The sequence below is a fragment of the Vipera ursinii genome, assembly GCF_947247035.1.
Source record: "Vipera ursinii genome assembly, chromosome: 1".
Lineage (NCBI taxonomy): Eukaryota > Metazoa > Chordata > Lepidosauria > Squamata > Viperidae > Vipera > Vipera ursinii.
The window spans coordinates 43462738-43751095 of NC_139512.1; the positions used below are offsets into that span (position 1 = coordinate 43462738).

General features: G+C 39.4%; 4 protein-coding genes across 9 annotated transcripts; 2 read left to right on the forward strand and 2 right to left on the reverse strand.

Moving 5' to 3' along the window:
* Positions 1-474: 474 nt before the first annotated feature.
* PTPN21 (protein tyrosine phosphatase non-receptor type 21) lies at positions 475-71846 on the forward strand. 4 transcript variants are annotated; one of them, XM_083377992.1, is made up of 20 exons: positions 475-697; positions 13122-13463; positions 28106-28275; positions 30646-30743; positions 32414-32481; positions 32908-32978; positions 34102-34189; positions 37893-37981; positions 39999-40086; positions 41360-41439; positions 45424-45525; positions 47946-48006; positions 49168-49255; positions 51967-53432; positions 59743-59883; positions 61686-61907; positions 62919-63047; positions 63568-63802; positions 65182-65342; positions 65810-71846. In XM_083377992.1, the coding sequence occupies exons 2-20, from the start codon at positions 13284-13286 to the stop codon at positions 65936-65938; spliced, it is 3666 nt and encodes a 1221-aa protein (XP_083234118.1). In that variant the 5' UTR covers positions 475-697; positions 13122-13283; the 3' UTR covers positions 65939-71846. The 4 variants fall into 4 exon arrangements, with proteins under 4 accessions (XP_083234118.1, XP_083234119.1, XP_083234120.1 ...); XM_083377993.1 differs by lacking the exon at positions 45424-45525; XM_083377994.1 differs by lacking the exon at positions 45424-45525 and having other exon boundaries at positions 49171-49255.
* Positions 71847-73664: 1818 nt separating this feature from the next.
* SPATA7 (spermatogenesis associated 7) lies at positions 73665-112592 on the reverse strand. The gene is made up of 12 exons (XM_083350201.1): positions 112355-112592; positions 108726-108800; positions 106641-106736; positions 102020-102067; positions 99557-99690; positions 87212-87696; positions 84755-84821; positions 83896-83969; positions 81291-81344; positions 78028-78105; positions 77269-77326; positions 73665-75932 (listed from the first exon to the last, which is right to left on the reverse strand). Exons 1-12 carry the CDS (start codon positions 112407-112409, stop codon positions 75474-75476), a joined length of 1683 nt encoding a protein of 560 aa, XP_083206327.1. The 5' UTR covers positions 112410-112592; the 3' UTR covers positions 73665-75473.
* A 13403-nt stretch (positions 112593-125995) lies between these two features.
* Positions 125996-198022, forward strand: KCNK10 (potassium two pore domain channel subfamily K member 10; the record flags this gene model as incomplete). 3 transcript variants are annotated; one of them, XM_083350364.1, is made up of 7 exons in its annotated part: positions 125996-126047; positions 155245-155603; positions 174222-174339; positions 179416-179576; positions 182913-183099; positions 193314-193456; positions 197311-198022. In XM_083350364.1, the coding sequence occupies 7 exons, from the start codon at positions 125996-125998 to the stop codon at positions 197944-197946; spliced, it is 1656 nt and encodes a 551-aa protein (XP_083206490.1). In that variant the 3' UTR covers positions 197947-198022. The 3 variants fall into 3 exon arrangements, with proteins under 3 accessions (XP_083206490.1, XP_083206491.1, XP_083206492.1); XM_083350365.1 differs by having other exon boundaries at positions 155266-155603; XM_083350366.1 differs by having other exon boundaries at positions 155278-155603.
* Positions 198023-262060: 64038 nt separating this feature from the next.
* GPR65 (G protein-coupled receptor 65) lies at positions 262061-274262 on the reverse strand. Its single transcript, XM_083375606.1, has 2 exons — positions 274070-274262; positions 262061-263492 (listed from the first exon to the last, which is right to left on the reverse strand). Exon 2 carries the CDS (start codon positions 263353-263355, stop codon positions 262366-262368), a length of 990 nt encoding a protein of 329 aa, XP_083231732.1. The 5' UTR covers positions 263356-263492; positions 274070-274262; the 3' UTR covers positions 262061-262365.
* Positions 274263-288358: the final 14096 nt, after the last annotated feature.

The window sequence follows — 288358 nt, forward strand, 5'->3', positions numbered from 1 at the left end:
GCTCCGAGAAAGGAAAAAAAAAAAAGCTCGTCTTGTGCTCCGGCAGCCTTCCTCTGTCAAGACAAGCTGGCTGGCGAAGAGGGCAACCCGCGCCGGTTCTCCTCCTTTCTCCTTTCCCTTTCCCTAACTTTTCGCCGAGTGAAAGGTTACCCAGACTCAATTTTTGATGTTGTTGTTGTTGCTGTTGTTGTCGAGAGGCAGGAAGTGAGGCGCGTTCGCACTCTGAGCGCCCGAGAGAAGACCCGAAGGCGACTCTCTTAAGACAGGACCGACCTCCCTCCCACCCCACTTCCAGAAGGAATAACCAGTGCAATGGCTTTCTCTGAAGCGCTCTCGGGGCTGCTCCCGGGATTTTGCAGCTAAAGGAGACCCTTTTTTTTATTATTATTTTGCCTTGGGTTTTCGCAACAGGTAAAGTGAGCCAGCCGGTGGCGACGGTGGTGCTGGGCAAAGGCTACCGGGGGGGGGGGGAATTTGCCTCGGGATGTTTTATTTTAAGATGGTAACGTTTCCAAAGTAGGATTCGTAGTTTCTTCACTCACTTTGGAAAAGTCCCCATTCAGACTCCGGAAAGGTTGCAGTAAAGAATAAGCGGCAAGTGGATTCTCTTCTTGACATAATTAGGAGAGGGCAGGGAAGGAAGTTACTCCGCAGTAAAAATCAGTCTTGGATGGCAAAGTGCTTTGCGACCTGCTCTGTAAGTAAATGAAATATGGTTCACTTTTTTTTCCCCTTACCTTTTCCTTTCTCACTGCCTTTTTAAACCCTTTTGATCTCTTATCTGGTTGATTCTGACTAAACGGCGGGAATCTTTTCCCAAATAAGTTTGTCTCCTCATCTGCGTAGTAAATCTCACAAACGACAGCAAAGAAATGAAGCATCTTTGTATAGAAAACTATTCTTAGTTATGTACGCAGAGATTTGCCAGGCAGTTAGAGTGCTTTGCATTTCCAGTAGTCTCTCTCATTGTTGATTCTAATGCTAAGCACCAGTGAAAGGAAAAAAAAACCAAACTAATCTTCAGTGTTTTATAGAGTGCATTTGATTTGTGGATTAAGATAAAAATGGTTTGAGACCATATTCTATATTGGCACCTCCCATTCTTAACAAAATAACACTAACATGTTCTCTAGTTCTCTTGCTTTTGTAGTAGAATGAATATTTATATATTTCCACCACATTTTATTTTTTGAAAGAAAAATAAGCTGAAGAAGGGGGATTTATCATTTTCCTCTTCATATGTGAAACTTCCCACTTGTTTTATTAGTGTATGGAATCCTTATTCAATTCAATCTGAAGATAAATAAGTTAGATTGGAAACATTGCTGGTTATACTTTGCGTATTAAAACAAATAGGATAAAATAAATAGATCCATGTAAACAGTTTTAGGACTGCTATGATTTCAACATACGTTTTATTGGATTTACCAGTATGTCTGTTTTAACAAACATTGGATTTACTAATATGTCTATTTTATGCAGAATGGAGAATATTTGAAATAGGCGAATATGGCAAGGTCTAACATGACAGCAGCTGGTAGCAGAAAATAACAGCTGCTAAACAAAACTGGTTGTGCTGTGTTAGCAAGAATTGTGCTTGGCTAGCGTGGAAACTTGTTGAATAGGATTGAAGCATGATACCTTCTCCACCCATCCGCTGGCATTTTCTAATTGACCTGCTGTAATATGACTGCATTCTCTGTGGCTCATTTTTGGAAAGTTACAATGATTAGGAAGATATATTCTAAAATGTTCTACCCCCTGATTTTTCTGAAGTGTAAAAATAGGATTCATTGTCAGGAATATTTCTAAGTCAAATGTTGGCATGTTTATACAAAAACAGTTTAATAAAGAATGAATCTGATATAATATGAAACATAGTGCACAATCCAGCCAAAAGTAAGTGTTGTATACTAATACATTGAATTCAGTGAAAGAGAGGTGAAGACAGATCTTGTCCATACTCATTCAAAAGTGAGGCCCAGTAACTGAAAGTAGATCTTAATATCACATTAAATGTGGATACAACTATAGCCTTAAGCATGTGCTTAATGTTTCTAAAAAAAATATTAGAGCTAAAAGTATTTGTTGGAATATGTAGTATGGTATAAGGAAAAATGGAAGCCTTAGAATTTCATGCATTAATATTTGTATATGTGGTTAGAGAAGTATGGTGAAATGTCAAACTTCAAGGGTATTTATGAGATAGCTTATTCAATATATAATTAAGAAAGTCTTGTAGAATGTTGCAATATGGTACTTGCATCTGGGCAGAATATATAGCTTTGTGCTGCAATGAAGTTGAAAAGAAATAGGATTGGGAATGACAGAAGTTTAAAAGATGAACATGGTGAGTTTTTTAACATAGTATTAGGAACAGAGCTGGAGGACTATAGTTTCTATGTCCAACTATAATACTTCTAAGGTTAGTATTGGAGCGTCTGATAGTTGGCATGGATATGAATATGGATCATCTTGAATTGAGCTTTGCTCATCTTGAATAAGAAGTAAACAGAGGACAACACTCTAAAAATCATTAATGTTTCCTTTAATGAGATAAAAAATGTAACTTTCCCTAGTAATAGCATTAGTAGTGTTCACAAAGGATTGAGATTCAGCAGTGGAGTAACAAACTGTCTTCTCAGACTATAGACAACAAACAAGTTGGACTGCTCATATGTACTCCAGTGAAATCAAGATGAATCTCACACCTGATTAACAGGTCAGGATGAAATTTTTTTCAGTTGCATTCATGGAATTACCTAGATAATTCCATGAATGCAACTGAAAAATGTTCATCATGACCTGTTAATCAGGTGTGAGATTCATTCTGATGATGTCCTTGAAATACTTATGAGCAGTCCAGCTTGTTTGTTGTCTGTTGAAGACATTTGAACTTCAAGTATATTTTCTACTTGCAAGCTGTCATATGTTTTTATTGCTTCTTCTCTTTGGAAATTTAAAAAAACTTTCATGAATACTGTAAGGAAAGCTGTGATAGTTGCAAATATGTCCCATGATTGAAAGCACTAAATTTCACTTCCTTAAAATAATTTGCTTTATAATGGTCATAAATGTAGTTGCCCTGGATTGAATGAGTTGTGAATTACAGAAGTAACGTAGTAGCACATGTTACTACTTCATGAATAAAATGCAATTTCTAGCTTATGTTTTCAGGTTTAGTATAACATTAATAGTTAAAATGAGCCAGCAGTGTGCTGCAGCTGCCAAAAAAGCCAACACAGTGCTAGGCTGCATTAACAGAGGGATAGAATCAAGATCAAGTGAAGTACTAATACTTTACAATGTTTTGGTAAGGCCACGCCTGGAATACTCCATCCAGTTTTGGTCACCACGATGTAAAAAAGATGTCGAGACTCTAAAAAGGGTACAGAGAAGAGATTTAATTTACTTGGATTTCAGTAAGGCATTTGATAAAGTAGATCACAACCTAATACTTGATAAGATAGAAAAATGTGGGTTAGATAGCATCACCACCAGATGGATTCGTAGCTGGCTGACAGGCCGTACTCAGCATGTGGTCCTCAATGGAACTGCATCTACATGGAAGGAAGTGTATAGTGGGGTGCCCCAGGGCTCTGTTCTGGGCCCAGTGCTCTTCAACATCTTCATCAACAATTTGGATGAGGGGATAGATGGGGAACTCATCAAATTTGCAGATGACACCAAGCTGGCAGGAATAGCCAATACTCCAGAAGATAGACTTAAGATACAGGAGGATCTGGACAGACTCGAACACTGGGCACTATCTAATAAAATGAAATTCAATTGTGAAAAAAGTTAGGTTCTGCATTTATGCAGGAAAAATCAAATGCACAGGTATAGTATAGGTGGTACCTTGCTGGATAGTAGTAACTGTGAGAGGGATCTCGGAGTCCTAGTGGACAATCACTTAAATATGAGGCAGCAGTGTGCTGCAGCTGCCAAAAAAGCCAACACAGTGCTAGGCTGCATTAACAGAGGAATAGAATCAAGATCACGTGAAGTACTAATACCACTTTACAATGCCTTGGTAAGGCCACACCTGGAATACTGCATCCAGTTTTCGTCACCACGATGTAAAAAAGATGTCGAGACTCTAGAGAGAGTACAGAGAAGAGCAACAAAGATGATTGGGGGACTGGAGGCTAAAACATACAGGGAATGGTTGCTGGAATAGGGTATGTGTAGTTTAACGAAGAGAAGGGTGAGGGGTGACATGATAGCAGTGTTCCAATATCTCAGGGGTCGCCACAAAGAAGAGGGAGTCAAGCTATTCTCCAAAGCACCTGAAGGCAGGACAAGAAGCAATGGATGGAAACTAGTCAAGGAGAGAAGCAACCTAGAACTAAGGAGAAACTTCCTGACAGTTAGAACAATTAACCAGTGGAACAACCTGCCTCCAGAAGTGGTGAATGCTCCAACACTGGAAGTTTTTAAGAAGAGACTGGACAGCCATTTGCCTGAAATGGTATAGGGTTTCCTGCCTGAGCAGGGGGTTGGACTAGATGACCTCCAAGTTCCCTTCCAACTTCTTCTTCTTCTTCTTCTTCTTCTTCTTCTTCTTCTTCTTCTTCTTCTTCTTCTTCTTCTTCTTCTTCTTCTTCTTCTTCTTCTTCTTATTATTATTATTATTATTATTATTATTATTATTATTATTATTATTATTATTATATCACACTAGGTATAATGTACGTTATTTACATTACCAGAACAGTAATATAATAGTAATTATATTACATTAACCTGAACAGTTTAGTATAGAGGTGCACAGTTGGAGGCCCCCCCCAAAGACTTGGATATGGCACATAGGGACCTCCAGAAGTTCTTATGTTAGGAATAAAAATGAACAAATACATGGGATAATAACATTTACTTATTTTAACAAAGGTTCAATTATAATCAATATTAATGAATACATAACTATTATTTAGTGCAATTAAATATACGTTTAATTTAATTTTGTCCATCAGTACTTTTGGGAGTATGGCCTCTGATATAGCATCAAAGATCAAGTGAGATCTCTGGCCTGCAAATGGTTGGATCTTTGTGTACACACACATTATATAAATATAAACTTGTTGCATCCAATGGGACCTAGGTAAGATGCCTTCTCACTAGTAGTCCCTGACCTTTGGAACACCCTTTTTTCTCAGAATCAGCAAGCCCCAACTCCTAGCCTTCCAATAAGCCTTGAAGACCTGGCTTGTCCTATAAGTACTAGATAATATGTGGTTGAAGCTCGCAAAAATTGTTTGATGGATATGAGTGATGTGTTGCTTTATGGAGTACTGGGAATATTTTTGTTGGTTTTTATGTGCTATGTTGTTTCAGTATGTGTGTGTATGTATAGTCTTATAGTTTATAATAAACATGTTATGGCTTAGTGATTCTTGTGAAGGCAGTCAACTCCTTATTGAAGACATTATATTTTGACATAGGATTATCTGTGAACCACATTGAACAATATCCTAGTGTGAATATTCTTTAAGTTGTAGTGTCTAGGGTCATAGAGAATTAATGGTGTATTTTTCTGTGTAGTTTATTTATTGAAATATGTGCAGCCTGTTCAACATCTATTGCTGAATTGCTATGATTTTATGTATTATAGATTGGTGCTAGTAAATATTTATAATAAATCTTTCTAATACAAGATTTTCCTGGTGTTTATTTATTACTGAAGCTCTCTCTTTTGTAGAAGCACATCTCACTTCCCTTGGGTGGTATCTAAAAAAAGACCTCAATAGAAAATCTTAAGGTTCAGGTATCTACTTATAGGAGAAAGTGCTCCTTCAGACAATCTGGTCTCAAGACTTTTATGGTTTTAAAGATGAACAATAGCACTTTGAATTGGGCCCAGAACAAACTGGCAAGCAGTGTAGATGGCGAAGTACTGGCATAATAGGTGCATATCAGCCAATTTCAATGAGCATGTAAGCTACTTTACTTTGAACCAACTGAAGTTTCTGGAGAATATTCAGAAACAGCCTCTTTTAATGCATTGTAATAATCCACTTGAGAAATTGAACATGAACAACTATTGCAAGACTATCTTTTTCCAAGTAAGAGAAGAGCAAAAAGATGATTAATGGCCTGGAGAATAAAACATATGTAGAACGGTTGCAGGAATTGGTTATGTTTGTTTAATGAAAAGAAGGGGCTAGGGGTGACATGATAGCAGTTTTCCAATATCTAAGGGGCTACCACAAAGAAGAGAGAGTCAGCCTATTCTCCAAAGGAGAGAAGCAACCTAGAACTAAGGAGAAACTTCCTGACAGTTAGAACAATTAACCAGTGGAACAACCTGCCTCCAGAAGTGGTGAATGCCACAAACCTGGAAGTTTTTAAGAAGAGACTGGACAGCCATTTGTCTGAAGTGGTATAGGGTTTCCTGCCTGAGCAGGGGGTTGGACTAGATGACCTCCAAGGTACCTTCCAACTTACTATTATTATTATTATTATTATTATTATTATTATTATTATTATTATTATTTATTTATTTATTTATTTATTTATTTATTTATTATTTGGATTTATATACCGCCCTTTCCCGAAGGACTCAGGGCGGTTTACAGGATATTTAAAAGAAAAATCAATACAAAAGTTAAAAACAAATTAAAAAAGATTAAATCAATCCCTGAAAGAAAAATAAAAACCCCAGTTAAAGTTAAAATTCTCAGCCTGGGCCAGAGAGCTCAAAGAGCCAGGTCTTCAGGTCCCGGCGGAATGAACGGAGGTCGGGGGCAGTCCTAAGCTCCGCAGGCAGCTGGTTCCAGAGGGCAGGCGCGCCCATTGAGAAGGCCCTACCCCTGGGTGTTACCCGGCGGCAATCTTTAACCGGCGGCACCCTGAGAAGACCCTCCCTGTGGTAGCGCACTGGACGAAGGGAGCCTGATGCTGGCAGCAGGTGTTCCCTCAGATATCCCGCACCCTCGCCATTTAGGGCTTTATAGGTCATCACCAGCACCTTGAATCTCACCCGAAGGGCAACCAGAAGCCAATGCAGCTCATGGAGTAGAGGTGTTACATGGGAGTATCGGGAAACCCCCATCACAACTTGCGTGGCCACATTCTGCATGATGATGATGATGTACTGAATATTACAACATCTCAGCTCACATCTCCGGATAACCATTTCCAGCAGCTTCATATAGATGTTAGAAAGCATAGAAGATAACATGGGTCCATAAGGGACTCCAAAGTCCAAACACTATGAGTCAGAAGAATTACCTCCCAATACCTTCTTCTGGAAATGACCATCCCAAGTAGGAGTAACATCAGAGTCATAGGTTGAGATGGGCAGCCATAGAATGGAATAAATAAATAAAGCTTCTGCATCCTAATTCAAACAGCCAGTCCAGGAGGATATCATGGTCAGTGGTATTAAAAGCTGCTGACAGGTTCAAGAGGATCAGCAGAGTCACACTCAGCCTGTTCTTTTCCTGACACAGTTCACAGGATGACTACACCAGTTACTATTAAGTTTCTTGCTAAGTCTGCAAGTGGTTTGAAATGGATCTAGAAAATCAGTTTCAACCAAGACAACCTGGTCAATTAGCCACCATAATACAAAGAGACATGCTGTACCTATTGCATGATTGCCTGTTATGTAACAATCAGCATATTAAAAGTGTTAATATAATTGCTGGTGTAAAATTAAGGGAATTAGGGGGAGGTGGGGAAAGAATCACCAATTCCTTCTTGGGTTGCTTACATCTTACTTTTCCTACAAGTCTGTGCCAGATTTTGCTCTATTTATCATAAACAAACAAACAAACAAACAAACAACAACAACAACAACCCAGAATATCTTAAGATACAATAAATCTCCCAAACTTTCTTCTACTTGTTTTTCCTTACCTAGTTAAGAAACTGGACTTTCTTGAGTAATGACCTTACTAAACTTCAGCTAAACATATTTTTATTGAATGATTTAAACAATTCATATAGCTGCCCATATCACAGTGACTCTAGACCACGGGTCGGCAACCCGCGGCTCCCAGCCGCCCGGTGCGCACGCACCTCTTCGAACGGACAGTGGTGTGCGCGCACCTCTCCAAATGGAGAGTGGCACCGCCCGTTCCGAGAGGTGTGCGCGCACCTTTCAGAAGGGCGGAGGTGTGCGCACACCTCTCCAAGCCGCCGCCATCCCGTCCGGAGACCTGCCGCGTTCGTCAAACATTGACGAACACGGCAGCTGTGCAAACGGGATGGCGGCGGTTTGGAGAGTGTGCGTGCACTCGCCAAACCGCCGCCATCCCATCCGGAGACCTGCCGCGTTCGTCAAACATTGACGAACACAGCAGCTGTGCAAACGGGATGGCGGCGGTTTGGAGAGTGCGCGCGCACCTCTCCCAAGCCGCCGCTGTCCGGAGACCTGCCGACGTTTGGGGAGGTTTGGGGAGGTGCGCGCGCACCTACGGTTGTTCGGAGAGGTGCGTGCGCACCTCTCGGAATGGGTAGCGGCGCTGCTTCTTGCGAAAGCTGCCATGGCCCGTTTGCAAAGCTGCCGCTTCCGGCAGCTTTGCAGACGGGCGGCGGCAGCTTTCCCAAGAAGCGGGGCCGCTGCCTGTTTGCGCGGAGGTACGGAGACCTGCCGACGTTTGGGGAGGTTTGGGGAGGTGCGCGTGCACCTACGGTCATTCGGAGAGGTGCGCGCACACCTACAGTCGTTTGGAGAGGTGCGCGCGCACCTCTCGGAATGGGTAGCGGCGCCGCTTCTTGCGAAAGCTGCCGCGGCCCGTCTGCAAAGCTGCCGAAAGCGGCAGCTTTGCAGACGGGCCGCAGCACCTTTCCCAAGAAGCGGGGCCACTGCCCGTTCGCGCGGAGGTACGGAGACCTGCCGACGTTTGGGGAGGTTTGGGGAGGTTCGCGCGCACCTACGGTCGTTTGGAGAGGTGCGCGCGCGCCTCTCGGAATGGGTAGCGGCGCCGCTTCTTGCGAAAGCTGCCGCGGCCCGTCTGCAAAGCTGCCGAAAGCGGCAGCTTTGCAGACGGGCCGTCGCTGTCGCGCAACCGGGAACCGGTTCCATCACACATTAAAAAAAAGCCAACCGCGCGTGTCCGCGCATGCGCAAGAAAAACCCGTTTTGCACATGCGCAAAATGTTTTTTGCACATGCGCATGCATGGACGCACGCACGCGGCTCCCACTTTTTTATGTGTGATGGAACCGGTTCCCAGTGGCTCTTTTCCTTTTTCGGGTTGCCGACCCCTGCTCTAGACGATGAAAACCAAATAACACATTATAAAATGAATATCTAGAATAAACAGTATACAAGGACTAAAATCATCCCATGTCTAGTCCAAAAACTGGAACTCACAAATTCTCAACCCTGCTTAATCTTCCAATTCAAAATCCTGAAGAAACAGTTAGGTCTTTAATGCCTTATGAAGGACCAACATGGTCAAGACCATTCTCAATCTCTAGGCTGACATTGTTCAAAGGACAAATGTTGTGGCAGAGAAACATGATTCCTAGGCCTCATACTATGTCACTGCTGAATAGACAAGCTCTGGAGCATGGCCACTCTCTCTAGTTTTGTTGTTATGAGCAGAGATAATTGAAACAAGCAATCCCACAGGTAATGTGGCCCTCTGCTATGTAGGGCTTTATGGATGATCATCAGCCCCTAAAACTACACCCAGAAGCCTTCTGGGAGCCACTGCAGCTCACAGAGCAGAGTAGTACACAAGCGTATTGTGAAACTCCCCAAACTGCCCGTGTTACTGCATTCTGGACTAGTTGTACCTTCCAAATTCTCTTCAAGGGCAACTCAGTGTGTAGAGTGTACTGTATTACAGTTGTCTAACCTCTAGAAAGCAGCACAATAGTTTCTCAAGAAGAAACTCTGAGTTTCGGTAGGACTGTGAGTCCAGGAAGGCTCAAAAACTGCTCATCCAGATTCCCAGAGCCTCCAGACATCAGGAAGAAAACCTCAACCACATTACTTGGCTGATCTGAGGCAGATATGTATAATTGACTATAGTCAATGTACTGGTGATGCCTTGTCCTATGTCTAAAGGTGACTTCGCTCAGTGGCTTCATGTAGAGATTTTTTTAAAAGTAGGGAGAGGGTAAAGCTCTAAGAAATCCCATGAAGCGGGGTCTTGTGTTCAGTCTTTCCATACCCTTTCCCATCATCACAACTGGAACGGCCCTGGGGAAATGAGGAAACCATTATAATACTGTACCTCTTACAGGAAATACAGGCACATCCTGATTGTTCAAACTGATTGCAGATTTCTTTGCCTTGATGAAAATGTTCTGAAAACCAGAGAAGGTTGATAAATATCGTGGTCTCCTTTTCACCATAACTGACCATATTTTTTATAATGGAGAAGAAGGCTGAGAAATTGTAAGCCAAGGATAGCACGTTCAAATCTATTCCACTTTTTATTGAGAGAATGAACCATTGAAACAATGTGGTTGTTTGGAATTTTGAAAGCATGGCTTTTCTGTGGCCTCTACTGAATGTCCCTGATTTTGGAATAGTATCTTGATGCAGGTGGCTGCAATCCTTGAAGCTTTTAGAAAAGCCATAAGATCTGGCTGTTTCCCCAGGCTTTTGCGTCAGGATGAGCAGTATTCCTAGCTGAATAAACTATAGCAAATTATAGTTATGGTTACTATTTTATTGTTTCAGCAGATTTCTTTTAACATATCAGTTACTTTATTTTGTGCTTGTTGATAATTTTTGTTTGCTGTCCAGAATCATGTTGAGTTGGGTAGACATATAAAATGCTCTAAATAAACAAATTAACCATCATGAAATATTATGGAAATAATAAATGTCCTTAGATGTTGGGATCAATGGGAGGTTTCCATTTAGCCTACTTCATCTTATACATTTTGGTTTATTTCTTGTTTTTTAAACCAAATGTACATTAGATACATATACAGAACAGACAAGAATGGACAGATCTCTGTCCTTCCGAAGCACAGGGCTTTCCAGAGTGATTTTGAAAGTTGCCACATCACATTATACTGTATAAAATACTTCAGGAAGCCTGGAGTACATGTTTTTTTAAAAATGAGCAGGTAAGGACAATAGGAACTGGGTAATAATGTAGTGAGACCATTGAAATATGCAAAGTTGGAGCATCTGTCCAGATGTGGATTCTTTTTTCATGTTTTTTGAGAGGATGGCGTATTTTCTTACTTTTTTTTTTGGTATGTGAAGCCTGAATAAGTTTTATCCACTATTTATTTTGTTCTTCAATTGAAAATATATAGAAAATTTTATCACATAATAATAATAATAATAATAATAATAATAATAATAATAATAATAATAATAATAATAAGAAGAAGAAGAAGAAGAAGAAGAAGAAGAAGAAGTAGTTGTTGGAAGGGAACTTAGAGGTCATCTAGTCCAACCCCCTGCTCAGGCAGGAAACCCTATGCCATTTCAGGCAAATGGCTGTCCAGTCTCTTCTTAAAAACTTCCAGTGTTGGAGCATTCACCACTTCTGGAGGCAGGTTGTTCCACTGGTTAGTTGTTCTAACTGTCAGGAAGTTTCTCCTTAGTTCTAGGTTGCTTCTCTCCTTGACTAGTTTCCATCCATTGCTTCTTGTCCTGCTTTCAGGTGCTTTGGGGAATAGCTGGACTCCCTTTTCTTTGTGGCAGCCTCCTCAATACAAATACTATAGGATATGAGTTTGGAAGCTTCATGAAGTTGATAACCCACAATACTATATTAAATGCTTTATACATAAAGATATATATATGTGTGTGTATGTATATATATATGTGTGTGTGTGTGTGTGTGTGTGTGTGTGTGTTTTATATATATATATAAAACTTGGCTATTCAAGCTTGCCGGCCTAGACTGAGGGTTTTGGGTTAAGGTTTTAATTTTTAATTATTTTGGGGCTATTTAATTTAATTTAATTTTAACCTGTATATATTGTACTGTTTTAATTTGCCCTGTAAACCGCCCTGAGTCCCTCGGGAAAAGGGCGGTATATAAATTGAAACAAATAAATAAATAAATAAAATACTGAAGTGTTTTATATTTCTGTTAAACAATCTATGACCCATCGGATAACCTTTCATAGATATTTCCTTACCTAAACAGAGAAACAGAATGACCATGGGCAGGCAAAAAGGAGTGGGAGTATGAGCAATTATCACCTTTCTGCTAGCTTCTCCATTGATGTTGCTTGTGAAAAGCGGCAGGGAGTGTAAGAAATCAGACCTCCTCCTCATCCTTTACTGACCCACGGAACTGTATGCCACTTTGCTGGGGGAAGGGGGAACAAAGGGAGTCATGAAGCATGAGAAAAACTAACGCTGCTCCCTAACCGGGTCTGTCCCCAAGGGCCGTCTCCCTACAGAGAGAAAGAGTACTCACCCATTCAGAGATTTCAGATTTCAACCTCAGTTCCAAAGCAGCCAATTGCCACCAGTTGACTGGATGCAAAAACTAGGAAGGCAGGAAAGAAGGTAGGGATACAGCCCTCCCATTTTCCCTTGTGCCACACAATCTATGGGTTTCTGAGAAATGTAGTCTGATGGCACTGTGGTGCCAAAGCAGCCACAACTTCCGCAAATTTCATTTCTGTAGGAGTCATGAACCTTGGCATTCCATAAGTTTGAGTTATCTTGCTTCAATCATTGTTGCCTTATAACTTCCAAATTCACCCAGCTGAACAGTACAAACAAACAGACTCAAAGGTTTTGTATTATATAAACATGTAATTTCTACTTAGATTTGATTAGCAAATTGCTTATAAATTTGATTATAAAACGTTTACTTCTCTAACAATGAATTATTACAAAAATTAACATTATATCCCAGAAAAATGTGAGAGACCTGTTCATAACATGAGGTGGGAAGATCTCGGTTCAAAGTTTATCTAAACCATGACTTTATGAGATGGGGTTTCATATTTAATCTGTTTTCTCTTTTTTGTTATTTGTTTAAAATGAAGATTGTTAAGATTGTTAGGGAAAGCTTATGAAGGTGCTAATTAAGTAGTTGGGGAATATTATATAAAAATAATTATACTATAGTGAATAATATGTGACTGGTGTAAATTAGTCTTATAAGCTATTAAAATGTGAAAATACCTCTGAGTCTTGTTTTAATTAACTCAGTTTCCTCCCCTTTCTTTCAGAATTTTTGTAGATGCTTCCTTTATTCAGAACTTGGAAGAAAACCTGCCAGTTTTTAATGGCGGCTGCTGCCGCTGCTGGATGATCATCTGAAACTCTTAATAGAAGAGAAAATATTGCCGGATGGTTTTCTGTGATTTTTTTGTGAATGAGTGAAGGAAGAAATGCCTCTACCTTTTGGGCTGAAGTTGAAACGAACTCGACGCTATACAGTATCTAGCAAGAGCTGTTTGGTAGCCCGTATTCATCTACTTAACAATGAGTTTGTGGAGTTCACACTATCGGTGGAAAGCAGTGGGCAGGAAAGTCTGGAAGCTGTGGCACAGAGACTTGAACTTCGAGAGGTAGGAAAGGTGTCTGTTGGAATATAAGAGGGTTAAAAACTAAATTGTAGTAGGTCAGATTCAGTTTTACATTTACCCAGTTACTATTACTATTGTCTGCTGTGGGTGGAAGCAGTTATTCAAATGAATTGAACAAAGATCAATCTTGTTACCTGTCACACAATTATTTTTGACTGAAAGCAGCAAGAATGTGAATCTGACCTTTTATATACAAAGCAAAGCGGGTATTCAGTCAGTGATGTAAAATTCCGCTATCATCTTTATGCACAACGGCTTCTCCAGCATTAGCATTCAGTTTTGACATTGTTCGTTGCCCAGAGTCAATTGGATTGAGCTGGTCAACTATAGAAATTGAATAAATAAATAAAGCATTCACATAAACAAAACTGGATTGTGGAAATTAAAAAAAAATATCTCTACAAATGTGCCCACATACAGCATGTAGCAAAAGCTGTGAAGATTCTTCACTAAGAACGGATTGTGCTATAAATACCTGAGAGATTACACTTAGATGGCCTGGAATAGCAAGGTTACAGTCTAGGAACAGATAATATGAAAAGCAAGCAGAGAAATAGAAATCTTTAGCAAGAGCAATTTCACTAAAATTAAGTAAGTATTGCCTAGAGATATTACCCGTGTAGTGATTATAATATAAATCTAGCAAGATTCTACTTCATATTTATACTCTCCAATGAAAAATCACTGACAGGGTTGTTTGTATTGTCCTGAGCTGATTGTGGAAATTGAAAAAGCTAGTTATTATAAGTACATAACTATCATGTGGGGGGTCACACTCTCGACCTGGTGTTCCTGTCTGGACAATGGTTGGATGATTTGGGAGGGGGTTTACCGGTTATTACTCCCCTGTCATGGTCCGACCATCATCTCCTGTGGCTGGTCTTCCGTCATGCCAACCCCCGCTGCTGGGCAGCGGAACCAACTAGATGGTTCCGCCCCAGGCGCCTAATGGACCCTGAACGGTTCCAGATGGCGCTTGGGTCTATACCCATCGCCCTCACTCACAGCCCAGTTGATGCCTTGGTGGATGCCTGGGAAAAGGTGGCCACTGAGGCACTCAACTGTGTCGTACCCTTGCGACCTCTGACCCGGCGCAGATCCCGTTGGGCTCCATGGTTTTCTGCGGAGCTCCGGGAGATGAAGCGTCAGAGACGGGGTCTAGAGAGCGGTTGGAGGTCCAGCCGTTCCGAATCTGACCGATTGCGGCTAAGAACCTTTATAAGGTCTTATCTTGCTGCGATGAGGACGGCGAGGGCTAATTACTTCGCTGCTCTCATCGCGTCCGCAGATAATCGCCCGGCCGCCCTGTTTAGGGTGACTCGCTCCCTTCTTAACCAGGAGGTGAGGGAGGATCCCTTACAGGGACGGGCCGAGGAGTTTAGTCATCATCTGACGGACAAAATCGCTCAGATCTGGGCTGGCTTGGACTCTGACTGGGCGGAGTCTGACGTGGAGGAATCGGACGGTCTTGAGCATGTTATCTGGACTGAGTTCGATCCTGTTTTCACTGATGATGTGGACAGGATCATGGGGAGGCTGAGCTCCACCACCTGTTTGTTGGATCTGTGGCCCTCCTGGCTGGTTTATGCGGCCTGGGAGGGGACATGAGGCTGGTTCCAGGCAGTACGCTGATGGTACCCAACTTTTTTTCTCCACCCCGAACCAACCCAGCGATGCCCTCTCCGTGATGTCCCGTTGCTTGGAGGCGGTCCAGGTCTGGATGGGGAGAAACAGGCTTCGTCTCAATCCTGCCAAGACTGAGTGGCTGTGCGTATCGGCATCTCGGGTTAACCAGACTATTCCACCTCTAACGATGGGAGGTGAGGTGTTACCCCCCATTGATAGGGCTTGCAACGTGGGCATCCTCCTGGATTCACGGCTCAATTTTGAAGACCATATAGGAACCGTGACCAGGGGGGCTTTTGCCCAGGTTCGCCTGGTGCGCCAGTTGCGACCCTACCTGGACCAATATGCCCTACGCACAGTCACTCATGCGCTCGTGACCTCCCGTTTAGACTACTGCAACGCTCTCTACATGGGGCTGCCCTTGAGGACCACTCGGAGGCTTCAGCTGGTGCAGAATGCGGCCGCGCGAGTTGTGATGGGGGTTTCCCGATACTCCCATGTAACACCTCTACTCTGTGAGCTGCATTGGCTTCCGGTTGCCCTCCGGGTGAGATTCAAGGTGCTGGTGATGACCTATAAAGCCCTTAATGGCTTGGGTCCGGGATATTTGAGGGAACACCTGCTGCCAGCATCAAGTTCCCTTCATCCAGTGCGCTCACACAGGGAGGGTCTTCTCAGGGTGCGCCTTCCCTCTGGAACCAGCTGCCTGTGGAGCTTAGGACTGCCCCTGACCTTCGTTCATTCCGCCGGGACCTGAAGACCTGGCTCTTTGAGCTCTCCGGCCCAGGCTGAGAATTTTTAACTGGGGTTTTTATTTTTAGGGATAATTTAATTTTTTAATTGTTTTTTAACTTTTGTATTTTGTATTGGTTTGGTTTTTAAATACCCTGTAAACCGCCCTGAGTCCTTCGGGAAAGGGCGGTATATAAATCTAATAAAATAATAAATAAACAAAATTAATAAATAAACCTTTATTGTCAAAGTACAACATGTGTACATTGAGATTAGCTGAGCCTCCCCCTGTGCTCTCTCCCCCCAACACACAGTGATAACAAACCCTCCATCCCACCACACTATGTGAACCAACTACACCACACACCGGCCTCCCAAGTCAATTCTGCATAAGATTATGTCCCATTTAAAAGCCTAACAGCCCACGGATAAAAGCTATTTTTCAGCCTGTTGGTACGGCTGGCTATGTTCCTACCATCCGGTAGGAGAGTAAAGAGATACCGTCCAGGGTGTGGGTCATCCCTGAGAATCTTCCTCACTCTTCCAAGGCAACGAGCCCTGGCGATGTCATCCAGTGGTGTCAGGGAACAGCCCACAATATCTTGTGCTGTGCTCACTACCCTGTGTAATACTTTCCTATCCGCAGCTGTCAGACCAGCATACCAAACCACAATACCATACGAGAGGATGCTCTCTATGGTAGACCGGTAAAAGAGGGTCATTAGCTGTTGTTCTACCCTGTTCTTCCACAAGATCCTAAGAAAGTGAAGCCTCTGTTGGGCCTTTCTAGCCACCTGGGTTGTGTTAACTTTCCAGGTCAGATCTTCACAGAGGTAGACTCCCAGAAATTTAAAGGAGGAAACTCTCTCTACACAGTCCTCCCCGATGTAAAGTGGGGCAGGTTCCTCCTTTTTTCTCCGGAAGTCTAACACCATCTCTTTCGTCTTGCCGATGTTTAGGTGCAAGTTGTTGTTACTACACCATATGGATAGTTTTTGTACCTCCGCCCTATATGCTGTCTCATCCCCACCTGTAATAAGACCCACCACAGTTGTATCATCTGCGAACTTGATTATCGCAGTGGATGGGTCAGATGATACACAATCATAAGTGTATAAAGAGTACAGGTAGGGGCTAAGCACACAGCCCTGTGACGTGCCGGTGTAAAGCTTCAGGGGGGTGGACAAAGCAGACCCGACCCTCACTGTTTGTACCCGATCCCTAAGAAAGTCTTGAATCCAATCGCAGATAGTGGGGGAGAATTTCAAGTCAGTCAGCTTCTCGATGAGAATGCTCGGCAAAATGGTGTTGAAAGCCGAGCTGTAGTCAACAAAAAGCATCCTGACGTAACTTCCAGGTTTCTCGAGATGACTTGCTACAGAGTGTAAAGCAGTAGCTATGGCATCGTCTGTCGACCTATTTCCCCTGTAGGCAAATTGATGTTTATCAAAGTCCAGTGGGAGGCATGTCCTAAGATGTTGGAGAACCAATCTTTCGAAGCATTTCATGACTACAGACGTTAATGCAATAGGTCTGTAGTCATTCAGGCACTCAACTGCAGTTTTCTTGGGGACTGGGACAATGGTAGCTGCCTTCAAGCATGATGGTACACATGCCGTTTGCAAGGAGATGTTAAAAATCCTTGTCAGGACCCCTGCTAATTGATCGGCACAATTCCTGACCACTATCCCCAGCACCCCATCTGGGCCTGCGGCTTTGCTGGGATTCACAGCCTTCAATACAGCTCTCACTTGGTGTTCACACAGGGTGAGTGGCTGAGAGTCAGAAGGCCGGCCAGCAGAGGCTACGGGGTCTGGTCTTTTAACCTCGTAGCGGGCGAAGAAGATATTCAGCTCCTCAGCCAACGAGGCATCGGTGTTTGCCATGATCCTCATGCTGCCCTTATAGTTGGTTAAGTGCTGCAGTCCCTGCCATACTTGCCTCGGATCGTTGTTCGCTAAATGGTTCTCCACCTTTTGTTTGTATTGTTGTTTTGCCATCCTAATGCCTCTTCTGAGATTTGCCGTGGCCTCTCTGTATCTGTCCATGTCCCCCGCCTTAAAGGCAGAATCCCGGGCTCTCAGGAGTGTTCGTATCTCTGCAGTCATCCAGGGTTTACAGTTCCCATAAACTCTGGGAACAAAACAAAACAACCATGGGACAAAATGTAGCACGTATCCCATTCGCATCCCATTCAGTTTTTCAACCAATGAGCCACCTGCATTTTTTCCGGCATATTCAACTCCCACTCTGAACAGATTATAGATCGATGTTGGTAACACCAAATGTGTTCAATATAACAGGTGTGGTTCATTAGGTTTATTTGCCTCTGAAGATTTTCTATTTTTGTAAAGGTAAATATTAGAATTATCTATCTCTTGGTTTTTCAGTAATTTGTTTTTTGTTAGCTAATTAGCTAATTCTGGACATATCTGAGTTTGATGCTCATTTCTTGGATAATGATGTAGAAGCTTAGATGGCTTTCAGTTCTTCATATTAAGGGTGGGATTTGCACAGTCTCCATTGTCCCTTCACTCCAGTGGGAGGAAAATATGCTGACTCACAACAAAAGGTCTCATTTAGGTCTCTTTATAAGGCTGAGCAGGAGTCCCTTGGTGTGGCAGGAGTGTTTTGTTACAAATTAATACATGGACCAGATCAACTGCATATGGCATACTAGTATCAGTCTCCAGACAGGATGCTTTCTTTGTGTAGAAATGTTTTCCATACTAAAAAAAAATGAATTTTAGGTAGCCTTGGTCAATGCATGGTGAAATTGGAGGGCAATCTGAATCTACTGCAGAAGTTATTGTCCATATTTTCTGTTGGACGGGTTAATAATTCTTTACTTTTCTCTGTTTTTTCTCAGGCAGCATTCATGATTCTCATGTAGATCCAATTTCTTATAAAACTATAACATCAGGCTAAGAGATGGTGCTAGGTCAGGGGTAGGCAACCTCGGCTCTGTTATGACTCATGGACTTCAACTCCCAGAATTCCTGAGTCAGCTATGCTGACTCAGGAATTCTGGGAGTTGAAGTCCATGAGTCATAACAGAGCCGAGGTTGCCTACCCCTGTGCTAGGTCTTGTGAGCTTATTGTTTTATTAGAGATTTGAATTTGAACCTCACATGTTCTAGTACAATATTCTAATTGTTACACTGTTAAAATCCAGATTTAGGGTATTAAAACCAGACTATAAAATTTGAAAGGGTTCCCCTCCTTCACCTCAGTAAGCAATCTTGCAGAGATTGTTTTGGAAACAAAGTATGGATAGGAAAAGGAAATAGACAACCCGCAAATATATAAGCAACATTCCTCCGAATATTCATTCAAACTGAAAATATGTCTATTATCTATGTTCATTTAAAAAAGCTTTCTGTTTTAATCACTCTCCCACATTACATAATTTGGAAGACATTTTGATAATCTTCCAAGTCTTGGATGTTCCTGAGGAAAACTTTCCAGATCAGTATCTGTACACTAAACCTTTGTGTCTGTAATCTTTAATTGGGAGAAACTGTGTACTATTGACCAACAATTTTTCAACCAAACTACTTCAAATGAGCTTACAGAATTGTCCAAAATCCAGAATCCATGATTCCTGTATAATTGAAATTTGGTAAATTTGATAAAACATCTTATGACATAAAATTATCATAAAACATCTCTGAATATCTCCCTGAATTTTTAAAACCTTTTCCAGTGAAGGCAGTACATTAAAAGTTCTTGCCATTGTTGATGTTATTGTAAGGAAATATCTCTGAAACAATGACCCAACAAGTCATGAGTTGTCTAGTTTTCTATTATAACCAGATATCTTGCCTGTTTGAGGGGATTTGTTTTTAAATTACATTTTATTTCTACTTTATCCTAAGGAGCCTAGGAAAGCATACATTTAAACTAGAAGATTAAGTAAGCGTGCTTACTTCGCCACCCTCATTGCGTCCGCAGATAATTGCCCGGCTGCCCTGTTTAGGGTGACCCGCTCCCTTTTAAATTAGGGGACACGGGAAGATCCCTTACGGGGACGGGCCAAGGAGTTTAGTCAGCATCTGCTGGACAAAATTGCTCAGATTCGGACCGGTCTGGACTCCAATTGGGCAGTATCTGACGAGGAAGAAGCGACGGGTCTGGCCAATATTATTTGGGAGAGTTTGACCCTGTGACTCCAGATGAAGTGGACTGGATCATGGGTAGATTAAGTGCCGCCACTTGTTTGTTGGACCCGTGACCCTCCTGTCTGGTTTATGCGGCTCAGGAGGTCACATGAGGCTGGCTCCAGGCAGTGATTAATGCTTCTTTGAGTGAGGGGTGTTTCCCTGCCGCCTTGAAGGAGGCGGTGGTGAGGCCCCTCCTCAAGAAACCTGCTCTGGACCCAGCTATTTTGAATAATTTTGAATAATTTCCAACCTCTGCTTTCTTGCGAAGGTTGTTGAGAGCGTGGTGGCACGGCAGCTCCCATTGGTCCTGGAGGAAACTGAGTACCTGGATCCATACCAGTCGGGTTTCAGGCCCGGGTACAGCACGGAGACGGCATTGGTCGCACTGGTGGATGATCTCTGGCGGGTTCGGGATAGGGGTTATTCCTCTGTCCTGGTCCTATTAGATCTCTCAGCGGCTTTTGATACCATCGACCATGGTATCCTGCTGCGACGTCTCTGGGGGTTGGGAGTGGGAGGCACCGTTTTACGGTGGTTCTCCTCCTACCTCTCGGGCTGTTCGCAGATGGTGTTGGCAGGAGGACAGAGGTCAACCCCGAGGCCCCTCAATTGTGGGGTGCCTCAGGGGTCGGTCCTCTCTCCTCTCCTGTTCAACATCTATATGAAGCCACTGGGTGAGATCATCCATGGTTTCGGGGTGAGGTATCATCAATATGCTGATGATACCCAGCTTTTCATCTCTACCCCGAACCAACCCAGTGATGCCCTCGACGTGATGTCCCGTTGCCTGGAAGCGGTACGAATCTGGATGGGGAAGAACAGGCTCCAACTCAACCCGGCCAAGACTGAGTGGCTTTACGTATCAGCATCATGTACAGTCCAAGATCTACCATCTTTGGTTATGGGGGGGAGAGGTGTTGCCTCCCGTTGATAGGGCATGCAACTTAGGCGTCCTCCTGGATGCACGACTCAGTTTAGAAGATCACATAGGAGTCGTGGCCAGGGGGGCATTTGCCCAGGTTCACCTGGTGCGAGATGCTTTACGTATGGTCACTCATGCGCTTGTTACCTCCCGCGTAGATTACTGCAATGCTCTCTACATGGGGCTGTCCTTGAAGACCACTCGGAGGCTTCAGCTGGTGCAGAATGCGGCCGCGCGGGTTGTGATGGGAGCATCCCGATACTCCCATATTACACCCCTCCTGTGTGAGTTGCATTGGTTACCAGTTGCCCTCCGAGTGAGATTCAAGGTGCTGGTTCTTACCTATAAAGCCCTACATGGCTTAGGCCCAGGTTACTTGCAGGACCGTCTGCTGCCAGGAACGACTTCCCATCGCCCTGTGTGCTCACACAGAGAGGGCCTCCTCAGGGTGCCGTCCACTAGACAATGTCGGCTGGCGACCCCCCGGGGGAGGGCCTTCTCTGTTGGGGCACTTGCCTTGTGGAATCAGCTCCCCTGGGAGCTCCGGATGGCCCCAGATCTCCGGTCCTTTCGTCGTGACCTCAAGACATACCTTTTCCAACAGGCCGACCTGGACTGATGATAAAGGTTTTTTATTATGTTTTTAATGTTTTTATTGGTTTTAGTGGGGCTTTGTGATAGTTTAATTTTTTTAAAAATATTTGTATTTTGTATTTTATTGTTGTTAGCCGCCCTGAGTCCTTCGGGAGATAGGGCGTCATATAAGTCCCATAATAAATAAATAAATAAATAAATAAATAAATAAATAAGATAGATTAGGCTGAGGAGAAGCATTGGCTTAAGGTCATCCAGTAAACTTCATGACTTAATGACTAGGTTCATACATTCTGCTAAATTTTGAATTTTTTGAAACATGATACATTACATAGCTTCACATATAATACTAATTCTTAAACCATCATTGACAATTGCAGCTGGATTAACATTATCACTTTTGGACAAACAGGAAGACACTATACTGAAATTTTAGGAGCCTCTTTGGAGCATAGAAAATGGAAGACAGTGGGACATGGATAATGTCCTTGGAATGAACATTGAAATACTAAGTAAGCCAGGGAGGCTACAAACAGGGTAAATAGTTGGATGGCCTCTCTTTCAGGTTGCAGCCTAACTAAGGAAGTCAATATGACATCAGTGATGATCCCTTCCAAAACCCTGATCTTTAATTCCAGAACACCACCTGATAAAATGACTATTATCTATTATTTCAACATTGATGAAAACAGCTGAACTAGAGACCTGACTGACAGAAGAAGTGACAGTTCATCCTGCCCATCTTTGTCTACTTGGACTATTCTGTCCTACAACAGACTAATAAAGATAGATAGAGGGATGGCTTGGTCATGGTCTGCATCAGTGTTCCTCACCTTCAGCAACTTTGTAGATGTGTGCACTTCACCTCCCAGAATTGACAAGCCTCCATGCCGGCTGGTGGATTCCGGGAATTTAATTCACATATCTTAAAAGTTGCTGAGGTTGAAAAAAACTGGTCTACAAACATTCTATCTCAATGACAAAATGCTTGACATTCTGCCATTTTTTCTGCCATTTTCAGCATGCAAATAGGTTTGGATATAGATTCAAAAATTATTGAAAATTACTGTTACTGAAAAATCCCAAGCATTTTGTAATAGTATTCATACAATACATACAATACAGTTGATATCATTTATCTTGCAACTAAAATATTATATACTGCTCAAAAAAAATAAAGGGAACACTTAAACAACACAATGTACTGTATTTAATAGTAGGATGACTTATCTTGTGTTCCCGTTATTTTTTTGAGCAGTATATATTATCTGACTGGGAGAGAGTTTACTGTTCTACTTTGAATTTGAGTAAGTTGGAACTTAGGACTTTTGAAAGTAAGACATTTTAGTTGCACTTTATATTCCATATCCCCATCTTTTTAAAAAACAAAAATATGATATGTTACAAAGACATTTTTATGGCCCAATGACTGTTTGTAGTCACGATGGTCTTGCACTGGGTGCTCTGTGGCCCATAAACAGCCATAAAGGAAAGGAAAGGGCTTTTTCTGTGGTAATACTTAAAGGAAGTTCAACTGGTACTAACATCAAATGTTCTTGGTGTTACATTAAGATACATTTATTTACCCAAACATTTGAAATGATTTTATACTAGCATTTGTCTGCAAATTATAGATTTTGTTACAATCCAGTTTGTTGGAGGATTGCTTGTTTTATTTTGATTATAGTACTCATATCTTTCATTCCATTCCGATGAATAGCATACCAAAAGTAAAATAAGAAATGTAAACCATGTTTATGAGTAGATGGGTTATAATCTAAATCAAGACTAATATGGGGATGTTGAGATGGTCTCCTGCCTTGGCACATTATTAATAAATGTATTGTGAGCTTGCAGACCTTATTACTTCTAGGTGCCCGTTCAAATCTCTCTTCACAATGTGGTATTTGAAATATTATGAAGAGGACACATTCTATTGTATGTCAATATTTCCTGCTTCTAGAATTATTTCTAGATTTGTATTCTCTGTTTTGAACTTTGGTTCAAGTTAGTAAAAAAAGAATATGGCAGGAACTAGTCAAGAAAATTCATTTTTTTGTCTCTGTGTGGCTTATTTTATTACAACTGCTTATTATGAGCTTTAAAAAATGTTCTGGGAACAGATATTTCTAGCAGGCCCAGTACCTTGGACTATTTATATCCAACATTATGTGTTTCTAATTAGTTGGAAAAGTTAATAGCCTTATAAGTAAGCAAGACACCGAGTCCGACCTTTTTGAACTACTGCTTAAAGTAATTTGCATTATACAATCCTAAACACTTGCATCTAGAATATTAGGACTACATCACATGGTAATCCTTGCTGAAAGATAAACAGATTCCTGTGGTCATTTGAACTTAAAAGTTAGTTGTAGGAATTAAGGTTTTTTGCTCCCCCTTGGTTTGTCTTTGCTAATCCTCCTTCATCTGAGGCTGCTTGAATCAATCCCCAGCAGCTGGTGTTTTGCAGTTCTTTTGTGAAGCAATTTGTTATGAGGTTTCAGCTGTCTAGATGGCATGAAAATATCTTAACCATACTTGGAAATATTTTATGTTCCCAGTTTCAAGAAAGATAATTTTTAAAAAATCCATCTAGTTTGAGTCTTCTTGCTTATCAGGATTAAGTCAATCCATTGTAACAGTCTTAATACCATTATCAAAGAATGAGTCGGTACAGTATTATGCTATACGTAAAGCACATTTAAATATATACATTTATGTTGCTTGTTTCTAATATATTTCCTGTCTACAGTTATTATTACCCCTTAACATTTGTCTGGAACCTGGTGTGCATTTTTTTTACTTTTATGTAAAGTTTGCTTGTGTGACCATTCAAAGTATACAGCAGTGCCGAAGAAATAACTTTGTAGCCAATCCTTATATTTATGATCATTGCAGGGTCCCTCAATCACATTGCCCTTCACCTGCTTTGCAGCCAGCATGCAATTTCACTAGGTAAAAATTGTAAGCGCAGGTATTGTAAGCGCACTTAGTGACTGTATCGCTTCACTTCATGATCAAAGGGGAAGTAAGATGTAAGCCCAGTCATGGTCACATGATTTTCAGCTGAGTGACCAAGTTGCTAGTCCCACTAGTGATTGCTAAGCAAGGACTAGCTGTAATGAGATAGAGAGAGACATGGTGCTATCTGTATCCTTCTTAGAGAGGCAAAATCAGATTGCTATGGTAAGAGATCATGACCTCTGTTTGAACAATTGACTGTCTTCACGCAGAGCAAGTGTGGATACACAAAAACTCTACAGGACCTAGACATGGCTGAGAAATGCTAAAAAAAAACCATCCTGCATATCATTTAAGTGAATTCAGAAGAGATGTAAGTGAAGTCAAATAGATAAAGAGTGTAGACAGTTACAGATTAAGTTGGGTTTGCAAATTTTGCTGCACCACCATGCCCCAAAATGACAAAGGAATCCATGTGAGAAGAAATAAACCTACCTACCTCTTTTCAATCTGTATAGCAAATGAAACAATTATAGAACCTTGCCGCCTAACAAAACAGAGCACTTTGTTGTAATGGTTAAGGCATCATGCTAGAAACCAAGAGAGAGTGAATTCTAGTCCTGCCTTAGGTATGAAGCCAGCTGGGTAACCTTGGGCCAGTCACTCTTTCTCAGCCCTAGGAAGCAGCCAATGGCAAACACTTCTGAAATATTGCCTAGAAAACTGTAGGGACTTTCCAGGTAGTTGTCTGGAATTGAAAACTAGCTCAAAAAAAAACCAAACACTTTCCATTTGAAGTAAAAAACAAAGCAACTAAATTCAAAACCGTACCACTCAATGGATAGGATGAGCCTGCCAGTCTGTACAACTTCTGAAATTCAGGTTGCGCTTTCAAGATAGCTATTCTCTTCCCTTCTCCTATCCCTTATTTTGGAACAATATCTTTACAGCAACAGCTATGCAAGATCCTGACCTGTCCAAGCAGAGTGGGAACAAACTCTGGCAGTGATTCAATCACAGCTGCGCATACTATAAGGCAGGGATCCCCAACCTCCAGTCCATGGACCGGTACCGGGCCGCGGCATGCCAGCAACCGGTCCGTACAAACAAACAAAGCTCCATCGGTGGAATGCAGGCAGCACACAAAACCACACACTCTCCAGTCTGTGGAAAAACCTTTTTCCACGGAACCAGTCCCTGGTGCCCAAAAGGTTGGGGACCTCTGCTGTAAGGCACTCAAGTCTCTATCCCTGCAGCGTTGTGCCAGAGCCCTTCTAAGCCGTCTTCCTAACAGTGATCCAGCCATGAGCACAGTCAGTTTGGGCTTGGAGGGCTAGATCTCCATGGATCTATGTTGAAGCCCTGTCAGATCAGATGATCTGCCTGGAGAAATGCCTGTCTTGACTGATTGGGAGCAAACCTTGTACTCCAAACATTTTTGGCATCCCCCCATGTATCTGTTCATGAACATTGCCCACTAAAAATGTTTGTACAAGGCAGATATAAACATAAGACAGATATAAGCATCATTCCTTTTGCTCACTTGACAGAATTGTGATTTTTTTCAGTTGTACTTGTTGAAGTACAGCTCCTAGTAGCTCCAGCTAGCCATTGCCAATTATGAGGAATGCTAAAGAATTTGTGAGAGATTCTTCTCGCACTGATAAAGAGTCTGCAGGTACTAAAACAGGGAACACGTGCAGACTTCTTCATGGAAGAGAAAAGTTTCCATCCCACTGCATTGAAACAAACATGAACAAGTGAACAAGTGTTTTGCTTGTCTCAACTGCCTCTATGTAAGTACCTCACTTGAAAGTAATCACTGGAATTTTGGGGTCATAACTTTTAACCTTCCTTCCAATAAACATGTTTCACAGAACTCCGAGATTGTTTCTTGAATTGATTGTTTTGAAGCAGCCAAGAAGCAAGTCTGACACAGTTTCAGCATTAAGTGGAGAGCCATAACCCTTAATCCCCTCACGCTCATTACTGAACTATTTATGTCTATAGAAAGTTCTGAAGTGGAAGAAGGATTTCACACAGATCTTGATAACAAACTGGCTGCTAGTGTCATGAGGCAAGAGAACTTTTCATGTACTTTCTTTTTTGGAGGAGGAAGATTCATGTCAATTAGAATACTGTAAGTTATACAATCATACTACTGGCAATGAGGTTGTGATTTGCACAAGGTAATTATTTACGTAGTATCATACATAGTATCATGCTTTGCCCATTTTAGGTTTGGTTAAACTGAATTCATTTCAACAGGATTTAAATATAACGATTGGTGAAGTTCTACATGCAAAATATTCATTAACTTGACAGATTAGCAGAGTGCTAAAAATCTTGCTTAATTTTCAAAGTATTATATACATTTATTCTTGATTTTGAAGGACCTAGAACTAAGAATAAATTTCCTGACAGTTAGAACAATTAATCAGTGGAATGACTTGCCTCCAGAAATTGTGAGTGTTGCAATACTGGAGCTTTTAAAGAAAAAAATGGACAACCAATTGTCTGAAATGGTATAAGGTTTCCTGATTAAGGAGAGGGTTGGACTAGAAGACCTCCACAGCCCCTTCCAACTCTGTTATTCTGACATATTCCGTAAGAAATAAATAACATTGTACCACTAGTTTTTCCACATTGTTTTTTTTTCCTGTGTTCATGTATTTTGCACTAGTTCAGTCCATTGTTAAGCATTCCCACCACCAGTATTCTTAGATTGAACATCTATGCCATTTGTTGAGCAGATAGGAAAAATTGCAATTAATGGAACATAATTATGTAAAAATCTGTCTAGGGTTGATTCACTTCCTGGAAATTGAATGAAGAGTAACTTGTTCAAATTAAGATCTGACAACAGCATTATTCTTGAATGCTGAAAATATGTCTAGAGTTATGTCATGTTTCTGTAGGACTGGTATATGTCTTCTGCTAATGTTAGCAGTTTGTTTGGACATGATTAAAATGTTATTGCCTTTTAATATATTTTACACTGCAGAATTCTTAAATGCAATTAGAGTACCTGAAGCAAAACACACAATTGCAGCTATGCATGTGTACCAGAGACAGCATATTTTATTCATGTGGAAAGTCCTGCTATGAATTATCTAAGCATCCAAAATTGATACTTTTTCCTTTATAATTTTAGATTGCTATAAAGAGAAATGAGTATGTACCATGTCTATTTTGTAAAGACAAGAATTTTTTTTAAAGGGGCTTTTTTAAAATGGGATAAAAAAATGATAAAGATCTGTGTTTGAATTGATTTGTTTTACATGATGATCATGCTGCATATATAAACATGAATTAAAGATATGCATTGTTCTATGCTGATTTCTTAGTCTAGTTTATTGTATATAAAAGATTGAAAGGACAATTTCTACTCTTTGTGATTTATTTATTTATTTAATTAGTTTTCTATACCGCCCTATTCCCGAAGGACTCAGGGCAGTTTACAGGGCAGCATATAAAAGACAATATAAAAAGATAATATAAAATTAAAATGAATTAATTTAAAATGACTTAAATTAATTAAAGCCCAACAATTAAAACAATATTAAAAATATTTACCTTCTTTTTTTTTACATGTAACATGGTTCCTTTTCATGTTTTCCTTTTAGATTACCTATTTTAGCCTTTGGTATTTCAACAAGCAGAACCAGCGCAGGTGGATAGACTTGGATAAGCCTCTCAAAAAGCAACTGGATAAATATGCATTGGAGCCAACTGTATTCTTTGGTGTGGTATTTTATGTGCCTTCTGTCTCTCAACTTCAGCAGGAAATTACCAGGTGAATCTTGTAAGCTTGCATGGAATAATTCTAAATGTAAAGTAACTAAATTTAAACATGGCCCTATTGAATCCGATACCATTTGTTTCTACATATCTTTCCTATAGACTAGTCCTCCTGGATCTGAACAGAAATCTTCCTGATGAATATATTATTTCTTTCATGGGAAGTTATTTTAGCTCAGATAAGCACAAATAGATTTCTTTTGGAAGGTAATAATAGTTGTTTACCTACTAAGCTGCTGAGTGGAGTCTCAGATTTGATGTTGAAGTTCTTGGTTGCTTTTTGTCCTACAAAGCAGGAGAAAATATACTGGGATGGCACTATTTGGGAAACACTGGTTTACACTGCACGGGACAGCTTAAGAATCCAAAGTCAGTTATTTCCCAGACTTAACTTAGAGATGTCAAGTACTGAATGCAAACGAGCATTTGACTATTTTGGTTTTTTTTCTTCAAGTTTTGTATAACTTTGTCACTGAACATCAATTTCATGGATGCTCTTTTCACAAAAGGAGAAAGGGAGATGATCTGAGTTAACAAGCAGTACCAAAAATTGAAATCCCTATTTATTTCACAAACATAGTCATCCAACCTGTGATGCGCCAGTGTGAAAAAAGAAATAAACAGTTGGAAGTATGCTTGAACTGAAGCAATTTACCATGGAGAAGTGGGCTGCTATTCCTATTGAGCAAAGTGAGAGAGATGATCACTGTTTGTGGGAAATTATCTGTATACTACTAAAACTTTTGTGTTTGCACCTTTCAATTGGGCAAAACAGTGTGTTATCAGGCAACAATTTTTGAATCGAGGTAATTCAAATGGGCTAATTTACAGAATGTTTCAAAATCTGGGACCTATTACTCCTCTGGGATTGAAATTTGGAAAAAAATTGTGGCTACTTCAGTGGCTGCCATGCCCCAGGGTTATTTCTGGTGCTTCCTGCCAGCTTCTCACAAGAAAAGCCATTGGGGAGGCTGGCAGGAAGACTGAAGTCCCAGGCCAGCAGACAAGTAAGTAGCTGCTATCAGGTGGGGGGAGTGAGTGAGTGAGGGGATGCATGGAAGTGGCACTGTGCAGGTCAGAGAGAATGTGTGAAAAGTGCCATGCAACTTGGGGAGTATTTGCTGGGGTGTGTGAAAGGTACCATATAGGTTGGGGAGGGTGCACAAGAGACATAGCATGGTTTGGGGAGGTTGTGTGAGGGTGTATAAAAGGTGCCACGTCGCTTGGGGTGGTTTGCACAGCAGTGCAGTGTGGGTTGGAGAAGTGTGTGGGTGTGAGTGATGGCACGAGGGCTAGGGATGCCTGAATAAGTAAGCAAATAAATATCTCTGAAGGATGACCCACCAGGCCATGGATTGTTTAGTTGCTAGTAAATATGATACAAGTAACTGAATATATGGGATTTGGGGGAACTTTTTGTTACTATCACACTGTATGTTGAAGAGACTTCAGCATCAGATCTGGGACACCGTTCACCAGTTTAGATTATATAACAATTTTATAGAATGGTAGGCCATGTATATAACTCTTTATCTAGTTCAAGCTCAGACATGAAATCTGAATCTGTCGGAAGAATTTAATAGCAAAGCGCAGTAACAGATTTAAGTGATGCTTCTTCTTCAAGGGAAAAGTAACGAAGGATGGAATTAGAAAAGGCTTAAAAATGGAAGTACAAAGGAAGAAATGGTAATGTAGGCTAATTGGTACGTTAGTAGGAGCGTAATGATATTATCAGAAGGAAAGAGAATATGTGTGACTATCGGAGGATCTGTGAGTAGAGAAAAAGTTTGCTGCACTGAGAACCTGGTATATGAATTAAAATGTCAGATGGGGATCATTACTTTAATAGTTCCCCTGGATTATTTATTATTTAGATATAAGGGAAGTTGACTTCTGCAAAGTCACACTGCTGATTCCAAAATTACTAACTTGGACAGTCAAGCAGTTATCTGAAGTCTCACATACTGATTTTTTTTTCTTACTGTCTGCTGCTTCATTTTTTTAAAATGGAAAAACCATGGACTGAATCTGGAACCTTCTGTGTATATTCCTCTACTAAATTACAGTGTCTGGCCTACCATATATCATATCATGTACATATATCAGCTTATATAATATTATTCATTTTATTTATATAGCCTGTTTTTTCCCACACGCTGAAAGTATTATACATACTTCTTCTTCCATAGAATCATATCAGCAAAATAGATAATTTCAGGCCCCAATTTGCTTAAAACCTAAATTGATGATAGCCGAGAAATAGAGGCATCTTTAGGTATAGGCATATAGGTATAATCACAGAATGTTGTTGACTATATGCATTTTCATGAATCGGAGGCATGTGAAAAAACATTTTTCCCCATAGATACCAGTATTACCTACAACTAAAGAAAGACATCTTGGAAGGAAACATACCTTGCACGTTTGAACAAGCAATTTCTCTTGCTGGGTTAGCTGTTCAAGGTAATTTCCACACTTGCAATCATGTTTAGCTTATTTTGGAGGAAGGGATTGGTATCATTGTTTGAATGACAGTGCCAGAAGGTCACAAAAGCTGGCTACATGACCCCGAGACACTGCAGCTGTCATAAATATGAACCAGTTGCCAAGCTTTTAAATTTTGATCATGTGACCATGGGGATGCTGCAACGGTTGTAAGTGTGAAAAATGGTCATAAGTCACTTTTCTCAGTGCCGTTATAACTTTGAATAGTGACTAAATGAATTGTTGTAAATCGAGGACTACTACTCTTGAAGACTACCTGTAAACTTCAGATGGTACAGAATGCAGCCTAACCCTAACCCTCTTTGTACTAATAAGAATGTTCCAACATATTCATATAATACCACCATTATGAGCCCTCTACTAGTTGCCAGTTTGTTTCTTACTGCAGTTTAGCAGCTGATTATAAATTATACTTTCCTATACAACTCAGGAATTGGATATTATTGAGACTGCTTCCTGCCTATCCCAAGATACGCAGGTTGAGAAAGCTTGCTAAGAGCTCCTCATGAACCACAGCAGGAAAATTGGAAGCAGTCATTTTCTGCCAGACCTCCCTCCTGTGGAACCATTTTTTCCCCAGAAATAAGATCAGCTTCCTTACTTTTAGGAAACGTATGAAAAAGTGGTTCCTTAAGGTTTTGGAGAATATAGATAAAATATTTATCTGAAGTACTTGTGGGCATTTTTATTGTTCTTTTGTTGTTATTGTTGAGTTAAATGTACATGTTTATGTATCTGTATGATTTTATTCTGTGTCGTTGATTTTTTTTATTATATAGTTTTGTAGTGCGTTTAGATTTACTTGAGTGAAGCAGCAAAAACACTTGTATAAATGAACAAATAAGACATACTCCACCTGGTCTGCAGAAATCTAGATGACCACTAGATGTCAGAATATAAAATGTCTTTTTGTATCTCTTTGCTACCAGTGGTTAACTCTGGTGTGAGTCAATGGGCTTTAGTTTGAGAACACCATGTTGTCAAGCTGCTCAGTCACCTGGTACCTCAAGGAGCTCATAATTTTAATAGTAATAATAATGTTGCAAGTATGCCCTGATTCTGATCTTTGAATTGTTAGCGGTATGAAGATTCCTTTTAAATCAATAATATTTTTGCATGGATGTTATGTATTATAGAAGAGATTGGCAAAAAAAGATGAATTGTTGGCATGGGAATGGGGAGCCATGAATATTCATTTCATTTTCTGTTATACTTTACATGCTCAGAGCAATAATATTGTGCTGTATAGAATGTTAATTTTGTCAGTGCGATAGAAAAAATACATCACAATAATTTATGTGACAAACATTTTGCCTTTTGTATTTACCCCAGCTGACTCTCAAATTATAGAGATTCAGTAAATAATCTCTATTTACTTCTACATCATGAAAGAATGTAGCTTTCTACACTTCTGTTTCTAGATAAGAAAACTGGAAGTTGTAATGTATCCATTTGTATTGTTTATATGACTTCTGGGAGTTTGGATAGGAATTTTCTCAATGCATGCAATAATTATTTGTGGTCTATTGCTCATCTGTGAAATAATGTTTCATTATTAACAGAATTACTTTCCAACCGAATTGTATGTTAAGTATTTCATTTCTGCCTGTTTCCTTTTAATTCCTCAGCTGATTTTGGGGATTATGACCAGTATGAATCACAAGAATTTCTACAGAGATTTGCCTTGTTTCCTGTGGTAAGGATGGGCCAGTTTTTCTTGCCTTTGTCTCATGTTTGGAGTTATTTAAAAGGCTAATTTAAAAAAATGAAATCAGTCCTGCATGCTGATGCAGGTAGTCCTTGACTTATGACACAACTGAGAGCAAAACTTCTGTTACTAAGCAAAGCATTTGTTAAGTGAATTTTGTCCATTTTATGACATTTCTTGCCACAGTTGTTAAATCGCTGAAGTTGTTAAGTTAGTTACACAGTTGTCAAGTGAATCTTATACAAGTTGCTATGAGTATATTGGTTTGATGACATACATATATAAATAGCTGAAAGAAAGGCAGATGGAGTAGTATATGTTCATATTTTTAATTAACACCTTACAACAAAAGGAGTTTAGGATGTCGACAATGGATACAGGAATAAGCACAATGCTTTGTTTTCCATTTTTAAGGGTTGGTTGCAAGATGAGAAGATGTTAGAAGAAGCAACTCAGAAAGTGGCACTACTCCATCAAACATACAGGTATCGGTTCTGAATTAATGACATTGTTTCAAATCTGAAAATTGTGGCATACTGAATTGTTGCTATAAAATAGGGAATTGTTTAAATTAGGATTGATGATGAGAAATACAGTTCCTATGTTAACAGAAATCCCTTTGTTAACACAACATCTTTCTTCTGGTCCTGTGATTGAAATCTGGTGAATCTATTTATCATTCTTTTGAAGTAGTAGCTACATCAAAAACACTGTAAGCTCACAATAGGTTTAACATGTATTTTAAACTGTGATCCCGACAAATGAATGTAGGGGAAAAAAGTATTTCATCTTTTCAGCATCTTTGCCCTGCTTGATGTGGCCCTTTGGCTACTGAAAACCTCTGTTTATTAATAGTTGTAAACATTTAATACTAGCTTCCATTGATCAGAAAATTGTGATAAGTAGTGATAATCAACTCTGGTTTAAAGGGAAAGAGTTTTGCTTTAATAATATTATTATACTTACAAACTGTTTAAATATGGAGCATGTATGCCTTAGAATAATTAACTACAGTTTTTAGAGACCCAACATGTTCTTTGCATTGGCCCCATATTTGGAATCTGCAACAGATCTACTAAATTCTGCTTATGATAGATTTGCAAGAGACCTGTGAATACAAATATCATTTTTGCTCCTTATATCTTTGGTATTTTGTGTGTTATTTTACGATTGGATTTAAATAAGACAGTATTGTGATTTCCTTGTTTGTAGGTTAGTGTGTTATATGAAGACAACTAGTTGTGGTTTATAAATCGTAAAACCTATTTAAACTGGTTACTGAATGAATCTTTATTTTTTTAAATTTGCAAAATACATTGAATCAAAATAACTCAGTAGTCTGAGTTCACAAGATATGGTGAATTACTATATGTACATCTGAATGGTTGTGTGTCTGTCTGTGTGTGAGTACGTATACATCTGTTAATCTTCACTGATCTGCTTTATTGTGTGTTTTGTTAGAGAAAAATAATATTTCTGAAGCAATTTATTTATGTAAACATCAAGCGATCTACTCTTCCGAAAAGTATTGCTGATACAGGCGGAAACTAAGTGTTCTGGGAGACTAGTTAGCTAATGAAGGGTTTTTTTTCTTTCCTTCTTTTGAAGGGGCCTCACACCACCTGATGCAGAAATGTTATATATGCAAGAAGTTGAGAGAATGGAAGGTTATGGTGAAGAGGCCTACCCTGCTAAGGTAAATTAATTTTACTGAAGGCCTGTGCCAGTCAGTGTTGCACAAATATAATAATTAATTTCCCTTCTGTATTTCTAATTTTCTTTTAAAAAGTATACGTTTATTTTGTTATAACACTGATCATGTTTCTGTTAATACCTTTAGCAGAAACACTCAGATGCCAGTCCAGAAATAGGATTGGAGTTTCTACTTAGAATGCGAAAATTTACCCTGAAAATATTTTGTATTTCATGTTAACCAATAAATATAGCAAGCATAGTCTTGTAATGCATAAAAATTATATTCTGTATCTAGTAAACCTAAAAGGCAGAATTTGAAATATATAAACAAAATGAGTTCAGTATATTGACATCAATAACTTAGATTCTGAGCAAAAACACAGAGTTACAGTGACTAAAGTTTATGTTATACTGAACTAGCTTTATAAATAAGTTACTATTTTAAAATGTTCATCTTCATATTTTTTTAGAAGGAAACAATTATAATTTCTATCTTCTTCAGATCTGATTATAGTACAGATATAATAAGATTGCACTAATAGATGTCCTTTACAGGGAGAGAAATAGAGGAATGCTATTGTATCTTCTGAATCTCTTTGTGGTCTTTGATATCACTGATCACTGAATTGGTGGGCTGGAAATTGATATATGGTGATTCCATTTCTATCTGTAAGAATACTGTCAGCAGTTGGTAGTGTACTATTTCTCAACTATGGCAGCTTGTTATTTATTTATGTATTTTATTTATTTATATCCTACCTTTATTAATAAATAACTGAGTTGTTGAATATACCTAATACCATACTTCTTCCTCTCCTCTGTGAGATGAGTTGGACTGAGAGAGAGTGATTGGTCCAAAGTCACCCATCTGGCTTCCTTGCCTAAGGTGGGGCTGAAATGCTAGCATGATTCCTGCTTAAGCACTACTAGACCAAACTGGTCTTCCAATCTCATACTTCCAGATTTGTAGACTTCAGTTCCAAATATTCTGCAACCAACATGGACATTCTTATGAATTCTGGGAGTTTAAGTACACACATCTGGAAGTTGCCAAAGTTAGGAAAGTTTGATAAACATTAAAGTTTGATGTCACCGGTGTACAACTAACAGCAGACGCTGTGCAGGATCTTCCTGGAAGTAGTCATGTGCTGGATGAGGGCAAACAAACTGAAGCTAAACTTGGATAATGTGTTCTCAAGTCCAGGAATTAAATAGGTGACTTATTCTGGAATAGGTAGCTTACCCTCTGAGGAACAGGTTCATTGCTTGGGGACTAACCTCAATTTCCAACTGTCACTAGAGCCATCATTGGTCTCAGTGGTAATGAAAAGATAAGCCTAATTTTGGGTGGTTGCAGGGTACAACCCTTCTGGAATAGGGTAGTCTGGCCTCAGTCATCTATCCTCTATCCGCTAATAACTTCAAATTTAGATTACTGAAATTTCCTTTTCTGGGCTATCTTGTGAAAGCTGCAATTGGTACAAAGCATAGGTATCTGATTGCTAAATGGATTAGTGAATGAGATTGTACAATACTGGTCCCAAAAATATTGCACTCATTGCCGGAATGTTCCATAGCTGTATTTGAGGTGCTGACATTTGTCTGTAAAATCCAAATAGCTGAGAACCCCAATATTAAAATAGCACCTAGCAATAGCACTTATATACTGCTTCATAGTGCTTCACAGCCCTCTCTAAGTGGTTTACAGAGTCAGCAAATTGCCTCCAACAAACCTCATTTTACTGATCTCGGAAGGATAGAAGGCTGAGTCAACCTCCAGCCAGTGAGAATTGAACTGCTGGAAGTCAGCAGAATTAGCCTGCAATACTGCATTCTAACCACTGTGCTACCACCCCTCGGGCCACCATGAGCTTCTCTAGAGCTATAAAATCATACTACAGAAGACCTTCCAGTAGCCCCACAAATAGATTTGGTTTACAATGTGCTGAGTCTTTTCAGTGGTAGTTTCTCAATTAAAGAAGTCTCTTCAAAGGGAAATATGGGTGGCCAAGAAGCTATCTTCAATTAGATGACAAAGATCTATCCATTCAGCCTGGCAGGTAGAAAATAACAGTACTGTGGGATCTGTGTTTTAGATTTCCTATTGCAGAGGCATACCCAGGTAAGATACACTGGTATCATTCCAGTATTATGCTCAGGAGGATGACCAATGTTTTTGTATGCAAAAATGGTAGTTACTTTTTCATGCACAGTGTGCAATCTGAAGTGTTCAATAATTAGTTTATAGAACTCTTGTGTAATCCTGCAGGGATTGCACAGTGTGCACATTACTTTTTAAAATTACCTTTTAATTAATTTTTCTATTGATTAGTTGGCAAGATTATTGGTTAATCATTTAATGTTATTTATGTTGCTGTTTGATAAATTACTCTGATAAGAATCATATTTTTGTAATAACTGAATGTCAAAAGCATGAATTACCCGTATATACTTGAGTATAAGCCGACTCGAGTATAAGCCGAGACCCCCAATTTCACCCCCAAAAACTGGAAAAAGTTATTGACTCGAGTATAAGCCGATCCGCCGTTCTGCAAGCCTCTGCCGCCAGCAGAGGCTCGATCCGCCATTTTGCAAGCCTGAATACACAGGAATACCCTGTGTGGCCGCGGCTCTCGGGGAAGCCCTGGCTGTCCGCTTCCTCGCTCCACGCTGCCATTCGGGGCCCACGCGTTCCCCGGGCAAATCGCGGCGCCCAGCAGGCGAGGAAACGCCCGCTCCAGTCGCCCCCCCTTCCCTCAGGAGACGCGAAGCAAGTGACCGCCCGGAGCTTACCGAGGACTTGCGCGCGGCCGAGGCTTCGGTGCTTCCAGGATCGTGCGCACCTCTCCCAAGCCGCCGCCGTCCGGAGACCTGCCGAAGTTTGGGGAGGTTTGGGGAGGTGCGCGCGCACCTCCCCAAACCTCCTCAAACATCGGCAGGTCTCCGGACCTCCGCGCCCTGCCTGCCTGCTTCTTTCTGCTGCGGAAAGAAGCAGGCAGGCAGGGTGCGGAGGAACGGAGACCTGCCGACGTTTGGGGAGGTTTGGGCGCCTCCCCAAACCTCCCCAAACGTCGGCAGGTCTCCGTTCCTCCATGCAGACCTGCCGATGTTTGGGGAGGTTTGGGCGCCTCCCCAAACCTCCCCAAACATCGGCAGGTCTCCGTTCCTCCTGCCGACGTTTGGGGAGGTTTGGGCGCCTCCCCAAACCTCCCCAGGTCTCCGTTCCTCCGCGCAGACCTGCCGACGTTTGGGGAGGTTTGGGCGCGCACCTCCCCAAACCTCCCCAAACTTCGGCAGGTCTCGGACGGCGGTGGCTTGGGAGAGGTGCGCGCGATCCCGGAAGCACCAAAGCCTCGGCCGCGCACAAGTCCTCGGTAAGTTTTTTTGTTGACTGGAGTATAAGCCGAAGTGGAATTTTTCAGCCCAAAAAGTGGGTTGAAAAATTCGGCTTATACTCAAGTATATACGGTATGTAGGGAATTTTAGGAGAAGTGATGTATAAGGAAACAAAGCTATTTCCTTATTCTAGGAAGCATTGCCCTCAATAATATGCTCAAATTGATACACGATCCCTTCTTGGTTAGATAATCAGGTTAACATTTTGGCATATCATTTTTGCAATATACTTTAAATTTTCATCCATCTGTGGCTGAATATTTGCCCTACTAACATTAACAACTTGTTTTTTCATTATTATTATCTAGGATAGCCAAGGAAGTGACATATTCATTGGAGCTTGTCTTGATGGAATTTTTGTCAAGCATAAAAATGGTCGGCCTCCTGTAATATTTAGGTGAGTTTTTCCCCCCAAGCAAGATGGAAAATATGATGTTTCATAATCATAACAATCTCTAGATAATTAGAGCTAAATAAAAACATATTACAGATTTTATTTTCCTGGGCTCCAAGATCACCGCAGATGGGGACTGTAGCCAAGAAATTAAAAGGCGCTTGCTCCTGGGGAGGAAAACCATGGCAAATCTAGACAGCACACTAAAAAGCAAAGAAATCACCCTGTCAACAAAAGTGCGTATAGTCAAGGCTATGGTCTTCCCAGTTGCAATGTATGGCAGTGAAAGCTGGACCATAAAAAAGGCTGAGCGCCAAAGAATTGAGGCCTTTGAACTATGGTGCGGGAGAAGACTCCTGCGAGTCCCTTGGACTGCAAGGCGATCAAACCGGTCAGTCCTAGAGGAGATCAACCCTGACTGCTCTTTAGAAGGCCAGATCGTGAAGCTAAAACTCAAATACTTTGGCCACCTAATGAGAAGGAAGGACTCACTGGAGAAGAGCCTAATGCTGGGAAAGATTGAGGGCAAGAGAAGAAGGGGACGATAGAGAATGAGGTGGCTGGATGGAGTCACTGAAGCAGTAGGCGTGAGCCTAAATGGACTCCAGAGGATGGTAGAGGACAGGAAGGCCTGGAGGAACATTGTCCATAGGGTCGCGATGGGTCGGACATGACTTCGCAGCTAACAACAACAAAAAACATATTGGCTGTGCTAAAGCATACAAGATATACAAGTAATGAGATCTGTACTGTGATTAATTGACATGCCATCAAGTCAGATAAATAGATTGCCTCCATAATAATCTGTGCCTAAGCTGATATTTCAGATCTTTCAAAAATGCACTCATCACTAGTTTAAGTGAGGCTATCTACCTTGCTGCTGACTGTCTTCTTCTCTTTCCCTCCACCTTTCCCAGCATAAGAGCCTTCTCCAGAGAGCTAGATCTTCCCATAATGTGTCTGAAGTAGGATAACCTGGATCTGATTATTTGTGTCTCAAGTGAGAACTCTGGGTTAATTGGTTTGTTTTCTTTGCTGTGCACTGTATTCTCAGGGATCTTCTCTAACATTAAAGTTCAAAAGCATCAATACTCTGCTTCTTCAGAGTCTAATCTGGGCTATGAAATTCTTGTTTATCTTTCAGTAATCACCATAAGGATTATGTAGTGTGCGATCTCTAACCTTTGATCATAGAAAATGATTGCTCATTTCTCCTTTCCAAGTGAGTGGATAGGTTTCCAAATTCAAGTGGCAAGTTTGACTTTAAATGAGCTGCCTTCAATGAGAAGCTCTTCCTGAAATTGGGTAATCCCTAGCTGAGAAAGTCTCAGGAAGAAGAACACAGAAAGAATAAGGTTCCAAGCACAGCTGGATAGGAGGATTGAGATCCAAAGACTTCTAACTCTTGTCTGTTTTTCCTCCCACATTCCTATTGGGTTTTGCCCACATCAATATGTAACCTAAAAGGCTCACAGTGAGAGATTTGAGGACACAGCTCCGATAGAATAAATTTACTAATGCAAAAGCCTTTAGTAATAAATAAAATTAGCCTCTGAAAACTCTAGGATTCAAATGGTATTTGCAGCAGCAGCCCCCTGATTCAAATTGCACATCAGCTTTCCCACCCCTAGATTGTAATGGATCCAGAGGCACTTGTTTCTTGTATCTTGCCAGCTCAAGCCTTCATAGTTGCTGAGCAGAGGAAATGGAAGAGTAGCAAATGCTAATCCTTCTTCCCTGCCTGTAATTAAACGTTGTGGATAGGTGCATAAGATCTTTGTCCCTGACCTCAGGTATTGTTAGTTCAGCTCTTGCAATCCCTTGTGTGGAGACTAAAGCAAAAGCAACCAACCAAAGGATTATAGATTTGAAGTTGAAACATGCAAGGTAGCCAACAACTTCTGCAAATATATAAGAAATAATACCAAATCAATGTATTTTTTACACAGGGAACTAAACCATAATTATGTGTGAAAGTTATGGGTGCTTAAGTTTTTCTCATTATTCTTTTTATTTGCAGGTGGCATGATATTGCTAATATGACCCACAACAAATCTTTTTTTGCATTAGAATTAGCCAATAAAGAAGAGACAATCCAGTTCCAAACTGTGAGTTTTTATTTTAATACATTTTAAACTATAGTGATACGAGGAAGAAATCAGATTCTCTATACATGAGAGTATATATATATGTCGGTGTGTAATATGTGAGTCTGTATGTATGTGGGAGAGAAAGTTTGTGTAACTGAAGGGTGACGGTCTCTTAATTTTATATTATCTTGATTGGCCTGATGGCCTGATGGGGGATATGCTGGGGGTTTTATTGGGATTTTTATTATTCTACTGTTTTTAGCTCAGGCTCTTATTTAATTCTTTTTTAATTTTTGTATTCTGTATTTTTATGTGCCCTGTTCACCGCCCTGAGTCCCTCGGGAGAAGGGCGGTATACAAATATAATAAAGATAAAGATAAAGATTATCTTGATATTAGAGCAGTTATTAGCATAAGTCATATAATCTATTAGCAATCAATATAGTTGAGTAGGAACAATTCTATTCATATATTCTCCCTACCAATATACATATACATGTACATGTACATATACATATACATATGTTCTGCACTCTGTCACTATAGCATTCAGTGAATTAAAATATACTTATTTACATCTCTCTTAGGAGAACTCCAGGGCACTGCCTACATGTTCTTTTAAGAGGATGATTCTAAGTCAGATTTTTATAATGAAATAATTCTTTATTCAGAGATATAGATAGCATCATATTTTTTTCTACCTCTTGGTCTATTTTTTTCTCTTTATTTATAAAGTACTTGCCAGAAACTGGTAGGTCTGGTTATGGCAAAACAAGATATGCTATTATTGTTTACTTCTCTCTGTGTTTGGCTGATATTGCATTATTAATAGTGAATCATAATGCTATCTTTTTATGTATTTTAACAATTTTATCAGTTTCATTGCATTCTTAAAAAATATTTATCATAATCCTACGTTTATATGATAAAAGGTATATGCCTATTTTGTAAAGGAAGAAGAGTCTGCATCTGTTTCCTGTTTGGATAACCATTATACTTATCTGTGTGAGAAGTAACTCTCACAGATATAATAACTGTTTTGTAATGAATTCTGAAGAAGCCCAGTATAAATTTATATTGCTATAATAGTATTGTACCTGACGTTCATGACCTGAACATGTTTTGAGCTTGTTGCATTTGATTGTTCATATGGGGGAATCATAAAGCGTTTCCACGAGGCTCCAGAGGCAGCAGGCATGTGTACCAGGCGGGATTCTGCTTGTCTCTGCTATGCATGACTTTTATGCCCAAGAACCTGCTTTGTTTCACGTGTATCTTTTCTGTTTGACAGGAAGATATGGAAACAGCAAAATACGTGTGGAGGATGTGTGTAGCCAGACACAAATTTTACAGATTAAATAAATGTAGCTTGTAAGTACCATATCTTTTAGTTTCTTAACTGCATTTGATATTTATAAATAGCTAACTTATTTCCTTTTTGAAAGCATATTCCTGATGTTGGGACTTAATTATCTTAGACATTTTGCTTTCAGCCTTGGTGGAGCAGTAGGCTAATGCCTCCTTAAGTAACACCAGCTGCCTGCAATTAGTGCAGGTTCACATCCCACCAGGCTCAAGGTTGACTCAGCCTTCCATCCTTCTGAGGTAGGTAAAATGAGGACCCAGATTGTTGGGGGCAATTAAGCTGACTTTGTAATAATGCCGCTTGGGTGTGAAAGCCCTAATAAGCAGGCATATACATAGAATGAAGGCTACTGCTAAGCTTGTAAGCTGCCCTGAGTCTTCGGAGAAGGGCGGGATATAAATAGAATTAAAATAAAAAATAAAATAAATAAATGTAAGCAGCCGTGTATGGTGAAAGAGGTTTTCTTGCTGCAGGCACTGACTAAATGACTTGGATTGAACTGTAAGAAAATATTACTAAGGTAGCACACACTAGAACTATTGTAGAAGAACTAGTGTATGGTTTTGCAGTATAACCTCTATAAACATTGAGATGCCTACAAGATTGTCAGATGGCTTTCCTAGAATCTCAGAATGTATTTTAAAAAATTCAATTGAAAGAAAGGACACCGTGATTTTCTAGTACTGTCACCAATATACCATGAAATTTGAAAGCTTTGTGAAAATTTAACCCCTTTCCTTTCTTGTGCTATCACTTAAAATGAAACAGCATCACCCACCTCCTGAAAAAAGGCTGAACTCTAATCTAGAGGAAGAATTCTTGCAGCAGTTTCTCTGGGATTTTAGAAAAAAAGTAAATAATGAATACTGTGTAGCATGTATTTTAGTAGCCTATTAAAAATCTTGAAAACAACTTGAGCTTTTATAAGTAAAGACATTGCCCTGGATTTCGGATCCCTTTTCTCAATACTATACACTTCTGTTAACAGAAAATACTGATTCTGTGATGTATTTAATAAAAAATATTTTTTATCTGGCTTATACAAATTATCCAATAGTGTAATTGCAAATAAATTCCATCAACTCCAATGACACATTACTTAGATTTCTAAATAAATTAATGAAATCAGAAGGTAATCCTCACAGCAGTGTCTGTTTCCCAACTGACAGTTTGAGCACCATTTTAAGAGCCACATTCTGTATTATCATACTTCTAGTGAGCCTTTTATAAATTTAAAGAGAATGATGGATCATGCTGCTGATCCATTCTTCATGTTCTGTTTTTTATAAAGAAGAGCCAAGTGTAGTGCATTTTGGGTGAGAACATTCTTACTCTCTGACTTCTTTACCAGTTCAGAGACTAACACTGATGGAAAGATATTAGCTTGCCCTCCCTTTTGAGGGGGAAAGGGCATACAGTATCAGAAACATATTTGCCTTAGATCAGGACTAGACAGAAGGTAGACAGTTGAATCAATATAGAATTTGAATTTGTGTTTTTACTTGTTTAACCCATTACCAGATAGTTTTCTTTCAGACAGCCTGATTTCAAAAGAAAAATGCCATGAGCATGGCTTAGCCTCTGTAGGAAATGACATGCTGAAACTTTGCTGGTCCCTTAGCCCACCATAATCAACTGCCTATCTATATATAATTCCTTCTAGAACAGGGGTGTCAAACTCAATTTCATTGAGGGCTGCATCAGCATTGCGGTTGCCCTCAGGGGGCTGGGTGGTTGTGGCCTGGGTGGGTGTGGCCTACTGGGTGGGCATGGCTAAAGTACATATGGCCTACTGGGTGGGCGTGGCCAGCTCTACATCATTCGCATCAAGGGTGCCTATGGGGGAGGAGTGGGACAGATCTGAGAGTCTCTGGCAGGAGGAGGGTCTCTGGGCCAGGGCCAAGGCAGTGGGGGCCGTTCCCTCACTGTTTCCAGGATGGCTTCATGGGCCGCATGAAACCACTTCGCGGGCCGGATCCGGCCCCCGGGCCTTGTGTTTGACATGTCTGTTCTAGAATAAGTAAAAAATGTAAAGTCTTCAGGATATGTGCTTTGCAATAAACTAAATATACATGAAAGAACCAATGGGTTTTAAAATATCTCTGCCAGATTATAGTAGAATACCTCTGCAGAAGATTGCATCAGACAAAATAACTTCTGAAGTAGAGACATTAGGGACAGCTGAGAATGATTAGATTATATAGTAACATAACTTAATGATTCTTTCCCAGATGTATATTTAGGGATCAATCTGGAGGGAAGATGTGTGGATGAGGATGGATACGACTAGGTCTGAAGGTTCAGAGGGGAAAAAAGTAGTAACAAGATTGTCTCTCTTCATCTTCCAAATAATTCAGTGAATTAGGAAGGCTTCTGCCTAAGTCATATTTGAACATTTTGTACTTTTGGTTTTTTTTTAAAATGCTTCAGCTGCTTTTGCCTAGGTACTAATTCTTGCATATCTCCACCCGGCTAATCTTTTTTTACTTCCTCAGTATCTTCTTTTTGGAAGAATGTGTTTAAAGAAACATCTTATATAAGCAAAAAAAAGATTCAGTTCACTCCCAAATGTAAGTTTGCCACACATATTTGAGGGCCAGAATAAGAACATTACAAATATACAAACCCTAGTAAGTTGTATTTATTGCAGTCAAATTTGTTGTTTTTAAACAATGAATATATCAGGGTATTTCTTCAATGGATAGATGCATAATGACATTTGGTCTATAGCTTTGACAAAGTTTCTGATAAAATCAATTGTATGACAAGCCAAAGTAGTGAATAAATGTTTTTACAAGGAATGATGGAATGTCATTTTTCATATAAAAGATAGGTATCCTGGAAACAGTTTGTAATAAACATTACGGGCATGTTAAAATGTATCAGCACTAAGTACATTTTTCAAATTCATTTTTTTAAAAATGTAAACAAGGAAGAAGTCTGCTTCAAAGAATAGCTAAGAAATGGAAATGGAGCTATGGAGACAGCCATGTTAGCAGATGTGATGCTTATTATAGTGCTTTTTCTTTTCCTTCTGTGACCTAAAACCCTCCATAGTGTAAATAATCAAGCACCTTTGCAAAACTTCTTAGTTCTAGAAAACATTAACTTCATAGACTTTAGCTATCTTTTCCCATTTTTGCCATTTCCTTTTAGAAACATTTAAAACCTTTGCAGAGAGAGCCATAAAATGTAAAAGAAAGAGAAGGAGGATTAATTGTACTAGCCAAAATTGCCAAAATTTCAGTGTTGATCAGTCTATGGGTTGTAAAATGAGTCTGTAGGGTGCTTTTGATCTAGTTGCATACATTCACTCTATTTGTATGTAATGTTCAAAGTTAATTATGAAAAAAATAAAAATTGTTCATGAAAGATGTCGCTGAGCTTCAGGTCGTGAACAGGATTCATAAAACCTTAATATGCTGGATGTAGTGAGGTTTGCTTCTCAGAATAAATGAACAGATAAAGTTCTTCTCAGCCTAATATTGGATTTGGGATTTAAGCATGTAAATATTTGAATTATTTTATAGGAGATGTTTTTGTCTCCTGATTTGCTTCATCCACACAGCTAGCATTTCTAGTTATTTCTAGTTATGAGGAGGCAAAATAATTCTGTATTATTATCAGGAAAACTTTATAAACATGTCCATGAAATCAACAGGAGTTGTTCAACTCAAGGGAGTTTTTATCTTTTATGTAAATTTAGAATTCACATTTTAAAATAGCAGTAATCATTCTTTTCCTTTTAACTCAGGCCTACTGGTTAAAATCAGAGAACATGTGTTTCCATTGCTGTCTAACAGAACCCTTCTTCTGTAAAAACAAGTTTATATTTGCTGCCTAAGAAGAGTTGGGGCTTAACCATTGAGAGATGACACCCTTAAGAAACCAACTTGAAAACCTATTATGATGTCACATTTGTTTATAGTCCATTTTCTTAATGAGCTATTTCATTGCCTATGTTTTGTCTGCATGTACCTTGTCTTTAGAGACTCCCCAGATTCTTCGCCTGAAGAAGGCTCTCAGAAATCTTTTCTCATTCTTGCCTTTCCACGCTTTCCAATCCTTTCTCGTCCTTCTCTGCCCAAAGGGTGAGCCAAAACACAAAATCTTTCTTTCTTTCTTCTTTCCTCTTGCACACTTTGCATGTCTAATATTTATAGTGCTCCCACATTTACTTGTACAGCCACCGTGATGTGATTTAAAGAAGCTATCCCTTTGGACATTGAATTCCAATAAATATACCATTTCCCTATCTATCTGTCTGCGTCCTACCCAAATGAAGAATGTGGGTGTGGGTGTGAAAGGTTTGTCATTTGGTTTCAGAATAAATTGAACGTGCTAGACCAATTTTTAATGCAACTTTATGTTTGCAAGAGTAGATAAACATTAGAACATTATTGATGAGCCAATGATCTCTGTCACAAGGCCAATTAATACAGGATGCAAAATATGCAAATATATATATATATATATATATATATTTGAATGAGCTTCTGTACTTTTTTCAGGAATCCTTAAAACAAAATATTCCTTCTTTTGTATGTAAGAACAGAGCTGAGTCAGAGAAAGTTCAAAAGCCAAGAATTTCAGTTAGAATGCATCCATTCACATGTCTTAAGCTATAATCGACTTTAGCCATGGTCTGAGGAATAGTCTATAAACAAGACCAGTAGATTTTAAATGAACAACCATAGCTCCTGTTTTAAATTCCTGGCATGTTCTTTTTAATGGTACTTGTCATGTTTGGGACATGGCACAAAAAGAAACCACAAAAATGAGCCTTGCTAAATTATAGTTGCTGTAAGCTAGACAAGAAATAAACTACATCTTAACCATAGTTACTCTGTTAAAACAATATAATTTTCACAGATGCCCTCCCCCATACAGTACTAGTACATATTGTATTATCACAATGTTAGCAATTTGCATATCTCTGGAGGAAGGGAGAGAAGTCAACTGATAATCCATTAGGTTGAAGATGCCATTTCCTAAAGATATGGTAAGCAGAGTGCACAAAAGCCAGGAATCTTTTTCTAAAAGGGAGGTAGATAAGAAGGAACTTAAGTTGTTAAAGAAACAAAGGGACATTTGTCACTTGAAGCAGACAAAAGAAGTGGGGCTTGAGCACACTGAAAACCCCTCCCCATAATCCCATCTCCACCTACCTACAAGGCATGAGTAGCTGCCAGTCTTGTCAAGGCTTTTGGGAGATAAAAAGGGTCCTGAAGCTTTCCCATTCTTTGAGTTGTCTTTGGATCCAGACTTGGTGGCTTCTAACTCTCTGGCTAGTGCCTGCCAGCCTAGGTAAGAAGGACATGGGTAAATGTGGGTGAGAATGTAACTGTAGATGAATATGTGTATGTGTGTAAGAACAAATATCGAATGAGGGTGGCTATTTCCAGGCCTGTGAGTGTAGGTGAGTGACTGTAAGCTGAACTTTGGAGTGCATGTAACAACAGTCTAACCTGCCTTAATTAAAAAACCTTACATTTCACATTTGAACATTGATATAGTTTCCTTCCAGATGATGGGTTTGAGTGCTGCAAATCAAAAAACATATATTTCCTTTTCCTCCTTGGATTTTTTTTATAGAGAAAAACACATTGCAATTAATGACATAGAAATCTTAAAAGATGATACCTTCTATTTTTCTTCAAAGTTGCTTAAATCACAGGATTAGAGTTAATACTGCTTTATTTTCCAAATGCTATAACAGGTTATGTGGAGCATTATATGAAATTCTTATATATCTTACTATGTATTTGTAATAGATTGGTCCATTTGTAGTCTATGTTGATTGGATTTCTCTGGGCTATGATATGTCAATCAATGCCCATCTTTACCAGTATGTCCTGTTCACTGTTTGATAAAACTGCGTATGGCATTGTGATGTGACAAAAATAAATCTCCCATCCCCATAATTTAGTCTATCAACAAACAAAGAAAAGGGGAAGATTATTTTGAAGTTTGCTTAGAAATTCACCAGTTATGATTAAACACATACTTGCAGTTAGGTTGTAGCTGAATTAGCAACAGTTCAAGCAGGTGTACTCTGCTGAAGTCTAAGCAATATCATTTATTTATTTATTTTACCACCCATCTATACAATAAGGTGACTCTGAGCATCAACAATACAATATTGTTTCGGATATCATTTTTCATAGTCTGATGTGTTTCTGAAAATCTAAATGGTTTTCCCCCCCAGGTATTTTAACATGAGTGCATTAAAAGTTGCTGTGTTATCGGATGAGTATTCAGTCTTTTTGACTGCCACTGGAAGAGCTAACATACATTATTTTGATGCTTCCAGCTGTGGATGATTAAATCTGTATAATGTATGTAATGTGGTGGCAAGTGGGAGAAGAATCATTTTATGAATTTGAATTATTGCAAACTACAGTCCTAAACACACATTGCCACTAAGCACTAATCTATGATTATACATTAATAGGATTCCACTGTGATTGATGTCACTACAAAATGTGTGTTATGTCATTGTGTTTTGTAGACAAGCTCAGACAGTGACAGTGAATCCAGTTAGAAGGCGATCATCCTCCAGGTTGTCTCTGGTAAGCACTCCACACCTGATCTCTTCCTTATCCCTTGAATTTAACCTGTTGATAATCATAGTTGGTCAGTTACTCTAATTAAGTACATTGAGAGATGATAATAAAATCTGGCAATAAATGAGACAAATGCTAATTTGGATTTTACCATAGGACTAAACATTTTGAAAGACTTTCATGTAGGCAATCCATTCTGCTGACAATATAATATTGCTTCAATAGGATAGGAAAAAATATAAAAATTATCATATTTCAAAATCTCTTTAATATATTTTCAAGTGGCCTCACTTATATTAATGAAACTAAGAATATAGCAGATATCTAACTTATAAATTAATAAAATTTCATTTTAAATCTCTAATGCTGAAGAAAATCTAAGGAACAAGCTGTTATTATTCTTTTTTTTCTAAAAATTCTCTTCAATATAACTTAATACCTTTTACGATGCATGGGTTCTTCTAAGCTGCTTTTTCTGGAGAAGCAATTCACATCCACTTCCTAAAATCTCACATAACTATGATTCATTATCCAACCAATCTTGAATTAGGCTTTCTTGGCAATTCATGTCCGAGGACACTGCTAATGTACTGATTTTGTTGACCAATCCAGGTTTTTCACACCTGAGCAAATCCACAGTTAATTAATGTATATTTATTTCTAAAATTTATTTGCCACCCATCTTGTATCCAACAACTCCGGAAGGCCCGTTTGTCTGTGCTTGGCTTAATAGAAATTTTGCAAGTTCTAGAGCAGGGGTGTCAAACTGCCGGGTCATGGGCCAGATGCGTCACGCAGAAGCCACACCCACCCCAGCTCCGGCAAGAGGGAAAAAGTCACAATACGTTGTGACACATCACGTGATGCGGCGACTTTGACACCCCTGTTCTAGAGTGAAAGGTGCTAGCAGTATATTTTATATAAAATTCATATTTCTATATTTTGTTATACAGATATCCTGATTCAGTTGTTTTTATAGGCAGGAGCTATGATATGTACCAGCCCTTTCATTTCTGCAAAACATTCTTGCAGTTTTTAATTATAATACAGTATTTAGTCTGAATTGATATTGTTGTGCTCAGACTTAAATTGCATGTGGATATTAGAACTGGAGTAAAGTTTGTTTCTAATTGTTATCTATGTTTGCCTACTTCAATATGTCTCTAGCAGCCCAAACCACAGCCTTATATGATGCCGCCACCACCTCAGTTACATTACAATGGACACTACCCAGAACCATATACAACCTCGCAAGGTAAAATTTCAGCATTTTTAGGAAACCGGAATACTTCGCAAAGGAATAATTGGAAAATGTGAAAAACTTTTGGATGATGTTATTAAAGGTAAAGGTTCCCCCGCACATGCGTGCTAGTCGTTTCCGACTCTAGGGGCCGGTGCTCATCTCCGTTTCAAAGCCGAAGAGCCAGCGCTTGTCCAAGGACGTCTCCGTGGTCATGTGGCTGGCATGACTAGATGCCAAAGGCGCACGGAACGCTGTTACCTTCCCACCATAGTGGTCCCTATTTTTTACTTGCATTCTTACGTGCTTTCGAACTGCTAGGTTGGCAGAAGCTGGGACGAGTAACAGGTGCTCACTCTGTTACACAGCACTCGGGATTCGACCCGCCAAACTGCCGACCTTCTGGTCAACAAGCTCAGCGTCCTAACCCACTGAGCCACCGCGCCCCTGATGTTATTGGGGAACCATTAATAGTTAATGTTAAACAGTTCTTGGTATACAGGTAGTCCTTGACGTACTACCACAACTGAGCCCAACATTTTTATTGCTAAGTGAAACATTTCTTACATGAGATTTGCCCCATTTTATGACCTTTCTTGCCGCAGTTGTTAAGTGAATCTGGCTTCCCCATTGATTTTGCTTGTTAGAAGGTCTTAAAAGCTGTCCCCTGGACACTGCAACTGTCATAAATATGAACCAGTGGCCAAACATCCAAATTTTGACCTCTTGGCCAAGGGGATGCTGGAAATGTCGTAAGTGTGAAAAACAGTCATATGTTACTTTTTTCAGTGTTGTTGTAACTTTAAACGGTCATTAAATAAACTGTTGTAAGTTGAGGACTACCTGTAATCAGTGGTTGGATTCATGTAAAGACATAAAACAGTATGTAAATACAACAACTCTAGTTTATTCAGTAAACTGTGGTTAAATAAAACATGACTTAGAACAACGATCCCCAACTTTTTCAACTTGGGGGCCTGGTATGGGGGCGTATGATTGGCAGGCACACATGTGTGCGCACAACTCTATTTGTGTAGGTGGTGCCTCCACTCATGCGAATGGAGCTTTGCGCACGAGTGAAGGGTGCTTGCGCTTGCTCACGAAGCTCCACTCATACGAGTGGCAGGCACTCGTGCTTGTGCGTGAAGCTCCACTCGCGTCACCAGAGGCCACTTGAGCGGAGGTTGCTCTCGTGCGCTTGCCCACCACTTGTGTGCACGCTTGTCATTTCTCCCATGGCCCAGTTCTGAACAGGCCGCGGCCCGGGGTTTGAGGACCCCTGGCTTAGAACATGCAAACTGCTTAGTACCTGAATAAGGAACTGATTATATGGCTCTAATGTAAGAAGACAAGGTGCTGCCTTGTCTCAGAACAAATTTTCGTCTCATTCGGTTGGTTATTGACATGGGCAACACCCTTCCAAGTTCTCCAAATTCTTCAAATTCCATCACTTGCTGGCTTGTTGTAGACATTGTAGAAAGAAAGCCATGTTTTCTATCATGGCAAAAAAATCTGGAGGAGTCTGCTGGTGCCTTTTGTGACTACATCCCTATACCTTTCAATAAAATGTGTTAATTATTAAAGTTGCTATCAGACTCCTCCTGATCACGTGCTATCTGCATCCTTAAACCTGAAGACTGTGGAGTTTGAACCTGGATCTTTTTATCAAATCTATGTTCTACCACTGAGTTTCTCTTTGTGCTACATATTACCTTAAGTTTCCAGCTGGAAAATAAATACAAGAGCAAAATTGAATCAGTGAACTTTATAATTAATAGTCATACTGTTCATATTTTAAAGGGACAGTAAGAACTAATTACTAAAAGCTTGTTCAGCTGGTATGTAGGGAGGAGGATTTCTCATTAGCACAGTAGCACTGGGTGGAGGGTCAAAGACTAAAGTTGTATGCTGTTATGAGTACTGTATTTGCAACATTTAGGTTTCCTAATGATGACAATTAAAAGTCTTTAAGCAAATTTACTGTGTTCTGCTGAAAAGGGCACTCTGTGTGGCTAATTACAATATAAGGAGAATGTTGGGAAGAAAATTATCATCTGCCTTTTGCTTGCTGTACTCTCTCTCACACACACACATAGGACTGCGTGCGTGTGGCCCTCCCCACATACACACAAACACACCAGTGGTGGGATTCAAATACCTGAACATCCGGTTCTCTTCATTGATGCAGGCCTGGGCCTCCAAAGCCTAGAATGGACTTCTGGAAGTGACATCCATGCACTTCCGGTGGGCCATTCTAGGCCTGGGAGGCCTCCACCAGGTCTAGAATGGACTTCCAGAAGCAGCATGGGTTCAGCCGGTTCTCCAAACTCAACAAAATTTAGCTACTGGTTCTACTGAACCAGTGCCAACTGGCTGAATCTCACCACTGATACACACAGAGTCCAGGCTTTCTTTCTCAGGATGGGAAGGCTGGGGAGTGAGCAGACAGAATATTGTAGGTGGATCTGCAATATTGGTTTTATTTCAATATCTGTACATTTCATTAAGTAGAAGCTGCTTTTGCTAGTGGACTGGAATTAGATGTCTTGCACTTTAAGTATTTTAAGTATTGACAATGAAAGTTGTCATTTATTTACCCATGCATAGCTTTATTTTTATTTTAAAATACAATGGTGAAGCGAAAGAATGATATTGTGATAGCAACTGCTTTTTATCTCTTTCTACCATCATGTGGGTATAAATAGATGCAAACATTTCTATTCCAGATAATCTCTATGGGACTAAACAGAATGGCTATTACTGCCATTCTCAGACTAGCTTGGACAGAGCGCCGCATGACTATAATGGTAGAATCCGCAACGGCAGTGTCTACAGTGCTCACAGCACAAATTCCTTGAATAACCTGCAGCACTATATGCAGCCATCACCTGTGTCCTCCAACCCAAGCATTACTGGCAGTGATGTCCTCCATTCAGATTATGTCCCATCGCATCGACATAGTGCCCTAATACCACCTTCTTATCGGCCTACCCCAGATTATGAGACTGTGATGAAGCAACTAAACCGAGGAATGATGAATTCAGACAAACAGAGTCATTCCATGAGAAACCTTAATATAGGCAATTCATACGCTTACAGTAGGCCTGATGCCCTGGTGTACAGTCAGCCTGAAATCCGAGAACATGCTAACTTTGCTTCCCCCCATTCTGGTCATTACCCATTTAATCTGAGTTACAGCTTCCACAGCCAGTCCTCATATCCGTATCCTCCTGAAAGACGCTTGGTAGTTGGAGCAGTGAGCGTTCCTGAATTAACAAATGTTCAATTGCAAGCTCAAGAATATCCTGCACCAAACATCATGAAGACCCAAGTATACCGCCCTCCACCTCCTTATCCTTATCCACGACCTGCTAACAGCACACCAGACCTATCCAGACATTTCTACAGCAGTAATAGTAACCCTGATCTCATCACCCGACGGGTCCATCACTCTGTTCAGACGTTCCAGGAGGACAGTCTGCCAGTTGCCCATTCCCTTCAGGAAGTGAGTGAGCCTTTGACATCAGCTCGGCATGCTCAGTTGCAGAAGAGAAACAGCATTGAAATTGCTGGCCTGGCGCACAGTTTTGAGGCCATGAGGATTAAAGAGAGAACCATGTCAGCCTCAACTGCGGATGTGGCTCATCCAAAGGCGATCCCGTCTGGATCACAGACTTCTGTATTCCTAGAAAAGGCAAAACAAGAAGAAATCGAGGAGCAAGAAGACAATGTGAATTATGGGCATAAGAAATCTCTTTCAGATGCAACAATGCTCATTCATAGTAGTGAAGAAGAGGAAGAATGTGAAGACGAAAGTAAGGCTAATCCAGCCCTGCCATTCATCAATGGAAAAGCCCAGCTTCCTTCCCTAATGGCATGTTATCCAACTGAATCTTTATTGAACTACCCTTATAGTTCCGTTGCTTCATCTCCTGGTCCTTTACATATACATGAGCCTAAATTGCACATTACTGAGACTGACAAGAGGGTAAAAGACGTGAGCCCCACACACATCATGGGTGATTCTCAGGCGCTAAGGAGAGGAGACGGGCTGTTAACTCCATCTGTGTCAGAGTCTGACTTAACCATTTCTGCCCGCTATAGAGTGCGGAAGGATTCTGTAAAGAAGAGACCAGTGTCTGAATTACTGTCAGGGAAGAAGAATATTGTGGAAGGGCTGCCTCCTTTAGGGGTGAGTTTTCTCAAGATTTGTCTTCTTTTCATCTTTTTATGTCATATTTGAAAAGCTCTTCATATTAACCAAGCAGGAGACCCAGTGGCATCGTAAGTATATGTCTCTACTGAGTTTGCCTTTTGACAGCATGGGATTTGTAGGCAATGAACATGGGACTGAAGGTACGAAGAGAATATTGTTTATTTTCAAGCTATGGTCCCTTCCATGGCCTGGAGAAAGCTAGTATATACATGTCAACTTTATGGAGATCTCGTATTAATTCTCACATAGAAGTAGATCCACATGAAATTGTTTTTAACGGTCCTACTGAAACATATCAAACATCCCAGATGTAGCTGAGAATGGAAAGGGCTCTGACTGTGAAATACAGGCCGGGGGATACCGCAGAAGAAGTGGGCCGGTGAGCAAAGGCAGGCTGCAATGGTAAGAGGGTGTGGGGTGCGTGGGGCAGATACGCACACGCACACGCACACACAAACGCACACACGGCCTAGGGTTTATTTTTGGGGTAGGACTTATATTAGGCCCATCCCCAAAAATCAAGCTAAGGCTTATTTTTGGGGTAGGTCTTACTTTCAGGGAAACATGGTATGACTGGAAAGAGGGAAACCTTTAGCTTTATATAGTGCAGGGGTGTCAAACTCAATTTCATTGAGGGTCGCATCAGCATTGCGGTTGCCCTCAGGGGGCTGGGTGGGTATGGCCAGGGTGGGCATGGCCTACTGGGTGGGCGTGGCTAGAGTGCATATGGCCTACTGGGTGGGTGTGGCCAGCTCTACATCGTTCGCATCAAGGGTGCCTATAGGGGCCCGGGCAGGAGTGGGACAGATCTGAGGCTCTCTGGCAGAAGGAGGGTCTCTGGGCCAGGGCCAAGGCAGTGCGGGCCTTTCCCTCACTGTTTCCAGGATGGCTTCGCGGGCCACATGAAACCACGGGCCGGATCCAGCCCCCGGGCCTTGTGTTTGACATATCTGATATACTGTGCATATATATATATATATATATATGTTTCAAATGTTAACTCTTTAGATTACCTTGCTAGGCCCCAAACATGGGGCAAATCTTTATTTCCTGTTTTCAGCCTATCTTGAAGGCTATCGAACAGGCAGTAATCTAAAGAGTTAACATTTGAAACATATCTTCCCTTGCAGAAAAAAAAAAAAAAAAAAAGCTAACAGAGCGAGAGAGACCTTGTGGCTTAGAGGCAAATAACACTGCCTCATATGCAATCAGCCCATGGTTCGAATCTCAGAAGGGTATGGCTGGCTGATGACGACTAATGAGTCAGAAATGCATTTCAGTTTCCCTTTAATTCTTTGTTAGTAATTTACACAAATATAGGAATTGTCCGGTGTGACTACTGCCTGTTCGATAGCCTTCAAGATAGGCTGAAAACAGGAAATAAAGATTTGCCCCATGTTTGGGGCCTAGCAAGGTAATCTAAAGAGTTAACATTTGAAACATATCTTCCCTTGCAGAAAAAAAAAAAAAAAGCTAACAGAGCGAGAGAGACCTTGTGGCTTAGAGGCAAATAACACTGCCTCATATGCAATCAGCCCATGGTTCGAATCTCAGAAGGGTATGGCTGGCTGATGACGACTAATGAGTCAGAAATGCATTTCAGTTTCCCTTTAATTCTTTGTTAGTAATTTACACAAATATAGGAATTGTCCGGTGTGACTACTGCCTGTTCGATAGCCTTCAAGATAGGCTGAAAACAGGAAATAAAGATTTGCCCCATGTTTGGGGCCTAGCAAGGTAATCTAAAGAGTTAACATTTGAAACATATCTTCCCTTGCGGAAAAAAAAAAAAAAAAAGCTAACAGAGCGAGAGAGACCTTGTGGCTTAGAGGCAAATAACACTGCCTCATATGCAATCAGCCCATGGTTCGAATCTCAGAAGGGTATGGCTGGCTGATGACGACTAATGAGTCAGAAATGCATTTCAGTTTCCCTTTAATTCTTTGTTAGTAATTTACACAAATATAGGAATTGTCCGGTGTGACTACTGCCTGTTCGATAGCCTTCAAGATAGGCTGAAAACAGGAAATAAAGATTTGCCCCATGTTTGGGGCCTAGCAAGGTAATCTAAAGAGTTAACATTTGAAACATATCTTCCCTTGCAGAAAAAAAAAAAAAAAGCTAACAGAGCGAGAGAGACCTTGTGGCTTAGAGGCAAATAACACTGCCTCATATGCAATCAGCCCATGGTTCGAATCTCAGAAGGGTATGGCTGGCTGATGACGACTAATGAGTCAGAAATGCATTTCAGTTTCCCTTTAATTCTTTGTTAGTAATTTACACAAATATAGGAATTGTCCGGTGTGACTACTGCCTGTTCGATAGCCTTCAAGATAGGCTGAAAACAGGAAATAAAGATTTGCCCCATGTTTGGGGCCTAGCAAGGTAATCTAAAGAGTTAACATTTGAAACATATCTTCCCTTGCAGAAAAAAAAAAAAAAGCTAACAGAGCGAGAGAGACCTTGTGGCTTAGAGGCAAATAACACTGCCTCATATGCAATCAGCCCATGGTTCGAATCTCAGAAGGGTATGGCTGGCTGATGACGACTAATGAGTCAGAAATGCATTTCAGTTTCCCTTTAATTCTTTGTTAGTAATTTACACATACATATATATATATATATATATATATATATATATATATATATATATATATATATATTGTTGTTGTTAGTTGCGAAGTCGTGTCCGACCCATCGCGACCCTATGGACAATGTTCCTCCAGGCTTTCCTGTCCTCTGCCATCTTCTGGGCTCCATTTAAGCTCACGCCTACTGCTTCAGTGACTCCATCCAGCCACCTCATTCTCTGTCGTCCCCTTCTTCTCTTGCCCTCAATCTTTCCCAGCATTAGGCTCTTCTCCAGTGAGTCCTTCCTTCTCATTAGGTGGCCAAAGTATTTGAGTTTTAGCTTCAGGATCTGGCCTTCTAAAGAGCAGTCAGGGTTGATCTCCTCTAGGACTGACCGGTTTGATCGCCTTGCAGTCCAAGGGACTCGCAGGAGTCTTCTCCAGCACCATAGTTCAAAGGCCTCAATTCTTTTGCGCTCAGCCTTTCTTATGGTCCAACTTTCACTGCCATACATTGCAACTGGGAAGACCATAGCCTTGACTATACGCACTTTTGTTGACAGGGTGATGTCTCTGCTTTTTAGTGTGCTGTCTAGATTTGCCATGGCTTTCCTCCCCAGGAGCAAGCGTCTTTTAATTTCTTGGCTGCAGTCCCCATCTGCAGTGATCTTGGAGCCCAGGAAAATAAAATCTGTCACTACCTCCATTTCTTCCCCATCTATTTGCCAGGAATTGAGAGGGCCGGATGCCATGATCTTGGTTTTCTTAATGTTTAGTTTCAACCCAACTTTTGCACTCTCCTTCTTCACTCGCAACAAGAGACTCTTCAGTTCCTCTTCACTTTCTGCCATTAGAGTGGTATCATCTGCGTATCTTAGGTTGTTGATATTTCTTCCAGCAATCTTAATTCCAACTTTTGATTCATCTAGCCCTGCCTTTCTCATGATGTGCTCTGCATATAAGTTAAATAGGCAAGGCGACAGTATACAGCCTTGCCGGACTCCTTTCCCAATTTGGAACCAATCAGTGGTTCCGTGTCCAGTTCTCACTGTTGCTTCTTGGCCCGCATATAGGTTTCTCAAGAGACAAATAAGATGTTCTGGTACTCCCATCTCTTTAAGAACTTGCCACAGTTTGTTATGATCCACACAATCAAAGGCTTTAGCATAGTCAATGAAGCAGAAGTAGATGTTTTTCTGGAACTCTCTAGCTTTCTCCATGATCCAGCGTATGTTGGCTATTTGATCTCTAGTTCCTCTGCCTCTTCGAAATCCTGCCTGTACTTCTGGTAGTTCTCGATCCACATACTGCTGGAGTCTAGCTTGTAGGATTTTAAGCATAACTTTACTAGCATGAGAAATGAGTGCAATGGTGCGATAGTTTGAACATTCTTTGGCACTGCCTTTCTTTGGAATTGGAATGTAAACTGATCTTTTCCAATCCTGTGGCCACTGTTGAGTTTTCCAAATTTGCTGGCAAATTGAGTGTAGCACTTTTACTGCATCGTCTTTTAAGATTTTGAATAGCTCAGCTGGAATACTGTCACCTCCACTAGCTTTGTTGTTGCTCAGCTTTTCTAAGGCCCACTTCACTTCACATTCTAGGATGTCTGGCTCGAGGTCAGTGACCACCTCATTGTGATTATCAGGGACGTTAAGCTCATTCTTGTATAGTTCTTCTGTGTAATTTTGCCATCTCTTCTTAATCTCTTCTGCCTCTGTTAGGTCCCTGCCATTTTGGTCCTTTATCATGCCCATTTTTGCATTGAACGTTCCCTTCATCTCTCCAATTTTCTTGAAAAGATCTCTGGTCCTCCCTATTCTATTGTTTTCTTCTATTTCTTTGCACTGTTCATTTAAGAAGGCATTCTTATCTCTTCTAGCTATTCTCTGGAATTCTGCATTCAATTGGGCGTATCTTTCTTTTTCTCCCTTGCCTTTTGCTTCCCTCCTTTCCTCAGCTATTTGCAAAGCTTCCTCAGACAGCCATTTTGCTTTCTTGCATTTCTTTTTCTTTGGGATGGTTTTGGTTGCTACCTCTTGTACAATGTTGCGAACCTCTGTCCATAGTTCTTCAGGCACCCTGTCTATCAGATCTAATTCCTTAAATCTATTTGTCACCTCTACTGTATAATCAACGGGGATATGATTTAATTCATACCTGACTGGCCTGGTGCTTTTCCCTACTTTCTTCAGTTTAAGCCTAAACTTTGCAACAAGAAGCTCATGGTCTGAGCCACAGTCAGCTCCTGGTCTTGTTTTTACTGACTGTATAGAGCTTCTCCATCTTTGGCTGCAGAGCATATAGTCAATCTGATTTCTGTGTTGACCGTCTGGTGATGTCCATGTGTAGAGCCGTCTCTTGGGTTGTTGGAAAAGAGTGTTTGCTATGACCATCGTATTCTCTTGACAAAATTCTATCAGCCTGTGCCCTGCTTCATTTTGTACTCCAAGGCCAAACTTGCCTGTTATTCCGGTTATCTTTTGGCTTCCTACTTTAGCATTCCAATCCCCCATGATGATAAGGACATCATTTTTGGGTGTTAGTTCTATAAGGTGCTGTAGGGCTTCATAGAACCGGTCAATTTCATCCTCTTCAGCACCGGTGGTTGGGGCATAGACTTGGACTACTGTGATATTGAATGGTTTGCCTTGGATTCGAACTGAGATCATTCTGTCATTTTGAGGATTGTATCCCAGTATTGCTTTTCCTACTCTTTTATTGACTATGAAGGCTACTCCATTTCTTCTGAGGGATTCTTGCCCGCAGTAGTATACCTGATGGTCATCTGAATTAAATTCACCCATTCCTGTCCATTTTAGTTCACTGATACCTAAGATGTCAATGTTCAGTCTTGTCATCTCTTGTTTGACCACGTCCAGCTTGCCTTGATTCATGGATCTTACATTCCAGGTTCCTATGGAGAAAAAATCTTTACAGCATCGGACTTTCCTTTCACCACCAGACCTATCCACAGCTGAGCGTCCTTTCGGCTTTGGCCCAGTCGCTTCATTCTTTCTGGCGCTACTAGTACTAGCCCTCTGCTCTTCCCCAGTAGCATATTGGACGCCTTCCGACCTGAGGGGCTCATCTTCCAGCGTCATATCGTTTTGCCTTTTGGTACTGTCCATAGGGTTTTCATGGCAAAGATACTGGAGTGGGTTGCCATTTCCTTCTCCAGTGGATCACGTTTTGTCAGAACTCTCTGCTATGACCTGTCCGTCTTGGGTGGCCCTGCACGGCATAGCTCATAGCTTCATTGAATTACGCAAGCCCCTTCGCCACGACAAGGCAGTAATCCATGAAGGGGATATATATATATATATATATGTATATATATATATATATATATATATATATATATATATATATATATACATACATACATACATATATATATATATATATATATATATATATATATATATATATACACATACATACATACATACATACATACATATATATATATATATATATATATATATATATATATATATATATATATATATATATATATATATATATATATATATAATATGTTATGATTCATTACTTCATGAGGAGAAATTATATGTCTACACACAGAGAGAGCCTTAGAGTACCAGACATGAATGGAGAAGTGTTCATATTCTTGTTTAGCCACAATTTTGTTGCTCCTCCAGTTTGTCTCTGGTTTCTATCACAATGTATTTGGAAAGATTGTCTTCTTTCAGCAGGTCATGAAAAAGAACAGAGCTGAAGCTAAAAAAATGGGACCTTTGAAGTTAGCGGCTCTGAACGGACTAACATTATCTCGTCTTCCTCTGCCAAGCGAGGGGAAGGAAGAATCTCCCAGAGCAACGAATGATGAACGGGTCGGTCTGATGTTTGCTTAGGATATGTCTGTGTTTTGAAAATTCATCCCCAATGCTTAGTTATTCAAACTTGGCTATCCAAATTCGGTTTTGGACACAAAAATAGTATTAGGATTGGTCATCAGTTTGTCAATCAGCAGTTTCTTTTAACTGCTTAGAGCACATGTACAGTATATTTTGAAGCTGGATTTATTTATTTATTTAAGTTTAATTATCTATGTACTACTAAAGCTCTCTTGTCATGTCCTTTAACTTGGCAAAACAGTGCATCACAGAGCAACAATTTTTGAACTAACATGCTTCAAATGGGCTAATGTTTAAAATGTGTCCAAAATCCAGAACCCATGACTCTCAAAAGAATAAAATTTAGAAAAATTGTGGCTGGTTTACTATTACTGGCTGCTGCTGTACTGCCACTGTGGACATGTAATCTTCATTTTCAATGTCTGTGACAGTTTCAGCCAGTTTCACGATCCCTTAGTCCCTTACCCTCCTAGCAGTAACCACTGATCTGCCGGCAGGGCAGGGGAAATTTATGTTGGTCTCTGCCAGATTCCCACAGGAAAACTCTGGGGAAGCTGTCAGGAAGTTGGACATTCCCCCTACTCCCATTGCTTTTTTGCCTGTCCTTTGTCATTCTATTTCTCTGTTTAGATAAAGAAATATCTCTGAAAAGATGATCGAGTCACAAGTTGTATAGTTTCTTCATTAAAAATGGTTTTAAAATGTTTACATACCATGATAGACCAGGGGTCTGCAGCTTACTACCGGGCCTTGAGCCTTTTGGAATTGAGTTGCAGAAGTGGTGGGCAACCCTGTGTGTGTGCATCCACACTGTGTGTGTGCATCCCCTCAAGCAGCAGGTGACTGCATGCATGCACACTTCATTTGTGTGAGCGACAGGCACGTGCATATGCCGCTCATGCAAATGGAGCTGCATGTATGGACACTTGCCCCCTGAGTGCACGGGACACCCTCCCCATCCCGCCAGTTGGGGAATTCTGTCCTAGACAGCCTTCATACAGCAAACAATTGTTAAAAGAAATGCTAGATACCAACCACTATATTATTACAATCTTTTGATATTGATTCCTTGTTCTGTGTCTGTAAGAATGGGGTCAGTGGCCCTAAATAAATTTCAGGGTCTGTTCCATGATGGCCTTGAGCTTTCCAAATTATCCCTGGCTTCATCTCATTTCAGATATTGGCTGTTTGGAAGTTCACTGCTAGGTTTTATTTGTACATGCATCTAAATTGTTTAATTTGTTTTGGTGTCAACAGTGCTAACATTGGATGTTCTTGCTTTGACAACAAATGGAAATGCAGCCATTTTCTCTATTGCTTTTAGAATTAGTTGATGCTGGGAGGGGGAATGCGAGGAGAGTCCAGCTAGTCATAACAATAATACCTCAGCTGTGGGAACCCAAGGTTATTGGGTCCAGAGCTGATAGTGTTTTGGAGGGCTGGGGAGAAGCAAGAATGTTTTAGACAAACTCAGAAAATGTAAAATGGGAAATTGCAGGATCCAATCTGGGCTGGTCACCAGGATCCAAGGTTTTGTATTCTGAGCTTTTGGACTTTTGCTGGTGTCCAGGCTAGAGAGACGTTCCCTGAGGATGGGCTCCAACACATGTCTGAAAGCTCGGATGACTTAAACCTCGGTCTGGATCCTGCAACATTATCCTGAGACATATATATTTACCTTCATTCATTTTATCAATTATTAATTAATTTAATTATTTGAATTTTATAATTTTAATTATTATTAATTATTAATTCCATCTGTTTTTCTACATTTTTAGTTTAAAGGTTTGGAACAACGGTTAGACCAAGGGATGGTGTTTACGGAATATGAACGGATTCAAAAGAAAAGGCTGATAGAAGGCGACTGTTCAATAGCCTGTCTCCCAGAAAATGCAGAGAGGAACCGATTCCAGGATGTGCTTCCTTATGATGACACCAGAGTTGAGCTAGTCCCTACTAAGGAAAATAATACAGGTTATATCAACGCATCACACATTAAGGTAAGGTTAGAAATAAGATGTCTATTCAGAAACACATCTTCCACTTAAATTTCAAAAACTTCTTAAAATATCACTCCTCCCCCAAATCTGAGTTCATACTCTCTCTCTCTCTCTCTCTGTATGTGTGTGTATATATATATATATATATATATATATATATATATATATATATATATATATATATATATATATATATATATATATATATATATATATATATATATATATAGTTATGGATATAGATATAAGGTAAAAGTAAAGGTTCCCCCGCACATGCGTGCTAGTCGTTTCCAACTCTAGGGGCCGATGCTCATCTCCGTTTCAAAGCCGAAGAGCCAGTGCTTGTCCGAGGACGTCTCCGTGGTCATGTGGCCGGCATGACTAGACACCAAAGGCGCACGGAATGCTGTTACCTTCCCTATATAGGGAACGCTGGTCCCTATTTTCCTACTTGCATTTTTATGTGCTTTTGAACTGCTAGGTTGGCAGAAGCTTGGACGAGTAACAGACGCTCACTCTGTTACGCGGCACTTGGGATTCAACCCGCCAAACTGCCGACCTATATATATATATATATATATATATATATATATATATATATATATATATATATATATATATATATATATATATATATATATATATTGCTCAACATGCTTTAAAAATTTCAGTCCAACACAACAAAAAGCATACATCGGGGAATTGCAGCTGGCACTATATCAGCTTAAGAATGTAAGCATAAAATGATTTCATAGCCTTATCTTTGCTCTAAAATCCACTGAAAAAAGGCATTTCCTGTCCCATGTCCCCACTCCTAAAGTAATGGTCCTAGAAAGCATCTTGATTGGTATGGAGGGAACCATGTTTAAGGGAAAGAGTAAACATTTATTTTGTTCCATTCTTAGCGTTTAGGTTTTACAAATGTCTATGGCTGGGGGTTTTCCCCCCTTGCATTGTGGACCAGTATACTTTCATAATCTTGGCATCCATATCCTGTTTCTTATTCTACAGGTCTGTGTTGGGGGCATGGAGTGGGATTATATTGCAACCCAAGGTCCTTTGCAAAATACATGCCAAGATTTCTGGCAGATGGTATGGGAGCAAGGGGTTGCCATTATAACCATGGTGACAGCAGAAGAGGTAAATCTATTTTCTTGAATCATATCTCACCCCTCAAAAATATAATTTTGAAACAAATGTATGGATGAGCCTTCTGTTTAAGCTGATTTTGTCTTGACTGGAGTCTAGAAAATGACATAGAAAACTAGTATGGAAAATCTTTCAAAACCAGCTAGTTTGGTGCCTTTTAAACTTTTAAGGACTGTAACTACGTGAATTGTCAGTCTGCCTTTTTCTATCTGAAAATATGGGAAGTTGCATTCCAATATATTTGTAGGACATCAAGTTGGAAAGCAGCTGATTTAGGAATAAACAGTAGACATTCGGATGTCTCCTGATGCTTGTATCTCATTGGCCCGTGCAACTCCCAGCCCAATTTGGATTACAAAATATTTGAAAAGATACTTTGAAGATGAAGGGATGAAGAATTAATAAACTCCTTGACCAAAAGTAATAATAAATAATATATTAAGAAGTAAATCTTGTGGAACATTCTGCAGCTACCTCTTTATTCTTTTGCTGATAAACTTTATGTTTGCAGGAAGGCGGCCGAGAGAAAAGCTTCCGATACTGGCCACGACTTGGTTCAAGGCACAACACAGTGACCTATGGGAGATTCAAGATCACCACTCGCTTCCGGACAGATTCTGGTTGCTATGCCACCACAGGTTTGAAGATCAAACACCTCCTCACAGGACAAGAGAGAACAGTTTGGCATCTTCAGTATACTGACTGGCCAGAACATGGTTGCCCAGAAGACACAAAAGGGTTTCTGTGTATGTGCTTGTCTTCTTCTTCTTTTTTCTTTTTTAACTTACTGTTCATTTTCTATTATTTCTTCTATTATGTGAAACCTGCTGAAACAAAATAGGTCTGGGGCTGATAATTGCCTGCATGGAAAACGGATATAATCTATTGGTTACCTTCAACTTAAATTTTTAAAAAGCCTGTCTGTAAAGGCTGGGGATATGGGGGATATCTAAAGAAAGCCTTGAATAGCTAAGTTTTGCCTTACAGCTATGGCTCCCCAGGCCATGTATGAAGTCTAAATGCACACCTTCCACTATGTGCATGGTGATCTAAATCCTGTTGTGTGCACTTGTAAGGTTAGCCTAACCCAATGTTACCCTAATGTTTTTTAAAAAGAGGCCAAATCAGTCCTGAAATACATTGTAAAAATACTGAAATCTTGTAAGTTTTAATGTCCTCACAAGATGATTTCAGCTTCTTTGTGTGTGTGTGTTTGTGTTTGTGTGTGTGTGTGTGTGTGTGTGAGAGAGAGAGAGAGAGAGAGAGAGAGAAAATGCAGTTTATATGATATGTGGACAACATCAATAGTTGTTTAGGTTCTGTGCTAAAACAGTTTATTGCAATATGAAAGAATCATGCATTTTGTATGTTAGCCTTAATCTCTCTTCCTCCCACATTGCCACAAGGCACTTTTGTTTTCATTTCTGCTGTTTTGTTCTGTTTGGAATTTTAGTCATTAAAAATTGGTCATTGCATTTTAATCACAGTTGTCCCCTAGGAGAAAATGAGAATTGTTGTTAAGGAGACACAAGTACTGTAAATAAATTCATCTCATTTCAGAAGGTTGTGAAGAGCAAGCAAAGTTGAAATTTATTGAAATACACCAACATTTCACTGAATAAAATTATAAGTTATTTAAATTCCTAGTTAGAAGGCAAAATGTATGTTTATTTATGTTACATCCTGCTGAATACAGGTAGTCCTTGACTTACAACTGGTCACTTAGCAATCATTCAAATATCCAGTAGACTTATCTGGGTGGTACTTGCAACCTGGATTAGACGTTTTGATACCCCCTTCATGGTCACATGATCACATTTGTGTGTTCAGCAGTAAGTCTGTACTTCTATTTGCAGCATCTGCAATCAAGTGACTGTGATTTATGATTATTTTGCTAGAAACTTGCATTTGCTTCTAGTTTCTGGCAGCCCTGGTTTTTTTTTTTAAGATCTCCTATCCAAATACTAAACTTAGTTTTGTTTAATTTCTGAAGTCAAAAGTTGAATAGTTCAATGCATAGTTGGAATTCAGATATACATTGCTCTTACTGCAAAGTCCAAAAAATATACCAGTGATATCTCATTTAAATATTTTCCCCTTTCTTCTTTTCCTCTGGATCCAATAGCATATTTGGAAGAGATACAGTCCGTACGCCGCCATACCAACAGTACCGCAGACCCTGCAATTCCCAATCCCCCTCTACTGGTGCACTGCAGTGCTGGCGTAGGAAGAACTGGAGTGGTCATCCTATCAGAAATCATGATTGCCTGTTTGGAGCACAATGAGGTTATTTCTTAATTTCTAAACTAGGGATTATGGGAGTCAACAGGAATACCTTCTAGGGCAGGGGTGGGGAACCTTAGCTCTTTTGTGACTTGTGGACTTCAACTCTCAGATTTGTCACATAAGTGTCTATATAGTGGTCAGCCCTTCAAGATAGTTCAGACAAGAAACCAAAACCATGAGTGCTAACACTGCCTTTACCGTATTGTCACAGTAGCAGAATCTTGCACCTCTGAAAGCACTTTTCCCTTCCCTTCCCTTTACTTTCCTGAGAAGTAGGGAGGGGCCTTTTTGAGATGCTTTCTCCATCCTCCTGCCTCCTCTCGACTGAGATTTCTCTTCTCTGATCGTTGCCTAGGCTGCGGCTCCTCCTCCTGTTCTTCCCCGATTATTCTCACAGTTCACTACATCTGTTGTGGCTTGTTATCACCACTTAAATGATTTTCCAACTTGTGTGTATGTTTTTTTAGGCACTGGATATTCCAAGGATGCTAGAAATGCTGAGGCAGCAAAGGATGATGATGGTGCAAACCCTAAGCCAATACACATTTGTCTATGGTGTTCTCATCCAGTTCCTTAAGAGTTCGAGGCTTATATAAGTTTTCTCCACTCAACTTCAAAAGTCGACTTCTTTGCAAGAGTTTACAGAAGCAGAGGTTTGCCTTCCAGGACTACATGCTTCTTGTGAAGTTTAAAAATTCAGTATACAACGGGACATTGCTTTTGCAGAGTTCATGTTGAAGCGGAAGAAAATGTGGGGTGGTGGTGGTTTGAAATGGAAATTTGGGTATGATTCATTGTGTTCTTCCGATGAAACTATGTTCACTGTAGGCATACAACTGCTGTTCCTAGGAAGACATTACTGCACTGTGCTGAAAATCATGATGGTCATAATTTTATGAGTGGAAAGCGATACTGATGTATACTTGTAGATAGACTGTGGTGAATGGAGTGTGCCCTGCCTATAGAGTAGTCATAAATGGCATCATTGTGCTTGAGTTTTTTATTTCAATCTCTGTGTGTGAATGTGTGTGTGTGCTGATTTTTATACTGGAACCAGCATCAGAAAAGCCATTAAAGGAAGCACTTAAAGAAGAGACTGTTGGGCTATTATTTTTTTTGGCCAGAAGTGGGGCCCTTTTCTAGAAACTGCAGGCTACAGACAGCACGCAATAAAATAAATTGAGTATTTTGTTTAAGATTTGTAATGGGAAAAGAGTTAAATGGAAGATGGAAATGGCTGGTAAAATTTGTGGTACATTAAACAAGTAGTTGGCAAATCTTTGAAGGGAAAAAAAATGAAAATAAGATGGTGGAAGCCAGGACAAAATTTATAGCTGTTGCTGTATTCTCCTCCGGTAGGAAATGATTGTTGGGTTACATTCCAGGTCAAATAGTACAGTAAAAGGAAAACGTTATCGTAGGAAATCTTATGTAGTTCCTCAAAACTTCAGAAAGTAGTTATCTGTGAAGTGTAACTCCAGAATGATTTTTTTAAAGGAACAGTTTGTTACTTCTGGTTGAAATCAAGGTGAATAGAGATGAATATTTAAACACTTGTTTAAATATTTTATTTATCTAGGGGAGCAGTATGTTTATCTGCTTAGCATGCAATTTTCATTTTAGAAAAAAGGTATTGAATGTGGAGTGAGTAAAACAGAATTTGATTTAATGTGGAATGTGGTATTGGTCTGCATAATTTAGCAAAGTGGCTGTAAAATTGCTTTTGTTAATTCCCTTATCGAGAAAGTAAAAAGAAAAGAAAAAAGGGATGTTTTTTAGAGTCACCGGATTTATTTCTCTTTTCCTCTGGATAACATCTCCAAAGCAGCCTCTCCAATAACATTATGCTAACATTAGAAAGTCTGCTTGCTTATTAAAGCAGAAGTGACTGGTGGAAAGTGTGTATATGAAAAGCAAAAAAGTTATGTATTTTCCATTATGCTGTACAGTGTGCCAAAGAGAAAGGGAGGGAGGGAGGGAAGGAAGGATGGATGCATGCATGCTTCAGGCAGTCATGCAACACAGCATAGTATGCTACTTTGAACAACATGGGAGCTATTTCTTCAAAGCAGTACTATTTGTCCTTTTGAGATTATTATATTTTGTTAAGACAGAAGTCAAATTGATCTGTGTTTTTGGTGCAGACTCTAAGAAATATTTCTTTTAAATTTTAGTCATGTCTGTTCTTGCATTATACACTCTCTGGTTGAGATGTCAAAAAGTGTTTCTGTGATGCTTAGATTATTTGATTGGTCTTCATGGCATTCCAATTCCAAAGAAAGGCACTGCCAAAGAATGTTCAAACTATTGCACCATTGCACTCATTTCACATGCTAGTAAAGTTATGCTTAAAATCCTACAAGCTAGACTCCAGCAGTATGTGGATCGAGAACTACCAGAAGTACAGGCAGGATTTCGAAGAGGCAAAGGAACTAGAGATCAAATTGCCAACATACACTGGATCATAGAGAAAGCTAGGGAGTTCCAGAAAAACATCTACTTCTGCTTCATTGACTATGCTAAAGCATTTGATTGTGTGGATCACAACAAACTGTGGCAAGTTCTTAAAGAGATGGGAGTACCAGACCATCTTATTTGTCTCTTGAGAAACCTATATGCAGGCCAAGAAGCAACAGTGAGAACTGGACACGGAACCACTGATTGGTTCAAAATTGGGAAAGGAGTCCGGCAAGGCTGTATACTGTTGCCCTGCCTATTTAACTTATATGCAGAGCACATCATGAGAAAGGCAGGGCTAGATGAATCAAAAGTTGGAATTAAGATTGCCGGGAGAAATATCAACAACCTAAGATATGCAGATAACACCACTCTAATGGCAGAAAGTGAAGAAGAACTAAAGAGCCTCTTGTTGCAGGTGAAGAAGGAGAGTGCAAAAGTTGGGTTGAAACTTAACATTAGGAAAACCAAGATCATGGCATCCGGCCCTCTCAATTCCTGGCAAATAGATGGGGAAGAAATGGAGGTAGTGACAGATTTTATTTTCCTGGGCTCCAAGATCACTGCAGATGGGGACTGTAGCCAAAACATTAAAAGACGCTTGCTCCTGGGGAGGAAAGCCATGGTAAATCTAGACAGCACACTGTCAACAAAAGTGCATATAGTCAAGGCTATGGTCTTCCCAGTTGCAATGTATGGCAGTGAAAGTTGGACCATAAGAAAGGCTGAGTGCCAAAGAATTTAAGCCTTTGAACTATGGTGCTGGAGAAGACTCCTGCGAGTCCCTTGGACTGCAAGGCGATCAAACCGGTCAGTCCTAGAGGAGATCAACCCTGACTGCTCTTTAGAAGGCCAGATCCTGAAGCTAAAACTCAAATACTTTGGCCACCTAATGAGAAGGAAGGATTCACTGGAGAAGAGCCTAATGCTGGGAAAGATTGAGGGCAATAGAAGAATGGGACGACAGAGAATGAGGTGGCTGGATGGAGTCACTGAAGCAGTAGGCGTGAGCTTAAATGGACTCTAGAAGATGGTAGAGGACAGGAAGGCCTGGAGGAATGTTGTCCATGGGGTCGCGATGGGTCGGACATGACCGCAGCTATCAACAAGATGGCAAAAAGAACAAACAGAAAAATCAGATGGGTTGGTAGCTGTGATGCTAATTTCCAGTGTGCAGTCTCAATGTTCCTTGTTTTTTCCACCACTTGGGAGCTGTGTGTCTGAACCGGTTTTCTATACAATTTTTACCAGGTGACAGTAGCAGGTTTGTTTTTTTTTTGAAAATAATCCATTTAAGATGTTGGCTTTTGCCTATCTTCCTTGAACGAGCATTTCATTTTGAAAAACTATCTTCTTCAAAATTGCTTTTCAGAAAGTTAGATATTTGGCATAAACTTTTAATGGAAGGATGGGGCCATGCATTAGGGAAGGCTGAAGATACGTTTGGAAGTGTTGGTGGCTACAGTACAGTACACTAATTTGCAGAATGATGTTCCTAAAGCATTGATTTTAACTTTTGAAATGGTAGTCCAAGTCTATAAAAGGTTCCAAATAGGTTTTGAAATTCAAATTTTAATTTTTAAGGCTTACAGTAGTTAAATTCTGTCTTTTGGCTCTCTGACGTTCTGTGAAAAAATATTTAGTGTATGTTTTCTGTAAAATGAAACTGTTTATTTGGGCCTGGCTTGTGCAGCACAAGATAGAAAGGAAGAAGTGGAATTTTAATATTATGGATGAACCTGTTTATGAAATGAGTTGAAACAACAACGGGTCTCAGAGCTCAAGCATTCTGCTCTTGTCTGTTTCTCAGGTGGGATCTCTTCTACCAGTTGCACTTGGTAGGGGTGGGGTGTAAGAAAGAATAGAATGATTTCTCTGTTCTGTGCTTGAATGACCCATAGCCTCAACTAGCATCCATTACAGAGCAAAATGTACCGCAAAGTGAAGTCATCCTCTAAATATCTAAATTACGTGCATTTTGCTAACTTTCATGTGAACAAGGATAGACTGTTGCAAGCAATGTGATTTATATGGTTGCCCTGCTGTTTGTGTATGTGGTTTGATGTTCTTAAATCTAAGCTGAAGATAAAACTTATAAGCTATGACACTTACAAGCAAACATCTTGGATAACCTATTCCAGTCCAGTGAAGGAGAGAGTGAAAAAAAATCAGTGGCACAATATTGCACTGTCCAATCTATGTACAAGCCAGAGAACTATGGGTTTACTCCTTTTTTTGTGAAGCGTACTCTTTTCCTTCCTAGTCTGTAAAATGTAATTGTAGGTCAAATTACTGCAGATAAACTCTCACATTGCGATGAGCAGGAGGGGAAATATTTTGAAGAATGTAAAAGACTGGAAAGAGAAGAATCCTCTCTGAATTGAGGATCTTGTTGCTACAATACTGTAGGGACCAGTTTCTTTGCCTTTCTCTTGCCTTTTGGGGGTATCTAGTTCTTTCCAACTCAATTGTTGTTCTATTCTGAATGTATCTTTTGGGCATAATTTTCTTTAAACTGAATTTTATGTTTTGAACAAACTACTAAATGAACTAGTGTGTTGTTTGGCCAAAATCACTGTTGACATGATGCTGTGTTATGAAATTAAGTCAGTGCCACTGTGATTTTTTTTCCTCAAAGAAGTCCCATGGTGCTAAATAAAACAGCATTTGCTTTAATATAGATGAAGCAACCACATTGTTGTGGTTAGTGTATTACAATGCATGTCTTTTTAAAATTCCACCATATTTTGTCCTCATTTTTTGAGCACAGATTGAGAAGAAATTATGCCTAAATATATCAAGAGAAATTATGTGCCATTTTATTTTATTAGAACCATCTTTAAACATATGAAGGAAGTTTGAAACAATCTAAAATGAACTTCTAGGTTCCAGAATAAAAACATCCAGTTAGGTTCGCTAAAATATGTTTCTATTCAATCTTAAAAAAAGCTACAAAAATAACCAAATCTGGTCATACTTTTTTAAAGACAAAATACATAAAATCAACAATATCAAACTTTCTTTATGATATTGTTTTCTTGTATTCATCATGGACCCAAAACATGTCTGGTCTCATAGTTGAATTACTGTGAGACAATTTGGATTCATAGGCTACTACAGTAGTATCGAATTTGTTTTGAATTATTCAGTTCTGTGTTTTTTTTCTGCCAAGAAACTACTTGGGTAAGATAAATGAGAGCCAGTTTGGTCTAGTGGTTAAGTCACTAGGCTAGATACCAGGAGATTGTGAATTCTAGCCTTGCCTTGGGCATGAAAAGTTGGCTGGGTGACTTTGGCCCATTCTCGCTCAGCCCAGCCCACCTCACAGGGTTGTTGTGGGGAAAATAGCAGGAAGAAATGTATGTTCCCTGTCTTATTTATAAAAATAATAAAGGCAGGTTTTTAAAAAAATAAATCTAAATGAACAATGCTGCACATTCCCATGCCAGTAGAATTGTTCCAAGGGACTGAACAGCACTTGTTTGGAAAGGAACTGATCATGAACATTATTCATTCATGTCCTACCATACTGGAGAGACATGGGTTGAAGTCCAAGAAAACAACTCCCATGCTGCTCTTCTAAGGTATGAAGATGTAGTGCCGGAGGTTAGTTTGGGGCAAAAGAATTGATATTGTATGGTGGTGTATGTTGAAACAGATACCTCACCATCCCACTAGCCTTAAGCAATTAAATCTATGCAAGGGAAAGACAATGATTTTCACACAATTTCTCCTCTTCTTTTTTATGTCAGCATACAAGAATTTTTGCAGTACCTTCCTTGAACAATAGCATGTCTCAAAACTGAAGTATTATTTTTTAATGTCAAGCTAAAGTATTTTTTACACAGCAAGATCTGCTTTGTCTCCATCAAGTGTAAAAATGTATAATTGCTGCAGCTTTAACTCATGTACAATTGAGATCGGTTTTTAAAACAATGTGCAGATTATATTTGATAGAAAGGGTTGTTTTTCTTTGATATGTAATATATGTGAAATGAATTATATTATAGTCTATTTTTGCCATGAAAATAAATTTTTGAAGCGCTTCAAACTTGAGTTGTTCCATAACTTTACTGAATACTGATCTTTTGGACATAAAAATAACAATACTGAATACAATATAAAAATCAATCCATTTCATAATTCAAAAGAGGATACCTTCAGGCATGTTGCATAGAGTTGTTTATTACAATTCGCAATGGTGTTGCGCAGTGCTTTTTTTGTAAGAGAAAAAGGTGCTGGAACTCACACGTCATACAACCTGCCTTGCCTACCCTACAAGGTCCCATCCAAAAAAGGTGCCGGAACTCCGTTCTGAGCGTTCTATGAGAGCCTTGGTGGAGCAGTGGGCTAATGCCTCCTTAAGTAACACCAGCTGCCTGCAATTAGTGCAGGTTCGCATCCCACCAGGCTCAAGGTTGACTCAGCCTTCCATCCTTCCGAGGTAGGTAAAATGAGGACCCAGATTGTTGGGGGCAATTAAGCTGACTTTGTAATAATGCCGCTTGGGGGGGCATGAAAGCCCTAATAAGCAGGCATATACATAGAATGAAGGCTACTGCTAAGCTTGTAAGCCGCCCTGAGTCTTCGGAGAAGGGCGGGATATAAATGGAATTAAAATAAAATAAAAAATAAAAAATGAGAAAAAAAGCCCTGGTGTTGCGTGACATTTTAAATCAAGTATTTAGTTGCAGGCATTCATACCACAGATGTAGTATCCTAGAGTAATTTCTGTACCAAGCAGATTAGATTACATCAGGCATGTCCAGCTTTTTGGCTTGCCTGGACTGCATTGAGTTAAGAATCATCTTGGATTGCATATAAAATATATAATATAGATAATGCTTACAACAAACTTCCTTTATTTTGGGGGTCTTGTGGGGCTGCATACTAGCTGTCCAGGGCCACATGTGACCTGTGGGCTATGAGCTGGAAACACCTGGACTAGATGATCCTTATATTCTCATACTAAAAACAAATTATGATTCATCAGGAGACTCAATAAAGCATCATGTTGTTCTGAAGACAATCTAGGTGGAATATAAAAATACCACCAAACCTATTTGAAATCTCTAAATTGCTGGTCCTGCTTCAGTCAAGACTGGTAGACATCGAGTTTCCTTTAATTAGGAAAAATACAACTATACACAGTCAACTGAGTGAAAAATGTTGGGGTAATCTAAGTTCTTTGCCCTGTAATAACAGCTGGAGCTTTGAAGTGGGGGGATAGATTGTTACCAGAGAATTTGCTTACCTTACAGGGCAGAATCATGATCCACAGGCACACTCATTTAACTTTTATTTTGAGAAATGGCAAATAAGCAGAACTGTTCAAATAAGGTGGAGAGTTTGGAGCATGTTTGTGATGAAAGAGCACCTGCTGCTCCAAATTGTTCCTGTGGCCTACACCCCCCCCCCAATAGATGGTGTATTTTCAAAATATTGACTGACCAGGATAATGGTTCCTAGGCATGTTTAGTCCCCTTTAATTTCTTATAAAAAATGCACTCCTTCCTCCCTCCCTCCCTCCCTGGGGCTGAGATGATGCATTCCTTCCCTCATTTGAGATATGAAAAGTCATAAACACATAAAGCCTTGTAGCAGGAAGGGCGTGGCTGCAAAACATTTTTGTATTATTCAGGGAAGAGGTTTCTTCTGAGCAAACCAGTTCATAACTCAAAAGCGCTTCCATTTTTGAATATGTTGCAGCCCAAAATTACTTATCCCTTTGGCAAATACCAAATTTAAACCAACACCTCTCATCTTTAACATAGCATCCTGGTATTATTTAGAGTGCTATATATTTTCAAGGTATCCGCATTTAATGAACAAAGCAAGTGGGAAAGATTTTTCTTTTTTAAAAAAAAAGTGGATGCCAAAGAGCTTGTTAATCACTATTATGTTTGGATCTTTTGCTGAGATGATTAATCGTTAATGACTATTTCTGGAGTCCTTCAGTTGAGATGATTAATAGTAGTTCTAAAGTGGGTACCATGTTCCTATAGTAAATTTAGCACTTCAAAGTTCATTTGAGAAAACAGCTGCTTTCCAGTCAAACAGAAAGCAGATTTCTAAATATAAGGTTTATAGAATTCAATGTTGTCAACTCAGCTCATTCATATTGAGTCTGACAAAAATGCCAACTGGGTTCAAAATGGTCACATTATTTGGTTACCCTCAACTCAACCTCTTTTCACCCAAAACCAGCTAGCTATGCCCATTTCATCCAGCTACAGAAGATGTAAAAGACATAGGTTATTTAAGCTCCTTTGCCAAGAGGCTAGTTTCAGTGTCTTCTCTAAAGTTTCCATTTAAGCTAGTTTGGGTAAGAAATCTACCGACTTTAGAAAATCATATTACCATTTTCTGTTTCATCATTTCCATTTGCTTTTGGATCATGCCCCTTAGGTTGTCAGTTTGTGGGCAACTACATTTAAAAATATATTCTTCTATAAAGCTTTTGAATGAAAATGGGGTAAACATAACTATTTTCCTATTCTATCAATAGGTGGATACTATTTTCATAATTCGTTCAACAAAGAGTACTAGAGCAGTATTGTGTGTCATTTTTGGATGCTTTTGTAGGAAAAAAGAGTTGCTATGACACTTCTTTGCCACAAGACCAAGAGAAGCACAAACAAAACTTAACTCTTTGTAGCCCACCTTCAAATACACCCCTTACCACCCATGATGTCACACAGCAGCATCCATAGGGAAGTAGCAATAGAAGCTCCATTCCTTATATATATAAAACATAGTGTTACATGCATGTACATAGGTATACTTGTGCGATTCAGCTTTTGTCTGGTTGTGCAATCTATCTTCCTGATATTTAGTGAGTGGAAATTAAAATCTAACAATTGAAGTTCTCAAGGTCTTCCCATTTTGTGTAATGGGAACTTTATTATGGAGCCTTCCTGAAGAGGGTTACCAATTACACAATGAAACACACTGCTTGCATTTGGACTATTGTCTAAAGGCTTGAGTGATCAGTATATTAAACATCCCTGATATAGAACTAATATCATCATGCAAACAGCAGTGAGTTCATTTTATCCTTCCAGCTGCAAGTGAAAGGAGACATCAGACAACTAGTTAACACTATGACTGTGTGATCATCCATTGTTGGTAAGTCAGAGGTTCTATCAACTGATCCATGCTTTAAAAGACGAAAGGATGAATCCTTCATCTGAATACTGCATTGCAGAGGATGCTTCTCCATTAAAATCACACAAAACAGTCCTGGTTCACTAAACAACAAGCTGCACCAGATATCTGCACAGATATGAGAAATGTATATCTATTTGGAAAAGAATTCAGAAGGGCAGGCATATTAATTTAGAGTTTTTACTCCTGCAAATTTTATATTCATTTATTATAAGTGCATTTTGATAAATATACTGCCTTTAAAATAAACCATTATGCCCCAAACTATATGCCTAGTCTTTTCTGCAGTTAAAAACCTTACACCTTCCAATTTTGTCTATTGTTTCTTACAATGGTCTAGTTCAAAAAAGTCTGACTTCTAATATTTCAAGCCCATTTGCAGTAGCATTCAAAGAAAAAAAAATATTAAAAGGCTGATTTGCTAGCATTTCATTTAATTTTCAAAGTTCAGATCTCTGCACTGCTGACTAGATGAATTGCCCTGTTTGGTGCTTTGCTGCTAGTTGTTTACTGCTGGGCCCTGACCAAAGAGATGGGTTCCGTCATGCTCTCTTTCAGTTCATCAACTTCTCTCAAAAATTCACTTGTTTCAAAGTCAGCATCACAGGTGGTTGAACTGCATGTTGGTGGCAGTGGACATGTGGCATCTGGAGTTTCATCAGTTTTCATGGATGGGGGATTCAGCTCAATGTTCAGTAATTCCTTGATATCCTGAGAAACTGCATCTTGGTCTTCCACTTTCTGTAATTTATCATTCTGTACAATGAGGTCACTTGTTATTAAATCCATTGCATTTAAAAGCTCTTCACTTTTTGACACTTTGCTCTGGGATATACTGGCAAGTTGAAGGTGCTCTGCTGATTCATTCTGTAAATGTCTATATGCATCGGACACTCCGGCAGACTTTTCCTCCCTGTTGCAGCCCAAGTCTACTTTTAGAATCTCCAGCAGGTGGCGCATTTTGTTCTAAGATAGGACAAAAAGATTAGGCAGCAGTAATTAAAAACATGCCTCATAACGAAAATTTAAAAATCAAGAAGTTTATCAAAGATAAGTAAGTTCCTACTTATCTACTCGCATTTTCATGCTTTTAAACTGCTAGGTGGGCAGGACTAGGTGAAGATGGACACTCACTCACTCCATCATGCAATGATGGGGTCTCAAACCCGGGTTGTCGGCTTTGCAGCCAACAAGGCCAGCGCCTTAAACCACTGAGCCACTGCGCTGCCCATAGCTGGCATACTAGATGGTTATGCAAAGGCCCTCATGACCACAGCTGCCACATGCTCTTCAAGCAGCAGCTGAAAGTCCAGAAAGCTTTATATACAGGTGACACGGATCCAAGAAATCTTATTAAATGATTGGATTGGATTGCTAACAAAGAATTAAAGGGAGACTGATATGCATTTCAAACGTATTTGTTCTCATCAGCCAGCCATACCCTTCTGAGATTCGAACCTGGGCCGATTGCACCTTAGGCAATCGGCTCAGGTTCGAATCTCAGAAGGGTATGGCTGGCTGATGAGAACAAATACGTTTGAAATGCATGTCTCCCTTTAATTATTTCTTAGCAATCAAAAAACTTTTTTACACAAATATGAGCTGTCACTGCTGTGACTACTGCCTGTTGATGGCCTTGGGTTAGGCTGAAACAGGAAATAAGATTTGTCCCATGTTTGGGGCCTAGAAAGGTAATCTAAATACTTAACAAACATTATATATATATATATATATATATATATATATATATATATATATATAAAAAGGTAAAGGTAAAGGTTCCCCCGCACATGTGTGCTAGTCGTTTCCGACTCTAGGGGCCGGTGCTCATCTCCGTTTCAAAGCCGAAGAGCCAGCGCTTGTCTGAGGACGTCTCCGTGGTCATGTGGCCGGCATGACTAGACGCCAAAGGCGCACGGAACGCTGTTACCTTCCCACCGTAGTGGTCCCTATTTTTCTACTTGCATTTTTTTTTTACGTGCTTTTGAACTGCTAGGTTGGCAGAAGCTGGGACGAGTAACAGGCGCTCACTCTGCTACACGGCACTCGGGATTCGACCCGCCAAACTGCCGACCTTCTGATCGACAAGCTCAGCGTCCTAACCCACTGAGCCACCGCGTCCCTTTATATATATATATATATATATATATATATATATATATATATATATATATATATATATATATATATATATATATATATATATATATATTACAAAACAAATATTTTTCAGCAAACACATTGATCATTTTCAGAAGTATTTTTAGTACTCTTAAAATGATCTGTCATCTATGCAGCATACCTTATTTAGATGGTTCTTGTTTAGTTCTATGTGACGTTCAAACAACCTTTCCAAAGCCCTTTAATACAACAAAAATAAGTATTACACAGGAAGTAATTGTTCTCAAAAAAAAAACTATTAAAAATTAATCAACTCCAAGATGTCAACTTATTTTTTTAAATAGAAACAAAATAATTCTCCCATACAAGAATTAAAATTCTTTTATCTTTGGTCTTCTGTTCTTTTGCTGCAGCCATCCTGCTTTCATGTATAGTTTCTTTCGTATCTTTCCTACTTTTTCATGTTCATTTTTCCTCAAATCTACTCTTGAATCTACCAAATGGCCTGCCCAGATTTCAGATCTCTTATCACCTTATATTTTTCACTGATTCTTCCAATCTTTCATCAGAAACCATCAAACCAGCCATGCTTCTAGATTTACATTTCTTTCTTTGCTGGGCATGTACATGAATAGATTGGTGCTTAAACCACATCTTCAAAACCAACAGACTTTTTCTAAGTAGGTAGCTGTTAGTTACCTGTCTCATTCATTCTTGGATCTCTGTATGGCCTAGACACTTTTTGTTCATTGTCTCATCTTACTTCCATTTACCCATTCATGTCATCAGTAAAATATTTTTTCCCTCTGGATTGTATTTATTCAGAATTTTGCACACTTCTCACCCCAAAACCATATCTAATTCTTCCTTTATTTACTATTTAGCAATGCTTCACTGCAAAAATAAAATAAAATGAAGGAACTTTAAATATATATCCAACCTGTTGGAAAATAATCCAAGCTTCAGAATTTCATCTGTTATGTCCTGAATAAAATTTAAATACTGCAGTTCTTCTTCTCTAAACAGAAAACATAAAAACTACTTTTAGTCTCGAAATAAAAACACTGATCAAGCAGTTTAGTTGCTACTAACCATTTCCCATTTATGATCTTGGACCATAAATACTAATATCAATAAATGAAGACAAACTAATATGTTTGGTGCATTAATTCACCTCAAAGTCTTCTTAGGAGTGAACTTGCTCTACTTCCTGCCATTTTTAATCGCCTATAGTACAAATTTGCTAGTACAAATGTGTACCTTTTTATACAGGGGATCTTCCTGCTGCTGAGGCTGTTTCAGATGCAGCAGGAAGATCCCCTGTATAAAAAGGTACACATTTGTACTAGCAAATTTGTACTATAGGCGATTAAAAATGGCAGGAAGTAGAGCTTCCCTAATATATTCTCATTGACCTGAAGATATTGCATTCATAGCAAAAGGGTAATATGCAACTCACACTTCAATTAACAGTTGAATGAATAATATCTAACTCTGCATGACTAATAGGAATGTGCAATTTCTTCCCAAACTGGATTATGTGTACATATGTAATGAACTACCTGTATCTGGATAGCATGACCTAAGTCTTGAATTAGTTTTCTTATTTCATCCAGTTGTCAAGCTAAGCAGTGTTTACTTTTTTTTAAAGAAGCATGTTTAACAAAAGAAAACATTACAAGGGAAATAGCAATAACAATAGCACTTAGACTTACATTTCACTTCATAATGCCCCTCTCTAAGAAGTTTACCGAGTCAGCCTATTGCCTACAATAATCTGGGTCCTCATTTTATCAACCTCAGAAGGATGGATGGTTGAGTCAATCTTGAGCAGGTCAGAATCAAACTCCTGGCAGTGAGTTAGCCTGCAATACTGCATTCTAACCACTGCACCACCACAGATCATTTTAACAGTTATCTAAACACCAAGTAAGTAGATGCAAACTAATGCAATACATACACAAACACTGGGCAGAAATAAGCAATCAGCAAATCTGCTAATATGTCACTAAATTTCCTCTTATGTAAACAATAGTTTCATTGAAGGAGTTGCTCGAGTGAAGAGCGTTGATCAACAAAACAGCTCTGGCATATATTCCACTGCATCAGTTAGAGCTGGAAATCTTCCACAAATGACATTCTGTTCAGTTAATGTATTGCTAAACTGGCTTTGATGTTTTTTTTTAAAAAAAGAATCCTAGAAGGCGTTCTTACTATGAATTCAGATTCGCTGGAAATAGAAAAGGCTTGGGAAAACAGATAATGACTTTACATGAATCAATGAGGAGACTGATCTTTTAGCTGGGGCACAAAATGTTTGGGGGAAAAAGTGTATGAGGAATTTATCTCATAGGTTATAACTGATCCCATCCTTTTGTCCCAGTGTAATATTGTACTCAGCAATATTAGGTTTAAGATCTGCAACTACCACTAAGTATGACAGACAGGCAAAAAACTAGCAGAGCATGTCTGTCAAAAGAAATTCCTTAATTTTATAGCACATGGATAGATTCAATCATAGTTTCAATTGGGAAATGGACAGCATCCTAGATCAAGCTAAATCCAAAAAATACTAAAGAATGCTAAATGCTTGATATTCAGACAAGTCAGGAAAAAATATGACCAGAATATCTCCTTGTTAGCAATCAATGCCCACATAAGCAGGTATTAATAACAATCAAATAGTAAATAACCGTCTAATAAGGAATTATCAAAACACCACCATCAACACTGTTAAAGCAAGCCATTTTATATATAATCAGGGAGTGAACCTTGCTCCTTTCTAGCATGAAGATGTTAGAAATATCTGCAAATAACAATGCAGGTCAGAGAGCACCAAGGACTCAATTTCTCATGTCTTGCTTGTAGATTTTCCTACTTATTTAGCCCATAAATAAGCAACATATCCCTCTCTTTCCTCCTTATGTTCTCGTAAGATTTTCATATAAATCGGAAATGAACTGTTTCACATAGCATTTCATGGATTTTCTGTAATGTAGCCTTGGGCCCCAACGCTAGAAAGCAAATAAAAAAAATGCAGAAGAAATGGAAGTAAAATTATGCAGTTTGATTTAAATCAATCAACCAAACCAGGCTGTGGTGTCCTGTGTCCTTTAAATTTCCTTTAAATTTCTGGGAGTCTACCTCTGTGAAGATCTGACCTGGAAAGTTAACACAACTCAGGTGGCTAGAAAGGCCCAACAGAGGCTTCACTTTCTTAGGGTCTTGCGGAAGAACAGGGTAGAACAACAGCTAATGACCCTCTTTTACCGGTCTACTATAGAGAGCATCTTCTCGTATGGTATTGTGGTTTGGTATGCTGGTCTGACAGCCGCGGATAGGAAAGTATTACAGAGGGTAGTGAGCACAGCACAAGACATTGTGGGCTGTCCCCTGACACCACTGGATGACATCGCCAGGGCTCGTTGCCTTGGAAGAGTGAGGAAGATTCTCAGGGATGACTCACACCCTGGACGGTATCTCTTTACTCTCCTACCATCTGGTAGGAGATATAGGAATATAGCCAGCCGTACCAAGAGGCTGAAAAATAGCTTTTATCCATGGGCTGTTAGGCTTTTAAATGGGACATAATCTTATGCAGAATTGACTTGGGAGGCCGGTGTGTGGTGTAGTTGGTTCACATAGTGTGGTGGGATGGAGGGTTTGTTATCACTGTGTGTTGGGGGGAGAGAGCACGGGGGGAGGCTCAGCTAATCTCAATGTACACATGTTGTACTTTGACAATAAAGGTTTATTATTATTATTATTAAGCAGGGAAGCTGGCTAACAGACAACCGGTCTCCAGCGCCGCCATTGGCTGCCTCTAAGGCGGCAATAGGTTGCTTTAAACCTATTGGCCACCGCCTAGAGGCCAGGGTATAAATTGCTGCATTCGCAGCTCTGTTTCTCAGTTCAGATCCTGCAAACAATAAACAATGGTCTTTGCTTAAACATGTGAATGTTGTGGTTATATCAGACTGTCTGATATTGCGATATGTGTCAAAATGGTATTAAGGGATAGGATGGGAGAAGTGGAAAAAACCAGCATCAGTGATATAAAAAATAATCTGGTAATTTTTCATTATGCACAATTTTGCAACTGATGTACATGGATCCAATTGTAATTTGGTATCATATAACTTAAAATGTCAGCTTCATTAATGTTTTGCACTTATGTAACGTAGAAATTAATGAGTTACTTACTCAGCTTGGATTTTCCTCATGGTTGGGGATTCAACAGAACATGGAGAAATTGCTCTAAGCCATAAGGAGGAAGAAACAATGCAAATCAGAACCAAAAGGCAGAATACTATGAGCATGTACATTGTTTCATATAAGACTATGCTCGAATTGGTCTCTATGCCTACAGGAGGAAAGTGCACAGTATGATCATTCTTATTATTGAATTTTACTCAGCTTGCCCTCAATGAATGTATGAAGGTGAGGGAGTAAATAAAATCAATTAATCACTTTTAGAATTATTAAATGGATATTACTCCGTAACTCTCGCTGTTTAAAGGGGGAGAAAAAGGGAGAGGAATATAAAACAGTTAATCAAACTGAAACCTGTTAATCTACATCAGGGGTGTCAAACTGCCAGCCGGTGGGCCGGATGCATCATAGCGAAACCGCACCCACACCATTGCCGGAAATGGAAAAAAAGTTGTGATATGTCACAACACGTCACGTGACATTGAGTTTGACACCCCTGATCTACATAGGCAAGTAAAATGAAAGAAACTCAAACCCTGGGCAACCAATCAGGAGCAGCAAGATGCTTATTTTTCTCTGAGTTTTTAAAAAGGAGAGAGGGAACAGCTCTATTTTGCCCCTGCAATTTTACCTTTGTCTTTTATCCCAATAGGACAGATTCTGGGCAGTGAACAAGTAAACAACACACCACAAAGCATAATAAATAAAACAGTCAACAAACATTCTAGTATGTTTTTAATGCATGCAAACAGGTAGCAGGGTTAGTGTATCTCTGGTGGAGGAGTGTTTCAAACTGTGTGGATTGCTACTCAGAAGGTTTGTTGTTTACTCCAGTCCCTCTGCTTCTCAGCAGCCCCCTTCCGGAATTTTGGTGGGGATGGGAAAATTGGTGCTTAATAAATCCCACTGCTTTATATATACTATATATGTTTTAAAGATGATAACCAGCACTTTGAAACCAGCACTATTCTCCAAAGCACCTGAAAGCAGGACAAGAAGCAACAGATGGAAACAGTGGCATAGCGTGGGGGGTGCAGGGGGGGCCGGCCGCACCGGGCGCAACATTTGGGGGGGGGCGCTCGCACTGAGCTGCTCAGGGAGCCCCAAGGGCTGCACAGAGTTGGCTTGGCTCCGCTCTCGAGCTGCTCTTTCTTGCAAAGCGAAATGAGTCCGGCAGGTGAGATGGGCGGCCACATAAACTGAATAAAATAAATAGAAGCGGCCAACTCTCCGCCCAGGCTCAGGCCAACCGCAAGCGCCCCGCAGGCGCCCTGGCAGGTTTGGCCGAGCGAAGACGGACCCGCTGGCTGGCTGGCCTAGCTTCGTGCGCATGCGTGGCTTTATTTAGCGGGGCTCACGTGCGAGCTTGAATGCAGCGGCTCTTGCAGGTCGGAGCCCCGCCCAGCCGCCCTCGAGAGGGACCCGGAAGCATCCCGCATGCGCGCGACTCTTCTTGGAAAGTCTACGCCGCTGCGGGGCGCGTCTTTTCAGCAGTGCCGTGACGTCACCGCCCGCGGCCCCGCCCGCCCCTCTATTTCCGCTTCCGGTTGCCTTGCCCCGGGTGCTGACAACCCACGCTACGCCACTGGATGGAAACTAGTCAAGGAGAGAAGCAACCTAGAACTAAGCAGAAACTTCCTGACAGTTAGAACAATTAACCAGTGGAACAACCTGCTTCCAGAGGTGGTGAATGCTCCAACACTGGAAGTTTTTAAGAGGAGACTGGGCAGCCATTTGCCTGAAATGGTATAGGGTTTCCTGCCTGAGCAGGGGGTTGGACTAGATGACTTCCAAGGTCCCTTCCTCCTCCTCCTCCTCCTTTTTCTTCTTCTTCTTATTATTATTTGGGCCCAATGTCTCCCTAGCAACCAGTGCTGCAAACTGGAATCTTTGCCATACCCTGAGGCGGCACTATAGAAGTTCAGCATACTAGTGACAATTCACCCTGAATAGATTATCTCTCCCACTAGTTATACTAAGATGTAAAATGAACTGGAGAAAGCACCAAGCCTTGTGTGACCCATGCTGTTCCTTCCCGAAACTCATGTTCTTCCCCTCCATCATCTACAACTGCAACTGTCCACTCAAACACACAACTTTGGTAGGTTGTCCAGAAGAATACCAGTGTACGGAAAGTGGGTGAAAACAAACCTCTAATTTCTATATTCCTTCAACAAAGGCAGCCCTTTATTTTTAACCCTTTGTTAAAAATTGAGACTTTGCATTTTGGCTTTACACACATATATTTTACCCATCTTTAACCTCAAGTAAACATCTGTTCATTGATGGTGGGTTAATCATCCAGTTACATCCAAGAAAGATTTTATCACATTCTCATTAATTACTAATTCATTATTTCTTAATCAAAACAAATATTGTCATTCAAATAAACATTTCATCTTTCAGATTGGCTGTTTATTTGCTCTGCTATGGAAATTTTGTTTGAAGGAAAAGATGCGTATTCGTACTTAGATAACTTTGTGCAGATCTAAACCTCATGAAATACATCATTCTGTACTTCACAGGAAAGCATGGTGATGTGCTATTAGCAGTGAGTGTGTCAAAAAAGAAAGAAAAAGATCTGAATATTGTTTACCTTGGAGAGGATAACTGAGAAATAGTTTTCATTTCATCAAACATCTGTTCATTAGGAAACCTGGGATCTTCTACCTATATATAAAGCATATATCTCTGTTATTAATACAAAATTCATTTGTAATATTATATTATATTATATTATATTATATTATATTATATTATATTATATTATATTATATTATATTATATTATATTATATTATATTATATTATATTATATTATATTATATTATATTATATTACATTACCTTACATTATATTATGATCCACTTTAATGGTTCATTAAAGTGAGAGAGAAAAAAGGTGGCCACTAAATGCTTTTAAAAAATACAACGAATAACCAATGCCCAATTAATTCCAGACTTCCCATTTATTTGTGAAATATATAACTGTCTCCACCTATATCTTTTATTTCCATATGCACAAACTAAAAATGTATGATTTATTTCCACATACGCAAAATCTAAAATCTATTTACAAAACAGAATTCCTGACAATGCAAAAGTCCCACAATAATAATTTAAGTGGCCTCATTCTTCATCAACTGAAGTGTTCTAGTTATGGTTGTGGTTATATAATTCCATTGTAATAATCTAGCAAATGAAAAGGCATGACATTAATTTTTATTAGTAAAGTTGGAACTAATGTACCAAATCCAAGTGGAATTAAAAGGTACTTCTGCTAGAGCAACCATTGTGTTTCTATAGAAAACATCAAATCCAAAAAACATTCAAGCCATAAATGAGACCTTTTAATGTCAGTGCAACCTCTTTCAATATGGAATGTAACCAACTACCCAGAGCAACAGTCTTCTTTTTATAAATGGCCTGGCGACTGGAACACAAACAGATCACTTACCTCCTTCATGATCTTCTGAAAACTGGGCACATTCTCTTTTTCAGATGCTTCAGATTCGGCTTGAAAACTACAAAATATAATGATCTTATGTCATTTCTGCAGAAACAATACTCCCATATACTATTTTGAGTATCTATGGGACAGAATATATTACCATCTGGGTTCAAAAAACAATATAGATGCTATATACCCCTCACTCATGCCTGTTTGTGAGATGACAGACAAATGGCCCGCTGGAAGGAAAAATATACAAGGAACTGATAATCCATCTGCATTTATAAATCCTTTTTAATAAAGAAACTGTGATAGATATGAAAGATGTGGAATATTAACAGGATCTATAGAATAACTATAACTGCTTCTGAAGTTAAGAGCATTATCAAAGGGACTAAGTCTTCCAATCATGCCACAATTATTTCCTTGCTTGGCATTAAATACAATGGAGTTGAAGGGACACTTAGTTTGCTAGAGAATCCAAGTTCTAAAGAAGACAGTGACTTGATAGCACTCAATAAACCTTTAGATTAGAATGAGAGAAATAAGTATTATTATATTTGGAGGAGATATAATTGAGGCAGAAGCCATCTACTCTGTATTATTTATATATTTGATAAGAGGCTTACTCCCTTGCAACTGTGCTCTTAATAGCCTTTATTAATATAAATGGAAATGAAGTAAAATATATGGGAGATCTGTGTTTGGTATCTAAATTACATGTATTAATTAATATAATGTGTTAATATTTATGGCCCTATAGAACACACTAACACAAAATTTATTTATTTATTTAATTTATTTATTTAATAAAGATACTTTCCTGTAGGAGCTTCTAGTATCAAATTCAATACTTCACTGAACTTTGGCTGTACATACACCAATAAATCCGAACTGAAATTTACTACTTGCAATTAAAATTGTAAAACTAACTTTCAAGACAAGAATCAGGGAAGTCCTAACAATATTGGCCACGATTCTTCAGGAACATGGTTTAAACTTCTTTTAAAGATAAATTCAAAAGTGACTTTGATCAGATTACATTGCTTGTGCCTCAGTTTACTATCCTATTTCTTTTATTATGAAATTCCAACATTTGCCAGAGCCAAGTAATTTCTACTTACTACTCTCAAACTCATTACCTGTACTTCCATGTTGGAAAATAGATACTGTATTTTCCGACGTATAAGACGACTGGGCGTATAAGACGACCCCCCCAACTTTTGAGATGATTTTCATGGGTTAAAAAGTCGTCTTATATGCCGGAAAATACGGTAAATCTGATAGAACATTACTAAGCAATATAAAAAAGTTCATAAATATGCTTGGATACAGACTTGTTAGCTGGCATGGAACAACTATTTTCTCCTAGTTACTAATTCCTTTTTCCCTATGCCATCTCCCATGCTGTTCCAGAGTTTGGGGGGAATCCTCTGGATATGTACTGGAGGCGATGCCATCCTTCACTTTGTTCTGCAGAAAATTCCCAATGGATATCTTGATTCCATTTGCAAATGAAGGAAGCTTTCCCATTTGTAATAGGCATTTTTGGAACTAGTCCAATCACCTCTGCCTTATTCACCTCTGTGGGCGCCCCGGAGCTATGGAACCAGTTACCGGTTGAGCTCCGGATGGCGCCCGATCTTCGCTCCTTTCGCCGCGATCTGAAAACATACCTGTTCGAACAAGCCGGCCTGGCCTGAGGGGGGATTGGTGGGGTTTTTTATTATTATTTTATTAGGGTTTTTTTATGAATGTACCAACTGTTTTTATGGGCATGTATTTAATTACCTTTTAATTTTTGTAACTCTGTGTTTTATTCTTGCCCTGTACACCGCCCTGAGTCCTTCGGGAGAAGGGTGGTATAGAAATGTTAATAAATTAAAATTAAATTAAATTCTAATAAAAATAAAATTAAGCAGGATTAAATTACATAGCATAGATATGAATCCATATGACAATGGGACCTCTCTGCAAGTGAAAATACAGCAACAAGCTATGCAGAGTAACTAAAATACAGGTGACGGCAGACCATACTGCTTTTCTATGAGCAGAGGCGTGGGCTCCTAATCTATACAAACAGCTTGTTGGAAAGGTGACCATTCCACAATGGTGCACTTATGTCATTGAAAGTGTTTTTCAAAGAGAAGAATGAAATGAAGCAAATACAAGGTCTTTTTTAATTATCTGTTGCCTCATTTTTAAAGGCTCTTGTTTACTCTAATAATTGGATGAACTGTTGCCTTCATATACTGCCATAGGACATTTTTTTTAATCCATCTACTTCTAGCGATGTTTTACACGCACAAGCACACACAAGCATATACACACACACGTTAGTTGCTGCCCATCTACCAAGTTTAGTTGTCCATTGTTAAATGTGGACTTGAAGCAGCAATTCAACACACCATACAGTGGGTTCGTGCAAAGTCTATATATGACTTCCTTAAGAAAGTTCTTCACCTGCTTATTTCAGTTTGCGTTTCTGCTTCCATCTGTTGCCTTAGATTCTCCCTTACTTTCCTTCTCGCCGGGGTGTAGTATCTGTACTGTGAAAGAAAGGATTTCGCATCCGACTTTAAAGTCCTTGGAGTGAAGGGCTGCTGACCACTCGTAAAATGTTGGGAATGCTTGTCGAGGAGATCCCCACTGCATGCTTTGGAGTCAGGAGTTTGGGCTTTTGAAGAATGTTTGCTTGCTGAAATGTCAGAAGAACTACAGGAAACTCTAGAATGTACCTTTTGTAGGCTTGAAATGCTGGAGCCTGAGCTTTCAACTGAGAAGTTGGAGATTTTCGGACCAACTTTTTTGTTATTTGTTTCTTTACTTTGAAGGATTGCGCTTTGCCTCTCTGGAGTCGATAGGTAGCCTAACTCATACTGCTGTTCACATGGTGTCCTTAAGGGTTCCTTGTCTTCTGGTTCTGATGAATCCTGTGTCGGGGTAGGCTGGAGAGACATAAAAACCACAGGCCATTTGAAAAGCAAACAAAGCATAAATACCAAATGAATACTATTCTCCAACTGTTTGCCTCGTAATGAAGTGCTTATAAAAATGCAGATATTGATTGGACTTAGGAACTCTCTGTTTAGACTAAGACATTTCCTCTGACCCCACAAAGTGATAAAGACTTTCTACCCCAGGGGCTTTGGGACCTGCCAGGTTGATTTTTCTCCTGCTCTGGGATATGGCTCCACTGCCACCAGCTATTTCATTTCATTTTTGCTGAAATAAAACATCAGTGAAAGAAAAAAAACCCATCCAAGCATCCACCATATAGCTGTATAAACCAATGAAATTAATATGACAAGTTGGTTCCCCATAATTGTTTCCATTATTCAAATACATGCTTTTGCAAACAGCACTTGAACAAATATTCTGTTTTTTTTATTTTAATTTCCATAAATGTTCTCATTAGTTATGCCCTTATTTGTTGACCAGTCTGGAATCTACTCTCACTGTTGTGGACTTTCCTTCCAGACCCTATAAAGGAACAGCCAGACAGAATTGTGTTGAAGTATTCTTTTATTTGGCAATCAAGGGCCAATATCCTCTTCTAGCCTGTGATTAAAAAGGCAAAAACTTAGAAAATGGCTTCTCTATCTATTCTGTAGAGGAGGAAGGTCCACTGGGGATGGCAACAGAAAGCTGTACATCATAGCAAGAACATGATAACAGAGCTGAGGACAGGCACAAAAGAAAAGTCAGCTAGGGGCAGTTGTAGTGGCGGCAGCAGCAGGGGCCAACTGCAAATTCACTGGGGGGGGCCCTCCTCAAAACTTTATCATGTGACCATGAGGGTGCTGCAATGGTCATAAATTTGAGGACTGGTTGCAAGTTCATTTTTCTGTGCTGCTGTAACTTCAAATGGTCGCTGAATGAATGGATGTTGAGCAAGGAGTATCTGTACAATTACATTTTCCTCTAACGTAACACAGCCTTGAAAATGGATTCGGAACATAATAATAATAATAATGATGATGATGATGAAGAAGAAGAAAAGAAAGAAAGAAAGAAAGAAAGAAAGAAAGAAAGAAAGAAAGAAAGAGGAGGAGGAGGAGGAGAAGTAGTAGTAGTAGTAGTAGTAGTAGTAGTAGTAGTAGTAGTAGTAGAAGAAGAAGAAGAAGAAGAAGAAGAAGAAGAAGAAGAAGAAGAAGAAGAAGAAGAAGTAGTAGTAGTAGTAGTTGGAAGGGACCTTGGGGGTCATCTAGTCCAACCCCCTGCTCAGGCAGGAAACCCTATACCATTTCAGGCAAATGGCTGTCCAGTCTCCTCTTAAAAACGTCCAGTGTTGGAGCATTCACCACTTCTGGAGGCAGGTTGTTCCACTGGTTAATTGTTCTGTCAGGAAGTTTCTCCTTAGTTCTAGGTTGCTTCTCTCCTTGACTACTTTCCATCCGTTGCTTCTTGTCCTGCTTTCAGGTGCTTTGGAGAATAGCTTGACTCCCTCTCTTCTTTGTGGCAGCCCCTGAGTTATTGGAACACTGCTATCATGTCACCCCTCACCCTTCTCTTCATTAAACTACACATACCCAATTCCAGCAACTGTTCCCTATATATTTTAGCCTCCAGTCCCCCAATCATCTTTGTTGCTCTTCTCTGTACCCTTTCTAGAGTCTCGACATCTTTTTTACATTGTGGTGACCAAAACTGGATGCAGTATTCTAGGTGTGGCATTACCAAGGCATAGAAGGGTGTTTTGAATTTTGATTTCTCTTTAATATTTTCAATATTTTCTTTGTGTTTTTAAAAATATCTTTTGAATCCATTTTCCCCATCAGAAAGGGGAAAAAAAGTTTAAGATTATAAACTGGGTGTACACTGGGCATTATAAAGACAGCATTCCCACCTCCCTCTCCCACAACCCGGTCGAGTCCTTAGTTAATGCCTGGCAACAGGCTGCTTCGGAGGCGCTCGACCGCGTTGTCCCTTTGCGGCCTCTGACCCGGCGCAAGTCCCGACTCGCTCCTTGGTTCTCCAAGGACCTGCGGGAGATGAAGCGCCAGAGAAGGGGCCTAGAGAGCATTTGGAGAGCCAGTCGGTCTGAGTCTGACCGAACACAGTTAAGATCCTTTTCTAGATCCTATCTTGTGGCAATGAGGGTGGCAAAGCGCGCCTACTTCTCCACCCTCATTGCGTCCGCAGATAATCGCCCGGCCGCCCTATTTAGAGTGGTCCGCTCCCTTTTAAGTCAAGAGACGGGAGAGGACCCCCTACATGGACGGGCTGAGGAATTTAGTAAATATCTGGTGGACAAAATTGCTCAGATTCGGGCTGGTCTGGACTCTGACTGGGCAGTATCTAACGAGAGGAAATCGATGAAGTTGGCCAAGTACATCTGGGAAGAGTTCGATCCTGTGACTCCGGATGAAGTGGACAAGATCATGGGGAAACTAAGTGCCGCCACATGTTTGTTGGACCCGTGTCCCTCCTGGCTAGTCTATGCTTCTCGGGAGGTTACACGAGGCTGGCTCCTAGCAGTTATCAATGCCTCACTGAGTGAAGGGTACTTCCCTGCTGCCTTGAAAGAGGCGGTGGTAAGGCCCCTCCTCAAGAAACCGGCACTGGACCCAGCTGTTTTAAACAACTTCCGTCCTGTCTCCAACCTTCGCTTCCTTGCGAAGGTCGTTGAGAGTGTGGTGGCGCGACAGCTCCCTTTGAACCTGGAGGAAGCTGAATATCTAGATCCGTACCAATCGGGTTTCAGACCGGGGCACAGCACGGAGACGGCATTGGTCGCGCTGGTGAATGATCTCTGGCGGGCCCGAGATAGAGGTTATTCTTCTGTCCTGGTCCTATTAGATCTATCAGCGGCTTTTGATACCATCGACCATGGTATCTTACTGCGTCGTCTTGAGGGGCTGGGAGTGGGAGGCACCGTTCTGCGTTGGTTCTCCTCCTACCTCTCGGACCGTTCGCAGACGGTGTTGGCAGGAGGGCAGAGGTCAAGCCCTAGGCCTCTTAATTGTGGAGTGCCTCAGGGTTCGGTGCTCTCGCCCCTCCTGTTCAACATCTATATGAAGCCGCTGGGAGAGATCATCCGTAGCTTCGGGGTGAAATATCATCAATATGCTGATGATACCCAGCTATTCATCTCCACCCCGAACCAACCCAGTGATGCCCTTGATGTGATGTCCCGTTGTCTGGAAGCGGTACAGATTTGGATGGGAGAAAACAGGCTTCGACTCAACCCGGCCAAGACTGAGTGGCTGTACATACCGTCATCTCGTTTAGTCCAAGAGGTTCCATCTCTGACTATAGGAGGAGAGATGTTACCTCCCATTGATAAAGCACGCAATCTGGGCGTCCTCCTAGATTCACGACTCAGTTTTGAAGATCACATTGGAACCGTGGCTAGGGGGGCATTTGCCCAGATTCGTCTTATATACCAATTGCGCCCCTTTTTGGACCGAGATGCCCTACGTACAGTCACCCACGCACTCGTTACCTCCCGTATTGATTACTGTAATGCTCTCTACATGGGGCTGCCCTTGAAGACCACCCGGAGGCTTCAGCTGGTGCAGAATGCAGCTGCACGGGTTGTGATGGGAGCTTCCCGATACTCCCATATTACACCCCTCCTGCGTGAGCTGCATTGGCTACCAGTTGCCCTCCGGGTGAGATTTAAGGTGCTGGTACTTACCTTTAAAGCCCTACATGGCTTAGGTCCGGGATACTTGCAGGACCATCTGCTGCCGGGAACAAATTCCCATCGTCCAGTACGCTCACACAGAGAAGGCCTCCTCAGGGTACCGTCAGCTAGGCAATGTCGGCTGGCGACCCCCAGGGGGAGGGCCTTCTCTGTGGGAGCACCAACCCTATGGAATCAGCTCCCCCCTGAGCTTCGGATAGCCCAAAACCTCCAATCCTTTCGCCGCGGCCTCAAAACACACCTGTTCCACCAAGCTGACCTAGACTGACAGGCATTTCAATTAATTTATATTTAGTATTTTTAATTCATTTTAAAATTCTCTAATTTTTATTGCACTGATGTTCTCAATTTTCATTTTATCTTGATTTATGTACTTATTATATGTTGTATTGTGAGCCGCCCTGAGTCCTTCAGGAGATAGGGCGGGATATAAATCCCATCAATAAATAAATAAATAAATAAATAAATAACCCAGGCAGCATTTAAAGCAAGATGTAATGCTGCACAGAAATATAGCTATTAAGTTATTCTTTGAACTATATAGTGTTATGTGAAGCACTAAGACTGAGATGTCATGAGCAAAAGAATTTATAGCTTGAAGATGAAAGAAAAGAAAATGTAACTAAATCTAATATATGTCAATGGTATTCATTATATATTTCCATTATTTTCTATCCCTGAAAACCAGTTTTCTATGCATTCATTTTTAAGCTGCTGTATTGATATTCTGAAGCACAACCAAAAAGTACATTCAATTGCCAGTTAATAAAACACTGTAAGAGACCACATAAAGATACAAGGAGCACTCTTTAGCAGTTCTTTCGTTTGACATCATTGATTTTTATGTATTCATTTACAACCCAGCATGCCACTGTGGAAAGGCATTACAAAAGTTGGCTGCAGATAAAAGTAGTAAGTCAGCAGACTTGAAGTTTTTGACAGACTATGAAATGGAAAAAGTCATATAAATTCTCCAAAGCAATAAACTGAACAAGGCCCATTTTCTATTCCCAGGGATTCTTTCTAGTGCTTATAATGTATATCAGAGTATAAACCAGAAGAAAGATATTCATGGAACAATTAACCTTCAACAATACACAGGTATATATGTATATATTTCACACAAATTCCCAAAGCAGCGGAGGTGCTATTAAATAACCCTGACAGCACAAAACAAATGGCAAAGCTTTCTAATTTTGACTTTCTGCTGAAACACTGAAATAAAATCATGATGAATACTGCTGTATGCACAAATTTATTAATTAATCCAATTTATATAGCCACCCATCTCACCAAAGGCAACTCTGGGTGATGCCACAAACAGATAAAATCACATAGGAAAACAATAATATAAAATATATAAAAATCACTTTAAAAGATAAATATTATAAAAACAGATAGATGGAGTATGTCTTACTGAAGAATCTTGTAACTCTTGTTTAATTATGATGAATCAGAATATGCCAAGGACACATTTTTATTACAAGCTGTTTGCCTATAGATACCTATAAATTCATGACAGAAATCAAAATACAAACATCAGGATAATTCAATTAAATCTGTAGCACATCAGTGCATTTTGTCTCTAAAGTTAATGTTGTTACATAATGCTAAACCTTGTCATAAGGAGGTTAATTTGGTCATTTCTTTTCTCTTGGGTAGCCACAAAGAAAAAATGATAGCTTTTTTCCATTTTAAATCATTAGTTTACCATATTACCTCACTCAAATAATGGAGGTTAATATTAAACATTTGGTGAATGTTTGGTGAATGTTTGGTGAAAAAGCCAGCATCAAACCACAAAAGTATTAATCCAGAAAACTGTATTTCTCTATGTATGATTAGGAAATGAGGTAATATTGAGGTAACTTAAGACCACACAATTTCCATAGACTGGATGTTCAAAATATACTCTCTATACAACAGTCTAAATAATTGCAGCAATTATTTTGTAATATTTTATTCTTTATCATCTGTTTCATAGTCTCATTACCCAAAATATCATTAACAGCCCTATGAAGATGAAAGTAATCTCTTTCTGTCTTATCTATTTTAACAGCTAATTAAAAATAAAATGCTTTTGCTTTTCAAAGGTAATACAACACAATGAACATTTTTTAAAAATAATCCTGCATTCCACATTTAATTTTCTTATAAGACTCTGCAGCATTAATGTATATATAATTGTACGATTGTAAGTCAAATTATTAACATGATAACATACTGGAAGGAAAAAGGAATTAAAATTCAATGACAAATGATAATAAAAATGGAAAATTTAATAGAAAATCAAATAACAGAATAACTCAAAATTAAATAAAAGTTTGTAACAAGGGAAAATATAAATGGCTATTATAATATAAACCCTAACTCTAACTGTGTCACTAACTTAATAATTGCAATGATTCACTTACCAACTGTGGCAAGAAAAGTCATAAATGGGGCAAAACTCACTTAGCAAATGTCTCACTTAGCAACCTTGTGGCCGTAAGTTGAGGACTACCTGTACCACCAAACTGAGAAATAGCCCAGAAAGTATTCAACAGTGCAAATTAAAAAAAAGGAAAACAATAAAAAAATGTCTCTTTCCTACCACACTATGATACTCACAAAGCTTTAAGTACCTTTTAATTAAGAACAAGTTTGATACCAGGAGAAAGGAACATTCTACTTCTCCAAAGGAGTTGAGGAAAAACACACTTGCCCACATCTGTATCACTCAACAAAGAGTTTTTAAAAGTTCTAGTTGCCATCAGCCGTGAAATAATGGAAGGAATAGAAAGGTAAGGCCACACTAAAAAAATCACTTTTCAGAGACCATTTCAAGCTCTGCTATCTGTCTCTCTAAATAGCCTGTTTGCTAGGAAACTCACACATCTGAAAGCTGTAACAATGTTAAGCAAGCCCTACTATGCCCCCCCCCAGCATAGAAGGCTGGATACATATATCACTTTTTGCCTAGTTTCATAGGCAAGGGGTTTAAAAGAATCTGCCTACTTTTTCCCAAGACATACAACGTACAGAATTTTATAAAAGGTGGCAGAAATACAGGATATTTAAAGACATTCGAGTCCAGCTCTTGATTCAGTCACACCCTTCTCACTTGCTCAAGGCTGCAGCCTTCTGCCAAAACAGAGGATAATATAGAAACTAGGGCTTCAATGGAGGGAGAATGCAACCGCCTTTCTCTTTCTCCCAACGGCTCATTTTATGCTCAGTTAATAGAACTTCAGAACAGACTCCAGATTTTAAAACAAAAAGCCTCCTCACTGACATCTCTTGTCCCTCAGCTGACTCTGACTGACTACAACTGAGAAGAGAATGTAACTTCCCCACTTAATTTGTTTAATGCAGTTCCAAGAAGGGGAAATTACCCGTGGGCTGAAATCTATAGAATTAAAGCAGTGTATTCCTCAAAGCCAGGGGTAGGCAACCTTGGCTCTTCTATGACTCGTGGACTTCATCTCCCAGAATTCCTGAACCAGCTGGCTCAGGAATTCTGGGAGTTGAAGTCCACGAGTCATAAAAGAGCCAAGGTTGCCTACCCCTGCTCAAAGCAGTATATTCCTCAAAGGCAAGTTTCTTTCAACTCTGATATTGACTCTGATTTGGATTCTATTATCCAAGCAAGCTTATCAGAAAAAAAAGAATAATCATACCACCTATTTAGATTTTACTCCAGATTTTATTTCAATTTTAAAAGACTGACAACAACATAGCCGTCCCTGAGCAATCTACTATACACCCATTGCTACCCTCAGAATTCAATAAAGCTGTTAGTCATGAAATTATAAGAAAGGGGTTAGTTATCAAACATTCAGAAGCCGCTAATACAGGGGTCTTCAAACTTGGCCCTTTTATGACTTGTGGACTTCAACTCCCAGAATTCCTCAGCCAGTGTGCCTGGCTGAGGAATTCTGGGAGTTGAAGTCCACAAGTCATAAAAGGGCCAAGTTTGAAGACCCCTGCGCTAATAGATGATCCAGAAAAGAGTGAACTTTCAACTTCAAGTGCTGCATTACAAAGATAGAAGATACACCATACTAGTTCCTAAGAGAGCCAGAATCCTCCTCTTGCATCTCCTACATACACAAGGAGGATTGGTATTAAGCTACCCCGATTAATTGAAATATGGACAGTTAACTGAAATATGCAGAGATAATAAACTTCATATGTTTCATAGCTATATTCATCATCAGCTTGGCTGAAACCTGGCTTTCAACTGATTTGGCACTAAATGGACATCCAGCTTACTTCCTAAATGCCGTAGCTGGGAAAGGTAGAGGTAGACCTAAAAGTGGCTTAGGTATATTGATCACCTTTCCATGGCAAATAGCCAGATATGCACAATGGCACCAGCCTGTATTTCACAGAGCTTAACATCCTGAATCAGAGAATCAGGAAGGGCCTGGATTTCAGTCCAATGTCATGTTTTCCCTTCAGCATTTCAGCCTGAAAGAAATATCCATTATGTCCCTGAGACTTGGGACAAGTCAAAACTACCCAACATATTCTTATGTCTTGCCAGTTTTGTATAGAACCTGAAAATGCTTTAATTTTCCCATTCCTGACCAGCAAAACAGGATTCACCCATCAACAATAATTTCTGACATCAACCATGAAATAATGTGCAACATTACCAGGTTTTGCAAGGCAGCATGCAAAGGTTTTTAAGAAGAGACTGGACAGCCATTTGCCTGAAATGGTATAGGGTTTCCTGCCTGAGCAGGGGGTTGGACTAGATGACCTCCAATGTCCATTCCAATTTTATTATTATTATTATTATTATTATTATTATTATTATTATTATTATTATTATTATTATTATTATTATTATATCAGGCAAGGAATGATTAAGAGCAACTGAACCTGCCTGAGAAAGGATAGACAGAAATGGCTCAGGCTCTGCATGAACGGCTAGTTATGTTTTAACTTTTTTTAATGCTTTGGTATGCACATATCGTATCAGATATTTTATTGTATTTTCAAGTTTGAAAGGGATTTGTAACAGAAGTTTATAATCTGCAAATCCCTTTGAATAATTTTATTGTTTTATCCACCATTTTTATTTTATGTTGCTATTTTAAAATTTATATAGACAGGTTTGCTAATTTTAATCTCTTTTCTCTGTGACTCATATGAAGCTTGAGCTATCTTCTTAGCACTTTTTGATTTAATATTATTTTTTAGCTTAAATTCTTTGTTTGTATGTTAATAACTACAATAAATTTATTTGAATTTATTTATTTCTCTATACATATCATAGCATCATACACCAAGTTTGACAATAGCAGGGTCCTTCAACTCTCTCTTAGAGTATGTCCAGATTAGGGATCCTCAATATTGTCATAGCAGAGTTAACTTGTGTCAGTTGCAGCTCTACAGCAATTGGGTTATTCACAAGAACATCACATACATTAAAAAGAAGAGTTGAGGCTGAGCCTAATAATATTCTCCATTACCAAGAAGTTAACCACTGAAGATAAGGAGCACAACATGTTAGCTTTTCCATCCGAAAGGATGAAGACATATACAACACATTGATACTATGGGTCAATTATCATATTATAGGAGATAACTGATTAGCTTTTGGAGACAATCAGAACCAGCACAATGTTTGACAGCTATGACTTGAAAGCCGTTTTCTATTTGGTTTGGTGGAATATTCCTTTTAAAATTTTAAAAAAAGTTTCACCAATAGAAACATATTGCAAATCCTGCATTAGCATGATAAAATCAGTAGTGAATACAAAGGTTCTTTATTCAACAATGACAAATGACAAAAGCTTTGATGAATGACATTAATGGTAACCAAACGAGTCTCAGATGTTTAACTTGACATTTCTCCCTTTTATTTCAAAATAAAACAAAGCAAAAACAACAGCATGCTGTATTACCCATCACCCCCAGTGATGAATAACTTTTCTAAATAGGGTGATTATCTGGGAATCTTATCATTCACTCTGTCAGCTACCAAGCAGTCATGCATGAATTGGCCAACTAATGATCAACTTTATATAGCAGCTTGATGCCAAATACATTATACATATTTTAAAATGAAAATGAATCCCACCATTTACAGTACTCTCCCCATTTCTGCTATGCAAATAATATTCTAGCTGTCTATCAGAGATCATTCTTCTAACTAGTGTTATTCTATGCAATGCTAGTCAACAACTATGGTTTATTTGAGCAATTTATTTCCTCCAGTCAATTTCTTTCTCTTTCTACATAACTGGGAAGAGGTATAAATGAAAATAAACAGCTAACTTTCATTTATAATCTAAATCTTGTCTTTTCCAACCAAGTTATTCTTAGGACCATAATTTTAAGATTTAATAATACTGACTGAGAAATTTGGAAGATGGAATTTCAACACATTTTAGAGGAAACAGATGGGAGAAAGGTTGAAGTAAGTAATATTTACAAAAATTAAGACACAAACTGAAGAAAGCTAGACGTTTCTATATTTCAGATTACAATAAGTAGCAATCATGTGCAGGTAGTTCTCAAATTTTGACTGTTTGTTCAGTGACCATTCCAAGTTAAGGAGGTGCTGAATGAATGGTACTTATACCTGATCCCTGAAATTATGGCCACTGCAGCGCCTCCACAGTGATATGACCAAAATTCAGATGCTTGGCAGCCCACCTGCACTTACAACAGGAAGAAGGCTTAGACTGCCTCCTCTTGCCCATCTCCCCTCCATTGCTCTTTTGGCCACCCTGCATAGTGACACTCATCAGCAGCAGTGGTGGTACTGGGGCTGAAATAGACCAGAGAAATGTCTATGGAGATTCTCAGTCATCCAAGTCATGGTTGTCCCAAAGGTGCTTTTTCGGGAGGCAGCTGGACTTTCTTGTTTTTCTTTGAAGACGTTTCGCTTCTCATCCCAAGAAGCTTCTTCAGCTCTGACTGGATGGTGGGGAATATATCCTTCCATTCCCCACCATCCAGTCAGAGCTGAAGAAGCTTCTTGGATGAGAAGCGAAACATCTTCAAAGAAAAACCAAGGAAGTACAGTTGCCTTCTGAAAAAACACCAGGGAAGTTCAGCAGTTCTCAGTCAGGTGCCAGCACTCCCAGACCTCTACTTCAACCCCAGCATTGCTACTGCAGACTGCAGCCTCAGGCTCCATGCCACAGCTCAAAGCCTCTGCTGAACTCGTTTGCCCTGCCACCCTTGCTGCCTTGTGGTTCATTCACCCTGCTGCACTTGCTGCCCTTTAAAGCAGCCGCTGGCCTTGTCAGGACACCTTCCTGAGGCTGCTCATGATGCTCTCCAAATTGCACAGGCCATTCTCATGATACTGCAGTAAAGTTTCTCCGTCTTTCTAAAGCATTGTGAGAATGGCCCCTATGCAAGGCAGTTTGGCATGCCCTGTCAACAGGAGGAGGAAGGCGGTAAAGGTCAGATGACAGCGGTAGAGCTGGCAGGACCAGCAAGTGAAGGATGGCAAGGCACTTAACAGAAATTCTATTCCCAAATACTATTATAACTCAAGGATTACATGTATTTATAGCAAGCATATCTCTAAATGCAGGTAAATTGAAAAGAGGTATTGTAGGCTTATTTTGCAAGAATGTCACACATGATTTAAAGTTTGGTATGTAGGAGATTCGTTATTGATGCTAAACAAAAATGGAAGGACTAAATTTCAGCTTCCTCATTCTGAAGCAGATGAACGGTGAGGAGAAAATCGTATTGAACAAACTCCAGTTGCAGTCTGTAAATCCTTTTAATTATTATTTACCCCTCTAGCAGATGAAGAAGATAGCAGAAGTAGAATTAAATTAAGGTGAAATTAAGAAACGCCTTGTAAATAGGCACGAACCATGTACAAAAATTTATAGAAAATTTAGACTTTGTTTCCAATTTACAAGTTGTTATAGGGAAGTCCAGAACAAATCTAAAACAGGAAAAAGAGAGAAACAGCTCTGGAGAATTTTGCCCAATGCTCTTCAGCACAAATTAAAATCAGAGAATAAAATTATAGGAATTTATAGTACTATATGGTTTTGCTTATCCTTAAAAGGAAGTATTTCTTGATGACTGTAATTTATTTAGTAGAATACTGTTATTCAACAAAATAAAACCGGGAAGGAATCCTCCAGTAATAGTAGTGAATAAGGAATAAAGAGAATAAATATACCTACTTTCGTATAGGTGGCAGACAGCAGTCTTCTACTCTCCCTGGAACTAGATCGGGATACCTGTTGAGATGAAATCATCTCTTGCTCACATTTTTCTACCTCTTTCTTCAGTTTCTCTCTTCGTTGCTGATCTGAAACTGAAGAGGATAATATTAGCCAGGGTCAAAATACCAGGATTAAAGGGCTTTTTTAAAAAATGGATTACTATGTTTGTGCAAAGTTAAAAATGATTTTCAACTAATGCCATTTTTGGTAGCAATAAGTATGAGATAATGAGAAACTTGACAATGCCATGGAATCTGATATATTATCTTATTCTTAAATAAAAGGGTCTATAATCATGAAAAAAAAATCTACATATAGTTTTATTCTATTTAATGATCCAAAGAAAGAGCATCACTTCAAATTTGAATTAAAATTAATAAATCAGGGATCAATCACAATGAGAATGCCCTACTGATTTTCTATAACAATAATCAAATGTGTTATAATAAAAATAAGGTAAGATAAGATGATAAGGTAAGGTAAGATCAGATCAGATCAGACCAAATAAGAAAAGATAAAGATTATTCTCTTTGTATGATCTGGCATCAGTATGTGGTACATATTTGGGAGAAGGCAGAATGTGTTCTGGTTCATTTTCTGTTTTTGTTAATTTACAGTTATTTGCAGCATATTTTTCCAACATTTCTCCAACCTATCCAGACTGTTTTGAATTTTCTTTCTATTTCCTGGGCAATAATCCACTCAGTGTTATAACATCTACAAATTTAATAAACATGATCTGCTCTACAATTTTCCCAGTTAGCAATGTTAGACTGATCAATCTGTCATTTCCTGGATCTTTCAATAACATATCTTAAAATATTTTTAACACCCTTTATAAACCATGGGGGGAAAATCACATAGTAAAATAAACAAACAAACAAAAAAAGAAAAATACATATTAGAATAGATGTACATACAACAAAAGCTAAGTTCTTAGATAACAAATGATCAGGCAAAATAATATTAATCTTTCCATAACATCAAGTCTCATTGTTCTTTTATTGAAGAAAAGTACTTTTTTTTTCCTCCAGTCATCTGGCATTTTAACAAGGATCTCAGTAACAAAGGTTCAGTCAGACTATAATGAATTTCTTCTGTACACTAGGATGCAATTTGTCTGCTTGGGAAGATTTAATCTAAAGACGTATTTCCTGGACATGTTTCTTCAATCTCAAGCTTCAATTTTGCCTCTTCATCCTAGCCTTCCTATCTTCATAATATACTGGTGGAATACACAATTTTCTTTTTTGTTAATTAAGACTGAATCAAAATAACAGCTCAGTTTCCATGCCTTTTGTTTGTTACCTTAAAACATTTTCCCCTTTTTTATTAATCAGCTAGCATAATCCTTTATTTTGAACACATATAAAGAAGCGCTTGTTATTCTAAGTCCCCCTTGATAACTTTAGCTCACACTGAGCTTTGGTTTACCTGATACCAGCTCTATATTCCATACCTGTCTATACTCTTATCTGTGACTTAGTGCTCTTTCTTATATGAAAATTTTTTGTTTTCATATCTTCATTAAGACATAGGCAGTGCCAGGAAAAAATGTTTTAAATAGCTAAAAAAAAGGATTAAAATGCATTCCTATGCGACTAAAGTGTCCCACCCTGTTAGATTTCCAAGAGAAACAATTTATGTTGCTGATTCATAATCAAACAAATTCTTGCCTAAATGTAGAAATGCTTGTTTTCACCTATATTTTCTGCATTTTTGCCCTAAATAATTCTCACTGGTCTTGTTGTCATACCATTTTATAAGACTTTTTTTTATTATGTGGAATCCGAGACCTGAAAAGATTGAAAATAAAATTCCCAAATCTTCTAGTTCAATCCCCTTCCCAATGGAGGAATTGTGAATTGCAGCAATCTCCACAACAGTCTTTTAGTGGTGGGCATTCGTTGATTGATGATGATTAAGCAAAAATGATATTTAACAATATCTATAGCTGCCTTGAGGTGGCATCCAGGTTAAGATCAAAACAAATAACACAATTTAAAAAGCAAAATAGACAAAAGCATAATACTGTTGAACAGTACTGTGTGGGGCAGCTCTTGCTATTTAAAATTATAAAATAAAACAATCAATACCCTAGCATAGCACAGCATATTCTTACTAGACAGAGCTTGAACTGTGCTGAATTGAAATATCACAGTTCAGTCTATCTTGTGTCATGGCTAATTGTATTCATCTATTGATAAGACAACATTCACCAGAAATAATAGACTGCAGCACATTTCAAATCAACTTAAAAATTTGAAGATGGGAGGGAGAGAAAATGTCACTGTCCAAGTGTCACTAATGGTATATATAGTAATGAATAGTAATTCTAATTTACAAATAATAATAAATAATGGTATGAAATACAATTTTCATTATGTTCTTTTATAAATTATTAACAAACCAAATACTTACATTTTATGCTATTTAATCGGCTTTTTGGTAATGAACAGTCTATAGCAGCTGAAAACAAACAACACAATTAAAGTAAGTGAATAAAAAAGTTATTTTGCAATTATTGGCTATCAATATGTATCTACAAAATGAAACTTTTTGTAAGTGAAGCTTAACAACTTGTTCATGTTTTTAATATATTTTTATTGTATTAATTGCCTACCTATGTAGCTATCTACTTTCCTACTATATATGTATGCTGCTCATTCCTGAGGTTCCAGATAGCTAAACTGTTTTTTAAAAAACAACAACTCTAAACCCATATAAATAATCCACAAAATACAAATCCCATGTGCATATTATAGAACTCTTTTTCCTGTGCCAACTAGAAAACAAAAAATGTTACAAGTTTCCTGAACCACAGAATGGATGAAATAAACCAAAGTTCCATTGGGAAAGAGAATAGGGACGGCAATGGGAAAACCCACTTCCAAGGCCCTGTCAGATGTCAGTCCCACAAGGACCAATAAATAGCTGACCTCAATATAAAATATGATTGGACAAGTAAATGAATTCCAGAGGAGGAGTTATTTCAAATAATGAACCATGTAGGACCTTAATTTTGGGGCTATTTCTAGGACTATGCCATCTTTAGTGCTTGATGGAATCACACTGCCCAGAAAGATCCCAAAGTGCAATTTATGGTGGTCCTAAATTGACAAATCTTCCTTGAGGAGAGGTAGTAGTCTGGCTAAGAGGGTCTTTGCATGGCTCTGGATTGGGCATCAGTTGTGCCCAATCCTAGACAGGGAGGCTCGGCTCACATTCATTCTAGTCACTTCCATTCTGGACTACTGTCATGTACTCTATATGCAGCTGCCCTTGAAGAATTATTTGGAAGCTTCAGCTGGTGCAAAAGACAGGTCATATTAAACCTCTGCTGTGTGATCTGCATTGGTTGCCAGTTTGCTTTCAGGGCCAATGCCAAGTGCTGGTTTTAACCTTTAAAGGCCTTCATGGAATGGGACTGGATTATGTGGGGGACTGCCTGTCTCTTAATTATATCAGCCCAACCCATTTGATTTGGCACAATGCAGATACCATCTGCCAAAGACCTACATTGGGCAGATCCCAGGTAGTGGGTCTCTTCACTGCTGTGGCATCTGTCTTATAGAACTCTCCCCCCACCCCCCGACATAAGGTTAGCTTCAACCTTTTAATGTTCTGGAAATTCCTCAAGACCTGGTTATGCCATCAAGTCTGGGAATCAGAGTAAACTCCTGTGAGATAGGTGAGACGAATGGCTTTATAAATTTGATCAATCAATCAATAAAATATTATCATGCAGACATAATAATGATAAAAGAGAATATTTGTAACACAGGGTTGACCTATGGAGCCCTTGCTAAGTGTTGATGTTACCTAGTTGGGTAATGAAACATCCGCACCAAGGACCCCACAGACATAATGCTGCACTATAGTCAGCCATGAAAATAGGAAGGAAAACAGCGGAACATCTAGAAATGGTAACCTGCTGAAACTTGAAAAATATATTTCAATTTTTTGACCCCTCCCTTTTAAAAATATGTGACAAAACCTATTTTATTCTGTATCTCCAGTAGCCTTTATGGAGAATAATAATGAATATAAGACTGCCATGGTATTATCTGCCTTCAGGTAAAATTTCTGGTCTTCATCTAACACTCTGTACATTCCATAATAAAATATCATTTATATTTAGCAGTGATTTTTCTCAGGAGAGCTAAAACTGGAGAAAAAGTGTATACCGAAGGAAGTAACAATAGTATACTGAGCTGTCAACTGGATCAGCAACATGTTAATTAGAATTATCGATTAAACCACTCTGGGTTTCATCTGAATTAATCTTAGGAACTCAGTCTTAGAAGTTATTTAATAGGCTTTTTTATAATTATGTCCAAAGACCGTATCTGCCAAGCTTTCAGTACCTACTGTTAAAGACCTCTAGGCAATAAGATTTCCTGATCACCTGGCCTAATTTCAAATTAAAACAGTCAGGCCTCCAATGTTAGAGAGGATAAGACCAACTGCCATTTGGTTACATTCCTGCCGAAACATCAGCATCCAGGCAAGCAAAGAGACAGAATATGCAAGTCCTATCTTATTTACTTAACTTATTCCTTTCCTTAACTGCCTCAAGCAGCAGCCATCAGAAGAAGAGATGAGGTGGAGGCCTTTTCCATAAGTCTAGTTTAGCCTAACTCCTATCTGTTTTTTCCCAGAACCATCACCTGCAGTTCCATTATAGCATCATTAGATATCAAGAGTTGGAAATCCCCTGATTTTATGCAGACTTCAGCATAATTTAGCTCTCTGAATGCTTTAATTCTACTTGTGAACTGTAACAATGGTATAAGAATAAATAATGAACTGAAGTGGCAGCTTAGAGAAAAACAGCTATGCCACTGTGGTTTCTAACTCTGCCTTTATCATCTGTATCCCCCAACTGACTTCCTGTAAGTCAATAGTGCCCTGAATGTATTTTCCTTTTAACTCCACTCATCTTATTTCTTTTGCGTACTAATATCTTCAACTAAATAAACTTGAATGCTGACAGAAATGGCTTATTTAAATGTAGTAAGTAATTGTTATAGCTTCCTGGCAAATCTCAGCTTGGAATTATCAAGTATCAGAAGAATTAAATGAGTAAGTGCATAGGTAAAGTACTAGGTTTATAATAATATTCCATATCTCTGTAGAACATCAGAGAAAAGTATTCTGATCACATATTTTCCCTTTTTTCCTCAATATAGCACATTTTCTTTCCACCTTACATATCTAATTCAATGTGGAGTATTACCCTGTAAAGATAAATTACCTCAAAGTATCTCAGATATTTCATGCATTAGAAAAATAAATGTCCTGCTGCACAGAAAAAAGGGATCCTAATTTAGTGCATCTATTTACATATTTGTAATTTAAGTTGCTTTTCCAGACAGTAAAACAGCCTCATTAGCAATTACCTGTCTTAAAAAGCTACTATAAGAATAGTGGGTCACGGGTGTTCATAAAATAGAAAACATTTTGTTTTAAACCCAAAACAAGCCATTACATTGCAAAAATTCTACCATACCATGTTGGGCTCTTTGTAACCTCTCATTCTCTCTTCAGCAGTTGCCAGCCTGTTATAACTGCCTGGTCCAGCCTCACCTGCTTCCCAGTGTCTCCCTTCTCTTCTCTCAGTAAGCCATCGCTGATGCCATAGAGGGACATACCTCACCAACCTCCCCACAACCCCAATATTTCCTGTGAGAAAAGTTATTCTCAGGGAAAAGTAAAAAACTAAAAAAAATATGACATCAGATCTGGTACTATCCAAACAAAGAAAAGATGAAAACTCTTATGCCATGCCTAAAAGAGAAATGCTTCTAATCCTTCACATACAATAGGCAAGGGAAACAGACTGCTATAAAGAGTACTGGCTGCTATAAAGAGTACTTAGCTTCTTAGGTTTTCTATAATAAAATGTACTTGTCAGAGGTTCTTTGACTCTTCTGTGTCATTTTGTTCTTAGCACAGCCCCAAACACCCATTTCAGTGGGTCCGTAGACCATACAAAACAATTTTATGAAACAATTTATATATCCTTAGTGGTTCAGTACTTGATGAACCCCTCTTGTGACAGAAACCAATATATTCAGTTAACTAATAGAAGGTTAGGACATATATCTACTGACCAGGGCAAAGAGCCTCAATGAACTCAAGGGAATTTACCTTCGAATAGACTTCTACAGGAATATTACTTTTGTTTTATTCTGTAATCTCTTTAAAAGATGTGAAAAAGAACTCTCTGCTAAATATTAATTAGGATACATTATCACTTTGGAAAATAAATATCTGCTCAATGACCTAAGAAGTGACATATTATGAAATAATTATTTTATATAATTATTATCTGAAACCTTCAAACTTTCATTAGTATTGGCTGGTATGCTTCCTATCCATGGCTTTTATGGCTGCTGCGTTTTTGGTAAGAAAATAGTATGTACTCAAGATTCATAAATATTTCTGATTAAATTTAAAATGTAATCATTAGAGTGTTGATAAATAAAGATATTGGCATTTTTCAAACTTCTGATATCCATTAATCCAAATGCTTATTTTTTTAAAAAAATACATAGAAAGAAAACTGCCTTTGGAAGTACTCCACAAAAGAAATGGAAATTATGATCATAAAACACAATAATAAACTGTATGCCACCAAGCTGTCAACAATTTAGGAGAAAACACAAGGCTATATAGTTTTGGACAACAAAATGACCTGTCTCACTTTAGTTAAAAAAAAATCACATTGCAAGGGCACACATGATCTGCATCTCAAACCAAATAGAGTATGTTTTATTTTCCTATTTTCTGATAACAAAATATTTATAATACTTTATTTTTTTGCCTTTATAAATTTTGAAGTAATATACAATGTTTTCCCCTTCCCACTCATTTTATCTTAACAATACTCTTGTGTGGCTCATGCCCATCTGGGACCTTTAGGACCAGGTGGACATTTGAATCTGATCTCCTGGGTCCTAGTCAGACATTCTTACTACCATACCATATGAGTTTTATAACAAATGTTTGAAAATAATTCAAGTATGAGTGTTTTTACCTTTGGCTGAAAGTATTTTATTGTAGTGAACAGCCATATGATCCCTGATGAGGTACTGATTACTGAGTCTGCGGGAGGAGGAGTCAATGCAGAAAGCTACCAAAATAAAACATATTTGAGCATTAGGATAAAATGCCAATAATCTGGATCCACAATTGCAGATACAAGGAAAAACTGAAAATGTGAATAAAGGTGGTAGTAAAATGAAATAAATAGCATAGTAGACCTGGATATTGTGGCGCACTGTTTTTCTTGGAATGAATAAACTGTATGAAAAAGGGAGAATGATTGTGATCTTGTCCAATGCCCAATTATGAGAAAGCAGTGATGATCTAGCGACAGAACCTAATTATTTCAATGATTAAAAATACGGTCAAAACTTTTCTGCCACAAATTGAAATTGTCCAAGGCAATGGTAGTTAAAACATCTGAAGTACTTAAACCAGAAAACTAGATGAAGGTGCACTGAAAGAAACTAGACATACTTAAACTAAACCAACCTACTCTAAATACCTTCATTTAATCTAAAATGTTATTAAGTAAAAAGTAGAACCATAAAACAAGGTTTTTAGATTAAACCAGAGAAGAAACCTCACCCAAGTTCAGAAGGTGGCAGTTTGTAATATGAGATCCTTCTTCTCCTCACATATGAGAATAAGAAGATTAATGCAATCCTTGGCAGAGAATCTTTCCCAAGATTTATATAACATTCCCTGAGGTGTTTGTTTTATATAAAAGGTGCTTATTTTATTACAGGAATATTTATTTTGTAAGTCTTATTTAAAATGGCCTAAGAAATGATCAGGAATACTTGATGGCATAGCATTGCTTGCAGGTGCAGTTTTCAAGCTGAAAGATCCCAGAAAACCCTCTGTGAAAGCACTACATTTTAAAAAGTTTAAGTTACAACTCCTATTTTTTTTAACTTAACATTATAAAAAAAAATAAAATAAATAGCTTTAGGCTCTAAACATAATGCTCTTTCCTTAGACACGTCTATTTCTTGCTATGAATTAATTTAGATTACAGGTGTCAAACTTGATCACGTCACATGACGTATCATGACTTTTTTGCCTTTGCGGAACCGGGGTGGGCGTGGCCAGCATGTGATGCATGCAGCTCGAAGGCTGCCAGTTTAACAACCCTGATTTAGATTAAACAGGATGCCATTTCTTCCAGATCCCTTAATGCTTTAGATATGAGTGGGCTTCAGCTGCATTTGCTGGGATCATAGATTTCAAGAGGTCAGTGGACTGCTATCAGCAGGCTCATTCAATGGTCTTGCTTTTTTGATCCTTTTTGGCTTTCTCTAGTTTCTTAATACCATCAGAGTTCATAGCTTGTGCTAAGATAGCAGTTCCAACAACTAATCATATATTAAATAAATAAGCAAACTAAAATCAACCCTCACATGACTGAGATTCTTCTGTTACTGAGCCATGAACAAGATGAGCGCTAATCACAGAGCCATTTCAGCAATGCTTCTGCCAAGAAAAGTCTATGTCTTAACAGTCAGTGGAGCAGCACGTATCCATGCATGTGAAACTAGCATGAGATCCTCAACACAGTCACTCCAAGAATAGACCCATTATGAAGTCAATGTGATCACTCTGAGGTAAAGAGGCTTAAGGACTTCAGCTTGAAGGTTCTGACAATTTCATGCCAATGAAGACAGAAAACACTGATGGGACAAGTGGTGAGAGAATTTATTTAAATTTACACAGAATAAATAAATATGACAATTTTAATTCACCGTGTTTTGAAAAAAGAAGCTAATTGAAGAACTATGATAATACTTTGTGTACATTTTTTGAATTATTTAAGTTACATGGTTTTCAAAAATAGTTATGCTTCAACAGTTTTCTCTAGATTGATAGTTGTATTACTTATTGCTAAAAACAAGATCAAGATGGCTAAATATCTTCCTTTACTAACATTATTAGGTTTAGATTTAATTTCTTGGTTAAACTAACTGATTATACTGCTAAATTTTGTCAAACCAATGCTTAAATAAAAGGCCTGTAGCAGTCAACACCAAGTGTGGTTTCCAAATAAATTATTTATCACATCACATAAATTACTTACCATTACTTTTTGTACTTAAATGTCCTTTGAATGGGCTTGCTAGTCCATACCTAGGAATGGTCAGATATTCAATTACTGAAAGAAAAAATAAAAAACCCTAAGTTTAGATTGTTGTAATTGCGTTAAAAATCTGGGGCTGTAGGATTTTTATTTTATTTTAGAAAACCTACTTTAATATGAGAAGGAAGGACTCACTGGAGAAGGAAGGACTCACTGGAGAAGAGCCTAATGCTGGGAAAGATCGAGGGCAATAGAAGAAGGGGACGACAGAGAAAGAGGTGGCTGGATGGAGTCACTGAAGCAGTAGGCGTGAGCTTAAATGGACTCCAGAAGATGGTAGAGGACAGGAAGGCCTAGAGGAATGTTGTCCATAGGGTCGCGATGGGTCGGACACGACTTCGCAGCTAACAACAACAACAACAACATCAAGAAAGTAGATTCATTAATGGAGAATGCTATGCTTTCATAGGCTTAGGTTTTCATGCAGATGCTACCTAAGTTAAGATTACGATGAAAGCAAATGGCATATTTTTTTCTTTTTTATATAGACTGCCTACTACTATATTTATTATAATTTTAGCAACTTTTATTATGATGGGAAACAACATAGAAGCAACCAATGCAGTCTTTGCAAACACTTCTTCAGCAAGAAATATTTAAAGTTTAACATTAAAATTCAGGGAAAATGTAATAGCTCAGCAATTAAAGAAATATTAATTTGAGAGTCATTCTGGCCCAAGACAAGAATGTTTGTTAGTTTGTCAGTGTTATAGTTAAACAAGCACTGTGTGGTAGCTATACTGACTCAAAAGAGCAGACCAATGGCTGCATAAAAATGAATCTATTCAGCTTTTGAAAATTTTATTAGGAAGAAGGACAAAATGGGACTTCTGCAATAAAAGAATAACACTATATCTCTTCTAACTTGTTATATAGTCCTGGCTGAACTGCTTGGGAAAATGTCCCTTTGTCTGAATGTTATGAAAGAACGTCTTGGGATGTATGCACAGTTGGGAAGTTCCCATTTTTCAGTAATTCCATTTGAGTTGTACTGTACTTTAGATGTTACTCATTAACTTACTTTGCTAATAGTGACCCAAAAAGCTACGAAGACTATAAGTAGTCCTTACCAATTGCCTTGTTTAATGACCAAAGTGTAAAAAATAGCATAAAAAAAACAAACCCAAAGCTTTGCGACTAAACTTCTTGTTTATTATCATTGCAACGTCCTGCAGCCATTTGATGGCATCTGGCATACATTTATGACTGTTGCAAAGTTTTGTGGTCATGCTATTGACGGGCTTCGCAACTGGCTTCCCAGAAGCAGAATTAATAGAGAAGATAAAAGTAATGTGATGACTCACTTAACAACAGAAAGGAAAGTGATGTAAGTCCATCTCTGTCACATGATTTTCTGTGCTTAGCAATTTGTGGTTGCTAAACAAGGACTACCTCTACAGTAATTTTTTTCTCTGGTCATAAAGTTCCACTGCTATAAATTTGCACCTGGATAACATCATTAATAAAAACTTTTCTCAGAAAGAATAACTTTCTCATTAATATTTTCGAAGTAGAATTTCCTCAATTGTGTTGCACATGCTTAGTAAGAAAGACAGGCCATTACGTGAGATCTTCCACCTTTTATTTATTTAAAACATTTATATGGTCGTCCATCTTTCAGACAATTTTGGGCAACTCTCAATAAAATGGAATGTATATTTATTTATTTATTTATTTATTTTAATTCCATTTATATCCCGCCCTTCTCCGAAGTCTCAGGGCGGCTTACAAGCTTAGCAGTAGCCTTCATTCTATGTATAGATATAGATATAGATCCTATTTTGCATGAGAAAGCTAAAATAGTACAGAAAATTCTTTCCATTCTACAAAAACTTTTAATACGGTATCTCTTTAGGAAATTACAACATCCATTAGGAAGTAGTCATTTATCTTTCAGGATATGTTTTTACAGATATTCTGGTATCAAGAAATTATTTCTACCTAAAGATGAAGAAGACTACAAATGAATGGATAGCACTGTATGTTCTTGGTTCAACAGACTTCAGACACAATGGTCAATTTTTTATGAGTTCCATCAATGAACTTTTCCCATTTCATGGACAAATATCAGGGGCTGACCATTAAAATGTATCTACTGAATCGAAATGTTACTGCAAACAATCCCATTTACAACAACTGCATAATTATGCAAATGATGTAAATGAAATACATTTAGACTTAACACCACACTCACATTTAATGGACATCACTCTTGAATGATCTTACCTCAAAAAATCACAATTGTTGTGTTTGAACAAGCAGGTTTCCAGGACAAAATAATGAAGGTATTGCAAAATACTAACACCACAGACAAAATACTATACATCATTTATTTCCTACAACTATATACAGGTAGTCCTTGACTGACAACAGTTCATTTCATGACCATTCAGTTACAACAGCACTGAAAAAATGACTTACAGCCATTTTTCACACTTATGACCGTTACAGCATCCCCATAGTGATGCAATCAAAATTCAGACTCTTGGCAACTGATTCCTATTTATGACAGTTGCAATGACAGTTTTATTTATTTTAAATAAATAAAATAAATGTCCCAGGATCATATGATCGATCACCTTTTGCAACCTTCTGACAAGCAAAGTCAATGGGGAAGCCAGATTCACTTAACAATTGTGTTATTAATTTAAAAAGTGCAGTCAAGGTTGTAAAATGGGGCGAAGCTCACTTAACAGATGTCTCACTTAGCAACACAGATTTTGAGCTCAATTGTGGTCATAAGCCAAGGACTACCTGTATCTCACCCTTCTTCAGCAATGCAAAAAGATGGAGGGGCTGATGTCCAGTGACAATAGTGCATGTGGGTGCATTCAATCTTTGAAACCCCTGCTTTCTGGTGACAAGTTCTTGTCCTTAACAGTGGATTAGCAAGTCAGAAAAAGTATCTGATTTAGGATAGGGATTTCTCCCCCCCCCCATGCTTTAGTAATTGCTGCTGCTGCTGCCGCTGTGGAGATAGAATTCAGGGGTCTTCAAACTTGGCCCTTTTATGACTTGTGGACTTCAACTCCCAGAATTCCTCAGCCAGGCATGCTGGCTGAGGAATTCTGGGAGTTGAAGTCCACAAGTTATAAAAGGGCCAAGTTTGAAGACCCCTGACGGGAAATCCTCACGCTCCTCGTCCCTTCCCTGCGTTATCTGGAGCAGGCCAGCACCGTTGAGGAAGCTTCCCCCCATACACACCGCTTTCCCCTCCCCACGCCTCCCACGAGCCCAGAATGGCGCCTTCTGGAACGGCCGCGGAGCCAGAGAAGCAGTGCACGCTGGGTCACAGAACCCCAGCCTGCGCGAGGAGGAGAAAGGCGCGTAACCTTCGGCTGCGCGAGGGGACCCGTTCCCACGGGATGCTGGAATCCGGATCTTAGTCGCCAGCCACCCACAGACCAAGCGCTTCGGATGAGCGGGCCAGCCCCTCCCTCCCTCCCGACTGCAGAAAAGAAGGCGCCCGGCTGCAGTGCCAATCGGGACCTTCGAGTGAATCCTCGGGCGCCTCCTTCCCCGGCGCTGCCGGAGCGGATGCCCAAACCCGCTCGGTCTCTGCGCGCTACCTGGGCTGCTCCGCCGCCTCCTGCGCTCGCCACTCTCCTCCATCCTGACTCCCATGGCCCCGGTTTAGGATTTGCTCCTCGGCCGTAGGGCCGGCTCCGGAGCCCAGGCGCCTGCCGGCTGTTTTCGTTTCCCTCCTCCCTCTCTCTCTCTGTCTCTCTGCGCAGGCAAAGCAAGGCAGGAGGAGGGCCTAGTCGGCGGCGAGGTTGCTATAGCCACCCTGGCTCCCTTCGCCGCCGGGACGTCTTAGGCCAGGGGTAGGCAACCTCGGCTCTTTTATGACTCATGGACTTCAACTCCCAGAATTCCTGAGGCAGCGTAGCTGCCTCAGGAATTCTGGGAGTTGGAGTCCATGAGTCATAAAAGAGCCGAGGTTGCCTACCCCTGTCTTAGGCTCAGGAAGGGGCGGGGAAGATGGGTGGAAGAGCCGTCCCATTCCGGGCGTATGGTCTCTGGGAGAACCCTTCAATCTTTCTCGGCCGGCCTGGCCTGACGACATCGCCCAATAGAGAGCAGCCGAATTTCCCGCCCTTATAAATGTTATCAACAGGGACAAATAAATCCGATTAGCAGTTTATGGAGGACGCCGGGTTGGAAGAAGCTGTCGAAAAGGAGGAAGGTTAAAGAAGGGGAGTGAGAAGAAGGATCTGCCTCGATGTATCGTGCCGTACTATGCATGGCTACTCGGGAATAAAGCCTTATACGGCCTCCGATGGGACGTTTCTAAAATATATTATCTTTTAATTTTGAGCATCGTTGTGTAGAAGCCCACTGAGTACACGCAAGCTTAATCCGGCAGAAGTGCACTCGGCGAAACAGTCAATGGTACTAATCAACTAAAGTCACAAAGCTGAGCTTGTTACTTTATGGCTGACGCTTGCTCGGGAAGAGGCAGCTTATAGTTAATAAAAAAGCTGGACAGTATTTGAATTGAAGGGCTATGCCTGCTGGATGGAAGGCATGAGGACAAAAAGCACACATATCTTATGTGCACTTGTCTGGTGTATAAGTTTCATTGGCTAAAGTTGGCATTGCTTTTAAGAAAACTTGCTTAAAATTGTATAAGAAAGCAGTGTTGCCTGATGCTGAGGTAGATCAAATTTTTACACGTAAATCAAAAATCCTTTTCTGCATTATAAAAAACAAAAGTTTATTAATGCAGTTTGGATCTTAGACATCCCAATTTACTTGAAGGACTATTAGGAAAGGATAGAGAGGATAACAAGACGTTGGTAGAAACGTTTTTAATTTGCTAAGAAGTCTACCCACTCCTACATGCCATTCATTCTCATATGATAGTGGTGTGGTGTGAGGAGAGTTAGTTTTGATTTTGTTTCCAGCTACTACCGGTATTGCTTAACACATTTTGGTAACATGGAGATACTACAGCAATGCCTATTCATACATGAACAGACATTGCTACACTGGATGTAATGTGGTAATGGAATGTAAGAGAAGCTTGTCCCAAATTAAATTAGGAATTCCAGCTTCAATGAATTCTAGCTTCACCCTATCATGTCCCCACCCTATTTTTATCAATTCCACTGGCAAAGGAATGGAGTTTTCTTGGAATATTTTCATAGTTCTGTTGATCTGTCTGCTTGTAAATGGATATTGCTACATGCTAACCATCAGAGAATGTTCAGATTAGGATTCCTACCATATAACCACTGCTGGAGCAGGGTCTGCAAGATTGTCTAGGACACTACACATCCTCTTCACAAACTGTTTTTCTTGTTATCCTCTGGGACAGGGATCAGCAACCTGAAACAGTGAAAGAGCCACTCGGAACCGGTTCCCTCACAAAAGGAAAAGCTGGGAGCCGCAAAAAATGTGTGCGCATGTGCGTACGTGCGCGCATGCGCAGAACAGGGTTTGACTGAAGAGTGGAGCCAAGGCGAGATATGCACCTACCCTGCATATTTGAATTGATTGGTTGAACTTTTTTAGTCCCACTGCACATGGCAGAGGACTGGGAGCCGCGGGAGACAGCTGAAAGAGCCGCATGCGGCTCCGGAGCTGCGGGTTGCAGACCTGTGCTCTGGGAGGAGGTATCAAGCTTGTGAACTCTAAAGCTTCCTCTTTCGGTTATGTGTTCAAGATAGGCAGTGATTAATATTTACATGATATTTATATGCAGGGCTTTTTTTCTCATAGAACGCTCAGAACAGAGTTCCGGCACCTTTTTTGGATGGAACCTTGTAGGGTAGGCAAGGCGGGTTGTATGATGTGTGAGTTCCGGCACCTTTTTCTTTTACAAAAAAAGCACTTTATATGAAAGAGTGTAGGTTTATACATATGTTGTATATAGCATGTGTAAATGTGTGCTATATATGTGTACGCTTTTGAGAGCAAGCAACAAAATTTCATTTTTAATGTGTGCCAATGTGCCCACAATGAAAAATGACAATAAAGGTTATCTAATCCTCTGCTGGGTAGCAGTTATGCCAACATTTGGCTTGAACAGTTACTTTGCATATTATGCTGAGGTAAAATAAATGAAGAATTCTATAGAATTCAGGTGGTTTTATTGGTTCTATAATTCTAATAATGGCTTTGTCTTACTGTTATTTTAATTTACTAAGAGCAAGTTCCAGAAATGTCATAAAGTTGCTTGACGGTCCACAAATAAACAGAGGCCTAGTTTCATTCACAGTGCATTTTTAAAAAGTCTCTGATAGCATACTAAGCATTTTAACAGTATTCCAACTATTCCCTCGTTACTGGGCAACATATCTCTATTACCTAAGGAATGTACTAAGTTCTACTTTTTCCTTTCTGTCAATAGCCACCATTCATTAGAATGTCTCTTGTTGCAGAATTCTGTTTTTTCAGCAGAATGACAGCAGCTTGAATAGCAGCTTCTTTAACTCCTTTCACTTAGTTGACTCCTTTCAAAGTCAATGCACACATGCATGGAATGGCTTTTAGATTAATCTTAGTTTACTTATGGAAGAAACAAAGTTGAATGTGTTATTTATGTTATTTGCTTAAAAGCGAGCTAATGAATTCATTATAATCTTACTTTAACTATTGTACTGATACCTTTATTGTACAATGAATTAAACTGTATACTTTATTAATATGCATTCCTTCAAATAATACACAAGATCACGGAAGCCAATTATTTAACACAAAATTGACTTAACTTTTCTAATATCTGGAGATAATTATAAATTATTTGGAATAATTTGATGTCCCAGAATCTGTAAGGTGAGTTAAAACGGCAGTAATTTATTATTACTTCAGTGACTGAAATATAAAAATCTCTATTTGCCTTTGGATTTTCCATTGAAGTAGACCATTTTTCCATTTTCTTTTGCTAAATCCTGTAAGTGTATCAGAGTAGAATTAACGACATGAGAAATTTCTGCTATACTTTATTTCCATTTGAAATGCCAGGCATTAAACAACACCAGTGCTAATTAATAGCATTAGGAGAACAAATCAAGAAGTTATGAGTTTGATTTTAGTTATCCAAGCCAAAAATTTTGAGTTTATGTCTTCTGCAATATGACTCTAGCCTTATGTTCCATATGCAAAAGCTTATTTCTTAATTAACCATTAGGAAAATGTATACCCCCAAAGAATGGCTGCATGTTTTAAATGTCTTAAATCACAAAGTAATAGCCTGGATTTTTTTTACAAAAATATGGCCCTTTGTGACACTATAAATTCAATAAAGTTATGGTGTGATTTATTTGCATACCTTTGAATTTAAAAATACATTCCTCTGATTTCTCATTGCAAGTGAACACGGTCTTAATTATAGCATGTTTTGATAGATCTAGATCAGGGGTGTCAAACTGCTGGCCCACAAGCAGTCATCTGGAAGCTGCGCCCACCCCATTTCCGGCAATCGCAAAACTGTCCCGATATGTTACGCGATGTCACGTGATGTCACGAGTTTGACATGTCTGATCTAAGCGTTCTCCAAAGATAGAGGGGGGAGAACCTGTAAATACCAAAGTCATTTTGTGATACTGTAGGTACTTTGACATTAAAAAGCAAAGGCTTGCTGAACTAGAGAGAATCCATGTTGGAATGGAATGTAACCTTTCTAGGCATGCCTAGGAAATTCATTAATGAAATTATAATAAATCAAATTATAAAACAACCTCTTAGAGTGATCATATGGATATTAATGTGGCTTTGCAGATCAGTGTGTGGGGGAGAGGGGATGGTTCTACTTGTGTGGCAGGCAAGTACGGGCATGCAGAGCTTCATTTGCATAAGTAGTGGGCAGTGCTTTTTTTGTAAAAGAAAAAGGTGCCGGAACTCACACATGTCATACAACCCACCTTGCCTACCCTACAGGGTTCCATCCAAAAAAGATGCCGGAACTCCGTTCTGAGCGTTCTATGAGAAAAAAAGCCCTTGTAGTGGGCATGTGCACGTGTGGAGATGCACATGCATAGGCTTGCCCATCACTTCCATGGCCAGGTTTCGAAAGGCTCAAGGCCTGTTAGTGGGACATGGTCCAGGGGTTGGGGACCCCAGAACTATATGATGAATGCCTGTAATAGTACCTACAATCCATCTGAATACATAGGCAAATGAAAATGCTATAGCATGCTACGACTGATTAAGATAATGTGCCAAACATCAGAATGTCAATGTATGATTTATGAATAAAAGTACCAAAAGTCAGGACAAGAACTTCCATGAATGTGTGTCTATAAATGATAGATTTGGTAGTGTATCTGGGTTCAGCTGGATATATATCTGAGGATATATTGCTCTGCTCTCTGTTGCGCATGTCAGGCTCCGGGGATGGGCAATCTTTCCAGCTCCGATTCCTCATTCTTTGAGAGAGCCAGCTGCTGTTGGCAAATGCCATGGGGATCAACCTCCGGTGATTAAGCACTCAAAGTTTCCTTTGGCTGATCCAATCAGCTCTCCTGGAGTAGGATCCCGTGTCTCAGGCTCATCTGAGTCAGAGCAGGCCATGATAGTTTGTTAGGCTGAAAATTCTTTGATTTTTTTGCCAGGCTAACATAGGTCTCATAACAAAATAGCTGTGTTTGATTAACCTATGCAACCGTACGATAGACTGTTGTTTTTTGTTGTGAATGTATTCACTGGAGAAAAAGATTCTGTGAAAAGAGGGAAAACCCTTCCCCAAACCAATGGCTGGACATTGTTGTGATTCGATCCATACCCTTTTGACTTTAAAGTCTAGTTTATAGGATATCCTTTGTTACAAACTCAAACAAGACTTGGCAAAATAACTATTTTAAGGTACAGACTGAATGTAAATGCATTACGGAATTTTCTGAAATATCACACAAGCAGACTTTAGGAGAAGTCATGCTATTAGCTGTGGACATAAGATAAAGAACAGGGAATTATTCAGTGGATTGTTGCAACAAACACACCAAAATATCCACAAGCATTAAAACACCACATTCATTTTGACGTAAGTTTTTATGAATATGAACCTCCTTGACAAAAGTACATAGAGGCCCTAGAGCACGGGTCGGCAACCCATGGCTCTGGAGCCGCATGCGGCTCTTTCAGCCTCCTCCTGCGGCTCCCAGTCATCCTCTGCCATTTGCAGAGAGAAAGACAAAGACAGAGAGAGGCACTTGCACCGCCCCCCCTTTGTGTAACTCACACTGTTCTCCGAGAAGCTGACAAGCTTATTGGGTGGGGCCTCCTGCCTTTGCTGCATCTCCACAGGAAGCCGGAAGCAGCAGAAAGCAGGGCAGGAGAGCCAGCCCAATAAGAATGTGTGTCAGCTTGTCTGAGAACAGCATGAAGCCAGCTTGCCAGGCGAGCAGAAGATCAGAGGGGAGGGGAAAAGGAGGGAGAGAGAGAGGGAGAGAGAGAGAACTCATGCACAGCAGCCTCTATTTCTTTTAAATTAAACTCTTCCATCAAGTTTCCCCTCTCGTGTGCGTGTGTGTGCGTGCGAGTTTTGCAGCTCCCAGTGTTTTTTTTTCCTCTGGGAAACGGGTCCAAGTGGCTTTTTGAGTGTTTAAGGTTGCCGACCCCTGCCCTAGAGGTTTATCATAGAATGAGTCCGTTAACATTTAATAATAATTACATATTGTAGAGTTCTATAAAAGTATTCTAGGATACTCCATCTCTGATCTGCTGGTTCCAAGTTTTAGTCAGTCTATACACAAAAAAAATGTCAATCTGTTTATTTGGACTTTTTCATTCTACAATCCTTTTTGCTCAGTATTTACCTTATGAGGAGATGGGACTGAACTGCAAAAGATTGTTAAGAAGACTGCTTGTGGCTGTTGCGTGTGTGGGCACTTCACAGATACCAAACTTTACTGACACATTTCAGAAAGTAAACTTTATTTTCATTAGTCTTGATATATGTTCATAATTACCTACGCTTAAGCTGCTGGCCGAACATCAGAGCACTATACAAAAGTGGACAGAAGCATGGAGTAGCTATACCTCCCAAGATATTTCTGAGCATATTAATCCTAATAGTATACCTCCAGGATTTAATCTACCCCGACACATATGGGTGACATACAATAGAATTAGAACGACTCATGGGGTGTGTGCTGATTCTCTGTATAAATTGGGAAAGACACCTTCAGCACAATGTGATTGCGGGGTTCCCCGACAGACTATCCAACATATAGTGAGGGAATGCACTAATAGAAGATACCCAGGAGATTTTAAGGACTTCCTCTGTGTAACAACGGCAGCTACTGACTGGATCTCCAAACTCGACATTAAACTCTGAAATGTTATTTCTGTTTTCCTATTAGGTTTTATAATTGCTTCTTTTTAAAAAAAATGTTTTAACTGTTCTAACTTGTAAATATGAAGTGCTTTTAATTCTGTGTGTGACCAGCCATATGCTAAATAAATAAATAAATAAATAAATAAATAAATACATACATACATACATACATACATACATACATACCTAAATATTTGTTCACTAGCTACATAATGGCTTTATGTTAAGTAAAAGATATTCCATCCAGATATATTCTATAGAGAAACTTGAAAATTTTTGGCTCGCTAATTTGCAGTATGAAAACTATCCACAATCAATAAATACAGCTATTCAGCTGTTTCAGAACATTGGACAGCTACGTGGTTTATTCTTTGGTTACTTTGAATAATTTTCATCAACTATTTCTGCTTAAGTCATAGGAATCATAAAATTCCCTATAACCAAATCTGTAGCAACTATACATTTTCATTGTTGAATGTATCACTCAATTCTGAAGAATGAACGTCATGTTTGCATATTTAGTGAAAGCTAGTTGCCTCTTATCTGTTGACAAAATTGTGGCATGATTAAATAAGCACTTGATTACTGTCTGGTAATTTATACTACAGTGTAGTATAATTGTTAAACTGTAGAACTGGGATTAGAGAAACCCAGATTCAAGACCTCGTTGATTATGAAGCTCACTATCTGACTTTCTGTCAGTTATTTTCTCATCTCCCAACCAATTTCAGTTAGAAAGATTAGAATTAGGAGAGGCTCCTATATATGCAGCCCTGAGCACCAAGAGAATAAATAGGATATATAATATTAAATAAAAATTAACACTTTTTTCAAAGTTTCTCTCTCTCCCTCCCTCATCATGTGCAAAGTAAGGACATGTATTCTCATACATCTTCCCATAGTCTTGCATGTTGGTTTCAGAACAACTGAAGGCGGCTAGAATACCATAAAAATGTCTTTCATTGGAAAGAACATCATAGGTGAGCAATAAAAGATGAGATTTTTTTACAGAATGCCAAATTCTGTATTTGGCATTCACAAATACATTCTTGTCTGAAACCCCAAAGAACAACAGCCAGCTTGTATGAATAAAGAGGCAAGATGAGTTGTGTGGTGATAACATCTAAATTTGGTTTCATTATGTACAATGAAAATATATGCTTTATTTGTTCCAGCACACCACAGTACGCAGTTGATCTCAACCAATTAAACAGGATTAGATATGGTTGAAAAGGATACTATAAGAAAAGGGCAGAACTGCAGATTAGACTGGGAAATTGAAAAAAAAATAGTCTAGAAGAAGCTAATTTCTATCATATTAACAGGTGTTGAATGAGATTCTATTAATTCTATATTTAAATAAAATTAAAATTAACTTGGCTTAATTATATATTTAGTACCATTCTTCTTTACTATTGAAAAATTACAATTGAGTAACAAGTTTTAGAACTACCTGAAAGCCATACCTAAGAATTCTAGGGGCTATACGCAGTCCTAGGGCCACATATTATGTTCCTAAGGAGTAAACCTTGCTGAATTGAGTATTCCTGAATTATCTTGCTGGTATTAATGTAGACAGCAATTTGAATGAATTATTTTGGACTTATGCCAAATGAATAGCTGCTTTACTTCTCAAGTAGGATGCTGCTACAACCAGAAATGTCCATCTAAAAATAATAGTATAACACTTTCCATGAATATGGTGGAATCAAGGATGATTTACTAGAAATCTTTTGAGGACCCATTGCTAAATGGACCTAGTTTGGAATATTACATCCTCTGCTTAATTTAAGGAAAGGATAAGCTTGGATTCTCCTTCCAGCTGCAGTCAAAGATATGTATAGAATAGTTTGTGGCCTCTATTGTACTTAAGTGTGAAATAGCTATTAACTGAAGAAAATATCAGCTTAGAAAATGATTCAAAAGATATAAGCTTTTATTTTAATATACTCACAAATTATATAAAACATCTTAGTTGTGCATGCTGAAAGAAAACAGATAGATAATACCAAGGAGACTTGCAGAAATAAGGCAAAGGGAGAATTAGCTAATTAGTTACCCAAACAATTCAAATTAATGGTCTGCATCAGCACCTTTGGTCCTGGTTAGACTGCACTAGATAGTGATTTAGTTAGGGTTAGAGTTCAAATATTTCCCTGCAAATTTTGCGCATTACAAGTATTTCTAATACAAATTGAACAATGCCTTGCCAAACAGTAATTCATATTCAGGACGAACAACCCAGCTGTCATTAAAAAATTCAAAGCAGGCATCAGTGGTTTATGCATAAGGATGACTATATAAAGGTATATTTTTATTACCTCTTCTTGGACTTACCTAGCATATATATACAATTTATTTTGCTTCTTTTTTTCTATATGAACCAGCTATCTAGATAGCAGCGAACCAGTAATACTCTCTTTATATACATCAATCACCTTCTAAAACAACCTCATCCATGGACAAGAAGGAAATATCAGTATGGTTTAGGGAATATTTGCAAAGGTACAAGACAAACATTAAAAAATAGGAGTAAATCATCTTTAGATAGGATCTCTTTTCTATTTCCTAAAAGGTAGTTAAACAAAGACTATACCTAACAACGCTGATGGAAGGTGAAACAGAAAACATGGGTGAATGGAGAATACAATGGTGTAATCAAGGTAACAGCCAACTTATATAAAAGAGTACTATCCAGCAACATTTTATTGCAATTCCCACTTGTATACTTCGAACACTCATATGATTTGCTTTTGTGACTCCCAGTTTACATGTGCATATTCAACCTGTGTAAAGAAAGAAAACAAATCTTTGAGGCATAAATTGCAGGCAGGGCTAAGCAACTATGGAGTCTCAAAGGAACTCAAGACTGTCTCATTTTTCTGTCTGGCGAATGTATTCTCAGAAGTTTGTTGTGACTTTAGTACCAGCTGATCTCCCTTGGGGACCCCTTGGTGCCAATCTGTCTTTGACCAGAAGCTAGTCCCAGAGCGGGAGACAAAAGGCAGAATGAATAACAGTGGAAATTGGAAGGAAAAGGAGAGCAGACAAGCATTTTTACTGCTTTAAAATTCTTAATGTGTGGAAAATGTGATAGCATGATGCATTTTTGAAGGGTAAAAATTCAGATATCTACTTAATTTTTTAAATTATGTGTTCTACAAATTCTTGTTTCTACTTACTATTACTAATAAGGTTAAGGTTTATTAAATTTATATGCCACCCTTCTCCCTGAGGACTCAGGGTGGCTCACAACAATAAAAAGTTAAAAGATATAAATACAAAAATTAAAAGAGGATTAAACAATATAAGAAATAAGAACAATTTAAACCAATAAAAAAGCCAAATTTAAAAACTATGATCAGTCCAGGCCCGCTTGTTGGAATAACCAGGTCTTTAGGTCACGGCGGAAGGACCGAAGGTCAGGGGCCATCTGCAGCTCCAGGGGCAGTTCGTTCCAGAGGGTCAGTGCACCCACAGAGAAGGCTCTCCCCCTGGGGGTCGCCAGCCAGCATTGCCTGGCCGACGGCACCTTGAGGAGGCCGACTCTGTGGGAGCGGACCGGCCGATGGGAGGTTGACATTGGCAGCAGGTGGTCTCGCAAGTACCCCGGGCCTAGATTTTTGAGTTTTGTTTTCTTCCATTCAGAAATGTCAGATTCTTGGCAGACTGTCTGGGCAGGTCCATGCAGTTTTCTTGGCAAGGTTTTTCAGAAGTGATTTGCTACTGCCAGCTTCCTAGGGCTGAAAGAAAGTCACTGGCCCAAGGTCATCACAGTGGCTTTGTGCCTAAGACACAACTAGAACTCCTGGTCTCCCAGTTTGTAGCCTGATGTCTTAGCCTAAAAGATCAAACTGGCTCTCCAATAGATTTGTAAGGCCACCTAATTGTTAAAATGTAGCAAAGGCTCCCAGTCCTCAATGCTCCTCTTGAGACTTGTGTTTCCATCCCAACCAGAGTGACCTTTTGCTCACCTCATTCTTGACCTGTGCTACAAAGACAGACAAATGTGCTGCTTAAAAAAGTTGCAATTGATCAAGTATATAAAGTATACTGATTTATTTTGTTTCTTTTCTTTTCTCTTATTTTGTATATCAATATACAAAGTATATTGATAAAGTATATATTACAAAACCATTTTTGTTTTAAAAAGAGATTAAGAGAATGTGCAAATTAACCATGATAATTAATTTTGCAATGGTATGCACATTTACTTGGGCCCTACTGAATAGTCATGACATTTGCTTTCAAGTAAGTATAGGCACAGGTCTGGGCTATGCAAACATCTCAGGGGAAACTCCATTTCTGCAGCACCAATTTTCAGGCTGGCTAAAACTAAGTCCTATTTCCATATTTGACTTTACATATATATTTTTCTATTTCTGTATCTATACTTCTGTACATGAAATAATTGGGTGCTCTTTTGAAGTTTCGCATGAGTAAGGAACTCAGGAGAGTTTAATAAGCTTCATTCTTCTGATTGTTGAGCCTCACTCTTCTGTTTGTTCCCACCTTCTAACCTATGTTAGACTTCTAACAAACTATGTTAGACTTTGCACCTCCTGGCCATTTTGACTTGTTTGTTTGCGCCACCACTACAGAAAGGAGGAAAGAGTAACATAATGGCATTCATATGGACCACTGCGCCAAAATGTGTGTCTACTTTGTGGTTCAATTGTATCATTTGCCAAATTGTGTGTCTTCTTTGTGTTCAATTGTATCGTGCGAACACAGCCAATATCTGCATCAAACAATGATTCTAAAGTTCTCCACCTGTCCATCCTATGTCTCATCTTATTTTTATTTTTTCTTCTTCTTCATTATTATTATTATTATTATTATTATTATTATTATCATCAAACTTTTATTCATAAAACATGAAACTCAGTCATCTGAACACTCAAATTGACTGGCACTAATGGTTGACACGGGCTGCTGCCAGCATCCTAGGTATCAACCAGGTATCTCCTTAAAATGTAAGCAGTTCCGAGTAGCGCAGTTTTTTGTAGCTTTGCTGGAGTTATTGCAGGAAGTTGCAATTTCTTGATGTGTTTTGTAAAGTTTTTGGACGTAGTTCCTAGTGCCCCCGATGACAATGGGGATCACTGTTATGCGTTTCATCCATAATTGCGCAGTTTCGATGGCCAGGTTGCGGTATTTCGTAATTTTTTCCAGTTCTTTTTCTTTGACTCTGGCACCTCCTGGTACAGCAATATCAATCATCATCATAATAATAATAACACTCAATAATAATGCATTATTATTATTATTATTATTATTATTATTATTATTATTATTATTATTATTATTATTATTATTATTATTATTATTATTTTAATTCCATTTATATCCCGCCCTTCTCCGAAGACTCAGGGCGGCTTACAAGCTTAGCAGTAGCCTTCATTCTATGTATATGCCTGCTTATTAGGGCTTTCACACACCCCCTAAGCGGCATTATTACAAAGTCAGCTTAATTGCCCCCAACAATCTGGGTCCTCATTTTACCTACCTCGGAAGGATGGAAGGCTGAGTCAACCTTGAGCCTGGTGGGACTCGAACCTGCACTAATGGCAGGCAGCTGGTGTTACTTAAGGAGGCATTAGCCCACTGCTACTAATATTACTACTACTACTATCAACAATGTGAAACCACAGCTGCCAGTTCTTTAGCTGGTATTTGCTTCACACGCATCGAGTTTGTGCCGGAGGCCCCTCCGAGCTCTGAAGTCTGTCCCTCGTACCCTCCCCCCCCCCACCGCCGCCGCCGAAGCGGTATCGCCGCTAAGACCGCTTCTCCTACCCAGCCAAGCGCGTCTCCGCTGCAAAAACGCCTCCTAACAACACCGCAATGCAATCTCCTCCTTCAGGCGAGAAAGCGAGCCAGTAAGTAGCCAGCCACCATCAAGGCCCCCACCCCAATAATGCAATCGGAGCTCCACCCTCCTTCCCCCTTTTTTTCCTCCCAAGGAAGGCCACCGACGCTGTCCGGCCCTTCTTTGCAGCCCCCCCCCCCCTTTTCTCGGCCAACCGAGGTCCGCCCGCCGAACTCTTCCGAGAGCGGCTGGACGAAAGCCGAAGCGGCCAGTCGGTTCCTTTCTCCGCCTAGTTCGCGCCTCCTCCTCCTCCTCCTCCTCCTCCTCCCGCCGCCGCCGCCGCATCCATATAGGATGAGCTGCTGCGTCCTCCCACAAGCCATGCGGCTGCAACTCCCTTCGGCGAGCCGGTGACTTTTCCTTTTTTTCCCCCGGTTCCAAGCTCTGCCTCTCCTGGCGCGTCGCGCACGGCTCTCGAGCGAGGCTCCTCTCCGGCAACTGCGGGGTTGGCTTGGTTGGCGGGTTGGCGGAGATGAGCTTGTTCAATGCATCCTCCAGCTGTCTTAGCAGCCCCTAGCAGCCTGGCTGGCCGGCGAAGCTTGCCTGAGTGGCTGACTGGCGCGATTCCCGGGCACTCTCGGCTCTGCATCTGGCTGAACGACGCGTTCACGTGTGCGCCGCCAGCCCAATGTGTAATGCTGCAGTGGGCAACCGAGGAGCATCTGCAAAAGGACAGGGAGGACCCAGCAACTGCTCTTGGAGCCCGTATAAAACCAAGAAGCGCCTTGAATCAGCCTTCCTTCTTTCTCTCCCGGGCTATTTTTGCCCTTCTCAGTTATTCCAAAGCTCACTTTGGCATTTGCCACCGTTGCCACTTGCTCTTCAGAACTACACTCCCTTGTTCTCTCCCCTCCCCTCCCCTGCTTTCACGTGTATTTTATCTTTGCCTGGCAACCGCTACTTTATTTTTCCCTTCCTCTCTTGAAAGGCGCCGTCTTCCTTCCGACCCGAAATTAATTTGTTTGTTGGCTGCATCTCTGAGGCAGAAAAAATAATAATAATAATAACAATCGGGAATTGATTTAATCCTTCCCTTCTCCTTGTGCAAAGGAAGCAATGAAATTTCCAATCGAGACTCCAAGAAAACAGGTGAACTGGGATCCTCAAGGTTGGTGTTGCTTTTTCACTTTTTTCCAGTAAACAAACAAGTAAAATACACGCAGCGTTTCTCACTGTCGTCCGCCTTCGCAGCTGTATTTTTGCTTGTTAGTAACCCACCCATCTGATGCATGGGAGAAAAGAGGTTTGGGGGAAGGTTGTTGTTAATTGAAGCTCTGCCCTTCTCTCCCCCTTGTCTTGAAAGATGGTCAGTGTTACTACTCTCTTGGGGATTGCAGGGTGATGGGTGGGAGGCGAAGAGGGAGAAACTTGTCTAACTGAAAAAAAACCCCAAACTAAAACAGAAAACAAAAATGTGACATCACTCCCCGCCCCCAGCATATTGTTTTTAGTCTTTCTGATACAGACTTGTCTTGGGATAAAAGGTCTAGTGGGAGGGAATTTCTTTTATCTTGATGCTGGCTTCTTTGTCACCGGTAAACAGAGCAGTAGATAGACTGAGAAAAGATCCATTCTTGCTTCCTCAATGACAAACGTCTCTTGGCAGCTAGATGGGATGAAATCTGACTGCAGTGCACTCCCTTTGGGGTGCCCTGATAAATAATGCTTAGGGTAGACTAGAGGGTCAAATGCTTTTCATCCCTCTTAATGGAGTTAGGTCTCCAAGCTTGGTGGATGAGTGGGCTTAATTCTGGGCTTAAGAGGAAGTGAGGTTGTTAAAAAAAAAGTGGAGGGGTATATACATAGAAGGAGGCTGATATGCGTGCCTATCTCCTGTCTTCTGCTCTGTAAAAGCAGAAGTTGTTTTAAAACCAATGAGTTTGCACGCTTGTGCAGGCACACTCACACAAATGCTTGCTTTTAGCTTAAATGTATATTTTGGTTCTTGTTTTTTTCCCCCCTGCAGAAAGTGGTAGAAATTATCTCCATGGATGCGTAAGGATCACTTCATGATTCAGACTAGGCTGAATGTCTAGGATTTTAATCTATAAACAGCAACAGCAGATGCTAAGATGTTTGCAGTCCTAGGAAGACTGACAGATCTATGTGTTTTCTGAAGGACTGGGCTTGGCTCCCTTTTCTACCATTCCTTTCTCACCCTTTGTTTAACTTGTCAGTATGCTGAAATGGACAAAATATACAATTTTTGTGTTGTCTTCAGACATAGCAATGGATTTCATAGCAAAAGAACGGACTAATATAGATATTCCAGATACCTGAACTTGAAATAGACAAAAGAAATACATTTGCTTCTAGTTTCATAATAACTTATTTTCACCTTAAGAGATGATGAAATTGATGCTGATTCTAGCATCATTATTGGGGGGGGGGAAGGGACACAGGGTAATTTGTGTTTTCATTTGCTACTTTTGTTGTTGCAAAATAAATAAAATGAAGTATATTGTCTCTAAACACTGGTGGTGGTAGTGATATCCTCTATTCCACAAAAAAACTAATCAGTTTTGAGTAGTAGGGCTTCTCAGACTCAACAAGTGGTGGATTCCAGTTGCATTAAAAAGTTCAGATAGTAAGTAAATATTCCTATGATGGATTATTTCTCTAATGTGTGGTTGAGTCATTAACCCACATTTATGCTGATATTCTGTATTTAGTTATGAAGTAATTCCAACAAGTAAAAAATAAAATAAAAAGCAGGCCATATAAATGAAGCTCTTCTACTAAAACAAAATGCAAACAACTTTTAAGTTCCCTTTAATATAGGAGCAGGGATATTTTCACTACTTTTCTGTCAATTCACTTGAGAACTCTTTGTAAGATTTAAATGTGTCACATGAAAAGAGAACCAATTAAACAGATCTGTAGCCAGTTGTCACCAGTGATCTCAGCTATATCTGTCAGACTGTACCTTAAATAACTTCTTGAAGAAAATGTAAGAAGTAGAGGTTTTTTGTGTGTTTTGAAACCATTCATGGTGTTACCCTTAAATAACCTTGAGTTATGCCCATTGCCTTCTCCAATGGAAATTCAATGTTCTGGGTCAAATGAATGGGTCACTTCAGAGTCACAAAAATGGTTTAGACCTTGCTTCTTATACTGACAGATGCTGGACAAAACCCTTGTGGGCACCTGATTCTGGCTTGAGTTCATTGTTGATGGAGTTGCATTACAAAGCTCTGTTTCAGTTTAAGTTGATCTAATGTTCCTGCAGTGGTACAGAAGGAAAAAAAACCCTGCTTTTATTTATTTATTTTTTTAATGCACAAATGAGACATCTTTTATATGACTAGGACAATAGTTTGTTTGCAGAGAATCATTGGCGGGATAGCAGAAACAATTTTGCTTTTTTTTCTTTTTTCTGCAGCTTCTGAAAAACTGTTCTAGGCAACTGGGAGGGGGGAGAATTTATCAAAACTGTGTTGGAAGAGATGCAAGGGATCAGAAGAAGGCATTCCCCATTTTCAGTGGTAGCTTTTGTTGAATCTCACTTTCTTATCAAAATGAAGTAAATATATCATCTGTAAAAAGGACACTGGATTTAACCCTGAAATGAGAAAAAAGTTTAAACATTTAGTACAAACTTATGCTGACTTTTTTTTCCTAATGATAATACTTGGATTACTGGCCCTAGGCTTAATCTTAGACTTGAAATCAATATGATATAAGTCCTAATTAACTACAGTGGGTTTGTTCTACATATGGATATATTAGGGTCCAATCCTATGTACTTTCAGTATGATATATTGACAATAGCATACATTTAGTTTTGAAAATGGTTTCATAATTGGAGTCATAATTTTTCAATCTAATTAATGTGTACTTAAAACCTCAAACTTCACAAATCATTTGAATGTGAGCAATTGCATGAGTTTTCTTAAAGTAAGAATATTGAGTTTCTGATTTTAAAAATGTACCAAATTGGTTTATTTGTCTATGTTCAGTGCATTTATGGGATAATAAATCATATCAGATACATTGGGATAACATTAAATATAATTACCATCTGTTAATCTGATTTGGTATCCCTCAATAGATGGAACAATGCAAGTCATATTGCATTTCTGATATGATGTTAAAATACCCAATTACATGAATAACTGAATGTTAATGGTTTTATGGACTCAACTACTTTAGTTTTTTGACTGTGTGTTATGAACTTTCTTCAAGATGCAGTTAGATGTGTCTAATTCTCCGGGTGGATTCTGATTACTGTGTTTTAATATGGCAAATCATAGGCTGTTTGATACATCCACAAAATGTTTAAGATATTTTAAATTTTAAGGTTCAATAATTGTGAGACATATTATACTGAAACTTATATTTAAATTAATTATTAGCTGTTTCATTATTTGTCCAGAAACATATATAAATGGAATGTGATATCCATGAAATGTAATCATTCAGCTTTTATTGAGTTCCAGAATGGATATGTATTTATTTCTAAAATTTATATAACTGCTCATCTCACAAAAAGTGACTTTTTGTATATATTGAGTAATAAATCTGTGTTTGCCTCAGTGTAATTGGGAATGGCCCTCCAGGCATGACATATAAAATATTTGCTGATGACAGTTACATTTTTACACAATTGACATGAATAGAAATAGGGATGTTACAAGGTAAGAAAGCGAAAATTCTTAATCAAGTGACAGAAATGTAAAGAAAAATATTTTTCTAAGTTTAATTTCAGAATTCTCAATCCCTGATTTGATGTTTTGGATTTCTGTAAAAGGTTATGGTTGTATATCCTGAGAATATAAGATATATATGGTTGCTATGGCAACACTAGTTATTTGTTGGGGAGAACGAGTCTTCAGCCTTAAAAAAAAGTTATTGGGATTGAAACACCTGTCTACTTATTCACCAGCAGAACCAAGTACAGTAGTTCATTATTGTATATTTCCTTTTGTTTTGGGGAAGCCGTATGATTGGACTGGATATGCATTCATCTATAAAGCATTAACATTTTCACAGAAAACTAGTTTATGAAAGAAAGGCCCATACAACCTTATGTCCTATTGAACACAGTGACAATAACACCAGCTACATGCATCAGAATGAAAGAAACTGCCTTAAACTAGATCTGGTCATTGGTTCAGGAAAGCTCGCTCCAGAAGATTTTTGTTATTCTGCCTGGAGATGTCACAGAATTACATCAGACTCTGAGAAGACAGACATAGTGCAGCTGGTCTAGTGAATTACTGCAAGAGAAGTTATGTGAACTAGAAAGCAACATCACATTCACTAGCATCCAACCCCACCCCCTTTCCTGGTAGAATCATGCCCAATTGTGGCAGGAACATGGTTATAGTGTTAGTGATATTTTCTCTTTTCCCACCATAATTAATTAATACTCTCAAGTTACAGTTGCATTTGCTAGAAATCACCTCAAAACTAACCTATTTTCATTAACCTCTCCTTACATCCAAGGAAGCTTATTAAAAACCTAATCAGAATGCCCACACGAGATAAAGATACTGTAGGATAACAAATAGGGCACGTTTGAAAAAGTGGAGGGCTGTGGTAGTGCTCAGTTAGGAGCTGATACACATCTAATGAACAGGATTTGAACAGCTTCTGAGTGGAGAAGATATAGACTTGTGTACCACATAGGAGCTTCACAATGGATACCTCTGGGGCATAGTGAACAATGTTTAACAGCAGCATGGTTTGGGAAACAGACTTTTTCTTTGCAGTGATTCCTCCATCAACAATAATAAGCAAGCCAAGTCATGCTATCAAACATCAAAAACATCTGCCAAGTTACCCATCTTCTTTATATGGCTATCCAACCTCCTTTATATGGCTGTCCCATCTTCTTTACATAGAAAAATATCATCTGAAATGGAATCGCTGCTCAACATTTTCTGAATATACAGTCAAGATATTGCAATGGAGTTTGGACTGGACCAAATGCATCACACTCAACATCAGCAGGGGGAAAATTGTGAAAATTGAGGGAATCAAGACGTCCTATGAAAATAACATCAAGAGCCTTGATGAAGAAGATCACTACAAATCCGTGGGCATCCTTCAAGCTGACAACATCAAGCACACTGATGTCAAAAAGAATGTTAGTAAATACTTAACAAGAGTGAAGATCACTGAGTGGTAGAAATACAGTCAAGGTGATTAACAACTGGAGAATTAGATATATAGCTGGAAAAATGGACTTGACTCAAGTTGAATTAGAAACCCTGGATAGGAAGACCAGAAAAATAATGACAATCGTATTCTTCATCCATGCAGCGATCTTGACAGAATCCATTTATCAAGGATCATAGGTGACTGGAATGCTGCATGTACATAAGACAATCAAATAAGAAAAAAGGCCATTGGAAGAACAACTAAGGGTAGTGAAGTCGATGCATTGAAGCTACAAAGGTTTATTGAATACCAGAGGGACAAAACTGGCCTACAGAAAAGACCAGTTGAAGAATAGAAAAGAGGCATGGCAGGGCAAAGTATTACATGGTCAGTACATTAAAAAAAACCCTATCAAGCAGCAAGATCTCACAATGGCTAAGAGTAGAAAAGCTGAAGAAACAGACAGTGGGCTAATTCTGGCTGCACAAGACTAAGCCTTAAGAACAAATGCATATAAAGCTAGAATTGAGATGATATCAACAGACAGCAAATGGCATCTCTGCAGAGAAACTGAAGAAACAATAGTTAGCTGCAACAAGAAGATCACACAGGCTGACTATAAACAATGGCATGATAAAGTAACAACAATGGTACACTAAAATATCTTCAAGAAATGCCATGGTCTGCAAGCAAGAACTGGTGGGACGACAAAATAATAAAAAATGAAGCTAAAGTGCTTCTAAACAGACAAGCATCTGCCACACAATACCCCAGACTTAATAATTGTTCCTAAGAAAGACAAAAGTATTTGTTTACTGGACATTACAATGCCCAGGGACAGCAGAATAAAAGAGAAAGAACTGGAGAAAATCACAAAATGCAAAGCCCTGCAAATAGAAGTAGAACAATTGTGGCAAAAGGAAAGCAAAAATAATAACAATAGTAATAAACATCTTGGGTGCAATTCCAAAACATTTGTTACACCTTCAGCATTGACAATCCACAACTGTTGTTGAGATGATAAATGTATCCCTTTACATGGCCACCATGTTTGGATTTGAATAATCCATACTGGGCACTAATTTTTAACCAATCTCATATAGTATCTGAAATGTATATTGTTTACTTTGTTTCCACAAAGAAGGACAAGAAAGTGGGATATTGTACATATTTGAAAAAGAGCAGAATTGTTATGAATTGGAAGATACACTATCACACAGTCATTTTCTTTTATACATATGCACATGTTGTTCGGTATTACATTTCACTGTCATGTGCAATGTAATATTCTTAATTTAGTTTTAGAGTTCTAAAACTAAACCTTGAACAGATCCCTCAGAAATCAGGTATGCCTGATTGTGGGCAATAGTAAGCAACCTAGCAGACCTTCAAAATTACTCAACCACATCGGTTTAGCCTGAGGATTGTATTATAGGGTGTTCAATATGAGCTGTGTGCCCTTAATAATGTCAGGTCCAGCATAATAAGCAAGGCAACCTGAAAAAATGCCCAGGATACCATTATGGTCAGTGAGATTGCTGGCGATCTCAGTGTCAGAGTTCTTCACTTTTTTCCCTTCATGACTCATTACTCGTAAGGTAATTCCAGATCTCAAGTATTTGTTGCCATACCGAAAGAAGCAGTCCAATTTTTAAATTTTTATTTTGTTACTCATGAGGTCTTAGGTCACAGAAATAAATGAGAGAAATTACAGATTGACCATGTCGCAATAACCATGCATCTATTGTTTATCAAGAATTCATGGTGACCTCCCTCCTTACTGGCAATTCTACTTTTGTGGGTAGAAATTGAAGTATAGAATTGGGGATGGGTGCTAAGCAAGACCCCTTTGTAATCTGAGTAAAGGACCAACTGGTTCAATTGCCATAGATATTACTGCCTTCTATAAAATCTTCTATTTATTTTCTGCAATTGGGAACATGTTTTGCCCTCTTGCCTCTTCTGTAGCAGTGAGGCTAAGAGATAAATCCCAAAATGTTCATATGTCTGGGGTCTGTATGGACTGGAGCAATTTCTTGCAAACAGTCAATCAAGTTGGTGTGTTAGCTTTTTTAAGTTGAACAATTGCTCAGCATTCCCTTACTTGAAATTTCTCTCTGTATACAAATTGTGAATAACTCCATCAAGTTGCCTATTTATTAATCACAGGTTTGGACATTATTCTGTTCTATCAATCCCTTGTCTACAATTGGATAAAAGCAAAGTTTGGAGGAGGCAATCTTGAAAGAAAAAAAAAGTGTTGTCATGGAGCAACAAGTGGCATTACTATAGTGATGCAACCCCATAGGACTGTTCTATGCCAAAGGTATAAAATACTGTGATGTATGGGAGCTGTGTAGAACTCATATCTCAGAAGAAATGACTCAGACATCATCTCTTCTGGGAAGTAATCAGCAAACTGCAATTTTTATAAAGAGATATCCAAAATACTGTTTACAAGTGCTATTTGCTAATTTCCCTCTAACATTTCTTGAAGACTTCCAATGCTATTCCAGTAAGCTGCAGTATGTTTTCCATGAGGAGGGCTCATAAATGTTTCCTTAGATTAATTTGTAAGAAGGTCTCAAGAACTATCTTTCCAAACTTGCTTTCCCCAATTCCAGCTAAGCTGAGTCCAAAATGTCCCAAATTCCAAATAAGGATAGTCATTTGCGTAGGGTCGTAGTCACAACCTATTTGGAAAGTGCTAGTTTGGGGAAAGCCCTTATAAATTATTTTTTTTTAAAGAAAAGCAATTAGAAAGAAAAGAAACCTACCAACTTCATTCACTTGTTGTTTGAATTAGCAAAGTTTCATTGTCATTGCTATGGTGGATGCAGTAATTATAGCTGCATTTAATTAGCTTATAAAAGGTTGTGAGGTATTCTTACTGCAGGGACTGGCATCTGCAGCCCCCAGTATAAACGAGTTGTTGCACAAAAGTCGTGTTCTTGAAACCAAAATCTTATGGAAGCTGGTTGTTGTACGTGCTAAACTGTTTGTTCTCTTGCGTGGAGCAGCGGAATCGGATTCACTGAATGGCTGCAAAATATGTTCCCTGATGGCTTGTGCTGATGTAGAAAAAGTGTAGAACTACTTGGCAAGCAACACATCTATAACTGGCCCTACTTTATTCAGATTTCAAGAAGCTATAGCTCAGCTTATTTAACATTGTTGCTCTGTGGACGTGAACTGGCAGAAGCTATGACACCAGTATCAATACAGGAAAAGAACAAAACTCTCTACTGAAAGGTCTCTTCAAAGGGAAAGGAGAAAAAAAACCACACCTCTGTTTGAGACCAGGTATTTTTTTGAAGATTATGACATTGTGAGGATATTTAAGATTCATATACAGGGTGTGGATCTTGGTTTGCATTTGAACAACTCAGTTCTTTCCAGTTTTGAAAATGCTGGAAACATAAAGGGATATGAATCATCATAACCATCAACCAACAATCGTCAAATATTAACCATCATCTTGTATGGTGCCTGACACTCAGTTTGGATGTTGGAATATCAGACCTTGATTTGTGTCTTTATAAAGCAATTTTGCGATTCCAAAAAATGCAAATACTCATTTTGAAATGTCAAAAATTGAAGAAGAATACAAAGTGTAGGCTTTGGTTTATCTAAAGTATGTTTGGTTGAACAATTTGCTTAACAAGTAGGCTGTACTGAACTTTGGATTTAGCTCCCTAAATGCATGAGAGCATAAATGTATCCTCTGTCAGCAACTCGTTAATGCAGCCATGCCTTTTCCAGGGATTAAATAGCTGCTTTAAAGAGTTGGAGGCTTCAGTTTAAAGTACCTTTTCTAAATTTATTCTGGAGCATTACACAGCTTTATTAAATAATTACAAACTGACCAGGGAAATGAAATTGATTTTAAGATTATTATTATTAGATTTATATGATGCCTTTATTTTGTAGAATTCAAGGTGGTGCACATAACGATCTTGCTTCATGTATAAATTTGCTTTGCAATGAAAATTTCACTTGGTGACTAATAAGACCATTGTAGATTCTAGCATATGATGTTTTTTTTCTCAGGATTGTAAATCTAGAATTAGATTAGCAGTCATGAACTGGATGGTATGTTCTTCCCCCTCTTGACAGGCCAAGTTATAAACTTTAACCTAAATGCTAGTATGCATTTAATGTAACACGTGGTTGGCCTACAGCCATTCATATAGCATTGATATATTGTAGTATTGGAAAAGCCTTAGAATCTGGAGAACAGCAAGTTCACATAATGCTGATGTTATCATTTCTTCCTGAATTCTATGCAGCGCTTGTTCCTGTGTTCACCCAGCAGCATTTTAGATTTTCTGAAAGTGCTCTCCAGGGTGCTGTAGTCTTTCTCTAGGCTGGCGGGACCTGCTGGCTCAGTAAAGTGCAGTAGAAAAAAAAAGGGAGAAAGAGGAGCAGTTCCTGCTTCAGCATGCAGACGTTTAGTAGCAATTTGTGCTATGATGTAAAGTCTGCCCTTGTAGCTTTCTCCCATTCGTTGCTCTCTCAAGTGACTCTTGTAAAATGTTCACCTGAGTTTTACCACATATTCTTCATAGTACTTGCAGTAAGGATATTTGAGGGTCTCCCCCCCTCTCCAGTTATCCCTGACCATCCTGCAAGTTCTCAGGTGCTTGACATGCTCCATGTTATGTTGTTGTTAGCTGCGAAGTCGTGTCCGACCCATCGCGACCCTATGGACAACATTCCTCCAGGCCTTCCTGTCCTCTACCATCTTCTGGAGTCCATTTAAGCTCATGCCTACTGCTTCAGTGACTCCATCCAGCCACCTCATTCTCTGTCGTCCCCTTCTTCTATTGCCCTCGATCTTTCCCAGCATTAGGCTCTTCTCCAGTGAGTCCTTCCTTCTCATTAGGTGGCCAAAGTATTTGAGTTTTAGCTTCAGGATCTGGCCTTCTAAAGAGCAGTCAGGGTTGATCTCCTCGAGGACTGACCGGTTTGATCGCCTTGCAGTCCAAGGGACTCGCAGGAGTCTTCTCCAGCACCATAGTTCAAAGGCCTCAATTCTTTGGCGCTCAGCCTTTCTTATGGTCCAACTTTCACTGCCATACATTGCAACTGGGAAGACCATAGCCTTGACTATACGTACTTTTGTTGACAGGGTGATGTCTCTGCTTTTTAGTGTGCTGTCTAGATTTGCCATGGCTTTCCTCCCCAGGAGCAAGCATCTTTTAATTTCTTGGCTACAGTCCCCATCTGCAGTGATCTTGGAACCCAGGAAAATAAAATCTGTCACTACCTCCATTTCTTCCCCATCTATTTGCCAGGAATTGAGAGGGCTCCATGTTATGTTGTCACTTAAACAGTGTCATCTGATGGGACTGCAAAGTGTGCCTTCTCTACTGCAGTGCGAGTGCAATTTCCAACTTCCCCCCTCCCACGATCTGGCTGGTCCCAAGTGTGCCATTAGCCTTTTAAGACAGTACTGGGCTAGGAAGACATATGAATCCATGGTCGGTGTGTGTGTGTGTGTGTGATGTCACGTCATGTTTTATTCCCAATGTGGTATACTGGATTTAATTTTTTTTATTGTTGCATTTATTTTATCTCTGCTAGCCATCCCGAGTTGCTCTGCAAGTGGGTGGCCATATAAATTGAAGGAAGGAAGGAATATTGCTGCAGTTGTCCTTGGCAACTCATTGTTACACATTTTGTTATGACATATTTGTGGAGAACTCTTAATCTGAGTGCTTTCAGAATTTAAAAAAATAATTATGTCACCCATTATAAAAAATACTATTTCTGGATTGCAGGAGGATATTGTTGACCAATGTGTTATAGGCAGAGCTAGAAGAAATGATAGAAATGGCTAGTTAAGGGAACAATTTCCTGTTCGATTATTTTTTTATTTATTAAATTTGTTTGCCCATGTCGCTGCAAGGGGACTCTCTTACTTGCATTTGAATCTGAATTAGAGCATTTCTGACAAGTGTTTGTCCTCCATTGATAGAACATCCATTGGTACCTGGTTCCAATTTGTTCTTATAAAGTTTTTGCTAACATTAAATTGGTAGCAAAATCTGTCCTTCTATTAGTGAAAGCATTGTTCTCTATTTGTTCTCTATTTCTCTGTATATTGAGAGAAGACAGGTCATTGACTTTCTTTTGTATGACACTTATTCAGCTATTTAAAGTTTGCCATTAAATTTTCTTAGGTTGTTTTTTTATTAAGGCTAAATTTTTCTCTTTGTAGGACTTAAATGTTCTGTTTGTTGATTATCCTTGCTGATCTTCTCTGAAACTGTTTCAGTTTATCCGAATAAATTATAAAATTGGGAATTTGACATAGTTTTCGAGGACAGGTCTGATAAGTATAGTATAGGGTTTCTTTTTTTATTTTCCCCAGAAAACCTGATTAAAATACAAGGGGGAGACAATTAGATAATATTTTTAGAAGAGCAAACACTAATAAAGAGCTTTGATGAGAATTTTGTAATCTATTCATCAACTATCATTTTTCCACCATGAAATTCAATACTGTATTTGATCACCTTTCTAAGTCCTTATTTAACCTGTTTTGCTTAATTTCACAGAAGCTATTGCATCTTTGCTGTGATTCTAAATTTGTGCAGCTCTTTATTGTTGATTTGTCCTTTAGAAATACATTTCCTATTTAGAAATACATTTTATGAATTTTATGAATTCTATCTCCAGAAACATGTTTTCAGAAAACTAGTATTAATAGCACTATGTTATATATATATATATAACACAGGAAATAAAGATTTGTCCCATGTTTGGGGCCTAGCAAGGTAATCTAAAAATAGTTAACAAGCATTTGACATATATCTCCCCTTGCTTCTCAGCTAACAAAGCGAGAGAGATCCTGTGGCTTAGAGGTGAAAACAACTGCCTAATGTGCAATCAGCCCAGGTTCGAATCTCAGAAGGGTATGGCTGACTGATGAAAACTAATAAGTTTGAAATGCATATCAGTCTCCCTTAATTCTTTGTTAGCAATTTAAAATTTACACAAATATGAGCTGTCACCGGTGTGACTACTGCCTGTCGATGGCCTTCAGGTTAGGCTGACACAGGAAATAAAGATTTGTCCCATGTTTGGGGCCTAGCAAGGTAATCTAAAAATAGTTAACAAGCATTTGACATATATCTCCCCTTGCTTCTCAGCTAACAAAGCGAGAGAGATCCTGTGGCTTAGAGGTGAAAACAACTGCCTAATGTGCAATCAGCCCAGGTTCGAATCTCAGAAGGGTATGGCTGACTGATGAAAACTAATAAGTTTGAAATGCATATCAGTCTCCCTTAATTCTTTGTTAGCAATTTAAAATTTACACAAATATGAGCTGTCACCGGTGTGACTACTGCCTGTCGATGGCCTTCAGGTTAGGCTGACACAGGAAATAAAGATTTGTCCCATGTTTGGGGCCTAGCAAGGTAATCTAAAAATAGTTAACAAGCATTTGACATATATCTCCCCTTGCTTCTCAGCTAACAAAGCGAGAGAGATCCTGTGGCTTAGAGGTGAAAACAACTGCCTAATGTGCAATCAGCCCAGGTTCGAATCTCAGAAGGGTATGGCTGACTGATGAAAACTAATAAGTTTGAAATGCATATCAGTCTCCCTTAATTCTTTGTTAGCAATTTAAAATTTACACAAATATGAGCTGTCACCGGTGTGACTACTGCCTGTCGATGGCCTTCAGGTTAGGCTGACACAGGAAATAAAGATTTGTCCCATGTTTGGGGCCTAGCAAGGTAATCTAAAAATAGTTAACAAGCATTTGACATATATCTCCCCTTGCTTCTCAGCTAACAAAGCGAGAGAGATCCTGTGGCTTAGAGGTGAAAACAACTGCCTAATGTGCAATCAGCCCAGGTTCGAATCTCAGAAGGGTATGGCTGACTGATGAAAACTAATAAGTTTGAAATGCATATCAGTCTCCCTTAATTCTTTGTTAGCAATTTAAAATTTACACAAATATGAGCTGTCACCGGTGTGACTACTGCCTGTCGATGGCCTTCAGGTTAGGCTGACACAGGAAATAAAGATTTGTCCCATGTTTGGGGCCTAGCAAGGTAATCTAAAAATAGTTAACAAGCATTTGACATATATATATATATATATATATGTGTGTGTGTGTGTGTGTGTGTGTGTGTGTGTGTGTGTGTGTTTAAAATCATTTTTCTCTACATATTGTGTATAGATACAGCTGATTGATTAGTAATGAACTTTGAAAGAATCACTAATAAAACAACTTGCTTCTAATGGGCAAATATAGCTAAGCATGTAAGGAGTTACCCTAACAACCATATATTCTGTATGGATGACATGGAGTCACAATTTAATGATTATTTGGTATAATCACTCTATTCTCTGCACCTTTAGGCCTATTGCGTACCAGCTGTTTTGTGCTGGAAGGGTATCAGCTTCATGTCCCATTTGTGCATTTACTGAGACATTTGAGTAGCTGCTTTTGGCAATGGACAGATGGAAGAGATGTTTTTTCTAAAAAAATTCTGGCTCCTCTTGGATTCTCATGTAATTGGGAGTGTTCTACTGAAGACCAGAATAGATCTAAAATCTAAACTAGATTAAAAAGATTAAAGGCTGGAACATGCATATGCATTATTTGGTCTCTTCTAATTTGAGTATCTCCATTGAGACTGGTGATGATTTTGATCCAGACTGAGTGGTATGAAAGTTCTGTCAGTAATGCTTATTTTCTTATGCATGATACTTCACAATTCAGACAGATATGTAGTCATGAGTCACCCAGTGTTTCTTTCTGATGCAATGTCTGTCTGTCTGTCTCCTTGCTTACTGTTAAGCATTGGATTACTGTTTTCCATAAAAACAGTGAAAAAAATCTGCAAAATAGGGTTTTTAAAGCTAATTAGAACCTGTTTTAGTCCAAGAAATATTAATTACTGGAGTTTCAATTATAGTAATTTCAGCTTTCAAAAAATTAAACAAAAGGTGTGTTCTGAGACACTAGATGATAATGTACAGAAATAGTTCTTTGTTTTAATGTGGCAATTTAGCATACTCATCTGAAATAACTCTTGACTCGTGTGACATTTAAGCTTTGTTGCCACATGGATTCTTGACTCTAAAGAGGAGAATCATACAACAAAAAGTATCTTTGTTACATGATTCTATCCAGACTTGATACTTTCTTTTAAGGAATGAAAGTGATTGTTTTGAAAAGATAAAATTATTAGGAAGTACTTAGTTAGCTGTAGAGTCACTGAATATATTCAGGAAAAAAATAGCTAAATAAATGGATAGACAAAGGAGGCCCTGTCATAATAGTTAAACCGTTATTTTGAATTTTTGGTATTCAGATCTAATGGAAAAGTTATTTTTCTCCTCTTCCCATGCTTTGGATACTTTGCATCCTGTCCTCATTTAGTGACCACAATGTCTTCTTTAAATTAGAAGAAAAAGGGTTACTGAGTGAACATGTGACAAAGAAAGAACGAGAAAATGGCACTGCAAAGATCGCTGGTTGCTGCCATCTCATTCAGATAAATTTTCTCACAGTATCCTATGCATGACCCATTTTTCTTTTTTATAGTCCCCTCACAGGCAAGAGAGATTGCTTTAAAAAGCTATCTCTTCCTAAACTGCTATTCTCTGCAGCATAGTTTGTCCCTAAAAAATGCTAACTTCAAGTTGACAGGCTCTGCTCTGTGACCTTAATTAGTTGGTTAGAATGCTGCCTGAAACTGGCCAGAACTTAATCATTTTTACATTGATGGCTTTTGTTCTCAGATGCCTTAAATGTGGTCATAAATGCACACATTCGTTGGAAAATCTTTTTTTTAAAAAAATTACTGGCATATTTGTGAACGGTGGCTAAATGAGGTAGCTACTAAGAGAGAAGGGGCTCTAAACCTACTTTTAACAGCTTGTTAAAGCAGTGCTTTAAAACCCATGGTAAGTGTATCACTGGGGATACTTTGGCACCTGGCAGGTGGTACATGTACGATGGGTTGTAAAAAAAAGTGTAAAAGTGTAGCGGGGGGATGAGCTAAAGTGGCAGCAGCACCTCACAGGCCTGTGGGAGAGTCAGCTGGAGCTGCGGTGTTTCTGGGACTCTGCTCAGCGCTCAACATGAGTGCAGGGCTCCATCTGATTGGCACGTGGCTCCAGTCGATTGGCGTTTCTGGGAATAGAGCACAGCCTTGGCGGGGAGGAGTCAGCTGGAGCTGCACCGAAGAGAAAAGGAGGAAGAGAGGGGGAGAGAGGAGAGGATATAAAAGGAGGAGGTTTTGGCAGGAAAGGGAGAGGGAAAAAAAGATGACAGGGAAATAGAAGGGGACGGAGAAAGAGGGACAAAGAAGAGGAGAGGCTTCTTTGAGACAAGCAGAGGGAGAGAAGGGGATAGAACAGTGCAAAGATTAATGTCAGAGAAATAGGCATGTTTCCCATTAAATGTGGTAAATGGGTGTACAGATAGTCCTCAACCTACAATCACAATGGAGCCCAAAATTTATGTTGCTAAGTGAGAAATTGTTAAATGAGTTTTCTCCCTTTTGATGACTTTTCTGGCCACATTTATTAAGTGAATCACTGCAGTTGTAAAATTAGTAACATGTTTGTTAAGTGAATCTGGTTTCCCCATTGACTTTGCTTGTCAGAAGGTTGCAAAAGGGGATCACAGGACCCTGGAACCATCATAAATATGAATCGGTTGCCAAGAATCCAAAGGTAAGTCACGTGACCCTGGGGATGCTGCAATGGTCATAAGTGTGAAAAATGGTCATAAGTCACTTTTTTCAGTACTGTTGTAACAGTAATTAAGTGAACTGTTGTAAGTTGACGACTACCTGTACTTTATCACTTTTTTCCTTTTTTTTGGTCATCAAGTTTTTGATACCTTGCTAGATGACTGGTGGTACTCGAATATTGCCATACCCTAAAAGTGGTACAGGGGCGCGGTGGCTCAGTGGGTTAGGACGCTGAGCTTGTCGATCAGAAGGTTGGCAGTTAGGCGGGTCGAATCCAGAGTGCCACATAACAGAGTGAGTGCCTGTTACTTGTCCCAGCTTCTGCCAACCTAGCAGTTCGAAAGCACGTAAAAAATGCAAGTAGAAAAATAGGGACCACTATGGTGGGAAGGTAACAGTGTCTAGTCATGCCGGCCACATGACCACGGAGACGTCCTCAGACAAGCGCTGGCTCTTTGGCTTTGAAACGGAGATGAGCACCGGCCCCTAGAGTTGGAAACGACTAGCACACATGTGCGGGGGAACCTTTACCTTTACCTTTAAAAGTGGTACAATCTGTGAAATGGTTGAAAAGCACTGTGTTAAAGCTCACTCACCATCATGACTAAGTCATATAAACCTTAAGTCATATTATGGTGTATTTGAGTTTGACATAGTGTGATAGGCAAAATAAGCCACTTCTGATTTATTTGACAAATCATGCTTAAGAGACCATGGTTTAGCAAGATGCATAAATCAAGTCTTTTTCATATTGACATGTGATTATCAATCCATGATCTGTGGATGGTTTTGGGCTCCAAAAACTATTATTTTGATCTATAAACTGATTAGGTTTTCTTCAATGCAAAATAACCAGAATTGTGATTGAATAGGTCTCAGATCCACTAAGTCTCAGTTTCAATGTTGCCTGGAAAAAATAAATGATTCCTGGTCATTTTGTAAAATGTGTTTGTGGCAGAGAGCATGTAGAGGACTTTGACATTTAAAGTTTCAGAGTTTTACATCATTGGGGACTTCTGTGCTCAGATGGATTAGTAATAAAACACAATTTGCCCATTTGGGATTCAAGACTGCTTATTTTCAGAGAGAAAGTTAACCAAATGTATTGGTACTAATAGCAGTATTTGTTGCAAATCGCTGGCATATTACTGAATTTAGCAGTGCTAACACGGCATTACAGAATTCACTTCAGGGAAATGGAGCAGCTGTTCTTTTAGTTTATCTAGATGAACTGCATCTTCTCACTGTTATGGGACTATTAAAGTGCAAATGATCTCATCGTGGCAGAAGGAAAAAAGTTTCTACCCATTGCCTTCAGGTGTACCTTAGTCTGGAGTACAATCAGGGCTTTTTTTCTCATAGAACACTCAGAATGGAGTTCCGGCACCTTTTTTGGATGGAACCTTGTAGGATAGGCAAGGTGGGTTGTATGACATGTGTGAGTTCCGGCACCTTTTCCTTTTACAAAAAAAAAAACACTGAGTACAATTATTCTAGAGTCAGGAAATTCTGTGAGACGACTTGTTATTTTCTATTGCCACAATTCAGTACTTGTTTAAAGTAGATTTGATTCTGTAGTGGGCATTGTAATTGGACCTTTAACTATCAATGTGCAAACCTAATGAAAGAGTGGAAATGGGTTTAAGGCAAGAGGGCATTAGCACCTTTCTTTTTCAGCATCAATTAAAAAGCTAAGCTAACCAAATTGCTCCCCTTTAAGCTTTTAGTGTCTGGTTCTTTTTTATTTTATGTATTTTTATTTTATTTTTTCTATACATATTATTTCATGTATGTATTCATGAAGATTGTACCAGGTTTCCAGTTTGGGAACAGAGAACATTCTGCCAGGAATACAAAAATGCATAGTTTAGACACATTATGATTGTTGTGTCCAGAATATTAGGAATAAATAATTCTCATTAAATGAGAATATCTAGTTGTAATGTGGCCAATCACTGTCTTTTATTATTTATTTAGTGTCTGGCATCTGCTCAGGTGATGCAATCAGTGATATACAAATTTATATGTGATATGTGATATGTAAGAGATAAAATGTTATCACAGTCTTGAAAAAGCAACAGAACAGAGTGAAGAATTCTAGAATATATTTTAAGTTGCTCATTTTTTGTGTAATAAAAAGCAGCATGGTGTATTAAAAGAGAGTTCCTGATACCTCATTATGAATTCAGAACAATGAAGTTGTGGGACACACTCACAGTGCAGGCCTTATTGGAATCTGTTCTTATGGGAGATTTAATTTGGAGTATCTCAGATTAAATTATCTTTCTCTTTGGAAAGTATACATCTATTGATAGGGCCTAAAATTAAAGCTAGTTCTCAACCTACATCCCTTCGTTTAGTGAAAGTTTGAAATTACAACGGTACTGAAAAAAGTGATGTATGGCTGTTTTTCACACTTAAAACTGTTGCAGCATCCCCGTGGTCATGTGATCCAAATTCAAATGCTTGTCAACTGGCATGTATTTTTGACAGTTTAAGTGTCTTTGGGTCATGTGATCACCTTTTACGACTTTCCAAAAAGCAAAGTCAATGGAGAAGTCAGATTCACTGCAGTGATTTACTTAACAATGGTGGCAAGAAAGATCATGGGGCAAAATTCATTTAACAGCTGTCTTCTTAGCAACAGAAATTTTGGGCTCAATTGTGGTCATAAGTCAAAGACTACGCGTACATTTCCCTTTTTAACTGGGACTGACATTACTGACAGATATTCAGCTTGTGATCAATCAACTAAAATCTCAAGATTCCAAGGAACTTACAATTTCAGTTGATCATAAGCTGTACATGCATCAGTAATGTCAGCTAGAAATGTATATGCAATAGCAATATCATTTAGGCTTAAATAGCACTCCATAGTGCTTTAGAGCACTCTCTGAGCAATTTACAGAGTCAGCTTATTGCCCCCAACAATCAGGGTCCTTATTTTACTGATCTCAGAAGGATGAAGTCTGAGTCAGCCTTAAACCCATTAGGATCAAACTTCTGGCTGCTACATTCTAACCACTGTGCCACCAATTTTAGGCTCCATCAATAGATGTATAGTTTCAAAAATAAGGAAAATAACAGTTCTACCATAGTCAGCTTTGATCAGACCTCACTTTGATTAGACTATTGTAGTTCTAGTTACTATGCATGGATTGGGTCATTGCATGTTTAAGTTAAATTCAGGTGATCAGGCGGCTGGAAAGTTTGTCGGGGGAAAGGTGGAGATTGAAAAAATGGGATGTTTAACTTTGGATGGTAACAGTAAAGGTAGATATAAGACCTATTTTGGTGGTGCCCAAAGGAATATTACTTAGAAGAATGTCAAAACGTCTTTGGTATCACCAAAGAAGACATGGAAGAATGATCGCAAGTTAGAGAAAGGCCAATTCCAATTTCTATGTCAAAAACCACTTCCTAACAACAAGACTAATTTGACAGTGGAACCAGTGATTAACTTTCCCTAACTTCCCCCTTCTCTGGATATATCTGCAGGGTGGGGTCAAAATGGGCTAAATGGCAGCAGGAGTGTTGCAATGCAAGCCCACCTCCTTTGTATATGCATGGTCTGATGCACATACAAAAAGGCCAGGCTGGCAATATAAAGCTGCATTCATGACTTCCGGTGGCGTCGCGGCGCCGAAGACAGCCTTCCCGGGCTGCCCGCGGCTCAGCTGTTTGTTTTTTCGCCCGTAACAGCGCCGAACAGCTGTTCGGGCGAAATTGAAGCCCCCTCCTCGGGAGAAGAGGAGGGGGTGAGGCCCCAGGTAGGGGTTGAGTTCTCCGAGGCCGCCTGAGCTTGGAGCTTGGGCGGCTGAAGGATTGAACTCCCCCGAAGCCTGGGTTGCTCCCAGCTGGCCGGCGTGTCTGCTCTGAACTTTTTGGAGCAGAGCCAGGCGTCTGCGAACCATCCCTGCCTGAAGAAAGGACTATGATTTAAAGGAGCAGGCAGAGCGATACAAGAGATAAAGGTGAAGAGGCTTATTTTATTATACTCTCTAACTACTTGAACTTTTTAAACTCTAAGTGAAAGTGCGTCATATTTGAGGATTAAAAGATGGCGGCGAAACCTCCCCCTAAAACTCTTCGGAGTGGTGGATCCTCGCCAGTGCAACAATCATCTTTACAGGCGTTGCACCCTTCTGAAGCGCTGACAGCGAAGGAGTTTCGAGATGCTGTGGATAAACTTTTGGACTCAATTAATCAATCAATGGCTGACAAATTTGCGCAGATGGAGGAGAAATTGGAGAAACTGGAGGAGAGAATGGAAGAGAGGATGGAACAGAAGCTCAGCGTGATGAAGGTAGACATTTTGTCTTCAGTGCATAAAGTGGCGGAATGTGTGGAAGAATTAGATGAAAAGATGGATGATTTGGCTCAAAGGAATGCTATATTAGAAGTTAAAGTAAGAGAGAATGAAAATGTAAGAGACAAACTGGAGAAGGACTTAAGCTTAGCCCAATTTTACCAGATGCAGTTTGCTGTCAGAATCAGAGGCTTAAAAGAGGATACTAAAGAAGATTTGAAGCAGCTGATCTCTGAGGCTTTTGAAGAAGTATTAAACCTGCCAGCATCTGAAATAAGAGCAGCTATGGATAAAGTGTTTCGGGTGAATTCATGGATTGCTAGACAGAGGAAGTTGCCTAGAGATGTGGTGGTTTATTTTGCAAAAAGAGAGATCAGAGATCAAATTATACAAGCTGCCTATGATGTTAAAGTGGTGATTGCTGAACAAGAAGTTTTGGTTTTAAAAGAAATTCCTCCAAGGATTTTAAGGGGAAGGAAGGATTATACATTCCTCGTGCATGAGCTCAAGCAAAGAGATATAAGGTTCAGATGGGAGATTCCTCAGGGGCTGATGGTGATGCATGAAGGTAAAAGGTACCGGTTGATTACTGTGAAGCAAGCGCGTGATTTCTACAATAATGTCCTAAAAGCAACCCCATTAACGCTCCTGGAAGCTGGAAAAGGATCTGGAGAAGAAGAACAACAAGAGGAGGAAACAGAGGAAAGTGGCGTGGGAGGAGATCAAGTTACAACTTCTTTGGATGATCCTAGAGAGCAAAGAGTGACGCGTGCTGCTTTAAAACGAGCAAAGAAAATAATAGAACAAGATCAGCAAAAGTCTTCAGTTTCTTCGCAACGTACATACAGTCAAGCTGTGGGAGGGGCACGGCCTAAAGAAGTTAGTCCTATCAAGGCTGTGGTCCAAGGGCTTCTGGATGATATGCATGGCAACTAAATTTTTAACTTGGAATGTTAATGGACTAAATTCACCGCAGAAGAGGAAGAAAGTTTTTCAATATTTAAAGCAATTTAAGATAGATGTTATATGCTTGCAAGAAACGCATATTAGAGTTTTGGATCAAAAGTATTTACTGAACTCGAGACTGGGTACGCATTTTGTTGCCTCTGCAGAGAATAAGAAAAATGGAGTAGTTGTTTATGTTAAAAGTGCCTTAACAGCAGACTTAATTGAAGCAGATAAGCATGGAAGATATGTTATGATTGAGCTGCTGTTAGAAGGTAAAAAGATGCTTCTAGTTGGACTATATGCACCTAACCAACAACAAGCTGATTTTTTTAGCTTACTTCATACAAAGCTTACCCAGTTGGATTATAAATCTTTTATTATTATGGGAGATTGGAATGGTGTTCTGGATGTACACTTGGATAAAGTTGGAGCTTTTAAGCGTATTCCAAGCCACGCCAGACTGCCTAAAACTTTTTTTGAATTGAAGGATGATCTCGAATTGCGAGATATCTGGCGGGAGAGGCACCTGCAGGAGAAGGATTATACTTTTTACTCTGACAGACACCAATCTTTCTCAAGGATTGATTTTATTTTGTTGACTAATGATTTCTTTTTGAGAACTAAAAAAGTGAAGATATGTGCAAGAACTATCTCAGACCACAGTCCAGTTTGGTTGGAGATTGATAAGGAGAAAAGAGACAGGCGCTCGTGGCGCGTAAATGAGAACTTGTTTAGAGATCAGAGAAATGTGGAAGAATGTAAACAGCGGATGAAGGATTTTTTTGAGATTAATATGAATAAGGGTACCTCTATGGATATGGTTTGGGATGCTAGTAAGGCCTATATGAGAGGTGTGTTGATATATATGAATAATAGACGTAGACGTGTAGTGGAAACCAGAAGGAAAGAACTGGAGAATGAAATAAAGGAAAAAGAAAGGGCTTTGATTTTGAATCCAGGGGACGTGAAGATTAAAGAGGCTATTAGGCTGTTAAGAGGACAATTTGATAAATTAATGGCAGACCAAGTGGCAACCAATCTGCGGTTTGCTAGGCATAATACTTTTTGCAACGCTAATAAACCAGGCAGATGGTTAGCCTATAGACTGAGGAAGAAACAAAGGGCCTCTAATATAGACAAGATTGAATATAAAGGAAGGGTCGTGTTTCAACAGAATCTTATTAAGGATGCTTTTGTGGATTTTTATTCGAAATTATATACCAAAGAGGAAATTGAGGTAAAAGATATTGATAAATATTTGGAGAATGCTAATATTCCGGTCCTTACGCAAGCACAAAGAGAGGGGATTAACCAACTGATCACAGAAGAAGAAATCCTTACAGCAATTAAGGATTTGAAGGTTGATAAGGCGCCCGGTACAGATGGCTTGTCTGCGGCTTTTTATAAAAATTTACAATTTGAGATGATAAAACCGTTAAAGGAACTGTTCCAGACAATCCAGAGGGGGGGAAAGGTGCCACCGTCTTGGAGAACAGCTTTTATCTCATTGATTCCGAAGGAAGATCAGGATGCTACTCAAGTTAAAAATTACAGACCGATTTCGCTTTTAAATACAGATTATAAGATATTTGCTAAGGTTTTGGCTAATAGACTGATGAGGGTTCTGCAACAGGTGATTCATGGGGATCAAACGGGGTTTATTAGTGGTAGGCAAATGAAAAATAATGTTAGACATATAGTTGATGTGTTAGAGTATTTGGAAAGGCACAACCAGATCTCTGCAGCGCTAATCTTTTTAGATGCTGAAAAGGCTTTTGATCAATTGAATTGGCAATTTCTGTTGAGAATGTTAGATAAAATGGATTTTGGGGAAAATTTCTTACAGCCGATTAGGGCATTATATCAAAAGCAAACTGCCCGAATCATAGTTAACAATAGTCTGACGGCAGTATGTAATATTGAGAAGGGTACAAGGCAAGGATGTCCGTTATCGCCCTTGTTATTTGTATTAACTTTAGAGATATTATTGAACAAGATTCGGAATTCGGAAAAAATTAAGGGGATACAAGTTGGAGATCAGGACTATAGATTGAGAGCATTTGCAGATGATCTGGTTGTTACAGTGACCCAGCCAGAGAACTCTGTTGTGGACCTGATAGAGATAATAACACAATATGGGAAGGTTTCTGGATTTAAAGTAAACATACAGAAAACTAAAATTTTGGCTAGAAACATGACAGTTTCACAGAAGGCCTTCTTGGAAGGATTAACTGGATTTGAGATTGTTAAAAGGGTTAAATATTTGGGGGTAATTTTGTCGCCCTCGAATACAAAGCTATATAAAAATAATTATGAAAAATTGTGGGGGAAAATTCAAAAAGAATTGGAGAGTTGGCAAAAATTGCAATTGACTTTGTTGGGACGGATTGCAGCAGTGAAAATGAATGTCCTGCCCAAATTTTTATTTTTATTCCAAATGATACCGATTCTTAAGAAAGATTCTAATTTGGAGGAATGGCAGCGTGGTATCAATAAATTTGTGTGGGCAGGGAAAAAGCCACGAGTTAAACTTAAGATTATGCAGGATATTCGTGAGAGAGGTGGCCTTAAATTGCCTAATTTTAAATTATATTATGAAGCTGCTGCATTAGTAGGAATAAGTGATTGGATCAATTTGACGCAATCGAGGTTATTAAATCTTGAGGGCCATGATTTGTTGTTTGGCTGGCATGCATATTTGTTGTATGATAAGAAGGTAGGTACTGTGTTTAGGACGCATATTTTAAGACAGGCATTGCTGAGAGTTTGGAAGAAGTATAGACATAAGCTAAGTTGTAAGATACCATTGTGGGCAATTCCAAAACACGCAATAGAAAATATACATGCTGGTTTCAAACACGATGAGACTACCTACAAGGAAATTTTAAGTTTGGAAAGGAATGTTTGGTGCTTGAAATCATATAGCTTCTTGCGAGAAGAGAAGGTTGTTCAAACATGGTTTCAATATACTCAGTTACGGGCCAGGTGGAAAGAAGACCAGAAAATTGGATTTGCAACGATTGATGAAAATCTGATAAAGCAAATTAGAAATCAGGGACCTGCACACATTAAACGGATATATCTTGCATTGATAGAGATTGATTCAGAAGCAGAGCTTGTTAAGGACTGTATGATAAAATGGGCCCAAAATATCCAGGAAGTTATTACAATGGACATGTGGGAGAAGATCTGGGTGAGGAATGTGAAATTTACTCAAGCTCAAAATTTAAGAGAGAATTTTTATAAGATGTTTTATAGATGGCATTTAGATCCTAAAAAGCTTGCAAGTATGTACCCGAATTATCAGCCTAAGTGTTGGAGGTGCGGGGTTGAAGATGCAACATATTTTCACATATGGTGGACATGTAAAAAGGTTAAGGCCTTTTGGATTAAAATTTGGTGGAATATACAGAAGATCTTTAAAAGGAGGATAAAGTTTTGTCCGCAATTTTTTTTGTTGGGAATAATTGTTGATGCTACAGTGGTGGACTCCAAGTTGATGCTGAATTTAGTCACGGCAGCAAGACTTTTGATAGGACAATATTGGAAGAAAGAGGAGCTGCCGACTATAGAAGAATGGACTTTAAAGGTTTCCGACCTGGCAGAGATGGCGAAGATATCGGCTTATTTGAAAGATCACTCGCAAGAACGTTATATTATGGAATGGAGAAAGTGGATTGAGTTTATCCAGAATAAGTATAGGGTTAAGAAGTTTTATCTAGCATTCGAATAAGTCTTCTTTCGTGTTTTTTCTTTTCTTTTCCTATTTTTTTTTATATATATTTAATAATGTTAAGTTTTGTTTGTTCTTATATAAGTTAGAGAGTGATGGATTTTAGAATTTATGGTTGTTAGTATATGGTTGCTTATGATTGCTTTTATATATATATACCTTGTATTTAGCTCTGGGAAGTCCGGGGGGGGAGGGGGGTGGGGGGAGGGAGGGGAGGGAAGAGGGAGGGGGGAAGGGGGGAGGTAAGGGGGGAGGGAAGAGGTAGGGGGGAGGTAGGGAGGGGAGGGTGGAGGGGGATGGGGGTTTTTAATGGAAAATTGTATTGTAAAACTTTTCAATAAAAAAAAAAAAAAAAGCTGCATTCATTATTTTGCTGGTTTTGACTCCCTTCTGTTTCCAGAGGCTGCTGACATTTTCAAACCGAAGCTGGGCAGCCACCTGATGCTTAGAGTCCTGCACTGAGCAGGGGTTGGGTTTAATTGTCCTACCACACAATTCTGTGATTCTGCTACACCTTTGTCATAACAGCTGACTATTCGTAAATGTGTCCCATCCATAGAATTAGCCTGATCCATATCTGCTTAAGCTTCATACTTTTTGCTGGGACCAGTAATTAACGATCTTTAAGTCCTTCAGCCATTTTAGTTTTAATATCTCTGCCTTTAGTAGCAGCTTTTTATTGTTTAATATATTTTTATGACCACATTATTTTACTTGCTTTGTGTAGATAAGTAGTTCCTAAACACCCAGACTAAAATGAACTAAGCTGATAAGACTACAGAAACTGACATTTAAAATAACTTTGTTTTTAGCTCTTTAAAGTTTCAATACAGCATTCTCTCGAAATAAACAGGAACATACCTTTCCCCAGTGACATCATCTGTGGCATAACACCTGGCGAAGTCTCCTTTGAGGCAGGACAATCTGCCAATTTAAAGTGTGTGTTGCATAAACTGAGATTTGTTTCCATGTTTAATGAGAGAGCTTAAAACCTATTTCACTACGGCTTAACAAACAAACTCAGTGTAGAGAAAGCTGTACTGGAAAAGCAAATTCTTAAGAGACTTTTCCAGAAATGAGGCTAATGAAAATCGTTTTTTTGGACTTGGAAAAGGCGGAAAGCACAAGTTCTGTCTGTCAGTTAGGGCCAGGCAAGCATCTGAATTAGAAGAGGAAAGAATCACATAGTTGTCTGAGTGTCAGCCCTTGGAGGTTCCTTAAATAAGAGTCCACTGGAATTGGGTGGCCAATAATTTAGATAAATTAATAAAATAAAAAAGTCCTTTCCTGGGATCCTACCAGTCAGTCTAGAGGGCTCAGATTGAAGACAACTTTGTATGTGGTAGTTCTTTTCCATGGAGACAAACTTGGCCTGGAAGGCTTCAATATCCTGGTATTTTCTTCATAAAACTAAGAAAAAAATTAGTGACCATAACCGAATAATAAAGGTAAAGGTAAAGGTTCCCCCGCACGTGCGTGCTAGTCGTTTCTGACTCTAGGCGCCGGTGCTCATCTCCATTTCAAAGCCAAAGAGCCAGCGCTTCTCTGAGGACGTCTCCATGGTCATGTGGCCGGCACGACTAGACGCCAAAGGTGCACGGAACGCTGTTACCTTCCCACCGTAGTGGTCCCTATTTTTCTACTTGCATTTTTACGTGCTTTCAAACTGCTAGGTTGGCAGAAGCTGGGACGAGTAACAGGCGCTCACTCTGTTACGCGGCACTTGGGATTTGACCCGCCAAACTGCTGACCTTCTGATCGACAAGCTCAGCGTCCTAACCCACTGAGCCACCGCATCCCTCATAACAGAATAATACAGAGGGGAAAAATACATCTGCATTATAATATCTCTAGAAAGTTCTTTGGGCATGCAGCTGTGCTCATTTAATCTGTGTGTAGATCTTATAATAAGCATTTTGTGGAGACAGAATTTATTGTTTATGTTGGCATTCCTCTACCAAGACCTCCAACTTAATTTAGATACTTGCTTACTTGCTAATCTATCTAAGCATACCCAATAATGTACCTCCAGTGGAGAACATTATGCTTCTTGATGTTACTGTGACATAGAATCTAGAGAATTGCTTTAGATTGAGTAAAGCCGTTGAGCCATTTAGTTCAATATTGTTGACATTGACTGACAGAAGTCTTTCTAGAGCCCAACCTGAAGATACCAAGGGAAGAATCTGTTGTCTGCTTCCATTCTGGTTGGGACTACATGTTGCTTATAGTAGGTTGCAGCTTTCTATGGCTGAAAAGTGTTGTTTACTTCACATTTTGCTATGATGTGCCCGAAATTCTTAAACATTGATACAGTACTATTTACATGATCAGGATATTTGACTGAGTACTAATGATTAGTAATGGTGTGAAGGCTTAAATAATCTGTTTGAATAATGTTTTAAAATTATTTATTTCATATCCCCAAGCTTCCACAAAATTTAGCAATGGAAGTATTTTTCAGTCCAGCTCATTTACCTATTGTAAGATTGGTGATACAATGTATACTTTTGTGAATAAAGACAGATTGTTTGGAATATTTTTTTACAGATTGGAGCATTTGTCTTATACTGGTTATTACCATAGTTCACCTCACATGATATGCTTAGTAATCATTCTGCTGTATGAGGAAGACAGGCCTGCTGTGCCTGTATATAAATAAATACCAAAACTTAGTTCATCTGTTTATTTTCAGGCTATAAAGCACAAAGACTTAAATGGAATTCAAGAATAAAAAGTACTATTTTCTATGATTGCAAGTAACTGAGGAAGAGTTACTGAGACGTAGGATCATGGGTCAAGGAGCTGTAATCTGCCATGGATTAGGATGAGAATATGATCCAACATGTACAAAATTAAACTTGGACTTTTGAGACCCTTTTATTCCTAGTTCTTAAGGAATATCATTATTCAGACTGTAGGTAATCATAGTTTTTGTACCAGCATACTGAGAAAAATGATTTAATTTTCAGTGATGTGGATCTTTTTCATTAAATCCATGTTTCCAACTGAAACAAATAATAGAACCTCCATTCAGTAAGGGAACTATTCCCTATCACATTATCCTCTATATCTCTGTGCATGTTCTTTCAGTCTTTCTGAAAACAGGATAATAGGCAGAGGTAACAGGCAAATACACAAACCTAAAGTAGGGATATACACTTTTTTCAAATTCATGTGATTTTGAAAGAATTTTGAGCGGGAAATGGGTTGTTTTGTATTCAGAATAGTTAAAAGATCTTGTAAAGCTCCGCTGTTCTATCTCTTGTTGACTTTCAGTTGAAGAACATCTACCATAGTATTAGTATTTTCAAAGATTCTTTTCCAGAGTCCTTAAAACAGACATGTCAAACACAAGGCCCGGGGGCCAGATCCAGCCCGCGAAGTGGTTTCATGTGGCCTGTGAAGCCATCCTGGAAACAGTGAGGGAACGGCCCCCACTGCCTTGGCCCTGGCCCAGAGACCCTCCTCCTGCCAGAGACCCTCAGATCTGTCCCCCTCCTGCCCAGGCCCCCATAGGCACCCTTGATGCGAACGATGTAGAGCTGGCCATGCCCACCCAGTAGGCCATACGCACTCTAGCCACGCCCACCCAGTAGGCCACGCCCACCCAGGCCACACCCACCCAGCCCCCTGAGGGCAACCGCAATGCTGATGCGGCCCTCAATGAAATTGAGTTTGACACCCCTGCCTTAAAACATCAGTCCTCCTATATTTTCCCTTTGGAGCAGGCTGGATTTGAGAGGGCAGCTGCATGCAAATATTTTTGCTTATTCTTAAGTATCGTACCACGCTAGGTCTTGAGGGTGAAAGAAGAACAGCTCTAAGAATTTTGGCTTCAGATCTAGGACATTTATTCCAAGTCTGTGATAGAAACAACATGGCTTTATTGGCACCTTGCATTATTTTTCAGCCAACAGTTAATTGGAAAATTGTTTCTTAATTTGTGGGAAAGCAGTTTGAGCTATGGTCACTCCCCATCCTTGGTGATTAATTGCTACTTCCCAGGAAGTGAAATTTCAATCAAAGAAACAGTGTGTTTGGGTGTAGATTTTCTAGTCCAATAACCATTTTAAAACCTTGTATCCATTTACAGATTCCTCAGAAAATGTTTATTAAATCTCTAATGCCAAGCCATATGCATTATTATTACAAAGGATTTATTATGGTGGTACTGAGGCGACCCAGTCTGCTTCATATTGTGTAGAAATTAAAATGGAGAATTTTCCATGAATTTGAAAAAAATATTATCATTAGCAATAACTATGTTTATATAGCAGCAGCTGAAAATATAAAAAGGCTATAACTTTGTGACAGAACCAATTATTTATATATATAGAAATTAGCATTTCAGTCTTTAGTTAGGCTAGCAAACATCTCAGGTTTGGATAATGTTATCAGTCAATGTAGGCAACCAACCATTATTGTAAATTAGTGTAAGGCCGTTACAGAAAAAGCCAGAACACCATATACAGATTTAACATAGCAATTTTCTTTTCTATTTCAGTGATTGTGCCAGCAACTGTTCCCTTAGGTTGTGTGCCTGAGACCAATAAGACTAATATACCCAGGCCAGCACCACGACTCTCTATTTCGTCTCCTCGGACAACTGTGATTGTCAGTATGGAAACCCCCTCACAGGGTTTGCAGACAGTCATGAAGTGGAAAACAGTGGTAGCCATTTTCTTTGTGGTAGTGGGCTATCTGGTCACAGGAGGTCTTGTGTTTCGTGCTTTGGAACAGCCAGAAGAAAGCAGTCAGAAAACCAGAATTGCCAATGATAAAGCAGAATTCCTCCAAGAGAACAACTGTGTATCCCAGCAGGAGTTGGAGGCATTGATTAAGGTGAGAACATCAGAATGGGTATCAAATATTGGGAAATTTGCTTTTAATAAATCCAAATGTAGTATAATAAAAAAATTGTTTCCTCTACTGCATGTTTTTCTGCCTCTGCTGTTATTAGAAGGAGCTCAGAAGTACTGTATTTGCTTTTGGCTTTAAGAGAAGTGGTGATGTCTCCAATAAATTTTGTTTAAGAATTTGAGAGTGAAGATTCCTTTTGAACCCTGTGCAACATGTTAGGAGCTGCACGTGGGCACTGCAGAGAGAGAGAGGGTGGGGAGAGGGAGAGAAGGAGAGAAGGAGAGAGGGAAAGGGAGGGGAGGGGAGGGAGGGAGAGGGAGAGGGAGAGAGAGAGACTTTATAGCAGAGAGGAAAAGGCAATCAGAAAATTATTTTGGATGCTAAATCCACGTGGTTTCTTTTTCACTTTCTGCTTCTCTAACTCTAATAGATCTTTTCATGTCCACATTCTAATTGCAGTAGATATTGTCTTGTTCTGTTTACCACTTAACTTTGTGAAAGTAGCAATTATGTCTTGGAAAATTATCTACATCAGGATGTCCTGGGAGCCAGAAAAGCATGCAGGATAGATCTTTTCCTCTCCATCAACAGGCAGAATCCTATGTCTCCTGCAGTGATAGATAGAGTAAGTTTTTGGAGTGAGCAACTATACTGTACATCTGATGAGTTAAATAAGAAATAGCCAGAATGATACAGCTGAGAAAAAGAATACTGGAAATTTCATAAGGCTGACTACAGGGTGAACAGAATCATTGAGTTGAAAGGACTATTTAGACCACTGAGTCCAATTCCCAGATCAATGAAAGAAGCTAAGTTCATGTATTCTTACAGATGGCTCTCTAGCTTTGTCTTGAGGACATACATCAAAGGAGACTCCACCTGATTGCTCTGTTGAACTTCTTTATTAGGAAAATTATAAAATCTAAAACCTTTGGTATTCTAGCTCTATGCAAAATAAATAAGTAGCAATCTCTGGTCAAAATGTTTTTCAGCAAGGCACCAATATGAAACATGCCTTCAAATTAACAATGAGGTGCTTACAGAAAAGAAAAAATAAATACTTTACAATGGCCTTCATAGTCCCTAGATTTGAATAGTGCTGAAAGCCCATGGGGAGATCTCAAACATGCAGAAAAGCTTAAGAATATTGTTGTGTCAGAAAAGTTACGCAAATAGGGAAAAAAGTTCTGCAGATGGGGAAACAAACCAGAACCAAAAGTAGAAAGATTACAGGAAATGTTAGGAAACTGTTATTTCTAACCAAGGACACATTACTGTAAAGGTGTCCAAATTTCTCACCTGTTGTGTTTGCTGTTTTCTGATTCTGAATCTGTAAACAACTGCACCTAAATACTATGTATTCATATTTGCAGAAATAGTTGGCATTTAGTTTTGTACTAGTCAGCTTGTTTTCACTTAAGAATTCATTGAAACATATAATTTGACTAGGAGTTCCTAAATGTAAATCACCCAGAGTCACATTCTATGAGATAGGAAGCTATATAAATAGAATAAATAAATAAATTAATGTATGCATGCAGCTTCATGTGCTATTTCACTTTTATGGATGTAAATTTGAATCTAAGAAAAAAAAAGGAAAACGGTTGACAGAATAACTATATCTTACTAATCGGAGAATGCCGCTGCTTTTGAAGCTTTGAAGCTAATAGGTCAGATTATCCACTCTGAATGTAACTAGCTTAATGTTTCTAGCAACACATGATTCCTTAATTTGCAGCCATCTTTTTAGGTGGCTCTTATATAAGGATTAAAAAGTCCATAGAGATTCAACTGACTGAAAACTTCCAGTTTAATCTCTGGATCTGAATTCAGCGCGTGAGAAGCAATCTAAGACAATTATGATATAATAGCAACATTCAGCTCATATAAAATATATTTCATCATCTTGCTATGAGGACTTTAATATCTGAATTTTCTTTGTGACACCATGCAGGGGGGCCAGAGATAATTACCTGACTTTCCTCTATAAGTTTAATAAAAAAAACCTTTACTTGGCACTTTTAGCTGGTACTTTCATTCCTAGTATGTTGCTTTTAAAAAAGCAAAAGTTGATTACGGTTACTGCTCATTAGGCCGGTACAACTGACAAAACAAAAACACAAAAAAACATCTCAAATACATGTTGATCAAAACAAAGACATATTAATTAAAATGAGTGTTATATATAGAGGAAAGAAGAACGAAAAACATATACCTTGTATATGTTTCCTAAGCAATTATATAATTCTGATTTAATATTGGAGCAATATTGGCCTTTTTAAAAGAGGAAACTAAAAGAAATGTTGCTATTCTTTCTGGGTTTCTTCTTCATTGCTTTCCTCTTTCCATTTTCTCTGTTGGCTGGACATTGAGTTTAAGAAAGTCTTTATAAGTTGTTCAGAGTTTATGCCAAGAATAAAGTTTTTGAAACTGCCACTCTGGCCGATGGAAATCTAAAAAGTACAGAACATCTGTACATTTGTACATTTTTGGTAGTGTTGCGTCTCAGCTCTCCTAAATGGTTTCTGTTAAATGTTCGGTTCTTGCAGGCATTAAGCGAGACGAGGTGTTCAAACAGCAACAAGTTTATTCAGAGTCAGAACAGAAGAGAAGCAAGCTAATAGCTGCTGCGCAGCTATTTATACGGTTGGCCTCAAGGCGGCAACCAATAGATTTAAAGTAGCAGTTTCCCATCCCAAACCTACTTAACAGACTGGATACAGCAAGTCTAGCTCAGCCAGCAACCGTTACATAACATACAAAAGTAGGTCAGCCATTAAGCAAGCAGTTAGACATAAAGCAAGTGATTTAAGCAGATAAGGCCAATACATTACACCCCTTCCCCCTGGATAACACAAACTCTCATTTGTTTTACATAATCTTGCAGATACCTAGGCGGCCTTTGTGACCGTTCAGAATGTCTGGAGGTTACAGGAATCTCCCAGTCTACCTGCTTGCCTGCCAGGCTGGGTAGACCAGGGCCTGATATTCAGTGGAGTCAGAGTGACTCGAGTCCCTTTGGCTGGCCTGTCCTGGTTGGCCCAAACCAAAGTCCAATTGTGCAGTGAAATCTGCTGGGCTGCTTCTTGGTGCAGGTTGTCTGTCCAGATCCTGGGATACAGTCTGTGTGTCAGAAGGGGACTCTTCTATGGCCATTTCCCCATCACTATGTGCAAGAGTTCTCTCAGAGCATGCAAACTGCTCTGTTGGACCACTGTCCTGAGGACCCAGTGTCTGTCCCTCTTGGGAGTCCTGAGCCAGTGACTGATCTGCTAGCCACCAACGCAGCTGATCAATGTGCCGGCAAAAGACTTGCCCATCTTCCAGGACCACCTCATATGAGACTGGTCCTGACACCTTAACAACCTTTGCTGCCACCCACAAAGCCCCTTGCCCGTAATTCTGGGTCCAAACCCGGTCACCCACTTGCAAACCTCTGGGCTCCTTTGGCTATGCAGTGTATGAGGCAACTCTGTCAGGGTGCAGCCTGTCCAGTTTGGTGATCAAACGCCTGCCCCATCGAAGCTCAGCTGGACTTTTGCCCATGGCAGTGCAAGGCATTGTGTGTTGGCAGAGTAGAAAATCAGCCAGCCTGTGGTGCCAATCCCCTGTGACAATGCGCTTCAGGGATTCCTTGGTTGTGCGGACCATGCGTTCCACTTGTCCATTCAATGACAGGTGAAAGGGAGCCGACATGGCATGCCTTATGAGGTTGGCCCTGACGAAGGCCTGTAATTCTGATGCGGTGAACTGGACCCCATTGTCGGGGACTAAGATCTCTGGAAGCCCATGTGTTGCAAATAGTTTCCACAGCACCTGGATGGTCCTAGCAGTAGTCATAGTGGAAATTGGCACCACCACTAACTATTTAGAGTGGCTGTCAACCACTATTAAAAACAATTGTCCCTGAAAGGGCCTGGCAAAATCAACATGGATTCTGGATCACGGTGTGTGCGTTTCCTCCAATCAGTGGACAGGGGCCTGCGGCATCTCCGATCTGGATTGTTGACACATGAAACAACCGTGTACTTGAACTTCAATAGCTTTATCTAGCCCTGGCCACCAGAGATAGCTCCTTGCCAGTGCCTTCATCCAGACTTTTCCCGGATGACCTTCGTGCAGAGACTGAAGAACCCTGGGCCATAATGAGCTGGAGACTATGACTCTGCTTCCCCAAAGGATGCACCCATTATGAGCTGAAAGCTCATCTTTTCTCATAAAAAACCCTTGAAATTCTGGCCCTGGACATTTGTCCACCCATCCTGTGTGACCCATGTTAGTACACAGCTAAGTGTTTTGTCAGCTGCTATTTCAGCAGCTACGTCTCCAGCATGGAGAGGAGACTCTGGCAAGTCCTGTATGGCTAAAATGCATGCAGCCAGAGCCGGATCTGGCTCCATGTGTGGCAAAGGCAGTCTGCTAAGGCCGTCTGCATGGCCCCTTTCTTTGCCCGGTTTGTGAATCAGCCTGTAGCTGTGGGCTGAAAGGAATATAGACCACCTCAGCATTTGCGGAGACAGAATCTGAGGTGTCTGCCTGTTCATCGTGAACAATCCTAGCAAAGGCTTGTCGTCTGTGAAGACCATGAAATGGCGTCCATACAAATAGTCATGGAACTTTTTAACCCCAGCCACAATGGCCAAGACCTCCTTGTCAATCATAATTGCACTCAGCAGAAGACAGGGTCCTCGAATAATAAGCTATGGGAGACTGTTTCCCATCAGCTTACAAATGGCTTAACACAGCACCAACCCCATATGGGGATGCATCACATGTGATGCAAACTGGCAGCTTTTCACTATAATGCGTGAGCACCGAATTCAAGGACAGCAGTGATTTGACTGCCTGGAAACTTTGTTCGTGGACATTGGTCCACTGCCATTGAGTGTTTTTGTCTAAGAGCCAGTGTAACAGCTCTGCCACTGCAGGCTTATTTGGGAGGAATGCATGATAAAAATTTAGAAGGCCCAAGAAGGCTTGAAGCTCTCCTTTGGACCTAGGGCTTGGTGCCAGCTGAATTGCTTTCAGCTTTGACTCTGCCGGATGGATGCCATCGGCAGTGATGCAGAATCCCAGGAACTCAGTAGACTGTACCCCAATCTTGCATTTCTCTTTTTTTAGTTTGAGTCCCGCTGCGCGGAACCGCTGAAGGACAGCTTTAAGCTGTTCAGCCAGGACTTCTGTGGACTCCCTGGCAATGAGTACATCATCGAAGTAGGGGCAGACCCATGGAATACCCTTGAGCATATGCTCCATCACTCCCTGAAAAATCCCTGGGGCCACACTCACCCCAAACTGTAGGTGCTTGACCTTGAAGGCCCCTCTATGTGTAACAATGGTTTGGGTGGCTGCCGTGGCCTTGTTCACCAGCAGCTGTTGATAGGCCTGTGCTAAATTTAATTTAGTGAACAAGCGGCCTCCCTGCAAGGACCCCAAAATATGGCTGACAACTGGTACTGTGTATGCATGCTGTTGAAGTGCCCAGTTAATGGTGCACTTATAGTCAGCACATATGCGTACTTCTCCGTTGGCCTTGAGTGGCATTACGATGGGGGACTCCTACATCCCACTGTCTACAGGCTGCAATACCCCCTGACTGACCAGCCTATCCAGCTCTACATCAATTTTGGGCTTTAATGCGAAAGGCACTCAACGGGGCTTCACCCGGATTGGCGTTACCAGGGGATCAAGCTTAAAAGCTATCGGAGGGCCCTTGTACTCTCCCAGGCTTGGACTGAAAACATCTGTGAACTCTTGGCAGACTGAAGACAAGTTTGCTGCCTGTGTCCGGTGAATGCCGATTACTTGGATGCCCAATGCATCAAACCAATTGAGCCCTATGAGACTCATGCATTGGCCTTCCACCACAATAACATCTAGTAGGCCTGTAAACCCCTTGAACCTCACCGCTAATGTGGCTGCACCCTTGACTGCCACTCGGGAATTCTGGAAGTCTGTGAGTAAAATGTTAAATGGTCAAAGTTTGACCCATCTGTTGCTGTGGCTGTAAATGTGCTGCAAGGTTCCAATGGAGATTATGGACACAGCTGAGCCTGTGTCCAGTTCCATTTTACATGGAACTCCCTGAAGCTTGACTTGCAGTCGAAGCTTCTGCTTAAGAGGTCAGTGGGCACCAGTGCGAAACACGCTCCTGTGACTGGAGTAGAACCCTACTCAGTGTTGCCCCGGGGCCCTGGTACCTCTCCTGAATAATTCTTCCTGCTGACGGTCCAGATGGTGACCTTGGCAGATGGTGGCAATGTGGCCCGGTTTTCCACATGCCCAGCATGTTGCTGTTCGGAAATAGCATTCTGCACGTTGAAGGTGGTATCCGCAGCCCACGCACCTAGGGAATGGGACTGCCTTGTCAGATGGCCTCAGTCCCTTCTCCTGGTGTCTCTGTAGCTTGTCGACATCGTAGTTGGAGTCAATGTCTTCCATCCGCTCAGAGTCCTCATGGTGGACGGCTTCGGTGCTTGTGTGCTTTTGGAGGGCCACAGTGCCTTCCTGGCCCCTCCAGCAGCTTCGTCCACCATGACCTCCTTCAAGGCCTCCTGTAGTGAGAGAGTCTCCTTAGCAAAAAAAATTTTGTTGGAGCTCTTGGTTCCTGAGTCCACAGACTATTTGATCTCTTAGTCTCTCTTCCAAATCGGCAAAATTGCAAAGATGGGACGCCTGCCACAGAGCTGTGCTGAATTCCCTCGCTGACTCGCCGGGTTGTTGTTCACATTGCTTGAAGGCATGCCTCCACTCTATCACGGATAATTTCAGCTCAAAGTGGTCTTCAAGCTTTTTCTTCAAGTCCGCATAGGTGACAGACTCAAGTGGCACCGGGGCAACCAAGTTCTCGGTGATATCGAAGGTGGCTGGGCTGCACATGCAGAGGAGTGTCGCGGCCTTCAGCCCATCTTCACTGACTTGGTTGTGCGGAGGTAGTTTTCTATGAGGGAAATGTAGGATGCCCATCTCTCTGAGTGTGTCACGTCGAACTCTTTGAGCTTTCCATCTTTTGGCATAGTGAGTAGTCTTCGTGGTTTGTGTCTCACATTGCTTTGTGCTGCTGGCTTCTGCGTAGGCCCTAGGATGGATCCTTAGGGCGTGGTGGTCTCCAGTGTGGCTTGCTAGGCGGACCGAGATGGGGAACATAGTTCCTGCCAGGCTCTGTGCTGGCCTCAACCCCTAGTGATTTCAGGCTCTTATGATGAAGCAGCACATCCCATCCTCGTCTCCAGTGTTAAATATTCAATTCTTACTGGCATTAAGCAAGAGAAGGTGTTCAAACAGCAACAAGTTTATTCAGAGTCAGAACAGAACAGAAGCAAGCTAATAGCTGCTGCGCAGCTAATTATATGGTTGGCCTCTAGGTGGTGACCAATAGATTTAAAGTAGCAATCTCCCGCCCCAAACCTATTTAACAGCAAGTCTAGCTCAGCCAGCAACCGTTACATAACATACAAAAGTAGGTCAGCCATTAAGCAAGCAGTTAGACATAAAGCAAGTGATTTAAGCAGATAAGGCCAATACATTACAGTTTCCACAGGACCTCCATTTTTAAATATGCACACAGGAAGATTTTTTTTAAAAAAAATAGGATGGCAGTTACAACCATGATTAAAGTCCTACTTGTATGCACATCTGACATCAATTCATGTGCACAAAGGACAAGGATTTAACCATATAGTTTTGACTTTTTCACAGCCACCGCAGGGACACTGATATACATACATATGTATACACATGCACCACTGACATGTAAATGCACACAGATATATGCACAAGAGATTGCTGAATAATAATAGTAATAATTTATTAAATTTATATAGCTGTTGATCTCACATTTGTGAGTCTATGACACCTCTGCCTTCAGGAAATCATAGATTGGTGAGAGATGTTAAATTGAAGCTGAATTCACATGAGGCAGAAATGCTGTTTGTTTCAGTTCCCAATATGACTCCTTCTTTCAAGCCCTGGATGATGTTTAACATTAGCTTACTTGAATTCTAGTTTTAATGAAAAAAGGTAATATAAGATAGACATGCAGGCTGCATCTAACAACATAGAGAAATATTATTTAATGTTATGTAGATTTCTGTTTAAGGGACGCGGTGGCTCAGTGGGCTAGGACGCTGAGCTTGTCGATCAGAAGGTCGGCAGTTTGGCGGGTCGAATCCCGAGTGCCGCGTAGCAGAGTGAGCGCCTGTTACTCGTCCCAGCTTCTGCCAACCTAGCAGTTCGAAAGCACGTAAAAATGCAAGTAGAAAAATAGGGACCACTACGGTGGGAAGGTAACAGTGTTCCGTGCGCCTTTGGCGTCTAGTCATGCCGGCCACATGACCACGGAGACATCCTCGTACAAGCGCTGGCTCTTCGGCTTTGAAACGGAGATGAACACCGGCCCCTAGAGTCAGAAACGACTAGCATGCATGTGCGGGGGAACCTTTACCTTTACCTTTAGATTTCTGTTTAGCCTACATGTAGCAATTTCCCTAGAATTATTTTACAATAAAAGACCAGAGCTATCTTTTTAAAATAAACCAGTAGAGAACATTACTATAATTTATCACTCATCCCAATTGTGAAGAAAATACTCCCAATTTTTGTTTACTTGTTTCTAATAATCTGTACTAAATCATGCTGCAGTCAGAAGTGTTTTTAATTGGTCCTCCGAGTGACATTTGGTCTTCTGAGAGAAATTACTCAGACCTGAGTTTGCTGCCAAAAGAGGAATATGACATAACCTTTACAATAGCTTAAGTGTAATTATTATATGTCAGCGTTTTAGTTACCTTTAATGATGCTTATAGTAGGAAATAACACATAGAACATGACTTCATACTGAGTAATGTACATTGCATTTACCAGCAACGCATGCTTTACATTTTCTGTTAAAGGCAGTCTATACTTTTTTTTTCATAAGCCAGTTGTACATTCAGTTTAGAAGGGAAATGTTCAGTTTAAACTGAACATACATTCAGTTTATGTATCCTTATTTTTCCTTCCAGACAAAGGGCGAATATAACCCTTGTAATAAAGAGGTCTGGCATGAACATTCTACCCCAAGCCATTCAGAGTTTGTAAAAGAGCCTCAGTTTGAAGCATTTCTGCTATATTCTTACTAGCTGGTGGAAATAATTATAATGGTTAATAAGCCTTATTTTGGGACCTCTATAAAAATAATAATAAAAAGTATCTTAGTGGCATTGTCCCAAACTCTGTAGCATCTTGTGGAAGTTGCAACAGAAGGCAGGAGATGACAGTCACAAATATTGAGAAGGAAGAGATGAAGATGTCAGAGGAAAAGCAAGATCTTTCTCTCTCTCTCTGTCTATCTCTCTGTCTCTGTCTCTTTCTCTTCTCTCTCTCTCACACACAGACACAGACACAGACACAGACACAGACACACACACACACACACACACACACACACACACACAGAGAGAGAGAGAGAGAGAGAACTGAGAATAATTTAAAATACCGGTTTTGAACTTCCTGAAAGAAAACATTTTAGATAGACGGTTGGTTGACCTTTTGCCATTCTTTGGGAGCTTTAAAAGGCTTAGGAAAGTAAGAGAAAATCACTGAAATATGGAAAGAGATCATAGAGAACTGAGACAGTGGAGAATGTTAGAAAGGCACAGAAAGTAGGAGGAGGTTGGGGGATATGGTAAAGTGAGACTGCCCAGAGATTCTTCCAGCCTTATTAAAAGCAAATAAGACAACCCTGTTGTCTCTTCCTGACCAATAGAGGCTATAATACGGACATCTCTAGGAGGTTTTTGAGATATGGTAATCTTAAAGTGTTTCTTATATAGTAAATGGGAGTTTCTAGATTATAAAATGCTACTACTACTACTGTTACTAAAGTATTGCCACAGGGTTTCAAATGTCTTGGGGATAACAGTCATTACTCATAAGAACTGCCTGTCTATACTGACTCGGGAGATAGAAACTTTGACTAAAAATGACAAATCAGGGAAGGATTTATCCTTAATGTGGATATCAAAGACATTTTGCCTGAGTATAACATCTTAAAGTCAATACAATTGGAAAAACCTATTTAAGCCACTGAGTAAGTCCTCCTGCTCAGGGCTGGAATTCAATGAAAGCCAGAACAAATGTCTAGCCAGGCTCAGCTTGATCATATCCAGCTAAGGAAGCCAATCACCTTTCTGGATAATTGTTCTTGGTTCCCCCCTCCCCTTGCATTATTGTAGCCTGAGCTACATATAGTATTGTGATTCTGCTTTGAGCCAAACAAGGGGCATTTTGTCCTGTCCTTTTGCCTCAAGTCTGTTAAAGAATGATCTTTTGCTAATAAAAAGGCAAGCTATTTCATTGTAAAAGCCAGGTATTCTAAACAAGCTTCAGCTCAGGGGAATTTACTTTTGTCCTAAGGCATTTCAGGTGCCCTCGTGGGAATTGTTTCTGGAAAAGTAAAATGTCGGAAAGCATAAGGTTCTGGAATGGATTTTAGACTAGTAAAGATTATTTTACAATGTAATCTGCAAGATATGAAGGAGGCTTGTGTGCCCTAGAGGAACATCTTGGAGTTCCCATCACTTTGTGGTCTACCAGCTTACTCAGTGTGCTGGGTAGACTTGTGTCCCTTTGTGCTCCTGAGTCAAGGGGATTCGATGCACTCTGGCTGGCCTCTCCAGGTTGGCCCACGCCAGAGTCAGACTGTTCGGCAGAGTAGGCACAGCGGTTGCTGAAGTTCGGTTGGCTTGCTCCTTCAGGGCACCCATATTGCACTCCAGGGCTCCCCAGTTCTCCCTCCGGTTCTGCCTCAGTTAAGAAGGAAAAGTCCTAATAGTCCATGTGAGGACTGGCTTGGCCGCATGTTTGAGGACCTTGGGAGGGACTTATGATGCAGTTGTCACTTAGTGGCCGTTCTGGAAACCATTTCCTGAGCTGATCAATGTGTTGTCTGACAACTTGCCCTCCCTCCAACTCCGCTTCATAAGATAGGGGTCTGGATGCCTTGGAAATTTGACCAGGAACCCACAGATTCCCATGACCATAGTTCCTGGCCCAAACCCAATCGCCCATGTGCAGCCCCCTCAGGGGTTTTGGTCGAGAGGCTTCTGCTGCCACTCTATCTGGATGCAACCTGTCCAGTTTAGTAATCAAATGCCTCCCCCAATGTAGTTCTGCAGGACTTTTGCCTGTAGCAGTGCAGGGCGTAGAATGCTAGCAGAGTAAAAAAATCTGCCAATCTGTGATGCCAGTCACCTGTGACAATGCACTTGAGTACTTCCTTCATTATCCTCACCATGCGTTCAGCTTGACCATTAGAAGATGGATGAAAAGGTGCAGATGTTGCATGTCTGATGAGATTAGCTCTAAGGAAGGCCTGAAATTCAGCAGCAGTGAATTGGGCCCCATTGTCTGAAACTAAGACATCTGGCAACCCATGTGTGGCAGTTTTCTCAGCACCTGGATGGTCCTAGCAGTAGTCATGTTAGGAACTGGAATTACTTCCAGCCATTTGGAGTGGCTATCCACTACTATAAAGAAGAGCTGTCCCTGAAAGGGCCCAGCATAGTCTATGTGAACCCTAGACCAGGGAGTGTGCGTTTCCTCCCACCTGTGAACTGGAGCCTGTGGCATTTCAGGCCTAGATTGCTGGCATGTATAACAACCATGGACTTGAACCTCAATGGCCTTATCAAGGCCAGGCCACCAGAGGTAGCTTCTAGCTAAAGCTTTCATTCTGACAATAACTGGATGGCCACACCCCTTACATCTCAGTAAGAGAACTGCCTTGTCACTGTCCTCTCACTGGTGGCTATTTCAGTGTTGCGCATTGGACTGCTTTTAAAGTCGGTTGATTTCAGGTTCTTCCTCCTCGGAGAATTCTTTGGTGCATTTGGCATCCTCACAGTGGACTGTTTCTTCAAACTTTGATGATTTGGTGGGCAGCACTGTTTGAACGGCACCCCCGGCAGCTTCATCGGCCATCACCTCATCTTGTGCTTCAGAAAATGTTAAATTTGGCCTCGCAAAGAGTCTCTGCTGAAGTGTTCTGTACCGTAGACCGCAGATGAGCCGGTCTCATAGTTGCTCTTCTAAATTTGAAAATTTGAAAAGGCGTGTGGCCTGCCTCAGGCCTGCTATGAACTCGGAAACTGATTCACCTGGTTGCTGCAGTCTTTGGTCAAACTTGAACCACCAAACCATTTCAGACATCTTGGGCTGGAAGTGCCCGGTTAGCTTCTTTTTGAGGTCTGTATAGGAGACTGCTTCGATTGGTGTTGGCGTGAAAAGGTTCTTGGCCAAATCAAAGGTTGCTGGGCCACACACGCAGAGTAGCGTTGTGGCCTTCAGTCCTTCTTCCATGATCTGATTGGCCCTGAGGTAGTTTTCTACTTGTGATAGATATGATGGCCATTCCTCCGGGTGTTTCATGTCAAATTCTCTGTTTCCTGACCTTCGGCATTCTTTTGCTGGTTCCTGCATTCTTCTGGATCCTGCTTCCAGGCTCAGGGAATGTCCACTGAACATGAGGTCTCTAACGTAGTTTGCTAGCTGACCTTGAGAGGGGGGAAAATGCCTTTTCCCTCCGGCGTGTGCTGCCTTTCCCTCGTAGACTTCAACTCTTAATCAGTGAAGCAGGATCCCACCTTCGTCGCCACTGTTAAACAGTGGGTTCTTTGACGCAGGAATGAAGACGTGAAGCTGAGTACAAGGTAACTCATAGTTTATTTCATGCAGAAACTGTACTGGGGAAAAGGCTGCAACTAGCCGCAATATATAGTTTAGCCCCTAGGCGGCAGCCAATAGCTTTGAATCAACCATTGCCGCCTGGAGATAGCCAATTGCAGCACAGGAGACTTGTAGTCTGGGTTGCTCCAGCAACCCATGTGGTATTGTTTAAGAGCCCAGCACATAACAAATAGAACTTAAAGAATTAATCACTTTGCTATTTATATTAATATGTTTTTTAAAAATTAGGGTCTCTTTGTACTGGGCACAGCAACATTTGCCATTGCACTAGATGCTGTCTGCCTAAGAAAAACAAAAGTTTAGAAGAACAAAGTTAAGAGAGAGAAGAAAATTTTCCTCACATGATGAGATCTAAAATCACACATTTATTATTCCATTTAAATAAAAATTTTCTTCACATCCTGGAGCTTGCTTGCAGTGTTCAGTTCTACTTGTGAATGGTCCTCAGAAAGTCAGTATAAAATTCTTTTGAATCTACTAGTGAACATACATTGAACTCTTCCCATATATAGCCCTGCCTGAGCTACTCGACACCCTCTCAGGGTTGGCAGTGGAGTTTCCCAGACTTATAGTTCTGGGTGACTTCAACCTGCCTTCCCTGGGAGGGTCGTCAGAGTTAGCTTGGGAGTTCATGGCTTCCATGATGGCCATGGACATGACCCAAGTAATTCAGGGCCCAACTCATGGGGCGGGTCACACCCTTGACCTGATCTTTCTATCTGGACAATGGTTGGATGATTTTGGAGGGGGCTCGCCAACTGCTGTCCCCCTGTCATGGTCCGATCATTATCTCCTGCGGCTGGTCTTCCATTGTGCCACCCCCCGCTGCTGGGCTGTGGAACCGACCAGGTGGTTCCGTCCCAGGCGCCTAATGGACCCAGAACGGTTCCAGATGGCGCTTGGGTCCTTACCTGTCTCCCTCACTCACAGCCTGGTCGATGCCTTGGTGGATGCCTGGGAAAGGGCAGCCACTGAGGCACTCGACCGTGTTGTACCCTTGCGACCCCAGACTCGGCACAGATCCCGTTGGGCCCCATGGTTTTCCGTGGAGCTCCGGGAGATAAAGCATCGGAGACGGGGTCTAGAAAGTGGTTGGAGGTCCACCCGGTCTGAATCTGACCGATTGCTACTAAGAGCCTTTACAAGGTCTTACCTCGCTGCGATGAGGACGGCGAAGTCTAATTACTTCGCTGCCCTCATCGCGTCCGCATATAATCGCCCAGCCGCCCTGTTTAGGGTGACTCGCTCTCTCCTTAATCGGGAGGTGAGGGAGGAACCCTTACAGGGACGGGCTGAGGAGTTTAGTCATAATCTGGTGGATAAAATCGCTCAGATCCAGACCGGTTTGGACTCTGACTGGGCAGAGTCTGGCATGGAGGAATCAAGCGGTCTTGAGCATGTTATCTGGACTGAGTTCGACCCTGTCTCCCCCAATGACATGGACAGGATCATGAGGACACTGAGTTCTACCACCTGTTTACTGAACCCATGCCCCTCCTGGCTGGTCTATGCGGCTTGGGAGGAGACACGAGGCTGGTTCCAAGCAGTAATATCTGCTTCCTTGAAGGAGGGTACCTTTCCCACTGCTTTGAAGGAGGCGGTGGTGAGGCCCCTCCTCAAGAAGCCTGTCCTGGATCCGGCTGTTTTAAATAACTATCGTCCGGTCTCCAACCTTCGCTTTTTGGCGAAGGTTGTTGAGAGTGTGGTGACACATCAGCTTCCTCTGTTCCTGGAGGAAACTGATTATCTTGACCCATACCAATTGGGTTTCAGGCCCGGGTACAGCACGGAGATGGCATTGGTCGCACTGGTGAATGATCTCTGGCGGGTTCGGGACAGGGGTTGTTCCTCTGTCCTAGTCCTATTAGATCTCTCAGCGGCTTTCGATACCATCGACCATGGTATCCTACTGCGGCGTCTCAGGGGGTTAGGAGTGGGAGGCACTGTTCTACAGTGGTTCTCCTCCTACCTCCTGGGCCGCTCGCAGTCAGTGTTGATGGGAGGGCAGAGGTCCACCCCGAGGTCTCTCGTTTGTGGAGTCCCCCAGGGGTCGGTTCTCTCTCCCCTCCTGTTCAACATCTACATGAAACCGCTGGGCGAGCTCATTCGTGGTTTCGGGGTGGGGTATCATCAGTACGCTGATGATACCCAACTTTTTCTCTCCACCCCAAACCAACCCAGTGATGCACTCGATGTGATGTCCCGTTGCCTGGAAGCAGTCCAGGTTTGGATGGGGAGAAACAGGCTTCGTCTCAATCCTGCCAAGACTGAGTGGCTGTACATACCGGCATCTCGGATAAACCAGGTTGTTCCACCACTAATGATGGGGGGTGAGGTGTTACCCCCCATTGATAGGGCTCGCAACTTGGGCGTCCTCTTGGATTCACGGTAAACTGCCCTGAGTCCTACGGGAATAGGGCGGTATACAAGTTTAAATAATAAATAATAAAATAAATAAATAGCAAGTCAAAAATATTCCAGAACACATTTGAAAAATGTGTATTCATTGTATATTCTGATTTGTGGTAAAGCTGGGGTTTTACTAATTAGCAAGTCTTCCCTATAGTTGTTGAGCTGTTTGTCTATTTTAACCATTCATAGCAGATAACAGTGAGAAACACTACATGGGACAAGTTTGAATCTCATGATTCCCTCCAGTATCTGAAAACATCAGTATTTCAGTTCATATAAATGAAAATGCTTTCTAGATACACATACATTTTGATATTATTTTCAGTTTTCATGTGCTGCAGCAACAGTTTCTTTCAGTAACCTGGAACAATAGCTACTGAAATATTAGCAAGAGTATGTAGGTAAATCATTTTTCCAAGGCCCTACTTTCTCCTGGACAAATCTTTTAATTCCCTTAGTTCATTTACTTCCTACAGCCAACTTGTAGTTTTGATGGTCTGTTGCTAATATCCTGCCAAACATATGCACTAATTAGAAGCCCTTAATAAAACCACCAATGTGCTCTCTTTTCTGGTGGGATTAGGTTATCTTTGCTGAGCAAGGCACATTGTGTGTGCCATTGCCATTTCATCTTAGCATGGCACACAATTGCTACATGGGTTCCTTGTTCATTTCATGCATGAAAATCCATTTGTGAAACAAATGTAAAAAACATTTAGCAAGTAAAACCAAAAGCGCAGAGTTCTTGGCCTCGGAGAAGAGCTTTATGTCACCTCCTGGCCAAAAGTAAAACAAGATAAAAAATAAATTGCACTGCTAATGTGGTAGGAAAGTTAAGGCGCAACCCAAAATGGCTGTTACATAAACTTTTGAAAGATAATTGGTAATAGTATAACTCTTGATTCGTTTTTTACAAATTTCAGTGGCAGCCATAAACTCTTGTCTAGATTACTGAAATATGATGTGTGTGGAACTAAATTTGAAGACAATTGAAGAAGTTCTGTTGGCAGCATTTTCTGTTATGTATTTATTAACCACATTCTTATACCAGCCAAGTACTCTCATAAATGCCACTTGATGATAACTAAATGCAGTATGCCATTAAATTGTGCACAGCTTTAATAGGTCACCATTTGTTTACTTGTTTTCACACCAACATTAAGTAATGTGGGCAATTAATTGGCCACAAAGGAAGATGATTTTCCTTATTGCATAAGTCATCTTCTTGTGCAGGATTTTTACAGATCTGGTTTGTTATTTTCATTTTTAAAAAAATATTCTTACAAACTGTGTCTCCTCTATGAAAGTGTGTCTGTGTCTGTGTCTCTCTCTGTGTGTGTATAATGAAAAAGATGATTGCAAGTACAAAATAGCAATATAAAGGAGAACTTCAGCATTGCATTTATTTTTCAAAGGAGGGAAATACAACATCAATATCCTTGACAGAAATGAAAGAAGACCTTAAGCAGATTCGATACTTTTCTTGCATTAGTTCCTTTGCTTGGTTTTTTTTTAAGAGAATTTGAGTTTTTTAGATTACTGAGGACGATGCAGATGAAAATGGCTTAGAAATTAGAGCCTCAAGGAAGAAAAGTCTGGATAGCAGAGACATCCTGAGAGGAGATGAACAATGTCTAAAGAGGGGGCACAAGTGTGTGAGTGAAGTCCTGTCTCATTTTGTGTGTGCAATGCATGTTAGTCATGTCAAAAAGGGGTACATTTTCAGTTATTCTGTTTCACCCTCCATTTGGACAATGTGGACACTCCTGGACAGGCAAGAGTGACTAGGGAAAATGCTCTGGTCTGTTTGAAACTGTTAATTTGAAAGTTCAAGTTAGCACTCAAAGAGAATATATAACTGGCATGCATGTGATACAAGACTTATTAATCTGTTGCATTTTCACATTCAAGAGGGGAAAAAAATCCCTTGGGAATCCCAGATTCCTGTTTCTTGAATTCTGAATGCGCATTCGAATATTGCATATACTTGTAGTTGGGAAGCAGTCAATACTATATTGACTTGCAAGGTAGTCTCTAGAGCAGGGGTCTCAAACTCAATTTCATTGAGGGCCGCATCAGCACTGTGGTTGCCCTCAGGGGGCCAGGTAGGTATGGCCAGGGTGGGTGTGGTCTACTGGGTGGGCGTGGCTAAAGTGTGTATGGCCTACTGGGTGGGCATGGCCAGCTCTACATTGTTCGCATCAAGGGTGCCTATGGGGGCCTGGGCAGGAGTGGGACAGATCTGAGGGTCTCTGGCAGAAGGAGGGTCTCTGGGTCAGGGCCAAGGCAGTGGGGGCCGTTCCCTCACTGTTTCCAGGATGGCTTCGCGGGCCACATGAAACCACTTCGTGGGCCGGATCCGGCCCCCGGGCCTTGTGTTTGACATGTCTGCTCTAGAGTATCTGGATTGTCTTCCTATAAACATGAGAAGGAAGCAAAAATGAACGCATAACTATATTGATTTGCTATGTATAGTGGGAAAGTTGGCAAAATCATGCTTGCAAGAGATGAGAGGCAGCAGTGAGCAAAATTTGAAAAGTGCAGCACTTTGTGCTATGCAAACAGTACGTAAACCAGATTTCTGTTCTTCAGGTTACCAAGTAATGTATGAATATGAGAAAAAAGTTTATTCTAAACTTCTCAATTTAGAAGAAATATATAAAGAGGCAAAGATTTTTGAATTGTGGAACATTTTGCACAACTATGCTGAATGTAATAAAAATGTTATATGGTAGAAAGAAAGTATACGTGATAATTAAATTGAATGTATTGGAAATGGTTTAATGCCGAACAGAGAGTAAGATAAGAAGAATACATGATATTTCTTTTATTTTTTATTGTAGTTATGGATGAAAGTATAAGATGATTGTAGTGATGGTAGATATGTGTCAACTGAGGACATAAATGCACATGCATTTTCATGAAGCTGTGTTGTATACCAAGATTGAACTATTTTGAGTGAACGTTACATTACATGATAAACTGAGGATTGAAAATCAAGGTATCAAAGTAGCTGAGAGAGAAAATGGAGCAAACAATTCTGTGTTGTATATAAAAACTGATAAGTTAGAGTATCTAACTGGCTTCTGTATCTTGCAAAATGGAGCATCTTGCATCTTTTTGAGATGCGTCAATGTAAATCAGTGCACTGCTGGGTACCCATACTGTTTGAAGGAATCTATTTTATTTTATACTTAAAAGTGTTACAGCTGCACAACTCCAATGGACTCTGGGAGAAGCTTTAACTCACTGATAGAGGAATACAACTTTGTATGTAGAAACTGAGAGTCATTTTGTATCAGAGAGGTCAAGTAGTAGACAATTGGTATTTTTTTTTAATTGCCTGGAACTTTAGATTAAAGCACTGGCAGCAAGGTCCATCAAACTGTCATTTGGGAGACAAGATATTTTGTTCAGCTACAATATATTCTGCTCTCAATTTGCTTTTAATTTTTTTTGTAGCGGGTTATGAATGCTACCAGTGCAGGAGTCAACCCTGTTGGAGATTCTTCTAATAGCAGCAGCCACTGGGACCTTGGAAGTGCCTTTTTCTTTGCAGGAACTGTCATTACTACTATAGGTATCTATTTATGCATTTATATTAATTTATATTTCTGAATGATTTTGTCCTGGTATGACCATATGGGGAAAGTGGGTTTTATATAGCCTATCAACTACTACTTTAAGAGAGGTCTGAAGTATGGACCCAAACCACGGAGTCTAAATCAATAAATAAAAGGCACCACTCCAAATAAAATGAATTAATCAGGAACAAAACTATAGAATATTCCAACAGATGTATCAGGTAGCCAAAAGAAGGCAAAGAAAGGAGGTTCCCTTTGTCTTGAAAGAATAATGAGAGTGACTCTGTTGACAATAAAGAAAAAGGTTTAAAGTAGGGTTATTTGACTGTCAGCTGCAGAACACTGGAAGCCTTCATTCTGTTTTGTGCATAAGTGCGCACTTAACGTGCACACACAGTCCATATTGCTTAGTTTACCTTTGAAAATAATAGACAGCAGCATCTTTTTACGAAGCCAAAGCTGACTTTTGTTATCTCTGTTTATCAAACTGAAAAAAAATGCTAATATTTTTTGGTGAAATGACTCTTATAATTCAGTCCCACTATCTAAGATTAGCAGGGTAATTGTTCTGGAACTAGAACCGAACTATTGTTCATTTGAGATACATAAGGGCTGCTGTTGCGTGATGCTGTTTAGCCATCTCATTCAATAATAGCTTTCTTTTGTGCTCCTCACCAGTTGAATTAGAACCTTGCTAACTGGCAGAGTTTTGCAATTTTAGAATAGCTGTACTTAAGTGGTAGAAATTATTTTTTGGCTCTTAAAAAAGAGTGCATGCAGGCACACCCCTCTTTCAGGTGAGTACCATTAAGAGCAAAGGCAGATCTACCAGTGAATGGGGACTCCATTTCAAATGCAGAAGAGTCATTCTCCCAATGGACAGATGTAATGATGAATAAACATCCCAGATCCGGAGCTGCAGGCTTACTAAGCAAATAAGTGTAAGAAGCACCCAGCTGGGTTGGAGCAAAGGTCTATTAAGCTGAACATCTGGTTCTCCACAGTGATCAACCAGCTGCACCCAGGGCAGCAAGTAAAGTTATTATAATTATAGAGGAATTTAGAAATAAATGACTGCAACCCATATTGAAGCAAAGCTTACGGAATTATCTGTGCAGCATTTAAAACTACAGTCCTGCCTTCCCTGGTTGCAAATTTGGGTCTTCCTTTGGTAAGAGAAGAGAGCCCAGTTGAGTGAGTTGGGATGGGGAGGAATTCAAAAGTTCATTATGATTGCATATAATTAAGTCCTAAAAAGATTAAATGGTACAAGACTTTCTCAGATAAGCTAAATTGTAAAAAAAGGAACTTTAACTTGTGATGAGTGCAGATTTTCGTTTTAAAAGGTTATGCAGCTGGGTTAATGTGCGTTGGACAGTGAACTCAATTATGTGACTGAGCTATTTAAGTTAGATCTAAACATGATTTTTTAAGGATAATGATTGGATAACTTAACAGTAAGGAGTTACTAATAATAAACATCATGATAAAACAGAAAATGGGCTCAAATTGAAAGGGAAAAGTGTGGGGTCTGAACAAGGTTGCTGAAGAAATGGATTTGGTAGGCAATAATGCCTGAACAACATGCTAATTGCTGCTTTATAGTTCTCTATGTTGCAGAACAATAGCAATATGGTACAATAGAATATTTCTTTTATTAATACAGTTCTGGTATCCTTCCTTCCTTCCTTCCTTCCTTCCTTCCTTCCTTCCTTCCTTCCTTCCTTCCTTCCTTCCTTCCTTCCTTCCTTCCTTCCTTCCTTCCTTCCTTCCTCATTAATATTTTATTTGTTAAAACATTGAAGAAAGTGAATAAATTGTTACATAAAAGAAAGATAAAAAAGATATCATGAATCAAAAATGAAATAAATACACCAGTAAATAAACCAAGGATTTACAATAACAGAATAAAAATATTCTATTATTGTAAAAAATAACAATAAAAAATAAACATTAAACAAAACAAAACAGAAAAAAGAGTTGGAAGAAACCTTGGAAGTTTTCTAGACCAACTCCTTGCTCAAGCAGTTGACCCTAGACCATTTCAGGCAAATGGTTGTCCAGTCTCTTCTTAAAAACCTCCAATGATAGAGCACTCACAACTTCTGAAGACCAGCCATTCCATTGGTTAATTGTTCTCAGTGTCAGGAAGTTTCTCCTTAGTTCTAGGTTGCTTCTGTCCTTGATTAGTTTCCATCCATTGCTTCTTGTCCTGCCTTCAGGTGCTTTGGAAAATAGGTTGTCCCCCCTCTTCTTTGTGGCAGCCCCTCAAATATTGGAAAACTGCTATCATGTCACCTCTAGATCTTCTCGCTAGAGCAGACATTCCCAATTTCTGAAACTGTTCTCCATATGTTTTAGCTTCTGGCCCACTAATTATCTTTGTTGCTCTTCTCTGCACTCTTTCTTGAGTCTCAGCATCTTTTTTATATTGTGGTGACCAATACTGGACTAAAACAATTATAATCAGATTTATAATTAATAAATTAAATGCAAATGACTAAGTTTATTATATCATCTCAAGAAATAACTAAAGCTCTTTATACAATTCTAAGTATGATATTAATATTGCTATAAAATATTTTTGTCCTTGTTCCAAAACATAATCAAGTACTATGAGAAGCAAAAAAGGGGGAGAGTGAGGGGAAAAAAGAATCAAATATAAGAATACGATCCTAAAAAAGGAAAAAAAAATCAATCAAAATATTAAGAAATGACATACGTAGTTCTAAAATCCCTTCCATTGTATCTCAGTGGTGATTGCCTCAAAATATTTATAAAAATTGAAATGGCTTCTAATCATTGTCTTTCTGTCAATTATTTTCCTCTTAAAAACCATAAATATCTGAGTTTGCCTTGCTGAATGACATATAACATAAAAGAGAATGATTCTTAATTGTACTGGCATGTGGTGTGTGCAGAAGACAGATGTTGAGCTTTGGTAGGTTTATGGTATCAAAATTCTAGATCAGGGGTCCCCAACCTTGGTGGGGAGCCTTGGTGGAGCAGTGGGCTAATGCCTCCTTAAGTAACACCAGCTGCCTGCAATTAGTGCAGGTTCGCATCCCACCAGGCTCAAGGTTGACTCAGCCTTCCATCCTTCCGAGGTAGGTAAAATGAGGACCCAGATTGTTGGGGGCAATTAAGCTGACTTTGTAATAATGCCGCTTGGGGTTTGTGTGTGTGAAAGCCCTAATAAGCTGGCATATACATAGAATGAAGGCTACTGCTAAGCTTGTAAGCCGCCCTGAGTCTTCGGAGAAGGGCGGGATATAAATGGAATTAAAAAAAAACAAAAAAAACCCCGGTCTGTGGACCAGCACCGGTCCGCGGCATGCCAGAAACTGGGCCATGCAAGCAAGCGAGCCTCCTTCCACAGAATGCAGGCAGCACACAAAACCACATCCCCTCCAGTCCATGAAAAAACCTTCCTCCACGGAACTGGTCCCTGGTGTCCAAAGAGTTGGGGACCTCTGTTCTAGTCGATTATAGGTGGCAAAAAAGAGTCACTGTTTTGTATTTCTTTGTTGCCATCTATTAGTCATCTAGATTTTTGAAACCCAAATACAGCAAGTCTAATTTTTATACATATCTCCATTACTCTTAATTTTTTTTAAAAAAAATGCTACTAGAGAATAATGAGAGATGGATGTTATAACTGCAACATCATTTCTGGATATTATCACAGCATTTGCATGTTAAGTGTTTATATTCCTAAATCAAATGCAGGCAACCCATTTTTAATAATAGCTGGATAGGGGATTCTTTACAGATTGCAGTACATATTTTAAGTTATAAAATATTGAATACAGTTTATACTTTCTAAAGAGTGCAACCAAACATTAAATCCACATCTTGAATTTAAAACTATGTAGTGTCTCATATTTAACAGTTCTGCTTGTACCACCTGTTCAGCCTACAGTTTGCTGTGAACATTTTGCTTTAGTTTTGTTTATTGAATGTGAATTTTTAAAAAGCTATCAGCCATTACTATTACTTTATGGCAAGCTAAGTTCTATCTTCTTTTGAAGTTTTAAGTGATATTAAACATTTATAAATCCATCATTGTAAGTATATCATTATGAAGTGCTAGAAATTTTGCCATATAGACATTGGCATCTGTATTTCAGAAACACAAATCCCTATCTGCTTTATTTTGTCTCTAATTCTGTTTTTCCTTCATTTTGTCTTCTGAAGTGTATAACTATATTGTGCATCTTAAATGTGTTTAAAAGCTTCTCAGTAAAGATAATCTTAAAATATGGAAAAATGAAATAAAAGCAGGTACAAGGATTAATATCATGCTCACAATATATTTCACTTAAATTGTTGGCAAAACAAATTAAGCATGCTGACTTATAATTCTAATAGTCAAATTCCTGGGCTGAAAAAGGGGAGAATATGAAGCTGTTAATATACAGTCCTCATTCCATGTTTAATCTTGGCTTTTAATATCACATGGCAAGCTGATGCTTGAATTTCCATGATACCGTGTCCTAAGATATGATTAAGTTAATTTCAGATAGTTGAGGTTTTACTTTAAAAAAAAATGATGGCCTGAAATCATAGAAATAGACAGCAATGCATTATAAAATCACATTTTTCTGTGTTTTTTTAATGGCACATGTTGGTTATAGCAGTGTTTTTCAAACTTGGCATCTTTAAGATATGTTTATCTGAACTCCCAAAATTCCTCAGCTAAAAGTTGGTATCACTTTTAGCTTGATTATATAGGCTATACCGAGGTTCTTCAGAAACCTAGCATGTTTTATTCATTTGGATTTCTGTTAGAAGTCACCAAGACATGGTATATCATTTTAGGCAATTTGCTGCAATTTGCTGCCAAATTATGGCAGTGGGTTCAAAGGGAGGGACACAGGAGTCCTCAAAAAAGAGAATGGCCGGCATATGCAAGCTGCAGCATTCTTACTCTGCTTTGAGAAGCTGTGGGTCTTTGGCATGTGCAAAAGAATTGGTTTGAATGTATCCACCCCTGTTTAGCTGCATTCCTTTCTCCTCCTCACAATCTTCAGAAGAGAGTTCACAACCAATTTCTTCTTTTTTCTCAACAGGTTATGGAAATATTGCCCCAAGCACAGAAGGCGGAAAAATTTTCTGTATTTTGTATGCCATCTTTGGAATCCCACTTTTTGGCTTTCTGCTAGCTGGCATAGGGGACCAGCTTGGAACCATCTTTGGGAAAAGCATTGCACGAGTTGAAAAGGTCTTTCGAGTAAGATTGAGCCATTTATTCCCCCCCACTCCTTTTCTCCATTAGTTCTGAAGCTTAATAGCAAAGGAGTTACCATATGTTTCTGAAAAATGTGGCTTGATGGGACCCAGTGATGCCACCTGTCTCATAGATATGTACTGGTAGCAATAACACTTAGACTTATATACTGCTTCACAGCCCTCACTAAGTGATTTACAATCTGGGTTCTCATTTTACCAACCTCAGAAGGATGGAAGGCTGAGCTGGGGTGAGAATCGAACCACCAAACTACAGGCAGCCTACAGTCAACAGAAATAGCCTGCAGGGCTGCATTCTAACCACTGAGCCACCACAGCTCATATCTTCACAGTTTAGGAAAACTGTTGTTATAAAAGTTACTGAATTCATAGCTAGGTAGGATTGAGGAACTTTCTGGAAAAAAAATAATGAATGTGTGAGTTGCAACAGAACATTGGCAGCTTTGTGTTTTGCCAGAGGGCATTCCTTCCAAGTATCTCTGACTAGTCCAAGAGTTTTCAGGCTGCCAAGTAACCTTAAATTAAATGTAATGTATACATGTTGTTAAAAAGCTATTTTGTCACTTCCTACTTCTTTCTTTGGCATATTTCTTGAATATCAAGGGATAATTGTCTTGGCAATTAACTGAATTCATATCTTCTGTTTGATATTGTTTGCTAATTCTACAAAAGAAATTGAGATTTAGATCAGGAAGGGAATTATTTTATTCCTTGCAACTTGTTATAATTGAACTCTGTGTGTGTGTGTGTGTGTGAGAGAGAGAGAGAGAGAGAGAGAGAGAAAGAGAGAGAGAGAGACATACACACAGAATATGTGTGTTTAATGATTTAATCTAGAGTCATCCCAATTCACATCAATTGCAGTGGAAGTGAAAACTATTCACTCTCTAAAGTGCTTCGATCAGCAGATGGGAATGATCCAACTGATAACCTCTGGATTCTTCTTTGTTTCACTATCCTCCAAATTCTAAGGTTAAAAACTAGTTTATTGTTCTCTTTGAATGCTTATTTTCTTTGCACAGGAAGATTTTATCTGAAATAGCCTTCAGTAATGACTGCAGTTTACCTTCACTTTACCTGCAGTCTGAAATTATATGACCCCTGAAAAAATTATTTATTTCATCTGCTGTTTTGTCTGAAGAGTCAAGTGTTTATGAGAGGAAAAAGCAGGAAAGAAAGGAATTAAAAAAACATTTTATTATTACACAATCTCTAGTTTTCCATAAACTGTACTGTCTAAGTAGTGTTTCTCAGCCTTGGAAGTTGAAGATGTGTGGACTTCAACTCCCAGAATTCCCCAGCAACCAGTGTGGAATTGAAGTCCATACATCTTCAACTTGTCAAGGTTGAGAAATAGCAGTCTAAGGAAACTGTTCACATCTGAAAGTTGTATTCAAAGTAAATTATACCACATCCTTGTCTCAGAACAAGAATGGATGTGGAGGTACTGTACCTGGTTGATTCTCTCCCTTCCAGCTGCTAACTAAATTGACCATATTTCACAATATTTTAATATTTCCTGTTTGAGCTAGAGGGAAATCCCAATTCTGAAAATGTTTTTCACTTACGAATGAAGGCAAATATACATTTCCCAGGATAATGTTGCAGGGTTGGTCACCGGGACCAGTGACTTCATCTTCTGAGCTTTTAGACATGTGTTGGAGCCCAACCTCAGGGAACCTCTCTCTAGCAGAATGTTCTGGAACTGTTCCTTCTGGTAGAGAGAAGTTCCTTGAGGATGAGCTCCAGCATGAGTTTGAAAGGTTGGAAGATTAAACCTCTGGTCCTGGTGACCGAGCCAGATTGGATCCTGCACTTGTTTCACTTGTTCAGATCTTCTCAGTTGAATATTTCATATTTCATCTTCTCTATGCTTGGTTGTATGTTTCTATGTCTGTATTTGTGTATGGGGGCAGGAAGGGAACAACAATATAATATGACATTTCGTTTCATCAATGTTCTGTAACAGCCTTCTCTAAGCCAATATTGTCCAAATATTTTGGGATTATATCACTAGAGTTTTCAGCCAGCATGGCAACAGCTGATTGTGAATAGTGGGAGTTGGACTTCCAACATATCTAGAATACTGCAAGTTAGGAAAAGCTAATTTTAAAGTTGCTGTACCCCAATGCAACTGAACTTTATCTGAAACCAGTCCTGCTATATTTGGAAGTATAGCATGCCCACACTGGACAAGAAAAAAAAATCCTTTAATTTTATACTAATATATTGATGACTAACTTTTATATTGTCGAGAATAAATTTCTATACTGTTGAGGATAACTATATTATTTTAATCATTCAAGGGCAGGGTGTTCAACATTCTTGGTATTGAATCAGGCTGAATAATAAAATTATCAACCTGCAATTGAAAATGGAGCTGTAGGATGGCTGTGGTATTGTGCCTTTAGGAATGAGCACAAACCTCTCCTTTATGTGAACCAGTGAATCAGAAAAGAGCTGGAAGGGACCTTGGAGGTCTTCTAGTCCAACCCCCAGCTGAAACAGGAAGCCCTATTGGCTGTTGATTTGATATAGATTTCAAAAGTATGGTTTTCTTTGATGAAGGTAGATGTGAAGTTCCCATTTGAAACAGCTTTATAAAACTTTGCAAACTATGAAACCTTTAACAGAGATGCAGATATGTCATTATGCCATAGTGTAGGAATTGGGTTTCTGTTCAGGCACTATGGGGGATACTGGCCCTTATATGATGTAAAACATTTCAGTAAACAAAAGCATATTGTCCCCATGTCTCTTGATGAGGCAGAGTATATATATTTTTTTCTTTAGGTCCCATTCAGGTGAATTGTGCTGCCCTTTTTCGGATCTAAAGTGCATATTTTTTGCAATGCAGAGTAAATGATGCATGCATACTATACGAACATTCATTCTCTTTTGAAGCATGAAATCATGAATGACTAAACATTTTATCATACTTTGATTCAAGTACACACGCACCCAAAATATACTTCCATTCCCATTATTCTTTTTCTACTTTTGCTTCTATTCCTACTTAAAGAGCAGTTGTCATGCTTCTGTAAAGTTCAGTGTTGGTAGCCACTCATTCTTCTCCAGGAGTATTACAAAGTTTACTAGTAGAAAGCTTGACAGTGGGGGGTATACAGTGATCTGATATAGGCAGTTGTGAGATTAAAACGTGTATTGCATATTTTTCATGTTTACAGTCCATTTGCAATTCATACCGAATGGATGGTTTTTAATATAATATTGCCAGGCAGCAATTTATTTTACTGTATGTCAGTTTCTGAAACCAGTGCACTGCAACCCACAAATGATGATCATTTTCTTTTTGCAGAAGAAACAAGTGAGTCAGACAAAGATTCGAGTGATCTCTACCATTCTTTTCATCCTGGCCGGATGCATCGTTTTTGTCACCATTCCAGCTGTCAGTTTCAAATATATTGAAGAATGGTCAGCCCTGGACTCTTTCTATTTTGTCGTTGTCACTCTGACCACAGTTGGCTTTGGGGATTTTGTGGCAGGTGAGACATTCCAACAGTTGATTGATTGTTTGATTGATTAATTGAAGTGAACTACTGTATGTCTCATTTATCAAGAGTAAATCTTACCGACCTGGCTTACCAGTAGCATGTTAAATTAGTAGGGATGAAAACTACAATATTAACTCATAAATACCTCCTTTTGTCAATTAAGTGAAGATATCCTTTCAAATTGGAAACTGAAGGCATATAATTGCTTTCAAATTATTTTTTCTAGCCAGTAATAAGGAAAAAAAAGATAGGGGAAGGGAAATTACATTTGTGCTCTTGCGGGCTCCTGTATTGAAAACAACATATTGGATTAAATGTGATATGATTCAATTTTGATATGAATCAGAGGTTATTCTGATCCTCTTATTTCTATTGCCATTTAGTTTCCATTTCTTTCACTGGGTTGCCCATGAGTGCCACAAACTGTCCTTTCTGTTACTCTCCCAATATTGAAGGTAGGAAATTATGAGAAAAAATATCAAATATCCTTGGGTTGTTTTTTTTACTGTTGTACTGGGGGCATGTACAGATACCTTTATTCCTAGGGAAATGCTACTAAATATTAGCTAAATTACTGATTATGAGTGAGTTTCCAAGTATTAACAGTAAAAGGAAGGATTTTTCAGAAGCAAATGTCCATATCTGCTGTAAGAAATAAGAGTGGTAACACAAGAACCAGGAAGTCAACACAAGAACCTTAAAGAGTGCTATGTGCTCAATAAAGATCAGGTGCCTTTTAAGACCATCAAAATAAAGCCAATTTCCATGAACTAGGAAAGGCAGGAGAACATAAACTTTGGCGTATAATGCATTTCTGTGTATATGGCTTGACTCCTGTCTACAATAATAAAGGCAGCAGACAGACAGACAAAAATTGTGTTCTGCCTGGAAAGCCAGTGTCTAAGGATGAAATACTGCAGACATGTCAAACACAAGGCCCGCAAAGTGGTTTCATGTGGCCCACAAAGCCATCCTGGAAACAGTGAGGGAACGGCCCCCACTGCCTTGGCCCTGGCCCAGAGACCCTCCTTCTGCCAGAGACCCTCAGATCTGTCCCACTCCTGCCCAGGCCCCCATAGGCACCCTTGATGCGAATGATGTAGAGCTGGCCACGCCCACCCAGTAGACCATGCACACTCTAGCCACACCCACCCAGTAGGCCACGCCCACCCTGGACATACCCACCCGGCCCCCTGAGGGCAACCACAATGCTGATGTGGCCCTCAATGAAATTGAGTTTGACACCCCTGAAATACTGGAAGAACCAAGATTTACAGTTCTGCGTGTGTAAAGTTCAATGGCCTGTGACTGCTAAATTTGTCCATTTATTTCCAAAATTATGGGAAGAGAGGCTTTGCCTAGAGAATGATACAGGCTCTCTTGCAATGCCACTGACTGCAGATTAAGTTACCAGTGCCTTCCTCCAGTATAAAAACCAAGTTTCAGTCCCAATGGATGTATTAGGACATATCAGCTAATTCAATGGGTAGGTGAGTTAGTTGCAGTGGTGGGATTCAGCCAGTTTGTACCAATTCGGTGGAACTGGTAGCTAATTTTTGGTTGCCCAGGCTCAGAATGGACTTCTGGAAGTGGCATCCACACAGAGAACCAGTTGTTCACATAGTTGAATCCCACCACTGGTTAGCTGATATGTCCTAATCATAAACAAATACTTGATGGTCCCATATCAGTCCTCATCCAAGGCCCTATAGCTATTGATATTTGATGCCAATCACTAACTGTCCTATTTGAAACATAAAATAGGAATCTGGAAAGGTGTACTGTCTTTCTCACTTGATGTATGTTAAGACCTAAAGATTCCCATTGATCTCCCAGAAACACAGATTTGGCCCATGTTTCCGGGAGCGGGGATGAGCAGGCCCCTGAGCTCAGGCTGGTGTACTTTAATGCCAGATCAGTAGTTAATAAGGCTCCTCTTATTTGAGAGTTGGTTGAAGAGGAGTGCGCGGATCTGGCTTGCATTACGGAGACCTGGTTGGGTCCAGAGGGAGGTGTCCCTCTGACTGAACTTTGCCCACCAGATTTCTGTGTGCTTCACCAGCCTCAGGCTCAGGGAAGGGAAGGGGGTGTTGCAGTGGTTGTAAGGGAGACCTTGTGCCCGCGGGAGGCTACCATTGTTCAGATACTCGGGTGTGAGTCGCTCCTCCTGAGATGTGGCCCTGGGGCTCAGTTGGGTTTGTTGCTGGCATATCTCTCGCCTACCTGCATAGCAGCAGCCCTGCCCAAGCTCCTCAACATCCTTTCGGGGTTGGCGGTTGAGTTCCCCAGACTTATGGTTCTGGGGGACTTTAACCTGCCGTCCCTGGGAGGTTTGTCGGGGTTAGCTCGGGAGTTTATGGCCTCCATGATGGCCATGGACCTGACCCAAGTAATTCAGGGCCTGACTCATGGGGGGGTCACACACTCGATCTTATCTTTTTATCTGGACGGTGGCTTGATGATCTGGGAGGGGGATTTCCAGTTATTACACCCCTGTTATGGACCGATCATCACCTCCTGCGGCTGGCCTTCCATTTTGCCACCCCCCATCATGGGGTTGCGGAACCGACTAGGTGGTTCCGCCCCAGGCGCCTAATGGACCCTGAACGGTTCCAGGTGGCACTTGGACCTGTGCCTGCCATCTTTGCTCACAGCCCGGTCGATGCCTTAGTGGAAGCCTGGGAAAGGGCAGCCACGGAGGCACTTGACCACATTGTTCCCATGCGACCCTTGTCCCAGCGCAGATCCCAGCGGCTCCATGGTTTTCCGTGGAGCTCTGGGAGAAGAAGCATTGGAGATGGAGCCTAGAGAGCTGTTGGAGATCCAGCTGGTCTGAATCTGACCGATTCCGGTTAAGAACCTTTACGAGGTCTTCTCTCGCAGCGATGGAGGCAGTGAAGTTTAATTACTTCGCTGCCCTGATCACGTCCGCACATAATCGCCCGGCCGCCCTGTTTAGGGTGACTCGCTCCCTCCTTAATCAGGAGGTGAGGGAGGAGCCCCTGCAGGTTCGTGCTGAGGAGTTTAGTCAACATCTGGTGGACAAAATCGCTCAGATTCAGGCTGGTCTGGACTCCAACTGGGCAGAGTCTGACGGGGGGGGGGGAGACAAGCGGTCTTGGGAACATTATCTGGGAAGAATTCGACCCTGTGACTCCAGAAGAAGTGGACAGGATCATGGGGAGGCTGAGTTCCACCACGTGTTTATTGGACCCGTGCCCCTCCTGGCTGGTATATGCAGCTCAGGAGGGGACACGAGGCTGGCTCCAGGCAGTAATAACTGCTTCTTTGAGGGAGGGTAGCTTCCCTGCCACCTTGAAGGAGGCGGTGGTGAGGCCCCTCCTCAAGAAGCCTGCTATTTTGAACAACTATCATCCGGTCTCCAACCTTCGCTTTCTAGCGAAGGTTGTTGAGAGTGTGGTGGCACATCAGCTCCCTCTGTTCCTGGAGGAAGCGGATTATCTGGACCCCTACCAATTGGGTTTTAGGCCTGGGTACAGCATGGAGATGGCATTGGTCGCGCTGGTGAATGATCTCTGGCGGGCTCGGGACAGGGGTTGTTCCTCTGTCCTAGTCCTATTAGACCTCTCAGCGGCTTTCGATACCATTGACTATGGTATCTTACTGCGGCACCTCAGGGGGTTGGGAGTGGGTGGCACTGTGTTACAGTGGTTCTCCTCCTACCTCCTGGGTCATTCGCAGTCGGTGTTGGCAGGAGGGCAGAGGTCGGCCTCGAGGCCTCTCATTTGTGGAGTCCCTCAGGGGTCGGTCCTCTCGCCCCTCCTGTTCAACATCTATATGAAGCCGCTGGGTGAGATCATTTGTGGTTTTGTGGTGGGGTATCATCAGTACGCTGATGATACCCAGATTTTTATTTCCACCCCAAATCAACCCAGTGATGCCCTCGCCGTGATGTCCCGTTGCCTGGAGGCGGTGAGGGTCTGGATGGGGAGGAACAGGCTGCATCTAAATCCCGACAAGACCGAGTGGCTGTACATACCGGCATCTCGGGATATCCACTCTATTCCATCTTTAACTATGGGGGGGTGAGGTGTTACCCTCCGTAGATAGGGCTTGCAACTTGGGTGTCCTCCTTGACTCACAGCTCAGTTTAGAAGATCACATAGGAGTTGTGACCACGGAGGCTTTTGCCCAGGTTCGCCTGGTGCACCAGTTGCGGCCCTATTTGGACCGAGATGCCCTACGTACAGTCACTCATGCACTTGTGACCTCTCGGATAGACTACTGCAATGCTCTCTACATGGGGCTGCCCTTGAAGACCACTCGGAGGCTCCAACTGGTGCAGAATGCGGCCACACGAGTTGTGATGGGGGTCTCCCAATACTCCCATGTAACACCTCTTCTCTGCGAGCTGCATTGGCTTCCAGTTGTCTTCTGGGTGAGATTCAAGGTGCTGGTGATGGCCTATAAAGCCCTAAATGGCATGGATTCGGATTATTTACGGGAGCACCTTCTGCCGGTGTCAACTTCCCATCGTCCTGTGCACTCCCACAGAGAGGGCCTCCTCAGGGTGCCGTCAGCCAGGGAATGCTGACTGGCGGCCTCCAGGGGGAGAGCATTCTCTGTGGGCACGCCTGCCCTCTGGAACCAGCTCCCTGTTGAGCTCAGGATGGCTCCCGACCTTCGCTCCTTTTGCTGCGACCTGAAAACTTGGTTATTTGAGCTTGCTGGCCTGGACTGAGGGATTGGGATTTTAAAATTTAAAATTGTTAGAATGTGTTTTCTTGTTAGGGCTATTTAATTTAATTTATTTTTAACTTTGTAGATTGTATATTGTATATTGTGTTTTAATTGCCCTGTACACCACCCCGAGTCCTTCGGGAGAAGGGCGGTATATAAATCTAATAAAAATAAAAATAAAAAATAAAAAAAATTCTTGCATAAGGTTATAATTGATCTGTTAATTGAGAAAATAGCAAGTTGGACATTCCCTCTTCAAATGTAGCACAAAAGTTTGGATTTGGATAGCAATATACTTTTGTGATAATTATGAGATAATTATGATAATTATCAGTGATCCTGTTCAATAGGTAATCTACTGTATCACCTCTGACAGGAGAAATGTTCTATGCAAATTCATGCAACTGATTCCAAATCTCTAGCACGTTGGTTGGGAGCAGTAAGTGATCACAAGCTAAAGTCAGAATCCATAGTTGTGCAGGTTTTGTAAGGATGTTCTTTACTCAGTTGATTTATAATTGTCCTCAGTGAGCAAAGAACCTATACCTTTGAGCAGTAACAATTAGTTCACATAGACATTTAACAATTTCTGTAATTACAGAATCAAATTGGCTCACAAATACTGTTGCCTGCCCTGCAATATTTTATATCAACTAAAGCTTGTAAATGACCTTCAGGGGCAGCCTTGAGGAGAGGATGTTATGAATGTATGAATGACTGTCATCAAGGGTTGCCACTCTAGGAATGGTTGCAACTATACTTGAGCAAAAACCCTTCTAGCCACAGTTGTCACCTGTTCAGCAAAGCATAACTGTGAGTCTAGAGAGCCTGCAAATTGTGAGCTATCTTGGAGCAAGGGAGTATAATTCTGTTCAGACACAAAGATGAAATTTCCCTGAAATGGTTAGGTTCACAAACCCAAAGCCACTTGCTTTTGGAGAAGTCCAGTCAGAGTCTATTTCTCTCAGTCCAAACCCTGACAGCCTCTAAGCATTGGATTGCACTTCCACCATCAATCAATTGTTCAGCTTGGGAACAATGTATAACTGGATATCATCAGCATAATGATTATATTGAACTCCAGGCTGACAGGTACCTTATCTTGAAATTGGAAAGAATAGAGAGAAAAAAGCTCCCTGAGGCACTTCATCGAGTGGAGATGTCTAGGCAGATGGAACAGTGTTCCCCCATCCAGTCCCTTGGAGAAGACAACCATGGTCAGTGGTATCAAAAAACTGCTGAGAGATCAAGAAGAACCAGAAGGATTGTCTCTCCATAAGTCATCCACAAGTATAGCCAGGTAAAATTGTCTAAAATAGAATGTGAGAAGGCTTCTTAAGCAGGACCACACTACAGGCTACTTTACAGTGGAAGGAGACGCCCTTTTGCTCAGAGAAGCATTGATTACTACTTCAATAGCAATGGCAATAGCACTTAGACTTATACTACTTTGCAGTGCTTTACATCCCTCTCTAAGCAGTTTACAGAGTCAGCATATTGTCCCCAACAATCTGGGTCCTCATTTTACCAACCTCGAAAGGATGGAAAGCTGAGTCAACCTTGAGCCAGTGAGAATTGAACTGCCAAACTGCTGGCAGCTAGAAGTCAGCAGAAGTAGCTTGCAGTACTGCATTCTAACCACTGCACTACTATGGCTACTTCAGTCCAGTTTCCTGTCACGAATGCAACTCTGCAGCAAATGCCACTCCAGCATAATCAAATCCAGCACTTTTATTCTGGATGCCCTTTTATTCCAGTGTGTAATTAGGGTGAACCACAAATAAAGAAAGTCCCTAAACTCTGAAAACTAGCAGGATCCATTAGCTGTTGGCCTCTTGGGCCCAGCTGCATCAATACGGTCTATCATAAGGTTTCTAGGGATAGTATTTTTAATGCCAGCAGAGTCTCATGGTTGACAGCAGCTACCCACTCTTCATTTAGGGAGTGCCCTGCCCTAGGAATCCAACCAAAAACTTAGAAAAGATTGATCTGACAAGATTTGTTTCTTGACTCAGCCATGCTGATTTCTCAAGTTTATCATATTTTTTATACTGTTCACAAATATATCTTTTTATAATCTGCTTTAGAAGATCCAACTTATTACCTGAATGATTCCATGTGAGATATTTGTAGACATTTTCTTTCCCCTTTCTCCTTGTCTACTACAATGAATTCAAATGAATGTTTGGGCTAAATGTGACAGGAGTCAAGATAACTACTTGTGACAAGAGTGAAGGCAACCAACTATGAAAACCATAAAATAAGCAAGCTCTGTAGTGGAATTATTTTTCATTTGCAGTGTTTCTGTTTAAAGCTATGGACTTGGAAGGAACTCCTTTCCACTTTCCTAACAAGATACTGTACACTTTTATTTAGAAAATCAGGAAGAAAGCAGTGTCTTGTATTCTGTACAACATTTCATTTGTAGGATTCTAAAGGAAAATTCATGAAAGTTACTCTGCTGTATGAGATACAGAATAATACTGGTCAATGACAAAATAATCTAAGCACTGATGAAATGAATGATTAAAATAGTGATTCAGAAACATAATGAAGAATAGTTCCATCTTTCCTTTAAAAAGACTGTTTATAAAGTATGAAATATCTTAATGGCACAGTAGGAGAGAGTAGCACAAAACCTAAATTTGATTTCATTTCATTTACATTTAAGTGTAACTAAACTAACTAACTCGATTGTTTTCCAGGTAAATATTGTATGATTTCCCTCTACTGTCTTACTGCTATGTACTGTATGATGATAGCTTTTGAAGGATCTCATCTAAAACTTTCAGGGATTAGATGTAGCGTTTGAGCCTTGGGCTATACACTCCTGCAGTAGGTAATTGACATTTGCAAATTTATACCAGAGTCAACTTTATGTTTATTGGTCTGGAAAGGAATTTGTCCTGTTAATTTGTGGGCAGCAAGGAAGAAAAATGATGATCAAATACAAAAATATTGCACTGGCTTACTACTGGAAAGTAGTAGCATTTATTTTATAATGTCTGCTTATTCTGTGCAATGGATCACTGTTAACTGTTTAGTGATTTTCCCCTGGGACCGGTGATACATGATCAGAAGAACATCATCAGCTCATAGAAACAAGGGCACAGCTGTTTGCCCTTTGTTATACCTTGACAGCTGTAAAGCCATAACAATACATCTGTTGAAAGATAATTGAAACCAGAAGCAATATTTGAGTCTTTGCCAACCTTTTTGTGCTTGGATTTGTATATGAATCTTAAATCATTATTAGCATGCTCATATACAGGCTATTTAGAATGCACCTTAAAAGATTCGTTGCAGTATTTCAAATTGGTAACAGGCTGTAAAAATGCACAAGGGTCAGGGAAGTAGAAGGTGAAAGACTGAACAACATTATAAAAATAAAAATTGTGTTCCCTGTGCAGCTGTATTTAAATAAGTGACATTAACAGCACATACACACACACACACACACACATACACAAAACACACACACACACAAATAAATTCCAAGTTCTCTTGTCCGTGTATGGATTGTCCCATATGTGGATGAGGGAAGAGAATTTGGAATTGATATGGTGTAGAATAAATGTAAGGGACGCAGTGGCTCAGTGGGTTAGGACACTGAGCTTGTCGAAGAGAAGGTTGGCAGTTTGGTGGGTCGAATCCCGAGTGCCGCATAACAGAGTGAGCACCTGTTACTCGTCCCAGCTTCTGCCAACCTAGCAGTTTGAAAGCATGTAAAAATGCAAGTAGAAAAATAGGGACCACTATGGTGGGAAGGTAACAGTGTTCCGTGCGCCTTTGGTGTCTAGTCATGCTGGCCACATGACCACCGAGATGTCCTCGGACAAGCGCTGGCTCTTCAGCTTTGAAACGGAGATGAGCACCGGCCCCTAGAATCGGAAACGACTAGCACGCATGTGGGGGGAAACTTTACCTTTACCTTAGAATAAATGTAGTGGTGCCAAGTGACAGCAACATTAGGAAGGAGTATGAGAAACTGGAGAAATACCTGAAGGAGGAACTTGACATGATGTCCCAGGCTGGTAAGAGCACTTGGGTTGGTGACATCTAAACTGGAAGAGGGCTCCAGGAACAGCATCAGAGCTCTCTGTCCAGAAGAGTGCAATGCTAAGAACAGCTAAGATACTGTACAGATATTCCCAGTCCTCTGGCAGAGGACCCAAAATTTAGGATGATACATGCCGTAAGGGTGAAAAGGGAATTTGTATATGTTTATGTAGCAGTTGAGCCCATTTAATTCAAGGAGACTTGATCCCTGGTGAATAAATGCAACAATGCAAGGCACTCCTTATCAGTGAGTAAAACTATTGTTCTTAAACATACATAGGACTGTACTGCAAATAGCATTTTTTTAGACATGGTTTTAGGTAGAAGACATTCTGCAAAATAGTGTGCTGATAGCTAACTCGTCTTCTATCAAAAATGAAAATTATCACAAAGGGGGAATTTTCATTGCAGGTTAATACATATCTTATTATGTATTCATGAGCAAAAAACTTTTTGTCAAAAATATAAGTGTTAAAACAGTCAACAACTTATTTGGATAATTCATTATTTTTTTGTAATAATTTTATTAAAGTTTACAAATACAAAGACAAAAAACTAATACAAAACAGAAATGTAAAGAAAAAGAATAAAAAAAGAAAAAAAGATATAGAAAGAAATGACTGTCTCCTCCCTCAAGATAAGTACAAACAACTTCAGTAACTTTTCACCTTCTCTGATATTCCAAAAAAAAATCTTTAAAAAATTTCTTCAGTCCTATCAAAAAAGTTACATTGTCAGACATAATAACATATATATTTTGACCTTAAATAAATCAGACTTATATTGCTTTACTTTAAACACAGTAATTTATCACTTTCTCTAAAAATATAGCAACAAAACCTTCTTCCCATATCTTATACATTATTTGCAAACAACTCTTCAAAGCCTCTACGATTAGTTTTAAAAAGGTTAAAAAATTAGTTTAAAAAAGTCCATTAAGACTTATCAAAAAATGCATATATTTTAACTTCAATAAAATGAATCTACTTTATATTGTGTCTGTTTACTTTTAAGAAGCTTGATCTTTAATATCCTTTAATAACACTCTGGGCAGCTTACATTTAAAAAAAGAGGGGAAAAATACCAAGACAGATCACACTTCATATGCCACAGAACACAACCAACAGAGGTTCTGCTAGCATCTACTGCAAGGTTTGGAAGTATAATCAATTTTTAACAAAACCCTGAAATACCAAACAGATGAGGGCAATGCAGATTTGATATGCTAAATATCTCTGTGTGTTGACAGGACAGTATGAACATATTGTGAACATTGATACTGAGGTGAGTTAGCCAATGGTCTTGCTTAAATATTGAAAATAATGTGAACATGGAAATGATAAAGTGTAGTTTCACTTTTGAGATATCTTTGCATAACTAAATGTGTTCTTATGGTTGTTGTTGTTGCCATCATCATGGTCATCATCATCATCTTACCACCTTAGGAGGAAATGCGGACATCCCTTACCGGGAGTGGTACAAACCCTTGGTATGGTTCTGGATCCTTGTGGGCCTTGCATATTTTGCTGCTGTCCTCAGTATGATTGGAGACTGGCTGCGTGTTCTTTCAAAGAAGACTAAAGAGGAGGTAACTATTGACAAGTAGCTTATATTGCAGGATTTTTTGTGTCATGTTATGACTGCTTTCAGTTTGAAGTTTACTCCATCAGTACTCAATACAACATATAATAAATTTGGGGGAAAATTCAATATCTTAAAAAAATACCTTTAAAAAGAAAATAAAACAGAGTCAAACCAAAGAAATTTAAAAACAACATTAAAACAATTAAATATGTATTAAAACTTTTATCAAGAAGATTATGGACTGAGGGTCAAATTTAACTTTGAATGGCATGTTAAAGGCTGCACTCAGAAACTGTCATTTATTGGGTACGAAAATTCTAATTGAATTCAGTTAAATTAGAAATTCATCTAATTCCTCTCATGAAAAATTGATACATTGGAGAATCAGCTTTTAAAAAAAATTAATTTATATTATAAATAGCTTAAAAAACAACCAACTAATCATAAAACTATAACTCTCAAGCAGCTAGTAAGTAATGGCATATTTAAATTTATGAGATTTTACAAAAGGACTATAATTCATAAAGAAAGGCTGAATGAAAATATTTACAGGGAACAAATAATAATTATTCATGCCCTTGCAGACTCTGAAGCTTCAGGAGAATTGTGTCTCTAAGTGATTATCTTTGTTGAATCAAAACCTATGATTTTGAATTACCAACATTAAAAAACGTCAAAAACCAAATTTGAAGAATATAAAAGAAATTTGAAATAGAGAATTAAATATTGCCCAATCAATGGCTTCAGGTTTTGAGGAGTGTTATATTTGTTATGACCTAAAATGCCGCAAAACTTTTCTTGAGAATCTCTTGAGAATCTTCGTAAAACAATTGGCTCTGATCCTTTTTATTTTAGTGATGTAATAAAATTCATATCACTAAAATTCAGGACTTCTGGTTTTCCAACGGCGCTGTTATGGATGTCTGGAGGACGGCTCTCATCTTCCACATCCAGTTTTGCATCGCTGGGGGTCCTAAAAGGGCCGAAGAGTTGCCCTGGAGGGGCAACCAGTAAGAAGGGGCTTAAGGCAGGGGAGCCACAACCCTCCCATTAGTGCCTGCATGGCTGGTTACTAGGTTGCAGACAGCTGAAGTCACACTTACCAACAGGCAACATTAAAGCAGCATGGAAGAGACTGGGTAAGATTCCTCTCTTATACTCCAATCTTCTTCCTTTCACCTGAATAAGCTGCTAAGTACCTTCCCCCCTACAGAGAGGGAGGGGGGAGTTCAACCCTCCCTTCAAAATAGCGGCGATCGAGCCTCCAGGGGTGCTTTTTTAAAAAAAAAGGGTTGAAAAAAATGAATTGGACCTCAACTAGAACTTTATAACTGGTGGACTAAAAGCTTTTGACTATCTACTCCTTACTTTCTACTCTTATTTGAAAATTTGGCTTTGCTCTTCTAAAATAGAAGAAACGATTGAAAAGAGATTAACAGATAGTTTCCTAAAAGAAAAGAAAGAATTTTTTAAGCACTTGGGGGACACCCAGTTGCTAAACCTGAAATTGCAATCTGACACTCTAAAAAAAAAAAAAAGAGAGAGAAGAGACTTGGCTGATACCTTAGAAAACAAGTTAAGACTAATCTTGAACACCAGATGTGAGACTACATCATGGAAGAAATCCAAAAACAAATCTATGCTATGATGAAAATAACCTGCCAGACTTATCAGTTCCTTTCTATAGCTGGTGATGAAATAAGAGCTTTTGGAAAAAAACTAGAAAGCGTCTTGGTTAAGCAAACTCAAATTGTAACAACAACTAATAATCTATCGGGACAGAACATAACAGAAGAAATTGAACAGTCAAATACATTGACAGAAGATTTAACTACTCAACAAGCACAGACACTTGAAGATCAAAATGAGAAAGAGATGGAAGAAAAAATACACAGTCCAGGACAACTATATCAAGAGGAGAAAATAATGAGAAGATTTGGTGCTTTTATTAGACCCCTCAACTCTTCAAAAATAGAGATTGGAGGGTCATTTCAATACAATGCAATAACACAAGAATTCTTTGATGACCCTGAAGCAAGGAAACGAAAAATGACATGGCAAAGGAAAAAAGCAAGAATAAGATTGAAGAAGAATGGACATATTTAAGAGGCCTGAAATGGAAAACACTAAAATAGACAGGATTGTACTTGGATTACGAAAGATTGTTTTGATGAGTAGATAAAAATATAGGCTAATTTAAAAAAAAGAACTCAGATCTATAAATATCAACAGTTAAATTGAAATATTGAGCTGTTTAAATGAAATTGATTAATATGTATATATCTTAAGAATGATATAATGTAATTAATATACTTGGATGTAGTGATATGAAAGGATGTATTAAATGTTGAAATGGGAGAAAGTTTGGTTAATTTTCAATATGTGGAAACTATAATGAAATCAAGAATATTATATTGTATTACTAACTTGTTGATATGGAAATGTGATAGATAAGAAGTGTATTTAAATTATTAGGTATTGGAGAGAATTCTGTAAAGGGAAGGGAGGTCACCCAGAAATATAAAAATGAGAAACTTCAAATGTATAACTTTAATATCAATGCAAAATTAAAGCTTGAAAAATATTTAAAGTGTTTGATGTCTTAAAGATGGAATGTTAAAATATAAAATATATAAAAGTATTGACAAATGTAAGAAAACTACTAAATAACTGATGGATAACAATAAGAAGTATGTTAATTTAGATAAGAGATAATATATATTAAAGGAAAAAAGAGTGGAAATACTGGTTACAACAAATTGGAGATTTGTAATATGTATTAGTATGAAATGGAACTATTGTAACCCAGACACCACGTTGCTTTTCAAAAATACTATTGTAATATTGGAAAATCAATAAAAAACTTATAAAAAAATAATTCAAGGTACATGTGTTATGGGTTTGCAATTCTTTGTTGGCTATTATTACTATAGTGAACCAAATCCTTTTAAGGCAGTTAAAGATTAAAACTATTAATGTTTTGTTAACTTATACTTATAATTCTGATTCCAGTCTAAAATATTAGCATATATTGTGCTTGCACTATTGTGAAAAAGTGATTAATCAGGTCTTAGACTTTGTACCAAAGGAGAGTCAAGATGGACAATCTAATTCTGCATGGCCTAACTGAATCATAATAAAAACAAATACATATACACATGTGTTTGTTTGTGCGTGGGGGTGGGATTGTATGTATATGAGTGTGAATGAATAGTAGCAGCCCAAATCAACCCTAGATGTTTGTTGACATCCTGGTCAAAGCTGATATAAATTGACTGGCCCTAAATCAGCTTCTGTCACTAAGAGATTAGAATCTGGGTCTAACTATCCAGACAGAAGTATGAGGAAGTTTTTAATTTAATTTTATTTCCTTCATTACTTTTGCTATTAATGTAATATAGAAATATTTCTTTATTATATAGGAAATTAGTCTGTATTCAGAAAACTGAATAACAAACAAATAAAAATAGTCATCCATTAAAAATCAAATAACATTTGATTCTGCTAATTATTCATTAATTCAATCTACAATTGGGCCAGCAATTGTTGGCTTATTTAATTAATCATTTTATTAGACTGTCAACTTGCAACTCTGAGCAACTAATATAGGATTAAAATGAAAAATAATCAACAGGACTAAAAACAGCAGAGAATATAATGCAACCAAAGTCAACACAATAATAGTCTCAACCAGTACACAAGAGGCTCATCTGACAGGTTGGCCCAGTGCTTGGGAAAAGGTCCATGAGACGTCAGTGGGATGCAGCAATCCAAATCTCAGGGGATAATGCTTTTCATAATTCTGAATTCTGAATTTATTCTGAATCTTCCTCTGTTGTTTTTGGTTTTCTGTGACAGGTTGGTGAAATAAAAGCCCATGCAGCAGAATGGAAAGCCAATGTGACGGCAGAGTTCAGGGAAACACGGCGGCGGTTGAGTGTGGAGATCCATGACAAACTTCAGAGGGCGGCCACCATTCGGAGCATGGAGCGCAGGCGTTTAGGACTGGACCAGAGAGCCCACTCCCTCGATATGCTGTCTCCAGAGAAACGTTGTGTCTTTGCTGCCTTGGGCAACAGCCATTTCAAGGCATCATCTCAGGAAAGCATCAACAACAAGCCTAACAATCTGCGCCTTAAAGGATCAGAGCAATTGAGCAAACATGGGCAGGGGGCGTCTGAGGACAACATCATCAACAAGTTTGGTTCTTCATCCAAGCTGACCAAAAGAAAAAACAAAGACCTGAAAAAAAGTATCCCGGAAGATGTGAGAAAAATCTACGAGACCTTGCGGCACTACTCCTTAGATGAGGAGGAGAAGAAGGAGGAGGAAGAGGAGGAGGACTTGGAGAAGGTGTGTCCCTCGGAACATTCTAGTACTGCCATTCTTACCAATTGTATTGAACAACCCATGAACCTGGAGAATGGCATGCTCCCCACTGAAACCAAAGAAAGGGAACATGAAAATAAATCATTACTTGAAGACAGGAATTAAATGTAGACCATTCTTTGACTCTAATGAGCCAGTGTTAGTCTTTTATATATGTACATGATCTATAAGTGTATGTATCAAGACACGTGCCTTATACAGACCTAGTTCAGTCTGAATTGCATAGCATCCTAGATTATTTCACTGTGCCATAATGACCGAAGCTTGCTCTGCCAAAAGGAATCACATAATACACTGGAGAATGGCATCTGAAGGTGGAGTATTGACAGTGTCAGCCTACACTGTATGCTTACAAGGGGGGGAAAATTCCAAAGGAAGATGGTAATGCAACTGGAAAGGTGAACAGCGTGGTAGGAACGCATGAGAGCAAAGGCAGACGCATTAGAAGATCATTTGGGAAAGGAGCAATGGAGCTGGCATGAGTCTTTCCAGTGGATTGCAACTTCCTTCTCTCACTGTTGAATACTTTTGATTGAAAAGTAAAATAAGAGGCTGAACTGTCAACTTTAAGGCAGCGTTTCTGTTTGGCATAGGATCCAATTATGAGTGTTCCCTCATTTTATGTTTTCAAAAATCAATAAGCCTTCAGTGGTCCCTGCTCCCCAAATTAAAAGGTTTTTATGCACAAGAAAAGTATCTGGATGCTGGGATGATATCAGTAAAGACAACAGAATGCCTTTTTCAGAAACAAGAAAAGAAAACGTAAAAACAGCTCATTGTGAATATTTGTCATGAAAAATGAAAAAAAAATGAAAAGGGAAAAATGATGAAAAACTTCTGCCTTTGGAAGAAATTCATCTTATAAACTAATATTATGCTGGGGGGGGGGGAAACTTCAAAATTGGAGCAACTGCGGAGTTTTAGGAAGGAAAAATATAATCTTGTGCTTGGGTCAATAACCAGTGAAGTTCTTTTTTTAAAAAAAAAAATGTGATCATACTTTCTATCTCTGAAGGAGCTTCAGTTTTAATATTCTAGTATGCTAAAAATAGAAAGTGAAACCTTGCATGATGTCAACAGTTTGCTATTCTCTGTAGCAGAAATTCATTAAAAAAGATATGTCATATACAATGTATAGTAAAGGGTGGGGCAACTTCCAAACCTCAGGGCTTTGTGTCCCTATTGGTGGTTAAGCTTAAGGTAAAAGAAAGACAGCTGTCCAAAATTCCAGGATAGTAAAAAAGAAACTGGTTGTAACGTTTTTTAAGTGCTTAGAGCTTTAAGTGCGATTAATAACTTCATATTGTGAAGTCTTTAATCACTTATTTTTTAAATACCTTCCTTTGAAATTTAAGTTTTTTTTTCTTATTTGATCCTTCTCTCCACAGAAACTGAGCAAATTCACTTTTAGTGTTATACCAAATAAGAAAGCACTATCACCTATGTGTGTGTCGTTCTTTCCACGAATGGAAAGCACAAATCGTTTCGGATTTCAAAGCAGATGTTAAATGAAAATGTAGGAGAGAGTTGATTAGTTAGAATTATAATGATTGGATCTCTCTTTCTCTCTCTCTCTCTCTCTGAATGGTTGTGTATCTATGTGTGATGAGGAAAGAGAAAAAGAAATTAGTTCTTGGTGAGTGAGTGAATGGAAATTTGCTTGGAATACATATGCAGATTGACATACATTAGCATCCTTCAGATACCATTCAGAGAACATCTGTAAATACTATAGAGTTCCCCCAACACTATTTGTAATGTTTTTAAAGGATGCCAAAGCCATTGCTGCACTTTTTAATTTTCCTGCTTTCATATGATCAGCCCAACATAATTTGTGGAGAGTGTATTTGTAATGCTGCCATTTCAAGCATCTCAGTTGTTTGCACCAGTCTATAGTTAAAGAAATCTTTAACTCCTTCTTTCTTTGCTATTCCTGTCTAATCCATAAAACCATGAAGATGTAGATCTGGGATCAAATCCTTGTTCAACTACAGAGCTTACTGATTGCCTTGGGGGTTTCTAAGTTTGCACAATGATTATCAGAAAAATAAAGGATGAACTGAGAGAGACACACATGTACCATCTTGATCACCTTGGGGTAAAGATGTGACAGAAAACACTTTTTTAATGTATTGTCCACTTGACAGGTTAAATAAAATTCCCATTCTCTCAAGCTAAAATTAACTTTCAGTATGTGGGTATTGGACATTGTGTTCCATGATACCAAAGGTTGCAGGTTAAGGAAAGCTGCAGCTAATAAATAATGGAAGAGAGCTTCCACCATCAATTCCCCCAAAAGAAGACTCATGCTGTTCTGCATCTTTGCTCACAGTGAGATAGAAAACTTGGAGCAAAGAAGAGAACTGTAAGAAAACCACAATGCTGCTAACGGGAGCTACACCACAAATAATTTAAATTCCACTTTGTGTAAATCTTAATCTGATAATCATAGGTGTCAAAGAATTCTGTGCAAGAGAGCATGCAGGAAAATGGAGAAGAGATGGAATATAATGTCCTCTGTTCCAGGTATGGAAAATAATGGATTTAGGATACAGTTGAAGACTGTAGGATAAATGGTCTTCTGTTCCCAGCAGCTACTAACATTTGGCAATTTATTATATTTTCTGTATGAATCCAGAAGCCCAGTTAGTCCAACAAAAAGTTTCTGCCTTTACAAACTAGATGCTTAATAGGCATCCAAAAAGGAGTACGTGAGAACCATCAAATTCTATAGCTTGTATTTGCCATGGAAAGTTTTTAAAATGTTTACCATCATAGTCTTAATTTGGATGAAAATCTTTCCCACACACACACGTGCACACAAACTATATTTGCCTTAGGTGAGAATTTAGTCCAGGTGCCATGATATATGAAAATGTATCGACCTGCTTGTGTTCACCAAAGTGCATGGTGGCTTTCAGTTTAAAGAAATACATGAAACATTCATATTTCTGTTGAGTGAAGAAGTTGCAATGTATCACACAGGAGGCACTTGGGACTGGATACAGAAACCTTTGTGGCCAGGATGGGATGATTGGCTGTTAGATTGACATTTTTTGGAAAGCAACCTGAAGCCAGGTGGTTCAGAATTGTGACAGATAAAAGGAGAGTGATGCTGTATAAAGTCATATATTAAAAATGCAGACTGATGTCACTTCCGATGCATCCTTTTTTAAAATTATTATTAAAGGCAACCCTTCTTTACAATACTTGAAATCTGTGGATTTAGAGAACCAAGATAGCTGCTAATGCTGCCCAGTGTTCTGCATAAGCAGAGACTGGGAATTAGTTTAACATGCAATTTTGTATGGTAGCCTTGAAAGGAGAGTACAGACTAATCTAATTTGCTCACATGAATCTGATGTTTTAATTTTAAATGCCTGATCTTTCAAACTTTCAGACTTGGAACGTGTAACATTTTAGGAAAATAAAGGTAAAGACTTGGTTAAATTCAACATGACTTCTGGTGGTTTCATGGGCAGGGCAGATTTTTTTTTTAGTAATGTTATACTTTTGGGATGAATTCTAGTTTACCAGTCTGGTGTACAGCCCTGTGGTATCCTGGAATATGCAGCATGAAATACCAGTGTTGCTTATATTTTAAAGAAAGTGAGCATCATTTTCACACACTGTATGGAAAGGTCTTCCCCCCCATATGCCAGGATAAGATTGTTTGAATAAGATTGCTGTACACGTAATACACACTTTGCCACATGTCAGTGATATCTCTGTCTTTCCCTTTAAGAGAAAATGAACGATGCCTAACAAAATATGCAATTCATAAGGTATATACCATCCTTCAGCATATCCTTTACAAACTCCAAGATCAATGAGAAAATTTATGTTCCCATCTACTGTGTTTCCCCGAAAATAAGACCGGTTCTTATATTTTTTTTGGACCAAAAGACCCATTAGGGCTTATTTTCGGGGGATGTCTTATTTTGCGGCTGCCCATCCACTCTCTCCCACCATCATGCTTGCCCACAGCTGCAACAGCTTTCAGGGCTTCCAAGGCCAGACACTTGGGAGCTGAGGGCAGGGCCGGTGGAATGTGCCTTCAGGAGAGGAGAATGGTGTAGATAGGCTCCTTCTACCTGCCACTCTCTTTCCTTTTGCAAGCAGATGAAGCTTCCAGTCTCTTGTCAGTTCTCTGTCCAGGCGAAAAATGTTTGGGCGCCTCTGGGGTGCTTGGAAATGGAGTGAATCATTCCATTTCCAAGCTCCCCATTTGCAAGCAGATGAAGCTTCCAGTCTCCCTTTGGGTGAAAAGTGCATAGTGGAGCCAGGCGGAGGCAGAGGCAAGGGGGAGACGCAGGCGATCCGGACGTGCTGTGCGGCTGACTGGCTTGCGGGAGGCTCACATGGGAGGCTAGTGCAGTAGCACCAGCAGAAAGGAGAAGCAGAGGTATGGAGGGGAGGCCAGATGATCCTTCTTTGCTGCCCACTCTGTCCCACCATCTCTTGGCTTGCCCGCATCTGTGCCAGGGCAGTCAGCCACATGGCGCATCGGGATCGTCTGCCTCTCCCTGCTGCTGATGCAGCCACACAAACCTGCTAAGAGCCTCCTGTGAGCCAGGTGGCCATGTAGCACATCCAGATTGCCTACCTCCTCCCCACCTCTGCCACCATGCTCGGACTTACCTGTGCCATGCCAAGGGGCTGGCAGGCTGTGGCTGCTGCCAGACACCATCAGCTCCCGTGTGCTTTCCATCTCTTGGTGCTGGCTATGCCTAACCCCCCCCCATGCTTATTTTTGAGGTAGGACGTATATTAGGCCCACCCCCAAAAATCAGGCTAGGGCTTATTTTCTGGGTGGGTCTTATTTTCGGGGAAACACAATAGTAGGGGAAGAACATGGCATAGAAGTGAACTGCAGTATGTGGAACAAGGCAGATACAGATACATGGTTGATTTTGAAATATATTCCACTGTTTATGTTTATATGCAACTTGACACACTTCTCTATATTCATTATAATATTCATCCAAGCCCAACTGGATAAATTCATGGTTCATATCTGATGTAAAGCTGGTGCAAGATGTTTTATTCCCTTAGATAAAGTAGTTGCTCCTGAATATATTCCATGCCCAGTTAATGGAATGATGTTCTTTACCATGCCACATGGGTATACTAATTTAGATGAACCCTTCTTTCCATTATAGAGGAATACCTGGATTTTAGGAGGAACAACCTGAACATTCTTCCTTAAAAGCTACTGAACTTGTCTCATGCTTTTAATGATAGAAACACCCATAATCAGAAACAATGGGTTAAATATGGAATGCTCATGACTGCTGTTGGCTAAGGATGATTGTCTGAATTTTAAGAGTGGATAAACCCTACTTCATAGTTGCAGCTTTTGAAGATGAGGTTGCCATTGTTATTGTCATATTTATGACTTGAATGAGAGTTGATTTTTTTTCCCAAACCTCAAAGATTGAACTGATGTTCATCAGTCACATTTTACTGAATAAAGAAGAGATCTTGGTCTGGGGATTGATATTAACTGAAGTTTTATCAAAGTGCAATAGTGGAGATGATTGGACATATTTTTGTATTTTTTCTTATTTTTTCTCCCATGATGTTTGGCAAAAAGCATTTTTAGAATAAAAAACATGGATTCTAAATACTAAATACACGTTAGCATCTTCTTCTGCTATTATCCTTTAAAAATAATTATAATGTAACATTTTTCAGTAATGGATAAAGCTTTAACAAAGACTTTCTGGAAGATAATAATTTTCCCTGTTGGTTTTCTTCTCTTAAATGTTTTCATAGCAAGTTCCCTTCTGTTTACCTTTTGAACTTTAATACCCATTGTCATCAATATCACCGAAAGGTTGTGGCTTGGTGAACAGGAAATGATCCAGATGTTACAGCAATCCTCTGAGGAACAAAAGTAGAAGGGCATAAAATTAAGTGTGGCATGTGGGGGGAAATGAATAGAAATATTGTTCTCTCTCATAATACAACCCAGGTAAGTAATGAAACGAAACGATTGGAGATTCAAAGCAGTACCCTCAGAAATTATGCTCTTTCTCAGCAAATGTTGCAGGGACATCAATTGAGGATGATGGCCATATAGTCATGGCAGATTTAAGAAGCTCTCTCTCCCCCCCCCTTTACACATTTTGCACATGTCATTCCTCCATCTTGACTTTTTTTGAACCTCCTTGTGGACACCCCTGCAAGGTACAAATGCAATCTGATGTTCATTAACACTAACTAAGCAGGCATAATCAGGAGTCTTGATCCATACATGATATAGTTTCTTAGATGTAGGGAAAAGTTTTGAATCTTTTTAAAAGAGAAATCAGGAAAAGGCAGTGATGGTGGATATTAAGAAGAGTATTAAATTTAACATACCATAAAATACTGGAAGAACACATACTTCCATAAAAGCCTCAATACGAATATCTGTTTATAAATGTAGATTAGATATGATCACTAATGTAAATTAGGAATAAACCATCAAATTCATTCATGGTCAAAATGCCGAGAGTGATCTTTGGATGGTGAAAGAGATTAAAATGTGAGTAAAGAAAAAAATTGTACCAAATACACATACATGCTAATGGACAAAATTACTGGCTACTAAAAGGAAAAACCAGAATTGTTCCATAAGTGAGATAGGCAGTCTCCAAATTTAATATGTTTATCAATAAAATGCATAATAAAACTAAATAAATAAAAAACAATAGGGTCAGATCTGTTCACGGAGCTTATTTAAATCCACAACAACTGAAGTTTAACCATAATGCCTTCTAAAATGTACAAAAAAGTCCACCAACTCTAGCAGCTTTTAATTATAGAGGTCAATTTTCATGGGGTTTTTAAGAATCACATACTGCAGATTGCATAGGAAATGCCTGGGCATATTATGGCCATGACTAGATTCCCATTAAAATTGCATAAATTATGAAAGAAAGCCACTCACTGTATATAAATTGACTGATCTCTCTTCTCCATAAAAATGGACGGACTGTATAGTCACATGATAGATTTCCAAATTTGTGGAGGAGCTCTGGGGAGGCACAGGGGCACGCTCTTAATTAAAATAGGAACTTAAATAGTTGCAAATTGCATCTGTATTTGGTTTAAACATTTCTTACTGAGTAAGTAATAGGATGTAAAAACACTTTTCTTTGGCTAGATTGTTTGTGCTGAAAATTCCAATTTGTGTTGATCATGCATGAGTTTTAGGACATGACATAGGAGAAGAAAGTCGGTGACTCCATCTTGTTATCCACAAGGAAAGAGAATGGTGTGGGTCTGAACAGCAATTTGCCACAATTTCCTGTTATTTTCGTAAGGTTTTCTTTAAGTCATCTCATAACAGCAGGGAAACAACAAGAGAAAGACATTGCCATTAATAATGCAGTATATTTCATGCCTGGGTTTTAACATGACCTGATTTGCTACTATAAGCACTCGTCAATACTGTAGTCTTTTCCTCTGCAGCTTAAGCTCCTGAAGAAAAATGATCTATAATCTCTTCCCCCACACACTTTTATTTGGTTCTTATTTAACTTCTTCAATTAGACAATGTGTACATACAGTCATGGCCGAAATTGTTGGCACCCCAGAAATTTTTCCAGAAAATCAAGTATTTCTCACAGAAAAGTATTGCAGGAACACATGTTTTGCTATACACAGGTTTATTCCCTTTGTGTGTATTGGAACACAACAAAAAAAGGGAGGAAAAAAAGCAAATTGGACATAATGTCAAACAAAACTCCAAAAATGGGCCGGACAAAATTATTGGCACCCTTAACTTAATATTTGGTTGCACACTCTTTGGAAAAAATAACTGAAATCAGTCGCTTCCTATAACCATCAATAAGCTTCTTATACCTCTCACCTGGAATTTTGGACCACTCTTCCTTTGCAAACTGCTCCAGGTCTCTCTTATTGGAAGGGCACCTTTTCCCAACAGCAATTTTAAGATCTCTCCACAGGTGTTCAATGGGATTCAGATCTGGACTCATTGCTGGCCACTTCAGAACTCTCCAGCACTTTCTTGCCATCCATTTCTGGGTGCTTTTTGATGTATGTTTGGGGTCATTGTCCTGCTGGAAGACCCAAGATCTCAGACGCAAACCCAGCTTTCTGACACTGGGCTCTACAGTGCGACCCAAAATCCTTTGGTAATCCTCAGATTTCATGATGCCTTGCACACATTCAAGGCACCCAGTGCCAGAGGCAGCAAAACAACCCCAAAACATCATTGAACCTCCACCACATTTCACTGTAGGTACTGTGTTCTTTTCTTTGTAGGCCTCATTTCGTTTTCGGTAAACAGTAGAAAGATGTGCTTTACCAAAAAGCTCTATCTTGGTCTCATCTGTCCACAAGACGTTTTCCTAGAAGGATTTTGGCTTACTCAAGTACACTTTGGCAAACTGTAATCTTGCTTTTTTATGTCTCTGTGTCAGCAGTGGGGTCCTCCTGGGTCTCCTGCCATAGCGTTTCATTTCATTTAAATGTCAACGGATAGTTTGCGCTGACACTGATGCCCCCTGAGCCTGCAGGACAGCTTGTATTCCTTCGGAAATTGTTTGGGGCTGCTTATCCACCATCCGGACTATCCTGCGTTGCAACCTTTCATCAATTTTTCTCTTCTGTCCACGACCAGGGAGATTCGCTACAGTGCCATGGGTTGCAAACTTCTTGATAATGTTGCGCACTGTGGACAAAGGCAAATCTAGATCTCTGGAGATGGACTTGTAACCTTGAGATTGTTGATATTTGTCCACAATTTTGGTTCTCAAGTCCTCAGACAGTTCTCTTCTCCTCTTTCTGTTGTCCATGCTTAGCGTGGCACACACAGACACACAATGCAAAGACTAAGTGAACTTTTCTCCTTTTTATCTGCTTTCAGGTGTGATTTTTATATTGCCCACACCTGTTACTTACCCCAGGTGAGTTTAAAGGAGCATCACATGGTTGAAACAATCTTGTTTACCCACAATTTTGAAAGGGTGCCAATAATTTTGTCCGGCCCATTTTTGGAGTTTTGTTTGACATTATGTCCAATTTGCTTTTTTTCCTCCCTTTTTTTGTTGTGTTCCAATACACACAAAGGGAATAAACCTGTGTATAGCAAAACATGTGTTCCTGCAATACTTTTCTGTGAGAAATACTTGATTTTCTGGAAAAATTTCTGGGGTGCCAACAATTTTGGCCATGACTGTAGCTCTTTAGTGATCAACTAAATGAATAATACCTTGTTGGTGGCGACCAGTTCATTCATTATTACAATGTAAATATTTTAACCAATCCCTTTGAAAAATGATACCAGACACTTACAATGATTCAAACCAGCAGTTTTTCTAGATCAGTACCACTTATTCAGAATGATACTTTTATGTCTCAGGTAAAAATATTTCTGGGCTTCTGTGTCAAAATACTCAAATTATGGATAGTAGTGTTACCTAATTCATAACATATACATTAACAATACAAATTCTAGGTACTAACTGTGATTGTAACCTGAACACTACCTCTAGGCTGAACTCACGATAAAACAGTAGGAAGTGGAAGTAAAAGTAAGAGATTTAAATGTTATTGACATTTAAATTAAGATAGATTCCAATAGAATATTTATAGCTAAGGGCTGAACTGGGCAGTTCTTAGCACTCTCTGAGCTTAGTTTTACCTTTCCAGATATTTCATTATCTGACTATGTAACAGCATCAGTGCACATGAGTGTGGAGTTTACTTCCTGTTTACATACAGTAGCTTGCTCTACTTGTGTTGATGTGGATTGGTTTTCTCTTTGGTAGTTCCTTGATTAGGGTATTTTTATTTTTGATTGTTTGTCTTAATTCCTGCTTAGCTGGATGTTGGGTGTTGGAGAAGATGTGTTCTGGTCTTTTTGTTTTCTACTTTGTTTTTATCGTTTGTTTTGAATGGTGTATAAATGTGGTTTATCTCTATATGTTTATTGATAGCTGATTTATCTGAATGCATCTACTTGTAGAAAAATTGTTGGGAAAATATGAAGGAGATCTAGACTTCCTGGAATTGTAGAATTTTTGGATTTAGTTTGGTCTAGGATGCTCACATTCCCAGTTGAAAGTATGTTGAGGCTGTCCATGTGTTGTAAGATTATGGAACTTTCATTGCATCTTTTGAATACTACTTGGTGGTCTTCTGTCTGTCTGTCCTAGAGGAGCAGTTATAATATTTATGCCATAATCCAAGAAGAAAAACAGGAGTCATTTGCAACATACAGTGTAAGGCAGGCATGTCAAACTGCCAGCCGGCAGTTCAGATGTGTCACGCCGAAATTGCACCCACCCCATTGCCGGCAATGGGGAAAAATCCTGATACGTTGTGCAACGTCACGTGACATCACAAGTTTGACATGCCTGGTGTAAGGTCACATCTCATTTGATCAGAAAATCTCCAGTCAAAATATTGTAAATGTCTTACTTAGTGTTAGAACTTATTCTAACAGTTATTGTTACTCAAGAACTTGCTTTTCTTTTTACAAAATGTGCTGCAGTTCACAACTAAATAAGTTTTTCTTTTGTTCATAACGCTTCAGAGCAGCTGCATAGATCCAATGCAGCTTTCATGGCAGATTAATAGTTCCTTTGATTAATGTCCTCAGACCCTGGCATGTTCCATTATAAGCACCTATTAAAAAAAACAAATAAAATGCTGACTTGGGAATCAGGTACCTTCCTTCTTTTTAAAATTTATACCAGCATTAAATTAAAATTTCCTTTACAAAAAGCAAAGGACTAAACTTTTCACATTACTCCTACATGTTCTTCCAACTATTTTTCTACAAGCAGATGCAATGGAAAACAAAGTCCATGGGATTTGTAATATCACATTCTTTCTATTATTTTTTTTAAAATAAGATTGTTGTATTCTCAAATTACATTATATTGGGGCTATTTTCCAGATCTGAGTCTAATATTTACAATGCAGAACAATCAAACAAGGTCATAAATTATACAATTTTAGATCAGCCTTTCTATATGAAGATTAATCACTCTTTGAATTTAGGAACAAAAGTCTGCACTAGATCGCTTTTGTTTGAGCTACTTAATTCAGTATTTTCTTTTTAAAAATAATTATACTGAGCTTGCCAATGTGGATGCTGAAATCTATTTGAAAATTAGGACAATTGATCTTCAAAGTGTCACATTTTTATGTGTAACATTGCATTCTACCACATCTAAGTGATTATTTTTTTTATTTTTAGGAGCTATTCTTTATGTTAATTGGACATGTCTGAACAATGAGTTCACGGTTGTACATTACATCACGGAGGTGTGATTTAATTTTCAGTCTGGAATGATAGACCTTATGTGAATTTATAGGAATGGTGCACACTTCAAATAAAAGAATATTTTTTTAAAAAAAGATTAAAGAGTTAACAATCTATATAAAAGAGGGATTCCTGTAGATAGATAATACTTGGTCATTTCAAGGATAGATTTGATATATATAATTTGTCACTGATAACTGAATGCTAGGAAGAATCTTGAGTCCTTTCTATCCTCCCAAGCAATTTGCAGTCCAAAATTATGGAGAGTATAGAACCAAGCTTCCTTCCTTCCTTCCTTCCTTCCTTCCTTCCTTCCTTCCTTCCTTCCTTCCTTCCTTCCTTCCTTCCTTCCTTCCTTCCTTCCTTCCTTCCTTCCTAGAATTTTCCATCATTCAAGAAACCAACTTTTTAAAGCAAGTAATATAAAATAACAGGACTAGCTACTTATGCTATGTTGTCTACTAATTAGCATATTGATGGATGTTCAGATACTGTGTTTGAATGTTTCTCCCTCTCCTAACTTTCTTTTGCATTGCCTATGAAGGAAATGGACTGCAATTTAACCACAGGTTAAAGATGGAAGGTTAAACCAATCATTTGTACACGAGTAGTCCTGGACATACAACCACAATTGACCCCCAAATTTCTGTTGCTAAGCAAGGCAGTTATTAAGTGAGTGCTGCCCCATTTTATTTTATTTTCTGCCACAGCTGTTAAGCAAATCACTGCAGAGGGTTGTTAAATGATTTGCTTGTAAGAAAGTTGCAAATGGCCACCACATGACTCTGGTACACTGCAATTGTCATAAATATGAGTCAGTTGCCAAGTATCTGGAAATTCTGCAATAGTCACAAGGGTGAAAAATGGTCATGTCATTTCTTTTCAGTGGCACTGTACCTTTGAACGGTCACTAAATGAATCAAAAACTACCTGTACAACTTTTTACTATAACTTGTGTCAATTACAAGCAAAACTCTCCATCCAGACTCCCTTAACTGGGTGTATGGAAAGAAAAAAGAGGCAAGCATACCAAACAGACCTAGTTTGGATAATGAAACATCTGCAAGAAAACAACCAAGCTCAGAGAGCACTAAGGACCCATAAGAGGTTCATTCAGTGGTGGGATTCAGCTGGTTTGCACCAACCAAGCTCAGAGAGCACTAAGGACCCATAAGAGGTTCATTCAGTGGTGGGATTCAGCTGGTTTGCACCATTTTGGCAGAACTGGTAGATAATTTTTTGTTGCCCAGGTCAGAATGGACTTCCAGAAGCAGCATCTACACAGAGAACCAGTTGTTCACATATTTGAATCCCACCACTGGGCTCATCTAAGCTCATTCTTACAAAGAGTCATGAAAATCAGCACTGCTAGTTTCCAGAAATTGTGTCTGAAGGAGGAGCCTGACAATTTTAAAAAGGAATCTCAACAGCTAGATACAACCTGCTGCCTCAGCTTGTTATAATAATAATAACAATAATAACTTGGAAGGGAACTTGGAGGTCATCCAGTCCAGCTCCCTGCTCAGGCAGAAAACCCTAGACCATTTCAGACAAATGGCTGTCCAGTCTCTTCTTAAAAACATCCAGTGTTGGAGTATTCACAGCTTCTGGAGGCAGGTTGTTCCACTGGTTAATTGTTCTAACTGTCAGGAAGTTTCTCCTTAGTTCTAGGTTGCTTCTCTCCTTGACTAGTTTCCATCCATTGCTTCTTGTTCTGCCTTCAGGTGCTCCGGCAAATAGCTTGACTCCCGCTTCTTTGTGGCAACCCCTGAGATATTGGAACACTGCTATCATGTCACCCCTCATCCTTCTCTTCATTAAACTAGATTCTAACAACCGTTCCTTAATGCAGCCTATCACTGTGTTGGCTTTTTTGGCAGCTGCAGCATGCTGCTGGCTCATATTTAAGTGATTGTCCACTAGGAATCTAAGATCCCTCTCACAGTTACTTCTATCCTATATTATACCTGTGCATTTGGTTTTTCTTGGCTAAATGTAGAACCTTACTTTTTTTAACCACTGAATTTCATTTTGTTTGATAGCGTCCAATGTTCAAGTCTGTTAAGATCCTTCTGTATCCTAAGCCTATCTTCTGGAGTGTTGGCTATTCCTGCTAGCTTGGTGTCTTCTGCAAATTTGATGAGCTCCCTATCCCCTCACCCAAATCATTGATGAAGATGTTGAAGAGCACTGGACCCAGAACAGAGCCCTGGGGCACCCCACTACACACTTCCTTCTATGCGGATGCAGTTCCATTGAGGACCACATGGTTGTTCATCCAGCCAAAAGAGTGAATGTATTTTTAGAGCATTTCCACAGGAGGATTATGCATTGTTTGCAGGCAGCTTTGGCTGTGATCTCAGCAGGTCAGACTCAGTTACAATGCATTTGAGATGGCTGCAAGGCAAGATCTTGTTGAAGATCATTTTTCTCTTTAGGGAATTCTTATTTCACCCCTTCTTCTGGCTTCCAGACTTCAGGTCTTATAAGGGAATTGGTTAATTTGATTGCTTTGCAGATCTACTTCAGTAGCCTAGGCAAAAAGAGCAGTGGTGAAATTGATCAATCTCAACAACCATGCACTGACAGTAAAAAAAATGTTTTCTTCCAACTATTACTCACCTGGAGTTTTGCAGTCCATATATGGCAGCCTTAATCACCTTTCTCTTCAACACTGGAAGAGCTGCCATGCAAAGCACCAGGTTAATGCTTGCTTGCTTGGAAGGGAATGAAAGGCAGTGACTTCGTGGTTTGCAGATTGCCAGTGAATTGTTTGAGGATTTGAGTATGAAAATATTAGTGGTGTGATAATGAGTAGACACTCTTAGGTTTATATGGTTAAGTTGCAGACTAAATCCTCAAAAATATTAATGCTAATTTGTAGCAACAACCTCCTCTTTATTTAGAAGTGAGTTTGTGAACCACAAGTCCATATTGGGGAACTTTCAAATGAGATATTTAAATCTTTCAAATTTCCACCCTTGCCTTTCTAAGGTTGATTGTGTCACAACAGAGACTTTAAAAATCTGCTTGGAGAGAAAAAAATTGTGATGTTAATAATTATATGAAAATACATGCTCTTACCCTAAGTGGAAGCATCTAAATCTTTCTTTCTCCACTCTGTTGCAGATAGTCATTAGTAAATCGCATTGATACCTTTTAATTATTTAGCATTCCTGTAGGCCTTAAGGGTCCCATTTCTGTATTACAATAGCAGCTTGAAAGCCATTTAAAATGTAACTCTGCAGCCAGAAAAACTCTCAAGAGTTTTTCTGTTTTAACTCACACCACTGTAAGCCCTTTGGGAAAACAAACTCTGCATTGGACTATAGAATAGATGAGAGATTATTTAAACCAGGGTTGTTGTTGTTGTTGTTGTTGTTAGTTGCGAAGTCATGTCCGACCCATCGCGACCCTATGGACAATGTTCCTCCAGGCCTTCCTGTCCTCTACCATCTTCTGGAGTCCATTTAAGCTCACGCCTACTGCTTCAGTGACTCCATCCAGCCACCTCATTCTCTGTCGTCCCCTTCTTCTATTGCCCTCGATCTTTCCCAGCATTAGGCTCTTCTCCAGTGAGTCCTTCCTTCTCATTAGATGGCCAAAGTATTTGAGTTTTAGCTTCAGGATCTGGCCTTCTAAAGAGCAGTCAGGGTTGATCTCCTCTAGGACTGACCGGTTTGATCGCCTTGCAGTCCAAGGGACTCGCAGGAGTCTTCTCCAGCACCATAGTTCAAAGGCTTCAATTCTTTGGCGCTCAGCCTTTCTTATGGTCCAGCTTTCACTGCCATACATTGCAACTGGGAAGACTATAGCCTTGACTACACACACTTTTGTTGACAGGGTGATGTCTCTGCTTTTTAGTGTGCTGTCTAGATTTACCATGGCTTTCCTCCCCAGGAGCAAGCGTCTTTTAATTTCTTGGCTACAGTCCCCATCTGCAGTGATCTTGGAGCCAAGGAAAATAAAATCTGTCACTACCTCCATTTCTTCCCCATCTATTTGCCAGGAATTGAGAGGGCCAGATGCCATGATCTTGGTTTTCTTAATGTTTAGTTTCAACCCAAGTTTTGCACTCTCCTTCTTCACTTGCAACAAGAGGCTGTTTAGTTCCTCTTCACTTTCTGCCATTAGAGTGGTATCATCTGCATATCTTAGGTTGTTGATGTTTCTTCCGGCAATCTTAATTCCAACTTTTGATTCATCTAGCCCTGCCTTTCTCATGATGTGCTCTGCATATAAGTTAAATAGGCAAGGCGACAGTATACAGCCTTGCCGGACTCCTTTCCCAATTTTGAACCAATCAGTGGTTCCGTGTCCAGTTCTCACTGTTGCTTCTTGGCCTGCATATAGGTTTCTCAAGAGACAAATAAGATGGTCTGGTATGCCCATCTCTTTAAGGACTTGCCACAGTTTGTTATGATCCACACAATCAAAGGCTTTAGCATAGTCAATGAAGCAGAAGTAGATGTTTTTCTGGAACTCTCTAGCTTTCTCCATGATCCAGCGTATGTTAGCAATTTGATCTCTAGTTCCTCTGCCTCTTCGAAATCCTGCCTGTACTTCTGGTAGTTCTCGATCCACATACTGCTGGAGTCTAGCTTGTAGAATTTTAAGCATAACTTTACTAGCATGAGAAATGAGTGCAATGGTGCGATAGTTTGAACATTCTTTGGCACTGCCTTTCTTTGGAATAGGAATGTAAACTGATCTTTTCCAATCCTGTGGCCACTGTTGAGTTTTCCAAATTTGCTGGCAAATTGAGTGTAGCACTTTTACTGCATCGTCTTTTAAGATTTTGAATAGCTCAGCTGGAATACTGTCACCTCCACTAGTTTTGTTGTTGCTCAGCTTTTCTAAGGCCCACTTCACTTCACATTCTAGGATGTCTGGCTCGAGCTCAGTGACCACCTCATTTTGATTATCAGGGACATTAAGCTCATTCTTGTATATTTATTTAGTTACATTGTTATAGTTGTTCTGTGTAATTTTGCCACCTCTTCTTAATCTCTTCTGCCTCTGTTAGGTCCCTGCCATTTTGGTCCTTTATCATGCCCATTTTTGCATGAAACGTTCCCTTCATCTCTCCAATTTTCTTGAAAAGATCTCTGGTCCTCCCTATTCTATTGTTTTTTTCTATTTCTTTGTATTGTTCATTTAAGAAGGCATTCTTATCTCTTCTAGCTATTCTTTGGAATTCTGCATTTAATTGGGCATATCTTTCTTTTTCTCCCTTGCCTTTCGCTTCCCTCCTTTCCTCAGCTATTTGCAAAGCTTCCTCAGACAGCCATTTTGCTTTCTTGCATTTCTTTTTCTTTGGGATGGTTTTGGTTGCTACCTGTTGTACAATGTTACGAACCTCTGTCCATAGTTCTTCAGGCACTCTGTCTATCTGATCTAATTCCTTAAATCTATTTGTCACCTCTACTGTATATTGAACAGGGATATGATTTAATTCATACCTGACTGGCCTAGCACTTTTCCCTACTTTCTTTAATTTAAGCCTAAACTTTGCAACAAGAAGCTCATGGTCTGAGCCACAGTCAGCTCCTGGTCTTGTTTTTAATGACTGTATAGAGCTTCTCCATCTTTGGCTGCAGAGCATATAGTCAATCTGATTTCTGTGTTGACTGTCTGGTGATGTCCATGTGTAAAGCCGTCTCTTGGGTTGTTGGAAAAGAATGTTTGCTATGACCATTGTATTCTCTTGACAAAATTCTATCAGCCTGTGCCCTGCTTCATTTTGTACTCCAAGGCCAAACTTGCCTGTTATTCCAGTTATCTTTTGGCTTCCTACTTTAGCATTCCAATCTCCCATGATGATAAGGACATCATTTTTGGGTGTTAGTTCTATAAGGTGCTGTAGGGCTTCATAGAACCGGTCAATTTCATCCTCTTCAGCACTGGTGGTTGGGGCATAGACTTGGACTACTGTGATATTGAATGGTTTGCCTTGGATTCGAACTGAGATCATTCTGTCATTTTGAGGGTTGTATCCCAGTATTGCTTTTCCTACTTTTTTATTGACTATGAAGGCTACTCCATTTCTTCTGAGGGATTCTTGCCCGCAGTAGTATACCTGATGGTCATCTGAATTAAATTCACCCATTCCTGTCCATTTTAGTTCGCTGATAACTAAGATGTCGATGTTTAGTCTTGTCATCTCTTGTTTGACCACGTCCAGCTTTCCTTGATTCATGGATCTTACATTCCAGGTTCCTATGGAGAAAGAATCTTTACAGCATCGGACTTTCCTTTCACCACCAGACATATCCACAGCTGAGCGTCCTTTCGGCTTTGGCCCAGTCGCTTCATTCTTTCTGGCGCTACTAGTACTAGCCCTCTGCTCTTCCCCAGTAGCATATTGGACGCCTTCCAACCTGAGGGGCTCATCTTCCAGCGTCATATCGTTTTGCCTTTTGGTACTGTCCATAGGGTTTTCATGGCAAAGATACTGGAGTGGTTTGCCATTTCCTTCTCCAGTGGATCACGTTTTGTCAGAACTCTCTGCTATGACCTTTCCGTCTTGGGTGGCCATGCACGGCATAGCTCATAGCTTCATTGAATTACGCAAGCCCCTTCGCCACGACAAGGCAGTAATCCATGAAGGGGAAACCAGGGTAGGTGCCTGCAACTTTGGGTATAGCCTATATAGGTTGTACAACAATGGTAGAGTGTTATATATTGTTCACTTGCCAACCTGTATGAAAAATGGATCACAATTGCTGTCTATGGAGATTCTCAGTCATCCAGGTCATAGTTTTCCCAAAGGTGTTTTTTCAAAAGGCTACTGGACTTTCTTTGTTTTTTCTTGAAGATGTTTCACTTTTCATCCAAGAAGCTTCTTCAGTTCTGAAGAACTGAACTGAAGAAGTTTCTTGGCTGAGAAGTGAAATTCTTCAAGGAAAAACAAAGGAAGTCCAGTAGCCTTTTGAGAAAGGACTTTTAGAACAACCACAATTACTGTTGTCATTAATTTTCCAAATATGTTATTTACTGAGTAATGGGAATTGTAATTGACCAAATCTATAGGGTGCCTTATCCTCCCACTTCTCTTGATCATCATCAGAGTTTTGTTTGCAAATACCAGATCTGCTTAGATATCGAATGATAGTAATAGCAATAGCATTTAGGCATATCACCCCCATCGTGGTTTACAGCACTCTCTGGATAGTTTACAGTGTAGAAGCATTATTTGCATATTGCTTTCACAACCTGGCTCCTCATTTTAAAGATCTTGGAAGTATGGAGGGCTGAGTCAACCTTTACCCTCATTAGGATTAAACTCCAGGCTGTGGGCAGAGTTTGCCTGCAATACTGCAGTTTAACCACTGCACCATCAGGGCTGTTAGGATAGTTCCCTTAGGTGCATGTTTAAGCTGGCTCAATATAATATAAAATCCAGTAATCAACATTTGATTACAATTATCAAGAGTTTTACCATACCAACACTGTTTCTCATTTCTGATTATTTTTCTGCCTAGATGTTAAAATATTTGCCTTTGCAAATAGGGGGAGAAGAAGGAATATTATATGTAGAGAACTTTTCACTTAGTACAAGAAATATGACAGTAATTGCATTTCAGTATAGTTTTCTGTGCAGTGAAAAAGTGAATTTACTGGCAGTGAAAAAGTGTTCTTGAAAAATCAAATACATTTCAAATGTTTAATATAATTTTTTAAAAACAAAAATCTTCTAGTAACCTGCAGTGAATTTTGAATGACTAAGTATGATGCTAAGGACATACAATTATTATTTTACTTCAAAATTTAAACTTGAAAAATGAATACTAGAATTACTCTAGTAATTCAGCTAGCTTTGTAGTTAGCTGATTTTTAAAGAATCCATTTGTTCATGCTGTCCAGCTCCCCATCTCTGCTTTCTAGCAAAAAGATTACTCAGTAGAGCTGTCAATCAGCTGTGATGGATTGTTGGTAGTCCTGAAATTTCTTAGGTCCTAAATTTCAGCTATTATTCCTTTAACAAATGTGTTGCTTTTCTGCACTGCTTTAACACAGTGTTATGCTGCTGTAAGAAACTTATCTGATAATTAATAGTCTGACAGACGAACAAGGACACCCTAAAACTGGGATTTTTCTCGTTCCTGACTTTTAGTTAAAAAATACATACACAATCAATAGGGTTATATTTTAAAGTGACAGCAAAGAAAATACCATGCTTTTTTTCTAACAGTTTTTTAAAAGCCACATTGTGTCTTTCATTTGCAATGAGATCAAAAACAAGCTTCTTTGATCAGTGTAACAAATATTGAAAAATTTGAAAGATAATATTATTCCAGGCATGAAGAATGGGGTTCTGAGAAATGTGTAAGAAAAGGCAATATTTTCAATTAATCAAAATGAAGAAACATACCTTTGTTGGGTATATATTTTATGATTTTTAACAATAGTGGTATTTTCATGTAGTATTTTTACATAATATCTTTTTTATTTTTTGTACTTGATAATATAGTTTAATAAGGGAACTTTTTAAAAATCAGTAACATAAATCTTAGATATTTAGTATTGAAATCTGTTATATTTTGCTAGTCATTCACCATTTTATTTTCTAAGAATGCCCTCTAGAATCTATGTTCAGAAGAACTGTTTTATGTAATCATGATTTTCTTCTAAATAAGGATGATGGCTTTAATCTGCTAGATCTTTAATGTTACCACTAGTTTTTTTATTTTAACATCTACTGTATATTTATGTGGAATGACAATTTCTTTTGTTTCCAGAGGTTCTTTACCAACTGTTTAATTACACATTTATTTATTTATTTATTTTTATTTTTATTTTATTGCATTTATATACCGCCCTTTCCCTGAGGACTCAGGGCGGTTTACAGGGAGTTAAAAATCAACCATACAAAAGTTAAAAAACCAATTTAAAAAAGATTAAACCAACCCTGTACAATTAAAAACCCCAATTAAAATAAATTTCTCCTCAGCCTGGGCCCGAGAGCTCAAAGAGCCAGGTCTTCAGGCCCCGGCGGAATGATCGGAGGTCGGGGGCAGTCCTCAGCTCTACTGGCAGCTGGTTCCAGAGGGCAGGCGCCCCCACTGAGAAGGCCCTATCCCTGGGTGTCACCCGCCGGCAATCTCTTATCGGCGGGACCCTGAGCAGACCCTCCCTGTGGGAGCGCACTGGGCGAAGGGCACTTGATGCCGGCAGCAGGTGTTCCCTCAAATACCCCGGACCCAGGCCATGTAGGGCTTTATAGGTGATAACCAGCACCTTGAATTTCACCCGGAGGGCAACCGGAAGCCAATGCAGCTCGCGGAGTAGAGGTGTTACATGGGAGTATCGGGAGACCCCCATTACAACTCGCGCGGCCGCATTCTGCACCAGTTGAAGCCTCCGAGTGGTCTTCATGCCTGACATAGTATGAAATGTGATAACTTTTACCACGGAAAATGCTAATAGGTGCCATAGGATTGATACATCTGTTAAAACTATTAAACATATATAAATTAGGAAACAATTTTAGCTCTGTGAACAAAATATCTTGCTATTAACAAGTGATTAATATGAAATGAAATTTGATTGAATGCATAACATTTTATGGTAAGAATGAAAACTATCTGATTTATAATTTCAGAAAACTACTTTTTATTGCTCTTAGTGTGAAAGCTGTTTGGAGCTATCCTTGGTACCTTTCTCGTCTTAGATTTAAACAATACAATGAGATCAAATTTACCCCTTCCCCCAGGGAAAGAAACAAAAGTGGTCCATTATAGATTCATTTATCTGTAACCAACTCTGGTTTATTTTATATTTTTTATTATTTTATTTTATTTTGTTTCATTTTATTATTTTATTGTTTTTTATTTTTTATTATTTTATTTTAGTGTATTATTTATTTTATTAATACTTTATTTAGAATAAAGTTTGATCAAAGTAAATCCATAGAACCCAGACAAAATCTGAAAAGACAAATTTAGAATTATTTTTGAAAACATTTAAGGAAGAATTCTTATTGCCTTATGAATCAAAGTCCATTTGCAAAACAAATATTCTACATGCCCCTAAGTGGGATAGAAACAGAACAAGGCATTATAGCTCTTATTATAAAATCAATAAAACATATTGATTTTCATGAATTAATCCTACATCACAAATGCACATTGAGCACATATATTCAATGATGATGCATTAATTTGCTCATTTATCTTCCTGCAATTTTTGACTTACCTGCAACTAGCAACAATCGAGAGATGAACTGCCTGAAGCTAAATGTTATCTGAACCCCCAGTAAACAAAGCAGTACATAAATTTATTAAATGGTTGCTCTCACTTTAGAGAGCAGTAGTCTCATTAAGAAAGTCAGGTAAGCAACAGAACAATTATTTCCCATTGCATGTCCTAATTAGCACTTGTGCTACATGCTATGTGTTTAATCTTCTTCCTACGAAATAGAGAGATTTGTATTTGACATTAGTGAAAGGTAGCAGTGAGGTTTATTGCAGCTCCATCCCTTCTATACACAATCAAAAATATTTTAGTGAAAATGCATTTGCATTAAGATGAGGACATTTCTCTCTTTGCTAAGAAGGCAAGGCTTTTAATTTTATGGAGCTTTGTAATTATGTTCAATTACAGAAATGTACAGTTTTGTTACAGAACTTAGCATAATGAAATAAAGCTTGTGGTTGGACCACATAATTTCCCTCATTTTCTGTCTTGACAACATAATTTTTCTTATTTTCAGATGTTGAATTATTAACCTTGGGATAGAATGTCAAAATCATTCTGAAATAATCATCCTAAACTATGTACAAAGTGTTGAAGTGTATAATTTTGATGGTCTTACTCAGGGCTTTTTTTGTCATAGAACGCTCAGAATGGAGTTCCGGCACCTTTTTTGGATGGAACCTTGTAGGCTAGGCAAGGTGGGTTGTATGACATGTGTGAGTTCCGGCACCTTTTTCTTTTACAAAAAAAGCACTGGTCTTACTGTTGTAATATAGTATATAGCTTATTTTCTTGGTCAATTCTTGATGACTCGCTAAAATAGATTTAAAAGATTTTGTATTGGAAAGCATTTCCAGCTGATGCAGATTTCAATCTGGGTGATTTGAGTGCCAATGTAGGATAATACAGGCATTTTTTCTCTCTCTGACCATTTAATCTGACTTCAAGGTGAGTTAAATTGCCTGTGCATAACCCTAGTATTAAAAAATATTAGTTCTTTTGTGGAAAAAAGGGCATGGAATAGATGATTAAGACTATTAACATTGCTACTTAACACATTCACCTTTTCCATTTTGGGATAGTTTGACTGTTAGTGCTTTAATTGGAGTGTTTGATTTACCTGGGGGAATAATTTGCAATCTTCAAATCAAATGAATATATAAGATTAGAGCAAATGCACAACTCCTGATGTGTTAATTTCCCTCCTTAGAAACATGTTTTTTTATTGAAAGCAATATGTGATTTGCTGCTGATTAAATTATATTGAGTGTTTATTGTCATAGAATGCAAAAAAATTCTGCCTGCTAATCTTATACTTTTCAAATTAATAACATTTAATAATTTCTGCAGGCATCCATTTTAACATGTTTGTACAGACAAATAATTTTCAACAGCAAAATACCAGCTCTTAAATTTTTGAACTGAAAAAAAAAAGAGTCTGAAAGCTTCCTTGCTAGAGGTGTGTATTTGTAGATTTCCAACCACTCACCCTATTTTTATTCACAATAGGCAGATGATTGTGAAAGATCAGTTTCAATTCTTTGGAGCAGGGGTCTCCAATCCCTGAGCCATGGACCAGTATCAGTCCATGGCCTGTTAGGAACTGGGCCACATAAGCAAAGCTTCATCCTTGCATGCAAAGAATCTAGGTTGCGTGCAAAACCATGCCCACCCCAGTCTTTCAGGAAACCAGCCCCTAGTGCCAGAAAGGTTGGGCACTGCTGCCTTAGAGTTTTGTAAATGCTATATCCTTTTCTGCAAAGGCTACAGAAAAAAATGTGCATTAATGAGATTATAAAAATAATGCATAATATGAAATTGTTTTAACTCGTACTTTACCATAACCCATGACCAGACCGTTGGGATCTCTGTTAAAGATATTCCTACCCTGTCACTTAAAAATTATAAAAACGTTTGAAATACTCGGGATTGGACTGATTTTCTGCTTCTAACCCAGATTATCACCACTGTCTTAGATTGATTCAATTAAATTACTGGGTCACACTGTTCAGCATGGCTTATTTACTTTGACAATTATTTTCCAAAGTCTTCAGCAGATATCTTTGCCATTAGTTCTTAATCTTTTGTGTATAAGTGTGCCTTTGAGAGAAGTTGGATTCCTGGCCATTATAGATAGTCCTTAACTTATGACCACAATTAAGCCCAGAATTTATGTTGCTAAGTGAGAAATTTGTTAAGTGAGTTTTCCACTATTTGATGATTATTCTTGCCACATTTGTTAAGTGAATCACTGCAGTTTTTAAATTACTAACATGATTGTTAAGTGAAACTGGCTTCCTCATTGACTTTGTTTGTCAGAAGGCCACAAAAGATGATTATATGAGCTTGGGACATTGTAACTGTCATAAATATGTACCACCTGTTAAGCATCCAAATGTAATTCACATGATCCTGAGGATGCTGCAACGATCATAAATGTGAAAAATGGTCATAAGTCATTTTTTCAATGTTGTTATAACTTTGTATGATCATTAAATGAACTGTTGTAAGTTGAGGTCTACCTGTACATGGGATAAGTCAAGGATTTTGAGGGCACATTATTTAGCAATGATTTACCTCCTTCCTAGAGTTGAAAGAGAGGAACTGGCCCAAGATCACTCAACTGGTTTTGTTCCAAAGGTGGCACCAGAATGTGGGTGTCCCCAGTTATAGACCAGTGCCATAATCACTGGACCAAATCAACGCTTATGTTGTGTGGGTGTTTATCTAAACTTGGGGCTTTCTGCCTATAAAATGTACTTTCTTGTGGAAAGATGGCCCTTTTGTTTGGTTACTTTGGGAAATAGGATATTGGCTAGGATAGGGATAAAAGCAAAGGGTTAATCTTATTTCTAGTACAAAGTGATGGAATCACGTAAAATCAGCATTGAAAGAAAAATCTTCATCAGAGTCCAGTCCAAGCCAGGAATAAACAAAATGAAGACTGCTTTAGAAAGAAGGTTGTAGTTTATTGAAGAGCAGAGCCAGACAGGCCTTTGAACTGTGGTGCTGGAGAAGACTCCTGCGAGTCCCTTGGACTGCAAGGTGATCAAACTGGTCAGTCCTAGAGGAGATCAACCCTGACTGCTCTTTAGAAGGCCAGATCCTGAAGCTAAAACTCAAATACTTTGGCCACCTAATGAGAAGGAAGGACTCACTGGAGAAGAGCCTAATGCTGGGAAAGATTGAGGGCAAGATAAGAAGGGGACAACAGAGAATGAGGTGGCTGGATGGAGTCACTGAAGCAGTAGGCGTGAGCTTAAATGGACTCCAGAAGATGGTAGAGGACAGGAAGGCCTGGAGGAACATTGTCCATAGGGTCGCGATGGGTCGGACACGACTTTGCAGCTAACAACAACAAGAGCTAGACAGAAATGTGGCTCTGGGAAAGCTGACCACAGGTTGTGAGTGGTGGGTTTTTATACCTTCTTGGGCTTTTGTGTTTGGAGTTCTTTTTCCTTTTAAGTACCTTTATTTAGCCAAATTGGTTTCACAGCTTTGTCCCTGAGCAAAGCCCATTCCTTACATATCCCCTTTGCTCATTTTCTCTTCATACTGGCTAGAATGGGCGCTCGCCTCTCATCCCACACCACCAACAAATATCCTAGGGGAGTTCCTGTCACAACCCTCAAACTATAGCTTCCCATGTTAAGGTTTAAGGTTTTAAGGTTTATTAAATTTATATGCCACCCTTCTCCCTGAGGACTCAGGGTGGCTCACAACAATAAAAAGTTAAAAGATATAAATACAAAAATTAAAAGAGGATTAAACAATATAAGAAACAGGAACAATTTAAACCAATAAAAAACCAAATTTAAAAACTAAAATCAGTCCAGGCCAGCTTGTTGGAATAACCAGGTCTTTAGGTCACGGCGGAAGGACTGGAGGTCAGGGGCCATCCGCAGCTCTGGGGGCAGTTCAAAATAGGAAGACCCTCCTCACTCAGAGCTGAGTCCGCCCCCAAACCCCTACTCCCCCCCGTGACCGTCTGATGGTCTGGACTGCTGTCCGGGTCAAACTCCCCCAAGTTCATTCCGGATCCCTAAAGCCTTCCCCTCCCAGTCCCCTTAAAATTTTATATAAAAATCTTAATAAAAATCTCCTCAGTCTCTTCTTTGAAGCATGCTATCTCTCAGGGTCCCACAACCCGTCATCAAGAAAGTTCTTATGTAGGACAGATGGACATTCCTGCAAGAGGGGGGAATCTCGCAGCAAGTAAAGTTCTTGAAAGGTGTACGCTGGCATACAAAGGAAAGCGGTAACAGTAACATCGGGCAATGGAGGGTGGCAGTAGATGGAATCGATGAAAAGTTCAGTCGTCCAGTGGCAGGTCCCAAAGCCACAATCATGATGATCGGCTTCTCCTCCTCTGTCCTTTGTCATTCTAAGCTGTATCCAGACGGGGGAGGGTGCCAACGCTCCACCAGAAATTCAGCTGACTGAAGAGGGCCAAAACGATAGCAGAAAGCCCCATGGCCACCCAGCAGAGCCGAAAACCGTACCATACTAAAAAGCTCAAAACCAGCGGAGAGCCATCTTGGACATGCGCAGAAGAGGAAGTCTCACTTACACACATAAACATACACATGTTCCTTTACGATTTGGGGTTCAATCAGCTTAGTCGGGTTCTTTCCAGCGGCACTAACCCTTCTGCCCCACCATCAGTTTTCGGACAAAAAAAAATGTCCGGGAGGACTCTGATTCCCTCACAGAGTATGGGTACCTCCTAACCAGGGAACACACCACTGTCAGTTTCTCAGACCAAAATGGGGTCCAGGAGGACCTGCTGCCCCAAACCTAGCAGGTACAGTACCTTCTTCATCCCCTTTCAGTTTTCAGACCCAGAAGGGGTCTGGGAGGACCCCTGCTTTTTGCAATAATATGGGCCCCTCCTACAACTGGGCTTTGTTTTCAGGGCCTTACAAGCTGGTTGCCCAAATCCGATTCACTCATTTTTCCATTCCATTTTCACACAGCCTCTACCTTTCCCCTAACAAAAGGTCCTGTGCTCTGGCCAAACCCCTATGCTTTCCAGTTCTGCCACTTGAACAGGTCCTTTTGGCAGTTAGGAAAGGCCAGAGGCGACTTTGATTGGAAAAAGGGTTTCTCACTTACACACATAAACATACACACATTTCCCTTGCTCCCCTGGACTTTAAAGTTAAAATTTACTTCTCACTTACACACACAAACATACACACATTTCCTTCGCTCCCCTGGGCTTTAAAGTTAAAATTTAGAGGTACTCATCTTCTTTCCAAAGCAGCCCTTGTGCTCAAACTGAAAACTCCTTTTTACTACCCTTGCTCCAACTGGGCAGGATCTGGGAAACCCATCCACACACACAAGGGGTCTGCTGCTGGCAAAATGGGTCTCACCCAGTCTCAGTCCATTGGAGAGATTAGCTTGAAGTCCCATATTGGGTGCCAAATTGTTGAAAGAAAAGTCTTCATTAGGGTCCAGTCCAACCTGGGAATAAACAAAATGGAGACTGTTTTAAAAAGAAGGTTGTAGTTTATTGAAGAGCAAAGCCAGACAGAAATGCGGCTCTAGGAAAGCTGACCACATGTAGCTGGGAGTGGTGGGTTTTTATACCTTCTTGGCCTTTTGTGTTTGGAGTTCCTTTTCTTGTGGCTTTGTATTTTCTGTGTCATGTACTTTGACCTGAGCTTTTGAGTGTGTCCTTTTTGGTATTTTGATGGTGGTGGGTTAATCCTATTATGTCCTAAAGGTTGTATCCTACTGTTCTGTACCAGCCTACTACCGGCCCTGCAGAAAAGGCAGGGACAACCCCTTTACAAAATGGCAAGAGGCTGGAACTAAGCCTGCCAAATTTATTAACATAAAACAGAGCAAACAGAGCAAACACGAACCATGAAACAGGAGCTATTCAAACGGTTGCCTTCAGCAAACCAGCCCTCCCACACATTCCCCTTTTAAACAGTTCAGGGCATGGCTTCTCTCTGCCTCCTTCTGAGGTGCCCCATTGCCTTCCTCTGTTTACTTCTGATTGACTGCCTCCTGTGTCGGGCATCCTTGAACAGGGCCAGCTGTGAGTCATCTTCATCCACGCTGTCAGGCTCACACAGCTGGGTCTGCGTCGTAACCAGATGGGAGGGGCCTGGCTGAGGGCTCTGCGGAGCCTCAAGGCTATCCTCAGCAAGCTCTCCAACACCCCCTCCTCCTCCTCTGAATCGTCCAACCCAACTGCCGAACCCACAGGCTGACCCTGAATCACAACACCTGCTTCCCTGTAGCTGTGACTGATGGCTATGTCCTGTGTTGGATTTTTTGGGTGAGAAATTTTTGGTTCTAGGGATCTTTGTCTTTCTAATCCCATCAGCTCCAAGCTTCCTGAACCCAGTCTTTCTGAAAGTATTATCAAATCTGCATTTTTAAAAGCTGGCCGGTTTGCTTTTTGCTTAGTGGGGGGAGACTTGGGGTTGTCTTTGGTTAAGATTTTTCATTATTCCTTTGGGGAAATATAATATTCTGTCCTTTTTAATACCCTCCCCAAATATTTCCTTCTCTAGGAAATATATCTAAATCCAAAACTCTGATGGTATAGTTATAATATTCAGGATTAGATTACTTCTTGACAGGAAGGATGAACTTTTTTTGAATTGCCTAAAATTAAGCATTCAAAGAAGTAAATGTGGTTGTCATAGTAACTGACATTTCAGATCAAACCACAGCTGATACAATTTTCTTTTAAAAAATGACTAAAAAATAGGAGGAATTCTTATAGCAAAGCAATTAGAATCAAAACCACTAAAATAGTACTAGATCTGAATACAGTATTTACCCTCATCCATTTCCTTTTATAACTTTGCTCTAAATATTAAGGTGGAAAAAAATCTTGATTTTAAAATGAAGATGAAATATTTGAAGTGTGTATTTGAAAATGATTCTTTCAGTGCTCATCTTCTTCAAATTCAACCCAAGAGAATCTGCCTGTGATAAAAGTTAGCTGGGAAATTTCATTTTGGTCCATTTTGTGTAATGCACATTTCTGTCATAACATGGGGCTACGAGGGGAGCCATTTTGTAAAATGAATCTATTTGGCATCTAAATGAAACAGAAGCAATTCTTTTCTCAGCATAATTCTCATGTGATCCCTTCAGCAAATGTTGTTGAGAAGGAAGGGATAGGATTGTAAGAATTCTGGCAAATGAACAGTAATATATCCCAAGGGATAATGGGGCAGATGCTTCTGTGTCTTCTTTCTAACTACCTTCCTGCAAACTAGCAACTCTTTTTATTGCTAATGAAGAAGCTTGCATTGTGACCTCCTCAATCTTTAACATCAAAAGTGATCCAATTCAGTATCTTTGCTTATATAGATGATTTTCCTCTTAATTTGGGAGCATGTGGCCAAGAGTCCAACCTCAATATATATATTCTAGCCTTCGTTTCTGGTTTGGATCTAGCTGCTTAGGGATCGAAGAGCATTCTACATGGGACAGGGCTAGAGAATTTTGGTGGCTGCGTGCCAGTAAATTACAATTTGTTAGTCCATATAAAGTATTCTATCCACTAGAAGATGCCTTTCTATAAGCCTGCTGTTGTTTCATCTTCTGCTATGTGCAAATCCTTAGCAGATATAAATTCTATTACACAGAACTCCTCCATTTTTTGAGATCTTTACATATAGAAAAAAGCCCTAGAATGGCAACAGAAAAAAATCAATTTTTCATGAAAACCCAAAACTGTCATGTAATAATAAGAAGAACTATTTCCCATGCTCTGTTGTCTTCTTCCACTGTTTCTTTTGGATGTATTTTGCCTCCTTAGCAAAAAGGTAGGGAATGGGACAACTCACCACAGACAACTCATCACAGGACAACTCACTTGGAGATAATTCAACAATTCAATTTAATTATTTAAAATAGTTAAAAAATCTTTTAACTTTTGTCATTCCCATTTCATTCTGTTTCTCCTTTCACATCCCTTTTTAAAGATTCTATTCCACTATTTCTTGATATTAGTGTAATTCTTGTCCTGCAGCGAGCTGGCCATGATGAGTTGGCTGTGGCAAGTTGGCATAGACACAAAGGATAGGATCTGGCACATAGCCCATATACTTAGCAGCTAAAGGTTAGAACAAACTACCACATGCACAATCAAGAAAATAAAATTCTCCTTCCTCAAGAAGCGGGGAGAGAGAGAGAGAGAGAGGGGGGGGGAAAGGGAGAGGGAGAGAGAGAGAAATGGACTCGTGATTGATGAGATTGAGGATTAGAAAGGGTAGTTTATGGAAAGAAGGAAATTATGATGCAATCTTAGGGTAAAATATAAATGCATTTATAAGCACAGACAAAAGGATTGGAAGCCACTTCTTTATAATTTATTCTATGTCTATTTTTTTTTCTTATTCACTATTCCCTTCTGTTTTCTTATGTTTTCTAATATTTGTATTGTTTTTATCTTGTTAAAATTTATTTAACAAAAATTCTATTTAAAAGGCTAAATAATGGTTTCTGAATCGCCTTTGAACTGTTTCTATTTTTGAGTTCTTTATCTTCATCTGAATTCCAATGTTTTGAAGGATGGATTTCATGCAGATCCACATATTCAGCAAATATGTGCATTCAGCTTTGCCCACAATTTGCTTTCCCTTCACCTCTGAAGCATGTGAGATTAATTCCTTCAGAAAACTTAAATGTAATCTTCCAGGAAATCTATTTGGCATTTAGAACATTCATTTTCTGCTGTGCCTGAGTTTTCTTGATATTGCACATTTGGTGATGGTGCCAGTGGATCAGTTCTGCTGTGAATCCAGAATGGTTGGGTAAATATTTGAATGAGATTAAATAAATCCTTGTATTGTTTAAAAGACAAAATATAAGCTTTGATGGCAGATAGGCAATATCCAATGAAAGAATATCTCCTTGGTCAACATGATATTTGCTGAGCTAACAAAGAAATATTTTGAGTTTCTCTCTTTTTAAAATGTAGTGGTATCAAATTATATTTTCAGGTACAAAAGAATATGTTTACAACAGTTATACTCTATCCCAGTTTAGAAAATCTAAAAGGCGCACATACATAAATTTGTAATTAAAGACCCTTAAAATATAAACTCCAATGAGACTATAAAAACATTAAAATTTAAAATAAAAATTACCAGCAGCCAGGAATATTTTTTTTAGCTCCAGATGTGCCATAAAAAGGGGAAAAAAAGAACTTAGAAAAGCCAGCGATGCAAAAATCTAAAGAACTGCTAGACAACAACCCAGCCTTAGAAGTTGAGGTATATAATGTTTTAGGGTTTTTCCTCAAATGCTAATTGCATTTTTATATTATGTATGCATAGTTGCATGTATAATGCTGTTTTTTCAGACTTTTGATGCTAGCCAGACTCATTTTGGTCAGCCCATAAATTTGACAGGTAAACAAAGAAACAAATTGTTATCTCTTCCATCAGTAGACTGATGATGAGAAGAAGAGGTACAATAATGAAATCAGAAAGTTTGGATAAAATATGCCTTCAGATAACAAAAAAGTAATATTATGAATGACATACAAAAAGAAAATAAACATTAGTCCCAAGCTGTAACCATCTTTAATGTTTTGTGAAGATCCTTTTAACTGCACAAATTGATTTCGGAAATTGTGTCTATATAGAAAAAATCCAGACAGCAGATAATTCCTCACAAGAATTTCTGGCTCTTCAGAAACACAATTGGAACACCACTAAAACATTCTCATAATCTTCAAGGTTTGCTTTGCTCTGCACATTTTTATTACAAAGGGCAGGTTATCATTTTCAGGGGCAAGGAACAGCTCTTTGAAGTATTATAAGTTATGTTCAAAGTGACATGGAGTTATTGGCAAGAAATGGATCTTTAGGTTGATTGGCTAAGAACCTATTTTCCAGTTTGAAAAATACCAGTCAATGAGTTTGACACAATTCTCAAAAAGGAACTATTCTTGGGCAAGATTTGAGTTGTTGGATTCTATGGCCAAATATGGGTGCTACCAACACTTGTCATATCATGAGAGGAAGTGTATATATGGTATCCCAGCCATCAAAACTAGTGCTCATGCTTTGTTCAATTGTCAACTATATGACTCCCCCCCACCCCAGCATATACTTACCATTCCTACTTTAAAGAACTGCCCACTGGGATCTGAATCATAATTTGACGTATTTCCTTTTGAGCTCTAAAGTGTACTGTTAATGCATTATAGTTAATGCAATTGAGCTAAGAATTTGTTACATCAAACAAATTTATCCTATAAAGGTGATAGTAGTTATCTGAATGTTGATTCTTTGTATATCAATTTTATTGCTGTGTTTTCTTTTATCTATTTTACCCAGGAATTAGATCCTGTGTTTTATATTTGGTCTTTTTATGTAGTGGTAAGAATAGTAATAGTAATAGTGGGACGCGGTGGCTCAGTGGGTTAGGACGCTGAGCTTGTCGATCAGAAGGTTGGCAATTTAGTGGGTCGAATCCCAAGTGCCACGTAACAGAGTGAGCGCTTGTTACTCGTCCCAGCTTCTGCCAACCTAGCAGTTCTAAAGCATGTAAAAATGCAAGTAGAAAAATAGGGACCACTATGGTGGGAAGGTAACAGCATTCCGTGTGCCTTTGGCATCTAGTCATGCCAGCCACGTGACCACGGAGACGTCCTCGGACAAGCGCTGGCTCTTCGGCTTTGAAACGAGATGAGCACCGGCCCCTAGAGTTGGAAACGACTAGCACGCATGTGCGGGGAAAACTTTACCTTTACCTTTAAGAATAGTAATAAGTAATAAACTATCTACTATATGGTATGCTCATGTAAATATGTATTTTAATGCATATTTGGAAAAGGTTTTGATTTAAAATTTTTGAGCAAAGCAAAGCATAGGAAAAAATGATAGAACAAGCCTGCAAACCTTCCAATCTGGAGCCAAGAGAAATTGGCTGAAGCAATGCAGTGTCCTATTCCAACTTAAAAATGTAAATGTTCAAGACATAAATTGAAATGTGATTTTTTAAAATTGTTAAAAAAGTACCTTTTGTTTCCCTAGCATTTCTGCTAGTATTGCTTCTGATCTATTTTGGAGAGAGGATGGAGGGCCAGCAAATTTTGTCATCTCCTAGAAAAGACCCCTCAACATGGCTTGGAGGAAGTGCCAGGAAGCCTACTGCTTGGCAAGTTTGATATCTCTTGGAAATGACACCTTCAACACAGCCAATACTTAGTTGTTTCAAAAGTTGTAATGAAGCCAATATAATACAGAAGCAGCAGAAGCACAAGAGCAGAGTGAGTTCAAATGCCACAGAGTTTGGCAGGATACAGAGAAATATGTTGTCACAGAACAAATAGCATCTATAACTTTTCATAGGGAACTTTCAAGGAGAAGTTGTGATGAGAACATCCACAACTATTTTGACACCTTGTTTTTACTTTTTGTATAAATCAGTTCCCACCCCCTATTTCTGCATTTGTTTTTTGTTTTGTCCTGGGGCAATGAAAGTCTCTCTAACTATCAATATAGAATCCAACAAATTTAGAATCCCAAGAGATTTTCAGGAGAAAATTGGTTATGCTGAAAACCTGGATTTATTCAGGACATGATAATGATTTGATTTTCCTGTACAATAGGAGATTGATAAATTTTTTAAGCCAGTTAAAAAGCTGCTTGTTGAATATTACATGTTTTTTTCTTTAATTTACCCACACTTTTATATGATTTGTTCAAACTAAAATTTAATGTAAAAAAAGCAGCTGCATGCTACAGTTTTCTTAAAAAGTGAAAATCAAAACAATTTGATTGGTGGTAGAGGTTTACCATAACTAGCAGAATATTTTGAGAGCACTGGGAAAAGGATTATGTTGAACTGTATAATGGTAATCTGCTACTCAAATTTAGAAAGTAAAGCCAGCAGAAAGTGAAGAGAATGTGATTTGCAAATAAGGTAATACTCTTTAAAGCACACATAAGATTTATTTATCGCATCTTTGTCCCACCAAATAATTTATAATTTCTAAGCTTTTGAAAAATTTTCCTGAGAGGGATCAATTTTATATGATGGAGCGTGACTGAATTGGAACACACCATTAAGTGTTTCCCATGTTACTTATACTTTCAGGGGCAACTTTTCAGCTATATTCTCATTCCCTGCTTGATACTTAGAGAAGCTATTGACTGTAACTGTGCCTACTTTGGATGGGAACAAATGGTGCTAATTTAGCAATATTTCCCAATCCTGTGTGATTATAGGTTTCTCATGCTCATCTCACAGGATTCTGCTATGTGGGATCTCATTGAAAGTTAACAAAATATCATGCAAATTTTCACAAGATTTCTCCATCATTGTGCAAGATTTTAAGGTTTGTTACTAAAGTTGCTAAAATTAGCAATTTCCTAAGATTTGGAAATTGTGGTGAATTTGGCGGGAGTTTGGATGCATTGGTATTCAGGATCTGAAAAGGTGATGAGCCCAGAAATATACCTCACTAGTTTTCTTTTACATTTTGCATATCTTTTGTTTATTTCACCCTCCTAGTCTTCTTGTGTGAAGAAGGTTAAGTCTCAGTGGTCTTGACAAGCTATCCAATACTCTTTTTCATGTTTGCAAATGTTAAGTACTTTTGCCTTCATTGTAGGAAGGGGCCCATCTGTGATGTTTATTCAAATTATGTTTATTTTTCAAATGGAAATAGTTTCTTTGGGTACATTAAAGGTAAAGGTAAAGGTTCCCCCGCACGCACATGCATGCTAGTCGTGGTTCCGACTGTAGGGGCGGTGCTCATCTCCGTTTCAAAGCCGAAGAGCCAGCGCTTGTCCGAGGACGTCTCCGTGGTCATGTGGCCGGCATGACTAGATGCCAAAGGCGCACGGAACGCTGTTACCTTCCCACCGCAGTGGTCCCTATTTTTCTACTTGCATTTTTACGTGCTTTCGAACTGCTAGGTTGGCAGAAGCTGGGACGAGTAACAAGCGCTCACTCTGCTACGCGGCACTCGGGATTCGACCCGCCAAACTGCCGACCTTCCGATCGACAAGTTCAGCGTCCTAACCCACTGAGCCACCGCGTCCCTTCTTGGGTACATTATAAAGGGTTAAAACAATAAAACTCAACCATGAAATATCAGTGAGACTGGAAGACTGGGAGATACAAATACAACACTAGACGTTTTTAAGAAAAGATTGGACAGCCATTTGTCTGAAATGGTATATGATTTCCTGCCTAAACAGGGGGTTGGACTAGAAGATCTCAAAGGTCCCTTCCAAGTCTGTTATTCTATTCTATTCTAAATCAGATTTATTCCATTATTTCTGTTACTTAGTGGCACCACATATAACACTAACTAAGAGGACCAACAGGATCAGAGCCATGTGGACCTTTGGACAGATACTATTCTCTAGGGTAGATATGGGAACAGAGTAAGCATACTTCCTGGGTCCCATAAAATCATGTCATTTCACTAATATGACCTATAGCTTGCCACTCCAGTCAAATCTCAAGATGTAAAACTGAGTATCATTAGAGTATTGATGATAGCTGACCCTATGCTATTAAATGACCTTGCTTAGTTGCTTCGGGTAGCTCTTAAAAAAAAGTGGAGAGATCTAAAGAACCCTGCATAGGTTTCTTGCCATCTATGGATTGAAGAACATTGCTTGATAATTTTGATGATCAGCTGGGTTACTTTCACATGTAGGAAAGCATACAATTAAGATAAACTGGGAATAATCATTTTAGCCATTATTATTGTGATGAAGGTATATATTATTATTGTTATATATTATTAAAATTGTTTAAGGCAGTTCTTCTTTAATCTCTAACGTCTTGGACTAAAAGTCTTGACATCAGGTACAAGCCTGAAATGGATAGCTCTGGTTCCAATAGAAGCTAACACAGCACCCTCTTTTCCATATTATTTTAAAACATTCTAGATGCTTATATTTATTACTAAACTCTATCTGTTCTGACTGCCATGCTTATACTAAGGCTATCCAGAGAAAGTCTCCTATAAGCAATGATAGTCTAGTCATTTTTTTATGGAGATCAGTATTTTGGTTTTAACATATTTTAGATTAGTTTATAAAATATCTGATTATTGCATGGCATTATATTAATGCCTTGCTGCTGGAAGAAGGATAAGGAACAGCATTTGTGGAAGGTTATCTTAAATTTTCCAAACTACAGATCATATAAGTGGAAGCACAAAATCTGGATGACTAAACAGAATTGTGTAATACTGATAAGCAAGTACTATATAGTCATTCAGGAGAAGGGCAATAGAAAGACTGAATCTTGACTGGTCCAAGAGCAGAAAACTGTTTGCTATTGTTCTGAAGGAGACCACTGCAAATTACATAAATATATTTGTCTTATGTCAGAAGGAATCCAAGTTCATGTTGTATTTGTGTTTTAAAAATCCATGTACAGGATGCATTGTTTTGAAGAACCTTAAAACAGAATGTTGATTTTGTGGGTGAGAGATAGAGTAGAGAAATCAGTATTTTTTTCTCCGTTGTGTTTTAATGATTGCTCTCATTGTGTATTACGGGCATGTCAGAGATAGGAGCTATAGCCACATGCTTCTTGTATGACTTTGGTTCTATATATTACGATTATTCTTTTTTTTACTATCTCCTTGTCTTTGTCTGTCTGATAGGGTACTAAATCAGATTTATAAATTCTTCTCAGCAGAGTTGTATGATTCTGACTGTAAGATATGGACAGTGGAACTAATCACAGATACCAGAGACCATATATTTTGTAATAAGAGCACTGTAAGAAACCATATAACTATTTCACACTTTCTCTAGAGTCCGTTATTGACCTTTCAGGCAAAACGGATAACCTGAAAATCTAAGCTTTGCTAGCATAATGGGGAAAATACAATCATAAGAGAACAATTGAATTTCTACTTCAGATGATAGGAAATCAATCTGAAGCAGCCACTGAAGAAATAAGGATTCAGCCATTTTATCTAAAGTTTAATTTTGAAAGAGAAAAAAATGATTAAGATATAATGATGCAATACTATTTTAAAAAATGAATGTGTTAGATTTTATATATTCTTGAGAATAATATCTATCTTCTAGAGTGATTGTTGATATATTACCAGAAATTCATCACAGAAAGAAAGATTTTTATATTTACAAATTTAGACATAATTGCCTGCTATTAAATAGAAATCTTATATATTGCTATAATAGGGAAACTTTGATCAAATGACCCAAGAGCCTATTTAATTTGCTGTCCAGGTGCAAACCATTAATGGGTAAATAGTGATCATCTTAAATCAGACTGCAAAGAGAGGACACCTTCAGATGAAAATAACATTTTAAAAAGAAAAGTCTTCTTTGTAAACAAGATATGCAGTCCTGTACTCTGCCACGTAGCAGAGTGAGCGCCTGTTACTCGTCCCAGCTTCTGCCAAACTAGCAGTTCGAAAGCAAGTAAAAATGCAAATAGAAAAATAGGGACCACTACAGTGGGAAGGTAACAGCGTTCCGTGCACCTTTGGCGTCTAGTCATGCCGGCCACATGACCATGGAGACGTCCTTGGACAAGCGCTGGCTCTTCGGCTTTGAAACAGAGATGAGCACCGGCCCCTAGAGTCGGAAACGACTAGCATGCATGTGCGGGGGAACCTTTACCTTTACCTTTTACTATTCTCTGATATTGAAAGTTCTATATGTAGATAGGAAGAATGTCTCTTTGGAGGATTGAAGAGGATCACCCAAGAAGAATATCACATCTGAACAAAACAAGAAATCAGAAAGGAAAAATAGAGTTCGATGAGACACCGATCTCATAAATCATGATAATTAAACAAAATATATTCAGAGGTAGTATATTTCTAAATGAGCCTTGGTGGAGCAGTGGGCTAATGCCTCCTTAAGTAACACCAGCTGCCTGCAATTAGTGCAGGCTCAAGGTTGACTCAGCCTTCCATCCTTCCAAGGTAGGTAAAATGAGGACCCAGATTGTTGGGGGCAATTAAGCTGACTTTGTAATAATGCCGCTTGGGGTGTGTGTAAAAGCCCTAATAAACAGGCATATACATAGAATGAAGGCTACTGCTAAGCTTGTAAGCCGCCCTGAATTTTCGGAGAAGGGCGGGATATAAATGGAATTAAAATAAATAAAAATAAAAAATAAATGTATTACTTTCATGCTTTGCATTTGGTACTTTTGGAAACAGAATGCTGTATTAGATTAATCTTTCTCAAATGTACAAGTGCATTTTTAAATACAATAACACTCTCTGTGTGTGGGGATGTTGTGCATGCATGTGTATGTGTAGCTACATTTACACACACACACACACACACACACACAAACACAAACACAATTTTTCTTCGCAGAGCTTATTGATCCATAAATGAAGCAATACAACATTTTGTGGGGATTGCAGAATGAATCAACTAACATGTGGCAAATCATTACAAAATATGGTTTTGTAAACTTTCCAGGTGTAAGTAAAGCACCTTTCCTCAAAGAACAACACTATTAGCAGGCTTGCTTAGCTGCTTCAAATGCCTCTCCCCTTTTTTCTAAGGGTGCCTGAATTCTCAGTCACTTGCTTCGCTGAAAATCCCAACGGGGTTGTTCTTACTGCTTTCATAATAACTATTTTGATTTGATAGAGCTTAAAAATATTTTCATATTTTTTTTAAAAAAGGAAAAAAAGCCATTCAGTAGGAGAAAGAGACACAAAGTTTTCAGGGTTTGATTTCTTTTTAGCTGTCACGGAAATGCCTGTATTGGTTTTTGCAGTCAATCTACTTGTAAGAGATCTGTATCTTTGCATCATTGTTGCATACCTTCCTGTCCTGGTATCAGCTAAGAGAAAGTTGACATTGAACTCAACTTTCCCCTTCCTCAGTATCATAAATCCCAAGATGATATGTTCAATTTCACCCATGTTTTCTACTAGTTTTATCTCATCAGCCATCTTATAATGTTCACAGTGATCAGATTAAGATGCATTCTTAAGATGGATTCCAGGTGCTGCTTCCCCCACCGTGCATTCACTGCTGATGCTGAATGGACTTTTCAGCTGCCCCCCCTCCTTGATCTTGGTCTGATGCCAAGCAGGCAGTTCAGCTGTTTTTCCCCTCCTGCAATGCCAGCAGCCATGTGCCACTGACTGTATGGCATGCTGCCCCCCCCAGCCCCATCAGTCACCCCAACCCCCCAGTGCCACTAATTGGCTGGTGGCTTTTTGTCTCATGGAATGAAACTCCGGGGACAAATGATGCCTGGAGGAAAGGGATGGGTTGAAGGGATGGGGGAAGAGGGCCAGGGGGCCATTGGTAATGGACAATGGCCAGGGGAGGACCAACAGAAGAAGAAAGCTAGCTATGAATTGACTGAGGCAAGTGGCTGGGGGGGTGAATGGGGCACGGCCAAGGAACGGTGCCTAAACGTCCCATTCTGTTTAGTCTCATGTTACCTTCTGAGATTTTGTCACCTTTGTAAGATTTAATTTAATGGCCTTGTATCCAATTTTCAAGACTGCTACCAAATTTGTCCATAGAGTCTGAGTATAACCATTGTAACACAGTTCATTAAAATAGTACTTGACAAGAACAGATGAAATAATTTTATGTGCAAGTGTAATGTAGATTGATTAGAGAATATTCTAATCTAGTTTTCACAAAATCCGGACTAATACTTCACTTAGCATTCTAAATCATGTTCTAAACAGTGCTGGAGTACATGCAGCGTGATAATTTCAGTGATATATAATACATTTTAATTTCTTAGAAGTCTACAATTACACATTGAATCTTCTGATGCAAATTCCTTTCTTTGAGAATAACCATCTAAGGTCAGTAACCACAATGTTTTTTGAATCAGTGGCATTTGTAGGAACTAAAAATCTTTTTTGTGTAGGTGCAAAATCATGATCCATGTATAAAAGGGACAGGGCTACTTTCATCATTCAGATCATCCCCCTTGACCCCTACTCACTGTACTCTGCTGTTCCATACTGATGCCAGATTTGTGCCAACTACTGAATGTTTGCAGTATTTTTATTGGAACATGAACAAGTGAATCTTTAATGTTGAGTCTGACATTATAAAGTCCTATAATAGTTTGTTGTCTATGCAGACAGGCTTTTCAAAGTATTTGGTCTCTGTAGCCTATTGCTGTTGCTAATAAATAGCTGTTCGTGTTTAAAGGGCTTCCTGTAAAATAGAACAGATCTGTCAACCAAGTCAGGAAGTATTATTGCCCATGGAAGGATGTAGATCACAGCAAGAGTTGCTTGTTCTTTATCTCCCCCCCCCTGCATTCAGCCTTATGAAAATGACAAAATACATCCATTAGTATGACAGATGTGACAAGCCCCTGCTACATTCCATTGGACCAATTGCCCTTATTTAAATGTGGTGCACATCTGCGAATTCTGAAAGATAAATGATCATTTATTTTCATGATATTACCATTTATTTTGAAAGTTACCCTGGAGAGAACAATCTCACAGTGATTGATTCTTTCACAAAATAACTGTGAAACATTAGAGGCTAAATCATATGTAATGCATGCTTCTTCTTCTTCTTTTTTTAAAAAAAAGATGTGCCATCTTTTTCATTACTAGTAAAAACTATTGAGGAGAATTATTTATGTGAAGAGTTTAGCTTTTGCAATTGCAGTTGGTACGTTTGTTTGTCCCCCAACACTTATAGTCAATCAATGCTACTTTGCTGACCTATTCACAAAAGATTTAAACATAGACCTAAAGCTCAGAGATTCTTAAAAGAGTATAATATCAAACTATGTAGTGCTCATCAAACCTTTAGATCAGGGTTTCCTACATTGTTTGCCATCACACCTCCCTTTAGGGTAGAGGTAGGCAACCTTGGCTCTTTTATGACTCGTGGACTAATTCCTGAGTCAGCATGGCTGGCTCAGGAATTCTGGGAGTTGAAGTGCACAACTCATAAAAGAGCCCAGGTTGCCTACCCCTGCTTTAGGGTAATCTTGGTTATCACATTTCTGTTTAAAATCATTGAGCAAAGGAGAAGCCACTATGCCTGAGGTAGAGTGTTCTGTACAGGTGAAACTCGAAAAATTAGAATATTGTGCAAAAGTTCATTTATTTCAGTAATGCAACTTAAAAGGGGAAACTAATATATGAGATAGACTCATTACATGCAAAGAAAGATAGTTCAAGCCGTGATTTGTCATAATTGTGATGATTATGGCTTATAGCTCATGAAAACCCCAAAACCACAATCTCAGAAAATTAGAATATTGTGAAAAGGTACAATATTCTAGGCTCAAAGTGTCCCACTCTAATCAGCTAATTAAGCCATAACACCTGCAAAGGGTTCCTGAGCCTTTAAATGGTCTCTCAGTCTGGTTCAGTAGGAATCACAATCATGGGGAAGACTGCTGACCTGACAGTTGTGCAGAAAACCATCATTGACACCCTCCATAAGGAGGGAAAGCCTCAAAAGGTAATTGCAAAAGAAGTTGGATGTTCCCAAAGTGCTGTATCAAAGCACATTAATAGAAAGTTATGTGGAAGGGAAAAGTGTGGAAGAAAAAGGTGCACAAGCAGCAGGGATGACCGCAGCCTGGAGAGGATTGTCAGGAAAAGGCCATTCAAAAGTGTTGGGGACTTTCACAAGGAGTGGACTGAGGCTGGAGTCAGTGCATCAAGAGCCACCACACACAGACGGATCCTGGACATGGGCTTCAAATGTCGTATTCCTCTTGTCAAGCCGCTCCTGAACAACAAACAATGTCAGAAGTGTCTTACCTGGGCTAAAGAAAAACAGACCTGGTCTGTTGCTCAGTGGTCCAAAGTCCTCTTTTCTGATGAGAGCAACTTTTGCATCTCATTTGGAAACCAAGGCCCCAGAGTCTGGAGGAAGAATGGAGAGGCACACACTGCAAGATGCTTGAAGTCCAGTGTGAAGTTTCCACAGTCTGTGTTGATTTGGGGAGCCATGTCATCTGCTGGTGTTGGTCCACTGTGCTTCATTAAGTCCAGGGTCAACGCAGCCATCTATCAGGATATTTTGGAGCACTTCATGCTTCCTTCTGCAGACGAGCTTTATGGGGATGCTGACTTCATTTTCCAGCAGGACTTGGCACCTGCCCACACTGCCAAAAGCACCAAAACCTGGTTCAATGACCATGGGATTACTGTGCTTGATTGGCCAGCAAACTTGCCTGACCTGAACCCTATAGAGAATCTATGGGGCATTGCCAAGAGAAAGATGAGAGACATGAGACCGAACAATGCAGAAGAGCTGAAGGCCGCTATTGAAGCATCCTGGTCTTCCATAACACCTCAGCAGTGCCACAGGCTGATAGCTTCCATGCCACGCCGCATTTAGGCAGTAATTGCTGCAAAAGGGGCCCAAACCAAGTACTGTTTTAAACATATCCAATGGCTCCAAGAGTTTCTGATAAGTTTTTTCTTCCAGATCTCTTATTATCTTGCTTGACATTCCAGCGCATGGAGAGCACATTTCTGTCTCCAGGGCTGGTGGCCCATTGCCAGGAGAGGCCTTCAAGGCCTGGATGGTTCCCAGCCTTCCAGACTGGCCATGGTGCCAGCAGTGGGCTCCTGTCTGGATTTTCAGGACAGGAAATGATTATCAAGATTTTGTGGAAAACATTTTTTAAAATTCCCAGAACTATGCAATTCCTGAAAGTGTTTAAAAAGCTCAAAATATTGTCAGAACAATTGCTTTAAATTCAGCAGAAGTGGAAAGGGGTTTTTCAAAGATGAACATATGTTCAGAGAAGTCGCCTAACTGTTTCTAATATATCAAACACAATGACTATTAGTCTAATCGGCCTACCTCTAAAGGAATGGGATACTACTCCTACTCTGGAAAGATGGTTAAGGATAAATCACACAGTTGATGATGCCCAGATAAAAATGAAGAAAATTGCAAGTGAGGACACCAATCAAGAAGCAATATGGAAATATCTTAAATAACAGTTTTATTGTTTTTTGTCAGGTATTATTTAATATTTTTTCATTATTTTTTAAAAACTCTTTCTTATAACAATCTAGTTCTGTGTTCCTCTTTTATTGTTCTTATTTAAGTATTAAATGCATGAAATAATAAAACTATATTTCGGTATATTGTGTTTTTATACTTAAAACGGTCATTAGGGCGAGACCTGGTTGTTAAATTATTTGAATCCCACCACTGAGTATGTCAATATTGTTCCTAAAGTGTGGCGTCCAAAACTAGTTGTGGTATACTAGGCATAATCTACCCAATGTAGGATAGATACAAATGATATCTTGATGTTTACACTGTATTTCTGTTGAGGCAGATTAAGACCTTATTTGCTTTTTTTGCTGCTCCCTCACACTGTTGCTCATGTCCAGTTTGTGAACCATGCAGATATGCATAAGAACTACTTTGGAGATCAGTCTAGATTTAATAATCTTGACAAAGACTACATAAGGTATTTGAAATATAGCACAAGAATGCTGATGAAAATCAACATTATCAACTTTGCAGATATTCAAATGATTCCTTTGTCTATTCCACATAGTTTTTCATCTCATCATTCTCAGTTACTTATCTGCATAAATCTGATGTCTGCCTCCAGATTCAAAGAATGTTTTATTTGATTCCATAAAATGGAATTCAGAAATGGATATCATAAAATAGAATAACTGACACCATTAACTAATTTGTACATGGGTTTAATTATAAAAATCCATGAACATTAGAAACCAGTACTGATCTTTAATTCAAAAGCTATAGAAAGGATTTATTCCTAATTATTATCAAGCCTTTTTAGATGCCATTATACTGGTATCATGCTTCCTAATTTTATTATGACCGAACAACGGTTTCTTTTCTAATGATCTCCAACCTAGTGGAATACCACAAAATCCACATGTGGTATTGTGGGAAACATTAAATATCATCAATTTCTTTTTATTTATTTATTTATTTTATTGCATTTATATACCGCCCTTTCCCTGAGGACTCAGGACGGTTTACAGGGAGTTAAAAATCAACCATACAAAAGTTAAAAAACCAATTTAAAAAAGATTAAACCAACCCTGTACAATTAAAAACCCCAATTAAAATAAATTTCTCCTCAGCCTGGGCCCAAGAGCTCAAAGAGCCAGGTCTTCAGGCCCCGGCGGAATGATCGGAGGTCGGGGGCAGTCCTCAGCTCTACTGGCAGCTGGTTCCAGAGGGCAGGCGCCCCCACTGAGAAGGCCCTATCCCTGGGTGTCACCCGCCGGCAATCTCTTACCGGCGGGACCCTTCTTTTTTACAGAAGACAAATAGTACAAATACGAATATACTTCATATCTGCAGTAAAATTATTAGTAGCTTAAAAGTGGAAGGTATGTAATGTGGAAACTGTAAAAATTATGTGAACAGAGAATCTTCATGAAAAACAAAGTTTGTATGAATGAAAGTCCCAATAATGTGGTCAGGGGCTATATACATGATACTGGGAGTAAGATCAGAAGAGTTGCCCAATCTCCTTAATTTATCATTAACTAGCAGAAGTAGTTTTAGAGATCTGGCAGCTGTTTTTTTTCTACATTTCTCAGTGGCATTCTCCAGTTAAACAGTGATGGGAATTAAATCTATAATTTTCTGTCTATATCTCTTCCACAATAGATATCCCATCTCATGGTATTAAAATGTGGTTTTTATATACTCTATTAAATCAATATTATCAGGGACTAGAGCTGTAATTACTTTTCTAAATCTTGTACTTCTAAGCAGAGAAAACTCTCCATGGTTTGAACTTTGAAAGAGTCTTATCTAAACCCTACCTAGATCAATGTTATACATCAAAGGTCCCATTTATGGATCTTATGCCTATAAGAAATATGAGGTCTAATTAAGCTGACAAATAATATAATACCTTTCCTAGCATAATGCTAAGCTGCTCTCTGGTTAAAAAATGCTTTAATTTATTCTGCTTAACATTAATTGGATTTGTATTGCTAGGCTGAGTGGTCACAAGGTTATATTTCCTTCTAAGGAAGCGTGGCAGGGAATATTAAGCAGGCACATTTTCTACCTTATGGTTGGTTGGTAGTATTACCCATTTTTTTTAAATCAAGCCTCATAATTACACAATCATCTGAGGAATCACATCTTAAAAGGGTTTTAAAGTGAATGACTAGTTATACATTATTATAAAACTGGAAGTCTAAATAAAGGAACATTAAGACAATGGAGGAAGGGTGGCCATCCCACAGACTGCATGTGACCCCATATTCCAACAAGTTTGTGCTTCTGAAATTAAGTGGCAAGTTGCCAAAATAATGTTTCATTGTATTTTTAAATCTTGATAGTAACTGAGAATTAAAATAGTTTAATCCACCAGTTGATTTGAGACACCAAGAAAAAAAACCACAGCCCTCCATTTCCAAACACCCAACTATTTCAGGCTAACTCCTTTGATAATACCCCCGCATCACTGTCATATTGCCTCTAGCAGGCAGATCTTTTTTCCCCAAAGCACATGCAATTCTTTGCTACAAAATGGAGGCTTTTCCCTGCATTAAAGCCATCCAGGGCGATTTTTGTATTATATACGTTAGTAGAAATTCTTGGTGCAATTGGACTCGGGCTTTCCAAAGGAATCAAGACATGCAGTCACATCAATGGAAGGTTACCTATGAAGATAGAGAATAGAATACCTTATTTGGCCAAATACGATTAGACACCCAAGGAAATTGTTTCTAGTGCAGAAGCTCTCAGTGTTCATGCAAAGCAAGAGTAATCATCATCATAATACCAATGGGGGGGAGTAAAGAAGATAATAAGGATAAATAATAATAGTACAACCACACTACTGTGAGAATTAGGTGTTCAGGAGAATGATGGCATGAGGGAAGAAATTGTCCTTGTGTCTAGTTGTTTTGGCATGCAAAGTGCTATAGCAGCTTCCCAAAATGAGATGGAAAATTTATGCCCAGCACGTGAGGGGTCTGTAGATATTTTCTCAGCCCTCCTTCTGACCCATGCAACATACAGGTCTCCTATGGAAGTCAGGCTGGTTGCAGTTGTTTTTTTTTTTTTTTTGCAGTCCTGCCTATCCGTTTGAGTCCACTACTGTGCAGGTTCTGAGGTTTTGGTTGATAAAAAAATATAGGAAACCAGAAGTTGCCTTTAAGCTTTACGTTTTTATTCAGCTTAACAAAGATGGGCTCCTCTGAAAGAGAGAAGCCCCGAATGACAAAAAAAATCCTTGTATTTATTCTTTCTGATTACATAAGAATCCACCCAGCAAAGCTGACCCACATAAGATAAAGATTTCACCCAGTAAGTCTGGCACACTGTAGATAAGAAGGGAGAAATCAGAAGTAGCTAAACATGATCGCTTTTGGGTGTTTCCCTAAAGACATTGTACATTCCCAGGTGGGTTAGGACACTGGGTGTTTTCCTTGCTGTCCTTTCATGACCCTGCATCCATGACTCTGCAAGTGCCCAAAGACAGCAGGGCCATCTGCACATATTCACAACTGATACTTCCTATGCTGTCTCCTAATTCCGGGTCAACACCACTTGTTCTATTTGTTGCTGTCCCAAACCAGACAGTTATAGAAGTACAAATGACAATTTCAGCCTGTCAAAAGGCTTACGTGACTTTTTAGTTTATGTGGGTTTTGCTGGGAGGTCAGGTAGGAAAGAAGGCAAAGATGGTCTGGAGGCTTTGGCTTTCCTATTTGGGCTAAAATGGAGCATGAGACCTGGAATCTCTCTCTATTGGACATCCATTAAAGAGAGAACAGCTTCCTCCTGTAGATAGTTTTAAATATCCTAACAAAAAACCCCTTCAAACTATTTTTAATTTCTGTTTGTTTGCTATTGTTATTGCTGGAAGAATCAGGCAGGCACTTGAGGGATTTTCTTCATCAGTTGCTAAAATAACTTGAGTGGCATTCACTACTTAAGAATTGGTTTGGCTTTTGCTTCAGGAAGCAAAGTATCTCTTGTCACTTTTGTGGGAGATTATTTCAGATTTTGGACATTGGAACTCAAAAGGCCATCACTGTATTTGTTGTTAGGCATATGGTGATAGCCTACAATATAAATATATTAAAATATATTAACCATGATATTGTGACTTTAAGATGTTAATTGGCCAATGGGTGTGTAAGTGTTCCCATGGCCATAAGAGGGAGCTAGGAACGTAGCTTCTCTCTCTCTGAATTCACTGGTCTCTACTATTACTGTTTTTGCTCTGTTTTGCGGTACTGTTTACTACTGTGATAAACCTGAACTGTGTATTTGACCTCTGGACCAGTAAGAAGACTTTGTATTTTGTATTACTCCTTGGACTGTTGCTATTGTGTATGACCTGGACTGTTTATTTTTGACTGTGCATTTTTGTTTTTACACCACCTCAAAAGTAAAGTATTTTTTGCTTTTCACAACTCAGTGTACTCTTGTGGTTACTGTGTGACTCTTACTGCTCTCAGTACCCTTCCTTGTCTGTGCAACTCCCTGGTAGCACAAGGAGACCACTGCTCAACAATCGTTAACACTTGTGACAGCAAAGAGTTCTGCAGAAGACGCTCAAAAGCAGAATGGCATTTGGGGTAAATCCATGCAAAGCATAACGATATATGGTTTTAGTAGCATAAGCCATGTTTGTATTTTCTAATTTGTTCTATTTCTCTTCAAAAATAGTTTCCAGGAAACTTTCTTCTGAAAGATTGTAGAATATATTTTTTAATTTCAGGTTGACGCATAGATAGTTTTTTTTACTTCTTTGTTGTCCATGTACCCTACATAGGAGTTATCAGCCAGTTCTTTTTCTCTGTTGATTTACTGATGTTTATATTTTCTGCCCTGTGTTTGCTGTAATCTTTAAAGAAGCCAAATAAATAAATAAATTCTTGGTCCAAGTGCAGTCTGGAACTCTGCTTTCAGCCATGACCACCAGTAAGTCAGTCCACCATGAATTCTGGGAATAATAGGACCAACATATCTAGAGGACCCCCCAAGTTGGGAATGGCTGAGACAGAATGATACAAAGTGTTGCTATTTTTACAGTGTTGACACAAGACTTTTTGTTCTTGGCATTTGAGCAACATGGTGATCATCCCGTCCCCCCAATCAAGATGCATAAGAATGAAATTAGCTCTGTTCTTTGCCAATTAAAACAGAAATTCTTAATTTCACTTCTCATCCATGAAAATTGAACTATAATAACAATGCATTAAAATATAAATGACAGTTTGCTGATGATCAAAGACCTACATAGCTCCCTTATTCTAATGATAAAGTCTCGTGGATTCATAAAAGTTAATAATGTTTGTCTATTTCTTTAAGTATATTTGTGGCTTGATGGACATCGCTCTTCCGGAAAACATAGATTAGCAACTGCAATGAAGGGACTTCCGCCACCCCATTTTTCTTAGTAATATTTTCATAATCTCATTGTATATCCAAATATTAAGCTGCCCTCTAGTGAAAGAAGTGCTCAAAAGCTTTTTGAGATATATTGCAGAACAATAAATGAAGGAGAGAATTCATGGAGATACAAGCAATACAGTTCAGAAAGTTTGTTACCCAGAGACACTTGGTATATTACTTGGTGGTAACATAAATTTTAATAAAGAAATTTATTTATTTATGTATATTTATTATATATAATATAATGGGTATAATAAATAAATCTAAAATAAAAACCCTGTGTTTAATTCACATTGCTATGACCAGTGAATGTAAATGTTTGCTATTTTCTTTTTTTAAAAAATAATAATATACCCCCTGCCTTTTAGCACTGTTGCTTCTAAGATAACTATCAAGCTTATATTAATAATATAGAACCCCAGCAGTTAATTTAAAAGATCATAAATTAAAACCTGTGGTTTTTCCCCCTTTGCCTCCTCTGTGTGGCATAGCAAGAAATTTTGTTCTTATATTTAATCAAACTAAACTTAAATTGACTTAATCAAACTAAACTTAAATTGACTGCTGAAGTTTATTTATTTTGTCAATAATAAGGAATATGTTTACACCAATGTTTCCTATTTCTGAGTAGTGAGAGGTTTTAGGTTACAGCCAGTCACCTATAATTTGTTTTCTCTTGGAAGGAAATCAAAGGAGGCTTGTGGTGTTTTGGAGAATTATTTTCCCCTCCCCTCCTATACAATTTAAATTAAGATGGTTTTTCATGCATTTATTCTAAAGAAAAAAAATCACTACTTTCCCATCAATTTTAAGAGATGCGTCTGGGTTCTACAGTGTGTTATTTTTTGAATCCAAACTTATACCTTTATCTTCCTTTCTTTTAATCTCCTAATATTTTGACACAATGAACTGCTATATACTGTGAAGCTCCTCCTGGACTTCATGGCTCTGCTCAAAGAGCAGATGGCATTTGTGGCCATGAGAGCCTTTGTTCAACTTTGATTGTGCGCCAGTTAATTCCCTTCCTGGATAGGGAGGCACTTGTCTTGGTCACCACAGCCTAGTATCTCCCATCTGGATCATTGAAACACATTCTACGAGGAGCTATTCTTGAAAAGTATCCAAAAGCTTAATCTGGTAAAGAATGCAGCCACACAAGCAATTTTGGTCATCCCACAGATGGCACATGCGACTGCACTGGCTGTACGTTTGCTTCTGAGTGAAATTCAATATGTTGGTGACGACCTTTAAAGCCCTACGTGGCATGGGGCCAGGTTACCTGGAGAGCTGTTGTCTCCCCATTACACTGGCATGTCCCACTTAGAATCCTAGAATAGAATAGAGCTGGAAGTGACCTTGGAGGTCTTCTAGTACAGCCCCCTGCTCAAGCAGGAGACCCTATACCATCTCAGACAAGTGACTGTCCAGTCTCTTCTTAAAAACCTCCAGTGGTGGAGCACCCATGATTTCTGAAGGCAACCTGTTCCACTGGTTAATTGTCCTCACTGTCAGGAACTTTCTCCTTAATTCTAGATTGCTTCTCTCTTTGTTCACTTTCCATCCATTGTTTCTTGTCCTGCCCTCTGGTGCTTTGGTGAATAACGTGACCCCTTCTTCTTTGTGGCAGCCCCTCAAGTACTGTAATACTGCTATCATGTTACCCTTATTTCTTCTTTTCTTTAGACTAGCCAAACCCAAGTTCTGCAGCCGTTGTTCTTGTGTTTTAGTCTCCAGGCCTTGGATCATCTTAGTTGCTCTTCTCTGCACTTTTTTCAAGCTCTCAACATCTTTTTTGTAGTATGGTGACCAAAACTGGTTGCAGTATTCCAGGTGTGGTCTCACTGGGGTTTTATAAAAGGGTACTAATACTTCATGTGATCTTGTTTTTATGCCTCTGTTTAGGCAACCCAGGACTGTATTAGCTTTTTTGGCTGCTGCTGCACATTGCTGGCTCATAGTCAAGTGATTGTCCACTAGGACTCCAAGGTCCCTCTCACAGTTACTGTTTTTGAGCCAGCTCTCACCTAATCTGTACTTATATCTTTGATTTTTCCTGCCTAAATGTAAAACATTGCTTTTCTCCACATTAAAACTCATTTTGTTGGATAGGGCCCATTGTTCCAGTTGTCAAGATCTTTTTGAATCCTGAGCTTGTCTTCTGGGGTGTTGACTATTCCGGCCAGTTTAGTGTCATCTGCAAATTTGGTGAATTCCCCTTCTATTCCCTGGGCCTAAGACAGAGTCTAGTGGTACCCCACTTGATCATGAAAGAAAGGTGTGTTACAAACTTCATCAGTTAAAGAATTTCAAATGGCTGGGTTGAGGAAGAAAGCCTTCTCTGCTGTTGCCCCCCCCCAATTTGGAATATCCTCACCCAGAATTGAGGTAGGCCTCTTTTCTTCTGGCCTTTCAGAAAAGTTTGAAGACCAGGCTCTGCTGACTAGATTCACTTGGAACTCATAGAGGTAAAGGTTCCCCCGCACATGCGTGCTAGTCGTTTCCAACTCTAGGGGCTGGTGCTCATCTCTGTTTCAAAGCTGAAGAGCCAGCGCTTGTCCGAGGACGTCTCCGTGGTCATGTGGCCGGCATGACTAGATGCCAAAGGCACAAGGAACGCTGTTACCTTCCCACCGTAGTGGTCCCTATTTTTCTACTTGCATTTTTACGTGATCTCGAACTGCTAGGTTGGCAGAAGCTGGGACGAGTAACAGGCGCTCACTCTGTTATGAGGCACTCGGGATTCGACCCGCCAAACTGCTGACCTTCTGATCAACAAGCTCAGCGTCCTAACCCACTGAAGGTGTCAAATGCAGGAAATCAGGAATCCAGGCAGTTCAAATGAATATAGGTTTATTGCAAGTCTAAGGTCTCTACAAGAATCTGAACTACTTATGGTCAAAGCAAATTGGTGATAGTTGGAATTCAAGGTGGTCTGGACTTAGATCTCTTATGGGTGCAAAGAGACTCAAGATTGATGATGCATTTGCATCTCCTACAAAAGAGCACATAACTTGGGGTTTCCTTAAAGATTGCATCCCACATTTTTAACTTCATTTCTATTCTTATTTTAACTGCCTCATATTGAAATATATTTATATTTTTATGTTGTTCATATTTTTAATTATACACCACCCAGAGTCTCTAATATCTATCTATCTATCTATCTATCTATCTATCTATCTATCTATCTATCTATCTATCTATCTATCTATCTATCTGAATGTGGGGAGGTCATTGATGCTCTCTGAGCTTTGTTGTTTGTTAGCCAAGTACCATCATCAATGCTGGTGATTTTACCTAGTTTGGGTAGTGAAACGTTTGCAGGAAAACAACCAAACTGAAAGAGCACCAAGGAGCCCTCCTTTCAACCTTGAATGAGCGTGTTGTGTGAGAAAAAGAGCAAATGTGCAATATAACCAGTAATGTTTTTTGTTACTCTAAATCCACTGGTTTTTTTTTTTACCACAAAGAACCAGCAAAGTACCTGAGTGTTCAGTTGAAAATGATTTGTGTGCATCCCTAATTATTCCCTGATGGTTGACCAGGGTTGTTTGTCCTGTCTTCTCTAGTCACATATATTTGGAAAACCCAAATAGATCATAAAGCTAACCTTGGAACCATATAACAACAGCTTATTTATTCTGAATTGAACTGAACTAAATTTAGGAGAGTGATGCTGTGTTTAATGAAAGGAAGCCAAATTTTTCCAGGCAATTTAGACATTAATTTTATGTATGTGTTTGTTAAGCAGACATTTATCTGAAGCTATTTATGACTACCTTAAATGAATAATTAAGAGACTTGATTTTTTGTGAACTGTACATTATAAACATTTATTTTGAACTGTATATATCTAATTAATCTATGCAATTTTTATGCTAGTATGTGTTGTTTGTGGTATTGGAGTGAAAAATTAATGACTTGACTTTTATGAATTGTAAATTATAATTACTTTGAAATATACATATCTAATTGATAAACACATTTTATGCTACTGTGCATCTATAGACTACATTTATTTAATTAGTATATGGCATTGTTATGCGAAAGCCAGGAATCTATAATATTATTACAGAGTACTAGTTTGGCTGCCTAAGATTGCTAGTTCCTTCAGTTTATGCTCACATGTTATCCAGGGTGCACCACAGGGGGTAAATTAGCTCAGAACACAGAGCAGCTAATGGTATTCTGCAGGAGAGTCAGCATCCTCTGAGGTTTTTTTTCTCTCTACTGGTTTTCAGTCTTGCATTTGTGCTGCTCCAGTGCCAGTTGGTTTCTTGCTTCTGCCATTAGTTCCACCAGAGTGGTACCTATTTATCTACTTGCATTTGCATCTTTTCCAATTGCTAGGTTGACAGAAGCTGAGGTGAGTGATAGGACCTCACTCCGTCATTTGGTGCTAGGGCTCAAAGTGCTGGAGTGCAGACGTTCTCCGGCTGGCAAATCCAGGGCCTTTAAGCTGTTGAGCCACCTGTCTTCTCTATAGACCACAATCTTGTATCTTGACATGCGTTATAATGCTCCTGCTGAGGATATATGAATGGTTATTTATCTTAAAAACTATTGCTTCTACATACGGATATCTTTAATAGAAATCTTAAAGCTTTGAATTAAGATAAGTTAGACAATTGGTTTTTTGAAATTATCACACATATACAAATCCATAGTATTAGTGTGGTTATTGTGAAAACCGTATGAGGGTTAGGGTTTCATATTCTAGCATACCAAGTCCTTAGGCATACACACTTTGGAAATAAGTGATAATACTGTATTCTCTTCTTCTTATTGCTGCCCGAAAACTGCCTTACACCAATCCCATACAAGCAGATAATAAAACAAAAAACCTTGGCAGCATCTCTCCAAAATTTTAAACAGGAATGTGTTCTACTGGTACTTGGAAGTGTTACAAAAATATAAAGCCAGACCTACCACTTCCATTAAGGCTTATGGAGAAACTCTGACTAAATTACATATTCTGACACACACTCTGATAAAGGGCAAGCCGTTAAAGTACAACAAACTGATCAAATTGTGCAACAGCCAAATGTTTGTATTAATTAATTCTCACTGCCTGATAAGGCAAAGCATTATGGTTCCATGCGCACTAAAGCCTTTTTCAACACAAAAGAGGCAATTCCCTGCAAGTTAATTCATTTACTTCAGACACGACAAATTGTTCTATGTATCTCTCTGAACAGTCTCAACATCGGCATTCTAGGAGAGCAGTTGTAATTTCCCTAGGACAATTTCTTCACTGTCAACAGACAGATTTATGTGCTGTTGAATGGCTTCCAAGAACTCAAAACTGAAAATGGATTTTGTTATCTTTTAATCAGCCTACTATCCCACAAATATTATTTAAGATGAGGACATACTTAGCAACATATCAAAGTTTTTCCGCCAGCATTTTTCATGAAGTAAATGTTAATTCTCTATTTGGCTATGTCTTATCCATCACTTTCCCAAAACTTTATCAGAAGTCTGCAAACCATCCTCTCACCCACACCTGGTCTTGAAAAAGGAAAGTCAGTCAGTCCCACTAAATGAAGAATTGTCGTATTTAGGTCTTATCAATGCTTTTGGTTTCCCACCTTGACTGAATAAAGGAAATAATAAAACAGGAAACTGTAACATAGCAGGATCCAATCTGGGTTGGTCACCAGGACCAAAGGCTTAGAGCTTTTGGACTCATGCTGGAGCCAAATTTCAGGGAATGTCTCTCATTAGAATGTGTGTGCCATGGTTCCGATAGATGAGACCAACTAAAACAGAACTCCGAGGCTTGAGTTTTCCTTTGGGCTATTCTATGCATAGTATTTACAATATGTTTAGCTTGGAAGACTAAGCCTCAGGTCCTGGTGACCTACCCAGATTGGATCCTGAAAGATTATCCTGGGACACGTATACTTGCCTTCATTCGTGAACTACAACATACTTGACTGCCTGATCACAAACTAGTTGGTTCAAACTAGTTCAAAGTTTGTATCTGTTACTTGGTCTGGTGATTTCTTAACTTCCATTTGAGTTTATCCCATGGTCTAATACTTTACTGTTATTATTGCTTGAATTTCCAAAAGTAGGGAGAAGGATAAAAACAAAGAGAAAACAAAATAAACACATATTATATGTTACAGCATAAGAGTAATATTGATCAAACTTTCCATTAGCTCATAATCAGAGAATAAATATCAGTTGTTAAAGGGGAGTTAAAGCACATTATGAATTTGGTTAATTTTATAATGGATAATCTTAGTTAGAATATGATTATTATATCTATAACCCTGTATTCAGCTCTGGGAAGTGGGGGGGGAAGGGGGGTGGTTTGGGGCGGGTGGGTTTTGGAGATATGTATTGTAAAAAAAATTTGTAAAACTCTTTAATAAAAAATAAAAATAAATATCAGTTGAAAATTAAAAATCTAGTGTCGCACACCTATTGGAAAAGGGAAATCCTATTTTCTATACCTTGTTCTTGGTACATCCTTATTTCTTCATATGTTGTTGCATTCCAATTTTTTTGTGTACAATTTAAAATCACATCTATCTTTAAATCAGATCACTTGTCTAAAGTATCAGCTGATTTAAAGTTTTAATGTCCATTATCAATTCTAAAAGAAATTTACCTGCAATTTCAAACTAGATTTATCTTAGAGTATAAGTTTGTCATATGTATTTTGACATACTTGAATTTATAAAGAAATAGAAACAAAAATGTTTATCCAATGCTAAGGTTGAAAATCAAACAAGTTATTTGTTCTGTCAGATGACAGATATTTTATTTATTTATTTATTTAATTTATATACCGCCCTTCTCTCAAGAGACTCAGGGCGGTTAACAGGGCAATACGTAAAAGACAGATACAAAAGTTAAAATTATTAAAACATGATTAAACAATGCCCATAGTACAAATTTAAAATTAAAGTCATAATAACAAACCCACCCCATCCCCTCAGGCCAGGCCCGATATAATTTGGGATGAAGAAAAACTAGAGGTTGTCCTTTCAAGATAAACTTCCTTGAAGAGTTGTCAATCAACTTAAAATACCTGAAATGTAGTAATAAGATGAGATTTTTTTTTAAAAAAAAAGTCTACCTGAAATTATAGTTTGATGGCATGGAAGACAATAACTTTATTTTTTCCTTTTTCTTGTAGTTTAGTTTTTATTAGTTTTTACTATGGGTATTAAAAGTTTCAATAAGATTATTAAAAAAATAGTAATATGAGAATCTCTCTAAACACATATGTCAATCTTGAAGAAATGTTTATTTTATAAGATATTTTTCTCCTTAGCTATACTGGAAGTTTTAATAGTTTATTGATCTTAGATAAACAATTTGATATGTGTATATCTTCAAATAAAATAAAAAAATATTTTAAAAATTTGAACACCAAGTAAAATCTACTTTTTACATATTTTCATAAATACATTAAGAATGATATGAAATTTATTCTAGTTGAGGAACCCTGAAAATATATCAGACTATTATGCTATGTCCATAAAATGTGGTATAAATCATTCATAATTAACAGTAAGGCAGGATATGTTGTTTGCAGATGAATCTTCTGCAATGCAAATAAAACTAAACTGGTTAATTTGGCTTCATTTCAATCAGATCAAAGGAAGCATTTTTTTATGTAGAACAAACTCAGACTTAGTCCTTCCTGTCTCAAAGGTAACTATAATAGGCAGCAAAAGAAAAATAATGTAAATCCTCAGTGTAAAAATACAAATAGTTCTCATTTAGCAACCACAATTAAGACTGGCAACTCGGTCACTGTATGAAGCAGTTTCTAAGTGAAACCATGACTAGGAATATGATCTTATTTTAGTTTTCCTTTGCTTTACAAACTTGCAAAGTTGTAAAAGTGAGGATTGCTTGCAAAGTTATCTTTTAATCATCGTTGTAACTGCAAATGGTCACTAAATTATGCGGTTGTAATCACAAGAACAAAATCTTTCTTTCCTGCATTCCTTCCATAGTCATATTTGCTGATTGTCAAACATTGCTGTGGGCATTGTTCATGATCTTAAATTTGTACACATAGTCTTTGCTTAACAACATGATGTCACATGACTGCATCACTTACTAACAAAAATCCACGCAATGTCTATTGCCAGGATTGTGGGTTATTAAGTGAGGATCTCAGATGACTGGGAAACATCAAACTCTCTGACATGCCCAAGGTTGGCCATACTGTCTGGTCCGCGGGTCTGCTTGGGGTAGCGTAGGTGGAGGGCTCTCCCTGACCAGCAAGTGACTTCAGTGGTGTCAGCTGGTGGGACGGCTTCCCTCCTTCGTTTGTGGCTTCAGCTAGTGACTTTAGCTAACAAGCAGACCCGTATCCCACCTTCATCGCCAGGTAAATTGTCTTGAAGGACGACCCGGAGACAGTAGGCACGGTCAATGAAGTAGCCTAAGGACCACTCAGGACGGCAGGCTAGTTAACAACAGGTTTATTAAGAGCAAGGCAAACATAGCATAACTTGTCCGGCTTTTATAGCCGGCAGCTGGAAGCGAGGACCAATCAGAGGTGTTTATTTTGGCGCCGTGTCAAGCAGGGACCAATCCGCGCCGTCTTCTCTTGACAGCTCCGGCTTCCGCATGGTTGGTGTTTTGACAGCCGCGAGCTGTCAGTGGTTGCGCCTGCGCTGTGCGGTGGACGCTTTGACAGCTCAGGCTTCCTCATGGTCCGGAGTTTGACAGCCGCGAGCTGTCAGTGGTGGCGCCTGCGCTGTGCGGGGAACTTTGACAGCTGTCAAAGTTCCCGCGTGTTTTCCTGTCAGACGGCTTCTTAGTTTATATACTTTGTCGATGAAGTATTATTGAACTGTTTACATATATAACACACCCCTTACCCCTCCCCTGGCGCGTTTCTTCCCTCTTGGACGTTTGAACCTGCCCACTGATAGTCTTTTAGGTAGGTGGGTGGTCTTCGATTCCTGTTTGAGCGGCGAAGGGGTGGAGGCTGGTCTGGTTCTGGTTGTTCGTTTTGCTGTTCCTCTTCCTGGTTTGGGATAGGCAGCATTTCCGGTGGGGGCTGTATCTCGGTATTGTCTGGTTGCTCGGAATTGTGTGGTGGTTGTCTGGGTCTGAGCTGGTCAATATGGCGGCGTATGTTGCCATGTGCTTGCGTGGCTATAAGGTATGAGATGGGCCCTGTTTGTTTTATTACTGTCCCTTGGACCCACTTGTTTTTATCTGTGTATGACCGTGCCCATATCAATTGACCAGGGTTGAGTGTGCGGGTGGGGTGGGGGTGCTCTTTTTCTTCTGGACATGTGTCAGGGTGCAGTCTGTCGAGTCTTGTTATTAGCCGCCTCCCCCATCTTAATTCAGCCGGTGATTTGCCCGTTGTTGTGCCAGGAGTTGTGTGTTGTGACAAGAGGAACTGGCTGAGACGCCTCTGCCAGTTCCCTTTAATGAATTTTTTCAAAGCTTCTTTTGTGGACCGTACCATAATCTCAGCCATCCCGTTCGACGATGGGTGGAACGGCGCCGACGTGACCAGCCTAATACAATTCTTCATAGCGAACATCTGAAATTCACGAGAGGTGAATTGAGGTCCGTTGTCTGAAACTATGGTATCTGGAAGGCCGTGTGTAGCAAATATTTTTCGTAAGGCTTGAATAGTGGCTTCGGACGTTGTTTTTCTAAGGGGAGTGACTTCCAGCCATTTAGAATGGCTGTCCACTACAATTAAGAAACTTTGGCCCTGGATAGGTCCTGCAAAATCTATATGTATACGTGACCAAGGGTTCCTTGTAGTTTCCCATTTATGGATTGGCGCTTGGGGTGGCTCGTTCCTGGTCGCTTGACAGGTATAACACCCACCCACATACTTTTCTATTTGTTTATCTATGCCTGGCCACCACACATAACTTCTAGCCATCGCCTTCATCTTTACAATGCCAGGGTGTCCTTCATGTAAAATGTGTAATGTTTGGTCTATGTTTTTCTCTGGTATGATGACCCTATTTCCCCACAGCAGGCATCCTCTATGTGTTGAGATCTCATTTTTTCTGTTAAAATATGGTTGGAATTGGGGTTGTGGGTTTTGAGCTGTCCACCCTGTTGTGGCCCATTTGAGGACTCTGGTAAGTATTTTATCTTTAGCTGAATTACTGGCTATAATGTTTGCAGTCAAGGGGCATTCTGGAAGTTGGGAGATTGCTAAAATCTGACCTGCAGGGGCTGGGTCTGAGTCTATGTTTTGCATGGGTAGTCTGCTGAGGCAGTCAGCGTGTCCCAATTCTTTACCTGGCTTATGTATTAGTTGATAGGAATAGGCTGCTAAGAATGTTGACCATCGTAATATTCTCGGAGAGAGAATTTGTGGAGTAGTTTTATTCCAGGTGAATATGCCTAGCAGGGGTTTGTGATCCGTAATTATAGTAAATGGTCTTCCATACAAGTAGTCGTGAAATTTTTTGACCCCTGCTACTATCGCTAGGGCTTCCCTGTCTATTTGTGCGTAGTTTCTTTCAGCTTTGGTCAGAGTGCGTGAATAGAATGCTATGGGTCTTTGTGTACCGTCCTTGAATAAGTGACTTAACACAGCCCCGATTCCATAGGGAGAGGCATCACAAGCGATGCATATTGGGGTGTCTTCTCTGAAAAGGGTAATAGTTGAGCTGTGACAAATAATCTTTTTTAACGATTGGAAACTATTTTCGTGTTCCTTGGTCCAGGACCAAGCTGTGCCCTTGTCCAGGAGCCTATGCAGAGGTTCCGCAATAGTGGCTTTATGGGGGATGAAAGCATGGTAAAAGTTTAATAGTCCTAAAAAGGATTGAAGCTCTTGCTTATTCCTAGGGCTGGGTGCGGTTTGAATAGCCTTTAGTTTTTCTGTGGTGGGGTGAATGCCCTGGCTATCAATTTTGTACCCTAGGAATTCTGTAGATGTGACTCCAATAGAGCACTTTTCACGCTTAAGTTTGAGGCCGGCTTCTCTGAGCCGGCTCAGCACAGCTGACAGCCTGTCAGCTAGACTAGCTTCGTTTTCCCCGGCGATGAGAACATCGTCGAAATAGGGGCAGACCCCGGGTATTCCCTTCAGGGTCTTCTCCATGATACCCTGGAAGATACCCGGGGCTGCCGATATGCCGAATTGGAGCCTTTTTACTTTAAAGGCACCGCGGTGGGTGACAATAGTCTGAGCTTCCGCGGTGTCGTCAGTGACAGGCAGTTGCAAATACGCCTGCGTGAGATCAAGTTTGGTGAAAATGGCGCCAGAGCGGATGGAAGCAAATACGTCCCTTACCGCTGGCACCAGGTAAGCATGGGGGCTGAGGGCTAGGTTGATTGTCGCCTTATAGTCTGCGCACACTCTCACCTCACCATTAGGTTTGATTGGGGTGACAATAGGGGTCTCCCAGGTTCCCCCCTCTGTTGGCTCAAGCACCCCGAGTCCTATGAGGCGATCTAGTTCGTTTTCAATTTTTTCTTTAAGGGCAAAGGGTACCCTCCTAGCTCTTATTTTAATTGGTTGGATTGCTGGGTTTAGCTGCAAGGAAATGGGGGGACCGGTATATTTCCCTAAAGTGCCATCGAAGACGTCGGCATACTTGTCGCAAACGGCTTCCAGGCTGGGTGCTTGAATGGTATTTACCCCCGTTAAGGCGATACCTAGTGGGCCGAACCAGTTTAGCCCTATCAAGTTGGTACGGTTCCCCAGCGTAACTAAAACCTCTAAGGGACCCTTGAACCCCTTGTACTGCACTACGACCTTAGCTCTCCCTTCCAGAGGAATGGGGGTTTTCTGGAAATCAGCTAGATGTACCTGGGTTTGTCTCAAGGGAATTTGTTCTTGGCCTTGCTGACAGATCTCCTGGTATGTTGTTAGCGAAATTAAGGAGACTGCTGACCCTGAGTCCACTTCCATGTGGCAGGGCACCCCCTGAATTTTGACCCAGATCTTAACCTTGGAGCTTATGCTGTTTACCCTGTCAATTGTCTCTACCAGGGGCCCTGGTGGGTTTTCTCTGCTGGCCTGGGCAGCCGGCCTACCTGGGGGATTTGCCTCCACATCATTGATGTTGTCCCGGCCCTTGCTGCGGCACACCGGCTTGATGTGGCCAGTCTTCCCGCAATTGTGGTATTTCGCGTTTCTAAAGCGGCAGCTTCCTCGGGCATGATTGCCCCCGCAGCTGGCACAGGCGGCTCGTTGCTCGTAATGCGGTGGCGGCGGAGGGGGGTTCCTGGACCTACGGAGGTCCAACGGGTCGCCTCTCCTCGGTTGCCGGCGCTCCATCCTGCGCTGCAGGGCTTCTCCATCTGTGAAATCCACCGACTCTCCGCTGTCGCTGAAGGTTGCGCTTTCTTGATAGACGGTCGCGGGGCTCTCTGGGGTCGTGTTTGCCGGCTTCTTCTTGTGGCTGTGCTCGTAAGCCATGATCTCTCTGGTCAGCTCTGCCAGGCTCATGTCGGGTTTGGAAGTTAGTTTCTTCTGTAGCCTCTCGTCCCTCAGACCGATCACCACCTGGTCTCTGATGCGGTCTTCCAGGTCGGGGAAACAGCAGTTCCGTGCGGCGTGTCGGACCCCGGCGATGAACTCGTTGGCGGGCTCGTCCGGCCATTGTTTCTTTTGGGCGAATTGCACCCGCCAGTACAGTTCTGAACGAGCCGGCATGTAGTACTTGTTCAGCTGGTCCACCAGGTCCGCGTAGGAGACTTCTGTGATGGGCACCGGGCTGAACAACCCGACGGCTGCATCGTACACAGGAGGTCCGCTGATGTACAGCAGAGCGGCGGCCTTTGCCCTGTCGTCAGTGATTTTACTGACGAGGAGGAATCCCTCGACCTGGCCAAGGTGTGATTGCCATCTCTCGGGATGGCGGGTATCAAATTCCCTCACACGGCCGAAGTTTGCCATGTCGTCCGGTCCTGGGTTGCTCCGATGGAAGTTAAAACTTCCGTGACAGCTCTTGCCGGGAACTTTCTTTCTCGGCCGTGACTTCAGCTCCGGAGCGATCCCACCTTCGTCGCCAGTGAAGTAGCCTAAGGACCACTCAGGACGACAGGCTAGTTAACAACAGGTTTATTAAGAGCAAGGCAAACATAGCATAACTTGTCCGGCTTTTATAGCCGGCAGCTGGAAGCGAGGACCAATCAGAGGTGTTTATTTTGGCGCCGTGTCAAGCAGGGACCAATCCGCGCCGTCTTCTCTTGACAGCTCCGGCTTCCGCATGGTTGGTGTTTTGACAGCCGCGAGCTGTCAGTGGTTGCGCCTGCGCTGTGCGGTGGACGCTTTGACAGCTCAGGCTTCCTCATGGTCCGGAGTTTGACAGCCGCGAGCTGTCAGTGGTGGCGCCTGCGCTGTGCAGGGAACTTTGACAGCTGTCAAAGTTCCCGCGTGTTTTCCTGTCAGACGGCTTCTTAGTTTATATACTTTGTCGATGAAGTATTATTGAACTGTTTACATATATAACACAGTCAAAGAACTTGTTTATTGGGCAGAGGTCCCGGGCAAAACACCGCCAGGAATCCCCGCTATTTATAGTGATCAACAACATCTGACAACTTAACACAGAACCAATAAACTGGCGGGGTTCTCCCGCCATGCGACAGCACCCAATTGGAAGAGACCGGCTGAGGTAGGCGCGGCTGACAGCGGGGTTGTTGCCGGGGGCCAGCTGGCAGCTTTGACAGCTCCGTCTGGACTGCGCGTGTGCGGTCCGGCTGGTTTGACAGCTGTCAGTGCACTGCGCCTGCGCGTCAGTTTGACAGCTGTCAGAATCGGCCGGTTTGACAGCTGTCAGTGTACTGCGCATGCGCGGCAGTTTGACAGCTGTCAGAATTGGCTGCTTGCCGCGTCAGTGGGGGGGAAAGCCGCGGCAGCCTTTTGATGGCTGTCAACGGCTGCCGGGATTCCCTTATGAGTGTGAGGGGAATATATATATGTGTTGAGTACATAACAAAAAGGAAAGGCAATACAGTTTAATATAGTGTACACTAACACCATTTATTGTATGTCTCCACAATTTGATAACACCTTAATTTAGCAGTTTCCTCCCCGTGCAGAAAAGTGAGATATACAGATAAACAGACAGACAGAAGAGACAGACAGATAGATAGAAAATACATAGATGAGAGAGAAAGAGACAGAGACAAAGAGATTTTTCTACTGCCCAATTTGGCATTTTTCAGATTCAATATTTTTTCTCTCTGATTTCACCTCAAATATTGACAGATTGTTTAGGAGCAAATGGAAATAGACAGTTGAGGGATTTCTTCCAATTTCATTTCAATTTAAATATATGAAAAATAATTATTAAAAAATGCAGGATGCAACTTTTTGCAGAGAGATGCTCAGCTTTCTCAGATACTTACTAGAATGACCATGTGGCATGTGGCAATATATTTAGTCTGAAAAGTGTTGCAGAAGAGCTTCTTGTAAACATCCTGGGCTTTTTTTAAAGGGTCAAAGAATTGGAAGCTCCCAGCTTTATTTTGAGAAAAGCCTTGGTGGAGCAGTGGGCTAATGCCTCCTTAAGTAATGCCTGCAATTAGTGCAGGTTCGCATCCCACCAGGCTCAAGGTTGACTCAGCCTTCCATCCTTCCGAGGTAGGTAAAATGAGGACCCAGATTGTTGGGGGCAATTAAGCTGACTTTGTAATAATGCCGCTTGGGTGTGTGTGTGAAAGCCCTAATAAGCAGGCATATACATAGAATGAAGGCTACTGCTAAGCTTGTAAGCTGCCCTGAGTCTTCGGAGAAGGGCGGGATATAAATGGAATTTTAAAAAAAAGTAGAAACACTTAGTAACCAAATCATCCTGCCACGGGGGTCCCTCTGGGAGGAAACTGCCAAAAGCCATCCCAGGAGAATTTATCTTAGGAATTCTTTTACAGTCACAAGTAGATCACTGACTTCTCTTTGTTATTGACAATGTCCTTTATTTGCCAAGTTGACTCCTACAAGATAAGGCAATGGAGGATATTGTGCCCACTGAAATGCTTCGTGAATGCTGGTGAACAGGGTGTAACAGGGATAAGAAAGAGGCTTGTTCAAGAAGTCGGCAATGGTTATCACATAACCAGTGATACCAGCTCTTAACCCCAGTACTGCATTGCAGGCTTGATGCCTTTTTAATATGCCAATTATATTTATATATATTTATTTATATTTATTTGATTTATATACCCAGTGGCGTAGCGTGGGTTGTCAGCACCCGGGGCAAGGCAAGTAATTTGCACCCCCTAACCCGTGGATTTTAGCACTCGAGTCTCTTCCACTAGATTAGTTAAAGAAACCCTTACCCCCTAAGCACATGTATTGTTTGTTATGAAAATACTGATGTAATTAAAGTAAAATGCATCTAATGCTCCCCCCCAGATGTTGCGCCCGGTGCGTCCGGCCCCCCCTGCACCCCCCACGCTACGCCACTGTATATACCGCCCTTCTCCCGAAGAACTCAGGGCGGTGTACAGGGCAATAAATATCGAAAATACAAGGTACAAAAGTTAAAAGAAAATTAAATAATTATGCCCAATGCAATAGATAATTAAAATCAGTATTAAAACCCCAAACCCATCAGACCAGGCCGGCTTGTTCGAATAAATAAGTTTTCAGATCACGGCGGAAGGAGCGAAGGTCGGGAGCCATCCAGAGCTCAACCGATAAGCAGTTCCAAAGGTCTGGCGCACCCACAGAGAACGCCCTCCCCCTGGGGGTCACCAGTCGACATTCTCTGACTGGTGGCACGCTGAGGAGGCCCTCTCTGTGGGAGCGCACTGGACGAAGGGAATTATAGTCTCTTGACTATCTAAATTAAGTTAGAGAATGCATTGAGAAAGGAAGTTTTTTGCAATCCAATTATCCCCTCCCAATTTTTATGAGCTGCCCCCTCTAGCTGTTTGTTGATCTTGCATGTATATATTTCAAAATACAATGATTAGTGTATCTCTTCTCCAAATCACTCTCGTGATAACATTATAGAGCTAGTCTCCTTAGGTTCAGCATTGTTGTCTGCAATGTATGTATAAAGGCTTTTCAAAACACTAATTTAGGAACTGATCCTTCAGTGACATTACTAGCATGTCTTAAAAGAGGGATGTATGGCTCATTGCCATTTTGCATGTTGAAATTTACATACCTGACAAAGCATTCTTTTAAAGAATATTCAAATATTGAAATGAAGAGAGTTTAATTTCTGGAGGTCCCCTGGTTGGAAAAGCCGATTATGCCTCAAAATAGTTGAATACTATTGAATAGTAGTATCTTTCACTTTAATTCCATATTTTTTACACAATGATATAGCACAAGATACAAGCATTTCTAAGAGCTAAATACTTTAGTTTCATAGCATAGAAAACACAAACAATAAGTCCATACCAAACATATAGCTTCAGTTTACAATTTATGCAACTGTTTTTAATGAAAGCAGCAAAGAGTGATAGAATGGGGCTTTCTTCTGATTCAGATTCTGTCTTCCTGAGAGAGAAACAGAAAAAATTGCAGGAGAATTTAATAATTTAAAGGTGTGCTGCAAATCCTCATAAGTAGCTCCTGTTTGTGATTTGAAGATGGATCTGGCTCTTGGTTGATATCAGGACAAATAAAACTTTTCTTGCATTTTATTTTGCCAGAATGCAGCATTAAAGATATATTGAAGACAGAAACCCCTCAACACTCCATATGTTGATGAATTATATCTTCCAATGTAGTTCAGCAATACATTATATGAATGCTGCAGATTCGGAAACCTTTATGGTTCTGTTTTGTGAAACACTGGATTGCTGTGCTTCTGTCTGGCTGACGAAAAAACCACATTTGAATATGTTCCAGATATCTGCTTTTCCAGTTTCATTCACAAAACAGTAAAGAATTGGGTCGGCTATACAATTTATGCTTGTCAAGGCTGTTGTAATTCTATAAGGTACAAACAGATGGGAAGTATAAGAGCAGTCAAGCGGCTCCAAGATACTGCGCAGAAGCAGGACAATGTGATATGGAGTAAAGCAAAGAAAAAAGGTTAGGATGATGCTTAGTAACAAATGATTGATTTTCTTCTTGTCACAGTCTTGAGTTGCTTGATTGTGCTTCACAGCCTGATATATTTTGACATAGCAGAAGATCATGACAGCTAATGGGAATGCATATCCCACACAGATGCGGTAATAGTTGAAGTATGCTTGCCATTCTTGTAGAGGATATGTGTCATAGCATAAAGTATGATTGCTTTCATTTGCAACTTTATAGTAGAATGTAGTTTTATATAAAATCTGAACGTTTGACATTATTTCAAAAACCCAAACTAAAAAGGACATCAGCAGGGCAAATTTTCTTGTTCGCAAAGAGTGGAACCTCAAAGGATGAACTATGGCTAAGTACCTATCCACGGAGATGCAGGTAAGAAATCCTGAGCTGGTGTAATAATTTAGATATCGGAGAAAAGCAGATAATTTGCAAAGCTGTAGGGAGAATGTCCAGTCATCCCCATTCTGAGCATAATAAATCCATAATGGTAGTGTCATAGAATATAATAGGTCAGCTAACGATAAACAGAAGAGATAGATGCCCAGCTCACTTTTTTTCTGGATTTGACAGCAGGAAATGTAAAGTGATAGTAGATTAGCAGGAATGCTGATAACTATCAGAATACCATAGAGACATGGAAACAAACTTTTATCTAGTTTGTCATAAACATCGCAGGTAGAATAATTCATTATTAATACTGGCTGGCTCAAATGGGAAGGAAAAGCACAGAGGTTTATGTATTTTTCATGGCTTTCATAGGTGGAGAGACAATGAGAGTCCTGTTCTTTGGATTATAACTGTTCAGTTAAAAATTCCATCATTTAGGCTGCAAAATAAAAAGGAAAGTTTCAATAGTCTATTGAGCTACTTTGAGAAAATTCCACAAAATTTCAAAGCATTTTTAAAGTAATGAAATAATATATCTTCCCCTCCTTCCCAATCTGGCAGATGACTTCAAATCCATTTCTTCTTTCCTTTTTAAAAAATATATTAAGAGAAGAAAAGCTGGATTGGCTATAGAAATAAATAAAGGATAGGTTACATAAAAGGCAAGAAAAAACACTGAGAAGAAAAAAATAGTATTATATACTTTGTTATTCTTTGGCAGTACTCGTAACCACATGTAAAAGGAACCAGAACAACAATGAAAAGCTACTTAGCTGCATTGAGCCAAATGATGGTGGAAGAATAACTGTTTGTCTCAACTATTTGCATATAAATAAAGATGCTATTGCTTTAATTTTGATTTCTGCACTAAGCAATGGTCTGGACTTGATTGCCTAAATGTTCTTTTTCAACTTAAGGATACAATAATTCTACTAATGGTTGCTGCATTTCATATATAGGAATCAAAAGAAAGCGTTCAGAAGGGCCAGGAATGAAGATGTGCAGAGTTTGTATACATTAATGTCTAAATATTTATCACTCCAGAATTGGCATATTCTAAAAGAAATGTACAAGCTGTAGAAAAATGTTCATTTCCAAACAACGAATATTGTGAATTTGTTGAAACTTGAAAAAAGATGTCTTTGCTAGAATGGCATCAATTAATATCATCTGGAAGCAACCTTGAAGTATTAACAGTGCTATTATGGAGAACTACTGCTTGATTTGGCTTCTCATAATTTTTAGCCTAGTAAATAGGCTAAACTTAATATACAGTAAGCATAACTTACTTTTCTGTTTCTTCCCCTACTTACAAATCACCAAACTGTTAAATTGGAAGTGACCTAAGAGGTCCTCACGTCCAACCCATCCCCCATCTAGTGCAGGATTCACTATAATATCCCTGATAGATGACTATTCAGCCTTTGTTTCAAAACATCCAGTAAAGGGGAAGAAGCGTGTTAAACTATTCCACTGATTGAAAGGTCTGATTGTCAAGAAATTCTTCCTAATGTCTAATCTGTACCTACATCCTTGACACTTCATGCCATTAATTCTAGTCTTATCTTTTGGAGAAGAATGTAGTGGAATTTATCTAGAAGAAGTGAGAATAAGCCCAAACCCTTTACCTTATTCAGGTGTTTCAGCCTTCTTTTCTGCAATCTAAACATATCGAGTCTTTTAACTGCTCCATGTAGATTTCCAGTCCTTTCACCATCATGGCAGGCCTTCTCTGGACTTACTCCAGATTATCAATGTCATTTTTAAAACAGGGGTGTGCAGAAAAGAAAAGAACACTCCAGGTGAGATCTGACTAAGGCAGGGTAGAGTAGGATAAGTACTTTCTACAATCTGAATTGTGTGACACTCTTGATCTTCTTCAAGGTGTTGCCGTCTTCACAACTGCATTACATGGTAGAGACATGTTGTATTTGTGATCTATTAGTGCAACCAAATCTTCTTACTTGTGCAGCCCTTGAGAAGATTTTCTTCATTCTGTATGTTTTTTTGTTCTTACCCAGATGCATCATTTTATATGTCAACCTATTATATTTCATTATATTTGTTTCTCCTCATTGTTTTCCCATCTCTCCTGCCAATTGTTAACCAATCCTCCTAACTTTGTGTCATCGACAAATTTGGTAAACATTCCCTCAAATCCACATCATTTACAAAAACATTGAACCACACTGCACCCAGGACAGAGCCCTATAGCACCTTGCTTGAGATGCCTCTCCAGGCAGATTTGATCTCATTTATAATCACCTTCTTAGTACGATCCTTGAGCCAACTGTGAATCCATCTAATAGTTGAGTGGTCAAACCCATATGGTTATGATTTTGCTATTAAGGATTCCATGAAAAACTTTTTCAAAAGCTTTGCTGAAATTTAAATACACTATATCTGTGGCAATCCAACCAACCAGTCCATAGAACTGAAGAATCTTGGTAGCCTGTCAGTCACATCTTGAATTGCAACGCTTGGAAAGCAACATACCTCACACAATGTGAAGTGTTTACACAGTAAACACTTGCCTGGCTGACTTAGTTGTGTTTATGGACTGGCTTTCTTGTTTCCTCATTTTGTACCCCTTAGACAATTATTGTATAGCTCTTGATACAGGTACTTCTTCACTTACAACCACAATTAAGATCTGAATCTTCAGTCAGTGACCAAAGCAGTCATTATGAAGATGTCATTTAATGTCATCATGGTTGAGATTGTTAAATGATCTCCTGGGTCGCTAAATGAATGGAGCCAAAGAACTGCCTGCTAGGGGGACTCAGCCCTGTGTGGAGCTGAATCTCTCCAGCAGGCAACACTTTTGCTCTCAAAGAGGCTGGTTTGAAAGGTCCATCCAAAATCTGAGCAGGATTTTGACACAGTGTTTTCAGCACAGAGTGTTTGGATCCAGACTCCAGAGACAAGAAGTCTCCCTCCCTTGCAGAACAAGAAGTTTTAATTTTAAAAGAGATCCCTCCAAGAATTCTAAGGAGAAGGAAGGAGTTTGCTTTTCTGGCAGAAGAATTAAGAAGACGGGATATCCAGTTCAGATGGGAGATTCCAGTGGGCATGGTGGTGATGTATGCAGGCACGAGACATCGTCTTCTCACTGTTTTACAGGCACGTGATTTTTATGCTAATGTTTTAAAAGCTGTCCCTATACCACTTCTGGAATCTAACAAGAAGAATGGTGAAGGAGTGCATAAACCACAAAGTGAGAGTACACAAGGTGCGGAAGGAGTTATGCAGCTGAAAGATGGAGAATTTCAGAAAGGCACAAGAGTGGATCAAATTTCAGTACCGGAGGAGGCTAGAGACCAAAGAATGACAAGTGCTGCAGCTAGACGAATGAGACAAGAGCAAGATCAGCAGAGAGTTGTGACGGCACCTCCAAAACTTACCTACAGTGAAGCAGTGGGAGGAGCGTGACCCAAGAGAGTACAGGTGATTTTGGAAGAGGCGCTCCAAAAGCTTCAGGTCACGAAAGATGGCGACAAAACTTCTAACCTGGAATGTTAATGGTTTAAATTCACCACAGAAGAGGAAGAAAGTATTTCAATATTTAAAGCAATTTAAAAATGATGTTATTTGTTTACAGGAAACACATATCAGAGCGTTGGATCAAAAGTACTTGGCTAACTTGAGGTTGGGTATACCGTTTATTGCTTCAGCGATTGACAAGAAAAATGGAGTGGTTATTTATGTTAGGAACACTTTGACAGCATCTTTAATTGAAGCAGATAAACAAGGAAGATATGTTATGATTAAATTGTTAATAGAAGGCAAGAAAATGCTTTTGGTTGGACTATACGCACCTAATCAACAAGGAGATTTTTACAGTTTATTACATAATAAGATTATTCAGTGGGATTATAAATCTTGTATTTTTATGGGAGACTGGAATGGTGTTTTGGATGTACAAACGGACAAGGATTTTTTTTAAAAGCACCCCAAGTCATGCTAAACTGCCTAAATCTTTTTTTGAGATGAAGGATGACTTGGAATTGCGAGATATTTGGAGAGAAAGGAATCTGCAAGAAAAGGATTATACTTTTTTCTCCGACAGGCATCAATCTTTTTCTAGGATTGATTTTGTATTAATTACTAATAATTTTTTTCTAGGATCAAGAAGATCAAGATTTGTCCAAGAACTATATCTGATCATAGTCCAGTATGGTTAGAGATAGAAAAAGATAATAGTGATAGACGTTCTTGGTGCTTAAATGAAAACTTTAGATATCAGGAAAATGTGGAAGAGTATAAAAAACAGATGAAGGAATTTTTTAAAATTAATATGCATAAAGGTACTTCTATTGAGATGGTTTGGGATGCAAGTAAAGCTTATATGAGAGGTGTATTAATATATTTGAATAATAAATATTGACGTAAAATGGAATTTAGGAGGAAAGAGTTAGAGGATGAAATTAAGGAAAAAGAAAAGGCTTTAATTTTGAATCCATCTGACAGGAAGATTAAAGAGGTAATTACTTTACTTAGGGGGCAGTTTGATAAGTTAATGGCAGATCAAGTAGCAACTAATTTGCGGTATGCTAGACATAATACTTTTTGTAATGCTAATAAACCAGGTAGATGGTTAGCTTATTTGTTAAGAAAGAAGCAAAGGGCTGCTAATATAGATAGAATAGAACATAAGGGGAAAATAGTGTATCGGCAGAGTCTTATTAAAAAGACTTTTGTTGATTTTTATTCTAAGTTGTATGCTAGAGATAAGATTAGAGATGCAGATATAGATGATTATTTGACAAGAGTTAATATTCTTGTGCTTACGCAAGAACAAAAGGAAGGGATGAATCAGTTGATAACTGATGAAGAATTTTTTTTAGCAATCAAACAATTGAAATTGGGTAAAGTGCCGGGTACTGATGGATTGACTGCTGTGTATTATAAAAATTTGCAGTTGGAAATGGTGAAGCCTTTAAGGGAACTATTTAAGACAATTCAAATGGGAGGAGGGGTACCTCCATCTTGGAAGACTGCTTTTATTTCTTTGATTCCGAAGGAAGATCAGGATGTCACCCAAGTTAAAAATTACAGGCGAATATCACTTTTGAATACTGACTACAAGATATTTGCAAAAATTTTAGCTAATAGGTTAATGAGGATACAACAAGTAATTCATGGTGATCAAACTGGATTTATAAGTGGTAGACAAATGAAGAATAATGTGAGACATATTGTAGATTTATTGGAATTTTTGGAAAGAAACAATCAGATCCCTGCAGCGCTGATCTTTTTGGATGCTGAAAAAGCCTTTGATCAATTGGATTGGCAATTTTTGATGAAAGTATTAGAGAAAATGGAATTTGGGGATAAATTTTTACAACCAATTAGGGCTATATATCAAAAGCAAACAGCCCGTATAATAGTTAATAATAGTTTGACTGAACTATGTAATATTGAAAAAGGTGCAAGGCAGGGGTGCCTGTTGTCACCTCTATTATTTGTTTTAACATTGGAAATATTACTGATTAAAATACGCAATTTGGATAAAATTAGGGGAATTCAAATAAGAGATCAGGATTACAGATTGAGGGCATTTGCAGATGATCTGGTTGTTACATTAACTCAGCCTGATTATTCAGTTGTAGAATTGATGGAGATAATAATGCAATATGGGAGAGTTTCTGGATTTAAGATTAATATACAAAAAACTAAAATACTGTCTAAAAATATGACAGTATCACAAAAGGCTGTTTTAGAAGAACTAACGGGATTTGAAATAGTCAAAAGGGTTAAATATTTGGGGATATATTTGTCAGCCTCAAATGTGAAGTTATACAAAAATAATTATGGAAAGTTAAGGGGAAAAGTACAAAAAGAATTAGATAGTTGGAAAAAATTACAATTGTCTTTATTGGGAAGAATTGCAGCAGTGAAAATGAATGTTTTGCCAAAATTTTTATTTTTATTTCAAATGATACCTATACTTAAAAAGGATTTAAACTTGGAGGAATGGCAAAAAGGAGTTAATAAATTTGTCTGGGCAGGGAAAAAGCCACGAGTTAAATTTAAGATAATGCAAGATATGCGTGAAAGAGGTGGTCTTAAAATGCCTAATTTCAAATTATATCATGAGGCTGCTGCTTTATCAGCGATAAGTGACTGGTTTAATTTAACACAAGTGAGATTATTAAATCTTGAGGGTTATGATTTGTTATTTGGATGGCATGCATATTTATTGTATGATAAGAAGGTGGATAATGTGTTCAAGATACATACTTTAAGGTATGCTCTGTTGCGAGTCTGGAAAAAGTATAGACATAAGTTAAATTATAAGATACCTATTTGGGCAATACCTGAACACACAATAGAAAATATAAATGTGGGATTTAAACATGATGTGACTACATATAAGGAAATTTTAAGTTTTGAGAGGAATGTATGGCAATTAAAGTCATATAGTATTTTAAAAGAAGAAAAGATTGTACAAACTTGGTTTCAGTATGGGCAATTACAGGCTAGATGGAAAGAGGACCAGAAAACTGGTTTTTCAATGATTGATGAAAATTTGGTAAAGATACATACTTTAAGGTATGCTCTGTTGCGAGTCTGGAAAAAGTATAGACATAAGTTAAATTATAAGATACCTATTTGGGCAATACCTGAACACACAATAGAAAATATAAATGTGGGATTTAAACATGATGTGACTACATATAAGGAAATTTTAAGTTTTGAGAGGAATGTATGGCAATTAAAGTCATATAGTATTTTAAAAGAAGAAAAGATTGTACAAACTTGGTTTCAGTATGGGCAATTACAGGCTAGATGGAAAGAGGACCAGAAAACTGGTTTTTCAATGATTGATGAAAATTTGGTAAAGCAAATTAGAGATCAAGGTCAAGCACATATAAAAAGGATATATATTGCATTGATAGAAATTGATTCAGAGACGGAACTTGTTAAAGATTGTATGATAAAGTGGGCTCAGAATTTTCAAGAAGTCATTACAATGGATACCTGGGAAAAGATCTGGGTTAGAAATGTAAAATTTACACAGGCCCAAAATTTAAGAGAGAATTTTTATAAAATGTTTTATAGGTGGCATTTAGATCCAAAAAAATTAGCAAGTATGTATCCGAACTGTCAGCCCAAATGTTGGAGGTATGGCTGTGAGGACGCAACGTATTTTCATATATGGTGGACTTGCAAAAAGGTTAAAGCTTTTTGGATTAAAATTTGGTGGAATATGCAAAAAATATTTAAGGTTAAAGTTTTCTCCGCAATTGTTTTTATTGGGTATTATCACAGATATCACTGTTGTAGATATTAAGTTGATGTTGAATTTAATTACAGCAGTGAGACCTTTAGTGGCGCAATATTGGAAGAAGGAAGAACTGCCGATTATAGAAGAATGGACTTTAAAAGTTTCTAACTTGGCGGAGATGGCAAAGATTTCAGCGTATTTGAAAGATCAATCGCAACAGAGATACACTGTGGAGTGGAAGAGATGGATTGATTATATTCAGAATAAATATGGGACTAAAAAGTTTCAGTTAGCATTTGAATAAGTAGTGGATTTATATGATGTATAATTAGCTTGTAGTTATTTTACTAAGAGTTAAAGTGCGATAGAATTTAATATTTTATTGTTGTTTGCATATTTTAGATTATGTTTGTTTGTATTTTTATACCCTGTATTTAGCTCTGGGAAGTCGGGGAGGGGGGAGGGGAGGGTTGGGGAGGGTTGGGGGGAGGGGGGGGAGAGGGGGGTTTTTTGTATTCCAAGATGTATTCTAAAACTTTTCAATAAAAAAAAAGAAGTCTCCCTCTGGTTTGGGGTGGTGGTGATTGCAAATGCCCTGTGTTTTAAATGCTCTGTGCCAAAATGTTGCTTCAATTTTGGGACAGACCTTTTTCAGCCAGTCCACAGAAACCACAGGGAGTCCCCTTAGCAAGTGCCAACAGCTTGTAGCCTTGAGTGCTAGGTTTCCCATTGGCTTTCTGGGGAAGCCAGCAGGAAGATTGCAAATAGCAATCACATGATCACGGGCTACTTGGCAACCAGTTGTGTGTGTGAATGGGTTGGCAAGCACCCATATCACAATTATGTGACCATGGGGGTGCTGCTGTGACCAGAACTTCAGCACAGGTTGTAAGTTCCTTTGTTCAGCACCACTGTAATTTTGAACGGTTGCTGAACAATGGCAGTTAAGTGAGGACTAGCTGTATATCTATGAACCTAAGAAAGAATCTGCTTGCATTTAAGTAATTCCATAGTCCACACAAGGCTGCAAAATGCAGGAGCAAAACATTATATTCTACCCTCTGACATCACTCTTTTTGCTTATTTGACAGACCAAGAGCCCTTGAGAGCTTGAAAAATTCTAGCTATGATTGAGATAAATCACTAGAGGGAATTTTTCAGACTATTTCCCTAGTATTAGACATTTTCTGTTTCTTAGTATCATAACAAAAGAATGAATATGCATATTGAAATAAATAATTTAAACAAAAAGAGAAAAAAATGGAAGTAAAAACCAGAAGTATACGTATGTATATGTGATGGGGATGGTATGGGAATAGACTCATAAAGTATGAGGAGGCAGAAGCATCAGCCATATGCAACATGTTTTTTCTTCCATTCAATCTTGTCTGATTCTTGTAGACTGCCTGGATAAGTCCCTGCAGTTTTCTTGGTAAAGTTTTTCAGAAGTGGTTTGCCATTGCCTCCTTCCTAGAGCTGAGAGAAAGTGACTGGCCCAAGGTCACCCAGCTGGCTTTATGCCCAAGGTAAGACTAGAACTTGCAGTCTTCTGGTTTCTACTTTTATGCTTTAACCACCACACCAAACTGGCTTTCGCAAAACTTTTATAGGCCCACTAAATAGGCATTACTATGACAATAACTACAATAATGTCCTATTTTGTGATATGTTTTTTTAAAATAAGAAACAATTATATCTGTTTTAGGCTAAGAATGGTTTAATTCCACTTCAGACTGCAATAAATATGACATTGGCATAATCTTAATGGAATGGGGGAATGATCTTGGGAGAGAGGCATAGGTATGAGATGATGAGATAATAGGTTTAAAATATGGCTTACAGTTTAGATTATGGAAAGATCTGAGCACTTTAGTAAGACACAAGTTGAACATGAGCATAGTATATATGGAGCCAAGAACATAGTATATATGGTATATTACCAGTGGTGGGATTCAGCTGGTTCGCATTAGTTTGGTAGAACTGGTAGCTAATTTTTTGTTGACTTTGGTGAACCGGCTGATGCCCTAGCCCTTTTGCACAAGGCTCAAAACGGACCTCCGGAAGTGCTTGGATACCACTTCTGGAAGTCCGTTCTGAGCCAGGAGGTCTCCCAGGCTCAGAATGGCCCACCAGAAGTGGGGTCCATGCACTTCCGGCAGTCCATTCTGGGCCTGGGAAGCCTCCCTGGCTCAGAATGGACTTCTGGAAGTGACGTCCACACACTTCCAGTGGCCCGTTCTGGGCCTTGGAGGCCTCCCCGGCTCAGAACGTACTTCCAGAAGTGGCATCCACATACTTCCGGTGGGCTGTTCTGGGCCTGGGCGGACTTCCTGGCTCAGAATGGACTTCCAGAAGTGGCAACTATGCAGAGAACCAGTTGTTCAGGTATTTGAATCCCAACACTGTATGTTACAAGAACATTCAGTGCAGATCATAGTAAGTAATCAGCCCATTCTATTCTGCCTTGAAATATTGTGTCAGCTTTTGAATTAGATAGTTGAAACTACAACCAAGTAGATTCAGGTTATATAACATAAAGAATTTCCTTATGGTAGCAGCTGTCAATCAGTTCTGTGCAAATGTGGTTCCTTTTCACTGGAGGTTTTCAAATAGTAGATTGAAATACTTTGGCAGATTCTGAGCACTGGGCAGGGTAAGTGACTTCCATAAGTCCTTCAATTCCTAACTAGGAGGACACCAAAATGATGAAACCTCCTTAGCTCTAAGGTTTCTCCCAATTCACTGATTTTCTGAACAGTAAATCAATATCAATATACAAAGTTTGCATGATGATGATCCCAGGACATCTACAAAGAGACTTAAGAAAGATTTCTGACTGGAATCTTAAACAACTGTGCCATTAATCTAAATCAGAATATCTGTGGTGTTTTATGTGCTATTTGAAATTAAAGGAAACTAAATATATACATTGCATGCATTAAGTATACATATTTTTAAATAGAAATGGCTAAGATTTTGAGATTCTATCAATCCTGTTGAAACTATCATTTGTCAAATTCTCAGTGGTCTTATATGAGAACTCAGGAATGATCCCAGAACTGAGAGTTGAAAATCATTGAGTGATTTGGGGCCATTTTTAATTATAACAAGGAAAGTCAAGTCTCTTAGAACTTTGAAATGGCTTGTTACTGCTTCCCTCTGGGTTATTTTCCAATGCCTACAACCCTAGGATTTCCTGATGTCCAACCAGGGTAGATCCTGATTCCTAGATTTCTTCTAGAGCATCCAAATTTGGCTTGGTGCTTCTTCCATTTCCTACTCTTGTCTGCTGGGAGACATGTGCAAACTCTCAAGCAGCTTTACAATAGGTGTAACAGGCTTATCATTTAAAACAAACCAAACTAAACTATTGAAAAACTGCCTCCAAGCCAGATGACTACAACTACATGGTTCATAGTCCACTAACTATTGTCTCAGACCTGGGTCTATGAAAAATTTCTCACCCTTGCTTTAGAGAGATTGATGAAAGAAAATCTGCCTGCTTGACTCCTGGCTCCAAAAAAAAAAAAAAAAAGAAAAAAGAAAAAAGAAAGCTCACTCAGCTTACCTTATGTTACAGTATATTATTTTACAGCTGGCAGCAAGAGCTCTTAACAATGCAAAACTCTGATGTGGTTTCCAAATCATCAGTAAAGTATGACTAATGTAATTATATTTAAAAGTTACAGTTCCAATTAAGGCAGTAATAATAATTGATATCGTAATGGTCAAGAGGGAATAATTTTCCTTACCTTTGAACTAAAATTGACTATTGTATCTCTCACCTTTTATGCAGATTAATCTTCTTGTTCCAATTTTTCAGGAAACCATGCTGAAAGGTACAATTTGAGAAATGTGGTTCTGCTTCTGTGCATGTTTGAGGCGTCTGATTAAATTTGATTCTCACAGAGAACAGGAAACTGTTGCGGGCAGAAAAAAAAAGGAGAAGCCATCTAAGGAGGAGACGTTTAGCTCCCCTACCCCCGCCCCCACCCCAACACTCTTGAACAAAATTTCCAGTTTTGCTCAGGAGGTCTCAGTTTTGCTATTTAACTCTATAGAGTTAATCTCATCCAATTTTTTTTACTCACATATAAAAAATAAAGCAACAACACACTGTAGCATAATATAGAGTTTTATTAAAATTAATTTATAATTAAAACCTCTTTATCTACATCCTCTAACCCAGAGGGATCGTCCTGTCCAATAATAAAATATGAAAGCCTTATTTTTTTGCCAAGGTAAAGAAAGCTTGTCAAATGCGCCGATGCACAGCGGATTACTCACTCCAGGATTTTAAAAATGTTAAAAAAGTTTGTTCCCCACCTTCCCCCAGGGTCTCCCATCTGCTATATTTATCCAAGAATTAGTATTGTTGCCGTTCAAACTTGGTTTAGTGTTAAATTCAGCCTGATATCATTTAATGTGTGTATTTCTCAAATAGGTTGTTATCGGGCACAGTGACTTCTTTGACTGCAATTCAACATGTGCATAGATATGCTTGCTCTTGTTAATGGTCCTGGCCATTTTGTAAGTAAGTCTGTGGGCATTTTAAGAAATGAGAACACTATTATGTTATCATAGTCTATGTGGAATGTGGAAACAGCTCAGTTCTACTTCAAAAAAATTTGCACAATTCCACCCAATTCACAGAAACAAAAAGAAGAAGCTATACTTCTTTTAAACAATGCAAAACATCAAGGTTTATTATCTGGGAAAAAAAGTTTTTTTAAAAAATTAGAGTCTGCTTAGAGCTATTATAAGGTCAAGTCTAATGAAATAAGCTGTTGTCCAGAACATTCCTATTTATTATACTCCATTCAACCCCTCATTTTCTCCAGTCATTCAGCGTTTTGTATGCTTTTCCTAATAATTATATTTAAAAATCCTTCCAGATTTTTATGTTGTCAGCTCTTACAAAACCAGTGGAGAGGATATTAGTACTGATTATTTTATTACAAAGTTTATGGGCTTCTCCAGTTATCTAGATGCTGGATGGCAGAACAGTCCCCATATCTGTAAATTGGATCAAAACAAATACATAACATGCAAACATTAAAGCCAAGGATAAACAATTATATGCACCCAAATTCCAACATAGCACCATTGTGGTGTAATAGTTAGAATACAGTATTGCCAGCAGTTTGATTCTCACCGGCTCAAGGTTGACTCAGCCTTCAATCCTTCTGAGGTTGGTAAAATGAGGACCCAGATTGTTGGTGGAAATATGCTGTTTTTAGAAACCACTTAGAGAGGGCTGTAAAGTGCTACGGCTTTTTAAAAAATTGCTCATTCAGAGGACAGGCATACCAATCTCGCCATATGTATATACCTATTTATAGAATTTATATGGCTGCCAATTTCAAATACGTAATTCTGGGTGGCAAATAATTCTTAAAAATAGAGTAAAAACATTTTAACAAATAGCCAAGGCATCACCAAATTCTTGAAGATCAGGAGAAAGGAAGCCATCCAAATATCTGGTCCAATGTTCTTATATATCACATTAGAAAAACAAAAAGGGGTTTTAACGTAAATTTGTGGGGTTAAAATGTAGGAATTAGTTTCTACAAGGAATAGCAAAGAATTTAGGAAGAGTTTGGATGCTGCATCTTCAAATTTATGCTGCAGATTTATGTGTCATCAAATTGTTTTTGACTCCTGGAGACCACATACAGTAGATAGATTTTTTTTCCATGATGACATGAAACCCAGATTAAGATCTGTCTTTTAAAGGCTAAATTTCTGACAAACAACTAATTTCTTTAGCTTTCAGCAGAATGCAGATTGCTTCACTTCTTATTTAGATTGCCTAAGACTTGATGATTCATAGTTATAATTGTGTGAACTGACATTGTGACCTCAAAGCTGCAAAAGGGAACAATCATATCCTTTGTTCTTGAAGACTGAGCATAATTATATACTAACATCTCATATTCTGCGTTCAGTTCACAATAATCATTTTGGCAATGACTTTGAATTTAACTGGCTTAAACTGGTTTAAAAAGCTGGTCCAATGATCCCCCCTTTTTTTGTAATGTCTTGCCTAATGAAGAATTCTGGAGGCTCAACATCTTGGACATCCTTTTTTGTGGATCCTGATAAAAATATAGTATCACTCGCCTCTAAATCTTGAATATTTTTATCCTATGGACCAATAGGGCTGCAAATGAGTCTTCTGAAAAAGTACTGCTGGCAAGTGGTACAACAGTATTGGAAATTGTTTCATTTTGCCAAGCCAAGGTGCATTTCTATTAATTATCATAAACAATACACAGAGGAAGCATTTATCTATATACTTCTAAAACTATTGTTCCTGTAGCCTTTATTGGTTGAAACAGTGCATTATATGGCAACAATTTTTGGTTCCAAGGTACCTCAAATAGGCTAACTTGCAGAGCGCATCCAAAATCTGGAATCCATGACAAATTTTGTTAAAACATTTTATGACATAAAATAATCATAAAACAGTATATGACATAATACAAAATGTCACAAAAAATCCTACGGGGTGATTGACTGTACTATACAATTCAACATGGGCTATATAAGTGTGTGTGTCCCAGCTTTTCCAGTGAAGGCAGTACATTAGAGTTTCTGTCATTGCTGGAGGCATTCTGGTAAGCAGATATCTCTGAACTGATTACCCAGTCGGGTCATGGGTTGTCTGCTATAAAATAAAATCATGTGTTGCTGGCTGCGTAGATATGAAAACTGAAAGCTCAAAGCCTTAGAACAGAAATTCAATACACTGCACTACTGAAGGCCAGACATAATTTTTTATTGCAATAAGAAAATTTCACAAGTACCTCTGAGAATAGAAACACCGTAAAAATAAAAATAACTAGCCAGTAAGTTCATTGCCTTTTATGACATTAAGGTAATTTGCCTTACTCAACCTAAAGCAGGTCCTACTTTATGATATTCTAAATTTCTTTAGAATATAACTTGTGCCAGTACAGTACCACCTGCAGCTCATCACTTGATGTTGCTTCAGTGAACCAAATCCACCAAAAATATTTCTCTGTGTAGTTTGCTTTGGGTTCACTGCACATGTCTCTTTTTTGATTTGACATACAAGTGCTGAGACATGAGAAATGCTAGTGGCTTTCTCTTACTCATATAGAGAACAAAATAAATGGCCTTCATCTGATAATGTTATAATTGATATACAGGATTAAATTTACTTGAACCACTCACCCCCTCCTCTCCCCCAGTAATATATGCAATACATTTGGAACAACAGTGTCACAAGACTGGGACAAACAATTTCCAGCCTCTTTATCCAAAGCAAGCTTACTTTGGAAACAAATATCATTTATTTTTGTTGTGATAATAAGCAATTCTAGACTTTTTGGAGCCAATGCTACAGATTTTGGCTAGGGAGTAAGTCTTACCTTGCTCAATTGAACATTCTTCTAAGGAAGATTGCTCAAGATTGTAGTCCAATTAAAGTGATACTAGATAGGGTTAAACACCTAGTAATTAAAATGAGGAAACAAAAGTGACATTTTGTCACTAAGACTGTCTGGTTCATCTTTTATAACCTGCATGTTACAAAGCATAAATAATTAATCTTTCTAGATTAGAAGCAATTATCTTTCAGTCTTTGACACAAGGTCAGTGTGATTTCAGGCCAAAGAAAGATCAAATTTATTTACTATTTTGCTTTGGATAGCCATATTATTGTATACATTTCCTTTGACTAAATTATTTAATTTTAAATAATTAAAATTAATTATTTTGGCTTTGTTTATCATTAAATGTTAGTATTTAAATACTGAAATTTATTGGTAGTTTAAAATAATAAAAGCAGAAATAAAAATAGAAATAAAAACCAAAATTAAAATAATAAATAATATACTACAGGTCGAATCCCGAGTGCCGCGTAACAGAGTGAGCGCCTCGTCCCGGCTTCTGCCAACCTAGCAGTTCGAAAGCACGTAAAAATGCAAGTAGAAAAATAGGGACCACTACGGTGGGAAGGTAACAGCGTTCCGTGCGCCTTTGGCGTCTAGTCATGCCGGCCACATGACCACGGAGACGTCCTCGGACAAGCGCTGGCTCTTCGGCTTTGAAACGGAGATGAGCACCGGCCCCTAGAGTCGGAAACGACTAGCACGCATGTGCAGGGGAACCTTTACCTTTACCTTTAATAATGTTTAGAAAAATATTTAGAAAACCTAAAAAGATTAATCCCTCAATTCAATAGAGAGACCTCAGCTAGTAGTAACAGTTTGTAACCATAATGCAAAAAGAGACCCTATGGCAGCTTTAGGGTATCATCCTCAAAATATGTCAGTGATCAGTGACGTGTGATAGGGTCATATCGAAGCAACCATTTGGTCAAAGAGCTTGAACCCATATTTGCCACCTTTTTATATTTCATGCAGCCAGTATAATGTGTTCAGTACAGAGATCCTTTGGAGATATGAAAGAATAGGCATAGCAGTGAGGTCGAATCACTTCTCAGTAATTATACAGTATTATAATCGCAAGCAGTGCCACTTATCTTGTACATGTGGAGAAAGAAAGAAATGCCCTTTTAAGGCAATAAATGCATTTTATTTTTTAAAAAAATCTCTATCACTGACCTATTTTCTCATTTGTGAGAATTATTTGGTCTGTCTTTCTGCTTTTGAGATCTCACTGTAGCAATATGCTGACATGGTTAGGAAAAGAAACCCAGTACAGATGGGGAAGGCCTTCATGGTGTGTGGGAACACTTTGGATAGTTTTCAGGTATTTATTCATTATTTTTTAAACAATCCAGTTTCTTTCACGTAGTTTCATAATACATTACACCCCTCCCCCTAGAATGAACAAACATTATAGCAACAAAAGAAAAGTAATTACAGCAATACAAGTTTACAAAAGTTAGGGCTTTTTTTCTCATATAATGCTCAGAACGGTGTTCTGGAACCTTTTTTTTGTTTTTTGCAAAAAAAACCACAAAAACAACCCAGCTCCCTTATTGGTTTTCCTAAGCCTATTGCAGGGCTAGCAATCTTGGCTCTTTTTTATGACTCATGGACTTCAACTCCCAGAAATCCTGAGCCAGCCATGCTGAGGGGAAAGGGAGAGGTTTCCAAGCTGAGCCATGCTGGCTCAGGAATTCTGGGAGTTGAAGTCCTTGAGTCATAAAAGAGCCTGCACTAGAGGAGGACATTAAAATTTAAAATTATTTACAGGATTACTTCTTTAGGAACTAAACTTTTAGAATCTAAAACAGCTAATTCAGAAAAGCCAACAGGAAAGAACCTCACATTTTTCATCTGCTTCTGTCTTTTGGAAGTTAAAATTAGATAACAAAATAATCTGTTTCTTATGTTAACATCTCTGCAATGAAATCAAAGGTAACAGGAAAGAAATGAGAAACATTTTTCTCAATGTAATATGTCTAATTTAGCTGATTCTAGAAAAAAATAGTATCTTTTGTACACTCTTGAAAACTATTTTGAATCTAAACAATTCTTAACATTTTATGACATAAAATAATCATAAAACAGTATATGACATAATACAAAATGTCACAAAAAATCCTACGGGGTGATTGACTGTACTATACAATTCAACATGGGCTATATAAGTGTGTGTGTCCCAGCTTTTCCAGTGAAGGCAGTACATTAGAGTTTCTGTCATTGCTGGAGGCATTCTGGTAAGCAGATATCTCTGAACTGATTACCCAGTCGGGTCATGGGTTGTCTGCTATAAAATAAAATCATGTGTTGCTGGCTGCGTAGATATGAACACTGAAAGCTCAAAGCCTTAGAACAGAAATTCAATACACTGCACTACTGAAGGCCAGACATAATTTTTTATTGCAATAAGAAAATTTCACAAGTACCTCTGAGAATAGAAACACCGTAAAAATAAAAATAACTAGCCAGTAAGTTCATTGCCTTTTATGACATTAAGGTAATTTGCCTTACTCAACCTAAAGCAGGTCCTACTTTATGATATTCTAAATTTCTTTAGAATATAACTTGTGCCAGTACAGTACCACCTGCAGCTCATCACTTGATGTTGCTTCAGTGAACCAAATCCACCAAAAATATTTCTCTGTGTAGTTTGCTTTGGGTTCACTGCACATGTCTCTTTTTTGATTTGACATACAAGTGCTGAGACATGAGAAATGCTAGTGGCTTTCTCTTACTCATATAGAGAACAAAATAAATGGCCTTCATCTGATAATGTTATAATTGATATACAGGATTAAATTTACTTGAACCACTCACCCCCTCTCTCCCCCAGTAATATATGCAATACATTTGGAACAACAGTGTCACAAGACTGGGACAAACAATTTCCAGCCTCTTTATCCAAAGCAAGCTTACTTTGGAAACAAATATCATTTATTTTTGTTGTGATAATAAGCAATTCTAGACTTTTTGGAGCCAATGCTACAGATTTTGGCTAGGGAGTAAGTCTTACCTTGCTCAATTGAACATTCTTCTAAGGAAGATTGCTCAAGATTGTAGTCCAATTAAAGTGATACTAGATAGGGTTAAACACCTAGTAATTAAAATGAGGAAACAAAAGTGACATTTTGTCACTAAGACTGTCTGGTTCATCTTTTATAACCTGCATGTTACAAAGCATAAATAATTAATCTTTCTAGATTAGAAGCAATTATCTTTCAGTCTTTGACACAAGGTCAGTGTGATTTCAGGCCAAAGAAAGATCAAACTTATTTATTATTTTGCTTTGGATAGCCATATTATTGTATACATTTCCTTTGACTAAATTATTTAATTTTAAATAATTAAAATTAATTATTTTGGCTTTGTTTATCATTAAATGTTAGTATTTAAATACTGAAATTTATTGGTAGTTTAAAATAATAAAAGCAGAAATAAAAATAGAAATAAAAACCAAAATTAAAATAATAAATAATATACTACAGGTCGATTCCCGAGTGCCGCGTAACAGAGTGAGCGCCTCGTCCCGGCTTCTGCCAACCTAGCAGTTCGAAAGCACGTAAAAATGCAAGTAGAAAAATAGGGACCACTACGGTGGGAAGGTAACAGCGTTCCGTGCGCCTTTGGCGTCTAGTCATGCCGGCCACATGACCACGGAGACGTCCTCGGACAAGCGCTGGCTCTTCGGCTTTGAAACGGAGATGAGCACCGGCCCCTAGAGTCGGAAACGACTAGCACGCATGTGCAGGGGAACCTTTACCTTTACCTTTAATAATGTTTAGAAAAATATTTAGAAAACCTAAAAAGATTAATCCCCTCAATTCAATAGAAAGACCTCAGCTAGTAGTAACAGTTTGTAACCATAATGCAAAAAGAGACCCTATGGCAGCTTTAGGGTATCATCCTCAAAATATGTCAGTGATCAGTGACGTGTGATAGGGTCATATCGAAGCAACCATTTGGTCAAAGAGCTTGAACCCATATTTGCCACCTTTTTATATTTCATGCAGCCAGTATAATGTGTTCAGTACAGAGATCCTTTGGAGATATGAAAGAATAGGCATAGCAGTGAGGTCGAATCACTTCTCAGTAATTATACAGTATTATAATCGCAAGCAGTGCCACTTATCTTGTACATGTGGAGAAAGAAAGAAATGCCCTTTTAAGGCAATAAATGCATTTTATTTTTTAAAAAAATCTCTATCACTGACCTATTTTCTCATTTGTGAGAATTATTTGGTCTGTCTTTCTGCTTTTGAGATCTCACTGTAGCAATATGCTGACATGGTTAGGAAAAGAAACCCAGTACAGATGGGGAAGGCCTTCATGGTGTGTAGGAACACTTTGGATAGTTTTCAGGTATTTATTCATTATTTTTTAAACAATCCAGTTTCTTTCACGTAGTTTCATAATACATTACACCCCTCCTCCTAGAATGAACAAACATTATAGCAACAAAAGAAAAGTAATTACAGCAATACAAGTTTACAAAAGTTAGGGCTTTTTTTTCTCATATAATGCTCAGAACGGTGTTCTGGAACCTTTTTTTTGTTTTTTGCAAAAAAACCACAAAAACAACCCAGCTCCCTTATTGGTTTTCCTAAGCCTATTGCAGGGCTAGCAATCTTGGCTCTTTTTTATGACTCATGGACTTCAACTCCCAGAAATCCTGAGCCAGCCATGCTGAGGGGAAAGGGAGAGGTTTCCAAGCTGAGCCATGCTGGCTCAGGAATTCTGGGAGTTGAAGTCCTTGAGTCATAAAAGAGCCTGCACTAGAGGAGGACATTAAAATTTAAAATTATTTACAGGATTACTTCTTTAGGAACTAAACTTTTAGAATCTAAAACAGCTAATTCAGAAAAGCCAACAGGAAAGAACCTCACATTTTTCATCTGCTTCTGTCTTTTGGAAGTTAAAATTAGATAACAAAATAATCTGTTTCTTATGTTAACATCTCTGCAATGAAATCAAAGGTAACAGGAAAGAAATGAGAAACATTTTTCTCAATGTAATATGTCTAATTTAGCTGATTCTAGAAAAAAATAGTATCTTTTGTACACTCTTGAAAACTATTTTGAATCTAAACAATTCTTAAGAATGAAATATTCTTAATTTGGATTTTACTTTTACTGTTTGGACTGTTGTGTGTTTTGAAAAATAGATTATTTAGAATTAGTTATGTTGCACTTCAGTCTTTAAATAATTAACCTAGTATATACATAACAATATATGATGTTTTTCCTGGTGAGCTTAACATCAATAACAACATTTATTAAAGGCTAAAACAATTTCTGGGGGTATTATCTGTATAGTAAAATTTTGGACAAGCAGTGATCATGTTACATATGTGCATAAGCGTAGTCAGTAGCATATGCCTTTTTAAAAATATCAAACATGCAAAGAAACAAAAATAAGTCCAAAATATCTGTATTACATCCAGAAATGCCAACTTTGCAACCAATATTTCTCATCCATAATTATGGCACCCTAAGGATACCTGCATACATGCAAATGTTTCTCTGGGATCAGTAACGCAACAGGGATCGCTTTTTCCTTCCAGTAACATATACCTAAAACCAGTTTATTGCATTTGGCAATTGTATTAAAAAAATCTCATTCATTTAATTTTAAATCAAGTGAAAAATTGATTAAAATTATTTTATTAAAACAAATGGCAATTCTTTTATAAAAAGTTGCCTCAAACAAAATGAGTTTGACATGCCTGCTCTAGATAGTTGAATGCTCCAAAATAAATTCTAGACCAGGCCTGTACATGCAGCCTACTAAGCACCCTTGGACAGAGCACAGACTTTTTTTTTAAGTAATAAAATCACCACCACTGCCCTGAAAGTCATGTTGCCTAATGCCTTCATGGCTTACCATGACCACAAGCTCCAACACTGTAGATGCTCCTCTAGTCACCAAATAAAACACTGTAGATGCTCCTCTAGTCACCAAATCATTGATTAGCCCACCAGCATTCCTTTGCAGACCACAAAGATTTTTAATTTATCATTGTGGGCCTTTCCTTTCTACAAGATAATAATAATAATAATAATAATAATAATAATAATAATAATAATAATAATAATAATAATAATAATAATAATAATAATAATAATGTAATAATATAATAAATAATAATAATTAATAATAATAATAATAAGTAGTAGTAGTAGTGCCCTGTGTTCGAGTCTGTCCAGATCCTCCTGTATCTTAAGCCTATCTTCTGGAGTATTGGCTATTCCAGCCAGCTTGGTGTTGTCTGCAAATTTGATGAGTTCCCCATCTATCCCCTCATCCAAATCGTTGATGAAGATGTTGAAGAGCTGCACAGACCACTTCTAGATTTTCCTCTTGCTTTTCCGAGTTAACTGCTTGGTCTGTCATTGAGCAAGAATTGACTTTGTAGGGAAGCATATTATCATTTGATGTATATTTAACATATGTTCTACCTTTATTTACCAATTATATAATATTTGTATGCAATCCACATGGCGAGGTTTGGGGAAACTTACAATAGAAAATTTTTTTTTTTAAAATCATAAGATTAAAACATCGCCTTGCCTGCACCGCCTCCGCTGCCCGCATTGTGCAGCCCTGCCATATAGAGTGGGCTCTGCTGCTCCCACAGCACCAGCTGCACTGTCTCTGGCCCCAGGGAGGGGAGCCCGCTGCCAACACCCTTCGCACCTGTGACTGCAGCAGTGCCGCCCTGCCACCCCCCTGCCTCCTGCCCCCCCCGTCAAGATGAGAGTTCCGGCACCTTTTTTTTTTTAAGAAAAAAAGCACTGACAAAAGTTATAACAATAGTGTAAGTTAACACGTTCCCTCCTAGTTAATACAGGTGATTCCTAGCTAGCAGCACAAAAAAGGTACATACAACATTATAGCTTCATTATTTCAGGACAAAGTCTTGTAGATAAGCAGGAGGTTTGTGAGCCCTTGTGGAACACCTGGGGGACCCAGGCATTTCCTGGCCTACCAGCTTGCCCGCCGGGCTGGGTAGACCAGTGTCTCTCAGTTCAAGTGATTCAGCTTGGCTCGGCAATCTCTGGCTGGCCCTTCCAGGTTGGCCCACCCCAGAGTCAGTTTGTTCTGCAGAGTTAGCACAGTGGCTGTAGTACTCAGGTTGGCTTTCTCTGTCAGAGGACCCATGTTGCACGTTCGGGTTTTCTTCCCCTACGGCCATCTCCCCATTGCTCTGGCTGTTTGGGCACTCAGAGTCTATGCATGGACTGGCCTGGCTGCCAGTTTGCGGCCCGTGGTAAGGACCTATGATGAAGTCCTCGCTTTGTGGCCATTCTGGATATGGCGACAGACAACTTGCCAGCCCTCTAGGACCACTTTGTATGAGCGAGGGCCTGATGTTTTAATGATTTTTCCTGGCACCCACAAGTTCCCATGCCCATATTTCCTGGCCCACACCCCGTCGCCCACTTGCAGCCCCCTCAGGGGTTTGGGGCAAGAGGCCTCTGCTGCCACCCGGTCTGGGTGCAACCTGTCCAGTTTCGTGATTAGTCGCCTCCCCCAGTGCAGCTCCACTGGGCTTTTCCCTGTAGCCGTGCATGGCGTGGTATGTTGCCAAAGCAAAAAGTTGGCCAGTCTGTGGTGCCAGTCCCCAGTCACTATACACCTCAGTGACTCTTTTGTGGTGCGAACCATACGTTCAGTTTGACCATTAGTAGATAGGTGAAATGGGGCCGATGTCGCATGCCTAATGAGGTTTGCTCTCAGGAACGCCTGAAATTCTGCCGCAGTAAATTGGGCCCTGTTATCGGACACTATGACGTCCAGCAGCCCATGCATGGCAAAAAGTTTCCTAAGCACCTGGATGTTCCTAGCATTAGTCACGTTTGCAATTGGTATAACTTCTAGCCATTTAGAGTGGCTGTCGACCACTATAAGAAAGAGCTGTCCCTGAAAGGGCCCAGCGAAGTCTATGTGAATCCTAGACCAGGGAGTGTGAGTCTCCTCTCACCTGTGAACTGGAGCATGAGGCATTTCAGGCCTTGATTGCTGGCATGTATAACACCCATGCACCTGGGCTTCAATGGCTTTATCTAATCCTGGCCACCATAAATAGCTTCTAGCCAAAGCTTTCATGCGAACAATACCTGGATGGCCTTCATGCAGTGATTGCAAAACCCTGTCTCTTAGTGAGGTAGGAACTATGACCCTGTTCCCCCAAAGAATACAACCCTTGTGAGCTGATAGCTCATGTCTCTTTGTAAAATAGCTCTGAAACTCAGGACCTAGGCTTTTATCCAGTCACCCTGTGTGTACCCACAATAGCACTCTACTTAGTGTCTTGTCTGCTGTCATTTCTGCAGCTATGTCCCCTGCGTGGAGGGGAAACTCTGGCAAGTCCTTAATAAACAAAACGCGGGCTGCTGGGGCCAAATCTGGTTCAACTTGTAGCAGTGGAAGCCTGCTCAGGCCATCTGCATGGCCCATATCCATGCCAGGTTTGTGAATTAGCTTAAATGTATAAGCTGATAAAAAATGGACCATCTAAGTATTCTAGGGGATAATATGTGGGGTGTCTGTTTGTCTGTAGTGAATAACCCCAATAGTGGTTTATGGTCTGTGAAGAACGTGAAGTCCCTGCTGTACCTGTATAAGTAGTTGTGGAATTTTTTAACTGCAGCTACTATGGCCAATGCCTCATTGTCAATTTGAGCACAATTACGGTCAGCAGACGACAGTGTCCTTGAATAAAAAGCAATTGGAAATTGAGTTCCATCTTTCTCTAAGTGACTTAAGAGAATGGGGATGCGTCACATGCTAAGCAAACTGGCTTGGACTCTTTGAAATGAGTGATAGTGGAACTGACCGACAGAAGTCCCTTCAATTCCTGGAAACTCTTTTCGTGAACACTAGTCCACTTCCATGTACCATTTTTATCCAGGAGCCTGTCTAGCGGCTCTGCCACTGCGGCCTTGTTATGAAGGAACGTGTGGTAAAAATTTAGGAGGCCCAGGAATGCCTGCAGCTCTCCTTTCATTTTAGGGCTAGGTGCCATCTGAAGGGCTTTTACTTTAGACTCAGCAGGGTGGATGCTATTAGCATCAATGCGAAACCCCAAGAATTCAGCTGAAGGGACTCCAATACTGCACTTATTCTTTTAAAGCTTGAGGCCTGCTTCTCGTAGCTTTTGCAGGATGGCTTTGAGCTAGCACCTCAGTGGATTCACCGGCGATGAGCATGTCATCAAAATAGGGGCAAACCCCCGGAATGCCCTTGAGTGTATGTTCCATAATGCCCTGAAAAATTCCCGGGGCCACACTGACCCCAAATTGCAGGCACTTTACTTTAAACGCCCCCTGTGGGTTACAATTGTCTGAGCTGTGGCCGTGGCCTCATCAACAGGAAGTTGCTGATAGGCCTGAGCCAAATCTAATTTCGCAAAAATGGTGCCACCCTGCAAGGCATTCTGGAAATCAAATTGCCGCCCTAGAAGCAACCAATAGCGGCGCTGGAGACGGGTTGTCTGAGGAGCTGGGAGCCGTTAGCCAGCTTCCCTGCTCAAACAGCCTTCCAGCAATTACCCATGTGGTGTTCGCTTAACAAAACAAGCTCAATACATTACAGTATACATCTATGTTTTCTTCTTATAGAACCTTTCTGGAATTTCTTCCATTTTTTTTCTGTCATTCTCTAAACGTAATTCATCAGGATGCATTCTAAGATAGGAGATTCTTATCTCTTTTAAGTAAGGAGACATTCCACATTCCAGAGAGTAGTTCTGATGATACAAACCATAACATTTTTAATAACCCCTGGCTAGAAATTACAAGCCAAGAATTAAGAGAATGGCTGGTTAAGGTACCACTCCCTACATCCTGTCCACATTTTCAGATACCACACATAGAAATTATGCATTCTAATCATACAGGAATCATTATTAGACACATAGTAGAATCTGCATTAATGCTGGCATTTATGCAAGCTTGAATAAGCTTGAGATTTTATCAGCAAGAAAACAAACTAAACCAGGGGTAGGCAACCTCGGCTCTTTTATGACTCATGGACTTCAACTGCCAGAATTCCTGAACCAGCACAGCTGACTCAGGAATTCTAGGAATTGAAGTCCATGAGTCATAAAAGAGCCGAGGTTGCCTACCCCTGAACTAAACCAAACCCCAAAACAACAAAGCAAAAAGATTCTATGATTAAGTGTTGGAAATTGAAATGAGGACAGCCTGAATAGCCCAGCAAGCACTGAGCTTACCAATGCAGTATATTGCTTTTCTGCTGCATGTCTCACCACAATGTATGTTCTCAAGTAGATTTTATGTTCTATCTTCCTGATCTGAGTCATCTTCCACCTACTCTTTAGCCCTCTAACTTGTTTTTTCAGCTCCCTGCATTTGTACACCAAGGAGTCATTTGTGAAGCATGACAGAAATTAGAAGCGATTATATGAATAGCCTTAGCAAGTCCCCTATTTTAGGGTATTAACATATTATTAATAGAATTAACCACCAACCTGCCCAAGTCCTCCTGAAGACCAATTTGATCAACAGATGTTTTGGGAAGATTGTTCTAATAGGTCCACGGCTTCTACAGAAATGAGATGTAACCACTACATAACCATAGCCAGATAATGAGCCACTTACCACAGGATTAAGGCATACCCATGCATCAAAC

Bases quoted from the DNA above. Each gene is read 5' to 3' on its own strand.
- PTPN21 (XM_083377992.1), top strand. From the start codon at position 13,284: ATGCCTCTACCTTTTGGGCTGAAGTTGAAACGAACTCGACGCTATACA. The intron at 32,482-32,907 runs GTAAGGATGGGC...TCCATTTTTAAG, and splicing joins GATTTGCCTTGTTTCCTGTG to GGTTGGTTGCAAGATGAGAA. The intron at 37,982-39,998 runs GTGAGTTTTTCC...TTTTATTTGCAG, and splicing joins CGGCCTCCTGTAATATTTAG to GTGGCATGATATTGCTAATA.
- SPATA7 (XM_083350201.1), bottom strand. From the start codon at position 112,409: ATGGGAGTCAGGATGGAGGAGAGTGGCGAGCGCAGGAGGCGGCGGAGC. The intron at 87,697-99,556 runs GTAGGTATATTT...ATGTCTCTCCAG, and splicing joins TGTCTGCCACCTATACGAAA to CCTACCCCGACACAGGATTC. The intron at 75,933-77,268 runs GTATGCTGCATA...GTCCTATCTTAG, and splicing joins ACAAGAACCATCTAAATAAG to AACAAAATGCGCCACCTGCT.
- GPR65 (XM_083375606.1), bottom strand. From the start codon at position 263,355: ATGAATTATTCTACCTGCGATGTTTATGACAAACTAGATAAAAGTTTG.